At 40.7% G+C, this 288,358-nt stretch overlaps 6 protein-coding genes, 1 long non-coding RNA gene and 3 pseudogenes across 11 annotated transcripts; 5 read left to right on the forward strand and 5 right to left on the reverse strand.

Moving 5' to 3' along the window:
• Window positions 1-7,126: 7,126 nt before the first annotated feature.
• On the forward strand, window positions 7,127-21,749 carry LOC128574598 (uncharacterized). The gene is made up of 3 exons (XR_008376829.1): window positions 7,127-7,228; window positions 9,037-9,140; window positions 21,447-21,749. It is a non-coding gene; the product is annotated as an uncharacterized LOC128574598 (long non-coding RNA).
• LOC128574577 (ATP-binding cassette sub-family F member 2-like) lies at window positions 12,384-14,196 on the forward strand (annotated as a pseudogene). Its single transcript, XR_008376824.1, has one exon. The product of XR_008376824.1 is annotated as an ATP-binding cassette sub-family F member 2-like (transcript).
• An 11,610-nt stretch (window positions 21,750-33,359) lies between the features above and the next one.
• CARNMT1 (carnosine N-methyltransferase 1) lies at window positions 33,360-83,788 on the reverse strand. The gene is made up of 8 exons (XM_053575319.1): window positions 83,302-83,788; window positions 72,698-72,893; window positions 71,760-71,923; window positions 53,068-53,208; window positions 51,652-51,830; window positions 49,228-49,341; window positions 37,632-37,735; window positions 33,360-35,954 (listed from the first exon to the last, which is right to left on the reverse strand). The coding sequence occupies exons 1-8, from the start codon at window positions 83,751-83,753 to the stop codon at window positions 35,853-35,855; spliced, it is 1,452 nt and encodes a 483-aa protein (XP_053431294.1). The 5' UTR covers window positions 83,754-83,788; the 3' UTR covers window positions 33,360-35,852.
• On the reverse strand, window positions 45,252-47,294 carry LOC128574588 (cytosolic phospholipase A2-like; the record flags this gene model as incomplete). Its single annotated transcript, XM_053575331.1, is given in 1 exon segment — window positions 45,252-47,294. A coding segment is annotated over 1 exon segment (1,854 nt), but the record flags the coding sequence as incomplete, so codon positions are not given.
• A 3,554-nt stretch (window positions 83,789-87,342) lies between the features above and the next one.
• Window positions 87,343-88,445, forward strand: LOC128597686 (ATP-dependent RNA helicase DDX50-like; annotated as a pseudogene).
• An 18,004-nt stretch (window positions 88,446-106,449) lies between these two features.
• On the reverse strand, window positions 106,450-139,488 carry NMRK1 (nicotinamide riboside kinase 1). Of its 4 annotated transcripts, none has more exons than XM_053575509.1 (9): window positions 139,237-139,488; window positions 133,516-133,579; window positions 127,245-127,335; window positions 126,949-126,997; window positions 118,251-118,383; window positions 118,107-118,154; window positions 117,422-117,531; window positions 113,913-113,996; window positions 106,450-107,381 (listed from the first exon to the last, which is right to left on the reverse strand). In XM_053575509.1, exons 2-9 carry the CDS (start codon window positions 133,542-133,544, stop codon window positions 107,362-107,364), a joined length of 564 nt encoding a protein of 187 aa, XP_053431484.1. In that variant the 5' UTR covers window positions 133,545-133,579; window positions 139,237-139,488; the 3' UTR covers window positions 106,450-107,361. The 4 variants fall into 4 exon arrangements, with proteins under 4 accessions (XP_053431484.1, XP_053431469.1, XP_053431477.1 ...); XM_053575494.1 differs by having other exon boundaries at window positions 118,107-118,178; XM_053575502.1 differs by lacking the exon at window positions 139,237-139,488 and adding an exon at window positions 133,723-134,006 and having other exon boundaries at window positions 118,107-118,178.
• Window positions 139,489-139,653: 165 nt separating this feature from the next.
• OSTF1 (osteoclast stimulating factor 1) lies at window positions 139,654-198,580 on the forward strand. The gene is made up of 10 exons (XM_053575479.1): window positions 139,654-139,955; window positions 166,929-166,975; window positions 175,198-175,248; window positions 178,959-179,022; window positions 181,266-181,319; window positions 182,991-183,098; window positions 186,273-186,322; window positions 188,870-188,948; window positions 191,583-191,681; window positions 198,032-198,580. The coding sequence occupies exons 1-10, from the start codon at window positions 139,922-139,924 to the stop codon at window positions 198,088-198,090; spliced, it is 645 nt and encodes a 214-aa protein (XP_053431454.1). The 5' UTR covers window positions 139,654-139,921; the 3' UTR covers window positions 198,091-198,580.
• Window positions 198,581-206,940: 8,360 nt separating this feature from the next.
• LOC128574653 (splicing factor 3B subunit 6-like) lies at window positions 206,941-207,585 on the reverse strand. The gene has a single exon (XM_053575526.1). The coding sequence runs from the start codon at window positions 207,489-207,491 to the stop codon at window positions 207,114-207,116; it is 378 nt and encodes a 125-aa protein (XP_053431501.1). The 5' UTR covers window positions 207,492-207,585; the 3' UTR covers window positions 206,941-207,113.
• A 14,642-nt stretch (window positions 207,586-222,227) lies between these two features.
• Window positions 222,228-222,614, reverse strand: LOC128567594 (60S ribosomal protein L31-like). Its single transcript, XM_053564910.1, has one exon. The coding sequence runs from the start codon at window positions 222,603-222,605 to the stop codon at window positions 222,228-222,230; it is 378 nt and encodes a 125-aa protein (XP_053420885.1). The 5' UTR covers window positions 222,606-222,614.
• Window positions 222,615-251,810: 29,196 nt separating this feature from the next.
• LOC128580121 (uncharacterized) lies at window positions 251,811-251,926 on the forward strand (annotated as a pseudogene).
• The last annotated feature ends 36,432 nt before the right edge of the window (window positions 251,927-288,358 follow it).

The raw sequence follows: 288,358 nt of genomic DNA on the forward strand, positions 1-288,358 counted from the left end.
TTAGTTATAGATTGAAAAAGAAACACCTTTGTATTTGGAATGTGCCCCTCCTATCCACGTTAGGTACAGCAGACTGCCTCTAACACATGTTCTAGAGAATCAGACTTCAGAGTCACACTTTCTGATTCAGTTACATGGAACCCTCCAATGCTCTGTTTCCTCATCCAAATCCTCATTATTACTATGCAAACCTGTGTGACATTTTGATCATAAAATAAGCCTTTACGAAGCAACAGATTGGTGCTGTATCAGAGCTCTTTTTCTTGAATTTGAATGGACTGATCAAGTCTCAGAGTTTTCTAGTAGCACGGAGCCTGAAGTAAATAGAAAGGGACTGCTGGACGGGCATGGTGGCTCATGCCTGTCATCCCAACATCCTGGGAGGCCAAAGTGGAGGACTGTTTGGGGACAGGAGTTTGAGACCAGCCTAACCAAGAGGGAGAGCCATCTCTACAAAAAATAAAAAAAATAGCTGGGTGTTGTGACAGGCACCTGTGGTCCCAGCTGAGGCAGGAGCATCGCTTGAACCCAGAAGTCTGAGGTTGCTGTGAGCTATGATGACAATGCTGCACTCTAGCCCAGTGCCAGAGAAAGACCTTGTCTGAAAAAAAAAAAAGGAAAAAGAAAGAAAAAAAGGAAGGAACAAATGAAAGGAACTGCCTCAAGCGAAAGGAAAAAGTGCTCAGAGGCCCAGGTGGCAAGCTGGTGGCCAGTTTGGTTTGTTTTAACTGGAGAAAAGTTACATTTTAATTCCCAGCAGGTGATCCCTTTCAAACTACTGTAAAGTTTTGGTTGTTTTTAGTTGGATTAATTTGCATATGAAACATTTTCAGGCAACCTAATAAAAATCTTTTGGCATTGTCTTAGAAAAACAAAGAAAGAAAAAGAAATTATCCCTACTAAAATTATGCTCAACTGAAAGATTAAAATACCAGAAGGAGCAGTTTTGAAAAGTCAGAGGGCTAGAGAAGTGCACCAAGAAACTATCCTTGAGAGCCAAGAGGTCCAGTATGTAACTCTTTTTACAGTTGCCCTTCCCATCAATACAATTCAACCACCTGATGATCAAAAATATTAACAAAAATATTAATACAGCAATAATACGAATAAAAACAATACAGTGCAACAACTATTTACATAGTATTTTCATTTTATCAGGTATTGTATGTAATCTAGAGGTGACAACGTGTATACATGTGGGAGGGCAGGTATAGGTGATATGAAAAATGCCATTTGTGTAAGGGACTGGAGTATGCTCGGATTTTGGTATTCTCAAGGGGTCCTGGAATCAAACCCTGTGGATACTGAGGGATGAGTAATGCCTCCTTCCTAAGTCTCCTGTAGAGAATTCCACCTTAAGGGTAATGATGGGAAATCTGGCCCCTCCATTCTTGCTCCATTTTCTGGGAATTTCAAAGAAGCAGATGAAGCCGTGTCACAGGTCCCAAGTCAGCCTCATGCACCTTCCTTGCCTCTTCCGAGGATCCAGCTTGCTAAACCTGCCTGCACATTACCTTTGCAGCAAGGTGAGAGAAACAGCCCACAAACACACAAAGAACGTTTCTTGCAATAACAGACTTTCCACACTCACCAGGTCTGATTAGAAATCATCTCCAACGCTGCCCACTCCTGGAAAGATGTGCTTGAATGTGTTCAGCAACAGAGAGCTTGCCTGGGGCAGAAGAAACCTCCTTATTCCTCTCCTTACCTGTTGGGGGGAAATGTTCCCAGACCCTTATGGATACAGGAGACCACCGATAGTACCACCCAGGATACATATACTCTGCATGAATTTCTTTTTCCTTCTTCACAATATTAAGGATAGAAGAATTGTTCTTGCCATAGATCTTAGCAACCTCAGCATACATTTTTTTTTTCTTTCTGTATTAAGTCAACAATTTTCGCCTCTCACTTACAGGGGCCACTTTATGGCTTCTCTTTGGCTCATCCAAATTGCCAGCATGACTTCTCTCATGTCTTAGAACCATTAGTAAGTAAAATAAGGGTTCCTCTCACACAAGCTGTGACAGTCCACCTGACAATCCAGCAGGCTAATAAGTGACTAACAGGCAAGGAGCATGTACGGCAAGGATACGCTGGGTTCATGAACTGGATGAGATGGAACCGAGGGTGGGAGATTTCACTGTGCTACTAAAAACAGCACACAATTGAAAACCTATGAATTGCTTAAGGTAATTCTGGAAGTTTCCATTTAATATTTTCAGACAGAGGTTGGTCACAGGTACCTGAAACCATGGAAGGGATAATGGGGAGGGGGGGGAATATTGTATTCCAAAGATCTTTGAATACCCTGGATCTAGATGAATATGGGTCATCCTCTCCTTGGCCAAGGGACAGCTAAGCTGACTCCAAACTGACACCCCTCCTCACACAACCCTACACAACAACCACAACTTTTATGCCCTCAAATCTTCTCACTTTGTTTCTTGCCTCCAAGAATTCCATTTAAGACCTAACTCTAGTTTAAGAAAACTACTGCAGTTCTGGGGGACAGAGGAGAGATGTGAACTGGAGCTAGTGTGCAAGTGAATGGGAGGAACTCAAGCGCAAGTTGCAGATTTTTTCTAGCAGGTGTGAACCTAAACCAGGGTCCAAACATGCCCAGGCTCAGACTGATAAAGGTATCTCAGTTGGTGCTCAAAACACCGAAAGAAATGGGTGTTGGCCCTGAACCAAATTCCTTAAGTCCTATATAAACTCTATTTCCTGGCCCCCTGGCTAGGGACCTACCTAGAGAGACATACCTGTCTCTCACTGTCACGCACATTGCTTCAGCACTCAGTAATTTCTCCTAATGAAAGCTTTGAACTGATCACCCTGGAATTTAATGCTTCTTTCTTTGGAATCTCAACTAGCCCCATCTAGGGATGTTTTGACACAGTTCCTTGTGGGAATTCCCCTGTTCCTTCTTTTGGGGAGATTCAAGCTAACAGTTCAGTAGGACAAAGCAAGGCCTTGTGGGCAAAAAGGGCTCATGTATTTTCAGTTCTTCTCTGGGCCAAGTCCAAGTCTTCACATGTATTAATTCATCCTCATAACTACTCTCATCCCTATCTTTTCAAAAAAGGAGATTGAGGGCCCAGACTCAGCTTCTCTCAGAGCAGCCTAGGATTCAAGGCAGTCTTAGCCACCCCAAACTACTACATTAAACTGGAGAGAAACAGTGAAAGGGTCTGTGTTCATGAACTATGATGTTCAGCACAGTAGCCATGAGCTGTGCGTGGTGAGCATGTACTTAAACACAGGAAGTCCAAATCCAGCTGTGCTGGGAGTATAAGACACACCAGATTTTGAAGACTCAGCATGGGAAACAAAATGTGAAATATCTCAATGATTTTTATATACGTTACATGTTGAAATGATAACATTTTAGACATACTGGTTAAAATGAAATATATTATTAAAATCAATTTCACCTGTTTCTTTTTAGCTATTTAATGTGCTTACTATAAAATTTAAAATTACGTATGTGTCTCATACTGTGTTTCTCTCAGCCAGTATGGCACTAACACCACCATCAGCCTTCAGGGATGTGGTAGATGTGTGGTACCAATCTGGCCACCAATCCTTCTCCATTTAGGGACAGATGTTTATCTCCTCCTCTCACCTTCTCCCCTTTTCCAACTATTAATGACTCTTGGTCTGGGTCTCCTGCCAGAAGAGAGAGGTGATGGGAACCTGCAACACCTGGAGTGTTGATACCTTCCAAGAGTTCCCAAAAGGGAGATGCATTTTGGAGATTATGAACTATTTCCCTAGTGGAGAGAGGGACAAGCCCCACCAGCTCTCACCCTGTCCCTGTCCTGGAACCTGCCACTGTCAAAGGTTGCTTTGTTGGAACATTGGCTTTCTGGATATCAGTTTCTGCTCGATGAGATAAGCCAACACACAACTCAAGATAGATCATCCTTTCTTTTTTTTTTTTCCTTTGAGAAACAGAGTCTCTGTCACCCTGGGTAGAGTGCCATGCTGTCATCACAGTTCACAGCAACCTCAAATTATTGGGTTTAAGCAATCCTCTTGCCTCAGCCTCCCAGTAGCTGGTACTACAGACACCTGCCATGATGCCCAGCTACTTTTTCTATTTTTAGTAGAGACAGAGTCTTTTTTTTTTTTTTTTAGACAAAGTCTCAAGCTGTCACCCTGGATAGAGTGCTCACAGCAACCTCCAACTCTTGGACTCAAGAGATCCTCTTGTCTCAGTTTTTCTGGTTTTAGTAGAGACGGGGGTCTTGCTTTTGCTCAGGCTGGTCTTGAACTTGTGAGCTCAAGCAATCCACCCTCCTCGGCCCGTAGAGCGCTAGGATTACAGGTGTGAGCCACCTCACCTGGCCAAGAGACGAAATCTTGCTTGCTCTTGATCAAGCTGATATCAAACTCTTGCCCTCAAGAGTTTCAAGGCAATCCTCCTGCCTCAGCCTGCCAGAGTGCTAGGATTACAGGTTGAGCCACCATGCCAGGCCTGTTCTGATTTCTTAAACTAGAAATTAATTTGGTATTAATATGTATTAATAATACAGTATATATTCTTTTTTGGTTTGGCTTCTTTGCTCAACATTGTATTTGACGTTCATCTATGTTGTTGTCAGTAACGATGTTTTGTTTATTCTTGTTGCTATACAGCTGCAAGGTGGCAAACCTCCTGGCTGTGGGCTAGTGCTGGTTCATGATCTATATGTGCACAGCAGGAAGTGAGTGGTGGGCAGTGAGTGAAAAAGGCTTTATCTGTATTTACAGCTATTCTCCATCACTTGAGGCCCTCACTGCCCGAGGCCTGCAAGGAGTGGCATTAGAGTCCCATAGGAACACAAACCCTCCTGTAAACTCTGCATGCGAGCGATCTAGGTTATGCAGTCCTTATGAGAAGCTAATCCCTGATGATCTGAGATGGAGCTGAGGTGGTGACACTAGTGCTGGGGAGCATCTGAAAATACAGGTTATCATTAGCAGAGAGGATGCACAGAAACCATAATAAATAAATAAATTGTTTAGAGACTTACATCAAAGTCACCCCTCACCCACCCACAGGTCTGTGGAGAAATTGATGAAACTGGGGTCTGATGCCAAAAAGCTTGAGGACTGCTGCTATGTAGTACTCTGTTGAATGAATATTCAGTAATTTATCTTTCCATTTTACTATAGACAAACATTTGGGTTGTTTTCAAATATGGGCTATTAAAAAGAGTGCTGCTATGAACAGTCTTTTTATTTATTTTTTCGAGACAGGCTCTCATTTTGTCATTCTGGATAGAGTGCCCTGGAGTAATAGCTCACAGCAACCTCAAACTCCTGGGCTCAAGCAATCCTCTTGCCTCAACCACCCATGGTAGCTGGGACTACAGGTGCCAGCTGCAAGACTGGCTATTGCTTTTTAGAGAAGGGGTCTTGCTCTTGCTCAGGCTGGTCTGGAACTTGTGAACTCTAGGGATCTTCCTACCTCAGCATCCCAAAGTGCTAGGATTACAGGCCTGAGCCACGGGCCCGGCCCTACAAACAGTCTTGTATGTCTCTTGTGAACAAGGAGAGTCTCCTGTCAGGTTAAATTCCCCAGAGCGAAATTACTGGGTCATAACGTGTGTGTTAATTTTCAGTGGAAAATGCCAATTTTTCAAAGTGGTTGTCAGAACACTCTTAGTGTATCAGAGTTGCTCCACATCTTTGTCAGCACTTAATATTATCCGTCTTTTTCATTTAAACCATTCTGGTGGTTAGCTGGGCATGGTGGTGCACACCTATAGTCCTAGCTACATGAGAGGCTGAGGCAGGAGGATCGCTTGAGCCCAGGAGTTGAGGTTGCTGTGAAACCTCGAACTTACAGTGCTAGGCAGACGCAGTGAATCTCTAGCATGGGCAACAGAGAGAGACCCTGTCTCAAAAAAAAAGTTCTGGTGATTACAATAATATTGTATTATGTGGCTGGTTTGTATGTTTTTGTATTACAGTTTTAATCAGAAATTTCTCGATGACTACAGAAATTAAACACAGATCTTTCCAAAAGTTTATCGACCAGTTAGATACCTCCTTTGGTGAAGTTTCTGTTCCAGGTTTCACCCATTTTTCTCTAAATGTATCTGCTGCTGCTTCATTATTATTATTATTATTTGATAAGTTTAAGAGCTACTTGTGTTTTTTGTCCTTTCTGGGTCAAAGTAAATCCTTTCAAAAGCTGTGGATACATACTGCCAACAGCCTTCCCAAGACCGAACCGTTTCTCTTCATCTTCACTGCGTCCGGGTCGCGCAGCTAGCGGAGGAAGCCGCGCGCAGGCGGGGAGGAGGCGCCTGCCGGGAAAGAGCCCGCCCCCGGGGCTGCGCGCGCAGGATCCCTCGTCACGTGACGTCGACCGGGTGAGGACGCGCTGGGAGCCGCCGTGGCTGCAGCGCTCTGGCACGGAGGTTACCTATGCAGAGCTATGCAGAGTTAAGTACCCTGCTGTGTGACTGCGGAGGGATAGGAAAGGCGCAGTCACGGCCAGGGCGTCAGCTTGTCTTCGGAAGCTGATTTCGCGGTTGTCTTCTCAGTTGTGTGTCCCACACGGTCCCGCCCCTGCACTGGAGATGTCCTGCGGACTACGTTGCTTAGCAACTGCGTCTGAGCTGCGAATGGCGGTGGGCAAAGTAGTGGGCTTTGGAAGTTCATTGCGCCGACCGCCGGACAGCGCTTGGGCGGACTAGACTGGGCCGCGTCGGGTAGGGCGCCACGGCATCGTCCTTGAGGCCAGGCACGTGGAGGTGAGGCCGGACGGCGGCCGCAGCCAGGTGGTTTGCTGTCTCCTCCCGCTGCCCAACTCTCTAGACCGCTTCAATTTCCTACGTTTTAAACATTAAGTACAGTTTTGAAGACCTACTCGTTTCCTCAACCACCTTTGGGCTGTTGTGCCTGCCTCCTCCGCAAGCTGTCCTGACTGCCGCCTCCCGTCATGCCCCAATTTACCCAGTGGTGGAACTAGTCCTACACCAGCGAGAGGGAGGAGTGCCTTTCTCTCACTCTCCCTCCCTCTTTCGCTCACCGTCTTTTTCTTTCTGTTTCCCCTCTTTTTCTCTCTTTTTCCCAGCTGGAGCTGGGCTGGCAATAACTGCGTTCTTTCCTGCAGACTGGCAAGATAGTTGCCCTTAAGAAGCTGGCCCTGTGGCAGCTGAAGGATGGCATCCCCAGCTAGGCCCTGCACAAGATCAAGGGTCTGCAGGAGATTGAGGACAGTACATCTGTGAGTGGGAATGGGGTGGGGTTCTGAGGCATCATTCAGTTTTCAGAGATTTCCCTCCCCCGTCATCCATTTTGCTCATCCATCTGCCCCAGCCCCTATTTTTGCCCTTATTTGCCCACTTGTTCACTGTCACTAACCTAATTACTTCATTCCTTATTTATTCACTCTCTCATTTACCCACTTATTTCTTTATGTACTCATTCATTTTTTAACTAACAATCTTTTTCTCAGAATATCTATTTCTTTTTTCTTTTTTTGATACAGTATTTCACTCTGTTGCCCTGGGTAGAGTGCTCTGGTGTCACCATAGCTCACAGCAACCTGAAACTCTTGGGCTCAAGCTATCCTCTTGCCTCAGCCTCCCAAGTAGCAGGGACTACAGACACCTGCCACAACTGTCAGCTTTTTTTTTTTTTTTTTGAGACAGTCTCACTATGTCACCCTGGGTACAGATGGCATCACAGCTCACAGCAACTTCAAACTCTTGGACTTAAGTGATTCTCTTTCCTCAGCCTCCCAAGTAGCTGGGACTACAGGCACCTGCCACAACCCCCTGCTATTTTTTGGTTGTAGTTGTTGTTTGGCAGGCTCAGGCTGCATTCGAACCTTCCAGCTCCTGTGTATGTGGCTGGCGCCCATACTGAGCTACAGGCGCTGAGCCAACCCTCAGCTATTTTTTGGAGATGGGGTCTCACTCTTGCTCAGACTTGTCTTGAATTCCTGAGCTCAAGCACTGCTTCCTAGGCCTCCCAGGATGCTAGGATTATGAGGTATGAGCCCCCACACTGGGCCTATTTAGTGATTTCGAATGATGATAACTAGCACCTGTGGAGCTATTCATGCTCTGCAGGCTGTGTTAAATACTTTGTGTACATCTTATACTGACCCCTCTTTACTGTTTTGCAAGGCAGATTTCAGGATCTCCTTTTCTTAGGCTAGAGAAGGAGGTTAAGTCAACAGCACATGAGCCCTTGGCTGGTCAGTGGAGGCTTTGGCCTAAGTCAGATTAAGGAGGCCAGACATTCTTCCCTTGGGTCTTCTGTTAGGCCAGGGCCTGTGCCAGGCACTGGTGACGCAGAGAGGAATCAGCTCCAACCAGGCTCCTGAGAACTTGAGTGACGGTCAGAGGCATCAGGGCCAACCTGGTGTGTGTGCTGTGACAGGGTGTCAGGCAGGGCTGTGGGAACACATGGAGGGACATCTTTCACTCCCAGTGTCAGTACTCTCTTCAGTTGCGCTCTCTCTCTCTTTTTTTTTTTTTCTGAGACAGAGTCTTACTCACTTTGTTGCCCTGGGTAGAATGCCATGGCATCATGGCTCATAGCAACCTTAAACTCTTAGGCTCAAGTGATTCTTGTGCATCAATCTCCTGAGTAGCTGGGACTACAGGCACCCACCACAAAACCTGGCTATTTTTTAGAGACCGGGTCTTGCTCTTGCTTAGGCTGGTCGCAAACTCCTGAGCCCAGGCAATCCACCTGCCTTGGCCTCCCTCTCTCTCTTATCTCTGTCAGCGTAGGGAACATACTTAACTCCCTGTAAAGTGATAACATCAGGTCTCTGTGATCCTTTGGACTCAGTCCCACCTTTGGCCATAGGTGGGTCTAGGGCGCTGACTCAGCTTGAGGATGGGGCTAGTCCTTGAAGAAAGTGTGGTCAGAGGGGGATCAGAGGTGATCAAGGCTTTCAGGTAAGCTGCTGGGGTGTAGCCCTGGAGGCAGTGGGGACTGGGGCTGACCTGTAAGTGGTCGGCCTGCCAAGGTCCTAAGTGAGATTTAAGGGATTGATTCCTCCTTTGATACCCACAGGACCTGAAATCTGCCAGCCTGCTCATCAGCACCTCAGTCCAGCTCAAGATAGTGGAGTTTTCCCCAGATGGCAGCCACCTCTACATATACCAGGTGGCCACCAGGTAGGGAGTCTGATTCTCTTCCAGCTCTCTCTCTGGGAAAGAGATGCTTCTGGGCTGTTTGTCCAGACATTGCTTGTGGGGTTAGTGTAGAGCTGAGGTAACCTGGGGCATCCTGCTCTCAGCCCAGTGGCTTGGCTGTGACCACTAGCCCACTTCCTTATAGGTGGTACCAACCCCCTGAACTCCTATATGGTGCCTGCCACTGTGACCAGACCATTGATCTGTGGTGAGACCCTTGTGGTGGGGATGGGTAACATGGGTCTTGGATTTCTGCTATGCCCTGAGGTCTCTGAGCTATTAGCTTTCTTTTCTCCCTGGCAGCTCTAGATTGAGGGTCCATGGTTGAGATATTCTGAGTTGTTTGGTGTTCTTCACCATGATGTTTTTGAGCAGGGTGAGGGTCAGGTGGAATGAAAGTGGTGGTCCCAGGTGGGAATCTTCTGGGCTCGGAGGGGAAGTAGTCTGAGCTCCGGTTCTCAACTTGCCAGTTGCTACCCCTTTGGGGGTCTCCTGCATATCTGATATTTACATTACGATTCATAACAGTAGCAAAATTACAGTTATGAAGTAGCAACGAAAATAATTTTGTGGTTGGGGGTCACCACAACATGAGGAACTGTATTAAAGGGTCACGACATTAGGAAGGTTGAGAACCACTGGACTCCGAGCAGATACATGCAGGGGTTAAATCCTAAGATGTGGTATCTCTGCATGGACAGAGGCATGTGTCTCTGGGCGTGGAAGGCTTTGAACCTTTTGTGGGGGTGGGTGGAGTATGGTTGGCAGTGCCCACAGGTTTGAGATTTGGGAGAGGTTTGCAGGTCTTTCCCAGAAAGTATAGTAGAAGGCTCGGAGAAGTCTCGGAACTATTGAGGCTTTGACTGTTTAAGAACTGTGCCCTTGGAAATGAAGCTCCAGGGTTGGCTTGAGGGAGCCTTGCCCTGGAGTGAGGTGTTGGGGCTGCTTTGGTTAGGTCTGTATCTCATGTTGGGAGATCTCAGCTGCTTGGGGCTCTGTCTATAAGGCTGTGGGCTGCATCATGGAGGAGCTTGGTAGCCAGCTACATCAGCAACTCTCAAAACCTATGATGGGTGTGGATGAGTATCAGGTGTCTGGGATGCTTATGTAGCTCCTAGAACCTCAGGGCATGAGTGCTTCTTGTAAGCAAACCTCACTGGACATCCTCAGCGTTTCCCAAGGGTCTGGGCTTGGCTATTGGAGAACCATGCCCACCTTACAGAGAGCATGTGTCTGGTGTGCTGGCTCCTGTGCTGCCTCAGACCGTGTAGCAGATACAGCAGGGGAGTTACTGGGGAGTCATTCCTTCAATCCTTTAGGAAGTATTTACTGAGTATGCGGCACATGCTGGGGATCAGTCTGGGCTCTGACACAGGTGGTGGGCAAGCCAACCCGCCTCCAAGGGGCTCCCATGATGAGCTAGATCCAGGCCCAAAAGTTTATAAGAGGGTGTGCCACTAGGCTGTGGGTGCGTGGGCATGGAGAGGTCAAGCAAGGTTTTCTGGCAGAGGCAGGTTTAAGCACCAGGAGACGTTTGAGGCATTCACTGAAGAGCGAAATGGTAGGCCAGGTGCTGTGGCTCACACCAGCAATCTTAGCACTCTGGGTGGCTGTGGTGGGTGGATTGCCTGAGCTCAGGAGTTCGAGACCACCCAGAGCCAGAATGAGACATTGTTTAAAACTAGCCAGGTGTTGTGGTGGGCACCTGTAGTCTCAGCTACTTGGGAGGCTGAGGCAAGAGAATTGCTTGAGCCCAAGAGTTTGAGGTTGCTGTGAGCTGTGATGCCATGGTACTCTACCAAGGGCAACAAAGTAATACTCTCTCTCCAAAAAAAAAAAAAAAAAAAAAATTGCACACGAATTTTATGGCCACCCTGCATAATAAGTGTGTGTTGTTTTAAGCCACTTACTTTGTAGTAATTCGTTAAGGCAGCAGAAAACTGATATGCCCATCTTAACTTTGAATTAACCTTGAACTTGACAGTGAGCTTCATGCTCATCCTGACTTGGAACCTGACTGATCCTGACATTATTCACACATTCATCTTGACCCTGAAACTTATACCCTAATTCTAAAGAACAGCCTTGGCTCAGCACCTAAGGGCGCCAGCCACATACACCAGAGCTGGTGGGTTCGAATACAGCCCGGGCCTGCCAAACAACAAAAAATAACAACTACAACAAAAAAATAGCTGGGCGTTGTGGTGGGTGCCTGTAGCCCATCTACTTGGGAGGCTGAGTCAAGAGAATCGCTTAAGCCCTAGAGTTTGAGGTTGCTGTGAGCTGTGATGCTGTAGCACTCTACCCAGGATGACATAGTGAGTCTCTAAAAAAAAAGTCTCAAAAAAAAAATTAAATTAAAAAAAAAAATAGCCTCACCCTCACCTTGACCCTGCAGCTGGCCTGAATTCTACCAGAACTGGATATTTACCATCAATGGGAATATTATTCTCAATCTTACCTCACTCTGACAGTGACCATCATCCTGACCCACTCTGTTCTTAAACTTGTTAATAACTGTAACCCTTGCCCTGTCATTGACCTTCTAATGTATCATCATCCTGACTTTAACCTTATCATGATCCTAATTTTTATATTCTTCTTGACTTTGAACCTAACCCTACGAAATCCTCATAATCATTTTGACCTTGAATTGATTCTGACATTGGCCATGGCCCTGACCTCTATTTCCTCTTGCTCTTTAACCTGACACAAACCTGTTCCCTGAATTGGACACTTGCTTTCACTCTTACTCTGGCCCTCATTACTCTGTCCCTGATCTTACCCCTTTAGTGTAAGGTGTGACTCTAACAGTGACCCTTACCTTGACTTTTACCCTTACACTAAATCTGATTCAAACCTGGCCAGAGCTAATATCCAGATGAAGATAATATCCAGGATCAGTGCCATAGCAAGAAAGGCAGCATGTTTGGGGCCAGGATTTGGGTAAGAGCAAGTGCCATAGTAAGGTAGGCTAAGGGTCATGGTGAAGGTCAGTGTTAGCATGAATATTAGGTGAGGCTGGGGGCCAGTGTGAGAGCAAAGCTAGCCCAAGGGTGAAGGAACAGGATCAGGCTCAAGTTTAGGGTGAAGGTGAGATCCAGGGAGAGGAAGGACAAATGTAAGAACTCAGGCAATGGAAGGAGCAGCTCTGTTGTGACAGAGGCCAAGTGGCAGGGCCCAGCTCCCTGAAAGAAGAGTAACCTACCCCTGTGGTTCATCACCATGCCCTCTGACCTGGCCAAGAAGAGGGTAGCCAAAAAGAAGGAAGCTGCCAAGCTCGACAGCGGTCCAGAAAGGGACATGAAGAAAACAGAGATGTGGTAACAGAACCACAGGTGGCACAGGAGAAAAATGAGGCCAATAGCAGAGAGACCACAGAAGTGGATCTGCTGACCAAGGAGCTAAAGGACTTTGAGATGAAGAAAGCTGCTGCTTGAGCTGTCACTGGTGTCCTTGCCTCTCACCCCAACAGTACTGATGTCCACATTATCAACCTCTCACTTACCTTTCACGGTCAAGAACTGCTTAGTGACACCAAACTGGAATTAAACTCAGGCCGTTGTTATGGCTTCATTGGCTTAAATGGAATTGGCAAGTCCATGCTGCTGTCTGCTATTGGGAAACATGAAGTACCCATCCCTGAGCACATTGCCATCTACCATCTGACTCGAGAGATGCCCCCTAGTGACAAGACTCCCTTGCAGTGTGTGATGGAAGTTGACACAGAGCCGGCTATGCTGGAGAGGGAGGCTGAGTGGCTGGCTCATGAGCATGCCGAGTGCGAGAAGCTCATGGAGCTCTATGAGCGCCTGGAGGAACTGGATGCCGACAAGGTGGAGATGAGGGCCTCACAGATCTTACATGGACTGGGTTTCACACCTGCCATGCAGTGCAAGAAGCTAAAAGACTTCAGTGGGGGCTGGAGGATGAGAGTTACCCTTGCCAGAGCCCTCTTTATTCGGCCCTTCATGCTGCTCCTGGATGAGCCCACCAATCACCTGGACCTAGATGCTTGTGTGTGGTTGGAAGAAGAACTAAAAACTTTTAAGCACATCCTGGTCCTCATCTCCCATTCCCAGGATTTTCTGAGTAATTACGGGTAATTACGATCAGTATGTGAAGATACGGCTGGAGCTGGAGGAGAACCAAATGAAGAGGTTTCACTGGGAGCAAGATCAGATCGCACACATGAAGAACTACATTGCTGGGTTTGGTCATGGCAGTGCTAAGCTGACCTGGCAGGCCCAGAGCAAGGAGAAGACATTAACAGAAAATGATAGCATCAGGACTGACAGAGAGGGTCGTGAGCGACAAGACACTGCCATTTTATTTCCCACCATGTGGTAAGATCCCTCCACCTGTCATTATGGTGCAAAATGTGAGCTTCAAGTATACAAAGGATGGGCCTTCTATCTACAATAATCTGGAATTTGGTATTGACCTTGACACACGAGTGGCTCTGGTAGGGCCCAATGGAGCAAGAAAGTCAACTCTTCTGAAGCTGCTAACTGGAGAGCTACTACCCACAGATGGAATGATCCAAAAACACTCTCAGGTCAAAATAGGGTGTTACCTCAGCATTTACAAGAGCAGCTGGACTTAGACCTCTCCCCTTTGGAGTACATGATGAAGTGCTACCCAGAGATCAATGAGAAAGATCATTGGGCAGTACGGTCTCACTGGAAAACAACAGGTGAGCCCAATTTGGAACCTGTCAGATGGGCAGAAGTGCCGAGTGTGTCTGGCCTGACTGGCCTGGCAGAACCCCCACATGCTCTTCTTGGATGAGCTGACCAATCACCTGGATATTGAGACCATTGATGCACTGGCAGATGCTATCAATGAGTTCGAGGATGGTATGATGCTGGTCAGCCATGAATTCAGACTCATTCAGCACGTTGCACAGGAAATTTGGGTCTGTGAGAAGCAGACAATCACCAAGTGGCCTGGAGACATCCTGGCCTACAAGGAGCACCTCAAGTCCAAGCTGGTGGATGAGGAGCCCCAGCTCACCAAGAGGACCCACAACGTGTGAGAACTCTGCCCTGGCTCGGGTCAGGAGCTTCATCTGGGACTAACAGCTGCCACCCTGACCAGCTGCTCAGGACAGGACCCTGGGGCTACACTCCTGCACTGTTGCAGTACTACTCCCCCAGCCTCTCCCCTGCCCCTTAACCTGCCTTAGCTGCACTCTGTTATCATATCTACAGCTGGACAGTACCGGTCCATTTCCTATCCTCTTTCCATTTACATTTGTCCATGTCTGGACTCGGCTGGCTGTTCCTTCCAGTCGCTTGCTGGTTACCTGACCCTGAATGTGATGCAGCCAGAGGCATCTAAGGGTTAGCCCAAGGACCCATGCCCTGGATTTGGCCCTCAAAGGAGCTCAGGATCCTTGTTTTCTGGATTTTGGTGATGTTAGAGGGCCACTGCCCCTATTCCTTTTGCTTCTGGTTTGGAGCTCTGGACCAGGGCCTCAGTCCTGATCAGTTTTAAAATAATTATTTAACATGTAACTTTTAGACCTGCGTGGCATCTACAAAGCGTCCAATAAATAAAGAGGAAGCTATGGTCCCTAAAAAAAAAAAAAAAAAAGAACCCTTTACTAAATGGAGTAAAACTGAAAGCTTTTCCTCTTAGAGCTGGAACAAGACAAGGTTGTCCTCTGTCACCTTTACTATTCAACACAGTGCTGGAAGTTCTAGCCAATACAATTAGGCAAGACAAGGAAATAAAGGGAATCCAAATGGGAGCAGAGGAGGTCAAACTCTCCCTCTTTGCTGACGACATGATTCTATACTTAGAGAATCCCAAAGACTCAACCACAAGACTCCTAGAAGTCATCAAAAAATACAGTAATGTTTCAGGATATAAAATCAATGTCCACAAGTCAGTAGCCTTTGTATACACCAATAACAGTCAAGATGAGAAGCTAATTGAGGACACAACTCCCTTCACCATAGTTTCAAAGAAAATGAAATACCTAGGAATATACCTAACGAAGGAGGTGAAGGACCTCTATAAAGAAAACTATGAAATCCTCAGAAAGGAAATAGCAGAGGATATTAACAAATGGAAGAACACACCATGCTCATGGATGGGAAGAATCAACATTGTTAAAATGTCTATACTTCCCAAAGCAATCTACCTATTCAATGCCATTCCTATCAAAATACCAACATCGTACTTTCAAGATTTGGAAAAAATGATTCTGCGTTTTGTGTGGAACGGGAAAAAACCCCATATAGCTAAGGCAGTTCTTAGTAATAAAAATAAAGCCGGGGGCATCAGCATACCAGATTTTAATCTGTACTATAAAGCCATAGTGGTCAAGACAGCATGGTACTGGCACAAAAATAGAGACATAGACACTTGGAATTGAATAGAAAACCAAGAAATGAAGCTAACATCTTACAACGACCTAATCTTCAATAAACCAGACAAGAACTTACCTTGGGGGAAAGACTCCTTATTCAATAAATGGTGTTGGGAGAACTGGATATCCACATGTAAAAGACTGAAACTGGACCCACATCTTTCCCCACTCACAAAAATTGACTCAAGATGGATAAAGGACTTAAATTTAAGGCATGAAACAATAAAAATCCTCCAAGAAAGCATAGAAAAAACACTGGAAGATATTGGCCTGGGGAAAGACTTCATGAAGAAGACTGCCATGGCAATTGCAACAACAACAAAAATAAACAAATGGGACTTCATTAAACTGAAAAGATTCTGTACAGCCAAGGAGACAACAACCAAAGCAAAGAGACAACCTACACAATGGGAAAGGATATTTGCATATTTTGAATCAGACAAAAGCTTGATAACTAGGATCTATAGAGAACTCAATCCACATGAAAAAAGCCAACAATCCCATATATCAATGGGCAAGAGCCATGAATAGAACCTTCTCTAAAGAAGACAGACGAATGGCTAAAAACATGAAAAAATGCTCATCATCCCTATCTATTAGAGAAATGCAAATCAAAACCACTCTGAGATACCATCTAACCCTAGTGAGAATGGCCCACATCACAAAATCTCAAAACTGCAGATGCTGGCGTGGATGTGGAGAGCAGGGAACACTTTTATACTGCTGGTGGGACTGCAAACTAGTACAACCTTTCTGGAAGGAAGTATGGAGTAACCTCAAAGCACTCAAGCTAAACCTCCCATTTGATCCTGCAATCCCATTACTGGGCATCTACCCAGAAGGAAAAAAATCCTCTTAACATAAGGACACTTGTACTAGACTTTTTATTGCAGCTCAATTTACAATCGCCAAAAATGTGGAAACAGCCTAAATGCCCACCAACCCAGGAATGGATTAACAAGCTGTGGTATATGTATACCATGGAATACTATTCAGCTATTAAAAAAAATGGAGACTTTACATCCTTCATATTAACCTGAATGGAAGTGGAAGACATTATTCTTAGTAAAGCATCACAAGAATGGAGAAGCATGAATCCTATGTACTCAATTTTGATATGAGGACAATTAATGACAAGGTTATGAGGGGGAAGGAAGAGCAGAGAGAGAGGGAAGGAGGGAGGGGGCGGGGCCTTGGTGCATGCCACATCTTCTGGGGAAAAGACATGATTGCAAGAGGGACTTTACCTAACAGATGCAATCAGTGTAACCTGACTTATTGTACCCTCAATGAATCCCCAGCAATAAAAAAATAAATGGAAAAAAGAAAGAACCCAGGCAATGGCCAGGTTGAAGGCAAGGGTCAAGTTCAGGTCAAGGCTGAGGGCCAGGGCAAATGCGAAGCCAGAGGAAGGTCAGATCAATTACCAGGGCCTTGCAGGAGGCCTGAGACCTGCAAACTCAATGTCCAGGGCCAGACTAAAGGCAACAGAGAGATGCAGATGGAAAAAATGGTGATGGTAAAGGTAGGGCAGGTACTATGGTTTGAATGTCTGTTGCCTCCAAAACTCAGGTTGAAACATAATCCTCCATGTGGCAGTATTGAAAGATGGGGCCTTTAAGAGGTGATTGGGTCATGAGGACTCTGTTGTCATGATTGGACAAATGGCGTAATGGATTATTATGGGAGTGGGACTGGAGGATTTATACAAGGAGAGACCTGAGCTAGTGTACTTAGCCCATGTAATGCCCTGTGCCATCTCTGGACACATTGGACTTCTCAGTTTCTTAACTGTAATAAATAAATTCCTCTTTTCTCTCTCTTTTTTTTTTTTTTTCCTGAGACAGAGTCACACTCTGTCCCTTGGGTAGAATACCATGGCATCATCATAGCTTACAACCACCTCAGTCTCTTGGGCTCAAGCAGTCCTCTTGCCTCAGCCTCCCAAGTAGCCGGGACTGCAGGCACCTGCCATGACGCCTGGCTAGTTTTTCTATTTTCATTTATTTATTTATTTTTGAGATAAAGCCTCAAGTTGTCGCCCTGGGTAGGGTGCTGGTGGCATCACAGTTCACAGCAACCTCCAACTCCTGGGCTCAAGCGATTTTCCTGCCATCGCCTCCCAAGTAGCTAGGATTACAGGTGCCTGCCCAGCTATTTTTTGGTTGCAGCCATCGTTGTTGTTTTTTTGAGACAGAGCCTCAAGCTGTCACCCTCGGTAGAGTGCTGTGGCATCACAGCTCACAGCAACCTCCTGAGCTCAAGCGATTCTCCTGCCTCTGCCTTCCAAGTAGCTGGGACTACAGGTGCCCGCCACAAGGCCTGGCTATTTTTTGGTTGCAGCCATCATTGTTTGGCAGGCCCGGGCTGGATTCCAACCTGTCAGCTCAGGTATATGTGGCTGGCGCCTTAGCCGCTTGAGCCACAGGTGCCAAGCCAATTTTTCTATTTTTAGTAGAGACTGGATCTTGAACTTCTGAGCTCAAGCAATCCACCTACATTGGCCTCCTAGAGTGTTAAAAATGTAGGCGTCAGCCACCATGCCTCGCCCATAAATTTCTTTTCTTTGCACCTTGTTTGAGGTTTTCTGTCATAAACAACATGAAGATAGCAGGGCAGAGGCCAGGACAGTACCAAGGGCTGTGCTGAGGTTAAAGGAAAGGCCAGGGCCAGGGCCAGACCTGAGCTAGGTGTAGATGAGGGGCACAGTTATGGACAAAGTCATAATTAAGGCCATAGCCAGGGTGAAGATGAAGGCCAAGGACAGAGCTATGGAGAAGGCCAGTAGTAAGGATAGGAACAGTGAGTTTTAGGGCCAGAGCATTCTCTCATTGTGAGGTTCAGGCCTGGTGAAAACTGCAGTGAAGGCCAGGACGAATGTCAGAGTGTCAGAACAAGATTGAGGAACAGAGTCAGGGTAAAGGCCCTGGTCAAAGGTCAGGTGAAGATGAAGGACAGGGCATGATTGGTGAGTGTGAGGTCAAGGTTAGGGCAAGTACCAGGTTAAGTGGAAGTTCAAGGCTATCATAGGGCCAGTGCAAGGGTGAGGGTAAGATGGAAGGTTAGGGCAAAGGTGAAGAAAAGGAACTGAACTGGTTAAGAGCTAGGTTTGTACCAGTGTAAGTGGTGGGCGAAGGTGAGGGCAGGGGCGTTGGTAGTCTGGGAGAAGTGGGCCAGCCAACAGTTTAATTGGCAGTTAGCAGGTATGGTAGTGAGATGGAGCCACACTGGGTCCCCTCCCCCAGAGGTCTGAGACCTGCTGTCCACCACACAGGTAAAGGAGGTAACGCGCTCTGTTCAGGGCTGGAGACAGGGCCTGTTCTCATTGTTACTGGCATGTCCAAGGCCGAGTGCTTCTCTCCTGGGGCTTCAGTTTCCCTATTGCTGAAGGGAAGGTGTGGGGCTGCTCAGAATCCGTGATGTTGCAGAGGGAGCTTGTCGCCCCAAGGCCCATGACCTATCAGACTCAGGAGATCCAGTCTGGCTAGAGCTACACACTGGTTGCCTGTGAACAAGGTAAGATGCCATCAGAGTTCCCCCTTCAGATTGCCCTAAGCTAGGGGTAATTTAGGGGCAGAGTTTGGCAGGGAATGCTTCATGTGCTTTGGTAGCACCAATTTTGGTGTATTTAGTAGCACCAAGGGTCATAGTTTTCCCTTAGGTAAATGAGATCAGTAGTCCCTCCTCATGGTGTCGTTGTGAAGGCCATGATTCAACAGAAGGATTCTCAAAGATAGGTAGCATTTATTTTGTAGAGTATATTATACACAGTAGAACCTCCATAGTCAACCATTTTCTTACATTGGCCACCTCCTTAAGTTGACCTAATCTTCATTGAGTGGATATGCACTGCATGTATGTATCAGTACAATAGACTTAGTTCCTTATGTTGACCATCTCCAGAAGTTGACCAGTTTGTTACAGTCCCTTGGATGGTCAACTTACAGAGGTTCTACTGTATTACAATTCTTTGGGAATTAAAATTAGAGTTGAGTTTTGAGCTAGGAACTACAGAAAGGAGAATTCACAGATCTTGCCTGATTCGATTTTGCAAAATATAAACTTTACATTCCTACTAGCCAAAAAACCTTTTTTTTGAGACGGTGTCTTTTGCCCAAGGCTTGAGTTCGATGGCCTCAGCCTAGCTCATAGCAACATCAAACTTCAAGGTTTGAGTGATCAGTCTCCCAAGTAGCTGAGACTATAAGTACCCACCACAATGCCTTGCTAATTTTCCTATTTTTAGTAGAGACAGAGTTTCACACTTGATCAGGGTGGTCTTAAACTCCTGAGCTCAGGGGATCCTCCCACCTCAGCCTTCCATAGTGCTAGGATTACAGGCATGTACCACTGTGCCTGGCCACAAAAAGACTTTTAAAGGTGGAGAGACTTTGAGCTAGCAGATGAGTAAAGCCTGTTGAAATGGAAGTCATTGTTTCTACCAGGGCTTGGAAAGCCACATTCCTGGGATAGAACCCTCAGAAGGCTGAGCTACTGAAGGCTCTAGAAAGTTACCTGCTAAAACATTGACTCTAGGGCAGTTTAGCTGGAGAGGCCAGGCAGTTCCAGGATGCCGGGCTGTCTGGCAGGTCCAGAAGAGGGGAGAGTAGGGCCAGCCTGACTCTGTCCCCAGAACTGAGCGGGATGGTGAGCGTCGGTGGCCCGAACAGGAACACATGGAGCCGGGAGTCTGTCGAAGCAGGAACTCAACTTTATTGCATCAAGCAGCCACTTATATAGGGTGTGGGGAAGGGGTGGGGAAAGGAAGCCGGGGATGAGGTACGTGAAATGGTGTGATGGGTGGTATAACAGGGTTGGGCCAATGGCATGGTACCACATTGGCTGTTTCTAGGTAGAGGCAGTTTCAGGCTGGGCCTTGCTGAGTCATTGCTACGCAGAAGTAGCTCAATGGATCTACTTCTAGTCAAGCTCGGGAAGTTGCACTAGGCCTCAGGCACATGGCAGGGCCCAACAATTCCCCCTTTTGTTTTTTGTATGGCGGAAAAACATAGTCCCTGTCTTAGGTTGCCTGCTCTTGCAGTTTCAGTCTTACCCGTCATGGGGATACAAACGTCAACGGTTTGGTCCCTGTCTTAGGTTGACTGAACTCCATGAATCTACTTCTAGTCAAGCTTGGGAAGTTGCACTAGGCCTCAGGCACATGGCAGGACCCAACACCAGGAGGTAGGCCTGAGGAAGGTAGGGGCTTGGCTCCTTGATCACAATTTCACAGAACCATCCTGAGTCTATTGCAAATACTTCTTCAGAGAGCAGCTGTGGGAACAGGATCTACATAATTTCTCCCCAGCCCTTACTGTTCCCATTCTACCATCTTGGCATATCTTGGGGACATCCACTTGGCCAGTGCCTCAGTTTACTCCATTGTAGCCTTCCTATGAGGCCTACTTCTACCAGGGTGATCTTTGTAAAACATGGTTTGATCCTGCCACTCATCTATTTAAAATCCCCAGCAGCTTTTCCCTATTTTTGTCATTATGAATCTCTAGCTCTCTTTTCTATTCCTCTCCAACCAGAACCCTAGATTCTAATTAAGGCAAATGACTAGCATGTCTTTTTCCTACTGGAGAATCTTTGCCTGGCTCTTCTGTTTCTCCCTTCAGTGCTTCAGCCATTCTCTTAGAAGATAATTACTCTTCTTTGGGACTTGATCAGTAATCAGTTCTCTGTGCTCCTGGGCTGTTCACTGCTCATTCCCATTGATTTGGTCTTTCTTTCATTTCTTAGTCATTATTTGATTGTTTTTAGTGGTCTCTGATTTCCTAAACTGAGATTTTTTTGTGTGCAGGGATTGTGTCTGATTTAGTTCTCTGTCTCCTCCACAGGGCTTGGCAGGCTAGGAATTAACTGCCTGTTAACTGACCAGATACTCTTTCTCCTCCTTGTTCTAGGTCTGGAATGAGGTTTCAAAAACCAAGGAACTATGGAGGTGAGTGAAGGAAGAGCCAGCTAGAGGCGGTCCTACAAAGGAGAGCATCCCATGAAGGAGAGATGGGTGCAGTGGATGTCTTTTGAGCACTCTGCATTTCTGCTGGCTCCATTGAGTATGTAAGAAAAGATTATCCACAGCCACTACCAGGAGGAAACTTTTCTCTGGTTAGGGATGCAAAATAACTTTTCTCCTAAATATTGAAATACAGAATTTTTTCCCCCCAGTTCAGCACTTGGTGTGCACTGAAGTTTTTTTGTTGTTGTTTTTGTTTTTTTAAGGAGATAAAGCACCTGTAGCTCAAGTGGCTAAGGTGCCAGCCACATACACCAGAGCTGACGTGTTCGAATCCAGCCCGGATGTGCCAAACAATGACAACTACAACCAAAAAATAGTGGGCGTTGTGGTGTATGCCTGTAGTCCCAGCTACTTGCGAGGCTGAGGCAAGAGAATTGCTTAAGCCCAGGAGTTGGAGGTTGCCGTGAGCTGTGGTGCCAAGGCATTCCACCCAGGGTGATAACTTGAGGCTCTGTCGCAAAAAAAAAAAAAAAAAAAAGAGAAAGATTCTCTGTGGCCTGTGGCCACACCCATAGCTCAGTGGGTAGGGCGCTGGCCACATACACCAAATCTGGTGGGTTCGAACCTGGCCCAGGCCAGCTAAAGAAAAAGGGAGACACCTGTGGCTCAGTGAGTAGGGCGCTGGCCCCATATACCAAGGGTGGCAGGTTTAAACCCAGCCCCGCCAAACTGCAACAAAAAAATAGCCAGGTGTTGTGGGAGGCGCCTGTAGTCCTAGCTACGCGGAAGGCTGAGGCAAGAGAATTGCGTAAGCCCAGGAGTTGGAGATTGCTGTGAGCTGTGATGCCATGGCATTCTACCAAGGGCGGCAAAATGAGACTCTGTCTCTAAAAAATAAATAAATAAATAAATAATAAGATCTTGCTCTATTGCCCAGGCTAGAACCTCAGACTCCTGCCTCTGCCTCCTGAGTGGCTAGGTAATATTACAGGCAATATTAATATTGCCCCATCACACCCAGCTAATTGAAAAAAAAAAAAATTATAGAGAGGGGTCTTGCTACAGTGCTCAGGCTGGTCTGGAACACCTGGCCTCAAGTGATCCTCCTGCCTCAACCTCCCAAAGTGCTTTGGGTTACAGGCTTGAGTTGCTGTGCCCAGCCTCAGAAATGATTTGTAAAAACCCTCTGCACCCGTCTCTTCCACTGCCCCTTCATCCATCACATTCATTTCCACCCCAGACATCCTGGTTTTCTTCCCTGAGGTGAAGGAATATGGATTTCTCCCAAAGGTGTGAAAGGAGGGAAGTTTGGAGGAGAAAGAGGAGACTATGGGGCAGCTGGTGGTGGTGACAGGGCAGGGAGACAGAGGATGAAAGAGAGAAAACGCAGGAAGATACAGGAGTGTCAGGCAGTGAAGGGCCCGATCAGCAAGCCCACAGCATTCTGCTAGGAGGCCAGGCCAGCTCTTGCAGCCAGTCACCCTGGGTGAGACACACATAGATTGCTTTCTTGGAGGCTTTGTCAGCTACCCACACAGAGAACACACTGACACGCATGTGCACAAAGGTCTGAACTATGTTGTGGCAGCTAAGTGGGGGAAGAAGGGAGAGGAACCAGTTTCTCTAGTGGGCTTTGGGAAAGGGGATGGGTCTCGAGGGGTGATAGGGATCTTGTGAGGTGGCAGGGACACATGATGGCCTTCCCCTTCTCAGGAAGGCTTAAAAGAGAAACATCGCAGAATAATCCCTCTCACTGCTGATGATTTTCAGGGACTTTTTGGCTAAAATGAAAGGGATTTTATTAATCAAATGGAAGACTGACTTCAGGCAGGGTTACTAAAATATAGGGGCAGAAATGTATAAAGGCTAAGAGAACACATATCAACAGAACTATGATCAAGCTACTTTTATTTTAATTCAGCTTTAGCATACAACACAGCAAATTAAGTATAATATTAGAACTTAAAAAGATAGAAATTATATATTGGTATAATATTAGAACTAATGAAGATAAAATAGAAAAGTTGAAAATAAGCATTTTAATCGCTACATTATTAATTCTTTTTCTTACTCAATTCTTCCTTTGGAACTTGATATCTTTTTTTTGTACTAAGATAGAACTGTAAGGAGTTAGAGAAAAAAAAAGAACTGTCAGACCTCCAGAATCTTGCTAAATACAGTACAGCCTTGACTGTCAAGTAGGAGTTATGTTTAATTTTAGTCACTCATGATGAAAAATGGGTTTTCTCCCATGTTCTTTGAAACATGGAGTCTTTGTTTTTACTCAGGTTAACCATGCCTTGTAATATTTGAGAATTCTGAAATATCTATCTTGCTATATTTAGTTTTCAGTATCATATAGCACTGTCCTGTTACTTTTTATTAATTTTTATTACTAATATTAATTGGGAACCAATATTAATCTTGTCAGTGTTGAAGTGGAAGAACCTTTATTGGAATTTAGTGTTTATAATTTGAGAAATGAAGTCTATGCATACCATTCAGTTCTGGAAATTGATATTTCTGTAGGTAGGTTTACAAGATTATGTATTGGCAAATGTGTTTTTCAAAGAAATTGTTTCATTAAGAATAAATAAATGTGCTCATGGATTGGTGAGAAGCCCTTGCATAGGAACGTTCCCATGTTTAAATGGCTGGGATGCCAATCCCAGTCCTAGTCTTTGTTTTTTTGCAGATGAGCCAGGCGATGACTTTCTCATTTGAGAGAAATGTATACATCTGTGCGTGGTTAAAAAAAATCCTCTTCAGCACATCGCACCACCTCCTTGTAGTATCATATGTTAACCATGTTGTCTTCCAGGTTCCTTGTGCAAATTCTTTAGCTGTCTTCAAGCCAAGTCACAGATGGATTTTCAGTTCATTAATATATCATAGTGTTTGGTGTAGAACTTTTTAGCATGAAACAACCCTCGTGATGTTGACCCATGTGCTTGTAAAAACAATGGGTTTAGCTGGGCACAGGGGCTCATGCCTGTAATCCTAGCACTTTGGGTGGGTGAGGGGAGTGGATTGCTTGAGCTTAAGAGTTCTAGATCAGCCTAGTAAGAGAGAGAGACCCCCCCTTTCTACTAAAAATGGAAAAACTAGCTGGGCGTTGTGGTGGGTGCCTACAGTCCCAGCTACTTGTGAGGCTGAGGCAAGAGGATCTCTTCAGACCAAAAGTTTGTGGTTTCTGTCATACACCATGGCAGAGAGAGTGGCACTCTCTACCTAGGGCAAGAGAGTGAGACTCTGTCTCAAATAAAACAAAACAAAATAAACAAAAAACACTGGATTTGGCTTGGCGCCTGTGGCTCAAGTGGCTAAGGCGCCAGCCACATACGCTTGAGCTGGCGGGTTTGAATCCAGTCCGGGCCCGCCAAACAACAATAACGGCTGCAACCAAAAAATAACCAGGTGTTGTGGTGGGTACCTGTAGTCCCAGCTACTTGGGATGCAGAGGCAGGAGAATCTCTTGAGCCTAGGAGTTGGAGGTTGCTGTGAGCTATGATGCCACAGTGCTCTACCCAAGGTGACAGCTTGAGGCTCTGTCTCAAAAAAAAAAAAAAAAAGAAAAAACCACTGGATTTATGCTTCTTAACCTTAGCCAACAGCATTTCAAGGGTATCATCACCTGTGGTCACGTGCAGGTGTTACTTCTTAATGTTGGTACTGTGCCTATCAAGAGTACCATGCCCAAAAACTCATCAAAACATTCGTGACCACAGTGAATAAACATGGATAGCCATGTCATATATTATTATTATTATTATTGTTTGAGACAGAGTTGTCATCGGTAGAGTGCTGTGGCATCACAGCTTGCAGCAACCTCAAACTCTTGGCCTTAAGCAATTCTCTTGCCTCAGCCTCCCAAGTAGCTGGAACCATAGGCGCCCGCCAGAACACCCAGCTATTTTTTGGTTGCAGTTGTCATTGTTTAGCAGGCCCTGGCTGGGTTGAACCTGCCAGCCCTGGTGCATGTGGCTGGCGCCCTAACCATTGAGCTATGGCCGCTAAGCCATGTCATATATATTTAACCTGTCATACAATTTCAATTGAAAATGCTACAAGTTAATATTTCGAATACTTCATGACTTTTTTTTTTTAAGGCAAACATGAAACAGTATATTGAGGAAGAGAAAGATAGGCTTACAAAGTAAAAAAGCTTACAAAGCTGGATACATTCTCCATAAACAGTGAATGGGCCTCCACTGCCAGGGAAAGTAGGCAAAGAGGCCCTCATGACCTTTTTAATCCTGTCATTTTTTTCAGCACTCTAAATATTAGCTTTTTGGTTAAAAGCAAAACTGCAATGATTTTTAAATTTAAAGTAGATCATTTGTGTATAATAGATTGTTGTTAGTTATTATCTGTAAAATGTTTTAATGCTGTGATATTTTTTCACTGGCTAGCACATACTTCATTCATATTCATACTTTAACCTTGATGTTTACTTTGTTGTTTTTTCAGCCAAATAATTTGGTTTTCTGTTTTCGGAATTTCTGTTTTCGGAATATTGGTTATAGTTTTCACTAGGCTCTGGTGCATAGTGCCCTTACACATGAAATAGATTTCACTTCCACAAAGAAATGTGCCTTCTGGCTGGGTGCGGTGGCTCATACCTGTAATCCTAACACTTTGGTAGGCTGAGGCGAGTGGATTGCTTGAGCTCAGGAGTCTGAGACCAGCCTGAGCAAGAATGAGGTCCTGCCTCTAAAATTTAAAAAAGAAAAAAAGAAATCTACCTTCTACCTTTTTCCTTAAACCACATTATCATCTTGGTCTAGCTTTTAGACTGAACATGGCATAAGGAGAAAAAACAACTCAACTCGTGTTTTTCTTCTGTTATTCCACCACAACTGTCCACACAGAAGACTTCTATGATCATGTGTGGAAGTTTCTCCCCATCACAAGTAGGTGAGTGTTTCTGCAGTGGGTACCAATAGGGTGTCCTCCAATTCAATAGTGACACTATCTTCCTTGAGTTAGCATAAGATCCCTCAAGTGAAGGGTTCAGTCATCAAGACTGACCCCCTATCAAGCACCAGTCACACGTCTAGGCCTCCAGAACTTCTGACCAACTGCTTTCAAGTTGGGGCTCTCCTGACCTCCTCTTTTGGCTTAATTAATTTGGTAGAGCAGCTCACAGAACTGAGGGAAACACATGTGTTGGTTTATTACACCACACTCTAGTCAGGGTGATGGAATGAGACTCAGTCTTAAAAAAAAAAAAAAAAAAAACAACCCGGACTTTTGGAAAGGCAGAATAATGATCTCTGAAAAGTTGAAAAGTTTCCCTACAAAAGCAGTGAGAAAACTGGCAAATGCGGTCAAAATCACCTTCTTCAAAACTCTGAAAATAACCAAAGATTTGCAGCAATGTGGAAAGTCTTTACCCAAGAAAAATTAGTGACTCTCAGCCAGAGTGACTCTATTCCTGTAACCCATCTCTAGCTCTCTGTTAGCTTTGGCTATCAGCATCACTTCACAGTGAAACAGAGCCTGGCCCTTACTGGAGGATAAAGAGTGGATTGGTGATCCTTGAAAGCCAGTTCCCAGAGAATTGTCATTATTTGATCTGTCTAGTATTTCTTGGAAGTCCTCATTTTCAAGGCTGCCTTTGTTTGACCTGACATGGCAATTACCCAATCTAAAAAAAAAAAAAAAAGAAAAAAAATCCGCCATTTACTTTGGGGCATTTGTTGAAACAATTATAGATAACCTGGTAAATTTTGTGGCCGCCTGATCTGATGGATAACAGTTGAGCAAAGAACAGGCTAAACAAAAACATGAAAGATGTCCTTAAGAGTTTTTAAAACTTAAGCACATTGCAAAGAATTTAAAAGGCCACATGGATGCCTAGTGCCACGAGCAAGCTCTGGAAAGACTTAAGAAGGCTGTAGACTCTTATATATCCTTTTAGCCTTTGGAACTCTCTACAAGCAGGATGTGAAAGCTAAGGCAGAATCATCATCTGCCCTGCTGAGTAGTGAAGGTGGGCCCCAACCGCACACAGAACCCGATGGCAAAGACTGGGAAATGTTTGGTTTCAGGCACGGAGGGAGATGTTATAGTCTTTAGTAAGCCCTGATTTAACTGAGCAGAAATTTCAGTGGCCACAAATTAACAAAGAATACACCTTTCAGGGCGGCGCCTGTGGCTCAGTCAGTAAGGCGCCGGCCCCATATACCGAGGGTGGCAGGTTCAAACCCGCCCCAGCTGAACTGCAACCAAAAAATAGCCGGGCGTTGTGGCGGGCGCCTGTAGTCCCAGCTACTTGGGAGGCTGAGGCAAGAGAATCGCTTAAGCCCAGGAGTTGGAGGTTGCTGTGAGCTGTGTGATGCCATGGCACTCTACCGAGGGCCATAAAAAGTGAGACTCTGTCTCTACAAAAAAAAATACACCTTTCAGAATTAGTTGAGAAACATCAGTAAACAAACATATTAACACACCACAAAAACAACAAACGGGGGTAATCTGATTTCCAGTGTTGCCCCTCCTGAAGCTGACCCTGATGGGTTTGAGTAAATGCTGGCTCACCATCTCCACCACCATCCGGTTTAGTCATCCCACAGGAAGAAATGAATATGAAATTTCAGCAATAAAATATAAACCAAAGATTGGAGATGAAGGTGTCACAAGTGCTGGCTTTTTGCCCATTGACCAAATAATTAGAAATAATCTGCATTATCTATGCAGCATGGGGTTTTATTTTTATTTATTTATTTATTTTTTTGAGACAGTCTCAAGCTGTTGCCCTGGGTAGAGTGCTGTGGCATCACAGCTCACAGCAACCTCCAACTCTTGGGCTTAAGTGATTCTCTTGCCTCAGCCTCCCAAGTAGCTGGGACTACCAGCACCCGCACAACACCCAGCTATTTTTTTGTTGCAGTTTGGCCTGAGCCGGTACCCTACTCACTGAGCCGGTACCCTACTCACTGAGCCACAGGCGCCATCCATTGGCTATTTTTTTGTTACAGTTGTCATTGTTGTTTGGCAGGCCCAGGCTGGCTTTAAACCCGCTAGCTCCGGTGTATGTGGTTGGTGCCCTAGCCATTTGAGCTACAGGTGCTGAGCCAGCATGAAGTTTTATTATTTTTACCTGAAGATGTCTTTTTCAGCATTAACAAACTTTTTTAAAAAGCCAGGTTTTTCTCTGGGTGGCGCCTGTGGCTCAGTCAGTAAGGCCCTGGCCCCATATACCGAGGGTGGCAGGTTCAAACCCGGCCCCGGCCAAACTGCAATCAAAAAATAGCTGGGTGTTGTGGCGGGCGCCTGTAGTCCCAGCTACTCCGGAGGCTGAGGCAAGAGAATCGCTTAAGCCCAGGAGTTGGAGGTTGCTGTGAGCTGTGTGAGGCCATGGCACTCTACCAAGGGCCATAAAGTGAGACTCTGTCTCTACAAAAAAAAAAAAAAGCCAGGTTTTTCTCAATATGCTTTTAAAGGCTTTAAATTATTACATGTTTGGTCAAGTTGAGATTTTTAAGAACTTCATATTTAATTTATAATAAAAATTTACAACTAGATTTTTTTCAAAAAGTCAACAGGGTCGTGCATGGTGACTCATGCTTATACTCCTACCACGCTGGGAGGCTGAGGTGGGTGGATTGCTTAAGCTCAGGAGTTCAGATCAGCCTGAGCAAGAGTGAGACTCTGCCTCTAAAAAATTGCCAGGTGTTACAGTGGGTGCCTGTAGTCCCAGCTACTTGGGAAGCTGAGGTAAGAGGATCACTTGAGGGTGGGTGCCCATAGCTCAGTGGTTAGGGTGCCAGCCACATGGCACTGGGTCTGGTGTGTTCCAACCTGGCCTGGGCCTGCTAAACCAAAAAAAAAAAAAAAGCCAGGTGTTGTGGCAGGCACCTGTAGTCCCAGCTACTAGGGAGGCTGAAGCAAGAGGATTGCTTGAGCCCAAGAGTTTTTGAGGTTGCTGTGATGCCAGAGAACTCTCCCAAGGGTGACAAAATCAGATGCTGTCTCAAAGTCAACAAACTGTAAGCATCTATTAATAAAGGTCTTAAATAATTTTTAAAAAGACTATCACCAAGAATCCCACATCTAGCAAAAACTAACCTTTCACAGTGAAGAAATTTAGATATTTCTAAATTTACAAAAGCTCAGAAAGTGTAGTGCTACTAGACTTGTCTTATGAGAAACACTAAGGAGAGTGTATAAGAAATCCTAAAAGGGGGGGGTGGCGCCTGTGGCTCAGTGAGTAGGGCACCGGCCCCATATGCCGAGGGTGGTAGGTTCAAACCCAGCCCCGGCCAAACTGCAACAACAAAAAAATAGCCGGGCGTTGTGGCGGGCGCCTGTAGTCCCAGCTGCTCGGGAGGCTGAGGCAAGAGAATCACATAAGCCCAAGAGCTGGAGGTTGCAGTGAGCCGTGTGATGCCACGGCACTCTACCGAGGGCAGTAAAGTGAGACTCTGTCTCTACAAAAAAAGAAAAAAGAAATCCTAAAAGGGCTCAGCACCTGTAGCTCAGCGGCTAGGGTGCCAGCCACATACACCTACACTGGAGATGGTGGGTTTGAATCCAGTCTGGGCCTGCCAAACAAAACGACAGCTCCAACCAAAAAGCTGGGTGTTGTGGCAGGCACCTGTAGTCCCAGGTACTTGGGAGGCTTAGGCAAGAGAATCACTTAAGCCCAAGATTTTGAGGTTGCTGTGAGCTGTGATGGGACAGTACTCTAGAGGGCACAGTGAAACTGTCTCCAAAAAAAAGAAAAAAAGGAAATCCTAAAAGGAGGCCTGGCTGGTGGCTCACACCTGTAATCCTAGTACTCTGGGAGGCCAAGGTGGGTAGATCACCTGAGCTAATGAGTTCAAGACCAGTCTGAGCAAGAACAAGACCTTATCTCTAAAAATAGCTGGGCATTGTGGCGGCTGCCTGTTGTCTCAGCTACTTGGGAGCCTGAGGCAAGAGAATTGATTGAGCCCAAGAATCTGAGGTTGCTGTGAACTATGACGCCACGGCACTTTACAATGGTGACAAAGTGAGACTCCTGTATCAAAGAAAGGAAAAAAGAGAAATCCCAAAAGGAAATGAAGACACCAGAGAGTAACTTTGAATCTACATGAAGAAATAGCACCAGTAAAGGTAACTATAGGGATACAAAAGGTTGTATAAAAGTATTTAATGTTTGTAACTTTTTTCTTTTATCTGATTTAAAATACAACTGCATAAAGCAGTATAAATCTCTGTTGATGAGCACATAGTATATAAAGTTATAATTTGTATGACAATAGCACAAACGAGGCAGGGAGGAAATGGAGGTATATATGAGCACAGATTTTGGGTATTATTGATTAAATTGGTATTAATCAAAACTAGATGATTTGTTATACCTAAGATTTAAATTGTAGTCTTCAAAACAACCACTAAAGAAGTAACTCAAGAAATAGAAGAAATGATAAGGCAATTAAAATTGTATGCTAGATGGGTGGTGCCTGTGGCTCAAAGGAGTAGGGCGCCAGCCCCATATACTGGAGGTGGTGGGTTCAAACCCAGCCCTGGCCAAAAACTGCAAAAAATAAATAAATAAATAAAAATTAAAAAAATGGTATGCTAGAAAATATTTAACACAAAAGTAGACATTAGTGGAGGAATAGAAAGAAAAACGAGATTAAGACCTTGCACTCTGGACTGGAGAGATGACTCATGTCTGTAATCATAGCACTCTGGGAGGCTGAGGCAGGTGGATTGCTTGAGCACAGTTCTATACCAGCCTGAGTAAGAGCAAGACCCTTCTCTACTAAAAATAGAAGCACTGGGCATCATGGTGAGGGCTTGTAGTCTCATCTCCTTGGGACGCTGAGGCAAGAGGATTGCTTGAGCCCAGGAGATTGAGATTGCTATGAGCTATGATGGTGCCACAGCACTCTGGGGCAACAGAGTAAGACTTCGTCTCATGACAAAGACCTTGCACCCAAATGTTTATAGCAGCACAACTCACAATTGCAAAGGGCAACCCAGGTGCCCTTCAACACATTAATGGATTAATAAACTGTGGTATGTGTGTACCATGGAATACTATTGAGCAATAAAAGATGGAGATTTCATCTTTGTTACAAACTGGTTTTCTGTAGTGGTAACATGTGAGTCCTTTGTGTGTGTGTTCTCCCAGTGAGTTTTATGCTTTTGTGTGTTTTTATGATGATAGGTATCATTCTTTTGCTTCCATTGGTAGGTGGACCAGGCTTGATGGATTCCCTCACTTTTTCCTTCTTTGGGGAAGACTGTCCTTCATTTACAAAGTTAACTTTGCAGGATATAGTATACTTGGCTGACAGTTTTTTCTTTCAACACTTGCTGCTTTTAGAATGCTTTTTGTTTGACTTTGTACAGTTCACCTGTCATGTGTGCTACATAATACAGTGGCAGCTATCTTTCTGCGGGTGTATTTATGGCTAACTCCACTGCCTAACGAGCAAAAGCCATAGTTCAGTGGAGCCCTTCACTCAGTTTCCCCTCATCTCCTAGGCCTACTTCACTGATTGTTGGGCTAAGATGTAACATAATGGGGTCCAATGAGCTGTTGCTCCTGTTCAGCTTCAGTGCCAGCTATGTAAGATAAAGACCAGAAGTACATGTGGTTGCTCCTCTCAGACATAGAACTCAGGACAATATTCTGGCCAGTATTCCCCTTGATTAACTTCACTACGTTTTTACTAACTTTGGGGCTGGAGTCTGCCACATAACATCTTTAAGGCTGGCAGATTAAAGATACCTCTCTTTGGCCATTAAAATCACAGAAATTGCTTAGCTTTCCTAATAACTAAATATTAAACTAAATGCCATTTTTTCCTCATACAGGCTTATCTTGGAAATATTGGGGGTTTGGTTCCAGACCATCATAATAAAGTGAGTTACACAAATGTTTTAGTTTCCTAATCCATATAAAAGTTGTTTTATTGTAGTCTAGTAAGTATGCGAAAGCATTTTGTCTAAAAGTACAAACCTTTCATTTGTAAAAAAATGCAACATCTGTGAAGCACATTCAAGTGTGACTGTACTGAGAAAAGTGAGATTCTGTCAGCAATACCAGTATTGGCTATGGAACGGATCAAGGTTATTCTTAAACACTGTTGCTGGCTTGTATATTGGTTCAGTCCTTTTGAAAAGCAACTTAACTGAAAATGCACATACATATTGGCTGAGTGTTGTCACTTCTCAATAGCTATTAAAGAGAAACACATGTAGGAGGCATGTACTAGCATGTTTATACAAGTGGGAGTAACCTTCCATCAAGTTTTATTTATTCCTTCTACCTACTATTAAATTTCATTATTTATTCCCACCAAACTTTTGGAATCTCTATACCTACAATTTTACCATTTTTTACTGCTCCCCCCATTCCACTGAAACATTCTTCAAAACAATTCTTTACCACAACATTAAAACTAATGTCTTCCTACCAACCTGCAGCTTTTTCTATCACTACATAGCATTCAGCAGAGACCAAAATGACATTTACAGTAATTGTCTACCACGTGCTTTCATATACACATATACAAAAGCTCAGATGACCTACTAAAAACCCTTCGAAATAGGTGGTATAAATCCTATCTTACTGATTAGGAAACAAGCTGGGAATGGCTTGCCTGAGATCACATACAAAACTTCAGGAAAATGAACCCAGAGAATTCATGTGCTCATCCTGCTAATGACTGGTCCTGGAACTCTTTTCACTGGTTTCCTTTATAATCCTTTTTATTATTATTATTATTAACAGTACTAAACATCAAGATTGATCTTTTCTTTTGGTAAATTCCAGCTTCGTTACAGTGAACTTAGAACTAAAATTCTCACATCTATGCTTACACTAATTGAGATGGAAACAAGCAAGCAAATACTGTTTCATAGCAATCAGCAGACTTTAATATTCAAGAAAAATTAAGTCCATCATACACATTAAAAATACAGGAAATTTCATGCAGACATGAAGCTTCCAATTCAGCCTATGTGACACCTTTTAGAATGAGTTACATATAATACAGTACATCTTACAGTTCCCAGACTTCATAATTTTATACTGTGATTTATACAGCTTCTCTTTATATTTTTACATATCCCATCTTGTTCACTTGATTAATATACCCTAAATCTGCAGCGCTTCAGAATATAGAAATTTTAAAAAAGTACAATGACCTACCTCCTTCCACTTTATGAAAATGAAAACATTTATATATGTTTTAGGAAAAAAATTTAAAACTTTAAGGCTTATTCACTTTAGTAGCTAGGACTAAAATTAAGAAATGCAAAATTAAATAAAGCCTCCAGTGACACTTCTATTATTGATTGATAGCACATTTTCAAGACTGCAAAAGCAATAAGAAAAAAAGTGGTGCAAGTTTGTGTAGAACATCTAAGAAAAATTAATGGTATTAGGGAGAAATTAATAATAGATGAAATGACTGGTTTCAGAATTAACTAAAATATATGCTATAATTTAGAAGTAACATTAAAGAATAAAACCTAATAGCAAAAAAAAAAAATTTTTTTAGTAAAGCTGACCTCCCAGTGCCAGCCTGTTTTTACCTCTGTGAGAAAAAGATCACCAGTTTTAATACAAATTGTAAAAAATAATAGCCAGTAAATAAAAAGCATTTCTAAATCACTGGAAAACAGTATGCATTATTTTCTCTTCAATGGATTTTTAAAAATACCTATGATGTACCTTATATTTTTTTCTTAAAAAAAAAAAAAGCACACTTTTTTTCCCTTGCAAATTAATTTCAAGTTTATTCCCATCTAATGAACATCTGCCAAGTATGAAGGGACACAAAAAGGAGAAATAGTTTAAAAACCAAAAACCTCAACAGGTTACAGACTTCCCTAATTGCAAAGTCAAATTAACTCACTGGAATACTCTGCATAGTGAGAATAAAGGTCAAAGTTCCATCACTGTTTGCAGTAAAGTATCCCCCCCACCTCCACACACACTAATAAGATGCCAAATAGGGGAGTGACTCCTTGAACCTCAGTGACAAAGGTCTAAAGATTTACAAGTTTTCCTGTTAAATTTTTTTATGCTACCAGCACATTATTGAGATTAAATTCATCTAATTCAAATTGCCACAGAGGTTATTTAGAGCAGTCACAATCATCTGTGAAAATATTCAATAAAAATTCTTCCTTTTCTCCAAGAAAAGGTTAAAACATTGGTCATCTCTACTTTCCAAGCTACTGGAAACAATACTATATATAAATTACAAGGGAAAACTTCCTCCAAAAAAAGACCTGCTAGAGGTAGAAATTTAAAGCAGCATATATTGTTTAAACTGCATCCATCAGAGAACAAAATTGGTGTTAATCTGAAATCACATAATGGCTGTTGCTTGTAATGAAAACACAGACCATGGGCAGTAATTTATCCCTGAATTTCATTTCCCACATTAATACTATTATGATAGTTTTTACCAGTCTATAATTGTTTTAATGAAAAAAAGTGCTTTCATAATCCAGATAATCTAAAGAAAAGACATTATTGTAAACATCACTCTGACAAACTCTGTATTCATTTATAGTTTGAAATTATTCATTTCAAATGGGTAAGTTTTATTCTTCTTTTCCCAGTTTCCTAGCACTACCTTTAAACAAAGGTTTTTATGCCTCACTTTGAATGCTGACATCCGTACATTTCAAAGTGATCCATGATGAGTATGCTTTCCTCAAGTGTTCAGATCAGTGTAGCCAAGACTTGTTAATTTCTCAGTTACCTGAATGCATTTTACTGGCCTGTGATGCTATTAAATTTAACATTTCATAAAAATGAAATGCTTAATGCTTCTCTAAATTCAGCTAAGACAGAAAAAGTAAAATAATTTGAATAGTAAAAGAATAGACACACATTTTATGTATGGATTGCTTAGGTCTAAAGTGAATATAAGTTCCAATTCCAGATGTTGAATATGACAGAGGATCCTCAGCCTTTTCTAAAAATAACATGTGCAGTGCATACAAAATGACCAAAAAAAAAAAAAAGGAAGATTGTATAGACTTCAATACTATTAGTCATTAATATGGCAGATTTGCAACAGAGTTTCATGAAGACACTGGAGAGTAGGTTTTTTTTCTGAAAGATGATTCTGGGTTTCAAGGAGAAAGTATACTTGAAGACATTTCCTCCATTTTTACTTGTATAGTACAAATCTGCATGGCATAGTATATTTCTGAAAATGCAATAGACATATTAAGAAAATAGACACTATTTCTAAATTTTGTTAGGAATAAGAAGGCACCACTGATTTGAGGTTGTGTCCTGTCATCACTGATAGTTGATTTTGAGTCGTTTATTTCACTATTTGTTGTTATTAAATTTTTTTCCAGGTACTATCACTTGAGACTATTACTGTGGTTTACGGACCACAAACAAGACACATTCATAGTAGTATTTCATCATAGAGAGATCGTTCACAGTATATGTTGACAAGACAGATTCTTCTTCCACCTGAAATGCAAACGATAAGAACAATGATGATACCACTAACAAATACCGAGCACTTACAAGTGCCAGGCACTATTTTAAGCATATTCATTTTATTACATACAGCTACCTTAATAAGAGGAGTACTATTAGAAATCCCACTTTACAAAGAAGGGGCAATACAAGTTGATCAAGGACACACTAAGTCAGGGGTCTTCAAACTTTCCCTCAGACGGTTGGAGGGCCAGACTATAGTTTAAATAAAACAACTATGAACAAACTCCTATGCACACTGCACATAAACAGGAACAAATATAATCATACCGCCTCATGTGGCCCACAGGCCATAGTTTGAGGACCCCTGCAGTGGTACAACTGGGTTTCATACTCCAGAGCTTAAACTCTAAACCAATATATTGATTGGTTCTCTGTATTTTGAACAACATCTATTGTGGGTTTTTTTTTTTGGCAGTTTTTGGCGGGGGTTGGGTTTGAACCTGCCACCTCCAGCATATGGGGCTGGCGCCTACACTTTTGAGCCACAGGCACCACCCAATTGTGTATTTTTTTATTTGTATTTTCTAAAGCCCTTGAAGGTGTCTGTAATGTTTATAAAATGAATGGAATGCTTCTAAATAAACAAACTGAAACACAATAGCCACAATACCATAAAACCTGGTAATACCCATGATAAAAAGATCAAGCCATACAAAAGAACATGTAGTGAACAATATTCCTCCTACACCTGCTTTCTGACCCCTTTTTACTTCCCCTATAGCCTAGTCTACTTGATAACTATCAGTGAGATAGTTATCTCACTTAGATAGTCTGCTAAGGCTAAATGACCAACTACCAAAAGGCTGTTTCACACACACACTTTACACACACAATCACATTACACCAAATGCTTACAATTTTGAAAGCTAAGTAATACAGGTTGAGCATCCTTAATCCAAAAATCTGAAATGCTTCAAAATCTGAAACTTTGTGAGCATTGACATTACAACACAAGCAGAAAATTCCACATCTGACCTATGATGCGTGCACAAAATTAGCACAGTGGTTACGACACTGGCCACAATGCACTCAGGCTGGCAAGTTCAAACCCAGCCCCGGCCAGCTAAATCAACAATGATAACTGCAACAACAACAACAAAAAAAAAATAGCTGGGCGTTATGGCAGGTGCTTGTAGTCCCAGTTACTTGGAAGGCTGAGGCAAGAGCATCGCTTAAGCCCAAGTGTTTGAGGTTGCTCTGAGCTGTGATACCATAGTACTCTACAGAGGGCAACGTACTGAGACTCTGCCTCAAAAAAAAAAAAAAAAGGAATGCTTTGATGTAATTGAGCCAAAGTAAAAACAACAACAACAAAAAAACAGTACTGAATAAAATTACGTTCAATCTATGTCCATAGGTGTATATGAAAACTAAATTTGAATTTCAAGTTGTTCACACTTGGGTTCTATCCCCCCAAGACAACTTATTATGTATACACAAATACTCCAAAATTGGAAAATATCTGAAATTCAAAACATTTTTGGTCCTAAGAATTTCCAATAAGCGATACTCAACTTGAATTATCTTCACTTTATGGATGAATAAACAGAGAAATTAAATAAAGTCATTTAACTGCCATTGTCACCATTCCTGTTTTAAGTTTTTTGGATATTAAATTTTGGTAGTATTTCATTTCATCCTTACCTCTACCTGGAATCCATACTGCAGAACAACGTTTTTAATATCCTCATAGCTCAATTCTATGGAAAGTTCATTTGCCAAATTTTCAAAGTGGTACAGCAAAGGACCTATGGGTTTAAAGATACTATGAATGAATTACTTAAATATAAACATACACTATAAGCCGTGTTAGACTGAATTCCAAGTTGAATAATAAGTAGTGGATGAGACAAACAGGTGAGAACACTTATCCACCAGACCTCTGAAACTCTGGCCTAGTAACTGACATCTGGGAGCTGGGTCTCCATTCACGGGGAATGAATCCACTATACTTGCCTTACACTGGGATACTCTACATCATGGGCCTTCATCTGTGACTATCATACTGAAGTAGTAGCTGGATCAGAAAAAGCCAAGTCCCCAAATCCCTAAATCCCTAAGGCAGGCATCCTCAAACTTTTTTAATAGGGGGCCAATTCACTGTCCCTCAGACTGTTGGAGGGCCGGACTATAGTTTAAAAAAAAAACAAAACTATGAACAGATTCCTATGTACACTGCACATATCTTACTTTGAAGTAAAAAAACAAAATGGGAACAAAGACAATCACATCGTCTCATGTGGCCTGCGGGCCACATTTTGAGGACCCCTGCTAAGGTATTCTATAATTCCACAAATGCAAAACTGCAGTTAGAAAGTGGAGTCATCACGAGAAAACGGAGAAGGGGACTCAAGCTAGACTAGGTAGGAGAGACCGTGGGGTTGAAGAGAAGTTACAGGAAGGAAAGTTTCCTGGAAGGAAGAGGTGACACTAAAGCTGGTGCTTTATGCTTACTGTTCATATTCCAGCTCTAACACCTATTAACGTGTGTCTATGTGCAAGTCACTAATTCTGTTTCATCTGTAACATAACTTTAATGTGACATAACATGCAATAATACCTATCATAAATAAGGCACTAAGTAAATGACGGTTATTTTTAGGACATTTCTACCTTGACTATTCTTTCACTCTATATATTTGATGAACTAACATCTAACTTCAGCCAGGATTTCCACTCTTCTAATCTGTCACATTTTGCCCAGTCCATCAATGTCATCCAGGCAACAATATTACTTAACACAGTTAAACTTCAGACTAATCTACATAGTCTTCTCTCTACCTTCACTGGGCTAATTTTTTACGTATATATATATACATATATATATATATTTTTTTTTTTTTTTTTGAGACAGAGCCTCAAGCTGTTGCCCTGGGTAGAGTGCCGTGGCATCACAGCTCACAGCAACCTCCAACTCCTGGGCTTAAGTGATTCTCTTGCCTCAGCCTCCCAAGTAGCTGGGACTACAGGCGACCGCCACAACGCCCGGCTGTTGTTTTGGATGTAGTTGGCAGGCCTGGGCTGGATTCAAACCCTCCAGCTCTGGTTTATGTGGCTGGCGCCTTAGCCGCTTGAGCTACAGGTGCTGAGCCACTGGGTTAATTATAAATCCTGTGACCAGCTCTCTATTTCCACTCCTCACACAATAGGCTAATCATGGGACATAAAAGTTAACAAAAGTTTTTACTCCCAAGAGGTTCATCAATCTGTAGAGATCATATTTAGGGTAAAAAAAAGTCTGTCTTCCTCTCTCCTCTTTTTCAACCTACATAAACTACTAGAAACAAAAATGACCATGAATATAATTTATATAACGTTTAGTGCTCTTTTCTTTTTTTTTTTTTTTTGTAGAGACAGAGTCTCACTGTACCGCCCTCGGGTAGAGTGCCGTGGCGTCACACGGCTCACAGCAACCTCTAACTCTTGGGCTTACGCGATTCTCTTGCCTCAGCCTCCCGAGCAGCTGGGACTACAGGCCCCCGCCACAACGCCCAGCTATTTTTTTGGTTGCCGTTTGGCCGGGGCTGGGTTTGAACCCACCACCCTCGGCATATGGGGCCGGTGCCCTACTCACTGAGCCACAGGCGCCGCCCCGTTTAGTGCTCTTTTCAAAACAACAGTGGTTCCTTATCAACTACTCTATCAAGCTTAAATTCTTACTGTTTGTGTTAATACTAGTAAAAATAATCAGATCTATCATTGAATGAAGACCTGCTATGTTGCAGACTACCTCAAAGCCTTTTTATAAGAAATCAGAGACTCATAGCAAAGTCTTTCCAGCTTTTAAAGCTTATGCTGTTTCTGCTCTATCATTTTAAGAGCTTCCAGTAGCATGGTTCTTATCTCCCCGTATGTACATTCCAATGATTTGCACATACTGAGGCTGTATTTTACCTTTACTCATATGTGTTCCACCTAGAAAGCTCCAACCCTCCAACTCAAGCATTAGCCATGTTTCAAAACCTTGCTGGAATCCATCCAAGTCACCAGACCTACTGTTCATTATTCCTTATATGGCATACTTTAAAACTCATTTAATACAGTATTGCATTGCTCACTGAAATTTTTTACGTAATTAACACTTTTCTAACTAGATTGCAAGCTATCTAAGTCAAGGAGCATGTTTTAAGTCTCTTTTGAATCCATCATAATGTCCAGCTTAGTGCTAAATATACAGCAAATTATCTAAAGGTAACAGCTGTGGGCCAGGCAAGATGGCTCACACCTTGTCATCTTAGCACTCTGGGAAGCCAAGGCAGGTGGATTGCTTGAGCTCAGGAGTCTGAGACCAACCTGAGCCAGAGCAAGAGCAAGACCCCATCTCAACTAAAATAGAAAAATTAACTTGACATTGTGGTGGGCACCTGCAGTCTCAGCTACTTGGGAAGCTGAGGGATGAGGATTACTTGAGCCCAAGAGTTTGAGGTTGCTGTGAGCTACGATGATGCCAGGGCACTCAACTTGAGGATGACAGCTGTGGTGTACATTTTTTGTAGTGTTCTATTACTACAAATAATGGTAATTGGATAAATAATCTCTGTGGCATATTTCAGATTTTCCCTTACAAAGACAATTATTTTTCTTGAGAAAGGGTTTCATTCTTTTCTGTGTTTCTCAGGCTGGTCTTGAACCCCTCACTTCAAGTGATCCTCCTACCTTAGTTTCCCAAAGTGCTAGGATTACAGGCATGAGCCACTGCATCTAGCTATAAAAACATTTCTTGCATGTCAAAGATAAAAAACACTTTTACCGACTTGACTGAAACTGATGAAATGATTTCCAAAAGAGTTACAGCAGTTTTCATTCACAATCACAATGATGGGTACATGTTTAATACCTTAGCAAGTAGTGGAAATATAATGTTACATTTTGGAAAACAGGTCGGCAGTTTCTTATAATGTTATAAATATACTTACCCAGCAATTCCACTGTTATTTATTTAAGAGAAATGAAAATTTACGGCCAAAGATTTGTACCGCACAAATGTCTATCAACCAGTGAACAGCTAAACAAAATGTAGTATATCCAATGGAATATTACCCAACAATAAAAACAACCCATGGGTACATGGACGCATGTCAAAAGCATTATGCTAAGGTAGCCAGAACAAAAAGCAACATACTGTGTGATCCTATACATACATAATATGACACTCTGGAAAAGGGAAAACTATAGTAACAGAAACCAGAATAGTGACTGCCAGGTATTAGGAGGAGAGAGAGAACTGACTACAAAGGAGTACAAGCAAACATTTCAGGGTGATGGAAATAGAAAAGTTCTACTACCACCCCTTTTTTGAGACAGTCTTACTCTGTCAAAAAAAGAGCTGTGGCGTTATCATAGTTCACACAAACCTCAAACTCTTGGGCTCAAGCCTTCCGAAAAGCTGGGACTACAGGCACCAGCCATGCGGGGCTAGTCTTTTCTGCTTTTAGTAGCAACTGGGTCTCACTCTTGCTCAGGCTGGTCTCAAATTCTTGAACTCAAGCAATCCACCAGCCTCAGCCTCCCAGAGTACTAGAATTATAGGCAGGAGCCACCGTACCTGGCTCATAAGGAGGTTATGAATTTATCACTATAAATGCTACTTTATGATGTCTCTCCAATTTTCCTCTGAGAGACCCTCTTTCAAATTTTGAAATGATATATTCATACATGTATGTAACAGTCAGTAAATATCCACTATTTCTCAGGCTCTGTACCAGGTGACTATGAACAATTAGATCCCTAATTGGGCACAGTGGCTCACATATGTAATAATAGCACACTGGGAGGCCAAGGCTGGAGGAACGCTTGAGGCCAATAGTTTGAGACCTAGCTGAGACAAAGCAAGACTCTGTTTCTACCAAAAAAAAAAAAAAAAAAGAAAAAGAAAAAGGAAAAAAATTTCTGTCCTGATGAAGCCTAGAGACTAGTAAGGAAAACAAAAATAAATGGGCAATAACACTTTAGTGTGGTAAATGGCATAGCTGATTCTGTAAGAATGTATAAGAGGAATATAGAATTCTTAACCCAATCTGACAGGAAAAACAGAGCCAACTGTTAAAGAACACGTAGGAATTAGTCAAGAGAAAACAAAAAAAGAGAAGGAGCTTTCTACGTCAGAGTACTGGCACTTGAGGTCAGGGAAGAAGTAGTTAAAAAAAAAATGAAGCAAAGACAAGAATGAAGAAAGGTCACAAAGGGCATTGTACACAATCCTTATCAAGAAAGCTAGAATCATGTGCAGGGAATATGACAGGAATAGATTTGTATTGGGAAGATCACCCTGGTGATAATATAGAGAACTGAAAGGGGCACAGAGGGTTTAAGACAACCTGAAGGCAAGGACATCCTTGAACTACTATAGTATTCCTAAACTAGGCAAGCAATAATGCAGTTAAAGCAATGGCCTTTAACAGGGGAGTCATTTTTCTCCCACGTAGGGCATTTTCCAATGACTATAGACAATCTGGTTGCCAAAACTGGAAGGAACTATTGGAATCTAGTAGGCAGAGACCAGGGATAATGTTAAGCATCCTATAATGTACAGGACAGCTCTTCTCACACTGAAGAGTGATCTAACACGAAATGTCGACAGTGCCAAGATTGAAAACCATGAATAGGAAAAGACTCAAGAGTTATTAAGGGGGGCGGTGCCTGTGGCTCAGTTGGTAAGGGCGCTGGCCCCATATACCGAGGGTGGCAGGTTCAAACCCGGCCCCGGCTGAACTGCAACCAAAAAACAGCTGGGCGTTGTGGCGGTGCCTATAGTCCCAGTTACTTGGGAGGCTGAGGCAAGAGAATCGCTTAAGCCCAGGAGTTGGAGGTTGCTGTGAGCTGTGTGATGCCACGGCACTCTACCGAGGGCCATAAAGTGAGACTCTGTCTCTACCAAAAAAAAAAGCTTTACTTGATACAACTTTTAGGCTGACTAGAAGCAGATGGTAAGGAAAAAGAGGTATTATGAACTAGACTGAATGTTTGTGTCTCCTCTCCTGCCCCAAATTCGTATGTTGACGCCTTAACCCTCAGTGTGGCTATATTTGAAAGTAGGTCCTCTAAGGAAATAATTAAAGTCATACAGGTATTGGTCCTCACCCAGCACTATTAGCATTCTTTTAAGAAGAGATACCAGACGGGGGTGGTGGCTCAAACCTGTAATCTTAGCATTTTGGGAGGTCCAGGTGGGAAGATCACCTGAGGCCAGGAGTTTAAGACCTGCCTCAAAAACAGGAGAGCCCAGATGTATAAAAAATAGAAAAATCAGCCAGGCGTGATAGTATGCCTGTAGTCCCAGCTACCTAGGAGGCTGAGGCAAGAGGACTGCTGGGAGTTTGAAGCTGCAGTGAGATATGATCATGCCCTGCCTGGGTGACAGAGGGAGACTCTATCTCAAAATAAATAAAAAAGAGATACCAGAGAGCTCACTCATGTTCTCACTCTATCCTGCTACTCCAGGCATGTACCAAAGAAAGGCTATGTGAACATACAGCAAGAAGGTGGCTTCTTTCAACTGGGGGAAAGCCCTCACCAGATAACAACCTGGTGGGAACCTTATTCTTGGAACGCTAGCTTCCAGAACTATGGGAAAATGCAATTCTGTTGTTTATGCCACCCAATGTGTGACATCATTATAGCAGCCCAAGCTAACTAACAAAAGGGGTAACAAAGAGCTCTCAGCTTTTTGGTTGAGGAAATCTGAGTAGATAATGGAATAGAAAAGGTATTCAGAGGGAGGGACATAATTTTCTTGAGACACACAGATTTTGACATATAGTTGGACATACCTACTTGGAGCATAAGAGGTATCTGGACTAGAGATGCAGATTGGGAATTGAAAGAGTAGGAAAAGCCATAGATTGGGTAGGAAGAAAACAGTAAAAAGTGATATGTGGCATAAAAAAGTAGATAAGACCAGGGCAGCGCCTGTGGCTCAGTCGGTAGGGAACCAGCCCCATATACCGAGGGTGGTGGGTTCAAACCCGGCCCCGGCCAAACTGCACAAAAAATACTAGGCGTTGTGACAGGCACCTGTGGTCCCAGCTACTCGGGAGGCTGAGGCAAGAGAATCACCTAAGCCCAAGAGTTGGAGGTTGCTGTGAACTGTGATGCCACAGTACTCTACCGAGGACGACAAAATGAGACTTTGTTTCTAAAAAAAACGGTAGAAAAGACTGATTAGATAATACTTCAACACACCAATATTTAAGATAAAATTTATTCTGAGTATTATGCTTTTACATTTTTAAGGATTTTATTTGTAAAGTATTAACTATTTTGAAGGACTATGTTTCTCCATTATTCCAATTCTCTAAATTGTTCTGAAACTCAGTTCCGTGGTAAGAAGCTTGGAAGCTCTCCTGACTTCCCATTAACCAATGTGCTTCATTATTTCTGATGCCCCTGACAGATCACAGGCCTATATATCATCTACTCTTAACAAAACAGTATGCTTACCAGGGGCCAATTTTGTTTGTTCTTGGCTGTTATTGTACTGTAATTACTGTATTACACAGCTTAATAAACCAATAAAACACATATTCAACAGAAGTTGTTTCTATGAAAGTCAAGGCAAGTGCTTTGGAAATACACAAGACCTTACCATAACTCAGAAAACAGGGTCAAAAACTTTAATCATATAAAAAAGATCATGTTCATGCTATTTATAAATTGACCCTGGGCATTCAAGGAGTTGGCTCTGCCCCACGAACCTGTCTCTTACCACAGATAAACTACAGACCTCTCTACAAATTATTTAACCCAAGACTCAGTTTATTCAACTATAAAATAGTGCAACTTCAACACAGAGTTGCTTTGAAATTAAACAAGGTATTTATAAGAGACCAACACAGTACTTAATCCACAGTGAATAAATACCAATAGGTAATATCCTTCAGCCATTCCTTAGGAAAAATTTCCCAAAGTAACTACTTTTTAAAAAGACCTAACATTTGGGATATTTCTTTCTTTTTTTTTTTTTTTTTTACTTTGCATATTGATTATTTCGTATATGTATACATAAATTAAAAATAGTGTTGTCTCATGCAATGAGTAAGTCTAGTCAGTGAATCACATTTACACACATATGGGATGCCTTACTTATTGGGATTGAACCGTTAAATATTATAAAAGGAAAACAACATTTAAAAAAAAAAAACATATAAGAGGGTTGGTAAGACAAGTTTAAAAATATAGTATATGCCCCTACATTTATATCAGAAGATTCACCCCAACAGAAAAATGTAGTAAAGTGTATCTTTACAAAATTGACATCATTGCCAACCTAACACGGTAATAATTATTGCATTATTCTCATGCAGCTAAATAACTGCAACTTTGAGTTATCTGCCCATTTCTTATAAACAAGTACAAGTATCTCAGTACAACTATCTGTTCTGTGCTTTTAAATCCAGTTGTTAGAATTTCAAACTGCCTCAGTGTCACAAACTGCTGCCCTTTCCAGTACACAAGCTATGTTGTGGGTTTATTTAGAAACTCCTTGTTGAAAAACCTTCTTGCCTCCACATTACTGAGAGAAACAGAGCAGCGAGATGGATTCTGCCTTCTATAGTCAATGCTTTCGACCATGGCATCTTTTATCACATCAATGTTGTTCAGGGTATTGAAATACATAAGATTATGCAGCCTCTTGAATGCTTGATTTGGATATTGAAAATTGAAGGTGGAAAATGGTGATTCAGGGTCATCAAAAATATCAAAGTCAGCTATTTCTTTCTCTTCCTCAGTTTCTCTTGGAACACCTGGAGCCTTGTACTTTCTGAAGTTGATGTTGGCCAGAACAAAATGGATGACAGTTGGGCAGTTTTTCTCCACATCAGGATTCTTGGGTTTAAAGACATAGCACTCCTTCAGTCCTTCCCGATCAAACACATTAGGATCAATCTTTGGAAAGGGGAGCTTGTTCATTTTAGCCCACTTTTCTACAAGTAGAAGTTCCTTGAAGGGAGGACTGGAATCGCTTGGCCTTGCAGAGAAGTCGAAGGAGATGATAAGATCCACCCCTCTCTGAGGTCTCAGTATCAAGGGATAGGACAGGTTAAATGTGAGCCCACTGTCTACTACATGAATCTTCTTACTTTTGACATCCAGAGGCTCATATATTCATTCAAATTCATCAGGATCTGCTACAGCTGTGTCCAGTTCATCTTCATCGAAAGATTCCTGTGTGGTAAAGTCTTTGAAAGGAGACAGCAGATAAGGTGAATTGAGATTCAAGCCCAGCATGAAGTTGTGCACCTTCCCAGCATGTCCTTCTCTGGTGTTGAATAAAGCGGAATCACTCACCAAGGCCATTATCATACGATGGACCCAACTTGCTTGATTATCATTTTGATATTCTCTTTCAGCGTCTTCATTCTCAGTGCCTTTGGGTTCTTGTGATTCATCATCACTATCTGAGCTGTCATTACTCACAATGTGCTTTGCTGTAATATTTTCTAGTTCTTCCTCCATTGTGGAACCTTTATTTTGTGAACTGGAAACTCCCAAGACTCTGTTGAACAATATAGAAAAAGCACTGCCCCAGACACCCATTAAGAAATGCAAGGGGTTTTCTTCGTATTTCTTCACTACTGTTCCCATAAAAAATTGGCTTCCAAATAAGTCAGAAGCCATAAAAGTACCATATTTAGCCATGCCGATTTCATATGGACTAAATTCAACCCAATCTGCAAACATCAGCTCCGAAACGTCAGGTTTAACATGGAGACAGGTGAAAAGAGGTAAAGGACACTGGGCACTGCTGACTTTTTCCTTCAAACTACTCAAGGTAGTGTTCATTCTGTTATGAATTCGTGTTTCTCCTATTAGCATCCCAAAGATAACAGTAAAGGTGACGGGCTGTCCAGAGCTTTTCTTCTTCCATAAAGACTCAACATATCTTTCACTTTTCTGTGGTGTGAGAAGTAAAAGAGGGTTGTAGCTAACATTTTTCATTAGCTCTTCATTAATCTCCTTTGGCCCTTTCTCTGGGAAATCAGGGTGAGAACACAAGGTTGACATGTACCATGTGGAGCCAGAAAGACCGGCAATATAGGTAGCACAATCCAAAATTCCCGATTCGTACAGTGCCTTCCTCACACCGGAGAATCCTACCATGGCTCGGAAACCCCCACCTGAGCCCAGGATGGCCACAACTGGCACCTGTGAACTGTTTTGGTGTTCTTGGACTTGGCACTCAGTTGAACTGCCTTGGAGAGAGCTTGAGCAGGAGTGTGGAGAACTTTGGGCATTGTCTGGGGCCCCAGACTGAGCCACTGAGCTGGGCGCAGGAAGCCACTGTGAAAGAACTGGGATATTTATTTCTTATTGTGAATATATTTTATAGCTGCTCTCAACTGGTTCTAAAGTGAACTTTGGAAAAGACTTACTACTACCTCTCTCTAAGGCTTTGTCCTAATAGCAAAATTTCTGATAAAATAAAATCATTAAAGAGAGAGTAGGCAGGCCGGGCAGTGGCCCATGCCTGTAATTCTAGCACTTTGGGAGGCCGAGGCAGGTGGACTGCTTGAGCTCAGAAGTTCCAGACCAGCCTGATCAAGAGTGAGACCCTATCTCTACTAAAAATAAGAAAAATTAGCTGGGCATTGTCGTGGACACCTGTAGTCCCAGCTACTTGGGAGGCTGAGGCAAGAGGATCACTTGAGCACAAGAGTTTGAGATTGCTGTGAGCTATGATGCCATAGCACTGTACCCAGGGTGACAGAGTGAGACTGTCTCAAAACAACAAAAAAAAAAAAGTAGGACAGAATTCATCCACAAAACTAGACCCACCCTGAAGGCCAAGGGCTCAAAACATGCCTATCTGTCCTTCTGTGCAGTAAAATGACCCTCATCTTGTAAAACCTTTATATTCTAGCCTTGATATTTTTCTGAACTATATTGTAATAAAAAGACACGTATAGTTACCTAGGTATGTCGTTATGCTCCCTTTTATTTTCAAGAGGAGGGAAGTAGCAATTTCCTTTAGACTCTGGATAGGAGGGACCATGTTGTATTCATCATTTAATTTCTAGCATCGAGCAGTAGAATGCATTAAGAAACTTGTTTTGTATAAATGAATTATATTCCTCTTCTTAAACTCAATATAACCACAAACATTACCACACCTACTCTTTTTTTTTTTGCAGTTTTTGGCCAGGGCTGAGTTTGAACCCACCACCTCTGGCATATGGAGCCAGCGCCCTACTCCTTTGAACCACAGGCACTGCCTATATACCACACCTATTCTTTTCTCAGTATATGGATGTGCTGGAGAGGAAGATTCCATGGAAAAGTAAAATCATTCCTCCAAATGTTTTATGTAGTTATTTATTTTTTGCAGTTTTTTTTTATGGCCAGGGCTGTGTTTGAACCCGCCACCGGCATATGGGGCCGGCGCCCTACTGCTTTAAGCCACAGGTGCCACCCCTATTTATTTGTTTTTGAGACAGAGTCTTACACAGTGTTGCCCTAGGTGGCATCATAGCTCACAGCAACCTCAAACTCCTGGCTTGAGCAATCCTCTTGCCTCATCAGCCTTCCAAGTAGCTGGGACTTGTACAGGCACCTGCTACAACGCTCAGCTAATTTTTCTATTTTACTAGACATGAGGTCTCACTCTTATTCAGGCTGATTTTGAACTCCTGAGCTCAAGCAATCTATCTGCCTCAGCCTCCCAAAGCACTAGGATTACAGGCATGAGCTACCGCACCTGACCTCCCCCAAATGTTTTATTATAGTAGAAAGAAAAAAAGAATATCTTCTTCTTAAACAGAATGGACTGCCATCTCAGTGGAGTTGGATATAAGGATGATGAGGGAATGATTATCTACCATCAGATCCATAATTAGTATGCACTGGAACTATGACTATTATATGAATGATCTAAGTGTGAATATACAACTCTTCAGCTTCTATTGCCTTTGGAGGCATCGTTATTATATGCAGTCTAAAGGACAGCCTTTTTCCTTCTCTGGTGCATGTTGAAAAAAGAGTTGTGCTGAGCCATATATTAAATACACAAATACTAACAAAAGCTGATGAGGAAGAAAAGGTCTGTGCATAATTTTTGTGATATCCAACAGCACAGACAAGCAAAACAGTCCTCACATAATCAGGTTAGACACCCTGCTAGAGGTTTTAAAACATGTATAACATTTATGAACATTTGGTACTGGGAAGCTGCCAAATGTAAAATAGCTCTAAGTACCCAGATTAATAGTAATGTGTAAAATTTAATATATGCTGAAGAACTTACCTAGATTTATCCAAATTCCACCTGGCTTGAGTATTTTCCATATTGTATCAATATAATCAATTACATTGTGAGCCGTGTCTATGAAAAAGCAGGTGGCAATACAGTCCCAGGTATCTAATCAAGGAAAATAAAATTACTGCATCTGTTAGGTTATTTTGCTTTTTCTTTTAATTTACACTTTAAACTCGCCAGTTACCTCTTATAGAGTATTAATGTTTCATTTAACTGCAGAGATACTGAAGCTAAACTCTGCTAATCAAGTAACCAAATAATCACTTATGAGAGATACTTTGTAATTCATAAAGGTGGCCTGGGCACAGAGGCTCACGCCTGTAATCCCAGCACTTAAGAGGCAGAGGTGGGTAGATTGCCTGAGCTCACAGGTTGGAGACCAGCGTGAGCCAAGAGCAAGACCCCACCTCTAAAAACAGGCAGGCGTTGTAGTGGGTGCCTGTAGTCCCAGCTACTAGGGAGCCTGAGGCAAGAGAATTGCTTGAGCCCAAGAGTTGGAGGTTGCTGTGAGCTTTGACACCATAGCACTCTACCAAGGGAGACAAAATGAGAGTCTGTCTCCAAAAAAAAAGAAACAATCTTTAAAAAAGACTCATGAAGTTATCAATAATCTGATAATGCAAATAATTTAGAAATCATTTTTGTGATATCATTAGATATTATTACCAAATTGTATTTGTAAGAGGTTTATTTACCATCTACTCAACTTCTATCCTTTACTTAAAATCAGTTTAGACAAAATAAGTCATTTGCATTTAAATTAGTGTTAACTTTCAATTCTAGTAGGTTTTAGAAAGATAGAAGGCCCTAGTTGGCAAATAGAGAAATTAATGACATCAAAATACCTAAATATACACATGACTTTGGGTATGACAGGGGAGAAGGGGAGCCAGGAGCAGGCAGAAGCAGAGGGTGGGAACCCAGGCCCGTCTGACTCTTGGAGGCTCTGCTCTAGTACAGAAGGAGAGACCAACGGAAGGTGTGGTGGTGTGGTCTATGTACAAATGCTGATGCAGTAACTTGTATCTTGATCTCACCTGGAATTATTCTCACCATCTGCTCTCTTAAACCTCGCTCCAGAAGAAAAGGACTTTTACTTGCCTGAGTGATATTTTCCATTATTTCACTCCTTATCCCCAATAACTAAAATTTTCTACCCCTCTCTTTGTACCTTTGGAGTACAGGTTGCTCCAATCTCAAGAGTTCAGAGAAAAACAAAACAAAAACGTTCTTCTATGTTCTTAAAAAAGAAAAGCCATTTTATGTTACTACTCTTCAGCTCTGAGCCCATCAGTGGCTTCCTGTCTTCCTTAGAGTATAATTTTAAGTCTTGCTATGGCCTACAAGTCTGCCTCACCAAACCCTCTCCTGGCTGCCACCACTAGGCCCATTGCTTACTACACCCCAGCTCATCTTTGAGTAGAAAAAGCATTCTCTCTAACCCCTAATCCTCTTCCATTCCCTCTATCTGCAACATTTCCCCCACCAAATATCCAAATGGCTTGCCTCTTTGAGATTCTCTGCTTAACATTTTTTCTTCTTAGTGTCTGCTCTTCAGACAGGCTTCCCTGACAACTGCATGAAAAGCAGGAGCCCCTCAGCAGCCACTCTGTATCCCCCCTACCCTGCCGCCGCCTTCTTCCTCACAATAAAACGTTACTTCCTCACTCTCCCAATTAGAAAAGAAGTTCCCTGTGGACAGGGACTTTGTTCTGTTCACTGATCTTTTTCAAATGCCTAGAACACACCTGGTACTCAGTAGGTAGTTCACAAATATCTGGTGACTGACTGGGACTATAATTATGTTGCTGACCCCTCAGCATTCTACTTCCTTTTACTGCCAGTCTCCCTTTCTCTACTGACTAACTCAAATTTCTTAACAGTTTGCCAGGCTGACACCTGATCTTAATAGCTTGATTATAAAGGTCCTTCATAATTTGGAACAAACCCACTTTTCGAGCCATTTGTCCCACTAAATCTTCCCTTAAATGTTCTCTTTCCCTGCCAGTCCAACTGTGCTGCCATCCCCAGTTACCTGATTCATTCACATCTTTGTGCCTGTAATACCCTTCCTCCTGTACTTCAAGTCATAGCCTCACCATAAGAGTTCCCTTCTCACACTAACCTACCTTCCTCCTCACTGCATTCATTACTCATTTGAACTTTGTGTACATGTTGTCTTATATTAATAGACTCAACAGATTTAAAATTTCTTGATTGTAGATATCTTGTACTTTTTTGTATTTCCTATCATTTGCCTGTACATGCCCTTGAGAACATTCTAAATTAGCACTGAAGTATACCTTATATTCTACTATCATAATGAATGACCAAAACGTTGGCTTAGGATAAAATTAGCTTATTAATTTAAAACATAGGACAAGACCTTTAAAATGCTTGCTTTGGACTTACTGCATTCTGAATAAATTTCCTGAAAATCTCCTGCTGTCATAGAAAAGTTAGAACCAGGAGGAAGACTGTGGGGGTCAACATCAGGGAAAAAGATGGGTCGAATCTGATCAGCTGATCTTCGGTTATTGCTAAACTGATGGATCCAGGGATAAAGTTTATATTTATTAATTTCAGAACATCTGCAAAATACAAGCATAAAATTCAGTGTTAACTAAGTATTTTGCAAGAAAAAAATCTACTTTAAACACTAAAGTAGATTTTCTATTTGATTAAGAGTTTGCATATAATTCATTTATACTTAGAAAGTATCATTATTACACCCTACCCAATTATCTGAAAATATGCATGTATATATGTAGATGAGCAACAAATCATGGATTGAAGACAAAAAAACAAGTAAATTCAGAGATGTAAATTGCTGATCATTCAAAAATTTTAAGATGTATATATCAACTCAAATAAAATTGTCAAACTAGTTCTCTTTATTCTTTTTTTTTTGAGACAGAGCCTCAAGCTGTCCCCCTGGGTAGAGTGCCGTGGCATCACAGCTTACAGCAACCTCCAACTCCTGGGCTCAAGCGAGTCTCCTGTCTCCGCGTCCCAAGTAGCTGGGACTACAGGCGCCAGCCACAACGCCCAGCTATTTTTTGGTTGCAGCTATCATTGTTGTTTGGCGGGCCAGGCCTGGATTCGAACCCAAACTCAGGTGTATGTGGCTGGCGCCTTAGCCGCTTGAGCCACAGGCGCCAAGCCATCAAACTAGTTTTTTAAAAAAGGTATTAGTTCCAACTAAAACAGTTAATTATTTTGAATAACCCTCTTTTCTCCTCTCACCAACCTCCTAAAATTCATACTGCTATCCAAGACAACATATTACTTATACAGGAAGCCATTTCTTTTTCTCTAGTACATCTTCTGGCTTTAAAAATAAGAACTCTTTACACTACCTTCCAAAAGAGGCCACAGAAGTTCAAAGAGATCTTTCCAACTCAGTCATGTCATGAGCATAGTTGGCCATTTTATAAGAACTTGATAAAGGAAATAGTTATGATTGCTACACTAAATTCTTATCCCACCAAAGAAAAAAAGGAGTGAAGAAGTTTAAGGAATAATGAAAAAAATGCTCCTCCCTTGATCATACTTAGGAAGATTTTGTACAGAAATCATTTGTTTCATGGAATGCCCAATTACTTTCTAAAAAATCACTTACCCATCCTATTTTAACATTCTGATAACTGGGCAACTGGTTAAAATGGTAATTTGTATAAGCCTTTGATTTTAACTTATGAAACATTTATGACATATAGCATAATCAAACACTACATACTTATCTTCAAATTCAGAATTGTTCAAGAAAATAGGTAACCCATCTGATTCTGAGAAATTACTATTTCCAGCAAAAAATAAATTAAATACCTGTTGAGTACAAAGTTGGAAGAAAAGAGCATAAAAAAACTCCATTCATTTCCTTGACAAGCATAACCTAGCATAGCTATTTCCCAGGCCAGTCTTCCTAGTCCAGCACCAGGTACCAGAATATTTACTTTAGAAGAATCCCTGAAATGAAATAAGGCAATTATGTCCAACCCCTCAAAGAAAAAAAGATAAAATCCACATTAATAACTAAAAACTTACTCAGTTATTCAATAAGAAAACCTCACTAAGACCCTGACTTCTTAAAATTGAGAAACACTTCTAATTTCAAAAATAAGAGGTATAAAGAATTATCATATATGTTCAGACATCAGGTAAGGATTTTATCCCCAAAAATTATTTTTTCAGAAAAAAAGGAGTCACCTTATATCTGAAGACATATGAAGTCACTCAAATCCCCAGAAGCCATCACCTGAACAACTGACTTAGAGAAATTTTTCCAGAGGCATACTAATATGAAGAGTTTGAGAAAAAATCACTTCATCTTCTGAGACAGTAAAACAACTTTATTTCTAAATTCTGTGTATAACAGTTTGTCTTATGTAACTAGCTTAAATATATGTAGAATTTAATCTGTCAGTTATATCTCTAAAACCTTTTTTCTTTTTTTTTTTGTGGTTTTTGGCCTGGGCTAGGTTTGAACCCGCGACCTCCGGCATATGAGACCGGCGCCCTACTCCTTGAGCCACAGGCGCCGCCCTCTAAAACCTTATATATTGGTTTAAACCTTAAAATAATTTGGGAGGGGGGAAAGTTTCATGAATAAAATGGGGAATTGCCTTCTGAGTACACATGATGGGAAAAATATGTTACACTAGAGGTTCACAACCAAACTGATCTCTTCCACTTACTAGTATTATGTCACCATCACACATTTCCTTTTCTGAAAAATCCACCATTCTGCTTTCAAACTGCTAAAAAGCCTTAGCATAGCAAAACCCTTTCTCAGGAATTCTAGTAAATCAATATAATTCTGAGGAAACTAAAACAGTATTATTATAGGAAACCAAAGGAAAATATATCAGTTAGCATCTTGCAATTAAAAAGGAGTTTCACTGCAATACATCCTAAATATGGTTCACAAATCAATTTCCAAATCTACTGCCACTTATGATTCTTTTTATCTTTAAACTATATGGTCTTTAAATTTGGTGTGCTCCAAACAACAATGGGGCATTTTATTAGTGACCCATAACCTTTGCATATCCCACTTCAGAATGAAAAAAAAATAGCATTGAAAGAGGGACGGAGGGAGTGGGGTGGGGCCTTGGTGTGTGTCACACTTTATGGGGGCAAGACATGATTGCAAGAGGGACTTTGCCTAACAATTGCAATCAGTGTAACCTGGCTTATTGTACCCTCAATGAATCCCCAACAATAAAAAAAAAAAATAATAATAAATAAATAAATAAATAAAAAAGAAAAAATATATAACCTGGAAAAAAAAAAAAAAGAAATAGCATTATGGGGCTTTTGAAAATTCAATCTATAAATACAGGAACATAGGAATTTGCTCGAGGTCCTTAAGTCTTATATATCTATATGTGGATCATGTATTTGTATAAAACAAAGACTAGTTTGTTTTACTGTTGAATTTTTATACACATAAAAAATAAAGCATAAAGCATAAAAGGAAACTTGCTACAATTTTCTGACAAATACACCTATTACAATTAATAAGATATCCTCATCCTCTGACACTTGACATGGGCAAACTAATGCCAAGGAGACATGTAAAAGTATTTGCTAAAATATAACATTTTCTTCTCATTCCAGATTATACACAATTTGTGTGTACTCAAGTATACCCTTTAGCTTTGTAAAAAGAATGGATTCATCCTTTCACTTTGTCCAGGCCTATTATATTTGCTTCCTAACAAGAACATACATTTCTTTTTCTTTTTGGAAACAGAATTGTTCTACTGCCTTGGCTAGAAAGCCACAGCCTTAGCCTAGCTCCCAGCCAACTCAAACTCCTGGGTACAAGCAATCCTCCTGCCTTAGCCTCCCGAGTAGCTGGGACTACAGGCACCTGCCACTGTGGCTCGCTAAGTTTACTATTTTTTAGTAGAGATGGGAGTCTCACTCTTGCTCAGGCTGGTCTCACAAGCAATCCTCCTGCCTCAACCTTTCAGAGTGCTAGAATTATGGGCATGAGCCACCATACCCAGCCAAGAATATACATATTTTTAATATGAAAATGTGAAATGCTTCTAGCTCTAAGACTCTGTTCTAACTCCTTGTATAAAGGACCTGTTATGATGGCATGCCACCCAGGCTTCTAACCCACCAAAAAACCCCTCTCTCTGAAACTACCTTTTGTCAGTTCCCATTTGCCTAATCATAACATACATTTCTATCCTCATTCCCCAACTGGCTGTCCTCAGCTCAGAATTAAAAACCAAAAAATATCTAATCAAAGTAACACAACAGTGTATAAGAGGATTTAGAAGTAAATTCATACAGTATTTAATTTTTTTTTAAGACAGAGTCTCAAGATGGTGCCCTGGGTAGAGTGCTATGGCATCATAGCTTACAGCAAACTCTAACTTGGGTTCAAGCAATCCTCTTGCTTCAGTTTTTTTATTTTTAGTAGAGATACAGTCTCATTTTTTTGCTCAGGTTGGTCTCGAACTCATGAGTTCAAGCAATCCACCCACCTAGGCCTCCCAGAGTGCTAGAATTACAGGTATGAGCCACCACATCCAGCCAGTATTTAAATCTTTATAAAAAAAATCACTAGCAATCCATTTCTGAAGGGATGATAACTCACATAAAAAAGTCACCATGCAGAAATTAGAAATCATACTAATCTTACGGGAGAGTTGTGCTAATAATGATACCAATAATTATTCTGGTAGCTTATGGCAAGTGAACTTTATGACTACTATTAACAAATTCTTTCTAACTAATCAGAACCATACCAGCCACCATATGGCAGAACATATATTTGCAACACCTTGTATAAAATTATTAGAAGGCTACCATCAAGCAAAATATATCAAGGCCCTATCTTAAAAGTGAGCAGAAACTGGTAGACATCTACAAATTATTTGTATTAGGACAAAAAAGATTTCAGTGGGCAAACACATTAAAAAAAACTCTCTAAAACTGAAAAAAATGATCAAGAGCCAGCTCGGTGCCTGTGGCTCAAGAGGCTAAGGCGCCAGGCACATACACCTGAGCTAGTGGGTTCGAATCCAGCCTGGGCCTGCCAAACAACAATGACGGCTGCAACCAAAAAATGGCTGGGAGTTGTGGTGGGTGTCTGTAGTCCCAGCTACTTGGGAGGCAGAGACAGGAGAATTGCTTGAGCCCAGGAGTTGGAGGTTGCTGTGAGCTATGATGTCACTCTACCCAGGGCGACAGCTTGAGGCTCTGTCTCAAAAAAAAAAGATCAAGAAGCAATGAAAGGGTGAATTGGAGGAAATTTTTCCCTAAATCCTTGTTCTTAACTAGTCTTTCTTTACTGGGTCCTTATTTAAGGGATACTAACAGCATAATGGGAATTTCTCTTAATTATGATGTATATGAAACCAAAGCACTCTGAATGGCAATTTCTGCAATGAACTCTTAAAGTTTAGCCTCTAGGGCATTTCTTTGAAGGCATTCTGTGGAGAAAACAAGAGAAATACAGAACTTAATGGGCGATAACTTTAAACCAGGCTGAAACTTTAAAGAGCTGGAAAAAAGAAGCCTGCAATACATAAGTTAGTAATCAAATGTTATCTTCTGGCTCAGCACCTATAGCTCGATGGTTAGGGCGCCAGCCACATACACCGGGGCTGGGGGATTCAAACCCACCCGCCTGCTAAACAACAATGACAACTACAACAAAAAAATAGCCAGGGGGTAGGGCCTTGGTGTGTGCCACACCTTTTGGGGGCAAGACTTTACCTAACAAATACAATCAGTATAACCTAGTTTCTTGTACCCTCAATGAATCCCCAACAATTAAAAAAAAAAAAATAGCCAGGCACTATGGCAGACACCTATAGCTCAGCTACTTGAGAGGCTGAGGCAAGAGAATGGCTTGAGCCTAGTAGTTTGAGGTTGCTGTGAGCCGTGATGCCATAGCACTCTATCAGGGGCAACATAGAGAGACTCTGTCTCAAAAAAAAAAAAAAAAAAAAGAAAAGTTGCCTTCTTGTAATTCTTAGCAAAGATAAGCAAGTCAGCCAACCAGTTTACCAAATTAAGAAGGTTCAAATACAAAGAAAGCAGTATATTTACCACAAATGTGACACCCATGGTAACAGGCGGAAAAGTTTCAATAGTTAATCAAGAGAAACAAGAATGGAAAAAAAGGGTACGTCTGTATATAGCAAGCATTATGTCTCAAGAGGCCAGGGATTGCATTTCTATCACCCTTCCTGCTTCCACTATTTATTTCACCAGCAGTACATGCTGATCTAGACAGAAGTTTCCTTTATTGTACACAGAATGATCCTTGTTTGCATTGCAGTTTTAGATTAGAAAACACAAAATACTCTCTCTGGTTTGTCACCATTATGAAACTTGGCTGACCCCTGGTGGTAGGAGTACATACAACATTTTAAGCACCAAAAGTGGTTCTCTAAATCACAGCTATTCAATTTTCACTCCTATAAAATAAAAAGCTCACACTACATGTGGCTACTTATAGTATGGCTAGTCCAAATTAAGATGTTAAGTGCAAAATACCAGATTTCAAAGACTTAGTATAAAAAAGAATGCAAAGTATCTCATTAATCTTTTACATTGACTACATGTTGAAATATTTTGGAAATACTGGGTTATTAAAGTATATTATTTTTACCTGTTTCTATTTATGGCTATTAGAAAATGAAAAATTACTAGTAAATGCTCTGCATTTGTGGACTTCCCTATGTTTCTACTGAACAGTGTTGGTCTATACTATACACATAAAAACACTGAGCAAAACACAATTGTGAGACGCTAAATAAACCTTAAAAACATACAGAACAATACAATGTGTATAAACATTTAGTTAATGTAGAAATTCAAGACTGGAATAACAAAACAACAAATGCATGTTCATGGATATTTCAAAAGAGAGAGGAAAGTACTCTGGGTAGTTTACAGGGCAGTTTCAACTTTATCTGTAATGCTTCTTTTAAAAAATGCCAAAAGAAAAAAAAGTTCCTGCTTTCTTACCTTCTAGTAAAATGCTATCTTGAGTTTCCAGAAATTTGAAGACAGGTTAACCATTGTACTAATACGTTAATTCAATCTTTACCAAGATATTACTTGCATTAATCTGTTTTTTTTTTTAATTGTATTTTTATCATACTTTCATTATTGTTTAAAGTTAACTGGCTGGCTGGGTGCTGTGGCTCACGCCTGTAATCCTAGCACTTTGGGAGACTGAGGCGAGCAGATTGCTTGAACTCTTGAGTTTGAGACCAGCGTGAGCAAGAGCAAGACCCTGTCTCTACTAAAAACAGAAAACCTAGCTGGGCATGATGGTGCATACCTGTAGACCCAGCCACTTTGGAGGCTGAGGCAAGAGGACAGATAGAGCCCAAGAGTTTGAGGTTGCTGTGACAGCACTCAACAGAGGGTGACAAGTGAAACTCTGTCTCAAAAAAATATATATATATATAATTACAACTTACCTCTTCATCTACTCCCAACAATGGACTCATTTCAGTTAGAAAATGATGCCAGAAAAGAGTTTCTTATTTTAATCCTACACGTACAGAAACTCAGCTTAAATTATAACCTTATCAGTATAAATTATCACCTCATCTACCATTCTCACATTCCCAGGCAAACCTTAAACTCATTCATCTGTGCTTTCAGCATCCATATCTCTGTTTATATGTGAAGTTCTTTACTTTATTTCTTTCATTTAATACAGGAGTCAGCAACTACAGCTCACAAGCCAGTTACCTGTATGTGTAAATAAAGTTTTACTGAAAGATGTCATCCCCATTCACTTGAGAACTGTCTATGGGTGCGTTCTCATGACCACAGAGCTGAGGAGTCCCCACAGACACTGTACTGCTTGCAAAGCCTAAAATATTTAATATCTGGCACTTTGAGAAAATGTTTGTTACTCCCCAATCTATCTCGAACCTCTTTTCCTAGAAGTACATAGAGCTTCCTTAACTCCAATGCATAATTGTACCATAATTTATCAAATTCCCTAATTAAGGACATTTATATTGTTTCCAATCTTTGACATTATAAAATGTTAAAACTAGTGTCCTTGGCATTAATCATTTCCACATGCAGAAGTATGTCTTCCCTGAAATTGAACTCTAAGAATCAAAAGATCTGTATTTGAATTTCAACAAATATTGCCTAATTAATATAAGTTCTTTTAATTTATTCTTTTATTAGCAATATATTTAAATTTTCTTACACTTTCGTTATCTTTTAAATATTTGCAATGCAATAAGTACAAAATGGCATCTTTTTTTTTTTTTTTTTGAGACAGAGTCTCACTATGTCACCCTTGGAAGAGTGCTGTGACGTCACAGCTCACAGCAACCTTAGCCTCTTGGGCTTAAGCGATTCTCTTGCCTCAGCCTCCCAAGTAGCTGGGACTACAGGCACCCACCACAATACCTGGCTATTTTTTGGCTGTAGTTGTCATTGTTGATTTTAGCTGGCATAGGGAAATCCACAAATGCAGACTGTTCGAACCTGCCAGCCTCGGTGTATGTAGCTACGCCCTACCCACTGAGCTATGGGCGCCACCAAAAAATGGCATCTTAATGTGGTTTTATATTTGCATTTTCTTATTGAAATTGAGTGTCTTATATTTCTTTTTCTGTAAACTATCTATGAACAGCATTTTTTTAAATATTGGGTTATAAATGTTGAACAGTTTTTTCATTGGGTTATTCCTTCAGATTTATAAGCACCTAAAATCTTTTCTTTTTTTTTGAGACAGAGTGTCACTGTGTCACCCTCAGTAGAGTGCTGTGGCAATACAGCTCACAGCAACCTCAAACTCTTAGGCTTAAGTGATTCTCATGCCTCTGCCTCCCGAGTAGCTGGGACTACAGATAACCCACCACAATGCCCGCCCGGCTATTCTTTTTATTTTTGCAGTTGTCATTGTTGTTTAGGTGGCCCAGGCCAGGTTCGAACCCTCCAGCCTTCGTGTACGTGGCTGGTGCCTTAACCATTGTGCTATGGGTGCCGAGTCACCACCTAAAATCTTGATTTGAAAGAAATCTGAAACTCTTTGGTCTAGGAGGGCTTTCAGAACGATGAGGAAATCTAATTTCAGTCTCTATACTGCATGCATCATTTGGTAGTCTACATTTCCTCTATTCTCTCTTTTAAAATGTATTCTCTTGGCGGTGCCTGTAGCTCAGTGGATAGAGCACTGGCCACATACACCAAGGCTAGTGGGTTCAAACCCAGCCCAGGCCTGCTAAACAACAATGACAACTGCAATGAAAAAACAGCTGAGCATTGTGGCAGGTGCCTATCGTCCTAGCTACTTGGGAGGCTGAGGTAAGAGAATTGCTTAAGCCGAGGAGTTGGAGGTTGCTGTGATGTCATGGCACTCTATCGAGGGCGACATAGTGACACTCTGTCTCTAATAAATAAATAAATAAATGTATTCTCTTAGCTAAAAGAATCTTTTCATAACCATAATTTACATCTTCATTTTCATGTAAGTGGAAAAAAATGCTTTAAAACTCAATGGTATTTTTCACAATGTCCACTATGTAAAAGAAAAAAATACATTCCACCAGAATAGTACACCAGTATCTTTTTAGCGTGTTAAGAGTACATATATTAAAATACATAAAAGACATAAACTTTCCCTCAAAAGTATCACTTCCAATTCTCTTGAAACTGAATGAGCTAGTGAAAATAAGACAGAAAAAACACAGTCCAGGAAATTTTGGGATTTATGAATGTAATTCTACATGTGATCTTTTTCAGAAAGGACTCAAATAGCCAGGCATTGTGGAATCCATATTTCCTTGACAATTATAGACACTTACTTGGAAAAACTGTAAATCTCAATGATCGCCATCAATTTAGAAGTGTTATAGTGCCCTTATTTCATCTCTGAGAAAAAAATCTAAGCCTCAGTTCTTCCTTTAAATTAAAATAGCTTATTTTATTTTTAGAGACAGTCTTATTTTGTCACCCTCGGTAGAGTGCTGTGTCATCACAGTTCACAGCAATCACCAGCTCTTGGTCTTAGGCGATTCTCTTCCCTCAGCCTCCCAAGTAGCTGGGACTACAGGCACCCGCCACTAAGCCCAGCTATTTTTGCTGTAGTTGCCATTGCTGTTTTAGATGGCCGGGGCCAGGTTCGACCCCACCACCCTTGGTATACGGGGCCGGTGCCCCATCCACTGAGCCACAGGCACCGCCCAAAATAGCTTATTTTAAAGAGCAATTGCTCACTACAGCAAAGTTCAAAATCTACTTTAAGGCTTGGTACCCATAGCTCAGTGGTTAGGGCGCCGGCCACATACACTGGGGCTGGTGGGTTTGAACCTGGCCCAGGCCTGCTAAACAACGACAACTGCAACAAAAAAAATAGCCAGGCATTGTGGCGGGCACCTGTAGTCCCAGCTACTTGGGAGGCTGAGGCAAAAGAATTGCTTAAGCCCAAGAGTTTGAGGTTGCTGTGAGCTGTGATGCTCTAGTACTCCACCGAAAGCAACATAATGAGACTGTCTCAAAAAAAACTACTTAAAACAAAAATAAAAGAGAGGCTGATAACTACTTAAGTATTCAACATTCAGCACAATGAAATCAGCATTTCTTTAATCAGCATTTCTTTAATTAACAAACAGACCATATATGTAAGTCAATCTCCAGCGTCAAAGCAGCTTATGCTCGTAAACTCAGGCATATTAAAAATTCTAAACATTGACAAATTGGACAAACTATTACATCAAATGTGTTCTCATAAGAAAAGTATATTAAAGATCACAAATACAGTAATTATATGCATATTCAGTTAAATATACTATATATATTATCTTCCATAGGAAGTTCACTTAGAAAAAGCCTTTAATGACATTTCAAAAAGAAGAGAATACAGTGAAAAAGCTAGTTGACATAAATTTGATTCAAATCTAGCCTGAATATAAAGACATCAAATTCCCATATACTTTCTGTGGCACAAACAAGATCCTGAAAATTTATCTGAGAGACCCAAAGTTGACTAAGACTTATCTAGAACTAACCACATATAAAAGTTAACTCAAAATGGACCAAAGACCTATACTTGAGAATTAAGACTATAAAAATCTTAGCTTATTTTTTAAATTCTTTTTTAAAAATTTAATTTAATTTTAGAGACACGAGTCTCACACTGTTGCCCAGGCTGGAGTACAGGGGCTATTCAGAGGCACAATCATAGTATATATGGCAAGTCAGCACCTAATTCCTGGGCTCAAGTGATCCTCCTGCCTCCAGTCTGCTAAGTAGCTGAGACTATAGGCTTGAAGCACAAAGCAGGGCCCAAGTATTTCTTTTTCTTCTTTTTTTTTTTGAGACAGACTCTCACTCTGTGTCCTGGCGTTGAGTACCATGGCATCATAGCTCACAGCAATGTCAAATTCTTGGGCTTGATTAATCCTTTTGCCTCAGCCTCCCAAGTAGCTGGGACTACAGGCGCCAGCCACAACAACCAGCTATTTTTTAGAGACGGGGTATCTCTCTTGCTAAGGCTGGAACAAGTATTTCTTAATGATATAAAAATCTTCCTATTACTCTACTGCAGGAAAGATGTTAAAATCAGCGTGCACAAAAGGTGAGATGCAGGGCAGCGTCTGTGGCTCAGTGAGTAGGGCGCCGGCCCCTTATACTGAGGGTGGTGGGTTCCGACACAGCCCCGGCCAAACTGCAACAAAAAATAGCTGGCGTTGGGCGGCGCCTGTGGCTCAGTGAGTAGGGCGCCGGCCCCATATGCCAAGGGTGGCGGGTTCAGGCCCAGCCCCGGCCAAACTGCAACAAAAAAATAGCCGGGCGTTGTGGCGGGCGCCTGTAGTCCCAGCTAGTCGGGAGGCTGAGGCAAGAGAATCGCTTAAGCCCAAGAGCTGGAGGTTGCTGTGAGCTGTGATGCCACAGCACTCTACCGAGGGTGACAAAGTGAGACTCTGTCTCCCCCCACCCAAAAAAAAAGTGAGATGCAGATGAAACTTAGAAACTGAAGTTCCCTAGAAAGTAACACTATCCCTACATTGCCACATTTCTTTTTTTTTTTTTAATTTTTTTTTTCATTTATTTATTCTTTTTTGCAGTTTTTGGCCGGGGCCAGGTTTGAACCCACCATCTCTGGTACATGGAGCCGGCGCCCTACTCCTCGAGCCACAAGTGCCACCCTGCCACATTTCTAGATGCAAAGTTTAGAGACAAACAAGTTAACTGACTGAAGCAGCTATTACCTGGAAGCATATTAGAAATTATAAACATTTAAGTGATTCACTCAGCCTCCTTGGCCTGACAGACTACAGAGAATGCCATTTTTCTGGTAGTTAATACTATTTACTTTACCACTTTCTACTATCTTTTTATATACAATGTCTGGCATTCAATCAAAAAAATTACGAGATATGCAAAGAAGGAAGAAAATGTAACCCACTATTATGAAAGGAAGTTTTTTTTTTTCTTTGACAGACCCTCAAGCTGTTGCCCTCAGTGGAGTGCAGTGTGGCATCACAGCTCACAGAAACCTCCAACTCTGGGGCTTAAGTGATTCTCCTGCCTCAGCCTCCCAAGTAGCTGGGACTACAGGTGCCCGCCTGAATATGTTTTGGTTGTAGTTGTCATTGTTGATTGGCAGGCCCGGGCTGGATTTGAACCCACCAGCTCTGGTGTATGTGGCTGGCGCCTTAGCCACTTGAGCTACAAGGTGCCAAGCCAGAAAGGAAGTTTTCAGGAGAACAGTCCCTCAGACAGCACATATGTTGGAATTACCACACAGGATTTTCTAATGAAAAATACGTTAAAGTATTTAGTGGAAAAGGCAGCTCACATGTACAAACAAGAAATTTCAGCAGAGAGTGTGTATGTATATATACATGTGTATGTATGTAACATGCATATATACACATACATTTACATACATGTACACACATATATACAGGGGAGAGAGAGGTGCTAGAAATTTAAAAAAACGATCAAATAACTCATAAAAAAAAAACAACAGTGTCAAAGAACTCAAAGAACTAGCAAATTAGCACTGAAGTGGAAGTGAGGTCAAGAAAAATTATCCAAACTATAATTGGGCTCAATTAGGGCTGAGGTAATGTGGAAAAAGAGCCATTTGAAACCTAAGAGGCAGTATCAAACAGTTTAATATATGTGTAACTGGCATACCAAAAGAGAATGAAATAAAGAGAAGGGCAGAAAAATGATGTTATAATAGCAAAGAATTTCTGATCTACCCAAACCCCAAGAAGGTCATCAAACCCCAAGCAGGATAAACATAAAGAAAATCACATTTAAGATACTTCATGGTCAAACTGCTAAAAAACAAAGGTTGGGTAGGAAGAAGGGGGAGTAACTACTTAATGGATATGAGGTTTTAATTTGATTGATGAAAATATTTTGTATCTACATAGAGGTGATGGATATACAACACTCTTGAGTGTAGTAATGTCATACCGAATGCAGCTGAATTATTTAAAATTATTGTATAATAATATGCATTTCATCTCAATAAAAAGATGAGGGAAAAGGATGAATATATAATTCTCAAAAAAGAGATAAAATGGCCCTTTAACATATGACAATGTTCAACTTCATTCATAATGAGAAAGAAATGCACATCAAAACTATGCCAAAATACCATTTCCCATCAGATTGGCAACAATTTCAAAAGCTTACTAATGCAGGTTAGTAACGGTGGTTCACACCTGTAATCCCAGCACTCTGGGAGGCTGAGGCAGGTGGATTGCTCAGGAGTTCAGACCAGCCTGAGCAAGAGTGAGACCCTGTCTCTACTAAAAAAATAGAAAAACTAGCTGGGTGTTGTGGTGGGTGCCTGTAGCCCCTGCAACTGGGGAGGCTGAGGAAGAAGATCACTCAAGCCCAGGAGTTTGAGGTTGCTGTGAGCTGACACTTTACACAGTGTGACAGAGTAAGACTCTGTCTCAAAAAAGCAAATAAACAAACAAAAAAAAAAAAACAACCTTAATAATGCAATGTTTGACAGGGCTGTGAGTAAACAAGAACTTTCACATATTGCTGGAAGACAAGAGTACAACCCTTACAGGAAAAGACAACAGTAGCTGGTAGAATATGAAGTGGTCTTTCCATGCTTCCTACCTCCTTGGCCTCCATGCCTTTTATATTCCCTTTCTCTATGAGTGTGCACAAAATCTGCAACTTGCTTCTAACCAACTGAACATGACAAAGGTAATGAGATGTCACTCCCATGACTATGTGAAGCTGTATAAGACTGTTTAGAGAACACAGCTCAGCAGACACCTGGATTGTAGCCTTGTAAGATCTTACAATCCCAGGCTGAATGTGATGGCTCATGCCTATAATCCCAGCACTTTGGGAAGCAGTCGCAGAAGAATCACGTAAGGTTGGGAATCAAGACCAGTTTGGGCAACATAGCAAGACCCAGAGTCTACAAAAAAAAAAGAAAATTAGGCAGGCATGGTGGTGTGTGTCTGTAGTTCCACCTGGAGGCTGACGCAGGAGCATCACCTGAGCCCAGGAGTCTGAAGCTGAGAGAATTATGACTACAACACTGCACTCCAGCCTGGGTGACAGAGGGAGACTCTATCTCAATAGAAAAAAAAAAAAAAGAAAAGATTCTACATGGAGGAACCAGTTCAGCCATGCCCAAACTCCTGACCCAAAGAAGCCGTGAAATAATTGTTAACTGTTTTAAGCAGTTAGGTGTGCGGTAATTTCCTACACAGCAACAATATACACAGCTAGTATACTTAATACACTAACCAACTACATATGCATTTACCTTTCAGATGCAGCTATCCCACTTCTAAGAATAAAAGTACAGATAGATCGGGCGGCGCCTGTGGCTCAGCGGGTAGGGCGCCGGTCCCATATGCTGGAGGTGGCGGGTTCAAACCCAGCCCCGGCCAAAAAAAAAAAAAAAAAAAAAAAAGAAAAGTACAGATAGATCCTCTTGCACACATATCTGGTAACAGAAGATACTTGAAGGTTTTCCCACTAGCAAATAGCAGCTTTAAGGTCTTGGTGCCAAACACTATAAACACTTGACCAGTTGACCTGTGATTGCTATCACTTATTCTTGAGCCCTGTGTGCACATTAATATGCTGGGTCAGTTAAAAGCCCAGGTACTGGAAGTCTTCAAGTTTTAAGGATTTTTAAAGAAACAGTGCTTCTTTTCTTTGAGATGATCCATGCCCAAACCCACAAGCATGTTGACAGTGGGTTTGTGCAGCAAAGTCTAAGTTGTCATTGCACTGTACTTTGAAAAAATCTTATTTATATGTATTGTTAACTCAGAGATTATGGCATCTACTTATCAGGATCAGGAAGATAAACCCTTCAGAGCTATTCCAACGAACATTTCTTTCCCTCAAAACCTGGTGGACATTAGGGAGGAGGTTCTGCAATGCTGTGTCTTTAATATTAGCTCCAATTCTCACGAGCACATACAGTCCCTATAATTGCAACAGGAAAACGCATGATGGAAAATTTCCATAACCCATGCACTAAGATCTGAAAAATCATCCTAGCTGGGTAAGTAATTAAATGCCAACCAATATTTCTTATGGTTGGGACTGGCCAGGAACTGCTTCAAAGAGAAATAAGCAGATTCCTCTGTATCACGCTTTAATATTTGGTACCAGGAGGTCAGGAGAAATTAGTTCTGAGATTATAATATGGACTTTTTTAAGACTGTGAAATAAAGTTATTTTTAAATTTAAAAAGATATGCCTCTGGATGGCACCTGTGGCTCAAGGAGTAGGGTGCCAGTCCCATATGCCAGAGGTGGCAAGTTCATACCCAGCCCCGGCCAAAAACCACAAAAAAAAATAAATAAATAAAAAATAAAAAAGATATGCCTCTAACAATATGGAAATACATACGTATGTTATTAATAGTGGCATTATAGGGCGGCATCTGTGGCTCAGTGGGTAGGGCGCGGGCCCCATATACCAAGGAGCGTGGTGGGTTCAAACTCTGCCCCGGCCAAACTGCAACCAAAAAATAGCTGGGCATTGTGGCAGTCACCTGTAGTCCCAGCTGCTCAGGAGACTGAGGCAAGAGAATCACCTAAGCCCAAGAGTTGGAGGTTGCTGTGAGCTGTGACGTCACAACACTCTACTGAGGGTGATAAAGTGAGACTCTGTCTCTAAAAAAAAAAAAAAAAAAATAGTGGCATTATAATGGCAAGAGACTGCCAAATGTAGGAGACTGGTTGAAATAAATTACAGTATATCCAAATAACAAAGTACTCTGCAGGCTGGACGCAAACTCTTAGGCTCAAGGGATCCTCTTGTTTCAGCCTCCCAGACGGATGGGACAGCATGCACACACCACCATACTCAGTCTATTCATTAATTTCGCAGAGGTATTTGAGAGCAGTTCCCAGATACTGCTGTCTTTTCCCATATAAACTTCAATATGCATCTCAGAAGAGAATTTTTTAAGATAGCCACTGTGCTATTATTACCTCTATCAACAAAATTAATAACCTCCTTTCTCTCCCCCTCAATACCTATTTCTATTTAAATTTTCCCAGTTGCTCCAAAGATGTCTTTTTATAATTCTTCAAATCAAAATGTTATACCTACTATCTCTTTTAATCTTCAACAGTCTCTGCTTTCCCTCTCTCCCTACTTTTTGTTATATCATTGTTTTGTTTGTTTTGAGAAAACAAGGGTATTTCATCTGCAGAATATCCACACAATTTGTATTTGGCTGATTGTTTCTTCATGGTGTCATTTCTTGCCTTTTTTTAATTTTTTCAGAATATTAGGGGGTACACATGTTGTGTTTGCATACTTTGTTTTTGTACAGATTTCTTGCTTCTTTTACTCACTATTATAAGGATTTATCTGCTTTGTTGTAAATAGTTCGTCCATTTTTGTAGAATGACATATTCCTCAGATGAATATGTATGTAGGTCACGACTTATGTTTTACTAGAGGTATCTTTTTCTCACATACACTCAGCTTTCTCTTAACCATTTTTATTTTTCTTTGGAGCATTAGCACTACCTGACATTGCATTACTTACTAAGGTATGAAGTGGGTGTCTTACTCCATTGTCTTGAGGGCAAGAACCAAATTTTTTTTTTTTACCCCCATACTCTTTGTATATAGTAAGGACTAATACATGTTGTTCAGCTTGCTTAATTTCAATTTTTTTTTTCCCCAGTGGTAAGATAGGACTTTTATTAGAAGTTAGAAAGGAATACAGAAAAAGTAAAAAGCACCAGAGCTTCTGGACAAGGGAAAGAACTGAAGAACTCAGCTCCAGAGTCTCCACGTGTACTCTTTTATCTAGGGGTCTTAAGTCTAGAGGATTACACATGGCTGGCAATTGGGAGATGGAAAAACATCTTTTCAAAGTTAATGAGTGCATTAACAAATGAATGTAGTTTCAATTTTCTTAACAGCAAATATGTTAAAGAACCTTCTCTTATCATTAAGATTCTGTTGAAAACTACTCAACCAGGGTTGTGATTTTTAGTTGCAGACAACAGAGTCTACTTTAGCTAGTTTAAGCAGAAAATGATTTCTTAAAGGAAATAGCCATACAGGTTTTCCCAGGAAGACCTAGGAACCAAGTTTGACTGCTACACAGGAATGATAAGAGTAGACATGCCTTTTGTTTCAAAGGAAACCGTTTTAATGACACCAATGCAACTCCTGCCCACTATCAGGCTATTAAAAAAAAAAGAAAAGACTGAGGAAGATCTCCATGAACTTAGATGTAGCTATTTCTAGGATATATTGTTAAGCAAAAAAAAAAAAAAAAGGCAAAATAAAATACACAGTATGCTATTTTGTGTGTATGACAAAAGGGAGTAATCAGATAGAAAAAAACAATCAGCTTATGTTTCGGCGCCCATAGCACAGTGGTTATGACACCAGCCACATACATGGAGGGTGATGGGTTTGAACATGGCCAAACAACGACAACTTCAACAAAAAAATAACCAGGTGTTGTGGCGGGCCCCTGTAGTCCTAGCTACTTGGGAGGCTAAGGCAAGAGAATCGCTTAAGCCCAAGAGTTTGAGGTTGCTGTGAACTGTGACGCTACTGAGGGTGTCTATGAGAGTAGACATACTGAGACTCTGTCTCAGAAAACAAAACAAACAAAAACAATCTGCTTACTTTCCAAAATTAAAAAAAAAGGCAGGGGAGGGGGTAAACCAGAAACTGATGATTGACATTTACATGAGGTGTGGTAAAGACGGGGCATAGAAGGACATGAAACAAATGAATGACACTTCTGAGTATCACTTTCTATCTAGTTGATAGTCAATGAATCAAGTAATAATAAATCAACAAGGATGGGGTACACAACCTGTCTATCCACCAAAAGCCCCGGAAAGAAATGCCACCTTAGTAAAATGAACATGCCTAGCACCAGACTTCGGTTTCTCTCTACCATTCCACATTCAAAGAAGCCATGTCTTTAGAGAAACAGTCAATTTTAGAACTGAAGCAGAGAAGACAAAAGATGGGCCTGAAATAACTCACACTGCCAGAAAGTAAAGAAGTATTAAAAGACTGGGATATGCTCATATGACAAAGGGACACAGGAGCCAACTTGAAGGGACTCTTGGTGGCCAAATGTGAGGCAATTTGAAGAATAAAAACACCAGTAACGAATCATAACCCACTATATAGAATAGGAACTGCAGTCCTTCCTGATGAACAGTTAGATACCCAGGTAGGGGAGAAGGAAAGATTCTTCCTTACAGTAGAATGCAAATTGATAATTATAGGTAGAAACACCACCATTCCACAAACAACACAGCACAGACTGCAAGAATCATCAGTGGTTTATAATTCTAGGAGAAGGAAAGTCTGAGGAGGAGCAGGATATTAACTGCATGGTCTAAAAGTGTCTTCCCAGAAACTGCTTATTAGTTATGAGAAGAGAAATAGTAAGTAACCAGTGGAGGAACCAAACACATCTTGACTGAGTGATAAAAATTAAAATTGGCAATGATGGTCTGACAGACACTGTAAGTCTCTGGATGTGATTACTTTTCAAAGGACATACATCAGTTATTTCCACTGGGGATATTCAACCCAGATCTAATCATAAAAAAAAAAACATCAAACAGCAATATTTTGTAAGTAACTTCCTGGTATTCTTCAAAAATGTCAATGTCATGAAAGTAAAAGAAAGGCCAAGGAACTGTTCCTGGACTGGATTCTAGACTAGATGGAAAACAACGTTATAAAGAATATTACCAGAATAATTAATGAAACTTGACTATAGACTGTAGATTACATAACAGTATTCAAGGTTAAATTTCAAATTGCTAATTTTGTGTATGTGCAGTTTTAGAAATACACATACACAAAGTAGAAGAATGAGGGAGGGAAGAAAGAAGAAAAAATGATAATGCAAATGTAGTAAAATGGTAAAAATTGGTGAATTTAGGTAAAGAATATATGGGACATTTCTGTACAATTCATGTTAACTCATCTGAAATGCTGGAGTTATTTCCAAATAGAAAATTAAAAACAAAAAAAAAGAGAGAGAGAGAGAGAGACACATATATTGAATTTTCTGCAGCAATACACCAAACTTAAAGTTGCCCAGCAATGGAGGAAAAGAGAAGAGGAAAAGGAGGGTCTCTACAAAGATTCTTTAAATGACTGAATTCCACCCAGAGGTTCTCTTTAAATATCTATCTCCTCTAAGTCAGAGGTTCCTAACATGGGATTGACAGATCCAAGGGATCTATGAATAGAATTCACTGGGCCTGTGACGGGGATGGGAAAAAATTAAATTTAATTTCAGTAACTGATATTTTTTCTTCAATTATGAATGTAGGCAAACAAACAATGGTAAGTTTGGCAATACTTATAACTTTATCACCCATAGAAATCACATACATTTTCAATTCACATTAGTTGCTGAGGTTTTCAGAATAATGTATACACCATTCAGCATTTTCCTAATACAGTAATTACACTTGCTGCCAGATTATATTTAATGTGATACATGATAAAAGGCATGTCATATCACAAATTTGCTTTTAAAATATTTTAATAACCATATTTCAAAATAATTGGTTTTATTATAACCTCATGCATTTTATTTTATTCACTTCAAAAATGTTATCCTGAAAAGCAGACAATGGGCTTCAGACTGCTCCAGGGTCCATGGCACAAAAAAGTTAAGAACCTTTGCTCTAAGGTACAGATCCATTGTTTGTTTATGTCACAACAAGAAGAATTAGAAGTTTGCAGTTTTTTGCTTTGCCATAAAGCAAATTATAAAACGACATACATCACTGATAACCTTATTATTTAATTTCTAAATTACATTTCCCATTAAGTACTAGAGCAAAAATTATTTAAATACTAAGTGCAACCTCACGCATGGCATTCAATAACAAACATAACACTCACACATGAAAAACATACCGGTACTCAACGACTATAAAAATGAATCAAGATTGCAAAATGTCTTATAGAGAAACTCAGTGCTTGCACATCTTTTAAAAACTAATTAAAAACAAGGCATTATTTACCATTTCTCTTTTGGAAAATTTTTTAAAATTTCTTTAATGATTGGCTGGTAGCAGGCATCCCTTTCTGCTTTCCCAGTTTCACTCCAGTCTCTCACAAACTGTTTCAATGTGGATTTTAACTTATCCATGTCAAATGTAGATGCTGGCATAATCTTTCCATTCCCCTGTTTAAAAAAGAGAAATTAGTTAGCTTCTCGGAAAGTAATCCATTTTGGCTATGGTTAAATAGACATGCTATTAAGGGGCTCCATAGGTGTTTTAGTGGCTAAATCTCTAGCCTCTCACCTCAATCAGGATTCAAGAGCAGCCTGAGATCCTAAATAAAGAGTTTGGGGGGAGTGGGGGGTGGGTCTCACTTCTATTCCCAAAAGATTAAGGTCAATTAATCACCTAACCACCCTACAGTTAAAGAGCCTTCACTCAGGAGAGACCAGAACTGAGCTGTTATGAAAACCAAACATTGTCTCTCTTAAGAGAGGACAGAAAGTCCCTCCAGGTCACTGATGGGGCAGCAAGGAGAGGCTCACACTGGAGTGGCCCAACTATATCCATCCTGTAGATATAAAAACAGTACTTCAGTTTCTATTGCTGCCAGTTCCTTGAGTTTATAAGTGAAAATAATTTCATACAATGAAAGATAAATATCAATAGATATACTGAAAGAAATGAGTTAAACAAGGGAAATAAATTTTATATAGCTGTAAAGTTGCTTATAAAAATTTAAGTCACTATTCCTATGCCAAGACATTCAGAATACTATGTCAAAATGAACAAATCCAATCTGTTAAGCCTACTCAAATGACTGAACATATAAGTAAAAATATTCTAAGTAGAGAAGACAGCTTTTGCATGGTTATAACAATGAAATCCAGAAAGATAAAAACCTCAACTTATAGAGGTTAAACCCTAAAGTAAAAATAGAACAAACTTTCACATACATCTTGTCCATATTCTTTATTTTCAAACATATGTATGCAATCATTCACAATGGTCAGTAGTATTTCTTGATTATGATCAATGCATTTCCGAATCTTGTCCAAGTGAAGGAGAAACTGAGGAAGTAGTTTCTGTTGATTAGCTGGAAGTGATCGAAATTGTCTTTCTGTTCGGTTCACTCGTTCATGCATACTGGTGCTAAAACATAAAAGGTGTGTTTTAAATTGACAAAAGAATCTCATCAAACACCAAACTTATTTTAAGGTTGTCTTTCAGTACAATGATTCCCTTATGTTGGACACTGCACTACCATTCACGATCTCTTGGCTTTTTTAAGGATATGAACTTACAAAGTTTTGTTATGTTTTGACTTTATTATTACAGATACTTCTCTATGCAACCAAACAACACACAAATGGTTTCTAAATAGTAAAAGTAACCACCTGCACCAATTAGGGGAAAAGGAAATCTTAAAAGGATTAATGTACAAACTTAAAATTTTTAGCAAAACAGCCAAATTCTTTGGCATTTTTCAATCTTTAAATGGGAAATGCTGCTGTGAAATTACTTTAGAATATACATAAAATGTACTGCGAAGTGAACTAAAAGCCAACCAAGTTTCCAAAAATATCACAAAAAATCTTACATGTGACATAAGTACAAATCAAATAAAAATTAAAATTTTATAGGGTTTCACATGACAGAATCCATAATTTGCATTTTAATGTTTCCACATGTAACTCTAAAGGTCACTTTAGGGACTACTCATTCATAAAACCAGGAAAAAAGAAGAAAACACTTTAAAAGTAAAATATACATTTGAAATGTCATTTTACATCAACCAAATAGGCAAAATTTCAAAGCTTGCCTATATCAAATGTTGGTGAAAATGTATAGTAATTAAGACATTTACACACTGATGACAGGTGCATAAATTAGTACAACCACTTTAGAAAATAATTTAGAGCACTACCTAGTGAAACTTAATATGGTACATGTCTTATGACCTAGCAATTATACTCCTACACACATACTCAAGAAACCCTTGGAAATGGGCACCATGAAACATGAACAGCCTTCATTACAGCACTGTTAGAAATAACAAACAAAACATCTAGAAACAACCCAAAGGTACATCATCAGTAGGCTGACCAAAGAAATTACAGTATAGTTATACAATGAAATGCAGTGAATGAATAAATTATAGCTATACAAAATATGGATAAAATGTAAATATTTGTTGAAAAAGCAAATTACAGAAAAACATAAGGTATAATTGCATTTTATATATAACTAAACAATATACTGCTTAAGGACTGAACATACATGGAAAAAACAAAATGAAAGCAAGTAAATGAAAAGTCAGTGATTTTCTACGATGGGGGAAAAGTCAATGATTTTCTATGATAGGATAACTTTATTTTATAAAACTGAGTGGTAGGTTTGATGCTCAATGTATCATTCCTTACATTTTATATATAGAGGGTGCCAAAAAATGTGCATGTATTTTAAGCAAGGAAAAACTGTTAATACAGTTATTCGTAATACTTCAGTCACAATTGAATTCTGCAATTGTAAGGGAAGTTCAATATAACCTGCTATTTTTTGTTACGATATATATCTTTTGTTATCAACATAGAGTATTACAATTTTAATAACTAGATATCTATTTCACATACACATATATTTTTCTTTTAAATGTTCTTTGATATGTACTCAACATTAAATGAAAACAATAAATACTTTTTTCGTTTGGTTGCCTAAATCTATTTATCTAAACAATTCTCTCATTTTTTTACCTTCATATGCCAAATTACTACCTAATTTCTGAACAGTAAAATGAAAGTTCAGAAGATCTTGACAAAACTTAACCAAAAACCTGGCCTTGTTTTTAGAAACTTGTGTGCTTCAGTAGGGGGACACTTGGGGTAATGTGAAGAGATCAAGTTGGCCGTGGCTGCACTGATACCTGCTTCCCACTCTGGCCAGAGTATAACAATGAACTCTGAAGTCAGACAGATCTGGGTTGAAATCTTGGTTATGCCACCTATTTGCTGTGTGACTCCAGGCAAGTTACTTTCCTCTCTGTGCCCCAACTGTGTCATCTATAAAAGCAAAATAAAAAATAAAAACAATGAAGATGAAGATAGGAGCTACCATTTACTGAGATTTAATAAATACCAGGCACTAAATCAAATCACTGAACATGGATTATTCTGAAAAACCTCCACAAAACCCGAGATAGGTACCTTTACATTCCCCTGCCTACCCAAGAGCAATTCATTGAAAAGAACATACTCAAAAAAATTAAAAAATTAAAAAAGAGTACTCAGGGCAAGTTCTTATCTTTTAGCATATTTCTGGGTTTTTTTTTTTTTTTTGAGAGTCTCACTTTGTCACTCTCTGTAACCTCAAATTCTTGGGCTCAAGCAATCCTCTTACCTCAGCCTCCCCAGTAGCTGGGACTACAGGTGCCCACCACAATGCCCAGCTATTTTTAGAGAGACGGGATCTCACTTTTGCTCAGCTGTTCTAGAACTCCTGAGCTCAGGCAATTCACCTGCCTCGGCCTCCCAGAGTGCTAGGATTATAGGCCTGATGCACCACACCCGGCCCTTAGCGTATTTCTGTTTTGCTAAGACGAACTCATTTTGCACCTTTTAAAAAAATGAATTATAATTGTATACATTTATAAGGTTGAAAGTGATACTATATATGTATGAAAATGTGGGAAGTCCGAATGAAGATAATTAATATATCCACCGCCTCAAATACTTAAAATTTACTCCTCCTATCTAGCTGAAACATTGTACCCCTTGACCAACCTCTTCCCATTACCTCTGGTCATTGCCATTCTACTCCCTATCTCTATGAAACTGGTTGTTTTAGATTCCACATACATATGAGAACATGCAGTATGTGTCTTCCAATGCTTATTTCATGTAGCATTTTTCTATTCCAATGTGGTATACGGAACAGCAGATCAGTTGGAAGTGGTTAGGAATGCAGAACTCAGGACCTACCCAAGACTTACTGAATTGGAATTTGCCTTTCAACAAGTTCTTCAAGTGATCCCTATGCACATTAAAGTTTGAGGAACACTTGTAATTCTTCAACCTTATAAGAATTTCCTCAGAACAGAAAAAAAGTTCTCAAATACCACATGTAACAATGACTACAATGGTTCTTCATGATTCTATCTTATGTAACCAATATTTATTTAGCTATTTCCCAAGTTATGGGCATTTAGAAACTTTCACTTGTCTATATGATAAATTTTTTGTGCTCAAAAACCTGTCCATATTTTAGGGAAAAAATAGCATAAATTCCCAAAAGGAGCATTACAGGTCAGATGGAATAAGTATGTTTAAGGCTCTTGATATAAAATGATTTTCAGAAAGACTGTTAACAATTTATATATTCCTATCACTGGAGTATGACACAAGGGAACTATATAAAGTGGCCATAATAAGTCAGGCAAACAGCAGAGCTGTAACAGTTATTCACTGTTAACAGGCTTACCAGTCTCACAGAACTTTGTTTCTAGTATTGATTCCTGGGTACTGGATGCCCCCCAACTTCCCTCTTACTATACCTCAAAACTCATACCCCAATTGAACTTGTTTTTGCACATGCCCCATGAAAACTTCCACCTATTCAGCCAATATTGACGAATATATCATAAATGCACCCAAGTCAGCAACCATGGAGTCACCCTAAAATGCTTCTTCTCTTAGTCCTACAATCGGTAAACTCAAAATACATTTTTCTTTTTCTTTCTTTTAGAGACAAGGTCTTACTGTGCTACCCAGCCTGGAGTGCAGTGGTGTAATCATAGCTCAGGCTATCCTCAAACTCCTGGGCTCAAGCAATCACCCAGTCACAGCCTCATGAGTAGCTGGGATTACAGGAATGTACTACCACTTCCAGCTAGTTTATTATTTTTTTTAAGAGATGGGGTCTGACTATGTTGTGCTGGCTGGTCTTGAGCTCCTGGCCTCATATAATCCTCTTGTCTTGGCCTCCCAAAGTGCTGGGATAACAGGCATGAACCCAGGATACTTTTTGAATCTATTTCATAAAACTATCTGCAAATTACCCCAACTCTAATGCTTTACTTCAAGCCTCATTATGTCTCCCAAAATTACTGAGAGGCTTATTACCTACTAGACTGTTCCTAGTTGAATGCTATCCCCAAACTAACTCCTCCCCCACCTCCCCGACCACTACTTCTAATAAGATGAATTCTTCTTCTTTTTTTTTTTTTTTTTTAGAGACAGAGTCTCACTTTATCACCCTCAATAGAGTGCCGTGCTGTCAGGAAGCTCACAGCAACCTCCAACTCCTGGGCTTAGGAGATTCTCTTTCCTCAGCCTCCTGAGCAGCTAGGACTACAGACGCCCACCACAACGTCTGGCTATTTTTTTTGTTGTTTGTTGTTGCAGTTTGGCCGGGGCTGGGTTTGAACCCGCCACCCTCGGTATATGGGGCTGGCGCCCTACTCACTGAGCCACAGGCACCGCCCCCCCCCCTTTTTTTTAAGATAAAGTCTCACTCAGTCACCCTGGGTAGAATTCCATGGCATCATAGCTTACAGCAGCCTCAAACTCTCAGGCTCAAGCAATTTTCTTGCCTCAGCCTCCCAAGTAGCTGGGACTACAAGTGCCACAACGCCTGGCTACTTTTAGAGACAGGGTCTTGCTCTTGTTCAGGCTGGCCTCGAATTCCTGAGCTCAGACTATCTAACCGCCCTAACGTCCCAGAGTGCTAGGATTACAGGAGTGAGCCACGGCCTGAATTCTTCTAAAATACAAGTCTCATCTTTGTCACTACTAAATCTCAATGTATCAGCCTCTGCAGAAAATGAGTAATAAATGTTCGGTTATACTATACAAGGAAACCACACTATTGGTTCTCTATGGGGACTACCATGGTTGCAGGGGTTGAGGTGAATTATGGATTGGTCAGAAGAACTGTCAATTCCTGATAAAGGAAGTAATCAGACAGAGCAAGAAGAGATGAGGCATATCCTTTAACCCCTGGTTACTTAATGGTGTGCAAAGCTGCCTGTAACACACCCACAGTGACTCTTACACTAGGTGGGGTCATACCAAAATGAGAACACAGTCCAACCCTAACTATACTGCTATAATTGGGGCTAATTTCATTATCCTGGAAATATCAATATGGTTTAAGGCAAGGGAGGACAAATTGGCCCACTGGTTACTTGGCTGTTACGTAGACTCTTGTTAGTACAGACCCATGCCCACTTATTTACACGTGACCAATAGTTGCTTCCACCCAAGGGCAGTGTTGAATAGTTGGAACAGAAACCACTTGGCTCTCAGTGCTTAAAATATTTACTGCCTGGCCCTTTTAAGAAAGTTTACTGAAACTACTTTATGTTTTACAAACTGATATCAGATTTCGCTTGATTCTGAACTAAGTATCAAGAGGCCACATCCTCCAGCAGGTAAGGAGAGCAAGTATACTCAGTAGTCATTTTCCCTCAAAGGGATCTCTACCTCCAGCTCTCTCTATAAAACTGGTGTCAGTACTGACTCCAACTCTGATTTAGTCACCTTTCATCAGAATGGGTCTATACTAGGTCTGAGCTAAGGGCCATGGTCACAGCCCCATTCCTGTGTGCTAGATGAACTGCTCTAGGAATTCCAAACAGAAAGGGAAAGTCTGGCTTGATTTATTTTAAACCTTGGTTAAATATGTAAGATTAAATCTGTCTTACTGTATCACTCATTATTAATGCAGGGTAAAATTCTAGTGAACAATTTTGAATTTCAGGACAGATTCTACCACAATTTGATTATGTAACCCTGGGCAAACATCTCACCTTTTTATATGTCTATCTTCTCACCTATAAAAAGCTCTAAATTTATTGAGCTCTAAATCTCAATATTTAAAAATCTCACTGTAACATTTATAAAGTAAGAAGTTTCTGGAAAGACCTTTGATTTTTTTTCAACTGTAATTTTTGTTTGTTTGTTTTTAAACTGTTGTATTTTTATGTGGTAATATCTTCATAATAAGAGTGGGCTTAAGGGGTGGCGCCTGTGGCTCAGTGGGTAGGACACCCACCCCATATACCGAGGGTGGCGGGTTCGTACTCGGCCCCAGCCAAACTGCAAAAAAAAAAAAATTAGCTGGGCATTGTGGCAGGCTTGTGTAGTCCCAGCTGCTCGGGAGGCTGAGGCAAAAGAATTGCCTAAGCCCAGGAGCTGGAGGTTGCTGTGAGCTATGGTGCCACAGCACTCTACTGAGGGCAACAGAGTGAGACTTTGTCTCAAAAAAAAAAAAAAAAAAAAAAAAAGAGTGGGTTTAAGGCTAGTTTGGCTATGCAATACAAATGGGTTACACCTGTTTTTATCTTAATCAGAATGTCATCTAAGCAAAATCTGTAGGAATATCTAAACTGGAACCCATTAGAAAAAGAAGATATTAATCAAAAGACATTTTCTGCTCTATGATCTTTGATCTTAATCTCCTACATATTGACTGAAAGACATAGCAGTAAACCAAACCCTCCAAAATTTGAAAGCACAGTTGAACCCTGAACAATGCAGGGGTTAAAGTTACAGACCCCCCGAAGCAGTCAAAAATCCATATATGACTTTTGATTCCCCAAAAACTTACCTACTGATAGCCTTACCAATAACATAAATAGTAGATTAACACATAATTTTTATGTTATATATAACATATACTCTAATCTTACAATAAAGCCAGAGAAAAAAATTATGAAAATCAGTCATAAGAAAATACATTTACAGTACTGTATTTATCAATACTGTAAGTTTATGTTGTCTGTTTACAACATGAGTCATCTGTCTGAAATGGCAGGCAACTACAGCTGCAGACTTTAATCTATATTACATATCAAGCAATTCAACTTTTTCTTGTAATGTCAAGACCTTTCTCTGCTTTGGGGAGCATTTCTAGCACCACTAGTGGCACTTAACATGGGTCCCAGGGTAATACTCAAAGTTTTTGCACTAAACATGAAAAATATGCAAAGGAAATTACTTTTTACTGCAATATACAATTTACTGGTGAGACTAATTTCTCATGTGAAAATGATTAACATCACAGGCATTTTTAGCAAGTATCAGTAACACTGGCACTCACCACAACAGCAACAAGGGGTGCTATGAAATTATTACAGCAGTACAGTATGTAATACAGCCAGTTTTATTCAAGTTTTAACATACCTTTCTCTTAATATTTTTCAATTTTCAAGGCTATATGGTTCATCTTTTGAGTTTTTTCAAATTTCAAATCTCCAAAAATTTTACATGTATATGCATTTTTTTTTTTTTTTTTTGAGACAAGAGTCTCACTTCAGTAGAGTGCCATGGCATTATAGCTCATAGCAATCTCAAACTCTCGGGTTCAAGCAATTCTCATCTCAGCCTCCTGAGTAGCTGGGACTACAAGGGCCCACCACAACACCCAGCTATTCTTTAGAGGGATGGGGGGAGTGGGAGTGTTTCTCCTCTTGCTCAGGCTGGTCTCAAACCTGTGAGCTTAGGCAATCCACCAGCCTTGGCCTCCTAGAGTGCTAGGATTACAGGAGTGAGCCACCATGCCAGGCCCTACCAATATATTTTTTAAAAATCAATGTATAGAGTTTCGGGCAGCACCTGTGGCTCAAAGGGGTAAGGCGCTGGCCCCATATGCTGGAGGTGGCGGGTTCAAGTCCCAGCCGAAAAAAAAAAACTGCAAAGAAAAAATAAAATAAATATAAAAAAATTGCTTTAAAAAAAATAAATAAATGTATAGAGTTTCAAGGGTCAACTTACAATGTCTGGAACAGGACTGTCCATCCAAATTACTGGACAGTGGAAGGGCTTTTATTTATGCTGTCCAATACAGCAAATAAAAGCTCTACTGAATACTTGAAAAGTGGCTAGGGAAACTAAAAAACTGAATTTTTAGTTCTATAAATTTTAATTAACTTAATTTAGCCAGATATGATTAGTGGTTATAGTACTAGAAAGTACAAGTCTAGAAGATCACATATCATCAGAATATAATAATCCGCTATTTTTAAGTGACATTTTATTTTATTTATTTCTTTTTTTTGAGACAGAGTTTCATTATGTCACCCTCAGTAGAGTGCTGTAGCATCACAGCTCACAGCAACCCCAAACTCTTGGGCTTAAGCGATTCTCTTGCCTCAGCCTCCCAAGTAGCTGGGACTACAGGCACCAGCCACAATGCACGGCTATTTTTTTTGTTGTAGTTGTCATTGTTGTTTAGCTGGCCCAGGAGGGGTTCTAACCCACCAGCCCAGGTGTCTGTGGCCAGCGCCCTAACCACTGTGCCATGGGCACCGAGCCATAAAAAGCATATTTTTGATACTTTATTATTTTAAGTCCAAGAATTTGCAGTGTTTCAAGAGAGTACATGCAAATAAAAAGTTTTTTTTTTTTTTTTTTTTTTGCAGTTTTTGGCCTGGGCTGGGTTTGAACCTGCCACCTCTGGCATATGGGGTGGGGCCCTACTCCTTTGAGCCACAGGCACTGCCCCTAAAAAGGATTTTTTTTGATGAAATTTCCTCAATCTGAGATGAAACTAGTAAAGAAGTACAGGAAATAGTATCAGAACCAGTAGAATTATGCACACACGGGCGGCGCCTGTGGCTCAGTCGGTAAGGCGCTGGCCCCATATACCGAGGGTGGCGGGTTCAAACCCGGCCCCGGCCAAACTGCAACCAAAAAATAGCCGGGCGTTGTGGCAGGCGCCTGTCGTCCCAGCTACTCCGGAGGCTGAGGCAAGAGAATCGCTTAAGCCCAGGAGTTGGAGGTTGCTGTGAGCTGCGTGAGGCCATGGCACTCTACCGAGGGCCATAAAGTGAGACTCTGTCTCTACAAAAAAAAAAAAAAAAAAAGAATTATGCACACAAGAACCTTTTTTCTAAGTTTGTCTCAATATAATAAAACTGAGTACCAATTACACACATTTAACTAAATGGATCCACTATATTCCTGAAATATTTCCCAATATTCTTTCTGTATTTTTCAAGAGTAAAATGTACTACACGTTTTCGCATATACCACTCTTAGCTACCTGATGTCAGCTGTTTTCCCTCACGGCTTGGTTCTTCCAGGCACGATTCTTGCATCAAAATCACTTCTCTTGTGATTTGCATCCCTTCTTCTGTTACTACTAAGTCTGGAGAAATAAAACATCCACTCTACTAATTCCCTTTGGAGCTCTATAAGTAATCCAGTCCATGGTCTCTGTTCTTGGGTGTAATTAGTAAATTATTTCATCAAGATCTATGAACTGCAAAAATTCCTGTCATAAATGTAATCAAGATTTTAAATAAACTTTTGTTAAGTAAGATTTTAAATAACTTTAAACTTTTATTAAGCTTGCTTAATATTAATATTTATTAAGCAAGCTTAATAAATATTAATATTAAGCAAGCTTAATAAAAGTAACAAATTTGCTTAACTGTCAGTCCAAAAAACTGACAAGACTATTTGGGAATGATAAACGTAGTTCTTTGCTACTATTTGATTTGTTAAAAATAGAGCTTCAACAATGTATGTCAAGTATTGATGTGACATAAAAACAAATAAGGCTCAATCCTTGCCCTTGAGGAAGTCACATAAAGCAAAAGATTTAAAGAGAATACAAATGAGATGAACAATATAAAAATTTTGCTTAAAGCAAACCTAAAAGAACAGGTTTACCTGAGTAGGAGGTCAAGCCTCTCTGATTCAACTGCAGACTCTGGAGGACTTTCATTATCTCTTATTTAAATACGTAATTAAATTTATCTTTACTTGAAAATTTAATTAAGTCTCTTTCACATCTTGGAATTATAATTTTGTGATTAAACTATTTTAACGCCTATCTAGATGAACCGAGGAAGTTAGGAAGTTGTAACATGTAGAGGTCCTACCACCCTGCTCAACCTAAGGGGAGAATTCGATACATATTTGCAGAATAAAGAACACTGAAGCAGCTCTTAACTGTGCCTTCTCTCGTTTCCCTCCTTAATAAGCAGCAAATTTTAGAATATCCAGGGCACCTCTGCTCTTAGTCAACACTGAGCGGCAACATTCAATCGTTCACCACAAACGTGCATGTACATTCACAGCGCAAATGTGACTCTTGAACTGCTCTTCACAAGAACTGGCAACAGTTTGGGAAAATACATCCCACGGTATCCCACGTGTAGGTGAACTTGGGCTCAATTGGAGGACAGCGACAGGACATACTAATGTCATGTCCATCCCTGGGCGATTTCATCTTCTGAAATTGTTACAGCAATTCTCAGGTCACCCCCAGTGGCCTCAAAGCCAAACCTTTAACAAGGGATGGAACACAAGAAAGCTAATCTGATCCTGAGGTCAGAAGACAGGAGGAAGAGAAGTAGCGCGGCAGACACGCGGTTGTGCAAGGCCGGGAGGGGCTGGGAAGGCGACTCGGAGGTCAACTCCAGCGGCCGGGTCGGGGCGCCCTGGAGGCGTGGTGACCGGCGGGCGAGCGCGGCGGGCGCCACCGGCCAGGAGGGTCCGCCGCAACCAGCGGGAGCCCCAACGGGCTGGGTCGGGGTCCTCCACGGGCTCCTTACCCGTAGTAGCGGAAGGCATTAATGATCTTCCAGAAGTGCTCACGCTCGAGCCTCTCCTCCTCCTCTTCGGTGGTGCGCGCGGCCGCCACCGCCGCCGAAACCGCCGCGGCCGAGCCCAAACGCCCGGTGGAGAACTGCACTTCCACCTCCTGGTTCCCACTGCGGCGGCCGCCGCCGCCGCCGCCGCCGCCGCCTCCCCCGCAGCCCTCGGGCAGCTGAGAGACCGCTGGCGGAGGGCGCCGTCGTCGCTGCATCGCCGCCGCGGCCCTCGGCCTGGCTCTCTTGCGTCTTGCCGCGATTGAAAGCGTGGTGGCGGCTGCTTGGCCTTCCTCTAGACGGCGCCCGCCGCGGACATGCACCCAGCTCGCGGCGCGCTCCGCCCCCGCCACCCTCAGGCCTCCATCCGCGCCGGGCTCCGCCAGGTCTTCAAGGCTCCGGGAAACCGCACGCATGCGTGTGCGACTGTACGACGGAGAGCCCCGGCCGCCAGCGCTCATTTGCTACCGGGCTTCGGGGACGGCGCATGACGTCAGGACGGCGCTACCAGGGGCGGGGCCAGGGCCCCGGGTGAGGGGCGAAGGAGGAGCTCCTTGGAAGGGTGGGGCTGGCACAGCTGGCACCTGTGAGAGGCCGCGTGGGTGGGTCTTAGCCTGAGCGTGCTGGATTGTGGACCACGAGGTTGAATGCAGGCTTAGGCACTAGCAAGGGAGGGAAAAACAGAAAGAAAAAAGTTCATCTTTAATGAATTTCTTAGGAATTTTTATTTCAGAAAGTATAAAAGTAGTCTTTCATTTACCCCAACTTAAATGTTAATTTACTTCCTAATTGAATTTATATTTTAATCACTGGTTGGGGGGAGGTGGACACTGTCATTTTTGCAGTCTTTAGGGGCTTGCAGAAGTCCTAATGCAGCTGTGAGTGATGATGACAGCAGATGAGGAAGATGCAGGAACCTAACTCTATCCAGTATCTGTCGTTGGGAAGTCCATGACTCATGCCAGCTTCTAAGGGTGGCCCTTTGCTATGCCGAACCTGACCTAACCTCTTCTTCGCCTATCTTCACCTTTTGCCTCGTTTTTCTTTGGGCTTAGAGCAAATGGCTGCCTTACCTGCACTTAATGTTATTTTTAGAAAATAACTCATTCCATGCAATTTAATCCACCACCCAGCAAATCAGTCTTACAAAATAATTATAAAAGGGAAAGACTTCCCTTTGGTCTTGACCACAAAAGCGAAATGTTGAAGAGAACGTCATTGTTTGGAAAGCGTGGCAGTAAGGCACTATATTGTACGGTCCCTGTGGCTCTAAGGCCTACCCGCCTTCAAAAGTCGACTTGTGGCGCTTGTGGCTACCCTACCAAGGGAAAGAGAAAGAATAGCTGGAGTGCCAACGCTAAAAGACAAAATACCACCGGGACTGATCGGATGAGGCCCCTAAAAATTGTAAATTGCAGATTCAGTTTAGGATTCCTTGAAGGAACAACACTAAACCCAAGAGCGCAGCTGTTGCCACATCTAGTTCATATTAAGAATTTCAACAAATAGGGCCAGGCACTGTGGTTCACGCCTGTAATCCTAGCCCTCTGGGAGGTCGAGGCAGATGGATTGTTTGAGCTCAGGAGAGCCAGACCAGCTGGAGCAAGAGCCAGACACTAAAAATAGCAGGGCCTTGTGGCAATGCCTGTAGTCCCACTACTTCGGAGGCTCAGGCAAGAGGATCATTTGAGCCCAAGACTTTGATAAGCTGTGGTGCCACTGCACTCTACCAAGAGTGACAAAGTGAGACTTTGTCTCAAAAAAATAATTTTCAATAATTAGTCATGCAATAAATGTTCTGGCCTTTAAAATAAAAAAATAAAAAAAAAAGAAATCCCAGCCCTTTGGTAATCCTAGCACTCTGTGAGGCTGAGGTAGGAGGATCCCTTGAGTTCAGGAGTTGAAGACCAGCCTGAGCAGGAGCAAGACCCTATCACTACTAAAACTGAAAAATTAACTGGGCATTGTGGCAGGCACCTGCAGTGCTGAGGCAGGAGGATCATTTGTACACAGGAGTTTGAGGTTGCTGTGAGGTAGGCTGACCCCATGGTACTCAAGTTTGGAGCAATAGAGTGAGACTGTTTCAAAAAACAAACAAACAAAGGAAGGCTTCATTCAAAAGAGTTAAATATGCCTAGGAAACCACAAGTCTGTTTATTTTTTATTATTTTTGTAGAGACAGAGTCTCACTTTATCACCCTCAGTAGAGTGCCATGGCATCACATAGCTCACAGAAACCTCCAACTCCTGGGCTTAGGCCATTTTTTTGCCTCAGCCTCCCAAGTAGCTGGGACTAAAGGTACCCGCCACAACGCCCGGCTATTTTTTGTTGCATTTTGGCCAGGGCCAGGTTTGAACCCGTCACCCTCGGTATATGGAGCCGGTGCTTTACCCACTGAACCACAGGTGCTGCCCTCTGTTTATTTTTAATTTTAATTTTTTTCACAAAGTCTGTTTAAAAAGATATGATCATTGAAAATGAAGTGACTGCATATTTTTGTAATTCAAATTAATAACTGAAATAATGGCAATGCTGAAAAATATTGATTATTTTAGGAAGTAATGCAGGGCCCTGGCCAAATGATTGCCCTGCCTCAACCTTTCATGCTGTCCCTGCCCATAGGTGGTTGTGACTACGGTGCCAGGAGGAAGGCAGCAGTGACCAGCAATGCCTGGGCAACCCTGCTGAGGGAACATTATGGAGCTGGAATCACCCTTAGAGGAATCCAAGAGCCAGAGGAAGGAGAGGCCAAAGAGCTGCATGAATATCAGACTTTCAGATAAGAGATATGGATTTGTACTTTCCTTGTAGGGCTGTTATGAAGATTCAATGAGATAAGCTGAAAACACAATACACAATGCTGGACTGACAGAAGGAAGCCATTATGACTTAGATGAGAAATCAGAAACAAGATTAAATGTGTTACAGATGACCTGGATGTTCCCAAGCTGTTCAGCTAAAATGAAAGAGAAGCTAAGTGGAGATATTGAAGAAGGCTTTGATGGACTTCCTGATGAATTCTCTAAATTTCATAAGTCAAGAAGAAAAGATCTACCAAATGGAGACATTAATGAATATGAAAAAAAGTCAGAGTGAATATTATCCTTCAATAGTTCTATTTATAAATCAAGTGATAGGAAACGAGGGGAGACCCTAACACATGAACAGAAAGAAGCCTTCTTCAATTTCCCCATTTCTAAAGAGACTAAAAAAGCTTGTGAGAGGCTGAGGGGTAACATTAGCTCTTTCTTATTTAGGTTAAGACCTTTGGTCTTGTATATATGAAGAAAAGCGTTTAATAGCTCAAGCATGAACAAGAACAAAAAAGACATTCTCTTTTGCCATCCACTTGATTGATAGACTCCAAAGAAATCGAGAAACAGTTTTTAAAAAGAACTCACCAGGTATTTGTTTTGATTCCAACAAGAGAATTGGAAAACTAAGTAGCCAATGACCTCAAAGATATACGTAGGATACTCACTGTGGCAAATATATATATATATAAACACACACACACTATATATATATATATATAGTGTGTGTGTGTGTGTGTATGTGTGTGAGAGAGAGAGAGACAGAGTCAAGCTGTTGCCCTGGGTATAGTGCCGTGGCATCATAGCTCACAGCAACCTCCAACTCGGGCTCAAGTGATCCTCTTGCCTCAGTTTTTCTATTTTTAGTAGAAATAGTGTCTCACTCTTGTTCAGGCTGGTCTTGAACTCCTGAGCTCAAGCAATCCACCCACCTTGGCCTCCCAGAGTGCTAGGATTACAGGTATGAGCCACCACGCCCAGCCATGTGTGGCATATTTCTATAGTGCAGCAACATGGGCAAAGCCAAATCAATCACATTCAAAATAGTACTGACATTTTAGTTGGGACCCTTGGTCATACCAAAAACCATCTGCCAAGTGGGCGGATTGGATGTTTTTGAACTGCACCATGTTGTGCTTCATGTAGAGGATCAAACGTTAGGTTTTGCTGAACAAGTTGAAGATATTATTCATGAATCCTATAGAACTGATTCTGAAGACAATGCTCAGATTTTACTTTTTTCCCCAACTTGCCCACAGTGGGTATACAAAGTTGCAAAAAATAAAAAAATACATGAATAGGTTGGTCTTGTTGGAAAAAGAGATTCAATAGGCTGCAACTACTATGGAACATTTGGCCATGCAGTGTCAGTGGTCTCAGAGGCTAGCAATTATTGGAGATGTCCTTCATGTCTACAGTACTGTTATTCTTTGTGAGACTAAGAAAAACGTAACTGAAATGGCCATGAATCCACATGTAAAACAGAATGGCTAGCATTTATATGAGAACATTGCACACTTAACAAAAGGAGTTACACTGAAAGGCTTCAGAGAAGTTACTTTTAAAGTTTTGGTGGCAACTAACACGGCTGCCTAGGTTTTGGACATTGCTAGTGATTCAAAGTTCTCTTCAGAACGTTAAGTACTATATTGGTTGCACTGTATGCACAGGTAGAGCTGGCCAGGCAGGGGTTTGAAGATGTTTTTATCAACCCAGAGAAAGAGGTCAATGAAGATATGTGGAACAAAAAACAGGGATTGCTTGTAAGTGTGTATATGTTCCTTCTACAGTGGATTTAGTTAAATCTAAAAGCATGGATACTATCAGGTCTCTGCCTTTGATTCTAATGCTGCTGTTGATTTTTTCCAACCATCAGCGCAGAGACTGTTAGAGGAGAAGGGGGCAGTGGCTGCAGCATTAGCCCATTTCTGGTGCATTGAACTTTGAACCAAAATCTCTGATCACTTCTGATAAGGGGTTTGTGACCATGATGCTGGAAAGCCTAGAGTAAGTACAAGATGTCAGTTGTCCTTGGGAAGAATTTAACAGAAAGCTGAGTAGCAATGCTGTGTCCCAGATTACCAGCATGTGTCCCCTAGAGGGAACTATAGGAGTTCACTGTGAAATTCCTGCAGGACATAACAGAAAGATTTTAGGCAGAGTGGCATGATTCAGATTAGATAGTCTCACTGTGGGCAAAACTACATAAAATTGAATAACATTATGATGGGAACACATACTCTAATTCTAGGCACAGAAGTGGCTGGTTACCTGGTGAGCAGGTGGTTAGGTAGACAGAGTTGACAGAGGACTCACTCAGGATGTCTACAAGATGGTAGAAGATGAAATGGGAAAATAGGAATACAAATTGATCAGAAGCAGGAGCCACAAAGGGAGTTTTTATTGAGTATTGGACAGTTACTCTACCAGCATCAGCCTGTTTCTGCTTGATCATGTACATTATCCTGTAATCTTAGGTCATCGTGGTTGAGGTTCCTTTATTTGCAAAGAAGTTGGTCATATTTTTAAAAAGGTATTTCACAAGAATGCCTATATGCAAATCTACTTATACTATTGTATAAGTACCTTTGAATAAAAAATAATCTTTTATTACCTTATTAAAAAACTAATTATTTTATTTTAATGTTACGTGTTTATACAAGAGTTTCCTAAAATCATTTAGTCTATTTCTTAATGGTAATGCTGTAATACATGGTTCAAAAATTTTTTTAAGTGCAAAGGATTACAAATACGAATAGTTGCTTTACCCCCGCCCTAGCCAACTGTTTTTCCTGTCCAGACTCAATATGCTAATTCCTTGCTATTCTTCCTGATTTCCTATCTAATGTTTATTTTTCTTAGAGAGTAATATTTGTCATTATATTAAGTGTTGCTAATAACGTTTTCATACATACACGCCTTATACACTTGTGACATGTGTTGATACAGGCATGAGTAACCTCATTGATACAGGACAGCATGTCATGGATAAAGATAATAAGCTGCATACTTTTCAATATTCTGGGAAGTATAATAAACATTTTCAAATTAATTTCTTATGTAGAAGTTTCTTTGGTTCTGTCACATAATTTGGTGAGTCTTAGTGTTTTTGTCATTAAGGTGCTGAACCTTTAACTGACCTGTGATTTTTACATGTGAGGAAAATGGGGAAACAGAGATAATAAGTGATCTTCGTGTACCCACCCAGGCCTGTGCTGCCTATGTTTCATCAGTATTCAGTTATGACTGTGACTATGTTTTAAAATATGTTGCTATTTAATATTCATTTATCACTTCATTTTTTTCACATTGTTTTCCTTCTTTTAGCACTTTATTTGTTCTTTCTCTCAACTCTGTGAACTAGGTATCATTTTTATTTTCCTTTAAGAAACGAAGAAAGAAATTCAGAGAAGTTAATTGTCCTGTCCATGTACACATAAAGGGAAGAGCTGAAGCTTTTATTCATTCTTTTCAACAAATACCTTGATTGCTTCCTATGTTTGTTACATTGAGCTGAAGGTAGTTAGGAGCTAGTACAAGTATAAACTTTTCATTCTAGCTTTGCCACTTACTAACTCTGTGACCTATTTGGAAAGTTACTTGAAGCTTCCATTGTAGCATTTCCAAAATATGCATTGTACCCTTTCTGTGGGGACCCTGGGAGGAATAAATGACATAAAGCCTGGTAGATTGGGTCAATAACGTTAACTTTCTTCCCTCCTATCAGATAATCTTATTTATTTATTTACTTAACTTCCTTACTTACTGACAGAGAGAGTCTGGCTTTGCTACCCATCTCAGACTCCTGGGCTCAAGTGGTCTTACTACGTCAGCCTTCTGGGTAGCTGGGACTACAGGTGCTTATCACAATGCCTGGCTAATTTTTCTACTTTTAGTAGAGACAGGGTCTCTCACTCTTGCTGAGGCTGGTCTCAAACTCCTGAGCTCAAGCAATGCTTAGTTATTAGGGACATGGAGATGGAATTCTTAGCTCTCTTAACGTAGAGAAAGGCATGCTAGAAAGTGGAAGGAGCTGGTATTCAGTAAGCTAGCATAAATGCCAGAGTGACTATATGTGTGTTGCTGATTAACATTATACATAACACTGGCTGAATAGGGCTGAGTGAGAAGAGGCACTGCGTGTAGGAACCACAATGTCAGATGTGCCTTATGCTGGTCATACGACACAACTAGGTGTGTGAACTTGGACAAGTCATTTAACCTACCTGGAATCAGTGTCCTAATCTATACAATGAAGCCATTGCACTATTCTTAAAAGATCCTTTTAGCTTGAATAGTCTAATGACTCAAAGGTAATTTGACAGATAATATCCTTTGATTTCAATATTTTCTTCCAAAAAAGTTCTGTTAGCACTATTTATATCTGCAATTTTCTATATTTCATTGGCTCTTTTCTGCTCTCAGTGTGCCTATTATTTCCTAAAACACCTTGGTATTTGGCATAAGATATTTAGATACCATTTCCAAAGCTGGACTTTCCAATAGGTATTGATGAACATGATGAATTGAAGAAAAGGAAACTCCATGTTCTATCATAGTGATTTTCCACTGGTGTGCCACAGCACATTGGTGTGTCCTGAGAGTATCTTAGGTGGGCCACAAAAAATTTTAAAGATCATTAATTAAATTATTTTTGAAAGAAGTTCAAAGCGCATTAAGTATATTCTTTTTTTTTACTTTTTCTTTTGAGCAATATAATTTAAGTGTGCCACAGAATTTAACTATAGTTTCAAGTGCACCATCAGAAAATAAAAGGTTGAGGGCAGCGCCTGTGGCTCAGTCGGTAAGGCGCCGGCCCCATATACCGAGGGTGGCGGGTTCAAACCCGCCCCGGCTGAACTGCAACCAAAAAAAAATAGCCAGGCATTGTGGTGGGCGCCTGTAGTCCCAGCTACTCGGAGGCTGAGGCAAGAGAATCGCTTAAGCCCAGGAGTTGGAGGTTGCTGTGAGCTGTGTGATGCCATGGCACTCTACCGAGGGCCATAAAGTGAGACTCTGTCTCTACAAAAAAAAAAAAAGAAAAGAAAAGGTTGAAAAACAATGCTCTATCATCTGAGAGATGACTCATTTTCTGAGACATACTGATAAAGTTACTCCCTCATTATTCTCCATGATGGTTCATAATCAGTAAATGTTTGTAAATAAAGGCTTTGAAATCTGCAAGTCTACTCATCTGCTAATCCTATTTTTATTAGCTTCACATGCTCCAGGTGGATGCTTCGTTGAAGCTTTGTAATTATATGTTGATTTTAATTGACATTTTAACTAACTGCTTTGCCTACTAGACTGTGCATTCTGTGAGACAGGAGGATATATATTTTTTCGTGCCTGTATCCTCAACATGTAGCCCAGTGTTTGGCATGTGAAGATTTTTTATACCCAGTAGGTAGAATGAAGAAATGAATTTACAAGTGGCAGGCATTGCACTAAGCACTGTAACGTATCATTCTATATAACAGTACTTACAATAGTATCAATATCTCCCCCCCTGCACTGTAACGTATCATTCTATATAATAGTACTTACAATAGTATCAATATCTTTTTTTCGAACAGATGAGAACACTGTAAGATGTTAGGTGGCTCTATCGAAGTCATATAGCTGTTAAATGGTAAAGTCCAGATTTGACAGCAGGTCTGCAAAGCCCAAGAAACAATTTTTGGTAATCTTATTATATTGTAAATAATTGTTATTTATAGGATTTTGGTATTCTAAAAACCAGAATATACTTACTGTGCTAAGTGGGCAATAAAAGGCATACTTTGCTGACCAAAATTGAGAGGGATATGTTTAAGGAGACAAACCTTTTCTTACTCTTTATTTTAAAAGTCTAGTTTTTTTCTTTTTGGTTTGTTTTTTGAGAGAGAGTCTCAAGCTGTCGCCCTGGGTAGAGTGCTATGGTGTCACAGCTCACAGCAACCTCAAACTCTCGGGCTTAAGTGATTCTCTTGCCTCAGCCTCCCAAGTAGCTGGGACTACAGGCACCAGCCACAACACCCCACTACTTTTTTTTTTGTTGTTGAAGTTGTCGTTATTTTAGCTGGCCTGAGCCAGGTTCGAACTTGCGAGCCTCCGGGCATGTGGCTGGTGCCCTACCCACTGAGCTACGGGTGCCACCTAAAAGTCTAGTTTTATTTCAACAATGTTTTAAACTGCCACTGCTGTAGGACTTTATGGAAAAAGAGAAAGGCACCTAGAGGCTTCCTATTCCCTATGCCAGGGTACCCTTATGATTACAATAGCATCATCACTCTAGTATTTAGGATTTGGAATTCCTCTATTAATTCTTCTCTTATGCATACTGCCTTTGACTAAGAACTAGCTAATTTTGCCTAAGTATTCTTGGTCTGGTAGCTGGATCTAGGCTAAAGATATAACAATTTAGTTTTAAAATGAAAAGAATCCTCTCTGATATGGAACTAGAAAAACTATTCCTATAGTTACCTGTATCTTTAGTGAATCTTTATAGTCTTAATTACAGGAACCAAATCCAGTTGCAATCTTTTTTTTTTTTTTAGACACCCTAGGCGTTTGAGGTTGCTGTGAGCTTTGATGACATAGCACTCTGCCCAAGGCAACAGAGTGAGACTGTCTCAAAAAAAAAAAAAAAAATTCTATTACTTGCAAGATGAAAGGAGAAGTAAACAAAAAAGAAAAAGACTATTACTATTTTTTTTTTCTTGTAGTTTTGGTTAAAAAGTGAAGTAAAATAGATTTTATGTAAATGAGGGCTAAGTTAGTTTACAAAGTAAATCATAGGCTGTAAATTGCTAGGAGTGAGTATTTCTTTTCCAGAGGCACTAAAGTAGTCCCTAAAAAAATACCTTTCATTCTTTAAACTTTAAATCTTTCTGTTGGGGAGCATTCCAAGTTAAAAGGATACTTTGAACTGATGTTATTCTATGATTTCCCCCCAGACATCCAGGGCTGAGTTACTAAAAGGCCTACCCATCTGTGCTTTGGTATCAGCTAAGAAATGTGCCCAAATAAACTTGGAAGAACTGGAAAAAATAGTGCTTCATTTTGTGTGGAACCAGAAAGAAAAAAACCTAGAGCCAAGGCAATTCTTAATAATAAAAACAAAGCCAGAGGCATTGCTCCAGGAGACTTCAGGTTATATTACAAATCAACAGTGATCAAAACAGCATGGTGTTGGCACAAAAGTAGAGACATAGACATATGGAACAGAATAGAGTCCAAGAGATGAAAGCAGTCTATAGTTTCTATCTGATCTTTGACAAACCAAACAAAAGCATGCAGTGGGGAAAAGAATCCCTGTTGAGCAAATGGTACTAGGAGAACTGGATAACCAATGTAAAAGACTGAAACTGAACCTGCACTTTTCATCACTTACAAAAATTGACTCAAGATGGATAAAAGATTTAAATATAAGACATGAAATGATAAAAATCCTAGTGGTGGGGTGCAGTGGCTCACACCTATAATCCTAGCCCTCCAGGTGGCTGAGGCAGATGGATTGCTTGAGCCTAGGAGTTCGAGACTACCCTGAGCAAGAGTGAGACCCTGTCTCTGGTGAAAAAACAAACAAAAAAAAAAACTAAGAAAATTGGTGCAATAGCACTAACTAAACTACAGAATTTATTTGCATCTCACCAGTTTTCCCATTCACATCCTTCTATCCTTCTAGAATCCAGTTCAGGATCTAGCACTGTGTTTAGTTGTCATACTTAGGAGACTGCTCCAGTCTTTGAAGCTTCAGTCTTTCTTTTTTTTTTCTTTTTCTTTCAGTACCTTGGTACTTTGGGAAAGTATTGGTCATTTATTTCATAAAATGCCCCTTAATTTGCATTTATCTGATGTTTTCTCATGATTAGATCAAGAGTATGCATTTTCAGCAACAATATTACAGAAGTGATGTGCATATTAGAGGGTACATGACAGCAATGATATGTTTTTAATCAACAAAGTGGTGTGATAACTTGGCAGAAGTGTGCAGAGTGAACTAGGGAGAGGAAGATTATTGCCAAAGCAACCAGGTAAGAAGCTATTGTAGGGAGAGGATGAAGAAAAGTAGTCTGAACAAAGACAGAACAAGAATGAAAGTCTGAATATGAGGTTTCCGAAGTCAAAAGAATAGGATTTGGGGACTGTTCCCATAAGTGGAGTCAGGAGAGGGAGGAGCTGAGAATGATCACTAGGATAGTAGGATATTAGGTAGGTAGATGACTCTGAAATTTAGATTCTCCAGTAAGATTCGTTCTTGAAAAATCTGCTGATATGTGACTGCCATTGGAAGCTCCCTGTATGTTTGTGAAAAGGATGCAGAAAGAGGGCAGAAGAGATGCTGAGCTATGTATTTACTCCTGTTTTCAAGCTTTAGGTTTAGAAATTCAGCATCTGTGGTTTATGTCTATGAGGGAGGACTAGACAGAAATGTCTGCATCTCAACGTTGCCCTCATATTCTCTGGGTATAAGAGGATTTCATATTGCTTGAAAAATATTTGTTGACTATTGCATGAAACAACATCTGAGTTAGGGATAAGGGTGGGTTGGCAACAGAATGTGATTGGGAGCAGTTGGAAATTGTTCTACCGCCAAGGACTCTTTCATATAAATTACCTCTGGTCTTGACCCAGAACAATGAAGCCAAGATGGAAATTCAAGAGTAAAGTAGTGAAAATTAATATTTCTTGCTCATTTCTCTGTTAGAGCTAGAGAAGAAAAATCCTTAGCTTTTCCTAACATTGGAGAGGCTGACCTACCTAAGCTTCCTTTGACCTAAAGGCCAATCCTAACTCTCCAAATCTATCATGGAAGGAAGAAGGAAATTTAACTGATTCGAAGGCAATGAATGGGTTATAACTATTTGTTATATCTACATTCACAAATAAAACAGAAATTTTATTTTTTTATTAAATCGTAAACACAAAGATCATGTATACATTAATGCATTTATGGGGTACAATGTGCTAATTTCATATAGAATTAGGAACGCTTACATTGCACTGGTTAAAAACAGATTTTAAACTGGGACTGCATATCAGAATAATCTGTCAAGCTTTTCATTGACACAGATGCCTAGAACCCATCCCAAATGATTCTGACACAGTAGGTGTGTTACTCAGAATTTCTTTGGCTGGGAGTGGCAGAAGAGCAAACAATTCAAATCAGCCTCAACCAGTAATTTAGAGTGGGTTGTGTATTTGTTATCTAATCCTGCTTGACAAATTACCCAAAGTTTAGCAGCTTAAAACACAATCACCTTGTACTGTTTCTGTGGGGCAGGAGCGTGGGAATGACTTAGCTGGTGATTCTGCCTCTGGGTCTCTCATAAAGTTGAAATCAACGCGTTAGCTGTGCTCCAGACATCTGAAGACTAGATTGGCCTTGGCGCACCCACTTCCAAGATTGCTCAGTCACATAGCTGGCAAGCTAGTGCTGGCTCTTGGCAGGTAGTCTTACTATTCTGCCATATGGTTTTTGCAAAAGGTAGCTTGAATATTCTCACAATAGGTTAGCTGTTTTTGCCCCAGAAGGAGCAATCCAAGAGAGGAAGGCAGGAACAGCTTGACACAATTTAATGGCTGGGATTAAGATGTCCTTGAATAAGAGGAGGGGGACAGTATGCATAGCTTGGATGATCTATTGTTGCAAAAGCTGAGGACTACCCTTATAGAGGTTTAGGTCCTAGTAAAAATGTACCATATGTTCCATCATACCCACTTATTTTTTGTAGGGTGAAAATGATTAAAATGAGTATCAAGAGAAGGCTTGAAGGGCAAAGAATAATACTTTTTACAAATTCCAATGATATGGTGGTGCCTGTGGCTCAAAGGGGTAGGGCGCCAGCCCTATATGCTGGAAGTGGGTTCAAACCCAGCCCTGGCCAAAAATTGCAAAAAAAAAAAAAAAATTTCCAATGATAATTGGTGACTTACCTCTAGCCATAGTAATAGGCATAGAGATATCTAATAGTCTTTCAACATCCTGAATATTTGCAGGGCCCAGGGCGGCGCCTGTGGCTCAGTGAGTAGGGCGCTGGCCCCATATGCCGAGGTGGCAGGTTCAAACCCAGCCCCGGTCAAACTGCAACAAAAAAATAGCCGGGCGTTGTGGTGGGCGCGGGTAGTCCCAGCTGCTCGGGAGGCTGAGGCAAGAGAATCGCGTAAGCCCAAGAGTTAGAGGTTGCTGTGAGCCGTGTGATGCCATGGCACTCTACCAAGGGCGGTACAGTGAGACTCTGTCTCTACAAAAAAAAAAGCGTAAGCCCAAGAGTTGGAGGTTGCTGTGAGCCGTGTGACGCCATAGCACTCTACCCGAGGGCGAGGGCGGTACAGTGAGACTCTGTCTCTACAAAACAATAAAAAAAAAAAAAATTTGCAGGGCCCTTTAGAGGTTCTCAGATGATTTTATAACATATTATTTGATTTTAAGAACATTCTTAGGTTTGTAGGATGGAATCAAGAGGGTTGAGATTGAAAGATGGAACTAATAATAGTGAACACCCACCAGGTGCCAGGCATTTGATGGACTGCTTTATATTCATTGACTCTTTTAATCAAATTCCATGATGCAGAAATGAATAATTTAAAATGTGAGGAAAGCTTCACTTCCTTAGAAGTGCAAAAGTTAAATGGCATGGCCATGGTCAAGCATCAGAGTCAGAATGAGAAGCCGGGTCTGTCACTCCTCTGTCTTTTGGCTAAGATCACCTGAGAAGCCAGGTCTGCTTACTCACAGTCTCATGCACTTTCCACTTGGCTGCTTCATTTTTTAACATGACCATCACTGCCACTTCCCTCCCATGTTCCATCTTTGACTTCCTTTCTCTCAGCGGGCAGTGCAGGACTTCCCAAAAGACAGGGGATCTGGCAGGTACAAGGCCAAAACTTATTATATCCTTAAAAAAAATTTTATTTTTTTGGTGACAGCCTTATTGCAAGATTATTGCAGAAAATAAGAGAACAGAAGAAAGTATATTGGATTGGAAAAGAGACCTAGTTTATAAATTACACTGAAATAAACCAAAAAGTTTGACTGTGATACTACTTAAGTGACTTGAAATAACATTGGTGCCTCATTCTCCTTCATTGTCAAGTGGTGTGACAGTTCCTAAAGTTGTCCTGACTTTCATGGATGTGGTAGGAAATGGGAAAGCACTATGGGTAAGTGAAAGATATAATTTTCAGGCGGCATACATCATCTTTATTACTAATGCCCCCAAAACTTTCTAATCACTCTTATAACTTAAAAATATGCTGGAATGTGACTTAAGGTCTCCAACTGCAAAAAGTAAACATTACTCCTCCATATTGTTTGTTGTTTACTAAAAGTAATCATAATAATGCCTAAGATTATCCAATATAAATATTAACTTTCCCATCAAATAAATCTACTATTTCTAGCAGCTGTAGACCAGCCAGCCAACATGTCTTTAATCCAGTATTGTCAGGTGATCAGAGAAGGGAACATTTTTTCTGGACCCTGCACTACCTCTGCAGAACAGTGAGGACCACATCAAGATAGAGGTCTGGGCTGGGCGTGGAAGCTCACACCTGTAATCCCAGCACTCTGGGAGGCAAGGCAAGAGGATTGCTTGAGGTGAGGAGTTTGAGATCAACCTGAGCAAGAGTGAGACCCCATCTCTACTAAAAATAGAAAAAAACTTGCTGGATGTGTACCTGTAGTCTTGGCTACTTGGGAGCCCACTTGAGCCCAAGAGTTTGAGGTTATTGTAAGCTATGATGATGCCATGACAGTCTACCCAGGGCAACAGAGAGACCATGTCTCAAAAAAAAAAAAAAAAAAAAAAAAAAGATAGTGATCTGGAGGATCTCTATATATACTGGCCTCAAGAATGTTTGGTCAGTTATATCCTCAATGAAGTCTTATTCCTTTGACCTTCACATTCTATTCCTGCCAGTCTGATAGATAATCACTCTTGTTATCACAGCAGAGTCTAGTAGTTAACAGCATGAACTCTGAAGTCAAATTTGAATTTGGCTCTGCCACTGCTTATGTGGACTTGGGCAAATTACTGAACCTCTTTGTGCTTCAGCTTCCTCATCTGAAAAATAATAGTATCTCCCAATCAAGTTTTTTTTTTTTTTTGTAGAGACAGAGTCTCACTTTATGGCCCTCGGTAGAGTGCCGTGGCATCACACAGCTCACAGCAACCTCCAACTCCTGGGCTTAAGCGATTCTCTTGCCTCAGCCTCCCAAGTAGCTGGGACTACAGGCGCCCACCACAATGCCCAGCTATTTTTTGGTTGCACTTCAGCCGGGGCAGGGTTTGAACCCGCCACCCTCGGTGTATGGGGCCGGCGCCTTACCGACTGAGCCACAGGCGCCGCCCCCCAATCAAGTTTTATGAGTATTAAATGATATAACATATGTAGGAAAGTTAGAATGATGGCTGATGTGTGATAAACGTTCTATACATGATACCATTTTTTTTATTGTTTGTATTTCATAAAACTATGTTACCTCCTAAGAACTTCAAGATGCAGGCAAATGGTTATTCAATTAGGGAGTCCGATAAGCATTTACATGCTGCATAGACCTAAACAAAATACCCTTAAGTGTTGATGTCATTAATCTCTGATGCCTTTGCGCCTTGTTTTATTGCATCTTCCATTTGTAAAATATGAATAAAAAAGTACATTCCTGGATAAACAAGTCCCCAAAGACCTCTTGCTGGGCCCATGTTTTTGCTTGGAGAGAGACAGCAGCAATGCACTCATGGAGATAAGTTCAAGGAGTGTGTTACACACGGCATCTTGAGTTGCTGCGGATTCCAGGTCATCCTGTCAGTCTTCTATGGTGTGGCTTCTGTGTGCATAGAATGTTCCAAAGTTAGGTTTCATTGATTAGTCCTTGGATTTTTCATCTGTGAAGCCCTTGAAATATAAATTGGGTGGCAGAGACAGTGAAGTATATTTGCAAGCTAAGGGCAATGGCAGTGACAAGCTGGGTCATAGTTTTAGGACTAGCCTCAAAATACAGCATAGCATGATAGTTAACAGCTCACTACTTGAGCCATGAAGACTTGGGTTCCAAACCTGGCTCCAATGCAGTGTGACTTTGGGTAGTTGCTTCACTACTCAAAGCCTCGTATTTATATGGTTGTTGTAAGGATTAAATAGTGTGTGTAAAGTATTATGAAAAAATACACCGTGTGTAGTGACTCATGCCCATAACAAAGTGGGAGGACCAGGAGTTTTAGGCTGCAGTGAGTTATAATCATGCCACTGTATTCCAGCCTGGGTGATGGAGAGAGTCTGGGAAAGAAAAGAAAGGAAGGAAGGAAAGAAGAAAGGAGGGAAGGAAGGGAAGAAAAGGAAAGAAGGAAGGAAAGAGAAAGAAAGAAACAAGGAAAGAAGGAAGTAAGAAAGGAAAGAAAGAAAGAAAAGGAAGGAAGGAAGGTAGGGAAGGAGGGAATAGAAGGAAAGAAAGAAGAAGGAAGGAAGGAAAGAAAAGGAAAGAAGGAAGGAAGGAAGTAACAAAGGAAAAAAGAAAAGGAAAGGAGGAAGGAAAGAGAAAGAGAAAGGTAAGGTTGGTTCAAAGAGAATTAGAGATAGCAAAGTATTTGTGGTAGCTGAAGAAAGGTGCTTGAATAAGATTGTTAATTTGATATAAAACTGGTTAATGTATAGAGCAACAAAACCATAACTTTTAGGGTTATCTTTTTTACCAAAAAATCATTTGCATCTGTAGTGGACAAATGTAATTTGTACCCTTATCACTTATGTAGGAATGATTTTGCCCTCCAGAGGATACTTGGCCATGTCTGAAGATATTTTTGGTTGTTCCCACTGTAGGGGGATGGGATGCTACTAGCATCTGATGGGTAGAAAACAGGGATGGTATTAATATCCTCCAATGTACAAGACAGACTCCCACAAAAGAATTATCTATCCCTAAATGCCAATATGCTGAGGTTGAGAAACCCTGACTACCTAGTGTCTATAAGCTACTATCTACCTTTGTGAGATTTAAAACATCCTAATCAAGAGAGAATAGTCAAAGGTACTCATTGGTACAGAACTGGATAACCACTGAGTTATCCAGTTATCAAGTAGGCTAGACAAGCCTCAGATAACCCTGAAAGGACATGCAGGGACCTTTAATTCCCATATCCAAGTTTTGGAAAACTTTCTTAACAGTACTTGACACAGTACCTAGCACATGGTGGGTGAAAAGTACAGATTAGTCATTATTGTAAATTTACAGGCCAGTAGATAGAAGTCCAAATACTCATACAATAAATAAGCACAGTACTAGGCTTCAGGTTGTTAAAGAACATTACAACATCAGTGGCCCTATCAGGCTATTCCATCATGGTCACTTTGAGATTTTAAGAAAGTCCTTCTGTATAACTTTAAGATGAATAGATGGTTGATCACATTTAAAAAGGCAAGCCATATTTTAAAATTATCCTGAAATCTTAAAGTCAATAACCAAGCCTCTCTCTCTCCCTGAGGAACTGTACTCTTAGATTGAGAGTATCCAAGCTATCCTTAGGAAACTCATTCGATGTCTGATGTAGAAAAAGTATTGTAAATTAAAATCACAGGGCTGCAGTGTGGGGCACTTTCTTTTTCTTTTTGAGACAGAGTTTTACTCTGTCTCCCTGGGTAAAGTGCCATGGTGTCATAGCTCACAGAACCTCAAACTCCTGGGTGAAGACATCCTTTTGCCTCAGACTCCTGAGTAGTTAGGATTACAGGTGCCCACCATGATGCCTGGCTATTTTTAGAGATGGGGGTCTTACTCTTGCTCAGGCTGGTCTCAAACTGCTGAGCTCAAGCAATCCACCTGCCTTGGCCTCCCAGAGTGTCAGGATTACAGGCATGAGCCACTGTGAGCTACAGGCCTTTGTGGCACTTCTGATTGGCCAGAACATTTTTATTTTATGGGGAAATGATGTATATGCATGGTACCTCAGAAATTAGAGATGGAAGGAAGGAAGAGAGGGAGGGAGGGAGGAATCCACACAGTTGTCCAAATTTATCTTGTATAAATCAACTGAATAGTATACCCAATAGCAGTATTAGTCTGGAGAGAGAAGCCACTCCTCAGTAATGTCAATAGGAAAAGTTAATACAAAGAGTTACATAAATTATTTGGCTGGGCATGGTGGTTCACACTTATAATCGCAGGACTTTGGGAGGCAGAGATAGGAGGATTGCTTGAGGCCAGGAGTTCAAGACCAGCCCTGGCAGCCTAGTGAGACCACTTCTCTATAAAAAATAAAAAATAAATTAGCTGGGCGTGGTGGTGCATACCTGTGGTTTTATACTTGGGAGGCTGAGGCAGTAGGATCTCTTGAGCCCATGAATTCAAAGTTAGAGTAATCTATGTGATTGCACCACTGTACTCTAGCCTGGGTGGCAGAATGACCCTGTCTCTAAACAAAACAAAATACATAATTGTATTTATATAAATTTATACATAATAAATAAATAACATTATGTGTATATATATATATTTATTTTTTATTTTTTTTGGGGGGGGACAGAGTCTCACTCTGTCGCCCAGGGTAGAATTCTGTGGTCATAGCTCACAGCAACCTCAAACTCTTGGGCTCAAGTGATCCTTCTGCCTCAGCTTCCTCAGTAGCTGAGACTACAGGTGCCTGCCACAATGCCTGGCTGTTTTTAGAGATGGGGGGTTTGCTCTTGTTCAGGCTGGTCTTGAACTCCTGAGCTCAAGCAATCCACCACCTTGGCATCCCAAAGTGTTAGGACTATAGGCGTGAGCCACCGCACCTGGCTATAAAATATATTTTAACTTATTTAAATACACTAAGATGTATCAAATATAAAACATGTAGAAATATAAAATATAAAAAAAGTAGACATACATATAATTTAATAAAGAATGTAATCAGATCTTTATTCTATAAATAAGACACTAACGAAGGATTGGCTAGTCTAAACTCTAAAGAAGTGATAGAAAGGGCGGCACCTGTGGCTCAGTCGGTAAGGTGCCAGCCCCATATACTGAGGGTGACGGGTTCAAACCCGGCCCCGGCCAAACTGCAACCAAAAAATAGCCGGGTGTTGTGGCGGGTGCCTGTAGTCCCAGCTACTCGGGAGGCTGAGGCAAGAGAATCGCTTAAGCCCAGGAGTTGGAGGTTGCTGTGAGCTGTGTGAGGCCATGGCACTCTACCAAGGGCCATAAAGTGAGACCCTGTCTCTACAAAACAAACAAACAAACAAAAAAAAAACATTGTAAGAAGTGATAGAAAGAACGGTTACACTCAGGCTGAGATCATTCACCCAAGGAAGAACTCCCAGCAGTAAGGAGCGCTAGGCCTTGTTGGAGAGGGCACTGCCATCACTCACTGAATGGCAGAGAAGAAAGTAGCTATGGAACCATGCTAACATAATTTGCTGGAAATCTGTTCTTTGAAATTTTGGTAAAATCCACCCTGTAAGGTACCTGGAAAACTTTTTTTTTGACAGAGATTCAATATGTGGCCCTCCGTAGAGTGCTGTGGTGTCACAGCTCACAGCAACCTCAAACTCTTGGGTTTAAGCGATTCTCTTGCTTCCCAAGTAGTTGGGACTACAGGCACTTGCCACAACACCGGGCTATTTTTCTGTTGCAGTTATCATTGTTGTTTAGCTAGTCTGGGCCAATTTTGAATCCACCAGCCTGGATGTATGTGGCTGGCGCCCTACCCACTGAGCTATAGGCACCACCCTGGAAAAGTCTTTGATGGGCAAGTGTCCCAGAGGCACTGCACTGTGGCTGCTGGCTCCCGGGTGCGCTGCCTGCCACATACTACAGGATCTGAAACCTGGAACAGCCAAGGTTGCTGCAGGCACCTGCTGAGCAAGCCTTCAGGAACCTAAGGAGCAGAACCTGTTTCTCCGAGCCCTCTACTGAAAAGGCTTATCACCATCCCACTTGGCAAAAGAAAAAAATATTTAAAGGGCCCAGATACATTTTCATAGGTGATACCAAAAGGGAAAATTAGAAACTACCAGTCAATAAAATCAATGACTGGCCCGAGTGTGATTCTGCAAAATCTTTAAGGGCTGATTATACTGATTTTCAGGCTTCTAGCATCCAAATAGGTTAATGTGGGCCCTTTTGTGTCTTCAAACTGCTGTTTGTCTGCTATAGAGCACTAATTTTGAAAACGTGGTTCCTCCGTCATCAATATTAGCATCACCTACAAATGTGTTAAAAAGGCAAGTTTAGGGCCCTCCCCCAAACCTAATGAGTCAGAAACTGGGTGTGGCTGGGAATGAACAATCTATGTTTCAGCAAACTCTCCAAGGAATTCTGATACATGTTAAGGTTTGGGAACAACTGCTATAAGAAGAAATAAGTTCCAGGAACTTGCTTAAGTTTGACAGAAAGATCATATATGTTTTAGATTCTATTTTTAATCTTGAAGAAGATAACCTAACTCCTCTAGGATCTGGAAGTGGGGCATATTATTCTCTCTCTCCTTTTGCATTTGATAACATTTCTGAAGTAACGGGGAACAAACACATCAGATATGCTCACTTTGGTAAGAAATATAGCTTAAAACTTTCTTTTTTATTTTTTAGAAATTTAGCTTTTGCTGGGCAGGGTGGCTCATGCCTATAATCCTAGCACTTTGGCAGGTTGAGGCAGGTGGATTGTTTGAGCTCAGGAGTTGGAGATCAGCCTGAACAAGAGCCGTCTCTACTAACAAAATAGAAAAACTAGCCAGGCATTGTGGTGGGCTCCTGTAGTCCCATCTACTTGGGAGGCTGAGGCAAGAGGATCTCTTGAGCCCAAGAGTTTGAGGTTGCTGTGAGCTGTGACGCCATGATACTCTACCCAGGGGAACAGAGTGAGACCCTGTCTCAAAAAAAAAAAAAAAAGGAAGGAAGGGAAGGAAAAGAAATTTAACTTTTGAAATTCTCTTATTCATAGGTCATGCTACCCCGATTAGGGCCCCAAGCTGATACTGCAATTCTCATTCCTTTATTTATGTGCACTAAAGCTGAGAGTAAAGCTGTTTTTGCTTTTCCTTGCTGTTTCTTAACTCTTTACCATTAGTCTAGTATTGAAGGAATAGCTAGAGCCATAAACTGAAGGTCAGCACAGTTACAGGGCGGCGTGGAACCCCCAGGAGCTCACCACTGTTCCTTACCCCACAGACAACCTCATGAGTTGGTCTCCCTCCTTGACTAGGCTCCAGAAGTACAGAAAGCAAGCTTCATTTTTCCCTTACACAGCTTTCTGGTCTCTTCAATTTGCTTCCTTCAAGGGAGTGGGAGAGATGATGTATTCCAGCAGGCTAATTTTCTGCCATTCTTTGCTCTAAAATGAAACTTGTATGTGCGGACGCTTGTATGGTGTGAGGATTGTGGACTGGCCTGGGTCCTGCCACTAGCTAGCTGCATGGTGTTGGACAGGCCACCAGTTCTGGTTTCATTTTCCATACTGAGTAGAAAGCTGATGCTTCTCCAACATTTTACAATTCTATGTAATATCACAAGCAAGTTTGCCTTAAAAGGCAAACTGTTGGGTTTGAATCTCACCCTTTAGTCAGTGTGTCTTTCAAACCTCCTCTTCCCACGTTTAATACTAAGCACATTGCAGCCTTCCTTACAGTAAACTCATCCTAAAGGGATTGGGGATATTTATGCACAGAAAGTGAAGACTTCAGCATATTTGCTCCTTGTCAATAACTAAAGAGCAGAGATTTTCTCCTTGTCAAATATATATTGTACCTTTATAAATAGACACAATACCATCAACTCCTCTGGTAAAGACTAACTACAATGTAAAATAGCACATACAGAAATGAAGCACTGGTATCCTTCATTACAAATTCCTATTTGAAATAGGGCAAGGTAGCTCACACCTGGAATACTGGCACTCTAGAAGTCTATGCTTATAGACTTAAAGTCAGGAGTTTGAAACTATGCCTGAGCAACAGTGAGATGCATCACTACTAAAAATAGAAAAATTAGCCAGTGGTTGTGAGGCTTCTAGTCCCAGTATGTCGGGAGGCTGGGGCAGGAAGGTCACTTGAACCTAGGAGTTTGAAGTTGCTGTGAACTAGGCTAATCCCATGGCCCTCTAGCCTGGGCAACCGAGTAAGACCCTGTCTCAAAGGCCCCCCCCCCCCCAAAAAAAAAGAGAAAAAAAGAAAAAAGAAAGAAGAGAAAACCAATACTTTATTATTTATTTTTTTTTAAGAGACAGAGTCTCACTTTATCACCCTCAGTAGAGTGCTGTAGCATCACATCTCACACCAACCTCCATCTCCTGGGCTTAGGGGATTCTCTTGCCTCAGCCTCCCCAGTAGCTGGGACTACAGGTGCCCACCACAACGCCTGGTTATTTTTGTTGTTGTTGTTGCAGTTTGGCCAGGGCTGGGTTTGAACCTGCTACCCTTGGTATATGGGTCTGGCACCCTACCCACTGAGCCACAGGCACCGCCCAGAAAACCAATACTTTAAACAGGTGGGTTGAAGTCATAGATAGCTACTAAGTGAACTGTTAATTTGAGCATAGGGTTTTTTGTTTTGTTATTGTTTGTTTGTTGAGACAGAGTTCTACCCTATGCCCTGAGCAGAATGCAATGAAGTCGTAGCTCACTGCAACCTCAGACTTGGGCTGTGGGCATCCTGCTACCTCAGCCTCTGAAGCCACTGGGATTACAGATGCTTGCCCCAGTGCCTGGCTGGGTTTTTCAATTTTTTTCATGATTCAGGGTCTCACTCTTGCTCAGACAAGCCTCAAACTTCTGAGCTCAAGCAATCCTCCCACCTCAGCCTCCCACAGTGCTGGGATTACAGGCGTGAGCATAGGCTTTGTTTTTGTATATTTTGTAGTATGTGGGACCCAAAGAACCCCCTAATCATCATTGAGTGAAAGCTGGTTAGAAATAAATAATGAGCTGGACGTGGTGGCCCATGCCTGTAATCTTGGCCCCTGGGAGGCCAATACAGGTGGATCCCCTGAGCTCAGAAGAAGCTTGAAACCTGCCTGAGCAAGAGTGAGACCCCATCTCTACTAAAAATAGAAAAACTTGGGAGGCCGAAGCAGGTGGATTGCTTGAGCTCCTGAGTTTGACACCAATCTGAGCAAACAACAAGACACTGTATCTACTAAAAATAGAAAAACTGAGGCAAGAGAATCGCTTGAGCCCAAGAGTTGGAGGTATGATGCCACAGCACTCTACCCAGGGTGACTGCTTGAGACTCTGTCTCAAAAAAAAAAAAAAAAAAGAAAGAAAGAAATAATGAGAGCTGATTGATGAGCCTGTAGAAAACGGTAAAAGTTAATGTAACAATATATTGTTTATTTATAAAGATCATGACAGTTGTGGGCAATCTGCTTATTATTAATGAAGAAAAGATTCATCAGTGCATAATTTAAATCCAAAAGTGGCCTTAAGACATCACACAATACAACTCTCGTGCCCATGCTTTTGAAGAAAGGTCTCCTGAATTCCACATGATTCAAGTATTGCTTATTTTTGTGATGCTTAAATTATAGTTTGGAAAAAAACACAAAATAAACCACAGAGGGGAAACCCTATTTGTAACAAAGTCTCAACACAAATGACATAATGGTATTAGATACATGAAAAAACCCGTAACGAAACACCCCCAAACAGCCAGATATTACAGTAAATTGTTGATTTATTCAATGTGACTGCTACTACTGATAATCCAATTATTTGAAGGTGGTGTTGGTATGGGATGGCAACAGAGAACTATTTTTCTGAGTTGAAACTATTACTTAAAAAAATTAAAAATAGGAAAATATCACAGTGTATAATACATACGTAAGGCCAATGTCATGTACTTGATGTGTGTACACACACACACACTTAACATGCCAACACCCACAACGGATTCTCTGTATGCTGGCCTGTGACGTACTCTTTATTTCTTACTCAGGGTCCTAGTCAGGAAAGTTTGACAATCATTATTACAGAGCTGTGCTCAGAAAGTGAAGGCTTTATGACTCGTTGTGAGCTATGCTACATCTGTGCACTTCCTGAAGTGGGACCGACTTGTCATTAGGGTCTATTCCTGTCCACTGGCGGGGATAGTTACTCTTCCACACGTTCAGAAAACCATGTGCAGTAAGAAACAAACATACAAAACAACAGCTGTCCTTGTACCACAGAACGTGTTGTAGCTCAGTTAAGGTTCTTAGATATATTCCTTTGAGTTTTCTAAATCATTCCAGGAAGGATTTGTTGCATTCTGTCTTTATGCTGTTACTTGCAAACCTTGGGAATAAATATAAAAAAGAAATTAATGGAGACTTCCAACTTTCATTTTAGTAAATCTTCACACCAACAACAGTAAATCTAAGGATGTTAAGATTATAAGGATTCTAGAGCCAAAATGCTGGTTTCCTGTAAAACTAAATTGAGTCTAAGTCTCGTACTAAATTTTAAGCATACCTGAATATATCAAATAGATACCCAATATCATTTGTAACTGGTATATTAATATTTGACTTCAGGGAATGAAATAGTTTGAGGACTAGAAGAAAATCTTAAAGTGTTGCTTGCTGCAGTATAATTCTTGTTTTTAAGTGTTATTTTTGATATGGGGAAGAAAGCATTATTACCTTTTCTTTTTTCTTAAATGAAGAAAGCCTAGCTAAATACGTACTTGATAAACCTACCACATTCACATTACATGGCTCAAGTTGGAGAACACACATTCTTTAGTGTAGTATTTCATCTTTGAAAAATGTAAAATATAGAATAAAAATGATTATACCCTTTAACCAGTAAGTGCCACTTCTGAGAATTTATCCCAGGAAATAATTCAAAAAGAAGAAAACCCGCCAGGCAAGGTGGCTCACACCTATAATCCTAGCACTTTGGGGAGCCAAGGCAGGAGGATTGCTTGAGGCCAGTGCAAGACTAGCTTGGGCAATATAACAAGACTGTCTCTACAGAAAATTTAAAAAAATCAGCTGGTGTGGTGGTGTGTGGCTGTAGTCCCAGCTACTTGAAGGATGAGCCAGGAGGATCGGAGTTCAAGGTTACAGTAATCTATGATCATGCCATTGTACTCTAACCTGGGTGACACAGTGAGACCCTATCTCTTAAAAAAAAAGAGGAAAGGGAAACCAACAAACAATATGTGCAAATATTTTTACAGCAGGTTTGTTATTTATCAATATGAAACACTTATGACAACACTAAATATCCAACACTTGGAAAATGGTTAAGTAATCTTATGTTAATTTGGACTATTACATTAGAATTATACTAGCATATTATTTTATAACTAGCAATTATATTTTAAACTGAATGTAAAAACTACCAATAGAAAAACACAAACATTTGATAATTAAATTTTTATTTTGCAAATTCTTACTTCTTTGATTTGAAACTAGGCATGTGACATCTTCTGCTCTAAAATGTTAATGTCAAGTCTTATATTTTAGTTAAATATTAAATGCTAATTTAAAGCCAGAAATGGCTGGTTAACTATGCAGTGTCCTTGCAAAGTCTTGTAAAAGAGAGACCAATGTGAACAACAAGAGATTGGATATGGACTCACTAAAATGTTAACATGTATGATTAGTGAGAATACAGGTGATTATTTCTTCTCTTTTGCTTTATATTAAAATATTCTTATAATTCATGTTTTTATAATGACTTGACAATGAACATTTTAAAAGGGACTCTGAATGTTCCAGGTGGCTGGATTGCTTTGTTATGGTGAGAATAGGTTACGATTAAATTTTGCCTCAAACTCTGAATTCAAATAAGGATTAAATTAAATGTATAAGTCTCATATCCTTACTCTCCTGGGTTATATTTATCATTTCAGTAACAATTAAATTTAATGGCTATTACTAAAAAGACAGAAGATAACAGATGCGGTTGAGGATGTAGAGAAAAGGGAACTCTCATACACACACAGTTGGTGGAAATGTAATTTAGAACCATCGTTATGGAAGACAATATGGAGATTTCTCAAAAAACTACATGTAGAGCTACTGTACGAGCCACCAATATCACTACTGGGTAGCAATCAAGCACATAGGGAAAAAAATCAGTATGTCAAGAGGATGTCAGCACTCAAATGTTTATAGCACTAGTCATGATCAAAAAGGTGTGGAATGAACCTAAGTGCCATCAACGGACAAATATAGAGAACGTGCCAAGGCTTGACGTGGTGCCTCATGCCTGTAATCCTAGCACTCTGGGAGGCCGAGGCAGATGGACTGCCTAAGCTCAGGAGTACCAGACAAGCATGAGCAAAAGTGAGACCCCATCTCTAAAAATAGCCAGGCATTGTGTTGGGCATCTGTAGTCCCAGATGCTCGGGAGGCTAAAGTAAGAGGGTTGCCTGAACCCAAGTGTTCGAGGTTGCTGTGAGCTGTGATGATGCCATGGCACTCTATCCAGGGTGGTAAAGTGAGACTCTGTCTCAAAATAAAAAGAAGAAAATATGCCATATACACACAATCCTATTTGACCACAAAAAAGAATGAAAGCATGTCATCTGCAGCAACATAGACAGAACTGGAGGCCATTATAATGGAAATAACCCAGGCACAGAGAGACAAGTTCTGTATGTTCTCACTCACATGTGACAGCCAAAAACCTCATCACATGTAGATAGAAAATAGAAAAATAAATACCAGAGGGTGGGAAGAGTGTGAGGGTGGAAGGGGAAATTGAAGAGAGGTTGCTGAATAGAATACATTCCATATTTTAAAGTAGCTAGGGGAGGCTCGGCGCCTGTGGCTCAAGCGGCTAAGGCGCCAGCCACATACACCTGAGCTGGCAGGTTCGAATCCAGCCCAGGCCTGCCAAACAACAATGACGGCTGCAACCAAAAAATAGCCAGGTGTTGTGGCGGGCGCCTGTAATCCCAGCTACCTGGGAGGTGGAGGCAAGGAGAATCGCTTGAGCCCAAGAATTAGAGGTTGCTGTGAGCTGTGATGCCCCGGCACTCTACCCTGTGTGACAGCTTAAGGCTCTGTCTCAAAATAAAATAAAATAAAATAGTTAGGGGAGAGGACTGGAAATGCTATCAACCCACAGAAATGATAAATACTCAAGGTGATAGATGCCTAAATACCCCGACTTGATCACTATATATTCTATGCATGTACCACGTAAATGTGTAAAATACTATGCATCATTAAAGGAAAAAAAGTCAACCTTTCTTGTTTCCCTTTCACTATTAATTTATATACTTAGAATGAAAAATTAGCTAAACATATTCATGAGATGTTATGAGAAAAAACGGGACTACTAGTTGCTTGAATTATTTGAAAAGCCTCCCCTGTGAGCTCAGTGTCACACTTGGGGTTAAGCCTGGCTATGCTGAAGATTACCTTGGGCCAGGCTGGACAGGATACTGAGGATGAAAGAACTAGGAAAGGTGAGAGGTTACTATAAATGAAACAGTGATTTATTTATGCAATTGAGAAAAACTAATGTGAATGTTGGAGGTAGCAAAAGCTCATCTGCTTCTGATTTTATGCCTTTTCTAACGTGTTATTATTTTTTTTTTAAATTTTAAAATTTATTTTAAATTGTTTTTCTTAATTTTAGCCAATATCTAGAACATAAGCAAGACAGCCTGAAATAGCATAGTTGATAAAATATAAAACTTCCTTATCTGCCTCTAGGGTACGGGCAAGGGAAGAGGAGGGCTGGCACATACGTGGAAATGCACCTTCCCAGGGGCTTGCAACATCCCTCAAAACGTGCCAGCTGTTCCTGGGCCTCAGAACAGATGGTCAAGGCGGGATTTGAAATGAATCTGGGTGCAGTTTAGCTGAACTACATAACCAGGGCTCCTTTCATCTTATCAGCCAGTAGATCATAAGGGCCAAACTCCAGGGGATGACTTAGTCACTAATGGAGAATTGGACCCCAGTACTGGCTATTACTGAGAAGACACAGAGGTACAGGTGTCCAGCAGCTAAAATACCCCTGGAAGGATCTCAATAGGACCAGAAAGGGGAGCCAATAACTCTCTAAGAAGTGGCTCTGGCTCATGTGCTATCATTTATGATGGCGGCCCCCCTCTTCTCACCCTATACCCCTTTATATTCACTTATGTCAGTGCTTGGGCCTCATTATGGGATGCCTGGCTTTCTTCAAAGTAACAGATGGCAGGGGTGGGTGGGCATATATGAAAAGGATTATAAATTCTACTCGCAAGAAGAAATTTTAAAATGGTGTTAAAATTTCTTCAGATGGACTCATGCCTACAAGAAGGGCTGATCCTGAAATTAGGAGTGTTTAGGAACAATGAATTGCCTAGTTGGATAGTGGAAGAGCAGTTTATTGAGGACATAAGATAAGAATCTCACTTATTCTTAGGGAGATGACAACATTTGGACTAGGGCAGTTGCTTCTCACCAGAATAACCATATGAAATTCTTCACTGCTGGAGTGATTCACACTATCTTCTCTTGAGGCCCCCTATGATTGTATTTTGCTTATGTTAGCCACAGAAGTCTTTTTAATTCAAATAGTTCAAATAAAACAGGAGCTACAGCTAGTTTTGTCCTTCCAGCATGCTTTTTCATCCTTCTTCCTCTAGTTTCTATCTCACACTTTGCTTTCCCTTTGGGAAGTTTTAAAATCAGGAGGTCCTAGGTAGAGTATGCAGTTATGAGGCAGGGTACTTGATCTAGCCCTAGCCAGAGTATTCCGTCACCCTGGCCACAGTGACTGTTTCTCTAAGTCATGTGACCTGGGTAGGACCAATCAGTGTCTTCCCTGGGCCTTTTCAGCTGGACTAAAATGAAAAACTGCTTTTTACTTATTTTTATAATTATTTATTTATTTTATATAGTTTTTAAAAGAGAAAGTTTATTTATTTATTTATTCTTTGAGACAGAATCTCACTTTGTCACCCTTGGTAGAGTGTCATGGAGTCTTAGCTCATAGCAACCTCAAACTCTTGGGCTCAAGTGATTCTCTTGCCTCAGCCTCCCAAATAGCTGGGACTACAGGTGCCTGCCACAATGCCTGGCTATGTTTTAAAGAAGGAGTCTTGCTCTTGCTCAGACTGGTCTCAAACTTGTGAGCTCAAGCATTCCACCCGCCTTGGCTTCCCAAGTGCTGGGATTACAGGTGCAAGCCACCGCGCCTGGCCTAAGGGAAAGTTTAGAGTGTTTCCAAAGAGATTTGGAAGTGGTTCCCTCTCATGGAGGAGAAAAGGGGGGAGAGACATATTTATTTTTTTGAGACAGGCTCTTTCTCTGTTGCCCAGCTCACAGCAACCTCAAACTCCCGGGTTCAAGCGATCTTACTGCCTCAACCTCGTGAGTAGCTGGGGCTACAGGCACCTGCCATCACACCTGGCTAGTTTTCTTCTATTTTGAATAGAGATGGGGTCTTGCTCTTGTTCAGGCTGGTGCTGAACTCCTAAGCTCAAGAGATACTCCTGTCTCGACCTCTCAGAGTGCTAGGATTATAGGTGTGAGCCACTACACCTGGCAGGAAAACTGCTTCTTAAAAAACTGTTTAAAAGATAGAATTTTAAACATGAAAAAGGAGTAGCATGCATCTTTTTATACTCAAAACCCAGTCACAACACTTATCAACTCATAGACAATCCTGAAAAAGAACAAACTTTTTTTATACTGGGGCTGCTGGATATAGGAAGATGTTACCAACAGACGTCACATCTGTCAGTGGAGAGAGCCGGACTTCAAAATAAACCCAAACTGAAAGTAGAACCGAGACGGAGGCCTGAGCTCGGCTTGAGCTCCTTATTAAGTCAGCTGAGCCTGAAGCCACTGTCACCCCTGTACTTTCTTCTTGCTTAAGCCAGATTTAGGTGGATTTCCATCACTTGCAAAAAGTGGTATGCAATATGGAAATGTTTAAGAAACAATCCACAAATAATTTTTAAAATCTTGTACTTATTTTTGAGCTATTTGGAAAACAGAAGTTTTATGAAAACTATGTCAAGGAGTAAAAGAAAAAAAGAGCTCAAGATGTTTTGAAACAAAGTCATTAGCATTTTAATGTCACTATGCCCAAAGGATAATTCCAGTCCTACTTGGGACAGCCATCTACTAAAAACTTTAAACTAAATAACATAAATATCGTTAAGAGATATAACAAAGAATAAATAGTTTCACCTCAAAAATCCTGACTCATGGGCTGGGCATGGTGGCTCACGCCTATAATCTCAGTACTTTTGGATGCCAAGGTGGGAAGATTGTTTGAGGCCCGGAGTTTAACACCAGCCTAAGCAAAAGTAAGACTCCATCTTTACTAAAAATAGAAAACTAAATTAGCTAGGCATTGTGGTGGGCACCTATAGTCCCAGCTACTTAGGAGGCTGAGGCAGGATTGCTGTAATCCAGGAGTTGGAGGTTGCTGTGAGCTAGGCTGACACCATGGCACTCTAGCCCAGGTGACACAGCGAGACTCTGTCTCAAAATAAATAAATAAATAAAATAAAATAAGACAAGCCTAAGCAACACAGTGAAACTCCCATATATACAAAAATTAAAAAATTAGCCTAGCATGATGGTACATGCCTGTAGTACCAGCTACTCAGAAGGGTGAAGCAGGAGGCTTAACTGCAAAAGTTCAAGGCTGCAGTGAGCTATGATGATGCCACTGTACTCCAGTCTAGACAACAGAGTGAGACTCTGTCTCAAGAAACAACAACAACTCTGAATTATCCTTGAAGCAAAGAATGAATGAATACAATCACTTCTATATTAGCATTCCAGTGTACCATTCTTGGGCATATAATAAACTATTTTCCTCCTGCACTATCCACTTTCATAGCACAATACTTACACTTTTGCTTTGCTAGTTCTTGTGTTAGATCTTCGTATACTTGTGAAAAAAGGTCTTCTTCAGATTTTGTTCCATCTAGATAAACTGGGAATGGGAAAAGAGGGCAGTTCAAATGCTAACAGGCTTATTAACATAGAATATTTACTTTGGCACCTCACATCTCTCACAAATAGGTTCAACCAAAGAACCGAGGACCATACCTTTAAAAGAAATTAAAAGCAATTAAAGAAAGGAATATATCACAGCTAGATATAATAGGTGAAAAGTTGTGTTTGTACTAGAAGAGAGTGCAGGGAAAACTCCTGAAGAAATCGGTGTGGGCGAGTATTTTATGAGGAGGACCCCCCGGGCAATTGAAGCAGCTTCAAAAATACACTACTGGGACCCGATCAAACTAAAAAGCTTCTGCACAACCAAGAACACAGTAAGTAAAGCAAGCAGACAGCCCTCAGAATGGGAGAAGATATTTGCAGGTTATGTCTCCAACAAAGGTTTAATAACCAGAATCCACAGAGAACTCAAACGTATAAGAAAAGAACAAGTGATCCCATTGCAGGCTGGGCAAGGGACTTGAAGAGAAACTTCTTGGAAGAAGACAGGCACACGGCCTACAGACGTATGAAAAAATGCTCATCATCCTTAATCATCAGAGAAATGCAAATCAAAACTACTTTGAGATATCATTTAACTCCAGTAAGATTAGCCCATATCACAAAATCCCAAGACCAGAGATGTTGGCGTGGATGTGGAGAAAAGGGAACACGTCTACACTGCTGGTGGGAATGCAAATTAATACATTCCTTTTGGAAAGATGTTTGGAGAACACTTAGAGATCTAAAAATAGATCTGCCATTCAATCCTATAATTCCTCTACTAGGTATATACCCAGAAGACCAAAAATCACATCATAACAAAGATATTTGTACCAGAATGTGTATTGCAGCCCAATTCATAATTGCTAAGTCATGGAAAAAGCCCAAGTGCCCATCGATCCATGAATAGATTAATCAATTGTGGTATATGTACACCATGGAATATTATGCAGCCTTAAAGAAAGATGGAGACTTTACTTCTTTCATGTTTACATGGATGGAGCTGGAACATATTCTTCTTAGTAAAGTATCTCAAGAATGGAAGAAAAAGTATCCAATGTACTCATAGTTTCATAGTTATGAAACTACTATGAAACTAATTTATGGCTTTCATATGAAAGCTATAACCCAGTTATAACCTAAGAATATGGGGAAGGGGGAAGAGGGAGGGAGGGAGGGTGATTGGTGGGATTACACCTGCGGTGCATCTTACATGGGTACATGTGAAACTTAGTAAATATGGAATATAAATGTCTTAACACAATAACTGGGAGGATGCCAGGAAGGCTATGTTAACCAGTGTGATGAAAATATGTCAAATGGTCTATAAAACCAGTGTATGGTGCCCCATGATCGCATTAATGTACACAGCTATGATTTAATAATAATAATATAAAAAATAATAATAATAAAAAAATAATATAAAAAATATATCTGTATTTGTTACAGATATATCCACACTGGCTTATGTGAAAATTATTTAAGTAAAAGATAAAAGAAAGAAAAAAAAACGGAGAAAGAAGGAAGAAAGTCAGTGAGTTCAATGGCACTGTGCATGTAGTACTTCAGCAGTACTGAAGAGGTGCTTGGCCAAGAGGGTCACATAAAGGAGTTCTCTAATCGCTTAAGCCCAAGAGTTGGAGGTTGCTGTGAGCCGTGACACCACAGCACTCTACCAAGGGCAACATAATGAGATTCTGTCTCAAAAAAAGGGAGTAATTCTCTAACTTACATATTAGGATCACCTATCAAGCTTCCTAAACTATGCAGCTGTCTGGGCTCTGCCACATATGTACTAAATCAGAATTCATCAGGCCCCAAAGATATGTATTTTTAATAAAATTGGCATAAACAACTTTGGAGAAAAAGTAGAAGTGATCTAGGTTACAGGAAGGAAAGGGCTTTCTAATCTGAAAACAGCATGGTAGCGGGGGACAAGAGAACTTAGCCTGTCAAGAAATAAGAGGCATGGTTTGGAATAGCTAGGACGTGGGGAGGCAGGAACAGTGTGAGAGATGAGATGCTGGAGCAAGGCTGTGCCTTAGTTCTTTAGAGGCCTTGATGTCTGGCTGTTTGGGTATTACTCCAAAGATAAGGAGTGTATCACTGAAGGTATACATGCAGGGCAGGAACAGGGTTAGATCTGCATTTTAGCTGAAAAGGGAGAGAAACGCAGCAAGAGGATGTCCCCGCAATCAATGGTTCCAGCTGCAAGTGGCGCAGCCAGCACCAGAGGACTGGGCCACGGATGAGCTCTGTATGCTTCCTGCTCAGCTTGGACACCGCCGCCTGTCCTGGGGGTCAACACCTCCGACAATATGGATACATCGTCCCCTTTACTGTGCAAAATGTCTGTCAGTTCCACTCATCTGTCTTATCCAACTGCCACTTGCCATCTTCTCTGCCTTGAAATCTATATTCAGTGATCTCTTCTTAGCTTGGGCCCACACATCCAAATTGCTATATTATATGTCTCTCAGCCACCTCAACCTCATTAAGTGCAAAACAGACATGGATTTCTCCCTTATAAATCTGCAGCTGCTTTGCTTTTTCTGTTTTCTGAAACAACACCTGTCAGTTGCTGAGATATGTGTCATCTTCTCGCCCCCTCTCTATCTATCCTATCACCCAGTTCCACTGAGTGCAGGCTGCTAGTACCACACCCTTAAATCCATCCTCTACACAGCCAGAGGGAGCTCGCAAGAACAAGAAATTCTATCAATCATGCACTTGTTTAAAACTTCTCTACTCTTAGGATAATGACAAAGTCTTTAACTAGTCTATTGGCATCATAGGGTCTGGATCCTGCCTGTGTCACCAGCATCAACTCTATTCCTTGGCTTCCTTTACTACAAAGCTTTCTCTGCACCTCCTTCAGGTGATCCTCATTCCTTCCTGCCCCCTGGACTTTTTTGTGTGTCCTACACCCCTCATGTGGGTGATCTTTCATCTCCCCAACCTTTTATCCATTTGCACCCATCAGAGTTTGGTTTCCTCAAGGAAGTCTGCCCCTGCCACTGGTATTTGGGCAGTGCCAGACCCTGGTGTCATAGCATTTACCACAGCTGGAAAGGACGTGCTTGTGCAGCTAGTGACTGTAATGCCTGTTTTGCTGATAAAATGTCACCGGCATAAGAGCAGGGGCTGGTTCTGCCTGATTTGTCTTGTGAGCTCAGGGCAGCACCTTGCACATGGAAGGCATTCATTTAATACTGGTGGAATGAATAACCATCCAGACCTTGACAAGAGCCACAGAGACAGGAACAGAGACCAGGAGAACTAGCTGTGGAGGATGGGGACTCCACAGTGTTCTGCTTCAAGTATCCCTTTATAATCTTTTGTTAAGTCCTTTCTTTTCTGTACTTTAAGGCAAAGGACAAGTGAAAGGCCTTGAATGGAGGAAGAAAAGGCACTTACCGATTTCCCACGTGACTTCCTCCTCCATTTCTTGTTTGTGCTTTAGATACATGGGCCACACGTGGCCGTCAAAGTACCCTGGGGTGTCTGGAGGCTCGTAGACCCTTGTACTATCAAAACACGTGGGAAACTTATTTTGATAGAAACACATAATTGATAAAGTAAAATAGTAATAGTCAGCATAATGGGGAAATCACTTAGAGATTAAGTCTAAATGGTTAAGATGGTTCGTTCCCTGATCCTAAAATTAACTTTATCATTTAACATCACTCATAATTATCTTTTTCCTTTCTAGTGTTTATAAGGGAATTAAGATATAAACAGTATAAATAATTATAGAGATACTGGTCTGTTGGATTAAGCTTTAAAATAATTGATGATCTCTGTAGCTGCAGCCAGAATACAGGGCCACTAACTCAAAATCATAACCAACATGGGATTGTTTCATTTGAAGATTTAAGGGAAATGAGCCAAACAGCTTGATATAAGGCCCTTTTCTTAGAAAGGAAATTTGCTAATGGCAGAGAACCACTTATGGAAGGAGGTTTTGCTCCTTGTATAAAGGAGTTAAGGCTTTACTTATTTGAAAAGTGATCTATATATATCGCCCAATCGTGTGCTTTCCTCATTTCCCCTAAATTCTGTCTTTTAAATTCCCATTGACAAAGGTAATTTTAAGACTTACCTCCTCCGCCTCTTACATTCCTCATATGGAATGGTCAGAAAATAGCTTCTGTTCCACAGAGTGTCAAGGGGCCTACGATGACAGCACATTCAGTTCACAAGGTATTTTTCCCGTTCATGTACAGTAAATATAAAAGATGCTTACTTATAATTAAAGAGAAGAAAACCTTCGATTATTAAAATGGGGGTTTCCTCAGTCGGTACCAGAGAGTGCCCTGCATTTTCCCTCCAGCAGAAAATGGCTGACATCATCTCTTCCATGTTAAGCGCTTCAAGCACTTCAAACACACACACACAGAAATATGAAGTTAATACAACAAAAATTTTATGATGTGACCTTCTGTGATAAGTGTATCCAGGACTCTGTAAACATATAAAATAACATCATTTTATTTACCTTTCCAAACACCTAACAAATATTTCAGATAACAAATTCAAACTCTAACAGTGATAAACTGTAGTGTTTAAAACATTTTTAATGTGGAAAATTTCAAAACACAACCAAAAGTAGAGTACACCAAACGCCCACGTCCCTGTTACCAGCTTGACAATCATAAACTGAGGGCTAATCTCACTTTCCTTATAACTTCCACTCTCTCCTGACTACATAAAAATTTAAAAATTTTGGCCAGGTGTGGTGGCTCACTCCTGTAATCCTAGCACTTGGGAGGCCAAGGCAGGTGGATTGCCTGAGCTCATGGGTTCAAGACCAGCCTGAGCCAGAGCAAGATCCCATCTCTAAAAATAGCCGGGTGTTGTGGAGGGCACTGATAGTCCCAGCTACCTGGGAGGCTTGAGCCCAAGGGTTTGAGGTTGTTGTGAGCTATGATGCCACAGCACTTCACCAAGGGTGACAAAGTGAGACTCTGTCTCAAAAAAAAAAAAAAAATTTAAAAATTTTGGGGGACAAAATATCTGCTGAAATATCTATTGAAAGATAAATGACACACTAGGGAAAATTTCTGTAATATCTTGGGCAAAGAGCTAATATCTTTAATATATAAAGAACTGTTATAGATAAATATTAACAAAAATAAGAAAATTCATAAAGGACACAAATATGTCATTTTCAAACTTAAAATGTGCATACTTTTTTGAGCTAACAATTGCAATTCTAGAAAAGTAGTCTAAAACAGTGGTTCTCAAAGTGTGGTATCTAGAGCAATACTATCAGTCATAGCCGGGAACTTGTCAGAAATGCAAATTCTACTCAATCCAGAACTACTGAATTAAGCCATCTGGGCTTAGAGGTATTTTTAGTGGAAGGTTTTAAAATTATGATCAACTTGGCTGGGAAAGGTGGCTCACACCTGTAACTCTAGAACTCTGGGAGGCAGAGGTGGGAGGACTGCTTGAGGTCAGGAGTTCAGGACCAGCCTGAACAAGAGCCAGACCTCATCTCTACCAAACAAAGAAAAACTAGCCAAGCATAGTGGCAGGCACCGATAGTCCCAGCTACTTGGGAGGCTGAGGCAAGAGGATTGATTGAGCCCAGGAGTTTGAGGCTGCTGTGAGCTATGATGCCATGGCACGCTACCCAGGGCTGAGTAAGACTCTGCCTCAAAAAAAAAAAAAAAAAAAAATATATATAGATATTTATATGCTCAATTTATTTAATAAATATAGAACTATTAAGATTTTATATTGTTTTGTGTTAGTTTTTGGTGAATGGCATCTTTTTAGGAAACTATTGTGTCTGTTTTCAAATTAATTTGAGTAAAAGTATTTATAATCTCTGCCTATCTCTTTAATGTCATAAGATTTACAGGGTGTTCCAAGAGTTGCCCTTAGTTACCTACCATACGTAGGGAAAATAAAAAAATTACAGGAAAATGTACCTTTATGTACAAAATATTCATTACAAAATTTTATAAAGTTTTGGCCAACACATAGAAAATATTTTGTAAATAGTTTGTACAATTTTATAATGAATATTTTATAAATAAGGAAAATTTAGCTACATCTTCCCATTTTCCCTATGCATGGTGACTTTAGAGGCCACTTTCGGGATATCCTGTGCTGTGATAATTACTTTTCTTTGCCTTTGATATTTATTATCTGTGCCTTCTCTTTTCTATTTTTTTCTTGACAAGTCCTATTTGAGAATTACTCAGATTTTTGAAGTTTTAGATTCTTATACTAAATTTGTGAAGTTTCCCAGCATTGCTTCTTTTAATACTTTTTTTAGTCCCCCACTTCCTCCTTTCTGAGGCTCCAACGATATGGGTATTAGATCTTGTTATTATTCCACACATTTGTTGATTTCTTTTTAGTCTATTTTCTCTATGATGTTCAAATTGAGTAATTTCTATTCTTCTGTCTTCATTAATTCTTTGCTCTGTCATAATTATTTTGCATTAAGCCCATTCAGTGAATTTTAAAATTTGGGTTATTGGGCTGGGCGCAGTGGCTCACGCCTGTAATCCTAGCACTCTGGGAGGCTGAGGCAGGTGGATTGCCTGAACTCATGGGTTTCAGATCAGCCTGAGCCAGAGCAAGACCTCATCTCTAAAAATAGCTGGGCATTGTGGCAGGCTCCTGTAGTCCCAGCTACTCAGGCGGCTGAGGCAAGAGTCACTTGTGCCCAAGTTTGAGGTTGCTGTGAGCTATGATGCCATGGCATTCTACCAAGGGCAACAAAGTGAAACTACGTCTCAAAAAAAAAAAAAAAAAAAAATTGTAGTTTTTCAGTTCTAAAATTTCTATTTGGTTCTTTTCATACATCTCATACTTTTTTCCTGGGGAATTCTAATTTTTCATATATTTCAAACACTTTTGCAATTGGTTGTTGAAGCCTTTTTATGATGCTATGTAAATCCTTGGTCAGGTAATTTTGACATCTATATCACTGTAGTATTGGTGTCTTTTCTCATTCAAGTTGAGATTTCCTGATCCTTGGTATGACAAATGGGTCTTAGTGGTGTCCTGGACAATTCTGGCTTTGTGTCATGAGATGCTGGATCCCATTTATCTATTTTTGGCTGGCAGACCTGCTGCACTGCAGCGTGCAGGTTCAGGTTCAGGTGGGGGTGGATGCTCATCTTCCTGCTGAGCCTTCCTCTCACGGGCATGGGGGGAGTGGGGAAAGCAGAGTGCTAGCAGCTTCCCCGCTGCAAGGTGAGGGCAGATGTTTAGTTTTCCACTAGGTTCTGCCGACAGGAGCTGACACTACTGGAGTGCCAAGCTGCTCCACTTCACATGGCCTCACTCTGTTCTGTGTTGCCGGATGGGGGTGAAAGTTCAGGTCTGTGTTTGGCTTCTCTGATGCAAACCCTGTGGGCGATGTGGAGTGCCAACTCACCCTGCCTTGCTGATGCTGGGTGGACGTACAAGTCTAGCTCCCCACGTGGCTCTGCTAACATCATGAGAGGAGAATGGTTTTTCTTTTTGTGTTTGGCTTAGGGTAGCCTGGATATTATCAAAAAAGTTTTCTATCCTGCTTTGCTGCCCTTTTCCTGGTCCTCTGATTACAGAGAACGGGTGCTTCTTTTGTCTGTGCCTATTGATGGTTCCATGTTGCACACTTTGCCAGCATCTCATCCTGCATACAGGAGACAGAGAAGACCAGGGAACTCCTCCATCAGCAGGCCCAGCAGGAAGATGAACATCCACCCCCACCATGTCATCTTTCAAGTTTCGAAGTCCCCGGCCGGCTTGCTCTCAACATTTTTCGGTCTTCTCTTCTCTGTTATATTAAGTTCAAGGTTTGTAGTTGTAAGAGGACCAGCGAAGACTGGGGCTAATCCATCTTAGCTGAAATCAAGAGTTCTATTAGTTTTGGTATATTTTTGTTATCATTTAGTTAAAAAGATCTTCTAATTTTCATTGTGATTTATCTTTTGACCCATGGATATATAAGTGTTTTGCTTAAGATAAAATTCAAAGATGTTTGGGATTTGTTGCCAAATAACACAGAAGGGCCAGGGGCAGTGGATCACATCTGTAATCCTAGCACTTCGGGAGGCTAAGGCAGGAAGATTGCCTGAGGCCAGCTTAAGACCAACCTATGCAACATAACAAGATCCCATCTCTACAAAAAATTAAAAAAATAGCTAGCAGTGGCGCACATCTGTGGCCCTGAGCTACTCAGGAGGCTGAGGCGGGTGGACTGCTTGAGCCAGAAGTTGGAGGTTGCAGTGAGTTATGGTAATACCACTGCACTCTGGCCTGGGCAAGAGAGTAAGATTCTGTCTCAAAAGGAAAAAAGGAGAAAGTACAGGGCATGGTGGCTCACATCTATAATCCTAGCCCTTTGGGAGGCTAAGGCAGGTGGATTGCTTGAGCTCAGGAGTTCAAGACCAAGCTGAGCAAGAGCGAGACCTCATTTCTACTAAAATAGAAAAAAATAGCCAGGCATTGTGGTGGGCACCTATAGTCCCAGCTACTTGGGAGGCTGAGGCAAGAGGATCGTTTGAGCCCATAAGTTGGAGGTTGCTGTGAGCTATGACATCACAGGTGACAGATGTTTAAAAAAAAAAAAAAAAAGGAAAAGTGAGTGACAGTATATATAATTGGCCAAGAGTTCATCATTATTGAAACTGGATGGTCAATTACGAGGTAATTCATTATAGTTTTCTACCTACTTTTGCATGTTTGAAATTTTCCATTAGAAAAATATTTTAAAAATCAGAAAAAAGGTACTGCTTAATTTTCAAATGCTTAAAATTTTCTTTTATTTACTCTTTTATTATTCATTTCTAATTCAGTTCCCCATGATTAAACAGTATCTTTCTATTACTTTAATCTATGAAATATTTATTAGGACTTGCTCCAGGTCCTTGCTCAGATGATCTACTTGGGTTTATGTTCTATGTACTTTTGAGAAAAAAATGTATACTCTGCTGTTGTTGGGGTACATGTTCTATGTATGTCTAGAGATATAGTTTGGTCAAGTTTGCTAATTATGTTGTCCAAATCCGATAAATCACCAGTAATTTTTGTCTGTTAGCTCCATTAGTTACTGTTATGGGTTGAATTCTGTCCTCCTAAAATTCATATGTCCTAACCCCTAATACCTTAGAATGTGACCTCATTTGGGAATATAGTTATTGCAGATGTAATTAGTTAAGATGAGGTCATGCTGGAGTAGGCCATGACCCTAATCTAACACAACTGGTCTCCATGCAGAAGGGGGACATTTGGACACAGACACACAGCACACTGTGGGAAGACGAGGGCAGAAGCGCTGGCACGATGTGGCAGGATCCACCGCACGCCAAGACTGCGGCGACCCCCAGCTGCCAGGAGAGAGGCCTGGAACAGAGCCGCCCTTGCGGCTGCAGAGGGAGCCAGCCCTGTGGACAATCTGATCTGGGACTTCTAGCCTCCAGAACTGTGAGGCAACACGTTTCTGCTGTTTGAGCAGTCCAGTACGTGGTACTCTGTCACATTAACCCAAGCAAACTAGTAAGGCAAAGGAAGTGTGTTTGAAAATCTCCCACACTCACTGGGCATTTGCCTATTTCTCCTCTTCTGTCAGCTTTTAATGAATGCATTCTAATGTTAGGTTATAGGATATGTACAAATTTTAGATTGTTTTCCAGTGGAAGTAACCCATTACCCCTCATTATCTCTAGTAATGCTCTGCCTTAAAGCTTATTTTGTCTGGTATTGACTATTATTACAGTGGTTGAACCAGTTTTCTTTTAGCAGGTGTCTCCATGGTATGTCTTTTTCTAGCCTTTTACTACCTGCCTTTCGACATCCTCATATCTAAGTTTATCTCTCTCTCTTTTTTTAAGTCTATCTCTTTTAAGGAGAGTTTATCACTGGCTTAAAAAAATCCAATTTAGAAGCGAGTACATGTGGTGTTTGTCCACTCCTGCGATACTTCACTTAGGAGGATGGTCTCCTGTTCTATCCACATTGTGATAAAAGTAATGCATGTAACCAAAATGTTTGTACCCCTGGAGCATTGTGAAATTAAAAAAAAATTAAGAAAACTATCTTACAAAAACTATTAAAAAGTTAACCAGTTAAAAAATAATTCCAACAGAGTAGAAATACTCCTCTCCCCCAAAAATCCAATCTGACAATACTTGGGGTATTTTAATTCCTTTAACTGAATTGTAGCTACTGACATATTTGGGTTTATATCTATCATTTCACTATAATTTTCTATTTGTCCACCATCCTTTGATATTCTCTTTTCTCTGTTTTGGACTTGTTTTGTATTTTCAACTATATTGTAATGATTCTATTTCCTCTGTAAGCAGGATAGTTGTACATTTTAAAACTATTCTTGTAGTTACAAAGATTTTAATATCACCTTGACTTACCTTAAATTTGTACATTTACCTGAATAGTTTGACTTTTTCCTTAATACATAGATGCATGATATACGAACTCATGGTATGAATATTTTAAGGTCTTTGGCACTTATGATCAACCTACCTTCTGAAAAGGTGGATCAGTTTATACTTTGAGAGAGTCTTTGTTTTCTTGAGTCCATGCCACCATTAGATAATTATTATTGCTTTAAAAATCTTTGTTTGCTTGGTGAGTGGGGAAAAAAAAGTAAGTTGTAATTCTGAGGATAACTTTTTTTTTTTTTATTGTTGGGGATTCATTGAGGGTACAATAAGCCAGTTACACTGATTGCAATTGTTTTGAGGATAACTTTTTATTATACATTTATTAATCAAATAACGTGCTGCTCCTGTGAATAGTTTATTCACAGCCTGAGACCCTCTTTCTGATGTGATATTACTTTTTCTTATCTGTTTTCAAGAATTCATTAAAAAGTAGGAATAATAGGCCAGTGCAGTGGCTCCTGCCTGTAATCCTAGCACTTTGGGAGCCCAAGGTGAGAGGACTGCTTGAGGCCATGAGTTTAACCAGACTAAGCAACATAGTTCAACCCTGTCATCATCACAAAAAGTAAAAAAAAAAATTAGCTGGTCATGGTGACAGATGCCTGTAGTCCCACCTACTTGGAAGACTGAGGCAGAACTGCTTGAGCCCAGGAGTTTGATGTTATAGTGACCTATGATGACACTCTTTGCCAAGTGTTATTAAAATTTTCTTTTCTTTTTTTTTTTTTTTTTTGAGACAGAGATTCACTACGTCGCTCTCAGTAGAATGCCGTGGTGTCACAGCTCACAGCAACCTCAAACTCTTGGGTTTAAGTGATTCTCATTCCTCAGCCTCCTAAGAAGCTGGGACTACAGGCAACTGCCAGAAGGTCTGGCTATTTTTTTTTTTTTTGGTAGAGACAGAGTTTCACTTTATTGCCTTGGGTAGAGTGCCATGGCATCACACAGCTCACAGCAACCTCCAATTTCTGGGCTTAGGCGATTCTCTTGCCTCAGCCTCCCAAGTAGCTGGGACTACAGGCGCCTGCCACAATGCCCGGCTATTTTTTTGTTGCAGTTTGGCCGGGACTGGGTTTGAACCTACCACCCTCGGTATATGGGGCTGGTGCCCTACCCACGGAGCTCATAGCAACCTCAAACTCCTGGGCTTAAGTGATACTCTCGCCTCAGCCTCCCAAGTAGCTGGGTCAACAGGCACCCGCCTCAATGTCTGGCTATTTTTAGAGATGAGGTCTCACTCTGGCTCAGGCTGGTCTTGAACTTGTGATCTCAGGCAATCAATCCACCCACCTTGGTCTCCCAGAGTTCTAGGATTACAGGCCTGAGCCACCAAGCCTGGCTCTCTTTGCCAATTGTTGAAAACAGTTTTTCCTAGTTTCTCTCTTACTCTGTAATAATTTTTCTCACTAACTTTTGGACAAGAGGAAGAGAATTCAAAAAATATCCTGGCTGCAGCTTAAGGCACAAGAACACAGTGAGTCAAGAACACTGCATGTCTAAAACTACCAGGTGTCTGTAAGAGACAATTATATAACATTTTTCCAAAAGGTTATCAAAGTTAAAAGTAAAGAACATACTTTTTTTTTTTTTTTTTGAGACAGAGTCCTTAGTTGTCACCCTGGTAGAGTGCCACGGCGTTACAGCTCACAGCAACCTCAGAGTCTTGGGCTTAAGTGATCCTCTTGCCTCAGAATCCCAAGTAGCTGGGACTACAGGTGCCCATCACAATGCCCTGCTATTTTTTTTTTTGTTGTTATTGTTGCAGTTGTCATTGTTGTTTAGCAGGCCCGGGCTGGGTTTGAACCCACCAGCCTTGATGTATGTGGCTGGTGCCCTACCCACTGAGCTATGGGCGCTGCCTATAAAGAACATACTTTATGAAATTTTAAGAGAGCTCCTTCTATTGCTAGTTTACACAAGTACTCAATGATCATCTTGTTAATTATAAAAGTTAGATTATTAAGTTTGTTAGCATGATACTCCTTACAGAAAAATGTTTTCTGATGGACTTGCATCTTTTGGCTTCAAAACAGTATAAGCCTGGAGTAAGGAAATGGGGGGACTCCATCTAAATATATTTACAAATCTTTCTGAGCAGTGAAAAGACAAAACGAAATACAGTGAAACAGCAAAGAGCTGTCCAGTGCTTTGGCTACAAGGAAGGAAAGCTAAGAGGGTAAGAGGTTAGAGTTTGTTTCAGGCAAGATTCTGTATGGGGTGGAACTGGAGGTGGTAAGTAATGTTACTTACGTGTGTCCAGGGCAGGGATGAGAAAAGGGACAGTTAACCCATCTTGCCCCAGCTTTAGAAGAAAAAACTACCATCACTCCAATGTTTTCAGTTTTAAATATACAACTGGAAAAGGACTATTTTATTTAAACTCAATATAAATCAGTTCAACATAAATCATAAACCTACAAAGGCAGGTTTAAAGTACAGAAATATGTTTAAACACATTTTAAGACTGTCTTCATAGATAGTAAAGTTCTTCAGGTTTCAAAAAGAAAATGAACAAGCTAATCTACTTACCATCATACTGCAAAAATCCATTTTTATCTGTCTCTATCTCAGATTCTGGCTGGAAAAACAATAGAGTACCCATTAAAATAATGTGTAGGGTAGAAATAACACAAGTATACTCTAAGCAGGACATAAGCCTGTATACACTTTGGATGACGATAAATAAAAAAAAATCAACAGATGGTGCCATCTGGTGGATACTTGGCACTACTGCATTGAGACTATTTTCAGCATCAAAGGTACATTTAATTTTGTCATTAAACATTTTTGTGTTAAATGAATTATCTAAGAAGTTTGATAGATACCTTGAAGAAATCATCCTGAGATATGACACTGCAATTTGGGAGGTGTTTCTGCAAATTCTTAGCCAGCGTTGACTTCCCACCATTTGTTACACTAAATCAAAGAAAAACATAGAAAACAACCAAGAAGGAAAATGCATTAAACAACTAAAACACCTTAAAATGATCTTTTAAAAAAGATACTTAAAACAATATTGGGCGGCACCTGTGGTTCAGTGAGTATGGCGTCAGCCCCATATACTGAGGGTGGTTAGAACCCAGCCCCGGCCAAACTGCAACAATAACAACAAAAAAATAGCCCGGTGTTGTGGCGGGCGCCTGTAGTCCCAGCTACTTGGGAGGCTGAGGCAAGAGAATCACCTAAGCCCAAGAGCTGGAGGTTATTGTGAGCTGTGACGCCATGGCACTCTACTGAGGGCGATAAAGTAAGACTCTGTCTCTTTAAAAAAAAAAAAAAAAAAAAGGGCGGCACCTGTGGCTCAGTGAGTAGGGTGCTGGCCCCATATACCAAGGGTGGCAGGTTCAAACCCGGCCCTGGCCAAACTGCAACAACAACAACAAAAAAGTTAAAAAAAACAATATGTTAGAAAAAAGTGATTTCTTTAACAGATACTGCCAGGACGCTGGCAGATTTGATGTACTAAATGATAAGAAAAAAGCCAGGAGGGATGGAGGAGAAAGGCAATTAATGACTGGGCAAGTGATCTGTGCAATGATAAGACTTAAAAAGGTATTGGACTGGGTGTGGTGGCTCATGCCTGTAATCCTAGCACTCTGGGAGGTGAAGGAGAGTGGATTGCTTGAGTTCAGAAGTTCTAGACCAGCCTCAGCAACAGTAAGACCCGGGTGCCTGTAGTCCCAGCTACAAGGGAGGCTGAGGCAAGAGGATCGCTTGAGCCCAAAAGTTTGAGGTTGCTGTGAGCTATGATGCCAGAGCACTCTACCAGGGAGTGACACAGCGAGACTGTCTCCAGAAAAAAAAAATACAGTTATTGTGTTGGAAGCAAAAATAATTTTTGTTCACGGCAAAATATTCACAAGGCTCCTATGTAACATCAAGCACGAGTGGCACATTTTAGTCCAAATGTATAAAACTACACAGGGTCATTGTGATTTTGTTCCAATGCATGGTGCAAAAGATAGAGTGGCTTATTAAAGGCCTCCAGGAAGGCTGGGTGAGGTGGCTCACGCCTGTAATCCTAGCACTCTGGGAGGCCAAGGTGGATGGATTGCTTGAGCTCAGGAGTTCAATAAGCCTGAGCCAGGGTGTTGTGGCGGGCGCCTGTAGTCTCAGCTACGTAGGAGGCTGAGGCAAGAGAATCGCTTGAGCTCAAGAGTTTGAGGTTGCTGTGAGACACTACCAAGGGCAACAAAGTGAAAATTAAAAAAAGGCCTCCAAAAAAAAAAAAAAAAAAGCCTCCCAGGAAATCACTTCTCTGTGATATATCCTATCCTCCATCTCTCTTCACCTTATGGAGTAGGTGGAAGGTTCACTGTAGGTTGTCACATCAGGTCAGTTATTTGTCCCTCTAGGCTGGACTGGGACGTTGAGAAGAGTGGGCACCTAATTCCTTTGTATATCTCCTTCCCCAGCACCTAGCACCTAGGAGGCACTCTCCATTCAGGCATTCATTCAAACAGTGCTTTAACCTGGCCTTACACACCTTCTAAGTGTCTATAGGTAGAACTCAGTCTTTGTGAACTTGAATGGGAAAGTAATCACATTTTTATTTTCACTAAATTATATAAAAAATTTAGAGTTTACTTAATTATAGATATAAATAATATAAGTACCTGTGACTTTGTCACCAACAGAAATTATAGATATTTTCTATTTTTTAGAGGACCTAGAGTTTTTTTATTTGCTTATTTATTTATTGCATTGTATTACATTTTTTTATTTGTATATGTTCCTGGGGTACAAGTGCAATTTTGTCACACTGCCATATTGCATTGTCGTGCAGTTAGGGGCTCCAGTGCATCCATCACTGGGACAACACACACCGTGCCCACCAAACAGCCTCCCGTCATCTGCCCTCCTTTCACTCCTCACATTCATAGATATTCTCATATTGTGTTATAGTTGGGGTAGATATATTGAAATATCATTTATGTTCATTATTTTTAGAACTACCACTGGATATTGTTATTTTAATGTTTGTTTTTTTTTTTTGAGAGTCTCATCTTGTCGCCCTTGGTAGACTGCTGTAGTGTCATAGTTCACAGCAACCTCAAACTCTTGGGTTCAAGTAATCCTCTTGCCTTAGCCTCTCAAGTACAGGTACCCCCCACAATGCCTGGCTGTTTTTAGAGACGAGGTCTCACTCTTGCTCAGGCTGGTCTCAAACTCCTGAGCTCAGGCAATCCACCCACCTTGGCCTCCCAGAGTGCTAGGATTACAGGCATGAGCCACCGTGCCCAGCCATATGTTATTTTAATGTGTTAACAAAGACGTGTATATAATGTATCACAAGTTCACAAATTTGTCCAAATGCAATCAGTGTAACCTGGTTTACACCCTCAATGAATCCCCAACAATAAAATAAACAAATAAATAAATAAAAATATTTTATACATGCAGCTATACTTTATTGTAACTGATTTCCTTTGTATTTCTGTATTTTGTTTTGCTCATTTCAAACCATTATTCTAGGCTCGGCACCTGTAGCTCAAGTGGTTAGGGCGCCAGCCACATACACCAGAGCGGGCGGGTTTGAATCCAGCCTGGGCCCACCAAACAACAATGACAACTACAAACAGAAAATAGCCGGGCGTTGTGGTAAGTGCCTATAGTCCCAGCTACTTGGGAGGCTGAGGCAAGAGAATCGCTTAAGCCCTAAGTGTTGGCGGTTGCTGTGAGGTATGATGCCATGGCACTCTACCCGGAGCAACAGTTTGAGACTCTGTCTCAAAAAAAAAAAAAAAAAAAACACAAAAACCCAGCAACAAAACAAAACAAAACAAAATAACCAAACTATTGTTCTAGGCCAGGCACAGTGGCTCGTGCCTGTAATCCCAACACTTTAGGAGCCGGAGGCAGGAGAACTGATTGAGACCAGGAGTTCAAGATCAGCCTAGACAACGCAGCAATACCCATTCTGTACAAAAAAATAAAAAATTAGGCATGGTGGTGCATGCCTCCAGTCCAGCTGTTTGGGAGGCGGAGGCAGGAGGTTTGCTTGAGCCCAAAAGTTCAGGGTTGTAGTGAGCTTTGATTTCACCACTGCATTCCAGCCTGAGTGACAGAGCAAGATCCTGTCTCTAAAAACAAAAAACTCCACAATTACTCTGAGAAGAGGTTAAGACTTCACTATATCATCATCTCTCCACAGCACAAAAACTCCTGATTACACGTCTATTTGCAAGAACCTGTGCTTAATTCCAGATTCTAATCCCAAAATATTTATAATCTAGAAAAGGGAAAATGAACTAACAGTTACTCATCAAAATAGCTTATTGTATATAATTCAATTATTATCTAAATATCATATAACTACAAAGTACAAGAATTTGGTTAATAAGATTTTTCATTTAACTCCACAATATATAGCTGGGTAGGACATGGGCAAGCTCTTTGAAAACAAGGAAAAGTTGGTGGGCACAAGAAAATATTATGACATTTTTCCTAACAAAATTGCCTGTGAACCATACTGAATGCTGAATGTGCATAACCAGAAACTGAGTTTTGGCTTAAAATAGAGGTAAACGGGTCACTTTATTACAATATGTACAATCCAGCTAGAAACAGTGTCATTTATTTCTTTTGTTAAGATCATGTAGTCAAACCGATAGTAATTCAGTCCTTTCTCACTGACTTAGCTGAAGCCAATGAGAAACAAGCACCCTATTTTTGTACAAGCCTTAGAGAAAATGGACCAGGTAGAAGACAGCCTAGGTCATACGCGGGGAGGGGAAAAAAGGTACTACACAACTTGGAGTCCAGGATCCATACTTGAAATGCAATTCTCAGGTCAGATGACAGCTACCCTTTAGTTTGTTCACAACCTCCCTCACACATACTATCCAAACTGGGGTGAAGAGTTCCCAAAGCATATTTTATGTAGGATCTGACTCCATAGGGTTACTCCCTACTTTGTTTAGAACATCTGAATAAATGCACAACTCCTGGGCCATTTATTTTTTTATATTCCAGGTTACCAGAAGGTTCACTGTATTTGGAACATGATACCGGGCTAGGGAGAAGTTAATAGGGTTGTCTGTAACTACTCAAACAAGTGGAGAATCCCTTCTCTAATACATAGATACTAATATTTCCATTTTTCAGTAGAGGAAATCAAGGATTGGAAAGTTGTACACTAACAAAACTTGCTCAACATAACAACAAGTAAAGGAGATGGGATACAAAGTCTAACTCCAGCACAGATCTCTTTTACATTACGGAACTTTGTGAGTATCTGATGAAGTAATAAGTCCTTTCTCCAGAAAAATGAATATCTTCACACATGTTAAAATTTCAGGAGGTTCATGGATGACTCCTGAATTTCTTAGAAGCCCTACTATTCCCTGCAGTCTCAACCCAGTGATTACTTCATAGGGCAGCATGTGGTTAAGTATACAAGAGAGATACAGCACAGTGGGTTTGGAGGAAGGATACAAGGCAGGAGCAGAAGTCACTGTAGGGGAGGCTGGCATGGGCTTCCCAGATGCAGCAGCACTGAGATGAAATCATGACACTTGCTAAAGAACAGAGAAAGTACAGGAGGCTTTCTTAGGGAGTTATGGATGGTCCCTCACGCACATGACAGGAAGACACGAGGCAGGTTTCTAGGTAGAGTGCACCACATTAGCACCTTGAGGAGAGGGCAAGCTTGTTTACACACGTGCAGATGAAAGTTGCATGGAATCCTGCAGTGGTCTTTGCAGTTGCCTCCCCAGGTTCCATGCCTTTTTGTGATTGATCCCACTATCAAGTCTCTGAAGCCTAAACTGATAATGTAATCCCAGAATAGGACCCCGTAGCCTAAACTGATAACTTAATCCCATCCCTACCACCACAGTGACTGGGGCTATGTGAACCAAGCTGGTCCAGTCAAAGAAACACTCGTGGCCTAGGGGAAGAGAAGCACCCCTGCCCCCACCAGTGGCAGGCTATGAAGCAGCACGAAGTCATGGGGGCTGCTTGGATGAACCAAATGAAGGAAGACACAGAGTAGAAAGAAACTTTTGGGGGATACCACTGAGCTCCTGTATCAAACCTTTCCTGCAGCCTGTCTACCCCTCAAGCTAGTAAGTTTCCTTTATTATTTATGGATGGCCCTCACATACTATGATGTTCAGATTTCATTCTAGATAACTGGGAACCACCAAATATTATTCACCTGGCAGAGGAAAAAATTAAAACATTTTGTATGATGATTAAACTAGCAGAGGTGTACAGGAAAGATTAGGAGGGGGAGACGAGTTAGGGAGTGATGGCAGGAATTGGGAGAGTGTATGAAAAGGAGGGGAAGGACAAAAACAGTACTGCAGAGATAACGTCAACTTTAGCTCTGATTGGATGGGAGGCAAGGCAAGGCAGAGCTCTGACATCCAGTTCATTCAATTTTATTTCTGACCAATGACTAACTATAGTAATGTAATAATGCAGTGGTTCCCCCAAATTATAAACATTTAATTTTAATAGCCTCAACTGTTTTATGAATTGGGCCACATATAATATGAATGTACATAGAAGAAAGATGAACTTTTAATATGGCAGCAAAACAAATAATGTCCTTTTCAGTTGTTGATGTCTTACTTCCATGCCTGCCTCTGGTACCATAGGTAGGATAATTTAGAACACTTTTGAGAGGGAGGTGGGGACATGACTAACAATTATGCCAGGGTACAAGGACTAGCTTGTGCTACCTGGGACATAAGGCCAACGAAATCATGAGGGAAAAGGAATGGCGGTGAGGCTGCTCTGCATTCTGCATGCATGAAGCTGGGTGAAACAGAGGAGCAGCCACATGGGGAGTAATACAACCCCCTGAACCAAAGCAGGGCCCACCAGGTCTTCTCTGGTGTTGGTTCCAGAAAATAAATGGAAAAGGAGGCAAATGCTCTTGACTGAATATTCTATTTCTCTGTTTACAGGAAACACTGCCCTCTCTTGTTGGCATTTCTGTAGCCAGCACCGCATTGTTTTGTACTCCACAGAGGCCTGCCCTTCCCCAGGACTTTGGAATCCCCGCTGCTTCTTCTTGCCCTATTCCAGACACATGAACATGCCATATGGACATCCTGACCAGCTGTTTATAGCAAAATTACTTACCCACTGATTCCAATGGTAAATGTTTTCATAATTAGCTTTGGAAATCACGTCTTCCTAATACTTCCTAAAAGTAGAAGTAAAAAAAAAAAAAAAAAAAAAAATTATATGATTTAGTTGTCTAGAGAAGAGAAAGAGAGTCCTAAATTAGAAGCACCAGCTGGGACGGAAAGATGGCAGCGATCTGGGGTCCCCAGCCCCGTTACCTACGTTCTCAGGAGAGCTTCCTGCTGTACTGGCTTCCTACTGCATGCTCAGGGCCTGTCAGCCAGTGTCTGGTGAGCTGAAAGAGCCCTGGTGGCCAAGAACACACCCAGAATGTCTGTTTTCCAGGTGTAGAAGGGTTGCTCGACCACAGCATGGTCTAAGAAGTTGAAGTTTCACCCTCCTCATAGCCAGGTCATTGTCCACCTGCGTGATTCAATCCCTGGGTATGACCTAACAATTCCTTGGCAGTGACCCCTCTGGGAGAGGGAGACATGCACTGATGCCAGCGGCAAAACAAAGCTCATGCCCTTCAAGGGCACTGTTTCCTCACCCAAAAACCTACATCTAAGGTTTGGGAACAGGCCAGGTAGTAAATATTTGAGGCTATGTGGAGCAAGAGGCAAAATCTGTTATTACGTAGGGACTTATCCATGTATAACATGAAAAAAACTGAATTTTTACAAAATGTTTTTTGAAATTCAAAATATAATCATAATAAATTGTTTTTACAAGTCTACTAATGACATACAGTCCTGCTAATGATGAGAATGGAATTCCTTTTTTATGGGGCTAATACGTCCCTTAAATTGGATTTCAAAACTTGTCTTCTCTGTCATGAAACTGCGAATGTTCAGGCAGAGTGTCAGGTTTAAGCAACAGGCTGTTGTTTTGTTGACTCCTAGTCCAAGGGGTGGAGGGCAGTTTCATATCCTCTAGGCTCACCAAAACAGTCCTTGGACATTACAACAGACCGTTTGCATTGCTAAGTGAAAAGGTGAGCTGGAGGGAACCTTAGAATAGGGGTTTCTGAAAGTTGTCCTTGACTGGTGGCGCCTGTGGCTCAGTGAGTAGGGCGCCGGCCCCATATGCCAAAGGTGGCGGGTTCAAACCCAGCCCCAGCCAAACTGCAACAAAAAAAATAGCCGGGTGTTGTGGCGGGTGCCTGTAGTCCCAGCTGCTTGGGAGGCTGAGGCAAGAGAATCGCGTAAGCCTAAGAGTTAGAGGTTGCTGTGAGCCGTGTGACCTCATGGCCCTCCACCTGAGGGCAGTACAGTGAGACTCTGTCTCTACAAAAAAAAAAAAAAGAAAGTTGTCCTTGACTGACATTGCTCTTTATTGGTCTCTGCTCAGGTGGGTGGTCAGGGACCTTGGCTGTGCAGTGGCTGCTGAGGTGGAACCCCCAGCAGCACTCCCATCCTAATCTGGGTCTCTGGACCCCTTTGGAGAAGTATGGACAAGAGCCTAGTGGGGAGAGGGTTGTTATTGCTTGGCTTCTTCTCAGCTTATCCAGAATATTTTACATTGAGTACAACTGCTTAAAGCTGGGTCCCACTTTCATTAACAAGGCTATGTGAGACAAGTATTCAATAATGACTGTAATAAAAATAAAACAGCAGAACAAGTTGGATATTTGACATTCACCCTGAGTTACACTGTTGAATATGTACTCAATTCAAATTGCCAAGGTACTGTGTATTAAGGGAACTACTGCATACAATGAATACTATAAAAGAAATTTTTATGTTGTAATTTTTCTGCCTTTTAATTTTATTTTAACCTATTCTTTTTGGTATCAGTGCCAGGCTCCCAACTATCATGCTTTTGGGAAGGGAGACACTGCCCTTTATCCTGAGCTGGTATCATTCTCACTCTTTTGGTAAATGTCCTTTCTCTTATGAAATTCCGTTGTCAGTAGATGGTAGTAAATGGATGTCCTCACTTAGTCAAATAAAATATTCATAAACTTTGATAACTAGGATCTATAGAGAACTCAAATTAATCCACATGAAAAAAGCCAACAATCCCTTATATCAATGGGCAAGAGACACGAATAGAACTTTCTCTAAAGACGACAGACGAATGGCTAACAAACACATGAAAAAATGTTCATCATCTCTATATATTAGAGACATGCAAATCAAAACAACCCTGAGGTATCATCTAACCCCAGTGAGAATGGCCCACATCACAAAATCTCAAAACTGCAGATGCTGGCGTGGATGTGGAGAGAAGGGAACACTTTTACACTGCTGGTGGGACTGCAAACTAGTACAACCTTTCTGGAAGGAAGTATGGAGAAACCTCAAAGCACTCAACCTAGACCTCCCATTCGATCCTGCAATCCCATTACTGGGCATCTACCCACAAGGAAAAAAATCCTTTTATCATAAGGACACTTGTACTAGACTGTTTATTGTAGCTCAATTTACAATCGCCAAAATGTGGAAACAGCCTAAATGCCCACCAACCCAGGAATGGATTAACAAGCTGTGGTATATGTATACCATGGAACACTATTCAGCCATTAAAAAAAATGGAGACTTTACATCCTTCGTATTAACCTGGATGGACGTGGAAGACATTATTCTTAGTAAAGCATCACAAGAATGGAGAAGCAGGAATCCTATGTACTCAATTTTGATATGAGGACAATTAATGACAATTATGGTTATGGGGGGGAAACAGAAAGAGGGAAGGAGGGAGGTGGGTGGGGCCTTGGTGTGTGTCACACTTTATGGGGGCAAGACATGATTGCAAGAGGGACTTTACCTAACAATTGCAATCAGTGTAACCTGGCTTATTGTACCCTCAATGAATCCCCAACAATAAAAAAGAAAAGAAAAAAAAAAAAAAAAGAAAGTAAGCTATCTGTAAAAAAAAAAAAAAAATTCATAAACTTGTGTCATTTTTTTGCCCCCACTTCATCTATTTTGGATAGGGTCTTGAAACATAAATTCGTAAACTTGGATAAGTATAGCTGTAGAGATCACTTAGTCTATTCTTTGTTTTGCAGAAGGGGAAACTGGCCCAGATAATGGATGATTTACCCTCCTAGCGCTCTAGGAGGCTGAGGTGGGAGGATCCCTTGAGCTCATCAGGAATTCAAGACCAGACTGAGCAAGAGTGAGACCCTGTCTCTACTAAAAATAGAAAAATTAGTTGGGTGTTGTGGTCTGTAGTCTAAGCTACTTGGGAGGCTGATGCAGGAGGATCACCTGAACCCAGGAGTGTGAGGTTGCTGTGAGCTAGGCTAGATGCCATGGCAATCTAACCTGGGCAACAGAGTGAGACTCTGTCCCAAGGGGAAAAAAAGAAAGAACTATTAAAGATCAAATCTAAAGGCTGGTTCTTACAGCTAGTAAAGGAAAAGCCAGAAACGAAACCACATAATTAACTTCTTTCCATCACTCCAAGCTGCTTAAAAGCACTTTACTACTAAGAGCAAAGGAAGAATGTTGTACATATGTTAGCTTCACCGTCAGGCTCTGATGTACAATTGACATCATTCTGACTGATTTATTATTGATACGGCAATATATACACCGAGTACAAAGGACTATTAGGCCCCGTTCTAATTGCCACATTTGTGCAGGCACACATGGCTTCTGCATCAATTACATAGCATGCAAATAACAAGTGAGCATGGCTGTAGCACCAGAAATAAGCTTGAGGGAGTTATTTTCGTGGAAACTCTAGCAATTCAGACACTTGGAGTGGGATGGAGTAAACCTACTTATAAAATCCCTTGGGCAGGGTTGGGAAATCCCATAATCAAACGTAAGTTTTTAACAAAACAGGAACCCCCAGCTCTACATCAGTTAGTAGTCTGGGTCATGGCAGAGTTTGGGTAAATGTTGGGCAAGCACCATTAGCCAAACAGGTGACAATGTGATGGCAGGGTTGGGCAACTGGGACATACAGAAACAAGACAGGTGGCTAGGCTGGAACTGGGGGTGGGCCCACCAATCCCTAAAGCCATTTATTTCAAAAACAGTGTTGCTGCACAGGGCAGCTTTTGGTAAACTCCAAGTTCAGGCTTGACATTGTCTACTTCCACATCACGTTCTTCTGTTTTCATTTCCTATTGCCCTCTTTGAGAATGCTTAAAAATCAGGCCAGGTGTGGTGGCTCACACCTAATCCTAGCACTCTACGAGGCTGAGGTGAGAGGATCCCTTGAGCTCAGGAATTCAAGACCAGACTGAGCAAGAGTGAGACCCTGTCTCTACTAAAAATAGAAAAATTAGTTGGGTGTTGTGGTGGGCATCTGTAGCCTCAGGTACTTGGGAGGCTGAGGCAGGAGGATCACCTGAACCCAGGAGTGTGAGGTTGCTGTGAGCGAGGCTAGATGCCATGGGACTTTAACCTGGGCAACAGAGTGAGACTCTATCCCAAGGGAAAAAAAAGAACTATTAAAAAAGGCCGGGGGCAGCAACTGTGGCTCAAAGGAGTAGGGCGCCAGCCCCATATGCTGGAGGTGGTGGGTTCAAACCCAGCCCCAGCCAAAAACTGCAAAAAAAATAAAAATAAAAAAGGCCGAGCAGAGTGGGTCATGCCTGTAATCTAGCACTCTGGGAGGCCGAGGAGGGTGAATAGCCACTGCACTCCAGCCTGGGCAACATAGTGAGACCCCCATCTTTAAGAAAAAAAAAATTAAATTAAATTAAAATATGTAATAAATAAAATTTAGTCATTTTGGGTTTCTTCTTGGCAATCCTAGTCTGTTCTCCTTCCACTGTACGAATGTTCTCTGCTGTCCAGGAAAGCTTTGTAGACACTGGGAGGATAAACTACATGTATTCCATGAGATTGAAGGTGGATGTGTTCCTAGTGATAGGATGCCTTGAAATGATGAGGCTAGAAAGTTCAAAGGAGACATCAAATGATTTGCAGCTTGTAGTTCATAAGCTTGTGATTGCTTCATGAAGTCTGCTGCTGCACATACATTTAGAACCTGGCAACTCTTGATTGCAAGCTTTTTAATTTTGATTTTTTTTTGAGATAGTCTCAAGCTTTCCCCCTGGGTAGAGGGTAGAGTGATGTAGCATCATAGCTCACAGCAACTTCCAACTCTTGGGCTCAAGCGATCCTCTTGCCTCAGTTTTTTTGGTCTATTGAGACGAAGTCTTGCTTTTGCTCAGGCTTGTCTTAAACTCCTCAGCTCAAGCAATCCACCCTCCTCTGCAAAGTGCTAAATAGTAAATGTTTTAGGCTGTGGGCAGCTACTCATCTGTGTGGTAGTAATGAAAAGGGACCACAGACATAAACAAATGAACGTGACTGTGTTCCAATAAAACTTTATGGACAATGAAAATCTAAATTCCATATAATTTCAGGTACCACAAAATACTATTCTTCTGTTGATTCTTTTTCAGCCTTTAAAAAAATGTAAAAAATAGTCTTAGCAGGCCGTAGTGTCTCTACTACAATGTTAGAGGTATGAGACTATCTGTCCCATTGATAGATAATCATGACCTGATCCTGTCCCTTGTCAACCTCTCCCAACAACCGTGCGGTCTCCTGGAGATAGCACTCCCGTTTTAATGATGATTATGGGGCATTTAAGCCCTACGCCACCGTGAGAACGTCCTCCTCGGAAGGTCACGTACGTGAGCTCGGCTAGGGCGGAAAGAGTCCCAAAAGTGCTTTCAAAACACAACCAGGTTCCAGGAAGAACACTCTGGAAACACCTCCAGGTCCCAGCGAGGTGGCGCGGCGGGGGCAGGCAGGTACTCACCCGGCGCCAGTTCCAGTCCTCCCGAGCAAGGCGGCAAAGGCGATGGCCAAGCTCGCGCCTGTCGCAAACCCGCCACAACCCGCTGCTCGCTAACCTCCAGGCTCACAGCCCTTTTACCCGACGCCCCTCCTAGGTCAGAAGGCGGCCAGGTAAACGTGGCCACCGGAGGTTCCTTCCCACTCGGGCCGGACGCCGAACCGGACTCCAGCCCTCGTTGGGGCGGGGCGCAGCGGGGCGGGGCTCCCGCACGCTTGGCCTCGAGCGCGCGCCCCTGCTCGGCTCCGGCCTTTTCCCGTCGGGGACGCGCGCGGCATGGCCGGCCCTGGCGCGTACGCGCGGCGTTCTCGCTCAACTCCGGCTGGTTCCGCCGCCGTGCGCGCCGCTCGCGCCCCCGCCGCGGCGAAGCTGCCATCCCGGGAGCCAATTAGCGCTCGGTGAGGCGGGGTGCACTTCCTAGTCCTCCCGGGGCGCGCATGGGGCGGCTCCGACGGCCGCGGGACGGGGCGGGGCGCTCTGCCGGGCGGCTCTGCCTGCGTCCGGCATCTGAGAGTGGGTGCTGGTTCTTGAGGGCGCACAACAGCAAACCAGACGAAAAGAAACTTTGGGGTGCCTGAAGTGCCGGCCGACGGAGCTATCGGTTGGCTTTTCGGTGCAGTTTTTAGAATTAACCGCTCAAGGAAGCGAGATGTCGAAGCCACCACCCAAACCAGTCAAACCAGGTAAGGGAGGCGCTAGCCGGGCTCCGCTCTGCGTTTTCTCTGCCACTTGGCTCGGCGGATCAGGCACGTACCCCGCCCGGAGCCTCACGTCCGAGATCGGACCCACCGGGGTGGAATCTCTGAGCTTTGCTGATTTCGAGAATTTTAAAAATACGTATTTTAAAAGAGCAGTCGCCCTCGGTTTTGCAACATTGTCATTCGCTGCAACTTTCCAGACGGTGCGATGGTAACGTCCTATGGAAGTTTTCCGGAAAGACAAGACCATTGATTTCCTTTAAGAAAATAAATAAATGAGTGTGTCTTGGAATGGCTTTTAGCCACTTCCTCTTTTTCTCAGTGTGTCACTGTCAAGTTGGAGTACTTGACCGTCCGGAGCGAACGGGAAGTACGCTGGTCGCAGGGTGGGGTGGGTGAGCGAGGCTGCTTTGGGACTTGTGAGAGGGGCAGAGTTTGAAATTGACCTCCGGATCTGGGGAAGAGCCTTTGGAAAACTCTGTACTTGTGTTCCTGGCGGGAAGAGCTGGGATGCAGCAAAGTAATCTCGGCTATTACTATTCGGAAGTGTCATTGTTTCATGCGTGGTATGTTCTTTGCCTCCGCTCTCCCCGAGACTTTGGCGTGCTAAAGCGGAGAGGGGCTAGATTACAAAATTCCTCAAAGCAGTTTTCTTGGCCAAGAGTCCTTGGCCATTTTTGATTCTGTTCTTAAGACTATTTTCTGTGACATGGAGAAACCGGGGAATTTACAAGAGACTGATGAATTTCCAATTCAATACGGTAACAAACTCTTAGGCGGATCATTTGGGTAGGTAATTAAGGGAAACCTAGGAAATGGAAGATAAATGGCTCCAATGTACTCCCGGGCTTTTTCTTCCAAACTCGTGTAATTTCAGCATAGCAAAGGCTTAAACTTAATTCATGTACATCGAATTTTTAAGTAAGTTTTGTTGTAAGAGATGAATTTCAGTGATTAATTTTCCTAAACTTTGCTCGAGCAGCTTTGTAATTATCCACTTTCTTTCTTTGCAGTCATACAGTGGCAGTATCGAGTTCTTTTATTTGAAAATTATTAGATACTCACATGTGTACAATAGATATTCACTGAGGACTTAAATCTTGTTGGGATGGGTGTGAAAGAAGTAGCTGAGTCTGGCTTTGCCTTGGTCAGAGATGGGTGTGGCTCTAGTTGAGCTCTGCACTTTATTAGGTATGGAATCTGATAAGCAATTTGCATTGTGCTATGGATGAGGTACGGCTTTCTAAACTCTGGTGTAAATAAGGACCTCAAGTATCTAACAAAGGAGAGTTGCTCTTAGATAGCTGAAGAAATTATCTTTTTTTCCTTTCCTTTTTTTTTTTTTGTTAACCGTGGTACTCAAGCAGAACAAAGCGCCTTATTTTAAGGACTGTCCTGAGAAACATTTATGAGGTTTATCGTCTCTCCAAACATTGAATGATGTCTATGTTGTATCTGGAGGGACATTGACAGGAATGTGTATGATGCACACACGCACACAGGCAGGAGTGTATGTGTACATGTGTATTCATGCACACTTGGGTGTGGTTTAGGGATCATCCTGTTACCAGTTGGGGTTATATTCCCAGTAACCATTTTTGTTGTCTGATGTCATTGCTTTCACCTCCTCCTCAGTAAATAAGAAAGCACATGGTTAAACATGACTGTAGTTTAGAGAGAACTTTAACTCCATGTGAATTTATAAATGAGATCCAAGCACAATTTTTTATTATTGTTATTTTTTTACATATACATGTGTTTATTAGGTTTCCACTTTTGCCTTCACAGAATTAAAAGGCTTAAAAGCACAATTTTTTTTTTTTTTAAGTAGAGTCTCACTATGTCGCCTTTGGTAGTGCTGTGGCGTCACAGCTCACAGCAACCTCAAACTCTTGGGCTTAAGCAATTCTCTTGCCTCATCCTCCCTAGTAGCTGGAACTACCGGCGCCTGCCACATGCCCGGCTATTTTTTGTTGCAGTTGCCATTGTTGTTCTAGCTGGCCTGGGTTTGGTTCGAACCTGCCAGCCTTGGTGTATGTGTAACCACATGGCGCTGTAACCACGGTGCTACAGGCACAGAGCCAGATCCAAGCACAATTAAAGTCACCATAGAAACTGGTTTGTAGGTATAGTAATTTACAGTGAGAAATATTACTGTCAATCAGGCTTGAAACTTTGTGTGGGTGGGTTTAATTGAAAACAGAAGTACCCTCTGATAGTGCTGGCTCACACTTAAATGTGTGTGAGACACTGGTCTAGCCACTTTTACATGTATTAACATATTTGCTCCTCTCAACAACCTTATGAGTTCAATACTGTTAATGTTACCATTGCACAGGTGGGGAAATGAATGGTTAGTAGACTTGTCTAAAGTCAGCAGCTGGAAGTGAGGCGGGATTAGAACCGTAGTTCACCTTCAGGTCTGTGCTCTTATTGTTATGCTGTTCTGCCTTAATGTGTTAAGTTACAGTACACCATTCACATGGGTAGTCATGTGTATTTTCCAGCTTGTGGGCAGGAAGTGGGAAGGAAGAGGCCTCAGGTTCTCCATCAGACTTGTCCCAAATGCATGGAAAGGTGACTCCCTAGTTGGTGGCAGTAAGTTAGGGTGGCTCTGCATTTTAGTTTCCTGTCCTGCAGGCAGGCTAACATGGGCAAAGGTGTCCAAGGCAAGGTTGGAACTGGGGAAGGGGTTATTTAATTTTTGGTTTCTTGGTGTGTTTACACCAGGCGTCCTCAAACTGCGGCCCGTGGGCCACATGAAGCAGTGTGAATTGTATTTGTTCCCATTTTGTTTTTTACTTCAAAATAAGATATGTGCAGTGTGCATAGGAATTTGTTCATAGTTTGTTTTTTTTTAAACTATAGTCCAGCCCTCCAATGGTCTGAGGGACAGTGAATTTTAAAAAGTTTGAGTACACGTGGTTTATACCCTGGCTCATCCCAAAAGGACTTCTAAAAATACAAATTATCTGAGAGAGAGAGAGAAGAGCACAAAGTCTTATAGAGGGAGGTACAGTGTCTCAAGACACTGAGACACAGTCTCAAGACACCGAGGTACTTTTCCTCTCATGGCTCTGAGGAAAAGTTAGCTTGCAGACATGTATGTCATAAGTTCCAATAGAGTTACTAAAGGAGGGCTGTAGATTCGCCTCTCAGTTTTAAGCAGACAGAAAAAAGATGAGTGACAAGATTCCTGGTGCTCATACAATTAAAATGTGTTATTTGCTCTGAGAAGTAGTTATTTTAATGGCATTGAGATCTGACACAAACTTTTTTTTTTGAGACAGAGTCTCACTTTCTCACTTTGTCGCCCTCGGTAGAGTGCCATGGCGTCACAGCTCATAGCAACCTCCAGCTCTTGGGCTTAGGCGATTCTCTTGCATCAGCCTCCCGAGTAGCTGGGACTATAGGTGCCTGCCACCACGCCCGGCTCATTTTTGTTGTTGTTGTTGCAGTTTGGCCAGGGCCCGCCACCCTTGGTATATGGGACTGGTGCCCTACTCACTGAGCCATAGGCGCTGCCCTGACACAAACTTTTCTCATGTGTTCTCTTAAAGTGTTGGAGTGGACTGGGCATCCCTAGGAGAAATAAAAGGGGAACGTGAAAGTGGTATTTCCTATGGCCTCCTTCAGAACAAGATTTAGGCAAAACAGCCTGGCTCAGTTCAGTAGGCAATTGAGAAAGGGAGGAATAAAAGGAAGGGAGCTAGGTGAGAGAGTTCAGAGGACTTACTGGAAAATTTTAATAGCTAGGTGCATTTGGCTGTAATGTGGGCTAATGCATCTTACAGTGATCAGCATATCCCCAACAAGGGGACCATTCATGGAAGGAGGCTGCTTAGGCAAGTCCTGATTTGATGCTGGTAGGAGAGCCTAGCTACTTTTTACCATCCTGAAGGTATATCAAGATCACCTTGTTTGGGTTTTTGGCTGTATCTAGAATCATTCACCATTATATAATATATACACGAAATAGAATTTAACTTGTGCCCCCTCAAGCTGTTAAAATAAAAGAATTTTTTTAAAAATAAAGCTAATATTTTAGGCCCTATGCTAGATGCTAGAATTCCAGGAATAATAAGATAAGGTCTCATTCATGAGAGTCCTAAGTCTGATGGGGAACATATATCTTTTCAGATACTATCTTAGAGCGTCCCATATCTATAATTGAATAGCTGATCTCATCTATTTTTGTTTAAAAAAAACCTTGTAATTAAAAAGGAAAGTAATATATTTTTAATATAGAAAACTTGGAAAATATAATATAGATAAACAATAAATACATATGTTAGTAAAAAGTCATCCCTATCATCTAGTGATAATCACTATTTAGTTGAATTTCCTCTCAGGTTTTTTCCTTCTTCAAATCTATGACATTCAAAAAAAAAATAATAAAAACAACTATCCTCAGAGTGGTTTCTCAACTTCAGTTTTCCATGTCTTTTTGAGACACTGTACCAACTGTACCACCCGCTGGTTGGCTTGTGTTTCTGACAGTGCTTACCACACTGCCTGCATTCTGCTTGAAAACTCAATTCTGCTGCAGATTGACCTTCTCTAGCCTACTGATTGTTTTTCTGTAGGATCACTTTTGGCCACTCAAGGTCTGTAATTGAAACCCTCCCCTTTAATTGTTAGACATGCCGCCCTGGTACTCTGTCTGCTAAGATGTGTTGTAATTTCATGGTCTTCAGCTCATTTTCTGTGGGACCCTCCTTTCCTTTTTCTGAACCTGCGAGACCTCTCAATTTAACACACAAAGCATGTATGTTGTTTTCATCCACTGTCAGGAGCCTTGCCATTCTGTTTGGTTGAACCTGCCTGGCTTGTGAGAATGGAGAAGACAGAACATTTTTTTTTTTTTTTTGTAGAGACAGAGTCTCACTCTACTGCCCTCGGGTAGAGTGCGGTGGCATCACACGGCTCACAGCAACCTCTTAACTCTTGGGCTTACACGATTCTCTTGCCTCAGCCTCCCGAGCAGCTGGGACTACAGGCGCCGCCACAATGCCTGGCTATTTTTTTCTGTTGTAGTTTGGCAGGGACTGGGTTTGAACCCGCCACCCTTGGCATATGGGGCCGGCGCCCTACTCACTGAGCCACAGGCGCCGCCTGAAGACAGAACATTTTTTAGAGTAAAGACTTTTTTAGAGCCTTGACTTTGGGACTTGATGTAAGGCCAAAGGATTTTGAATGAGATTTGGATCTTAGAATCATCTCATTCTAAGCAGCTTCAGTAACTCTCCACTGTGCTTGGAAACCTGATATCTGACTTTGGCCATTTCTTTCAAAGAGCTTATTGATTTTGGTAGTGAAATAAAGCGACATAAATATTTCATGTGTCTTGTGAAAATAAATTCGTGGAACTTTGAAGAAGCAAAGGTCAATGTTTGGGGTTCTTTTGTTATTCATGGTAAAAACATCATAAAACTTCAAAGACATCACACGTATGCTGCTTTAATAACATGACTGAAAGAAAAAAGTTCTTCATCTAAAATGATCTCAGCTTTTGTGTAATTTTTTCCTCCCTGAATAAAGGAATTAATCAGAGCTGAGAATATGGTTTCGCTTTGAAAATATGCAAAGAAATTGTTTTCTCTCATAAACTTGATGCTGCATTGATACCTGATGACATAATAAAGTCTGAGAACATCTTAAAAGTTTCAGACTGATGATGATGATGGTAGTAGTTAACATTTTTGACCCTATATGTCAGGCACTATACAATCAGTTTATATGCCTATCTTCTTTAATTATTCTGACTGTCCTGGGAAGAGACTTCTTTTTTTTTTTTCTTTTCTTTTCTTTCTTTCTTTTTGAGACAGAGTCTCACTTTGTCTCCCGGGTAGAGTGCCTCCATACTACTTTAATTGTTTCATAGAGAATCTTGACAACTCACTCACATCAGCCTGCTGAAAGGTTTCTGAATCTTTGTTTAAAATGTATTTTCTATTCCCCATGCATTAAGCAAATGAGAACAACTTTGGCAACAGTTCTCTTACACCTGCCGTATAAGATATCCTCAGAAAATCTCCCTGCACTGGTCACATGGAAGTGAAGTCTTGGGAATCTTGAAACACAAGAGGTAGGAGACCTCACTGTTTCCATAAGGAGTGTGGATCAGAAAAACATAGTCTCCAGCCTTTCCTACTTTGTAGTAAGCTACAAAAAGAGCCCAACTACAATCTCCTTCACCACCTTCTTCCAGACAAAAAGTCTGTATTATGTGTCAAAACTTTTAATATATCTATCATTTATACAGTTTAGTGGCTTTGCAGTTACAAACGACTCAAAAAGTGTACAGTCTAATAGTCTAATACAGATCCAATGTGAAAGGACAGTTACAGTTATAGAAAGCAAATGCCAATATATTACTGTGTAAGTTAATAAGGGTAGATGCCTATCAAAAGAGAATCTAAATATCCCCCAGGGTTCTCTGCCCAAAATGCATAAACTCAAGTGAAAGCTTGTGTTCCATTCCCAGGTCACACAAACCCACTAACTAGCTTTGAGATCTTGAGAAGTTTACTTAATCTTACTAAGCACCGCATTTCGCCAAAATGTGCTTCTGTGTATAATGCACACCCACATTTTTTGCTCAAACTTTCAGGAAAACACCCCTTGAGAAAGTAGCCAGCTCTTGGCTGGCAGAGGCCCATCTGAGGAGGACTAATGCTCCAGTATACATGCAGATCACACTGCCCTCACACAGCTCACCATTCTGTGAAGGCTGCTCCTTCCCTCACTCCCAAGAGCCCTTCCCTACCTGCCACATCAGGGGCTTTGGCTGGTATGACCGCACACATGGCCAGTGGGGCATGAGCTTCTGAGGCTGTTTGGCTGCAGGGCAGCCAGGCATGTCCCTGGGGCATATGTGGGGCTCCTGATCCCCTCCACGTGGCCTGCCTCACCAGCCCCATCACTGTTCCCTCCACTGATTGTGGCACTTGGCAGAGGCTGCTCTGGCCACTTCCACTCAATCCCAGATCCTCCTAGAGTGGAAGCTCCAGCCACAGGGAGGAGGGAGCAGTGGCTGTAAGAGGCCCATTAGGCTCTCCCACTTCCAAGCCCCACTATTCATTTATATGTATCCTCAAAAGTTTGGGCACAATAGTACACATTATACACAGCAAATTGCATCCTACTCCTCATTCACAAAACCGGGCTCTTAGAAGCGTTTTCACAGGAGGCCGGGCATGGTGGCTTACACTGTAATCCCAGCACTCTGGGAGGCCAAGGTGGGTGGATCACCTGAGCTCATGAGTTCGAGACTAGCCTGAGCTAGAGTGAGACTCCATTTCTAAAAATAGCCAGGCGTTGTGGCAGGCGCCTGTAGTCGTAGCTACTCAGGAGGCTGAGGCAAGAGAATCACTTGAGCCTTGGAGTTTGTGGTTGCTGTGAGCTGTGATGCTGCGACACTCTACTGAGGGTGACAAACTAAGACTCCATCTCCAAAAAAAAAAAAATGTGTGAGCTTACCTTGAATGGAAAAATTTCAATGCACGTGATAGGAGATATTGTCAAAGTGTGATCAGAGGGCTGGGAAGTTCAGGGCAAGACCTTGAGAAAGCTCAGAAGCTGTCATGGAAGAGGGGTAATGTAAGCAGTGTCCTGAATGCCGAACAAGAGTTTTTCTGGGCAGCAAAGGGGAAAAGTCATATGACTCAGGCAGAAATGAAATAACTTAGCACATCTTCCTGTCCTCCTGTGTGTCAGACTACATAGGAGCTGAGCTTCTCTCAGAGAAGTCAAGGAAACTTGGTGCACACATACTGAACTGCAATCCAGAGAACTTCTTTTCAGTATTTAAGAGAAAGCTATTTACCTAGTGTAATAGTTTATGGAAAATGGTAGTGTTCTAAACAAAAGCAAGAACTTAGTCCGGGTGCTGTGGCTGACACCTGTAATCCTAGCCCTTTGGGAGGCCAGAGTAAGAGGATTGTTTGAGGCCAGGAGTTTAAGACCAGCCAGAAACCAGAGCAAGACTGGTCTCTACAAAAAAACAGAAAAATTGGCTCAGCGCTTGTAGCACAGCAGTTACGGCGCCAGCCATAGACACTGAGGCTGGTGAGTTCGAATCTTGCCTGTGCCTGCTAAATAACAATGACAACTACCAAAAAAAAAAATATAGCTGGGTGTTGTGGCGGGCGCCTGTAGTTCCAGCTACTTGGGAGGTTGAGGTAAGAGAATCGCTTAAGCCCAAGAGTTTGAGGTTGCTGTGAGCTGTGATGCCATGGTACTCTACCAAGGGTGACATAGTGAGACTCCATCTCAAAAAAAAAAGAAAAAAAATTTAGTGGAATACGGTGAGACTCACTGTAATCCCAGCTACTTGGGAGGCTGAGGCAGGGGAATTGTTTGAGCCCAGGGGTTTGAAGTTGCAGTGAGCTGTGATGATGCCACTGCATTCTGCATTCTAGTGACAGAGCAAGACCGTGTCTCACAAAAAAAAAAAAAAAAATCTAAAATTGAAATGTACACATGTCAGCCCTCTGTGCAGATTGTTTATCTGTTTGCCATAGTTAACAATAGTTGTAGGTGTTTAGTTTGTAGCTATGAGTTAAAGAGGTTTGGCAACTTTGAACCAATTAAACAAGTTACTGGTGTAAGTGCTGTGGCCACCTCCTTTTTGTTCTTGCGTCATTTCTACTTTGTATCTGGGTAGAATCTTTAGAAAGCCACAGGCAAATTTCTCAACTTAGGATAGGAGTTGGAGGATAGATTTGTATTTATGCATTTTGACTGGCTTGGAATTTTAAAACTCTTTAGCATCCCTTGTAATTTGGTAAGCTATTTTGATTTTGCATCCTCAAGAAATGCACTAAATGTGGATCTTTTCTACCTAGTGCTCCTGACTTCCAGAGAGCCTGAAAGCAATTTGAATCCAAGTTAAGGGAGCCCTTCTAACCAACTCACTTCATGCTCATGCTACAGAGGCTGCCTTAGGCTCGGTGCCTGTAGCACAGTGGTCAATAGCCACGTACACCAGGGCTGGCAGGTTTGAACTCAGCCCGGGCCTGCTAAACAACAATGACAACTGCAATAAAAAATAGCCAGGCATTGTGGTGGGTGCCTGTAGTCCCAGCTCCTAGGGAGGCTGAGGCAAGAGAACTGCTTAAGCCCAAGGGTGACACAGTCAGACTGTCTCAAAAAAAAGAGACTGCCTTCAGGCCTGTAATCCTGGCACTCTGGGAGGCTTAGGTAGGTGGTTTGCTTGAGCTCACGAGTTTGAGACCAACCTGAGCAAGAAGGAGAACATGTCTCTACTAAAAATAGAAAAACTGAGGCAAGAGGATTGCTTGAGCCCAAGAGTTGGAGGTCACTGTGAGCTATGACACCATGGCACCCTACCCAGGGTGACAACTTGTGACTGTCTCAAAAAAAAAAAAAAAAAAAAAGAAAAAGGCTGCCTCAGCGCTTTATAAAGATCTGAAGGCAGCTTTGAGAGGGTCTTTCTGGCATCCCTACACTCCAGGAATTTTGCTTGTTTCATAGAAATTCCTGAGTTCTATTTCAGGATTCCTAACTTCCCATCCAGATCTTGAATCAACTCACTCTTGAGACAAAGAAATGACTTCAACCTGGAGGTTAGTCTACAATGTCTGCCTTCTGGGAATTTCCTTACCAAAAATCTATATTTGGAGGAAAGGTGCCTCTAAACTCCAGCTCACTGAGCTTGGGTGAAGACGGGCTGCTGAGAGAAGCCCCTCTAGCCTTTTGACACAGTTGAAAGGTATCTCAGACGCCAGGAGATTTGGACATTTCAGAGTCTTATCTTTCCTTGCTTGAAACCAGACTCTTAGGATTATCTCAGGATTACCCACGTTTGTGGAGTTTTCTGGCTAGCACATATTGTTTCATTACTTTTCGGGCCTATCATTTTAATGAGTTACCGTTCAGCTTTGTCTGATGATAGCCCTGGAAGAAACTAAACTGAAGCTATTCTTACGGGTGTTTCAGGCAAGGAAACTGGCTGTAATAAACATTGCAACAGAAGCTATTTCCTCCAAAGTTAATATTCTGTATGGTGTGTCAAGCTTAAAATTTTCTGTTGGGGAATAAATCATAGTCTTTTCATCCTCACGTTCAGGTTCTAAATTTAAGTTACCCAAGCAGCTGCCCACTAGAACCTGGGACTACCTCAAGCTGAACTATGAAGTGAGAGTCAACGCTTATAGACACTGCCTACTTTCTCTTTCAAGGAAGCTCTCTCATCTGAAAGAGCTTCTAGTTCTTACCTAATGATTTCCATTCTTGGGGAACAGTCTTGCATCTAAATATTGGGGTGGTAGAGAACCTCTAGGACTTGACACTGTCTGGTTAGGAATTTTATTCTCCACCTTGGGCTCCTGACCCTTTCCTGATGTGTAGCTGATACTGGGTCTTTCTGGTGTCATGACACCTGGCTCAGCACTCTCTTGCTGACGGGTACCTGGATACCTGCTGTTCCCTCTGTTCTGAACCCTTATCGTTTGCCTAATTATTTTCCTGCTCAGACATCTGTCCTACATAGTTTTTAGCTTTGGCTAACAGTACCTTTCCAATATTCTTTGACCCTAAGATTGGTCTGGATCTCTGTCTACTTTTAAGTGGATTTCCTGATGGGCTGCTTTCCTTCTTCATACCTAACCTTTGGCAGACTTGAATGGCATAGCCAGTTGTTTGAATTCTGATTTTGGTACCCCAGAGTACCAAGGCCATGTGCCCAGAGAGCCTTATAACAGTACCTAGCTCAGGACAGTTCCAGGTTTTCTCACTACCATCAACTAGAACTTGGTTTCCTCTTCTCTCAATTTCATAGGACCTTTAGAACAAATTCACTGCTTTTTGTCGGATGAAAAAATTCACTGCCAGTGTTAAATCAATCACTGATTTATTGTCATTGCCTTCCCAAAGGTACTTACATCAAGATATAAGATAAGATAGAAACAAGGTTCAAAAAAGGAATTCCCCTTTAAAATGAATAACTCTAATGATGGGACTTTAGGCATAACATTTCTCTTACAGGGTAAATATTACAGGATTGAGCCATGCTTTGGAGGAGGAGGAGGACGAGCCAGAGTATAGTAATGGAAATTCAATATTTGCTTTGGTATGAATTTCTGGTCCCAATTTTTTTAATTTGTTAAGTGATCTTGATAAGTCACTAGATAACCCTGGGCCTCAGTTTCTTCAACTCATGCTAAATCTGATTCTGATTTTCTTCATTGCCTTAGATTGGTCTTTCAGATAATTTCTGGAATTTCTAAATGATTTTATTCTGTGCTGCTTTTTCTAAATTCCTGGGCCATTTTTTATGGTCTCACACAAACTCCCAGCTACTTCCAGTGCTCAGTGTCATGTGACTAGAAACATGGAGGAATTAAACAAGGGCTCTTCATAAGTCCAGATTTCCATGATGAACAGAGAATAGTAAGGTTAGGATGAGGATTAGAGAGCAGGCACATGTATAAATAATTAGGTCTTATGATTTCATTTAGGCTTTGGCTATGTGAGGCAGGCAGTTCTTTTTTTTTTTTTTAATTGCAGCTATCTAGAGACAGAGCACTGGGGTAGCTCTGCAGGAATGTTTTTAGGGCTGTATATACAGAGATGCCAGTGAGACTCCTGCAGTGACCAGAATGTGGTCATTCATGAATGGCCATCGAAACATTAAAGACTTCTATGTCTGGAAAATGTAAAATTGATTATAACTCAGTAATTATAATAATTCGATTGCAGCTCGGCTCTGTAGACAGATCTGAGATTGAGACCTATCTTCTACTAGGTTTTAAACATTAATTCTCTGCAAAATGCCATTCAGACTCTTCCTTTCTTTTTCCGTCTTATTTTCCCCATCTCTTTTAGAAGTGACAGTTTGAAGTCATGGATTCAAGTTCAGACTTTATAGATATGCTCACATTTGATTACAGGGAGGAGAGTTTTCAGTGCTTCTCTCTAGAAGAGGGACACTGAGTCTTTCCCAAAAGATTGGTTTTCAGTCTGCCCATTGCTCTTCCAGTTGCACTGGCAGAAACCAAAAACCTCTTTTTAAAAAAAGAAAATGACATTTATATATTTTCTTTCTTTCTTCCTTTTTTTTAAGACAGAGTCTCACTTTGTTACCCCCAGCTAGCGTGCTGGTGGTATCATTTTAGCCCACAGCAACCTTAGACGTTTGGGTTCAAGGTTCAAGCAATCCTCTTGCCTCAGCCTCCTGAGTAGGTGGGACTGCAGTTGTCCACCATGATGTCTGGCTGATTTTTCTGTTTTTAGTAGCGATGGGGTCCTGCTCTTTCTCAGGCTGGTCTCGAATTCTGGAGCTCAAGGGGTCCTACCACCTCAGCCTTTCAGAGTTCTATGATTACAGGCCTGAGCCACCGTGCCTGGCACAGGTGTTAATTTTCCACTAGCTATCTTTAAAAACAAAGGTAAAGAATGGCAATTTGTCAGGACAGATGGCAAGAGGAAGCAAGTTACTTGTGCACATGGACAGGGTATAGGAGAAGGGTAGATTCCTGGTATTTAATTAGAAAGCCTACAATTTAGATGACCGCTGCATATTGGTGGCAAGCCACTGCCCCAAAGAGCACTGACTCTTCCCTCTTCTGTCCCTGTGGGCAGAGAGGTTATTTTCATTGCCACTTCACCAACATCCTACACAGCAAATAGTGCTGCAGACTTAGGGGTTGGGAGGGGACCAAGGGCATTCCTCGAAGTTTAAGGGCAAATTTTACTGTTCCATTGCCTGCTTTCCCTCATCTGAGCCCTCATATTCATAAAAAGATAAAGTGATCTTCTGGGCTTCCATCAATGAAAAGAGTTAAAAAAAAAAGTTTTTGGGCCTGTGCCGTGTCAGAAGTGGGCGTGGGCTTGGACTTTGGAAGGGCTGGAGGGTCAGTATATAATTTTTAGGAGTGTTGTCACAACCTTCACTGCCCCCAGTAGAACCTTGACAGACAGGGGGATTTCCACAAGAATGGCCCTGTAATTTACCATATTTTAATTACACCTCCAGAAAACCACAGCTTTTCATTTGTCTGGTCTCATCATTCTCTGGGGAAATCCAAAAGGATCCCATTCTCTTGAGCCCTTCTTCCTCTTCTCAAGGTCTGAGCTGGTTTGGGAAATACCTTGACATTTCTTTGGGTTAAAATTTTCCCCTGGCTTTTTGGGAGTCTCTTGGATTCCTTTGATCCTTCTAGACCCTCCTGACTTCTGTCTAGCTCCTTCTTTCCATAAATAATCTCTACTTTCCAGACTAGGCCATGCTGGAGAAGGAACTCATCACCTCAGCTGCCTGGACTGAGCCATCAGGGAGATGCCAAGTTTGGCCCTGGAATTCAGTGGGCGGGTAGAGGCATCCCATGCCACATTTCTGGGGCCACTAGCAAGCTTACTTTCATGATTAGAAGGTGGATTTTTAGGAACACAATCTACGCCTTTTGAAGTAGTGCTGCTGGGTGTTGAGGATCTGATTAGGGAAATGACTTCCAGTTTAAATGCTATAGTCTTAGTGAACGTATGATCTTGGAAGAAATGAAATGTTTGTACATGTTGTTGGGTCTCTTATAGATGGCTTCTCTGAACTTGCTTTCCTCTTTTTGCTTCTGTTATAATTTGAGATTGAACTTGAGTCTCTTGTGTGTGCTACCTGAGAAAATGTGAATCCTTTTGTCTTTGAAATGAAGAGGGGCTTAGTTTTCAAAGATACTGCTGATTCTTTGTTATTTATCTTTTCCTCTTGTGTTTTATAATCCTCCCATGTACAGAGTTTGTATTATTATACCAGAGTTCCTAGAATTAACTAGCAATAGTCAAATACCCCCAGCTACAAATACCCGCCCTGTGTATTTATCGAGTCAGCTTTGATTGAGTTTAAACTCAATTCTGTCTCTAGTGATTCTCTTTTCCTAAGTACTGTGTTTATCCTTGTTTCTTTATCAGGCCTAAAAGGCCTAAAAATGAAGGACGTTTTTATCATAATGTCTTCTTGCTGGGATGTGTCTTTATAGAGCGAGGACTAAGCCTAGGTCATTTTAAATATTCTGAGAAAATTTTCTTGTTGCTAATAGTACCAGGTAGCTAAATCTGAAAATTTTCTGTTTAGTCTCTAAACACTGGTTACACACATTCAAATATTAAATGTTGTGACCTGGTGTTTTTCCAAACTGAATGGTGATCCAGTCGATTATGAACTCAGTATAGTTAGTCGTGACTAGTATTCTGAAAGAAAGAAAATAGAATAAAACCAAAAATGTCAGAGTGAATCACTCTAAAGATACAATTTTTTTTTAATAAAACCTTTTTGAAGTTTTATGAGTATGTGTGTGTGTCCTGGGCTCTAAAGTGAAATACTTTTCTTCCTGTGGTTCTCAAAAGAGTTTGAAAAACCTCTAGGCCTCAGAGGTGTTCAACTTGCAGCCTGCAGGCTGATTTTGTGAGGACTTTTTTTTGCTTATCTGTGGTATCCGGTATCACAAAAAACAGACCTTTATTTTGCTAATCAGCTTTCATTTGTGTTTGTGTATTTACTGTGTGGCCCAAGACACCTCTCATTCTCCCAAAGTCTAGGTAGGAAAGAAAAAAGGTTGGACAACTCTGCGGTTTGCTCTGGCCTAATCTCTCACCATTTTCTACCCAAGCTTCAGGCACTTTGATTTACCAGATGTTCCTAGACCACACACTTCCTAGCTCCAGGCCCTGTGTGTCTTTCTACTGCACTTTATTCTGGGATTCCCCCAAGTTGCCCCTCCGTGCGTGGGTGACTACTATTATCCTTCCAAAATCAAAGTAGATGTCCTCCCCCAAGACAGCCTGCAGTGACCCTGGGAGTCCCTTCACTGGCTGTGTTACCCTGCATGTCTCTGTACTCAGTTTTGTGGGTAGACTTGGCATTGTAGCTACTTCACTTCCTACCACTGTTTTTCATGGCAAGGTCGGGGGGGAAAAAAAGAAACAGCACTCTGGGAGGACAAGGGGTGGATCTCCTGAGCTCAGGAGTTCAGAGACCAGCCTGAGCAAAAGACACCTCATTTCTTCTACAAATAGAAAAACTAGTCTGGTGGAGTAGTTGGGGCGTCCCAGAATAAAGAGCAGCAAAAAGTCGCCCAGGGCCTGGAAGTAGGAAATATGGTCTAGGAACATACCGTAAATCAAAGTGCCTGAAGCTTGGGTAGAAAATGGTGAGAGATTAGTCCTGGCTATTGGGGAAGCTGAAGCATGAGGGTCACTTGAGCCCAAGAGTTTAGATATTGCTGTAAGCCACGCAACCATAGCACTCTACCCAGAGTGACAGCGTCAAACTCTGTCTCAAAAAAAAAAAAAAAAGGGTGCTGTCTGTGGCTCAGTGGGTAGGGCGCTGGCCCATCTACTGAGGGTGGCAGGTTCAAACCCGGCTCCGGCCAAACTGCAACAAAAAATAGCCGGGTGCTGTGGCAGGCGCCTGTAATCCCAGCTACTGGGGAGGCTGAGGCAAGAGAATTGCCTAAGCCCAGGAGTTGGAGGTTGCTGCGAGCTGTGTGACACCATGGCCCTCTACCAAGGGTGATAAAGTGAGACTCTGTCTCTACAAAAAAAAAAAAAAAAGAAAAGAAAACAAAGGAGGACTCATATTAATAAATACTTTGTGGATAAATAAAAATATAAGTGACTTGTAAGTTGTTCTCCAACAGGACATTACATGAGAACACATTTTCCAAGTTGTGTATGGAATTCTTTCCATTATAGAGAATTTAGAAAATAAAGAAGAAAATAAACATGACTCAGAGTTCTGTCATCCAGAGATAACTTTTAATATTTTGGTGTTATTTCTTTCTAGCTTTTCTTACTAAAACTTGTTTTATATAGCTGATTGCACATATAACATTACTGTTAGCCTTTTTTACATAACAACAAAACATAATAAGTATATCCTGCAGAAGTTAATTTTTGAGGGAGATGATAAACTTTGTTTTTTGCAGTTTTTGGCCAAGGCTGGATTTGAACTCCCCACCTCCGGCATATGGGGCCTGCGCCCTACCCCTTTGAGCCACAGGTGCCGCCCAGAGAGATGATAAACATTTAAAAAAAATATTAGGCTAAAAAAAAAAATGAATATTAAGCTAACCCGTATTCCAACATGTATACATTTACATGTTTATGTGTTTTTTTTCTGTAATTCTATATTCATAGCCATAGACTTCAAAAATGACAATTTAAAATTCATATTTAATTTTTTAATAGCTCTTAAGGGACATAATGTTAGAAGCTATGCTTTATTTCTTAACAGAAGCATTAGGGGGTCTCTTGCTGGGATACTATTAATGAAAAATTCCCTAATGTATAGGACTAGGATTTTTTTTTTTTAATTATTGTTGGGGATTCATTGAGGGTACAATAAGCCAGGTTACACTGATTGTAATTGTTAGGTAAAGTCCCTCTTGCAATCATGTCTTGCCCCCATAAAGTGTGACACACACCAAGGCCCCACCCCCCTCCCTCCGTCCCTCTTTCTGCTTCCCCCCCATAACCTTAATTGTCATTAATTGTCCTCATATCAAGATTGAGTACATAGGATTCATGCTTCTCCATTCTTGTGATGCTTTACTAAGAATAATGTCTTCCACGTCCATCCAGGTTAATACGAAGGATGTAAAGTCTCCATTTTTTTTAATGGCTGAATAGTATTCCATGGTATACATATACCACAGCTTGTTAATCCATTCCTGGGTTGGTGGGCATTTAGGCTGTTTCCACATTTTGGCGATTGTAAATTGAGCTGCAATAAACAGTCTAGTACAAGTGTCCTTATGATAAAAGGATTTTTTTCCTTCTGGGTAGATGCCCAGTAATGGGATTGCAGGATCAAATGGGAGGTCTAGCTTGAGTGCTTTGAGGTTTCTCCATACTTCTTCTAGAAAGGTTGTACTAGTTTGCAGTCCCACCAAGAACTAGGATTTTGATAATACTCTCTCAGTGAAGACAGACACCAGGAATAGGCCCCCAAATAATGTGAAAAGGTACAATAATTAATAAAAGCTAACATTTATGGGCCCATACAGTGCATCAGAAACCATACTCAGCATTTTACAAATTTTAATTTCCTTAGTGTCATTCATTCCCTGGGTGCCAACATTGCTCAGATCTTTCTGAACATTGCTCTTTCTGAGCAGTGTTCAGAGCATAGGCTCTGGAGCCAGATGGCCTGGGTTTAAGCCTCTTTCCTAGCTGTGTGAGAGGCTAGTTGCTTACTCTCTCTCACTCAGTTTTCTTGTCTGCAACATGGGGTTAATAGAGTATTTACAAATCATGAGATTGTTTTGAGGATTAAATAAGTTGCTGAGAGTTAGTGTTTCGCATGATGTCTACCCCATGGTCAATGTCCCATAAAATGTGAATTTAGAAGGGTAATTTTTTTTTAGAAAGATTATTTTTTTCTTCAAGATTTTAATGTTAGGGAATCTAGTATTAGTCTCTAATCTTGGATATATGGAGTTGCTGACCAACCAATCATTTTATATTGGAGAAGGCCACAACCCAGATTGGTTTGGGGTGAGAGGCAGATTTGGAGCTGCAGTTTTTCACACCATGGCATGTGCTCCTTTTATCTGGCTTCTTATTTACAGGAAAAAGGGAGCACAGGATAGGGGCAGTGGACCTTAATTGTAAAGGGCCAGATAGTAAATATTTTAGTCTTTGTGGGCCATAATGGTCTGTGTTACAATGCCTCAACTCTGCCATTGTATATTGTGAAAGCAGCCACAGACAAAAAGCAAATGATGGCTGTGTTCCAATAAAACTTTATTCATAGGCACTGCAATTCGAATTTTGGATCATTTTGATGTATCATGAAATATTATTTTTCTTTTCATTTTCCTCTCATCTGTTTAAAATGTAAAATTATTCCTAGCTTAGGGATCACACAAAAACAGGAGTTGCTGTCATGGGTCAGCCCTTGGACTGATCTTGCCTTGTGCAGAAGGTGGCATGACCAGTGTAGCCTTTTTTTTTTTTTTTAATTCCAATGATTGAAGTAAAAAATTTTCTTCTATTATTCACCAAGATTTCCTCAAATTAACTTTGTAGGCAGTTTGTCCTGGGTTAAAGTTTTTAGGGACCACTGCTCTGTCTCTGATTTTTACCCAGTCAAGACATAGTTGGCAAAGAGCTCGTCATTTGAAATTTTGAACACTGCTCTTTGTGATTTTTGTTTTATGCCATGAAGGAGAAATAAATTAACTAGTGGGTACAGTCCCTCAAGATGCAAAAGTAACCAAGTTTGCTAAAAGGCACTGAAAAGCATAAGCAAAGAAAAAAATGGATTAGAAAGGCACACTGTTAATAAACAGAACCCTCTTGTCAGAAAACACACTAGCTACTGTTTTTAACAAGTCTGCTATTCCTGCAGCTGAAATCAAGACACGTTTCAAATTCTTCAGGTTTTTTTTTTTTTGTTTTGTTTTCCTTTTTTGGACTGGCTAGGGAAAGTGGCCTGGAAGGGTGATGTTATAAGAAGGAGGAGTAAAAATGTCATGTTCATAGACTTTTCTACTAGTTATGTCCTTTAAAGGTATATATGCAAGTAGAATTGAAGATATATCTCCAAATAGAATTGATGGAATCTGGGTTAATTCAAGAACGTATAAGGGAAGACATTTATTCATTACATCAGAAACTCTTGGACATTGCTGTGCACACAGTATGATTTTCTTTCCAAGGATTATAGCATCTTTTTATTTCCAAGAGCAGTGGGCTTTTGTGGAATGATGCCAATAGAGATCTGGGCCAAGAAGCCTGTTCTGAGCTAATCACCTCATTTATGGGCTTTGGAATCCACAAAGCCCAGGGGATCCTGTGTTGGCGCAACAGAACACCACAGCTGCTTCCTGTCACCCTAGGAATAAAAAACAGTGGCCTTGACTCTTGCATACTGTCACATGAACTCATCTGTTTTGTTTTTGAGTAGAAAACATCCTGTTTCATCATGAATGTTTAATAGAATAATTTAAATATACTTAGTAGAAATAACATCAATACTTTTACTTACCCCGAGAATATTTGGAGGCGGTGATACAATTTTTCTTTATACCCCTGGGGTATAAATCAAGAAGGTTAATACTCCCTGTGTGTTCTTAGACAACTAGGAGAAAACTATAGGTATATAGTAAATTTTTTTTTTTTTTTTTTGTAATTTCTGGCTGGGCCTGGGTTTGAACCCGCCACCTCCAGCACATGGGGCCCGGGGCCCTACCCCTTTGAGCCACAGGCGCTGTCCTTTTCTTTTTTTTTTTTTTTTAATACAATTCTCTTTTGATCAAATAATTCTCTTCGTCTTCTTTCCTCCTGAGAACTCTGAGACTAATTATAACTATCTCCTTTTGGGGGAGATGAGAGAATATTGTTCTGTTTTGTTTTTTATATACAGGCTGAATTTTGAAATTCACAAAGTAGAGGAAATATCTTTACAGAGTTTTGTAGCAAATTCCTAATTTGATCAGATAGTCTGGAGCAGTTGCTTCTAAACTTCTTTTGACTTTGACAGAAATTCACCTTAGCTTTGCATTTCTTCAAACATCTGTCATTTAGCTTTGGCTGATTGGCCCAATGGTAGAGTGCCTACTTCAGTATCATTCCCAACGTACCCACACCTCTTGAGTAAGGATTGTAGATTGCATAGGTAACCCTTCTGCCTAATCATTGTAGCAGTACCAGTAATGGAAACAAGGCAGCCATATGGATTTATTTAACGGAACTTATTCTGAATGTGTGTTTCATATTTTGTGCATTACATACCAAAAGGCTCTCAGTTGAAAGTATAAATGTATTATATGTTTACTATTAGAAGAGCAAACTGTTGTAATACTTGACAATGCTTTAAGTCTGTTAATTTTAAGTCCCAAAATATATATATACATTTTAGTATATTAAGTGTAAAAAATTGGCTCTGCGCCTGTCACTCAGTGGTTAGAGCACCGGCCACATGCACTGGAGCTGGTGGGTGCCAACCCAGCCCGGGCCTGCTAAACAAACAATCAAAAAAAAAAAAAAAAAAAGCCAGCATTGTGGTAGGTGCCTATAGTCCCACCTGCTTGGGAGGCTGAGGCAAGAGAATTGCTTGAGCCTAAGAGTTTGAGGTTGCTGTGAGCTGTGATGGCATAGCAGTCTACCAAGGGTGACATAGTGAGACTCTGTCTCAAAAAAAAAAAAAAGTAGAAAAAATTGTAGGTTATAGATTGAGAATTAATTATGAGAAAGTGCAGTCGTTAATAATTTTTTTGGGGGGAAACCATTGTATTCTTGTTGGGATTACCTTCAGTGAATGTGCTCCAACATCATTAAACACATCTTCAAGCCCTGGAAATGAAGAGAAGGCAGGTCTTGACCCCGTTGGTTCCCATTAGGGAGGAAGAAGAACTTACTAACATGCTGGGAAGATAGCACTGGTGGTAGCCAAGTGGGCAGAATTCGTGCAAAAGTGTCTTGCTTTCTCACAGACCTCATTTCAGAGAGAGCATTTTTTAGTTTTGCAAAAGTCTCATCAGGCTATAGTTGACAGTGCCAAGGAATTGTAGTTTTTGCCCTTTTATGTCAAATTTTAAAAATGGTGTACTTGAATCTTAATAATGAGATTATAATCATAATTGAGTTTTAAAATAAAATTTCACATCTATTCTTGTATCCCAGTAGTTCATTCTGTTGAAGGTAATAATTAGCTTTGGCATACATTGATTTTTAATATTTGGCCATTTGGCATTATGCTAGAAATTATGTATTTAGTAATTTTCCTTAATATTTAGCCATGTACCTATTCATTCCCAGTGAAATAAAAATTTCACAAAACCATAATTACTTCTGTTAAATACAGTGTACTCTGCTCTTTTCGGTCCTATTTAAGTTTTTTCAATAGCCATTAAATTAGTTTCCCAATTTATTAAAAAGTCATGACCCACAGTTTAAAAATATTGAGACTCACTGTGCTTTGGGGAAGTAAGACAGGTAGGGATTATTATTATTATTGTTATTATTGAGACAGAGTCTCATTTTGTCACCCTTGGTAGAGTTCCGTGGCATCATAGCTCATAGCAACCTCAAACTCTTGGGCTTAAGCGATTCTCTTGCTTTAGCCTCCCTAGTAGCTGAGACTATAGGCACCTACCACAATGCCTGGCTATTTTTTTTTTTTTTGCTTAGCAGGTCTGGGCAGGGATGGAACCCACCAGCCCTGGAGCATGTGGCCAGTGTCATAACCACTGAGCTACAGGTGCCCAGCTGGTAGGGATTTTTTTTTTTTTTTATTGTTGGGGATTCATTGAGGGCACAGGAAATCAGGTTACACTGATTGCATTTGTTAGGTAAGATCCCTCTTATACTTGTGTCTTGCCCCCGTAGGGATTATTTTTGTATAATTTTAGTTCTATAAATGCTGGGAAAGATTTTCCAGTTATGTTCATGTCGAAAAATGCAACTTAAAATCTCAAAGGCATCTTGGGCGGCGCCTGTGGCTCAGTGAGTAGGACGCTGGCCCCATATGCCAAGGGTGGTGGGTTTAAACCCAGCCCCGGCCAAACTGCAATAAAAAAATAGCCGGGCGTTGTGGCAGGCGCCTGTAGTCCCAGCTGCTCGGGAGGCTGAGGCAAGAGAATCGCGTAAGCCCAAGAATAGAGGTTGCTGTGAGCCGTGTGACGCCACGGCACTCTACCCGAGGGCGGTAGAGTGAGACTCTGTCTCTACAAAAAAAAAATCTCAAAGGCATCTTAAGACTTATGAAAAATGAATTAATGAGTGGAAGACATTATTCTTAGTAAAGCATCACAAGAATGGAGAAGCAGGAATCCTATGTACTCAATTTTGATATGAGGACAATTAATGACAATTAAGGTTATGGGGGGGGAAGCAGAAAGAGGGATGGAGGGAGGGGAGTGGGGCCTTGGTGTGTGTCACACTTTATGGGGGCAAGACATGATTGCAAGAGGGACTTTACCTAACAATTGCAATCAGTGTAACCTGGCTTATTGTACCCTCAATGAATCCCCAACAATAAAAAAAAAATAAAATTAAAAAAAAGTAAATAATAATGAATTAATGATACTGCCATACAGTTTTCTCTAGTAGCTGTCCTAGTTTACACTCCCCTAGCAGTGTCTGAGAATTCCAGTTGTTCTGTTTTTGTTAATACTTAGCATCGCCAATATATTTTTTTAAATTAATAGGCTTTTTTTTTTTTTTTTTTGAGACAGAGTCTCACTTTATCGCCTTCGGTAGAGTGCAGTGGCGTCATAGCTCACAGCAACCTCCAGCTCCTGGGCTTAGGCAATTCTCTTGTTTCAGCCTCCTGAGTAGCTGGGACTACAGGTGCCCGCCACAACGCCCGGCTATTTTTTTGTTGCAGTTTGGCTGGGGCTGGGTTTGAACCTGCCACCCTCGGTATATGGGGCTGGTGCCCTACTCACTGAGCCACAGGCGCCACCCTAATAGGCTTTTTTTAAAGAACAGTTTTAGTTTCATAGCAAAATTGAGTAGAAGGCACAGAGATTTCCCGTATGTTCCCCCTGCCACATTCAGAGCTCCTTCATTACCAACATTTCAGTGATACATTTGTTAGAATTCATGATCCTGCATTGACACATCATTATCATCCAAAGTCCATATTTACATTGGGCTTGTCTTATGCTTTCTGTGGGTTTGGACAAATGTATCCATCATTAGATTATCATACTGAGTAGTTGCACTGCCCCCCAAATCCTCTGTGCTCCATCTATTCGTCCTTTCCTCCTCCTAACCCCTGACAACTTTTGATCTTTCCACTGTCTCCATATTTTTGCCTTTTCTAGAATGTCATAGTTGGAATCACACAATGTGGAGCTTTTTCAGCTGGCTTCTTTCACTTAGAAATAAATATGCATTTAAGTTTCCTCCAGGCCTTTCTGTGGCTTGATAGCTCATTTCTTTTTAGAGCTGAGTAACATTCCATTGTCTGAATGTACCACAGTTTGTCCCATTGTCAATATTTTTCATTTTAACTATCATAGTGGGTTATAATAGTTATCATAGCCATTTTAAATGCAAGCCATCTAAATATCTCATGCTTCCCAGCATTCTTAAACAGAAGGTAAATTGACTACAGTTAATTGAGGTCTGATATTTTGAATGGTCATTCCTCTTGCTGTTAATTGTATGTCTGTCTCTTACAGTGAGCTGTCCCTTTTTAATGCTGTCTTGGTGGCTTTCTCCTCCTCCTCTTCACCAGCAGAGAATAAAATGGATTAGAAATTCCATGTTTGAATTCATAAGGTTCAAGTCCATCTGAGTGGTGTTCCAGGGTCTCAGAAGTGCACTGATACATATGTTTGCATACCTCAGAGCCGAAATTTCTCTAATTTTTTTTTTTTTTTGCCTGTAAAAGACCCTGTTCCAGAACCACAGCATGCCTTCCCTGCCATGTATAAGGGTTCATTTGTGGAGTCTGGGGTCTAATTCCAGAGGAGAGTACAGAGTGTGGCTGAAGACTAAGTGGATCACCCCTTCTCTGTAGGGGTTGGAGAGAGAAGGGAAGGGCCTTCCTGGCAAGGTGAGGCGCCAGGGACCCAGAAGCCAGCAGGCGCCTGCTGCTGCCTCTGCTGTGATAAGAATGTGCTTATCTTGCTTATAAAAGCAGCCCGGCCCTGCTCAAATCCTTAATGCTGTTCCCATGCTGGTTCTTACGAAATTCTTTTCAGCCTCAGTTCAGGTGAATTCCAGGTCATTTATGTCATCTTCTCAGATTTACTTTATCTCTTCACTGTGCTTTGATGAGAAAATAATCAAACTTGGTAGAGCCCGAAGAAAGCATCTAATTTAGCCTCTTTGCATATGCAAGAACAAATAAATTTGGAATTCATCAGTGCCTGCTCTTGATAGCCTTTTAAGATGTTTACTGTTTTTTAGACGTCTGTAAGGAGGATAAATTAGATTACCATAATTTCTTCTCCTCAATACTCTGTAAAACCATAAACTTACAGAACATTACTTAATATTGAATTAAACGTGATGTAAAAATGATCAGTGAATTAATAAATATTATTAAATATTGTTCTCTTGAGAGACTATTTAGGGTTGTTAAACTGTAATTGTGAAAGTCATCTGCTTCTTTCACCGTCTGTGGCTGTTTCTATTGCATTCTTGTGTTTCTACTTGACCCAGTTTTGAGAATGGAGTAAATTAAGGCCCAGAACTTTTATAATGCGTGAGTTAAAAAGGATTCATAAGAGGCTAATGTTCTAATTTTAACCAATAAATAGGATCCTCTATGGGAAAGGGTTTTCTACAGCAGCTAGAATGTTCCTTTCCTTAATAGTCTAAGGAATTGCTGTTCAATGTTTAGTATGCAAATAAATCTCCCACTTCCTTTCAGTTGGGGACGTTTCAAGTAAGATAATCACAAAAGATGCCATTATGAAAGTCAGTGGTTTAGTCATACTCCATGTATTCGTTTTCAGGTTTTTTATTTTTTTTTTGAATTTTACTCAAGCCTGTAAATTTGGCATTGGGTCTTGTTTCCAAAATTAGCCTTAGCACATCTCATTGCTGCCTTACCTCAAAGGAACAAGGAGTTTCTGTCATTATTGATTTTGGTCACAAGTGGACTGCTTCCTTGTATAACTTCTCTTTGGAAAGTTCAAAGTCATCAAGGTAACTGATCTCCCCTCTCAGACAGTCAAGTCAGCAGAAAATTCTTTTCTCTTGATAGTTCCTCCTTCTGCTGAGTATTTCCTTTCAGGGTGTGTGAATGTGGGTAAAAACCAAACTCCAAAGTTTTGACCTTTCCTTCTGCCTGTTAACTTCTCCAAAAAGAGATGCAGCACTAGACAGCTGATGGCAACACAGTGTCTTCTTGGAGACACCCTAAGTCACAAGGCATCCGAGCTGTTCTTATAAAGGAAGATGCTTAGAAGAAGGAAAACCGTATTGTTACTGTTTTCATTGATTATAAAAGTAGTAGACAGCCCATGTAATGAATGTAAACAATACATGTAAAGTAGAATGTGATGGACCCCCACAACTGGTGCTGTCATTAAAGGGTGTGTGTGTGTGTGTGTGTGTGTGTGTGTCTTATTTATATCAACAGAATGGTACTTGGCTTTGCCATATGATCTGGGTTTCTTTTTTTTTTGTAGACTCTTTTCTTGGTGTCACTGTAGCATTTTTTTCACTGACAAGTAAAAATTATATATGTTTAGTATGGTATACAACATGATGTTTTGATACATGTACATGATGGAATGTCTAAATCAAGAAAATTAGCATTCGCATTGTCGCATGTACTTTTGTGGGGAGAACACTTAAAATCTATTCTCTTAGCATTTTGAAGTATATAGTATATTGTTATTAACTGAAGTCACCAGAATATAGGAATTCTCTTATTCCTCCTGTCTAACTGAAATTTCATATGCTTTGACCAGTATTTCCTCAATCATTCCACCCCCAGCCTCTGGTAACCACCATTTTACTCTGTTTCTATGGGTTCAACATTTTTAGATTATATGTATGAGTGAGATCTTCAGTGTTTGTGCCTCTGTATCTGGCCTATGAGGTTGGACAAGTAGGTTTGCAACTCATCCTAGAAAAAGTGCTACATAATTCATTGCTGAATATCACTAAGGTCACCTTTGAAGTACTGGTGACTGTAATGATATTCAGCAATGAGATTATGTAGGTTGCACTTTTTCTAGGATGAGTTCAGGAACTTAATTGTCAGACTTCTATGATGACAGTTCTGACGACTATTCTAGAAAAAGAGTTCTAAAATTGCCCTGAAGGGTGGACAAGGTGCTGGTGTAGATACATAGCTTCCCAGGGTGAGTACCTTGGAGGTGACCGTAGTGATATTCAGCTGTGAGATATGTAGCACTTTTTCTGGGATGAATTCTCGAACTTAATTGTCTGACCTGGTATTTCACTTAACACAGTGTCCTGTTATTTGTGCACTTTTCCCTGTACTTGTTCTTTTCACTTACGTGCACTTGGCCTTCTGTATCTGCGGGTTCTGTATCTGTGGATTTAACCAACTGGGGAACAAAATTATTTGGGGAAAAAAACACAGTAAAAAATAACAATACAGTAATAAAAAATATACAATTACACAGCATTTGCCTTGTATTAGGTATTATAAGTGATTTAGAGATATTTCAAGTATATCAAAAGATGTTATGTAGGTTATGTGCAAATACTATGTCATTTTGTATTAGGGACTTGAGCATCAGTGGATTTTATTTGTTTATTTCTGTTTCTCCAACATTTTTTGTCAGCATTGATGGATTTTAATATCCAAAGGATCCTGGAACCAATCCCCTGAGAATACTGAGGGATGACTATATTCATTTTACAAATTTTTCTATAGTTCATATGGTATACCAAGTAGGTGTGGGAAAATTGAACAAGTTAGAGTTCCTGCCCTCAACTGAGATAGGCCAGCAAATCAGTGGTTATAATCCAGAGGGTTACAGAGATGCTGCAGAAGGGCGTGCGAAGAGACATTATTTGGCAGGAGCTCAAGACTGTGGCCTTCTTGCTCAGTCATTGCATCCTCTTCTCTGTTTTGGGATTTAATAAAATCACAGGCTTCTCCAATAGGTCCTTTCTTCTTGCACCATGGTATTTTCTTTTCTTTTGGAAAATATAAAATTCTAACCCATTGATTTCAGAAGAGTGCAAATCATCACATTATTTCCTTACGTTAAGATGCTTACGTTTATATTTGTAAACTTAGGTGTTAAGGTTGGAAGGGCTTTGTATTAAGACAGAATCTAAGTAGAAATAACTGAGTAGCTCCTGCTTTTAGGAGGAAATAAAGCAGATTTTCAGAATGCCTTCCGGGTGGCCAAGGTGCTTAGTTCTGAAGTACCTTTCTCACGTGGGCATTTACTAAATAAATTCTGAAGAATATAATGGAAAATGCTATTGGGAGCAGATTCATAAATGAAAGAATTGATCTTTTTTTTTTCCCCCTCTCTTTTTTAGGGCAAGTTAAAGTCTTCAGAGCTCTGTATACATTTGAACCCAGAACTGTAAGTATTTGGTTTTTAACTTTAAAATTGAAATAAAAAGCTAAGGTGATTTCATTTAGACATTTCTTCTGCCCTAAATGGTCTGCCTTTTCTTTCATAAAACTAGGTAACTGACAGGAATGAATGTGGGTCACTTCTCATGCAGTCCAGGGATGTGCAAGCTAAGCCCCTGGGTTAATTTCCATATCCTTCTAGTCCCTAGATGGTGGTATCGTCCATCTTGCAAAGCTTCTCTACATGTGATCAGACTACCTGCTTTCACATCACCAGTGACTTGCATATAAAGCACAGTGACCCTGTCTTAGTCATTCTTCCTCTTGTCTATGTCTCTGCTGTGCGTGTCTTTCATTGTTATAATTCTTGGTATCCATCCATAAATCCACCCATCCATCTAGCTCCTGTTATAGGCTTTGGGGATAGTGCAGTGACAACAGAAAGGACAATCTCATGGAGCTTGCATCCCTGAGGAGAGAGACAGGCAGTAAGTAGATGAATGGACGGATGTGAGTGTCAGGGCTAAGAGCAAAGAGGCTAATGGAGAGAAGAGTGTTCTTTTCTCTGTGAGGGTTCAGGGATGGCCTTTCTACAAAGGTGACATTCGAGAAGAGACCTGGAGGGAGGGAAGGAGCAGAGGGAAGAACAAGTGTAGGTGGTATTAGACCTTGAGTTCTTGGTCCCCAAGTCAATAGAAATTGGCACAAGACCAGAAAGACTTAGGCAGGCAGGGCTTTCCTGGGGCTTTTGGCTAAACAAAAGGGAGACAGTGCTGATTAAGGGGGCAGCCAGACTGGGTCTCTGAACAAGGGCTGGGAAAATAGGGAGTTGTAAAAAGGAAGGTGGGTGTCAGCTTTGATGTCATTGCACGTGGAGGTGGGGTTCTGTTGGTGGCTGTGTACCTGGTGGCCATGCTTCTTTATGCATCACAAGTATTGTTAGCATTTTAAATCTCCACCCCAGGCATGACTGTTAGGGTTAAAGTGAGGTTATAATGAGGGAAAGGTCAGGGTAAGGTCAGTATGGGGGTCTATTTTTGGCTTGAGGTAGTTAGATCCAGATAGGTCTGATTTCTTTGCAGCCAGGTTCCTTACCAGTTGGTGTCAGCGTCTTGGTTCTGGAAGATGTTACTCAAAAGACAGAGAATTGGCTCAGGTGCTAAGGGTCACGCTTGCAATCTCCCACTCTGGGAGGCCGAGATGGGGGAATCACTTGAGCTCAGAAAGTTGGAGATCAGCCTGAGTAAGAGCAAGGTCCCATCTCCTACTAAAAAAAATTAGTCTGTAGACCCAGCTACTTGGAAGGCCAAGGCGGGGGATCACTTTAACCAAGGAGTTTGAGGTTGTTGTGAGCTAGACTGACACCATGGCACTGTAGCCTGCACAGCAGACTGAGACTGTCTCATCAAACAAAAAGAGACAGACAGTTGGGCCCCTCTTTATATGGGTATGAGCTGAATTCCAGCAGCTGGGAGGTCATTTGTTTTTGCTCTTCTACAATTAATTAGGCTGGGTCATGTTGCCCCATGTTGCCTCCCCTTCCTATCTGAAGTGAGGCCCAAGTCTTATCCCTGTACAGTCTCACAAGCAGAATCTTGGTGGATTCCAGAGACAGCAGGGAGGAGAGTGTGGCTTGGAAAGTCGTGAATAGGGGAGCTGGTGTAGAAGGCAAGGCCAGAGAGTTGGGTTGGGCCAGAGGGTAGCTCAGGTTGGGCCTTGTGGATCTCATTTGAATTTTGCTCTGGGTAAGAATGAAAGTAGTTGGAGGGTTTTAAGTAAAGGAGTGAGGAGATAGCAAAGTTTTAGGAGAATTACTGTAGCTGAGATGTGAAACACTGACTAGGCAGTGGAAGGGTTTTGATACAGGAGTGATTGATTAGTTAGTGAAGCAGGGGATCCAGATGGAGGCAAAGGAGAAAGAAACCAGGAAGGGGAATCTGCAGCCATTGACTTCTTTCTTACACACTAGAGCCTAGAGATTTCTTTCTGTGGTCAGCTTGCTGCCATCTTTATCTGGGTTTGCCCTGGGCCCTGCTGTCCTCAGAGTCAGAAGCGCCTCAGAAGGTAGCACAGAAAAAATGGCACTGAGCATTAATTCAGCTTCCAGGCCAGGGCCTGCCTTCAAATCCCAGTCACTTTAAAATGGGAGTGAGAGTCACCATTCCACGGTGGAACCCTACCATGAGGATGGAGTGAGGTGAACATTCAATGCCTACTTCCTGGCGAGTGCCAGTGAGTGTGGCAACTAGTAGAGTCAACACGGATGTGCGTGTTCAGGCTTTGTAAGCAAAATGTTTCTGGTACAAGAAAGGGATGGTGGGCTTCTAGTTCTTCTCATCAAGAGGTTCCATTGACATGGCTCCTATGTGGGATAAGGTGGACAATGGGTAGCGTGTTAATTTGTAAGGCTGGCATAACAAAGTTTCACGGACTGGTTGGTTTAACTACTGGAAGTTTATTTTCTATCAATTCTAGAAGCTGGAAGTATGAGATCAAGGTATTGATAGGATTGCTTTCTTCTAGGGCCATTCCCTGCTTGTTAGTGGCCATCGTCTTTATGTGTTTTTTCATAACCTTTCTCTGGGTATGTCTGTGTTCTAAACTCCTCTTCTTATAAAGATACCAGTCTTTGGATTGGGGCCTATACTAAAGACCTAATTTTACTTTATATTTTTATTTCTATTTTCTGAGACAGAATCTCACTCTGTTGCCCAGGCTAGAGTGCTGTGTTTCAGCCTAGCTCATAGCAAGCTCAAGCTCTTGGGTTCAAGCAAGACTCCTGCCTCACCTTCCAAGTATCTGGGACTACAGGCACCTGCCACAATGCCTGGCTCATTTTTCTATTTTTAGTAGAGATGGGGGTCTCATTCTTGCTCAGGCTGGTCTTGAACTCCCATCTTGGCCTCCCAGAGTGCTACAATTAGCAGGTGTGAGCCACTGTGCCAGGCCTTGCTCTGCTTCTTTAGCAGCTGTGTTACCTTGAGAAAATTACTGAACATCTCTGTCACAGTTTCTCATCTACTAAATGAGAATATTAGGCCATGCACGGTGGCTCATGCCTGTAATCCTACCATTTTGGGATGCTGAGGCAGGTGGATTGCATGAGCTCACGGGTTCGAGACCCCCATCTCTAATAATAGCTGGGCACTGTGGCGGGTGCCTGTAGTCCCAGCTACTGGGGAGGCTGAGGCAAGAGAATGCTTGAGCCCAAGAGTTTGAGGTTGCTGTACCATAGCAACTCTACTGAGGGTGAAAGTGAGACTCTGTCTGAAAAAAAAAATAATAATAATAAAATAAAATAAATGAGAATATTAACAATCTCATGGGGTTTTAGTGAGAATTCAGTAAGATTAATTGTGTAAAGTTACTCTTACTGTTAAGGAGCAATGTTAGTACTGAAGGAGTAGCTGTTGCTTGCTGTATTAATGGATATTTAACAAATATTTTTGAGTTGTCGTATATTGGTTAATTTACTGCCAATCTGCTTCAGGATGGAGTTTTTCCGATGCTTTTTGCTTTCCTTCTTTAAATCTTAGTTATCATTGGATATACATGAGAAAATATACATAATTTGGTAGGTTTTAAAATATACTCTGAATTGGCTTGGCACCTGTAGCACAGTGGTTACAGCGCCAGCCACATACACCGAGGCTGGTGGGTTTGAACCCAGCTCAGGCCAGCTAAACAACAATGACAACTGCAACAAAAAATAGCTGGGTGTTGTGGTGGGTGCCTGTAGTGCCAGCTACTTGGGAGGCTGAGGCAAGAGAATTGCTTAAGCCCAAGAGTTTGAGGTTGCTGTGAGCTGTGATGCTACAGCACTCTACCGAGGACTATATAATGAGACTCTGTCTAAAAAATAAATACTCTGAATTTAAAATGCTGTTGTTTTTTAATATAGTCCCAAGGATCGTAGGCTTTGGTTAATAATGACGCCTCAAGGCCCGTGGCCTCTCCTTTTCCTCTCAATCTGGGTGTGAAAGGGGTAGTGTCTGCTAGAGCAGGTGGCCTCTGCATCCCACATCCTTCCTGATGGATTAAGTGATCATGTTGTACCTGTTGTTAAGTTTTAAATATCATCCCAGAACTAGGTTAGCCTTGCATTCATTTCTCCTTCCTTCTCTTTTCTTTTCTTGTCCTTTTTTTGTCTTGTTTTTTATTCTCTCTTCTCTTACTCCCTTTTCCCTTCTCTCTTTTCTTCTCTTCTTCTCTTTTTTTCTCTTCTTTTCTTTCAAAGTTAGGTCTTGCTATGTTACCCAGGCTGGCCTTATGAAGATATGGGCTCCTGGGCTTCCCACCTTCCGTCCTCCCACCTCTCAGCTTCCCAAGTAGCTGGGACTACAGGTGTTAGCCACCTTATCCAGGTTCTGATATTCTTTTTCTGGGTGAGAATTTCTGTTAAACAATGTTGGAAGCTCTGTTTGGTCTTCCTCCCCTGTGACCATTTCTCTGAAAGGATGGATACACCACTGCACATCTCAAACTGACCTGGCCTCCTTAAAGTCATGGGGACCAGACAAGACTGAAAGGCTGACGTGGACTCTGAGGGGCATGCTGGCATGTGCAGCAACCCAAGGAGGCCTGTGTCCAGTTTTTAGCTACTGTTCTACCCATAAGAGATAGGAACAGCCATGCCCAACCCCAGTCTTGGTGATCCATTGAACAGGTCGAATACTAGGCACCTTATGGCTCCTAGGTCTTCATGCCAACCATTTCTCATCTGTCTTCCTTGAAGGCAAGCCAGTCTTGGCAACCCTAACCCTGTCTGGTTCTTTTTTCTCCCCCAATCCTTAACCCAATGAGGTGTCACACAGCGACCTGGCTGGACTGGATAGACCAGTGTAAAGACACACCACACTGATGGGGAGAGCACAGTGTGTGCGCTGTGTGTGCTGCTTTCTAAAGAGAAACCAGCAGGGTCCTGCTCTGTCATGTAAAGTCTGCTGGGCCACCCTATGTTTGTAGCACTTGCCTAGAAGAAGGAGTTCTAGAATGGAAATCCAAAAATCCAGCTCAGCCCTGCCCTGCCACTCGGTCTGCGATTTGCACCAAATTCAACCTCTCTGAGCTTGGTTGTGCAATAGAGATTATACCCATGACCCAGCCCTGCCGACTGGGCTGTTGAGAGGACCAAACAAGGTCAAGTATGCCTTACAAGGAAAAAGGTGCTACTCTTGGGTTTTTGTACCATATTATGGAGGTGACAGTAGGGGTTGGGGAGGGGAAATAACATGTTTTCCAAGGCCACCAACTTTGGTCATGACACCATGACAACCGGTAACGGCCAGCTTGGTGCTTCTGTAAGGAAGAAAGCATACGTGGTGGTTAAGAGCATTATAATCTTCCTGATAATGTACTTGCTCCTGGTCTTGGACAAGTTTCTCATCTATAATGTGGTGATACAAATAGCACCAACTTCATACTGTAACTGGTAAGGATTAAACTAATTGATACTTATAAGTGCCTAGACCAGTGCCTGACACATAATAAATACTATAAAGCAGGAAGTTTAACCTTTCTCTCTTTTCTGTACCACGTTGTAAGAATAGGCGTTGTCTTGGGCCACACATTAAATACACAAACATTACCGAAAGCTGATGAGCAAAAATAAGTCCATGCATGCTTTTTGTGATGATATCTGACAACCATAGATAAACAAACAAACAAAAAAATCCTCATAAAATCAGCACATGGTAAGCAGGTTGCAGGTTGGACACCTCTGCTATAAAGTATTAAATAAAAATGTCTGTGGACTTCAGACTATACTATAGATCTATAGTGATCAAAACAGCCTGGTACTGGAGAACCAAGAAATGAACCCAGCTACTCATTGCCATTTGATCTTCGACAAGCCTATCAAAAATATTCAGTGGGGGAAAGACTCCCTATTTAACAAATGGTGCTGGGTGAACTGGCTGGCAACCTGTAGAAGACTGAAACTGGAGCCATACCTTTCACCATTAACAAAAATTGATTCTCACTGGATAAAAGATTTAAACTTAAGACATGATACTATAAAAATACTAGAAGAGAGTGCAGGGAAAACACTTGAAGAAATTGGCCTGGAAGAATATTTTATGAAGAGGACCCTCCCCCACCCCCACCCCCAGGGCAATTGAAGCAACACCAAAAATACGTTACTGGGATCTGATCAAACTAAAAAGCTTTTGCACAGCCAAGAGCACAGCAAGTAAAGCCAACAGACAACCTTCAGAATGGGAGAAGATTTTTGCAGATTATGCTTCCAACAAAGGTCTGATAACTAGAATCTATGGAGAATTCAAACTAATCAATAAGAAAAGACTAAATAACCCCATTTCTATGTGGGCAAGATATTTGAACAGAAATTTCTCTGATGAAGACAGCTGCATGGCCTACAAACACATGAAAAAATGCTCGTCATCTTTAATCATCAGAGAAATGCAAATCAAAACTACTTTGAGATATCATCTAACTCTAGTAAGAATAACCCACATCACAAAATCCTAAAACTACGGATGTTGGCATGGATGCGAAGAGAAGGAAACACGTCTACATTGCTGGTGGGAATGGAAGCTAATACGACCTTTTTGGAAAGAAGTTTGGAGAACACTCAAGGAACTAAAAGTAGACATACTGTTCGATCCTGCAATTCCTCTACTAGGTATATACCCAGATGATAAAAAATCATTTTACAACAAAGACATTTGCACCAGAATGTTTATTGCAGCCCAATTCATAATAGGCAAGACATGGAAACAGCCCAAGTGCCCATCGACCCATGAATGGATTAACTAATTGTGGTATATGTACACCATGGAATACTATACAGCCATAAAAAAAGATGGAGACTTCACATCTCTTATGTTTACCTTGATGGAGCTGGAACATACTCTTCTTAGTAAAGTATGTTAAGAATGGAAAAAAAAGTATCCAATGTACTCAATACTACTATGAAATCAATATATAACCACGTACACACTCATATGAATGGCAAAACATAACTATAGTCCAGAAAGTAGAAGGGAAGAGGAGCGAGAGGAGAGGGGAGGGGGATATGGGAGGAGGGAGGGTATTTGGGGGCACCTCACCTAATGTGCATAATGGTACATTTCAAAACTATTTAGAAATGAGTATATTGTGATGGATGTGTTACTTAGTTCAATGTAAGCATTTTACATTGTATATCAAAGCAGTACCCTGAACCCTATAAATGCATCAATGTACAAAGTTATGGTTTAATAAAAATTAATTTAAAAAATAAAAAATAAAAACATATCTTCACAGCCAAAAAAAAAAAGTGGAGAATTTATTTTTTCTTTTTATTAATTTTGGGGGGGCTCTAAGTTAACAAATCTGAAAACTTTCACAAATAGATAATGGTTTTTCTAAACTTTTCATAAAATATTTGCATAAACCAACAAAATTAATGCCCTCAGAATTATATGTTACCAAGAGCATATGGAATGGGAATGGGAATATATGATCCAAAGTTTGTGCTCATGGCTGGCACAACCCAGTGGACAACAGCTTAGTTGTTCTTATCTAAGATTCTTGGATCTTCAAGGAGAGAGGAAAGGAGGAATGTGATTAAAAACTAAAGAATAAGTTGGAAATAGAGAAGTGCTTACTTTATTTTATCAGTGTTTATTCCATTTCTGTTCCATGAATATGATGCCAGGAATTTAAAAGCAGCTCCTCATCAAACAGTTTACATCAAGTATCTTTGTAGTAGTTTCTTAATGGAAAATGTGAATATTACAGGTAAAATTGGTTTTTAAAATCATGAAAATGCCTTGTCTGTGGATTTCTCAAAGTAGCATATAGCAGATGTTGATCTTAAAGTGTTTCAGGATTGAGGGCTTGTTTATGAGAAAACCAAGCTTTTGGCTATTTTTCATGGTTTTAATTCTAGATGCTTATCCTTTTATGACAAAATATATATCACTTTTTGGAAGCAGTTTTAATATGTAAAAATGTCTTGCTTTTGTTGTGGAAGAATATAAGATGTGTGTGTGGAGGGAACTCTTACTTGTTTCATATGGAATTCTTTGAAGTTCAGTATCAGAAAAGTTCAGTCTTCTATTCATCTATTAATTTGTCAATAATGTTTTGTTATATGGGTTACAAGCTGATTTAAATATATAAAAACCACATTGTTTAAGATTTGCAATCTATATAATTAAATAAATCATTATATTTTACTTCTTAAAAAAATCACATGGGGTCAAACCTTTTTTTTTCTTCTAGCCAGATGAATTGTACTTTGAAGAAGGTGATATTATTTACATTACTGACATGGTAAGCCCAGTCAAAATTTTACAATATTATATATGTACTAGTGATATATAAGACTGTTTTATGTAGCTGTATTATTGTAAATTATTTAAATGTATATGTATATAGAAATATATATGTACAAGTCTATCCATTTTAGCACGATTTATAGTAGCATAAGATTAAAAGTGGCCTTTTCCATCAGTAAGACAGTAACTGAATAAGCTTTGGTCTGTCCACAAATAAAATATTATGCAGCTTTGGAAAGGAGTGAGGAATATCTCCATTATACTATTATGGTGTAATTTTAGTGAAAAAAGAGCAATGTGAAAAAATGTAGGTATTATGACCTCTTTTATCTAAGGAAAAGTGAGAGGATATACATATGCCTATTTTTCTCAATTTAAAATAAAAAGTCTGGCGCTGAGCAACTAGGGCATCAGCCACATACACCAGAGCTGGCAGGTTCAAACCCAGCCTGGTCCTGCCAAATAACAATGACAATTACAACCAAAAATAGCCAGGTATTGTGGCAGGCACCTGTAGTCCCAGCTACTTGGGAGGCTGAGGCAAGAGAATCGCTTAAGCCCAAGACCTGGAGGTTGCTGACCTGTGATGCTACAGTGCTCTACAGAGGGTGACATAGTGAGACTTTCTATCAAAAAAAAAAAAAAAAAATTATACCTTGTTTTGAAGACTTGACTTTGGAATTATATAAACTTTTACTTAGTTATAAAATTAAATAGTAAAGGCTCAGCGCCTGTGGCTCAAGTGGCTAAGGTGCCAGCCACATACACTTGAGCTGGCGGGTTCGAATCCTGCTCGGGCCTGCCAAACAACAATGATGGCTGCAACCAAAAAATAGCCGGTTGTTGTGGCTGGCGCCTGTAGGCCCAACTGCTTGGGAGGCGGAGGCATGAGAATCGCTTGAGCCTGGGAGTTGGAGGTGGCTGTGAGCTGTGATGCCCAGGGCAACAGCTTGAGGCTCTGTCTCAGAAAAAAAAAAAAAAAATTAAATAGTAAAAGGCAATCCCTAAAAGTTAAAAGCAGAATGAATTCAATTAGCTTAGTTGTATCCTGGTAATTGGTACAATCACACAAAAAGGAAGTATTCCAAGTGTCTTTAAAACTTAGCAGTTTGGGGCGGCGCCTGTGGCTCAAAGGAGTAGGGTGCCGGCCTCATATATTGGGGGGTGGTAGGTTCAAAACCAGCCCCGGCCAAAAACTACAAAAAAAAAAAAAAAAAAAAGAAAAACTTAGCAGTTTGATCGAACATCCCTAGTAGAATATAGATGAAGTACAAAAAGAACTGCCAAAGACAAATAATTAAACTGTTTTATTTTCATTTTTTAAATAATTTTTTGTTTTGTTTTTGGGGACAGAGTCTCATTCTGTCGCTCTGGGTAGAGTGCTGTGGTATCATAGCTCATATCAACTTCAAACTCTTGGGCCCAAGCAATTCTTTTGCTTCAGCTTCTGGAGTAGCTGGGACCATGGGTGCCTGCCACAATGCCTGAAAATAAACTGTTTAAATCATGATCATGTTAGAGAAGTGTTGGTATTGCTAATTCTAAGACTGTTGCATGTGTATTGTGGTTTAGAGCAAATGAGCCATTAGATCAGTGATGTTGATAAACCAGGATTTTCAGAATGGCAAAAAGGGTATACAGATGTAAGATTAATAATGTTAAGTAAAAAAAAAATAATAATAATAATAAGGTTAAGTAAATGCTATGTTGTCTTTCATTTGAATTGGAAGGATTGTTGTATTTTATCTAAAACGAAACAAAGTAAAATTATTTCCTGGTCTGCTTTTTGACAGGGCCTACAAAAAGTGACCCACCCAATAATAATTATGTTATTTCTTTCCTTTGAGAAATAGCCGGTACCAGCTCTGAGGCAGCAGATGTACATGTTAAATCTAGAATATTTTATGATTAAAAAACAAAGACGCTCCCAAAGACTAGTAGGGTCATGTAGAAAAGACGCAAGAACTGACTAGAAGAGGCTCCCACTGGCCAGACATAAGACGATTTGAGTATAAGTTAGGGCAACAACTCTCAAGGATTGAAACACATTAAATACGTTTAAATTTTACGAGTTCCTAATGTTACTTCAAAACAAGCCAACATGATTGGTTAGCATAAGAGAATTCTGGGGAACCAACTTTTCATTCTGACAACTGGTAAGGAAAAGAATCAACTTTTTTTTTCCTGCCTTTTCTCTAAGAGCTTCGTCTCTGGGTAATCTTAGACTTGATGAGGGAAAGTTTCTCTTCAAAGACATATTCTAGTTATTTAAATGAAGAAGGGATGATAGAATTATGTCACCATTTTGTAGCTTCTATAAAATAATGGACCCAGACATTGATCATCACTGGCTACTAATATTACAAAAGTATGCCAACCAGACATTATGTGTTTCCCAGTAAGAGCAATCAAAACTAGCTATAAAATAGCCTTGCCAAAAAATTTGAAGCTGAATTTAATTAAGGCTCACTAACAATTTATAGTCAATACAGGGAAATAGAGGAACATATTTAATGATAACAGTGATGCAACAGACAAAATCTATAGCATTTGAAATTATAGAACAAACTGGTTTCTTTAACAAATATGTCTAAGAGCTAAAAAGGAATGAATTAAAAGAAACTTAAGAGACCAATCAATCATATTGTATGGGCCTTATGTGAATGTCAAATTATGGAGCAATTGGGGAATTTGAGCATTGATCTAGGTATCTGATGATATTAAGGAATTATTGGTGAAAAAATATTTTAAGCTCTGTGATAATGGCATAATTGTTTTAGAAAAAGTCATTATCTTTCAGAAATGTGTACTGAAATATTTATAGATGAAATAATATGATGTCTAGAATTTCTTTCTTTTTTTTTAGAGACAGAGTCTCACTTTATGGCCCTCAGTAGAGTGCCGTGGCCTCACACAGCTCACAGCAACCTCCAACTCCTGGGCTTAAGCGATTCTCTTGCCTCAGCCTCTCAAGTAGCTGGGACTACAGGCGCCCGCCACAACGCCCGGCTATTTTTTTTTTTTTGGTTGCAGTTTGGCCGGGATCGGGTTTGAACCCGCCACCCTCGTTATATGGAGCCGGCGCCTTACCGACTGAGTCACAGGTGCCGCCCGTCTAGAATTTATTTCAAAACAATCCAGTAGATGAGGGAGGTTGTGGCAGGCATATCCCAAAACAGTATCAGCCTTGAGTTGATGATTTGTGCAGTTAGGAAGTGAGTATATATGTAAGTTCATTGTATTGTTCTTTTTACTGTAGTGTAGGTTTGAATTTTTCTATAATAAAAAGTTATCAAAAAAAATTAAGATAAAATAAGGAAGTCTTTAGAACCATTTCCCTATGCTCCCTCCAAAAGAAATGCCTTGAAGCTAAGAGAGATTAAACTCTAGACAAAAAAATCATATAACTAATGTGTAAACTAATGTAGTTATTTTCCTTCTCTTCATGTTATCTGTTTGCTTTGGTTGGTTGGTTGGTTGAGGCTCTGTGATGAAGCACATTTGATTTGCAGACAGACACATACATATTTGCAATTTAATAATAAGGGAAATGGACGTCCATAGCTAGCATGCGAGGATTGATGAATGTGGGTAGAGCAGAGGGTCATTTTGTAGGACGGGTGTGCCTGATGAACTAAAAGGTTTTAAAAGTGATTGAATGCAAACTGGATTTGATCCCACTTAAATTAACTCTTCATTTACCAGAGTGATACCAATTGGTGGAAAGGCACCTCCAAAGGCAGGACTGGACTAATTCCAAGCAACTACGGTGAGTGTTGCCCAAGTGGGTTTACTTTAGCTATACTTGCTCACTTTCAGTTATCTGGTTCTTGTGGTCTTTCTGCTTGCTATTTTAACTGAAAAAAACAATGGAGTTGTTTAGGATAGTCTCGGACATTTTTCACTGTGACCCTTCTGTTAATAAAATGGCTGGACACCAGACGTGCTTGGGACTCCTTGGTCTAAGGGAATGAATGCATTGTAGCATTTTTGAAAGAACCCAAGATTTCTAAGGAAATGCCTATGGTTTACTTTATTCAACTCTTAAAACAATTTTTTGTAATGCTGTTAAGCTAAATCTCCTAAGTCATTTCTTAGATGAGCTCGTTCTTTCTTGATGAAGCCTTATTAATTCATATTTGGGGCAGGGATGTTTATTCAATGCTTATTATCATGGCAGTTTGGGAAGCTTGAATGATGAAGCTGGCTCTTGCCATGAAGATGCTTCTAGCTGGAAGAGGGAAAAAACAGACCAAAACACTTATGTAGAAACCAGCAGAGTAAAGCCAAAAGAGCACAGGATTGGTCAACAAGGGTCCTGGGTTTTAATCCTTTTCTTTCACTTTCTGATAGCAGAGCACCTTAATTAAACACCAATTTCCCCTTTGGTGTAATAACAGGGTTGATTTAGATCACTTTTAAGATTCCCTTAGATTTTGGCAACAGATGAATTCTTTTTTTTTGAGACAGAGTCTCACTGTGTCATCCTTGGTAGAGTGCTATGGCATCATAGCTCACAGCAACCTCTAACTCTTGGGGTTAAGAGATTCTCTTGCCTCAGCCTCCCAAGTAGCTGGGACTACAGGTGCCGGGCTGTTTTTAGAGAGGAGGTCTCACTCTGGCTCAGGCTGGTCTCGAACCCGTGGGCTCAGGCGATCCACTTGCCTTGGCTTCCCAAGTGCTAGGATTATAGGTGTGAGCCACAGATCTGGCTCTCTGATGAATTCTTAAAGCAACAGTACTGGCATCAGGCACCAGTTCCAGGCACTGGAGAGAGACTTGGACAATTTTAGGGAAGGTACTGTGGTTCTCCTGGAGCATGGTGGGTGAAGGCTTAGGCTTGGGGCCCAGCACAGGGTCTCTGCTTGCCCTGGTCTAATGGTGTTATTGTTTTTTTTTATTTTTTTTTATTTTTGGCCAGGGCTGGGCTTGAACCCGCCACTTCCGGCATATGGGACCGGCGCCCTACCCGTTGAGCCACAGGCGCCGCCCTGTTTTGTTTTGTTTTTTTTCAACAGTCTCACTCTGTTGGTCTTGTTAGAATGCATGGCATCATAGCTCACAGTAGCCTCAAACTTTTGGGCTACAAGCAATCCTCTCGCTGTAGCCTCCCAACTAGCTGGGACTACAGGTGCCCACCATGATGCCCGGCTAGTTTTTCTATTTTTAGTAGAGATGGGGTCTTGCTTTTTCTCAGGTCTCGAACTCCTGAGCTCAAGCAGTTCACCCGCCTCAACCTCTCAAGTATTGCTGTTGTTTGCCAAAAAGATTTTAAACATTTCTATACTCTTCTAAGCCTTTGAAATCCCTAACACATCTTTAGAGGGCACTGCATTTCCTGCCTTGGTCATAGACTCTCAGGGTGGAAGATGAGCCTCTGCTGCTGTGGCCCCTGGTGGCCCAGGAAGTGTCCTGCAATAGCCCTTTAATGGTGGGAGGAGATGACCTGAAAGTTTATCTGAACAACTGGCTTCCTTTGGACATTCTTACTGATTCTAGGATGATGGTGAACATAGTTTCCTTAGAGGTAGGTAGATATGCTATTGTTGTTTGTAAGTACAGGACAAAAATAAGTCCCCCTTATCTCCTTCTATATGCAGACACAAAACAGAATCAGTATTAATTTCATGCATCTTCAAAATAGGGTGCTATATGGAATGTGAAAATGAACATCAGATCCTTTCCTTTGCATTTTTGTGACTGTTTATTAAATACTTGAGTAAACTCAAATACACATTTAACTCAGTCATGCAGGTCTGTTTGTTTTTGTTCACACCTTCAGTTCACTGCTGTGGTATTGCCTTATTGCTTGGCTTGCTTTCATTTACCACACAATTCAGTTTCTTTTAAAGCAGGGACTGTCCATTTGCTTTTCTGTTATTTTTTGCCCACATTAAGTCAGGGACACTGTATTGTCCAAGGCCCTTGGGGGCCTGTGGTGTCTTGAGTGGCTTTGGTGAAGCATTGGGTGGCATTTCAACATTGGGTTTGCACTTTTTGTTTTCAATCTAGTGGCTGAGCAGGCAGAATCCATTGACAATCCATTGCATGAAGCTGCAAAAAGAGGTAGGTGTGATTCCTTTTGATTGAGTAAAAGTTTAGATGTTGATTACATATTGATGGGTTTTGACAAATACATACCCCTGTGTAACCAATACCTGGATGGCGAGCTAGACCATGTCTGTCATCCCAGAAAGTTCTCTGTCCATCTTCCCTGTTAAATCCCCTGCCTCCCCCAGAGGTGATGTCTGTTCTGCTTTTTATCATTCTAGGGAGGTATATGTGATTTTACTCTTAAAATTTTAGTATTTTGAGTACTTTTCTTACCCTGTGCTCAGTGATGAGGAGAGGCAACAGAAAAGTGTGGTTTATCATTTCCAAAGCTCAAAGGCTGGCATATGAGAGAGACAGAGAGAGAGAGATGTAAAATATGACATGCTGAGTGCAGTGGCTGAAATGGGCTTAAATTAAACAGGGTGTAGAGACTACAGTGAGTAGCTGGAGGGCTGGAGGGTGGAAAGGTCAAGGGGGCAGCTTTAGGAGAGTGTAGGAGCCTTGAAGGTTTGTGGGCTGGGGAGGGAGCAGCAGGGATGAGTCTGGGGAAAAGCCATGGCCAGACAATGATGAGTCTCATCTTGGGCTTTATTCTGTAGATCAGAAGTTATCAACTAGGGGTGGTTTCTTCCTTCAAATCCCAGGAAAATTTGGCAGTATCTGGAGACATTTTGACCGTCATGACTGGAGGGGTGCTTCTGGCATCTTATGGTTAGAAGTGGAGTGTGTCAGTGCATGGGACAGCCCCTACAATAAATCCAACCCCACATGCCAATAGGGCTACTGTCCAGAAACACTGCTATAGATAATGGAAAGTTTTTGTAAAGCCTCAATGAGCTCTGTTTCGTTCTATTTTAGATCTTCTTGAAATCTGAATGTGCAAAAGGAAATTATTGGTTTAAGATTACACATAAGTAGGACCACTAAACTGATACTTTAAAAATTCTTTGTAAATTAGATACTAAGGGCATTAGCCCAAGGATTTTAAATTAATGGTTATACTTTAGCTGCATGTAGGAGCAGCAGCTTTGAGTACGTTGTTTAATGTTTCTTTTCTTGTAAGAACTGAAAATGCCTTGTAAATGTGAATGTGGATAGTATCTACTACTTGTTCTGAGGTTCGATTGTTTTTTCCCCAAGTTCTAGGAAAAAATATATGGCTGTACAGTAGAACCTCCATAGTTGACCACTGCCCTACGAAAATCACCTCCTTAAGTTGCTCTAATTTTCAGAGACCAGACATGCACCACATGTGCACATCAGTGTGGTAGGCCTAGTTCTTAAATTGACCACGTCTATATGTAACCAGTTTGTTACAGTCCCTTGGGTGGTCAGTGTACGGAGATTCTACTATATATATTTTTTACAGCTTTTGAAATCCCAAATATATCTTTACATTACACTGCATTTCCAGCCCTGATCATAGACACAGAAATGTTTTAAGTGGACCCATTTAGGCCACTCTTCCCATTAACCTACCATTAAAAATTGATGTTAATGCTTTCCATTAATAAACTGGAAGTTCAAATATACTATAACAAATGCATTAAGGAGCAGGTCTTAATTTAAGGCATGCTGATTAATCCATTGCAAATGGAAATTTATGCAGGATGAAATTGATTTCAAAGCAAAACAAACATTAAAACCTTTTTTCTTGTTTTTATAAACATAAAATTCTTTCAGGCAACTTGAGCTGGTTGAGAGAGTGTTTGGACAACCGAGTGGGTGTTAACGGCTTAGACAAAGCTGGGAGCACAGCCTTATATTGGGCTTGTCACGGGGGCCACAAAGGTATGTCATTTTGTTTGTTATTGTGAAGTTCTATGCTGCTGAAAGTGCCTTTCACCTAAGGGAGTCTGACTCACAAAAATGAAAAGGAAACTCATTGGCTAGTCTTTTGGGAATATCAGCTTCTAGCTTATTCCAGGAAGCTCTGAAGAACAGTGGGTAAAATGTGGTGAGTCAGCCTCACTGCATGGGTCTCTCTCACCTGAAAAACTAGAAACTTCCTTTCCTCTCTCAGGCTTAGAAATGTTACCAGAAAACAAAAGTAATGGAAAAAACAAACCCACTATCTAATCTTACAGAAGGAAAGGGCGGAACTGACTCCTCTGGCTTAGCCTTTCCCAAGGTATGCTTTTATGATTTGCATTTTAAGTTTAATGCAAACTATTAGTTTCAGGAGAAAGATAACATTCACTTAAGTTTGTGAGTCACTTGATATTTTCTGTGTTATAATCAATAATAATGACAGGCTGTAGCTCAGCAGCTAGGGCACCAGCCACATACACTGGGGCTGGTGGGTTCGAACCTGGCCCGGGCCAGCTAAACAACAATGAGAACTGCAACAACAACAACAAAATAGCCAGGCACTGTGGTGGGCGCCTGTAGTCCCAGCTTGTTGGGAGGCTGAGGCAAGAGAATCGCTTAAGCCCAAGAGTTTGAGGTTGCTGTGAGCTGTAATGCCACGGCACCTACTGAGGGTGACATAGTGAGACTCTATCTCAAAAATAAATAAATAAATAAATAAATAAATAAAATAATAATGACAAACTGAATATCTAGATGTATTTCATCCTGGCCAAAATTCTACCACCCATTCTCTTTTTGCTCCTCTCTAAATAAAAAACAAAAAAACCCAATAGCAATGAGCAATGAAGAACCTGACAAATTAAATAACATAGCCAAAGGAAAATTTGTGACTCTGTCTCAAAAGAAAGCTACCGTATTTTAGCTGAAAAGCATAATGTAGTTATACGAATACAAAGCATTATAATGAATATTAAAATAGTCCTGTAATTGAAGTCATGTGAAAATACAAAAGCCCAAACTATTAGACATTTTAACAATGTTGATTCTTCCCGTCCATGAGCATGGTATGTTCTTCCATTTGTTAATATCCTCTGCTATTTCCTTTCTGAGGATTTCATAGTTTTCTTTATAGAGGTCCTTTACCTCCTTCGTTAGGTATATTCCTAGGTATTTCATTTTCTTTGAAACTATGGTGAAGTGAGTTGTGTCCTTAATTAGCTTCTCATCTTGACTGTTATTGGTGTATACAAAGGCTACTGACTTGTGGACATTGATTTTATATCCTGAAACATTACTATATTTTTTGATGACTTCTAGGAGTCTTGTGGTTGAGTCTTTGGGGTTCTCTAAGTATAAGATCATGTCGTCAGCAAAGAGGGAGAGTTTGACCTCCTCTGCTCCCATTTGGATTCCCTTTATTTCCTTGTCTTGCCTAATTATATTGGCTAGAACTTCCAGCACTACATTGAATAGTAAAGGTGACAGAGGACAACCTTGTCTGGTTCCAGTTCTAAGAGGAAAAGCTTTCAGTTTTATTCCATTCAGTAAAATATTGGCTGTGGGTTTGTCATAGATAGCTTCAATCAGTTTTAGAAATGTGCCACCTATGCCTATACTTTTCAGTGTTCTAATTAGAAAAGGATGCTGGATTTTATCAAATGCTTTTTCTGCATCTATTGAGAGGATCATGCGATCTTTATTTTTGCCTCTGTTAATATGGTGGATAACGTTTATGGACTTGCGTATGTTAAACCAGCCTTGCATCCCTGGGATGAAGCCTACTTGATCATGATGCCAAAACTATTAGAAAAAACATTTTCCCTTAAATAATTCTACTTTTTAGATTCTTAAGTTTTTCCATTTACATGTATTTGTTAACATTTTCTGTTTTTTAATTTTGTGACAAGAGTCTCACTCTAGTTTCCCAGACTAGAGTGCCATGGCATTGGCCTAGCTCGCAGCAATCTCAAACTCCTAGGTTTAAGTGATCCTCCTGCCTCAGCCTCCTGAGTAGCTAGAACTATGGGTATCAGTCATAATGCCCAGCTAATTTTTCTATTTTTAGTAGAGATAAGGTTTCACTCCTGTTCATGCTAGTCTCAATCTCCTAAGCTCAAAGGTTCCTCCCACTTTGGCCTCCCAGAGTGCCAGGACTATAGGCCACTGTGCCTGGCCCCAAATGTTTTTTTTTTTTTTTTTAGAGACAGAGTCTTACTTTGTCACCCTTGGTAGAGTGCTGTGGTGTCACAGCTCACAGCACCCTCTAGTTCTTGGGCTTAGGTGATTCTCTTGCCTCAGCCTCCTGAGTAGCTGGGACTACAGGCACCCGCCACAACGCCCGGCTATTTTTTTTTTTTTTTATTGTTGCAGTTTGGCCAGGGCCAGGTTCGAACCCACCACCCTCAGTATATGGGGCTGGCGCCCTACTCACTGAGCCACAGGTGCTGCCTCTCAAATGTTTTTTGAAGGTTCTTCCAAAGAATCATCTTTTTAAAAATTTATTAAGCCTAGGACTGGGATAGGTGGCTCACGTCTATAATCCTACAGCCAAACCCCAACCTCAGGTCACTCACGCCTGTAATCCTAACACTCTGGGAGGCCCAGGTGAGCAACTGCTTGAGCTCAGGAGTTTGAGACCAGTCTAAGCATAGCCAAGCATTATGTCAGGTACCTGTAGTCCCAGCTACTTGGGAGGCTGAGGCAAGAGGATTGCTTGAGTCTAAGAGTTTGAGGTTGCTGTGAGCTATGACACCATGGCACTCTATGAGGTTGATAAAGTGAGGCTTTGTCTCAAAAAAAATTAAGTCTAGGCTCGGCGCCTGTAGCTCAAGTGGCTAAGGTGCCAGCCACATACGCCAGAGCTGGCGGGTTCAGATCCATCCTGGGCCTGCCAAACAACAATGACAACTACAACCTACAACCAAAAAATAGCTGGGCATTGTGGCAGGCACCTGTGGTCCCAGCTACTTGGGAAGCTGAGGCAAGAGAATTGCTTAAACTCAAGAGTTGGAGGTTGCTGTGAGCTGTGAGGCCACAGCACTCTACCCAGGGCTACAGCTTGAGGCTCTGTCTCAAAAAAAGAGAAAAAAAAATTAAGCCTAGATGTGTTAGGCATTTCATTGTCAAATAATATCTTTTCTATTTGAATTTCAGATATAGTGGAAATGTTATTTACTCAACCAAACATTGAACTGAACCAACAGGTGAGACTGCTTATGTGGAAATCCTTGAACACACCCTATCTTTTTCTTGTTAGTACAGCACAACTTATGGGTATCTACAGTATTTTAATTAAAAATGCTTTAAGCGGGCGGCGCCTGTGGCTCAGCGGGTAGGGCGCCGGCCCCACATGCTGAGGGTGGTGGGTTCAAACCCGGCCCCGGCCAAACTGCAACAAAAAAATAGCCAGGCGTTGTGGCGGGCGCCTGTAATCCCAGCTACTTGGGAGGCTGAGGCAAGAGAATCACCTAAGGCTAGGAGTTGGAGGTTGCTGTGAGCTGTGTGACGCCACGGCACTCTACCAAGGGTGATAAAGTGAGACTCTGTCTCTACAAAAAAAAAAAATAAATAAAAATGCTTTAAGCACATAGTTTGAAAGTTATTATTGTATTAAAACACAAATTGTACAAAAGCACTACCCTCCTCCTCCTGACATCTCACTTTCACCTTCGAGCTCTTTCTTGTCCGTACCTTCCTGTTACTAAGTGTAGGTGTTGGGAGCTCTCTTGTCATGCCTCATCTTCACATGTACTTTGGCTTCCTATTGGGCAGGAGAAGGATAAGCTTGTCAGCTGGCCCCACTCAGATCCTCCAGCACCCAGTTCTTCCTCTGTCCAGTGTATCTGATCAAAGTTTTTGGTTATATTACTACAAAATGTTTGCATTATTGTGTCTATCTAAATAGTGTTTGCTGTTTATATAACTCTTTGATTCTGTATTTAATGTATTAATGATTGACTTTTATTTACTATTTTTTTGTATCTAAGACACTGTTTTATATACTTTTGAGACAGTTTCCCAAAATGTGTAAGTTAACCAGTGAGTTTCTTTTTTCTCCCTCGACTGATAATTTTCTTGAACTCTCCATCCTCCTTCTCCAGTCTGAGCAATTTGGTCTTTGCCGTCCTTTCTTGTCTCCCTGGGGATCTCCTATACTTGTCTTCTGTGTTAGATCTTTACTTTTCTGGGTCCTGTGGCCCCCAAAGAACATCTGTTGTCAAAGAACATCTTCTAATAGATTACTGAGAAAGAGGAGCTTGGGATTGATTTTTTTTGCCTGATAAGAATTCTAGGTTGGGTTCAGCGCCTGTAGCACAGTGGTTACAGTGCCAGCCACATGCACTGAGACTGGCGTGTTTGAGCCCAGCCCAGGCCAGCTAAACAACGATGACAACTGCAATAAGAAAAGTGCCGGGCATTGTGGCAGGCGCCTGTAGTCGCAGTTGCTTGGGAGGCTGAGGCAGGAGAATCGCTTAAGCACAAGAGTTTGAGGTTGCTGTGAGCTGTGACAGCATGGCACTCTACTGAGGGCAAGATAGTGATACTTTGTCTCAAAAAAAAAAGAATTCTAAGTAGAAAATAATTTCCCTCAGAATTTTTTTGTTTATCTAGGAAAAATTTGAAGGTATGAAACAGAGAAATTTCTTTCCGAAGTGAGGGGAAATCCTGATAGGCTTCTCTGACTGGTGCCAAAGGCTGTGCACAAGCTTACAGTCAACACGCTTCTGCTCTGAACTCCCGGCGCTGCGGAATGAACTTACATTTCTGGCAGGGCCCTCAGAAATTTGAAGATATGACTGGTATATTGTGTTCTGGGTTGCCTTTGAGAGGTTTAATGCCATTTTGATGAGGTTTAATGCCATTTTGATTCCCATCCTTTTCTTTCTTTTTTTTTTTTTTTTCGGTATTTTGTTGTTGTTGTTGTTGAAGTTGTCATTGTGTAGTAGGCCGGGCCATGCTCAAACCCACCAGCTTTGGTGTATGTGGCTGGTGCCCTGTTCACTGAGCTGCAGGAACCAAGCCTTTTTTTTTTTTTTTTTTGAGACAGAGTCATCCTGGGTAGAGTGCTGTGGCGTCACAGCTCATAGCAACCTCAAACTCTTGTGCTTAAGCTATACTCTTACCTCATCCTCTGGAGGAGCTGGGACTAGCCACAACACATGGCTTGGTTTTCTATTTTTTTAGTAGAGATGGAATCTCACTCTTGCTTAGTCTGGTCTTGAACTCCTAACTTCAGGCAGTCCACTTGCCTTAGCCTCCCAGAGTGCTAGGGTTGCAGGCATGAGCCACTGCACCTGGCCTCTCACTAGGTGTTCTAACATTTTACAATGATGTGCCTTCATGGGTGTCATTTTCCAGTAATTATGATGAACTCTTTTCGCCTGGAAAATTAACTTGTTAGTTTTTATCTGATCATTTTCTTATGCCCATCAGTAAGATGTTGGATCTCTTAAGTTGAACCTCCAATGTTCTTAGTTTTTCTCAGAGATTTTCTCACCTTTGTTTTATTTTGGTTTTCTTTTTAATTTTACAGAGCTTTGCGTTGATTTTCTATTGTTTTATATTAAATTACACAAGTTTAGCAGCTTATACTTTTTGCAGGTCAGAATTCTGGGCATGGCATAGCTAGGTTCTCTGCTCAGAGTGTCATAGGCTAATGTCAAGGTTTAACTAAATTAAACCTAAATCAATGTGTACTTTCCTTTGAATATTTATTTTAAAATTGCTATTTTCTGTTTATATTATCACAGAACAAGTTGGGAGACACAGCTTTGCATGCTGCTGCCTGGAAGGGTTATGCAGATATTGTCCAGTTGCTTCTGGAAAAAGGTAAAATTTGGAGTCTATCTGGCCTTTGATTACCTTAAAAAAAAGGCTATATCAAATTATACCATTTGAAATAGTAGGAAAGATAATAGTCTCCTTATTTTAAAACTGTGGTCTTGATCTACTCTGTATCACAGTTATCATGAAAGATGAAATTTTAGGGTTTGTGTTAGTTTTTAGTATAAATTGAAATGTTGGCAAGCTATATACATGATACTTTTAGTAAGACCTTGCCATACATTTCTGCAGATTGTAGGATTAGAAGGAAGGGTTGTGTGTGTGGTGTGTATATACATGTGTATAGGGAGATCCTGCCTGAGAAACCTGTGTGGGCAAATTTGCTAAGGTCACTGTTCTCATAGGAAAATCTTGATAGATAAGAAAGAATGCTTTGGCTACTGGATCCTGATTTGAGCTGAGTGGGTGCTAGATGTACAGAGAATACAAGAGGATACCTTGATTCTCTGTTTTTACAAGTCAGAGGGAGCAATGAAGTTATAAACTGCCCATCCATCCATCCATCCATTTGACCCATAAGTATTACTTAACTCTTTTCTTTTTTTTTTTTTTGTGGTTTTTGGCCGGGGCTAGGTTTGAACCCGCCACCTCCAGGATATGGGACCGGCGCCCTACTCCTTGAGCCACAGGCGCCGCCCCAGTATTACTTAACTCTTAAAGAGAGCCAGCCATATCACCCATACCACATCCTGGTCCCAAAGCCTATACTGTAGAATGTTTGAGTCCCCAAGCCACAAGTCATAGAATCACCATCATTAGGGCTCTTCAGAACAAAGTGGTGAGATACATGGCATGAAATGTTTTGGATATTAAGCATGTAGATGAGTCAGCTCCAGGTCTAAGAGGTCAGTGCCCCCTAAAGGTTATACTGAGGGCTGTGCTGTCCTATATGGCAGTCACTTGCCAGTGTGCAACTGAACCCTTGAAATGAGGCTGTGTGAAACGAGACATTCTTTAAGTGTAAAATGCACACCAGATTTGGAAGATGTAGGGAGGCAAAAGAGTAAAACATCACAATAACTTTTTTATTGATTGCAAGTTGAAGTGATAAAATTTCAGATATACTGGGTTAACTAAAATATGCTATTAAAAATAATACTAGATATATGGCTGACATTGTATTTCTCTTAGCATAGTAAAGCGGGACCCAGGAAATAGTTGTGTTTCTTCTTTAACATCACTGTCTGCATATTTCATGTGTATAAGTTGTAAAGAATAATTGAATAATGTAAGGTATGCTTAGTCATAGAACTGTTAATCTCCAGGAGTTTTTGACCTGTAGCACACTGACAGAATGAGGTATTGCACATAACCCTACTGTGAATAGATCTGCTCAGGAGGAAGATTTTGACGCAGATTGTCATATTACTAATTAATCATACCATCTTTTCATAAATCAATGTTTTTGTGCCTTTAATTATTTTCTGTTTATCAAGAGGGGGTTTATTGCAAAGAACATGACACTCTCATACACTGTGGCAGAAAGTATAAATTGGAAAAGCCTTCTTGGAAAGCAATCTTAGAACCAGGCATGAAAAAGGAGACATGAGAACTGATACCACCGAAATTCAAAGGCTCATTAGGGACTATTATGAAGAGCAATCTGATAGTAGCTGGCAGAATTAAAAATGTACTTAGCCTTACATTTCGGCCCCGCTTCTAGGAATACCTGTGAATAGTGATGATGTTCAAGGGGGTTCATTGCAGTATTTGGTAATGAAAATTTGGAACAGCCCAAATGCCCATCACTAACGGAGTAATATAAGTTTGGGAACACCCATAAAATGGAATGCTTATAAAGGTTTAAATAGGTTGAGTTATAAGTACGCGTATTGCCAAGATAAGAGTACTGTTTTACATTGTTAAGTTAGAAAAATCAAATTACATAGCAATATGTGTGGTATGATATGATTTTGTGTCTGCATCCACATATGTATTGTGAAAGCAGCAACACGCATGAGGGAGACAGGAGCTGATGCTCATTTGTCAAGAATGGTTCCCTCTTGAGAGGGTAGACCATGGGAGATGAGGTGGGACTTAGGCTTTTGTCAGCATACTTTTGGATTTTTGGATTTTTAATAGTGCAAATGTATTCATGAATTCTAATGTAATTTTTAACACAATAAAGACAAAGAAAAAGCGGGTAAAAGATGGCTTATAGGAACAATAAATTGCCTCTGGGTTTTACTGTGTTGCCATTCTGCTAATTTGCATGAGAGTATACTTACAGATATAAAATGTTAATTCCCTCAAGTTCAACCCCTTTGGTCTTCTATGAAAAGACCAGAAGCAGCAAAGGCTTACTGAATTTAGAATCTAATGGGGATGATAAGCTCACTGCAAAGTTCACATTTCATCCTACAGAGACTCAAAAGGAAAAGCCTCTGTTTTTATTGTGCATAATTATCACAGGGGTAGGAATAAATTCTCTGGTTAAGGATGACAAAAACACTCTTCTGAGAAAGTTTTACTGTTTTGAAAAAGTTTACTTTCTGGGCCAGAATTGTCCTCTAGTTTGTAGTTTTGCTAGACTTTTGTGATTAGTTATGGTGGAAAGAGGATCAGCTGCTACTATGAAATCTTCAAAAACACCTAATTTACTTTTCTTGTGTTGGGAAGGTGCTAGAACAGACTTAAGAAACAATGAGAAGAAACTGGCCTTCGACATGGCTACTAACGCTGCCTGTGCGTCTCTCCTGAAAAAGAAACAGGGAACAGGTATTTGTTTAAGATCCTTATTTCTCTTCTGACTATGATTTATCAAATTAGTATTGGGAAAAAGAAAAACTGGATGATTCTGAAGTTTGTTTAAATATCCTTGGTCTATATCAGAACCTCCCAAATAGAAGAACATGCTCAAGCAAACACATTTGAAGAAAGAATGGATTTTTTTTAAATTTTAATTTTTAGAGATGAGGTCTCTCTATGTTGCCCCTGTTGCTGCCCCTTTTATGTTTCTTTTTTTTTTTTTTCAATATGTCTTTTTGTTCCTTGGAATCACATTCTAATCATCTTTTTAGAGAACCATCATCTCCATTCCTTCATTTAAATATGTATTTATAAGTCCTTATCAACAATTTGTTTTTTGAGACAGTCTCACTTTGTTGCCCCAGCTAGAGTGCCATGGCCTCAGCCTAGCTTATAGCATCTTCAAATTCCCGGGCTCAAAAGATCCTCTTGCCTCAGCCTCCCAAGTAGCTGGGACTACTGGTACCTGCCACAATGCATAGCTACCCAAATATTTTTTTAAATTAAGCATTCAACAGCTCCATGATTATATTCTGTTTCTTTCTTTCTTTCTTTTTTTTTTTTAGGACACATTAAAATTTGCTTTAATACTTCTTTGAGGAAAAATATATCACACTTCTAGTGAATGAACAAGAAACATTTCTATGCTATTATTTTTATCTACCGTGCCATGAATTCATAGGTAAGAGGTTCCAAATAGCTCAGGGAGGCACCTTGTCATTGAATGTGACAAAGTACTGATTGACTTTTGAATTCATGGGAAATAGGTTCCATCACCTTGTATCACTGTTACATGGGGTCTATTGGTTATCCTGTGTGCTATGCTGTACACCTATTAATTATGCCATGAGCTCATTGGGGAATAAATAGGTTCTTGCACCTGAAAACATGGGTCCACTGGTACTCCTGTGTGCTATGTTATATGCTTATTATGCCATGAATTCATAGGGAATGGGTTCTAGGAGCTCAGGCTCTTTTCCATTGGTTCTCACAAAGTGGGCTTCTTTGGGTGGATCAGGCTGGCGCTCCAGCTGAACCCAGGTACCTTTCTCTTTGGCTTCCTTCTTTTTCTGATCATTTTCTTTCACACGTTTCAGGAAGCTATCTTGGCTCTCAGAGTGCTTAATATGCTCAATATGAACATTAATCCTCTTGGCAAGAATCTTGCCCTTAACTTGTTTGTTTACAACAATGCCAACAGCATGCTGGGTAACACTGTAGACTCTTCCAGTTTTACCATGGTAACATTTGTGTGGCATGCCTTTTTGAACAGTACCCATTCCCTTGATGTCTACAATATCACCTTTCTTGTAGATTTGCATATATGTTTCCTAAAAGGCCTAGAGAACATGTATCGGGTGCCTCTCCTCTTTCCCTTTGTGTTTGTCATTTTGGTAAATTACTGGAAGATGGTGTCTCCAGCTCAAAGGAAGCTATTCTGTTTCTTTTTTAAAGTGGGGGTATCAGCTGGACACGGTGGGTCACACCTGTAATCCCAGTTCTGTGGGAGCCCAAAGCAGGAGGATTGCTTGAAGCCAGGAGTTTGAGACCAGCTTGGGCAAAACAGAAAGACCCTATCTCTAAGATAAGTAAAAAAAAATAAAGTCAGCCTCCTCATGTCCTACTCTAGTCAATCAGTAAACAGGCCAGATGCAGGGGCTCACACCTGTAATCCTAGCACTCTGGGAGGCCGAGGTGGGTAGACTGCTCAAGCTCATGAGTTCAAGACCAGCCTGAGCAAGAGTGAGACCCCATCTCTACTAAAACCTAGAAAAACTAGCTGGGTATTGTGGTGGGTGCCTGTAGTTCCAGCTCCTTGGGAGGCTGTGGCAAGAAGATCACTTGAGTCCAAGAGTTTGAGGTTGCTGTAAGCTGTGACATCAAGGCATTCTACCAAGGGTGACAAAGTGAAATTCTATCTCCAAAAAAAGAAAGAAATAGAAAGAAATATCTTCTCATCATGGCTTGCCAGGGGAGCATCTCAGAATTGTCCTCTTTACTGATCATCAGGTTCTCATCTTAGCCTTCCTTAAAAGTCTTTTATCCCTTCTGTCCCTTATTACAGATATGTCTTTGTTCCAGATTTTAATTTACTTTTAACAGACATGGCATAAACTGTTAATCAGTTTGGGATTCCTTATTGAAACTGTGAAGGCTCACAGGCAGTGCAAGTCTTTCTTTAATAACTCATGCACAGCTGGTTCTGCTAGGGTATGAGAAAGTGTTTCTCAGCTGAGCTGGTTTGATTGAGAAGCCATTTTTGCAGCCATGTGGGAGAGATACTTCTGCCTGAGATCTACCTCCTATTCCTTGCTGTCTTAGTTGGGTCAAGAAGTTAGGACACTGTGGCCTAACTTCCTTTCTCTGCCACTGACTTCCTGTTGCTGTGGGTAGCGCTTGAATCTCCTGACCAGAGAGTACGGTATCTTTCAAGCTGAAGCTTATCAGGATCTCTTGCGTCTGTGAGCTTGATCATGATAGGCAAGGCCAAGACCAAACCTCAGACCCCAGAAGCTGCACCCAGAAGCCTCCTCACAATGGGTTGGAGCTGGTGGTAAACTCTTCTCTTTTCGCCCTCACCTTCCGCAGCCTTTGTAGAATAGGGCTAGAAGGTAGATTCTGTTTGTTCACTCCAAGTGTGTTTTCATCTACCTTTTAAAATTTGTACTGATTACATACTGAATTTGTTAATAAAGTAATCTTGGGGCCTGGCAGACAGAGGCAAGAAATGAATTTTCTTATTTAAATTTTCAAATTACTTTTTTCTTGCTTCATTTCCCCAATCATCTGGTTTTTAAAAAAGCTTTAATTTGTATTATCTTGGTTGGAATGAGGGTTGGAACATTTGGCCATATAGTTATTGCCAGAATGAACTCTAAACTAGAAAAGTGTATTCTGATGTTGTTGTTCACTTTTAAAAGCACAACTTGTATTTTTTATAGGGAGAAAATAATTCAGACATTGCAATTACCATGGAGAATAACTTTGATAGGGGGTTAGATGAGGGTAAGGACCATACTTAAAGGTAGAACCCTTTAAATTTTTTCCCCAGTCATTAAGAATTGGAGTATAATTCATATTAAGTAAATTGTATGCATCTTAAGTGTATAGCTTAGTTATTTTTTACCATACTTGTACCTATTCACTGCAACCTAGACAGAAGACACAACCTAGACAGAAGGCATTTCCCATATCCCCAGAAGCCTCTCTCAGTATCCTCTGCTTTTCTCATCATAGATTAGTTTTGTCTGTTCATGAACTTGATATAAGTGGAATCAAACCATATGCATTTTTTGGTATCTGGCTTGTTTCCCTTACATTATGTCCACGACATTCATCCACATGACTATGTTTATCCCATCAACATTTATTTATTTATTGTTTGTATGTTTGCTTAAGTGTTGGTGCTTGATTTGGGACACGTGAACCCAGGGCCGTGGGATTGAAGAAAACAGAAGTGAGGTGAAGGAGGAGGAGAAAGCAGCTAGGAGATATACAGAGTGGATTTAAAGTTCCAGTGCAAGTTAAAATAGTTTAACATAGTAATATACCATCCTGGCCACACCCTGACGTGGGCTAGAAAGAGATACCCTCATCACTTGGCATTGGCCATGTGGGAAGTTTCCAGAGAAGGCTGCCTCGGAACGGTTCAGGAAAGAAAGGAAGAAGCCATCTTTCTTTTTATAATAGGAGAAAGAAGATAAAAATAAAGAGCAGAAGTAACAATTGAACAATTTTATTGCCTTGGTGTATGTCACCGGTGCCCTGCCCACTGAGCTATGGGCGCTGCCTCCGAGTTGTACTTTTAAAAGTGAACAACAATATCAGAATACATTGACTATTTACCTGACTCACAGCTACCTTGATTTCTGCTTAGAGTTTGTGCCATGGCAGGTCATCTTTCTTTTTATAATAGGAGAAAGAAAAATAAAGAGCAGAAGTAAGAATTGAAGGACACACTATCTTAAGGAGTCAGGACGCAGTCCTGAATGGAGGACTTTGCCTCTGTTCTGCTGTACGTTCACTTGTTCTCCCTTTATCTTTCCTTTTCTCTCTTGTACAACATAAATAGGTGTCTAGCTCCCTTGTACTGATCCTCCCTTCTCCCTTTTTCTAAACATTTTTTCTAAACCTGTAAACATGAAGACGCTTAAAAAAAAAAACTGCAATATAATTAACTCATACTTATTCACTTATTATTTAAGTCAAGATCCACAGAGCGTCAGTTTGTGATTGCTAGATACGTCTCTTCATTTTTTTTGAATGAATGTTTCCTTTCTCTCTCTTCTTCTTTTTAACTTTGCAATTTATTTATTGAAAAAATTAGGTCAACTAACTTGAATTTCCCAATCTGGGCATTGCTCACTGCATTCCCACGGAAATTCATTTGTCATGTTGCTTTGTTCTTTGTGTTTTTGTGAATTGGTGTTAGATCTGGAGATTTGATTCCATTTAGGTTCTATCTGTCATTTGTCTGTCTGTCTATCTATCTGTAATCCATCTTTCTTATGGGGAGAGGGAAGAATATATCACACAGAATATCATGTTCTTTCATCAGAGGCACATAGCATCTGGTTGTCACTCTTCCTGTGATATTAGCAACCATTGATGACCAGATAGACAACCACTGTCCAGCTCTGCTATTTCACTGAGGGTTGTAAAATGGTGATATTTTAATTTGATTTTTCTCAGTTATTAGCTAAAACATTTTATAAAGAAAATAGTCCCTCATCAGCTGGTTACCTGGTGGGATAGTTCACATAACAGGATAAATGCTTGATTTTCGCCCTTTATTTAGGGGTTTTTAAAATAATGAGCTGGTTTTTTTTTTTTTTTTTTTTAAGACAGAGTCTCACTTGGTTGCTCCCGGTAGAGTGCTAGGGTGTCGTAGCTCACAGCAACCTTAAACTCTTGGGCTCAAATGATTCTCTTGCCTTAGCCTCACTAGTAGCTGGGACTACCGGCTCCTGCCACAATGCCCAGCTATTTTTTAGAGACAAGGTCTCACTCTTGCTCAGGCTGGTGTGTTATAATATCTTGAAATACCTGCTTCTTACCATCCCCAGTGCCCCTGCATTAGTCCAAACCATCACCTTTTATCTGTACTATTTAACTGGTCTTCCCATCCAAACTTGCATCTCCCCAGTTCACTTTCCTTGGTGTAGGCAATTTTTTTTTTAAGAATTCAAAGGAGTTTATTTGGGACAGATGAAAATCAGCCTTGTTTGTTTTCTTTTGAGACAGTCCCACTTTGTCGTCCTCAGTAGAGTGCTATCGCATCACAGCTCACAGCAACCTCAAACTCTGAGGCTTAAGCAATTCTCTTGTCTCAGCCTCCCCAGTAGCTGGGACTATAGGTGCACACCACAACGCCTGGCTATTTTTAGAGATGGGGTCTCCCTCTTGCTCAGGCTGGTCTCGAACTCGTGAGCTTAAGCAATCCACCCGCCTTGGCCTCCCAGAGTGCTAGGATTACAGGGTGAGCCACCTCACTGGCCTAGTCTTGTTTCTTAGTATTTTATTTTCAGCGTTTTCTAAAATGAAACTGAAGCTTTTGTTTTCATTCTCTTCCTTTTCCCTTTCCCGTCTTATTAGTTATCTTTCTACCCAGTAACCTTGCCTTCAGGGAAGGCCTCTGGCTGGGATTGACTGAAGCCATTTGTCTTGTGTACTTGTCACTGGGAGAGAGGAAGTTGGAGGCACAGTTGTCTGAATGGAGTATCTGCTGCTGGTGCTTTTCATGGTGGCCACGGTGCATGTGACTAGTCATCCTCTGTTGGGAATGGAGTAATGGCAGCTAGCACCACAGGCTTTTTTCTCTTTTGCATGACTAAGGAACATGCAGACAAATGTATTTGTCAGCCTCTATGGCAGCAGAAATTCTCAAGGCCAGGCATAGTGGCTCATGCCTGTAATCCTAGCACTCTGGGAGGCCAACGCAGGTGGATTGCCTGAGCTCATAGGTTCAAGACTAGCCTGAGCAAGAGCGAGACCCCATTTCTAAAAATAGCCTGGCACTGTGGTGGGCTCCTGTAGTCCCAGCTCCCCAGGAGGCAGAGGCAAGGGGATCACTTGAGCCCAAGAGTTTGAGGCTGCTGTGAGCTCTGATGCTACAGCACTCTACCGAGGGCAACATAGGGAGACTCTGTCTCAAAAAAAATGAAAAAAATTCCCAAGGAAAATACTATTCCTGGGTCAGATGGAAGATGATGACTTTTTGAATTGTTAAGAACGAAGAGAGTGGAAAAAAACAAAACAAAACTCAAATCATTGAGCAATTTGTAAATCCTGTTTTTCTCCTTCACCCCTATTTCTTTCAGATGCTATTCGAACATTAAGCAATGCCGAGGACTATCTTGATGATGAAGACTCAGATTAATTTCATTCCAGAGCTTTGAGATCTGATACTTCTGTTGCTTTTACCATTCCAAAACTTTGTCTTTGCCAGGAGAGTGTTGGTAACAGTAAAAAAGCAAAAAAGAAGTATGTATGAACACGGCAGTGTTGCATGTGTTTGAGTACAACATGTAAATGAATAGTTCTTACCTTTGGTTTGCCAATAAGTGACTTGATACTTACTGTGTAAAACACATTTAGGTTCCCCAGAGTAGAACAAGAAGAGATTATTTCTATTTATCAAGCTAAAGGAATTTTAAGAAATTTTTTCTTTAAAAAAAAAAAAATCAAGTTTTTTTATTTTAGTTAAGTTCTTTTTTTTTTTTTTTTTAGTTAAAGTTCTTTACCTCAAGGATTGAGATATTTTGAGTGGATTTTTCGGGTGGGGGGTGCTTATTATAAATAATAAATCAAAATACTTAACAGAAAATTGTCAGCTATTCTGACAAAAATAAACATTTTAAGAGACTTTATTCCTTTTGTCTGTTTCTGTGGTATCACTCATTGCTAGTAAATAAAGCTTTTTATATTCAGTGTAACAGCTGATTTTATTTTTAAGTTATATTTTATATTTATTAATACAGAGGAATCACAATAGCTACCTTTCTGCTCACCTTCTTGTATCTGCTTTGATTAAAGTCAAGGCAATAACAATCACTGAGAAGATACATGTCTAATAAAATGTATAATTTTAATAATTGTGAGACTTTCAGTTTTTATCTTCAAGGTTGTACTTAGAGAAAAGAAATCTAGCCTTGTACACTCTGCTTAAGATTTGAAAGGCCAAAACTTTAAAAAAAAATATTAAAAAAAAGATTTGAAAGGTAAAAAAATTGATTTTCTTATGGAAGATGCCATAGTTTTCTGTGTGGAGTAACCAGGAACTTTGAAATTATTTTGTGTTCACTTCTTCACGGATAATATTTGTTTTCTCAAAGTATGGATTCTTTTGCAGAAACATCAGTTAACATTGCAGAGAGCTTTCTGCATGACTGACATGACACTTTATTTGAAGTTCTAATTTGGTATCACTACAGTGATGATATTAAATAGGACATGGCCATTGGAATTTGCCTAGCTTCCAGACCCAAGGCCCAGAAGTATAATACATTTTACAAGATGATTTTGCTGCTACTTTCTTTTTTCTTTTTCTTTCTTTTTTTTTGAGACTGAGTCTCACTTTGCTGCCCTCGGTAGACTGCCATGGTGTCATAGCTCACAGCAATCTCAAACTCTTGAGCTCAAGTGATTCTCTTGCCTCAGTCTCTCAAGTAGCTGGGACTACAGGTGCCCAACTGGCTATTTTTAGAGGCGGGTTCTTACTCTTGCTCAGGCTAGTCTCCAACCCTTGAGCTCAGGCAATCCACCTGCCTCGGCCTGGCCTCCCAGAGTGCTGGGATTACAAGTGCAAGCCACCATGCCTGGTCCCTTTGCTGTTAATTTCAAAAAATGCATTGATGCTTTGGCGCTCGTAGCTCAGTGAGTAGGGCGCCAGCCACAGTTGTCAGGCTCGAGCCAGCCTGGGCCTGCTAAACAATGACACCTGCATCCAAAAAAAAAGCTGGGTGTTGTGGCGGGTGCCTGTAGTCCCAGCTACGCGGGAGGCTGAGGCAAGAGAATCACTTAAGCCCAAGAATTTGAGGTTGCTGTGAGCTGGGACGCCACGGCACTCTACCAAGGGTGACATAGTGAGACTGTCTCATAAAAAAAGTACATTGATGAAGAGAAGGAAATGTGTGAAGAAGGAAGTGGGTTTGCTCAGGAAATGAGTGCCTCTATCACAGTTTCTTCTGTCTGTGACTGGTTTTTCTCTGTGAGTACCTTCAAAAATGTACAGGATACAGTTAAAGGTCTTTCAATTATCCTAAGTAAATTTTGGTAGAAAGGAAATCTGTACATCTAGTGACAAGAAAGGATGAAATTCTGAAATAAATTCTGAAACTATTCAAAGAGGGTATTTTATTTAAAAAATGTTATTAAATTTGATTTAACCATTTATATTTCTTCCTAAGCATAAATTTGAGGATAGGAAAGCCTTCTTGAAATTGTATTTCTTCCCATAAAGACTTTAAAGATTTTTCTTTAAAATGGAGATGGGTGCCTTAACAAAAAATTCTTAACAAAAACAACCCTGTAATTTTTTGCTCTTCTATGCTTTGGGCGTGTGGTAATTAGGAGAGATGCCAACTGAACACTGTTAGTTTTTTAACATGGGCAGAGTTAATATAGTTCTTGTGACAGTAGATGATTTTTATGAAAATACTTCGTGCTTGATTTAGATACCTTATTTGTATAATTGAGAGAAAGAATGGTGGAGGTTTCTCTGTCATTGCTATGAACATTATTGATCCAATAAGAATTCTAGAAATTTGGCCAACTATAGTTTTTTTGAAAGGAAAAAGAGGACTTAGGTTTATGAATGATTTTTTTTTCTTTTTTTGGTGAAACATGACAACTTATTTTAATTGGGGATGAAACTCCATGGGAAGTTTTTTTGTTTGTTTTTGAGACAGAGTCTCATTTTGTCATCCTCGTCACCTTTGTTATTCTCTTGCCTGAGCCAACCAAGTAGCTGGGACTACAGGCGCCTGCCACAACACCCAGCTATTTTTAAAGATAGGGGGTCTTGCTCTTGCTCAGGCTGCTCTTGAGCCGGTGAGCTCAGGCAGTCCACCTGCCTCGGCCTCCCAGAGTGCTAGGACTACAGGCTCATGATTATATCCATGAGCCACCGCACCTGGCCCTCCATGGGAACTTTTTTATTTTTTGCTGCTTGTTTATTCAGCCTAGTTGATCTGAACTTTCTCAGAGATTGTTTAGTGCTTAACTCAGCATCAAAAATTAGTTCTGAGGAACTCACCAGACTGTGCACAGGAGAGTTTTGATTGTGTTCTGGAAATAACTTTGTAGGTTTTGCGGTAACCTGAGCTTTCTGAGCCTCTATGACCTGACTTCTTCCCAGGCATCACATCCTTTAGATAGAAAATGCCCTCCGGCCTCTGGGGCAGCTCAATACTTGCTTAGCTGTAGGCCCCAGAGCCTCATACAGAGAACAGTTTTCATCAGGGGTTCCCATTTTAGTTTCCTTTCTGGGACTTCTCTGTTGCAAATAATTTTGTCTTTGGACTGACATACATTATAACTGTTAGCATCTTTATTTTTTAATGCGCTCCATTGGCTCCTTTTAAAAAATGGATTAGTCATGTTATTATCCAAAGGGAAATACTGTGCAAAGCAATAGTGACTTTATTTTCTTTTAATCTTAAAAAACAAATTGAAATTCAGAAATTTCAGATAATTTTAGGTAGCGGTGGCTTGGCACCTGTAGCTCAGTGGGTAGGGTATCAGCCACATACACCAAGGCTGGTGGGTTCGAGCCCAGCCTGTGCCTGCTAAACAACAGTGACAATTGCAACCAAAAAATAGCTGGGCATGTAGTGGGTGCCTGTAGTCCCAGCTACTTGGGAGGGTAAGGCAAGAGAATCACTTAAGCCCAAGAGTTTGAGGTTACTGTAAGCTGTGACACCATGACACTCTACTGAGTGCGACATAGTGAGACTGTCTCAAAAAAACAAAAAAATTTAGGTAGAGGAAAATACAATTTTTCCATAAGAGCGTTTTTCTTTTTTTTTGTAGAGACGGAGTCTCACTGTATGGCCCTCGGTAGAGTGCCGTGGCCTCACACAGTTCACAGCAACCTCCAACTTCTGGGCTTAAGCGATTCTCTTGCCTCAGCCTCCCGAGTAGCTGGGACTACAGGCACCCGCCACAACGCCCGGCTATTTTTTGGTTGCAGTTTGGCCAGGGCCGGGTTTGAACCCGTCACCCTCGGTATATGGGGCCGGCGCCTTACCGACTGAGCCACAGGCGCCGCCCGTTAAGAGCGTTTTTCATAAACTGTTCTTTGTTGTGTAGCATTTCTGCTTTTACTGATTTTTTTTTTTTTTACTGTAAACACTCTATTTCTCAACTTTGTACATGATGATGTCTTTTCTCATAGGCTTTCTTACCTAAGATTTATATGTGATCATCCGCCTTTCCCTACTGACTTTGATTTTGTTTTTTTCCTCCTGATTTTTATATTGTTAATGTATGTATGAAGCAGTAATACACAGAGCAATGATACTTTATACAGCCAAACTTCAAAATGTCTGATTACTAAAAGCTGAGGCTTTGGTGAGAGAAGTATCGGAAAAGATTATTCTATACCCATTTTAACTGCAAATACAGCTTTGGTAAACAGTTTTCTTAAGTGAAGGAAAAGTAGCAGACCACAAATTTATGGTTTCTGTTTCCTAATTTCTTAATAATAAGCTTTTACATCTGCTCCTCCCTTAAAATGACATGAAATTAAATAAAACTACTATTTATTAAATGCCTACTCTGCTGGTTCCTGTATGAGCCACTTTCACAGACATGATGTCATTTGATCTTTCCAGCAACTCTGGGCCATGAATGTTACTGCCCAGGTCTTTTTACAGAGAAGCTGAGGTTTGAAGATGCTAAGTAGCTAGTTCAAGGTTACACTGCATCAAGGGGATGTACAGGTTTGGCAGACACCTGAGTCCATGCACCTGCTGCCTGCGGCTATGGTCAGATGTTGTCATTCACATTTGGTCAGAAAAATGTGTAGTGGCCAGCTGCAGTGGCTTATGCCTGTAATCCTAGGCCAAGGTGGGAGGATTGCTTGAGTTCAGGAGTTTGAGACCAGCTTGAGCAAGCTCAAAACCCTATCTTTACTAAAAATAGAAAAATTAGCCATGGTGGGGACTAGTAGTTCCAGCTACTGGAGGAATTAAGGCAGGAGGATCACTTGAACCTGGGCATTTAAGGTTGCTGTGAGCTGAGCTAGGCTGACGCCACCATATCTAACTTGGGAGATTCTGTCTCCAATCAAACAAAAAACAGTGCAGTAGAAGAATAGCATCTTTTCCAAGACAAGCCCTAGATGTAGACCTGTAATAATTTCAGCATATCTGCTAATCAGTTTGCTATGTTACTTAACCACCCATCAGAGCTCCTAGAAAAATTCTGGCAGAACTTTTTGATTTGCAGTAACTTTGTAGAAATATGATTAAATGAAGAATGTTTTACTCCCATTATTTCAAAATTTCCTGCTGTGTGCTAGTCTGAATAAGTATTAAAGAAGGAAAGCTTAGATCAGCAGCTGTTTGCTTGGCTTTGCGTTTACATTGCTAAGTTCAGCAGTTCTCTCAGACAGTCTGAGAACTCCTCACTTAGTTCCATGAAAACAAAATGTGTCAGCGGCGCCGTGGCTCATGCCTGTAATTCTAGCACTCTGGGAGGCCGAAGTGGGTGGATTGCTTGAGCTCATGAGTTCGAGACCAAAAGCAAAAGACCTGAGCAAAAAGCAAGACCCTGCCTCTACTAAAAATAGAAAAACTGAAGCAAGAGGATTGCTTGAGCATGAGTTGGAGGTTGTGAGCTATGACGCCACGGCATTCTGCCCAGGGCGACAGCTTGAGACTCTGTCTCAAAAAAAAGAAAAAAGAAAATATGTCCTTGGGAAGGTCAGAGAATGTCGTCTTACCTCACGCTGGGAGCTCTTTGTGGACATGGAGGTAACATCGCCTGAGCAAAAAGCGAGACCTTTTTGCTTCCCAGGCAGTTCTGCTGTCTTGTAGTCCCGTAAGCTTGGGTTTGCCAACAGGCTCAGCCTCCTGCCTAAGCCTGTGCTGTCGGTGACTGGGAGCCAGAATGAGGCCAGGTGTGTTGGAAAGGCAAACAGGAAATCCAAAAAGTATGGTTTGGGCTGGACGCAGCAGCTGAAGCCTGTAATCCCAGCATTCTGGGAGACCTAGGTGGATGGATCACCTGACCTCATAGGTTCGGGAGCAGCGTGAGCCAGAGTGAGACCTCCTCTCTAAAGATAGCCGGGTGTTGTGGTGGGAGCCTGTAGTCCCAGCTACTCGGGAGGCTGAGGCAAGAGAATCTCTTGAGCCTAAGAATTTGAGGTTGCTGGGAGTTGTGACACCAGAGGGCAACAAAGTGGGACTCTGTCTCAAAAAAAAAAAAAAAAGTGGTTAAGAGTACAGTCTTTGGGGTCAAACTATCTGGATTCAAATCTGGCTTTCCTGCTCATTCTTTAGTAAGCTTGGACAGGTTACCTAAACAGTCCAATTCCTTAGCTATGAAATGGGGAAGTAGCAGTACCAACTACCCGGTTTTCCCGAAAATAAGACAGTGTCTTATTTTAAGGTGTGCTCCCAAAGATGCACTAGGTCTTATTTTCAGGGGACGTCTTATCTTTCCTGTAAGTAGGTTTTATTTTCAGAGGATGTCTTATTTTCAGGGAAACAGGGTACCTAGAGTTAGGAGAATTGAATAAAATGACTTAGAATAGTGCCTGGCAGAGTAATTGCTCAATACCTGTTTGCTATAAACTTCCTGAATATGGAAGTTTTCATCAAAAACAAGTAGAAGTGTGTGTGTCCATGAATGCTGTGTCAACAAATGTTTTTCAAGTTCACTGCCATTATTGTGAAGAGCAGAATTTCCTAAAAGACTTTAAAAGTGAATGTAAAATAATGATGTTCCTTCTAGCCATTAAGGTGGATTTATATGTGGTAGTAGCGTTTTTCAGTATAAATACACCTTTTTTGAATTACACGGAAGAGGTAGATAACTAGAAAAGACCTGGTTGTTATTGTTATTAAAAGAATTCAAAGGTCAAGTAGGGAGGATGTCTGCCACTGTTTCAGTTTTACATTATTGCTTTGGAGTGATTTGATGGACTCCAAGGATCATGGGTCCAGTGTTTGGTGGATGATAAATTCAAATTAGGAAGATGTTTAGTGTTACCATCTTCCTCCAATTATTGAAATGGAAGCTTTACAACTTTATATTTCCCCTGTGAATTTAGTCTCACAGTGTCACAAGATAGAGAATTAAGACACTTAGCAGTATCATACAGTCATCACTAACTTTGAACAAGAAGGCAAAAGAGTAAGAACTAAATTGTGTATTTCATCATTTTCAATTCCAGAAGGGAAACAGTTGAGGCCACAAGGAAAATGTCTTTTTATATCAGGAGTGAGTCTGAATGGGGCAGTAAGTCCTGTTTGGACACAGGTTGGCCTAAAGAATTAGCCAAAACCAGTTGTTGACTAGAAATAGCTTTGGAGAAACATAGCTCTGAAAGCTCTCAGACAGAGAGGGTGTGTCACCATGGCTCAGGGCTCAGGGAAGCCTCCTACCTGTCGTGCCTGAGTCCTGTGACACTTATCAGGTGCCTTGGTCCTTGTGACGTGCCTGGAATGAGGTTCAGGTGATAGTGGCTCCTTGTTGTATGAAGCAAGGTGTCATTGCTGCATCAATTTTTTAGAAGGACTCAACAAGGACCTGTTGTTTTTTTTTTTTAATTTTTAAAATTTATATTTATTATGGTTACATGTAGTTGTATATCTTTTTAGGGTACATGCGATGTTTTGATACAGCAAAACATGCGATGTTTTGCTTGTGAATTAAGCAAATCAGGGTAATGGGGGTATCCATCATCTCAGGCATTTAACATATTTTCATGTTAGGAATATTCCGCTTTTTTTGTCAATTAAGGATTTGATTTTTGAGAACCTCAGGTCACATAGCTTTCACTGTGTGTGATACCCTCATCTGCAGCAGGACTCATGATAAACTCCTGCACTTAATCTCAGAGCCAGGATTCTGATGCTGGGTCTCAGGTGGAAAGACACCTGGGGGTCTTCTGCGTACAGCCCCGCTGAGTACATGAGTGGGCTGTAGTGCAGTCAGATTTTTACTGGATCTTGACATCTGTTGTGGTAGTGCTGGGAGTATTCCTCTTCTGTGAGTCACATGCATGTCAGATATTGTTTAGGTTTGGGCCTCCATTCACAGATACCATATGGAGTTTGTGAATGCCTTTCTTCTTGATTTTAAAATAGGAAGTTGTGTCCAGGTGTGGTGGCTCACATCTGTAATCCTAGTACTCTGGGAGGCCAAGGTGGGTGGATTGCTTGAGCTCAGGAGTTTGAGACCAGACTGAGCAAGAGTGAGACCCTGTCTCTACTAAAAATAAGAAAAATTAGCTGGGCCTGGTGGTGGGCACCTGTAGTCCGAGCTACTTGGGAGGATGAGTCAAGAGCATCACTCAAACCCAGAAGTTTGAGGTTTCTTTGAGCTATGACACCATAGTTTTCTCTCAATAAATAAATAAATTAATGATAAATAATTAAATAAATAAAAAATAAAATTGGAAATTGTGCCTTACCATCCTTCCCTCCATTTTTCACAATTAGTTAGCAATAGTTTCTTCTGTACTGCTATTTGGATTCAATAATTACTACTACTTCCTCTATTAAGCATTCTTTCCTTGATAAGAAATCTTAGTGCAAAATCTCTAACTGCTAAGATGAGAATTGTTTATAGATTTTGTTCTTGATACAGTCCTCAGATGTTCAGACCCATGTTTGTCCCCACCTCCTTTTTAGTAGTTATAGCCCAAGACCTACAAGTGACTTGCTATTAGGAGCATAAATTAATGACAGAGCTGATTACCGATCCAGGAATACAGGGTATTTGAGATAGTTGCCATGGGTATTTCTTTCCAGATCATGTTGCTGCATAAGAGATCAATTTTCACACTATAGGCTTTTTCCCTCTAGTGAATTTTCCACATGCTATACTCAGCTGGCTCTCTCCTTCCCTTTTCCTTCAATTACATTTTAGCCACACACAGGGGAATGGGAAGGCCCTGATCAAATCAACTGAAATTTTTTTAAATTAAATTATAGCTGTGTACATTAATGCGATCATGGCGCACCATACGCTGGTTTATAGACCGTTTGACACATTCTTTTTTTTCACAAAAAGCTGTAAGTTTATTAACATTATATACCCTGATATGTACCAAAGTTTGATATTCCTTTTTGAATCTCAAATAAGAAATCACAATATTCAGTATTAATTAAAAAGGAAAAAAAGCGGTGGGGGTCATTCATGGGTTTAAGTCCAAAATGAAAGTAACGTTTATTTGGGTGGATCTGTGTTGATGCCGTATTTCTCCTTGAGAAGTTTCAATTGTTCCTCCTTCTTCTTTGTGTCCATCTTCTGAAATGCCCTATTGGCATTATAGTACAAAACCACAAGGTATCTGTTACAAACATTGAATCCTGATAGGTGATCACATGCGTTCTTGGCATCAAAGATGTCTTCATAGACCACATAAGCCGTTCCTCTAGTTTCAGGTGTGTTCCCCACTCTTATCTGATGAATAGGTCCATATTTTCCAAAAATATCATACATTTCTTCAGCTGTGATTTTGTATGGCAAATTCCTTATATATAAAATCCGATTTACTTCAGGTGGAAGTCGAATATTCCCCCTCTTGGCCGCTTGCATCGCCATCTTGGCGGGCTGATGAGGTTACAGTGGCAAACACTAGAAACCCTTTGGACAGTCCGGAGCCCGCTTGGCTTCCTGCGCGACGCGGTGTCACACGGACACTCCGTTTGACACATTTTCATCACACTGGTTAACATAGCCTTCCTAGCATTTTCGTAGTTATTGTGTTAAGATATTTACATTCTACATTTACTAAGTTTCACATGTACCCGTGTAAGATGCACCGCAGGTGTAATCCCACAAATCACTCTCCCTCTGCCCACCTCACCTTCCCTCCCCTCCCTTTCCACCTTCCCCCTATTCTTAGGCTATAAATGGGTTATAGCATTAATGTGAAAGCCATAAATTAGTTTCATAGTAGGGCTGAGTACATTGGATACTTTTTCTTCCATTCTTGAGATACTTTACTAAGAAGAATATGTTCCAGCTCCATCCATGTAAACATGAAAGAGGTAAAGTCTCCATATTTCTTTAAGGCTGCATAATATTCCATGGTGTACATATACCACAATTTATTAATCCATTCGTGGATCGATGGGCACTGGGCTTTTTCTATGACTTAGCAATTATGAATTGGGCTGCAATAAACATTCTGGTACAAATATCTTTGTTATGATGTGATTTTTGGTCTTCTGAGTATATGCCTAGTAGAGGAGTTACAGGATTGAATGGCAGGTCTATTTTTAGATCTCTAAGTGTTCTACAAACATCTTTCCAAAAGGAATGTATTAATTTGCATTTCCACCAACAGTGTAGAAGTGTTCCCTTTTCTCCACATCCATGCCAACATCTCTGGTCTTGGGATTTTGTGATATGGGCTAATCTTACTGGAGTTAGATGATATCTCAAAGTAGTTTTGATTTGCATTTCTCTGATGATTAAAGATGATGAGCATTTTTTCATATGTCTGTAGGCTGTGTGCTTGTCTTCTTCAGGGAAGTTTCTCTTCAAGTCCCTTGCCCAGCCTGTAATGGGATCACTTGTTCTTTTCTTGCTCATACGTTTGAGTTCTCTGTGAATTCTGTTTATTAAACCTTTGTCAGAGACATAACCTGCAAATATCTTCTCCCATTCTCATGGCTGTTTGCTTGCTTTACTTACTGTGTTCTTGGCTGTGCAGAAGCTTTTTAGTTTGATCAGGTCCCAGTAGTGTTGTTTTGAAGCTGCTTCAATTGCCCAGGGGGTCCTTCTCATAAAATACTCGCCCAGACCGATTTCTTCAAGGGTTTTCCCTGCACTCTCTTCTAGTATTTTTATAGTTTCATGTCTTAAGTTTAAATCTTTAATCCAGTGAGAGTCTATCTTAGTTAATGGTGAAAGGTGTGGGTCCAGTTTCAGTCTTCTACAGGTTGCCAGCCAGTTCACCCAGCACCATTTGTTAAATAGGGAATCTTTTCCCCGCTGAATGTTTTTAATTGGCTTGTCAAAGATCAAATAACGGTAAATAGCTGGGTTAATCTCTTGGTTCTCTATTCTGTTCCAGACATCTGCTTCTCTGTTTTTGTGCCAGTACCATGCTGTTTTGATCACTATGGATTTATAGTATAGTCTGAGGTATGGTAGCATGATTCCTCCAGCTTTGTTTTTATTTCTGAGTAATGTCTTGGCTATTTGAGGTTTTTTCTGATTCCATATAAAATGTAGTATTATTTTTTCAAGATCTTTAAAGTATGACAGTGGAGCTTTAATAGGGATTGCATTAAAATTGTATATTGCTTTGGATAGTATGGACATTTTAACAATGTTGATTCTTCCCAGCCATGAGCATGGTATCTTTTGCCATTTGTTAACATTTTCAGCTATTTCTTTTCTTAAAGTTTCATTGTTCTCTTTATAGAGATCTTTCACATCCTTTGTAAGATAAACTCCCAAATATTTCATCTTCTTTGGCACTACTGTGAATGGAATAGAGTCCTTAATCGTTTTTTCAGCTTGGCTATTGTTGCTATATATAAAGGCTACCAATTTATGAATATTGATTTTGTAACCTGAGACACTGCTGTATTCCTTGTTCACTTCTAAGAGTTTTGTAGTAGAATCTCTGGTGTTTTCCAGATATACAATCATATCATCTGCGAAGAGTGAAAGTTTGATCTCTCTGACCCTATATGGATACCCTTGATCGCCTTTTCTTCCCTAATTGCAGTAGCTGAAACTTTCATTACAATGTTAAAGAGCAGTGGAGTCAATGGGCAGCTTTGTCTGGTTCCTGATCTGAGTGGAAATGATTTCAATTTAACTCCATTCAATACAATATTGGCTGTGGGTTTGCTGTAGATGGCCTCTATCAGTTGAAGAAATGTCCCTTCTATACCAATTTTCTTAAGTGTTCTGATCATGAAGGGATGCTGGATATTATCAGAAGCTTTTTCTGCATTGATTGAGAGAATCATATGGTCTTTGTTTTTAATTTGTTTAAGTGCTGAATTACATTTATAGATTTACGTATATTGAACCAGCCTTGAGACCCTGGGGTAAAACCGACTTGGTCATGATGTGTAAGTTGTTGATGTGTTGCTGGATTCTGTTTGTTAGGATCTTGTTGAATATTTTTGCATCTATATTCATTAGTGATATTGGCCTATAATTTTCTTTTCTTGTTGGGTCTTTTCCTGGTTTGGGGATGAGGGTGATGTTTGCTTCATAGAACGTGTTGGGTAGTCTTCCTTCTTCTTCTACATTTTGGAACAGGTCCTGTTTAAAGGTTTGGTAGAATTCTGACATAAAGCCATCTGGTCCCAGGCTTTTCTTTTTAGGGAGGTTTTGTATGGTTGATGCTATTTCAGAAGTTGATATGGGCCTGTTCAACATTTCCACTTGATTCTGGCTAAGTCTTTGAAGGTGACCTCCTTCCACGTATTGGTCAATTTCCTTCAGATTTTCATATTTCTGAGAATAAAGTTTCTTGTAATATTCATTAAGGATTTTTTTAATTTGTGAGGTATCTGTTGTTATTTCGTCTTTGTCATTTCTGATTGATGAAATTAGAGATTTTACTCTTTTTTTTCTGATTAGGTTTGCCAAAGGTTTATCTATTTTATTGACCTTTTTAAAAAACCAATTTTTTTATTTATTGATCTGTTGTATAATTCTTTTGTTTTCAATTTCATTTAATTCTACTCTAATTTTGGTTATTTCTTTTCTTCTACTGAGTTTGGGGTTGGAATGTTCTTCCTTTTCCAATTGTGTGAGATGTCCCATTAAGTTTTTAACTTCCTCTCTTTCCGTTCTCTTGAGGAAGGCTTGCAGTGCTATAAATTTCCTTTAGGACTGCCTTTGCGGTATCCCAGAGGTTCTGATAATTCGTGTCTTCATTGTCATTTTGTTCCAAAAATGTGGGCAATTTCCTTCTTAATTTCATCTCTGACCCAGCTATCATTCAGCATAAGGTTATTTAACTTCCATGTTTTTGTATGAGTATGCAGATTCCTGTTGTTACTGAGTTCAACTTTTATTCCATGGTGGTTTGAGAAGATGCAAGGAATAATTTCTATTCCTTTAAAGTTACTGAGGTTAGACTTGTGATGTAAGATGTGATTGATTTTGGAGTATGTTCCGTGGACTGATGAGAAGTATGTGTATTCAGTTTTGTTGGCATGAAATGTTCTGTAGATGTCTGCTAAATCCAAATGTTGGATAGTTAGGTTTAAATCTAAAATTTCTTTGCTCTGCTTCTTATTGGAGGATTGATCCCACACTGCCAAAGGAGTGTTGAAATCTTCAACTATTATGGAGCTGGAGGAAATCAATTTGCTCATGTCTGTTAGAGTTTCTCTTATAAACTGAGGCGCATTCTGGTTTGGTGCATAGATATTAATAATTGAAATCTCATAATATTGAGTATTACCCTTAACAATTATGAAGTGACCATTCTTATCCTTCCTTTCTTTTGTTGGTTTAAAGCCTATTGTATCTGCAAATAAAATTGCAACACCTGCTTTTGTCTGATTACCAATTACCTGAAATATGGATCCCTGTCCTTTCACCCTGAGTCTATATTTGTCTTTTTAGGTAAGATGTGACTCTTGTATGCAGCAAATATCTGGCCTGAGTTTTTGTATACAGTCAGCTAAACTGTGCCTCTTTAGGGGACAGTTTAAGCCTTCACATTAATGTAGAATATTGATAAGTCTGCTAAAATTCTGGGTATCGAGTTTTTCAAAAGTCCAGTGAACATTTTTAATCCTTTCGCCACTGTGGAAGTTGGAGTTTGATCAAAAGTTTCTGAGTGAGTTTACTTTTGTGGTAGAGGATTGGGCTGGTCATTATGGAGGATAGGTCTGAGAATATCCTGAAGAGCTGGTTTGGTTATGGCAAATTTCTTCAACATATGAATGTCATTATAGTATTTAATTTCTCCATCATAAATGAAACTCAGTTTAGCTGGATACAGAATCTGGAATTGAAAGTTATTTTGCTTTAGGAGATTAAAAGTCGACGACCACCCTCTTCTGGCTTGAAAAGTTTCAGCAGAGAGATCTGTAGTCATTCTAATATTCTTCTCTTTGTAGGTAATGGATTTCTTACATCTGGCTGCTTTCAGAATTTTCTCCTACATATTAACTTTAGTGAAGTTAATTATGATATGCCTGGGGGATGTCATTGGGAGTGAGTCGTGCTGGGGTTCTTAAACTGTCTGCTATCTGAATTTCAGAATCTCTTGGCATGTCTGGAAAATTCTCTTTCATAATTTCATGGAAAAGGGCCTCTGTGCCTAGCGAGGCCACTTCATCAGTTTCGGGGATTCCAATGAAGTGGATATTAGCCTTCTTCGAATTATCCCAGAGCTCTCTGAGAGAATGATCTGTTTTTGCTCTCCATTTCTCTTCCTCTTTGAGAGTTTGGGAGCGTTCAAAGGCTTTGTCTTCAATGTCAGAAATCCTTTCTTCTGCTTGGTCCACTCTGTTACTGAGGGGTTCTACTGTATTTTTCAGATCTTTGAGGGCTGCAAATTCTTGCTTCAGTGCATCAAAATCTTTGGTGGTTTTGTTTTTAAATTCGTTAAATTCTTGAGACAAATTTTGAATTTCTCCTCAAATTTCTAATTCCGACTTTTGAATTGCTGTTCAAATTTCTAATTCCAAATTTTCCTCCATTTTATTAATCTTGTTTGCAATCCAAATTCTGAATTCGATTTCTGACATCTCGGCCAGCTGTTTATGAATGGGATCTTCAGTTACATTTGCCGTATCTGTCCTTGGGGGGTTGATCTATTCTTGTTATTCATGTTACCAGAGTTTTTCCACTGATACCGCCCCATGATTGTTTTACACTGTTTGATTTTTCCCCTGGAGCTTTGTCGAGAACCCATACAGTGCTATGGCCTGAGAAACAGGGACCTGTTTTGTGTGATGGGGCTAAGTGGTTTTGTCTTGTTTTCAGCTGGTCTCTGTTTGACCCTACTGAAACAGTTAGTCTGGGTTGAAGTCTCAGCTGTGGAGAAATACCAGCAATTAAGTCACCCTGCCCCCCACAGGCAACAACTGGAAAAGGAAAATCAAACGTTTCACAGCCACACACCCAGGGCACCACTTGAATAGTCTTTGGGCGATTGGCTCAGTTCAAAAGGTCCAAATCAATTGTCTCGGTCAGCACCTGTCTCACGTGGGAGAGTTTAAAAGGTCTCTGGCAACCGGATCACAGGGGTCTCGTGACTACTCTGATATGGCTTGCTCCAGTGCTCTATGGAGTCAGGAGGACCCACCCAGCAAATAGATAAGTCTGGGAAGGTTGATGCCTCCTTCCCCACTTTGCACCTCTGTCACACACAGTTACTGATAGTCCCGCAGGGCTTTGACCCAGTTGCCTGAGGTGAATAGATACTCCAGGGGTTTGTACCTGCCTGATTCACAAGGAAATCTATTTCTGCTCATCCAGGCCACTGTGCTCTGCCTCTATTTAGCAGGGGGAGGAGAGGCCTGACAACCTTGGGCGCTCAATGGAGGCTGCGGGGTGTTCACTAAGTTCCATCCCCACCCCAATTGATGTTACTGACAGAACAGAACAGAACAACTTCACGGGAATTTGTTTCTGTCCCTGCTAAATTCTTCTGTAGAAGAGAAGCTGTTTTGAGTTCCCAGAGCCCACGCCTCAGGCCCTGTATTTGCTCTTGCAGGTTTGTATTTGGTTACCTGTCAGTTCTAGCCTGTCTTCCTTTGTCTATAGGCTGACAATTCCCTGAGGGCCGGGTGCGTCTTAGGTTCAGTGAAGTGGTCCTCTGGGTCAGCTCTGCCCTGGGAACTTCCTGGCTCTTTCTAGTCCCTGTGCTCCACCCAGGCCGGTACCGCCTCAGGCGAACCCTTTACTCACGGGGCTTGTGTTTTCGTCCCAGATCTGTTCTGTGGTGGTTGCCACCTGAGTAAATGACTGGCCTCCTCTGGCTGCCCTGGGAGACAGGGGCTGTAGCTTTGGAATATCTGGGAGTGAGCCCTATTATTGCTAAAAGACGGCTGTTGCTCTGTGCCTTGGGGTACCACAACTCCAGTGTGGTTCCCTCTCAGTCAACCGTCCTCTCCTCAGTCCCATGCCCCAGAGTCAGCACTAAACAGGTGCAGTTTAGGCTCTGTCCACACCCCTTGAGAAATCACCCAAAAATCTGGACTCCTGGGGGACAGGCCTCTAAACCTCAGAGTGAGAGTGGAGGGGAGTGCTGGGAGCTCAGAGTTGCAGGTAGAGAATATATACAGTTTTATACAGTTTTATGCCTGACAGGAGAATGCCGTGGCATCCTAGTCAGGGAGGTAGGTCCAGTTTTTAGAGGATCTCTCCTGTGGAGTGTAGAGGGAGGACCTTTGAACTCTGGTCATTTGTTTGTGGGGCACTCCGAGCCATTCTCATGGGGGAGGGGACTCCATTCCGCTTGGTGATGGATTTTGTACCTTTTGGTTGTATCCTTGGGGTCGTAACTTGCCTTAGCGGGGTTGATGTGTGTTCTTTAACCTCTCTTGGTGCAGCTCAAATCCACCCGGTTACTTGGTAAATTTCTGTCCTTTAATTCTCCTTCTGGATGGGAGCCTCTGTGGAAAGCTGGCTTCAGTCAGCCATCCTGTCTCTGCCCCCTCAACTGACTTTTTGAAACTTTTATCTTCTGAGGATATGGTTAATATGGGCAGAAATTGAAATGTTAACCAAAATGAAATTTGAGATTATAGCCTTTATTATCCATGTTTTATGGCTGTCCCCTGTTACTGCTCCTAGATAAACAGGAGTTGAATGTCTTGTGTCCTAACTTTTATGGTGTCTTATTTTGTACAATAACAGGATTGCTCAATCCCATGGATTATGTCCTGAAACAAAATGTATATGTTCACTGCTTTCTCTTTATTTGATCTATCAGTGATGAATGCCATTTTCAAATATTAAAGTACTTCCTTTTTACCTTGAAGAATAAGAATAATATGCTGAATGGCTCTACTTAGTACTAGTGTAGCAGCATTGCCCTTTAGACTCATTAAGGAATCTTAAGAATGAAACCATGGCAAATAGGTAATATTGCAGTAAATATCAGTGGCTATTAGGTTTTCCTTTGAAGCAAGAGTCCAGTAAATTTTGTAATGACTTCAAATGAATAAGAACACTAGGCCATTTTCATTTCCTCAATCTTTATTGATGTGCCTTGCTTAATAGTTTGCAATTATTTTTTGTTGTGTTATTAATAATTGTTTCACAATTTATGACAATACACAATAAGAATCTCTTGTGTTCACATTAGTTTGTGGGTCTCTTCTGTTGCATTTGATTGTGTTTTAATATTAAAAATGTAACAATATACACCAAGTACTATTTAATTTTCATTTTTACTACAAGCTGTATAATAAACTTATCTTATTCTCTAAGTAATCTCTAAGTAATTTTCATTTCTCCTTTAATATAATTTATTATAAAAGCCAATATTTATTTCTTAATAAAGTCTTCATTCTTATGTTTTAATTCTCTATTTTATAAAAATCCATGAAAACTCTTTCCTCATCTCCACATCAATAAGGAGTTTGATGAGACAAGAGGATCTAAGAGTTAGAGGTTGCAATGAGCTATGACAATACCATGTCACTCTACCCATGGCGACAGAGTGAGACTATATCTCATAAAAAGAAAAAAAATTGGATTCTAGGGCGGCGCCTATGGCTCAGTCGGTAAGGTGCCGGCCCCATATACTGAGGGTGGAGGGTTCAAACCCAGCCCCGGCCAAACTGCAACCAAAAAATAGCCGGGCGTTGTGGCGGGTGCCTGTAGTCCCAGCTACTCGGGAGGCTGAGGCAAGAGAATCGCCTTAAGCGTTGGAGGTTGCTGTGAGCTGTGTGAGGCCACAGCACTCTACCGAGGGCCATAAAGTGAGACTCCGTCTCTACAAAAAAAAAAAAAAAAAAATTGAATTCTATCATGCTGTTGTTTGAAATATTTTTAATATTTTATTTTATGTTTTTAAGCAGCTTTACAGAGATATAATCTACACACCATTTAATGGTTTTTAGTATATTTACAGTATTAGAACCATTATCACCAAATAATTTTTAAGAATTTAATGCTAGACTGGGCACAGTGGCTCACGCCTGTAATACCAGCACTCTGGGAGGCCGAGGTGGGTGGATTGTTGAGCTTATGAGTTCGAGACCAGCCTAAGCAAGAGTGAAACCCCACCTCTACCAAAAATAGAAAAACCGAGGCAAGAAGATCACTTAAGCCCAAGAGTTGGTGGTTGCTGTGTTGACACCATGGCACTCTACCCAAGGCAACAGCTTGAGACTCTGTCTCAAAAAAAAAAAAAAAAAAAAGAAAAAAGAAAGAAAAGAAAAGAATTTAATGCTAATTTTTAATTTTGCAAATAAACATGACATTTATCATATTAACAATTTTTTTTAAAGAGTAAAGTTCAATAGTGTTAATGAACTATGTTCACACTGTTGTACAACTGATCTCGAAACATGCTTCATTCCAGCCTTGTTGACTTTTGGTTGCAAGAGTACATCTTCCAGGCATCACACTGGGTTGAGTTTTCTTCTACCCACCTATAAATACAGTCTTGGATATGGTGGAGTCAAAATTCTGAGTCTGAGGCACTCAGAAAAGCATGAGAGAAGAGGAGTGCTATGGTTTGAATGTTTGTGTCCCTCCAAAACTCATGTTGAAAGTTAATCTCTAATGCTAATGCAATCCTGGTAAGACATGGGCCTTCAGGGGGTGATTAGGTCATGAATGTTCTGCTCTCAGGAATAAATTATTGACCTTAGAAAAGGGCTTGAGGGAGAGTATCAGTCCCTTTTGCCCTTCAGCCCTGTGAGGACAAGGCAATGGGCTAGTGCCCTGCTCCAGAAGCTTTCCTCTAGCAACTCCCACATAACATTTTCTTAGCCAGCAAAGAAAGCTGGAAAATGTAATTATTATGCCAGGTGCAATGGGACCCAGAACATAATCAGGGTCCTGCTAGTGAAGAAGAAGAGGAGATGGGATATTATGAAATTAAGAAAAGGAGACTGAAAGGCAATTCAGTGTCTGCCACAGTCTGATCTTTAGGGCTGATCGAGAAATGTTATGTCAAAGCTCAATATGTCTCCACATTGGAGTATTACATTGTATATTCCTGTTCCTGAATCAAGGGGATCAGTTCTGGCCTTTGAGTTCTAGATGTCTGTGTGGAGCAATCAATAGAACTGAGCATTTGTAATTGCAGCCTGGAGTCACTGTTTCCCCTTGGGACTGGCTCACCGTGTTAATTCCTGTCTAGCTATTTTCGATCAGAGTTCAGTTTGCTTTGATCAATAGTTACACATGCTATCACTTTCAGGGTGACTTTATTTCAGGTATGGATCTTTTTGAGACAAATCATAGGAACTCAACCACCATATGAAAATCTATGGATTTGGTGCCTGTGGCTCTGAGGTTAGGGTGCCAGCCACATACACGGGGCCTGCCAAACAACAATGACAACAACAACAACAAAAGAAATAGCCAGGCATTGTGGAGGGCACCAGTAGTCTCAGCTACTTGGGAAGCTGAGGCAAAAGAATTGCTTAAGCCCAAGAGTTTGAGGTTGCTGTGAGCTGTGACACCACAGTACTCTACTGAGGGCAACATAGTGAGACTATCTCTCAAAAAAAAAAAAAAAGAAAAAGAAAATTTATGCTAAGATCAAAACAATTGAAAACAAAAAGACTTAAAGTTGGAATGGCCTGCTCTCAAAGATTGCTTTATTGATCTGCATGTATTTTTTAAATAAAAAAGTTGATTTCATTTACAAATGTTAATTAAGAACAAAATAATCACTAGCCAAGTTTTATCCTTTTAGAACTTTTTTTTTTATTTATTATTATTATTTTTTATTGTTGGGGATTCATTGAGGGTACAATAAGCCAGGTTACACTGATTGCAATTGTTAGGTAAAGTCCCTCTTGCAATCATGTCTTGCCCCCATAAAGTGTGACACACACCAAGGCCCCACCCCCTCCCTCCTTCCCTCTTTCTGTTTCCCCCCCCATAACCATAATTGTCATTAATTGTCCTCATATCAAAATTGAGTACATAGGATTCATGCTTCTCCATTCTTGTGATGCTTTACTAAGAATAATGTCTTCCACGTCCATCCAGGTTAATACGAAGGATGTAAAGTCTCCATTTTTTTTAATGGCTGAATAGTATTCCATGGTGTACATATACCACACGCCCGGCTATTTTTTTGTTGCAGTTTGGCCGGGGCTGGGTTTGAACCCGCCACCTTCAGCATATGGGGCCGGCGCCCTACTCACTGAGTCACAGGCAACGCCCAGAGCAATGTTTTTCAACATTTTTAATTTTACAGCTCACTTGAACCTATAGTTAAACTTCCTCAGCACAAGTAAGTTATGTTGATCAAAAAAGAGAGTTAATAAAGAAATATACATTTACCGTACTTTGAACTCCCTCCCTACCTTCTTCCCTCCCTTCTTTCTCTGTCTCTCTCCTTTCTTCCTCTCTCCCTCCATTCCTTCCTTTCCTTTATAGAGTCTCACTCTGTCACCCTGGGATCATAGTTCACAGCAACCTCAAACTCTTGGGCTCAAGAGATCCTCTTGCCTCAGCCTCCCAAGTAGCTGGAACTACAGGTGCCTGCCACAATGCCTGGCTATTTTGAGATGGGGTCTCACTCTTGCTCTGGCTGGTCTTGAATTCCTGAGCTCAAGCAATCCACGCATCTCAGCCTCCCAGAGTGCTAGGATTATAGGCATGAACCGCTGTGCCTGGTCTCGAAAATAATTTAATTAATGATCTTTAAATTTTTTTGAGGCACATCTAAGATCCTCCGAAGGCATACCAGTTGAAAATCACTCCTCTACACTGACACCCTCCGCTTCTTTCATGCTCTGACATCATTGATTTGTTCTTCATTCCCACAGTTTTTTTTTCCTGGTGTATCCATTTTTTTTTATTTACAGTAAAAACATTTAATTGTCAATAAATACGTTCATGTAAATTGTAGACTATGGACCATACATACAATTAAGACTCTTCAAAAAAGGCATAATTGGAGCTGAGCAAGCCCACTACCAACTTTGCCCTTGTAGGTAATGCAGTGAACAGGCAAAACTATGAGACAGTGCCAGTGGGCTTTAGGATAACATCTGAAACCACTCAGTGGGTGGGGCAGCTAGATAGTCATTACCATTATATTGTATCCCATGACCATACAGTTCTGGCTACCAAGGATATTTATCATCTATTAATAAATTGAACCATACACTATATAGTCCTTTGAGATTGGCTATTTTTACTCATTATAAAGCCTTTGAGATTATCAAAGTTTATTTCATGTATCAACAGTTCCTTCTTTTTATTGTTTAGTAATATACTAAGATATGAATGTAATACAGTTTATTGCTGGACATTTGTGTTTCCAGCTTTTGGCAATTATAGAGAGCTGTAAGCATTTGGGTACAGGTTTAGCAAGTGTTTTGTCAATGATCAGATGAATAAATGATCAATATAATTTCAACCACATGGTCTTACAGAATGCTATACTTACACAAAATCTGCAATAGCTTTCATGGAGGCACATAGAGAAATAGACATAATGTTTACATATGTCATATATATATATACTCAGGTTATATTATATATGTGTGTATATATATACACACACATCATCATTATGAAAGTTTAGAGGTAGGGGGGCGGCGCCTGTGGCTCAGTGAGTAGGGCGCCGGACCCATATACCGAGGGTGGCGGGTTCAAACCCGGCCCCCACCAAACTGCAACAAAAAAATAGCCGGGCATTGTGGCAGGAGCCTGTGGTCCCAGCTACTCGGGAGGCTGAGGCAGGAGAATCGCCTGGGCCCTGGAGTTGGAGGTTGCTGTGAGCTGTGTGACGCCATGGCACTCTACCAAGGGCGATAAGGTGAGACTCTGTCTCTACAAAAAAAATAAAATAAATAAAATAAAATAAAAGGGTCCCGGTGTTGTGGCTCACACCTATAATCCTAGCACTCTGGGAGGCCAAGAAGGGCGGATTGCTTGAGCTCACAAGTTGGAGACCAGCCTGAGCAAAAGTGAGACTCATCTCTACTAAAAACGGAAAAACTGGGGCGGCGCCTGTGGCTAAGTGAGCAGGGCGCTGGCCCCATATACCGAGGGTGGTGGGTTCAAACCCAGCCCCGGCCAAACTGCAACAAAAAAAAAAAAAAAAAAAATAGCCCGGCGTTGTGGCAGACGCCTGTAGTCCCAGCTACTCGGGAGGCTGAGGCAGGAGAATCGCCTAAGCCCAGGAGTTGGAGGTTGCTGTGAGTTGTGTGACGCCACGGCACTCTACCGAGGGCAATAAAGTGAAACTCTGTCTCTACAAAAAAAAAAAAAAAAAAAGAAAGTTTAGAGGTAGAAAAACATGAAGAAATGTGAAGTATATGCAGACAGAAAGAAATGAAGCCCTCCCAGAAATACCAATAACCTGAGCAAGTTGAAACTTGCAGGGGTGAATTAGAAAGAGTGCTGTCGACTGTGTTTCTTAGAAATGAAATAATGAGGCACAGTAAGAGATGAACAACAAGAACGAATAAAACAGAACAATAAATTATAACAATATACTGTAATAAAAGTTATATTAAAAAAGAGAAATGAAATGGACCAAAACACAGTCTGTCTCAAAACTTTCATAGTGACCCACACATACATAGTAGTCGTTGTAAATAGACATTCAAACAATGTTCTTTCAGATTTCAGAAAAAGATAGGATTATTGCTGGAGGGTTGTGGGTGTATGAGTGAGGCGCGGTCAATACTATTGGAATTTCAAAATCAAACAATTGCTTCCTAGAGGATTGACACTGCAAATCAAGAAAATGCATGAACCTGCTCAAAGACTTGTTTATTTTGTGATTTATATATTATAGAATGGACTATTTTTAAAATGATTGCAAGAGTTCCAAAATGTCTCTTTTTTTTTTCTTTTCTTTTGAGACAGAGTCTCACTGTGTTGCCCTGGGTAGAGTGCTCTGGAGTCACAGCTCACAGCAACCTCCAACTCAGGCTTAAGCGATTCTCTTGCCTCAGCCTCACGAGTAGCTGGGACCACAGCTGCATGCAACAATGCCCGGCTATTTTTTGTTGCAGTTGTCATTGTTGTTTAGATGACCTGGGTTAGGTCATGCCATCCTCGGTGTCTGTGGCTGTTGCCGTAACCACCGTGCTATGGGCACCGAGCCCAAAATGTCTCTTTAACAGAATCATTCCCCATGATGTGGAAAAACAAAACACTTTAGAGACTTCTTGTGATGATGTCACTATAGACATTCTCAGAAAATTCAAGTAAAGACATTCTCAGTAAATTCAAAATAGTGTAAAATGTTCTGACTTGCCCTTTTACTAATAGAAGGTAGTATGTTTGTTGCAAAGGGAATAACTTGACAAAAAAAAAAATGACACAGATATTTTCTATCTCCCCAACTGAAACTTGCATCCCTGCCTCATGCCAGTGGGCTGGAGGGGCAGGGGATGTCCAGCGTTCTTTGAGCCACAGGAGATAGCTGAAGATGGGATGAATCTGGGCAGAGGCCACCAGATTATCTTGACCCAAGATGGGATTATGGTATCAGAACTTTTAAAAGCTTTGTGCTTCTGCTTAGAAGCAGGACTTTGGATTTTGAGACCATTGCCATTTTCCTCCTTTGCGGGCAAAGTAAGACACTTCTCTTTCCTTCTCCTCAAACTTCTTGTCCTTTTTCTGATGTCTCTTTGGAGGACAAGTGCCTAATGTTCAGTGATATGTTTTATAAAGTATGATAGCCTGGGCGTGTTTACTCATGCCTGTAATCCCAGCACTCTGGGAGGCTGAGGTGGGTGGATTGCTTGAGCTCACCAGTTCAAGACCAGCCTGAGCAAGAGTGAGACCTTGTCTCTACTAAAAATTGGAGAACTGAGGCAAGAGGATCGCTTGAGCCTGAGTTGGAGGTTGCTGTGAGCTATGACGTCACTGCACTCTACCCAGCCCCAAAGCTTGAGAGTCTGTCTCAAAAAAAAAAAAAAAGGTGCAATACAGAGAAAAACATGAAGGGCTGAATTCTAGGCCTAGATGCGCTACAAACTAGCTGAAGATGTCCGGCAAGTTACTTGACATCCCTGAATCTCTGTTTTCTCATTTCTAAAGCTGAGGCTGCCTAATAGCATGGTTAATATTTTAGGAGGTCATGTATGTAAAATGCTTGTTACATCATAGTCACTTAATAAATATTTTTCTTTTTTTTATTTTATAATTTTATTTGATATGTCTGAAAATCACCTGTTAGTTCTCATCCACGTTGACTGTCTGTAGATTTTTGAAAGTAGTAACAGGTACATAGGTAACCAAAGTATAGAGCTTGTTTGGTGAATCTTCATCTTCATTGCGTTTTCTGGATAACCACACACGGCTACGGTATGGGACATTCCTTATGCCTTTGGCCCAGACAGCTTTGTTAAGACTGGTATCAATGCACACATCTGGAGTTCCCATCTCTTTCATGGCAAATTTCTGGATCTCTTTGAGTGCCCGAGGGGCACGCTTCTTGAAGCCCACTCCATGGATGCGCTTGTGAATATTGATAGTGTATTCTCGAGTCACCACCTCGTTGATGGCAGACCGGCCCTTCTTCTTCTCGCCACCCTTCTTTGCGGGAGCCATCCTACAGGTCCCAAGTCAATAAATATTTTTCTTTCCTTCTTTTTTTCTTTCTTTCTCTGAGTTTGGACTTGCTCTTCCTTAAAATGTGGGGCCAAGATCAGATGATGTAAACAAATTTTCTAGCTCTAGAATTTTGTTGAGTATTGGCTTCTAAATTAAGAAATATACTTAATGAACCAGGCACAGTGGCTTATGCCTATAATCCTAGCACTCTGGGAGGCCGAAGTGGGTGGATCATTTGAGCTAATGAGTTTGAGACCCAGCCTGAGCAAAGGGAGACCCCATCTTGACTAAAAATGAAAAACTGAAGCAAGAGGCTCACTTGAGCTCAAGAGTTTGAGGTTGCTGTGAACTATGACGCCATGACACTCTACTAAGGGCAACAAAGTAAGACTGTGTCTCAGAAAAAGGGAATATATAATATTGTAATTTATAATGATAAATAAGGAATAATGACACTAAATACCTAATCTTGAACTCAAAGATTCCCAATGGCTCTCTCTCTGATTTTAGTCTAACATCCACTTTTAAAATTAATTCTTATGTATATTTCTAAAACACAGAGAAAATTTAGTATCCACAGAACAATAACCAAGGCTTCAGATGGTCACATAGAAATTTAGACCTGGGTGTTGAGCAACTACTACCACTGGGAGACCTTCGCACAAAGGGCTAGTGGCCTTATTTTTTTCTCTGAAAAGGCTACATTTAATGGTAGCAAATGTCTTTATTTTCATAAGAAGCACTTATTTAGTTAGATTCAGATACTACAGGTCAATGGGATTTAAAGGAGTCATTGCCAAAATTATAGAAAATTGTCCTACATAATTATAGCACAATCAAGGTACTCAGGAAATTTAACATTGGTATGATATTAGTTCTGCAATTATCTTAACTAATGTCTTTTATAGCAATTTTCTTCTTTTTAATCCAGGATTTTTGTTTTGTTTTTATACAAATACTAACATATTCAATCTTTGTTCTTCATTTATTTTCATTGTTATTGTCAGAATTTTATCTTGGCAATAGTGTTTTTAAATTAAGATCTCTCTACCTCCTTCCTTTTTTTCCCTTTTAACATAAATACTATCCTATCATACCTTTCTGAGGAGTAGATTTTGTTTTCTGTTTAAAAATTTGCCTTGGGGGACAGCTCCATATACCGAGGGTGGCGGGTTTGAACCTGGCCCCGGCCAAACTGCAACAACAACAAAAAAATAGCCGGGCGTTGTGGCAGGCGCCTGTAGTCCCAGCTACTCGGGAGGCTGAGGCAAGAAAATTGCCTGAGCTGTGATGCCACGGCACTCCACCCAGGGCGACATAGTGAGACTCTGTCTCAAAAAAAAAAAAAGAAGGAGGAGAAGGAGGAGGAGAAAGAGGAGGGAGGAGGAACTGCGATACCAATAGCTGCTCAACAAAAATCTTTGTCTCGGTGCCTGTGGATCAAGCGGCTAAGGCACCAGCCACATACACGTGAGCTGGCAGGTTCAAATCCAGTCCAGGCCCGCCAAACAACAATGAGAGCTGCAACCAAAAAATAGCTGGGCGTTGTGGCAGGTGTCTGTAGTCCCAGCTACTTGGGAGGCGGAGGCAGGAGACTTGCTTGAACTTAGGAGTTGGAGGTTGCTGTGAGCTGTGATGCCACAGCACTCTACCCAGGGCGACAGTTTGAGGCTCTGTCTCAAAAATAAAATAAAATAAAATGAAATAAAATAAAAATAAAAATAAAAATTTGCCTTGGCTTGGCTGGGCATGGTGGCTCACGCCTGTAATCCTAGCACTCTGGGAGGCTGAGGCAGGAGGATCAATTGAGGTCAGGAGTTCAAGACCAGCCTGAGCAAAAGTGAGACCCCCATCTCTACTATAAATAGAAAAATTGGCTCAGCGCCTATAGTCAGCGCTAGGGTGCCAACCACATACACTGGAGCTGGCCGGTTTGAATCCAGCCCAGGCCTGCCAAACAACAATGACAACTCCAGCCAAAAAATAGCCGGGCCTTGTGGCAGGCACCTGTAGTCCCAGCTACTTGGGAGGCTGAGGCAAAGAATTGCTTAAGCTCAAGAGTTTGAGGTTGCTGTCAGCTGTGACGCCACTGCATTCTACCTAGGGTGACAGCTTGAGACTGTCTCAAAAAAAAAAAAGAAAAAGAAAAATGAGCTGGATGTGGTGGTACACACCTGTAGCCCCAGCTTTTGGGGAGGCTGAGACAGTATGATCACTTGAGCCCAGGAGTTTGAGGTTGCTGTGAGGTAGGGTAAGCCCATGGCACTGTAGCCCAGGTGACAGAGGAAGACTGTCTCAAAAAAAAAAAAAATCTTATCTTGGCAATTATTCTGTGCATAAGCTCTTATCTGTACATAAGAGCTTTGTCATTTATTCCTTAATTGTCAAATGGTATTCCTATGTATGCCTGTACCATAATTTATTTGGCTGAGCTGCAACTGATGGATATTTAGGTTATTTCTAATAATTTATGATACAAACAGTACTGTGATAAATAATACGCATTCCATTGTACACCAGAGGATGTCTACTTATCTCTAATATGAATTCCTTGAAGAATTACTGAGTATGAACATATATTTCCATAAATAATTGTCAAATCACCCACATATTGCCTTCTAACATCCGTGTATGAGAAGCTACTTATTGCAAGCCTCATCAACACAGGATATATCAAACATTTTGTGATTTTAGGACATTATTGATTGCTCCTCTGTGTCCTAAAGATTTCTTTTTCTTTTTTATTTCTTTTTTTTTTTGTTGTTGCAATTTGGCCGGGGCTGGGTTTGGTATATGGGGCTGGCGCCCTACTCCCTGAGCCACAGGAGCCGCCCTAAAGATTTCTTTTTCAGTTCTCTCTCAAGCTCACACTAATGCCTGAATTCCTTTATTTAGTCTTACCACCTTTACATCCATTCTTCATGTGGCTGCCCGTGATTGTATTGCCACCTTACTTAAAATCCTGTAATGGCTTCTCTGCAGAATCAGATAAGGACTCCTCAGTGTAGCCTAGTCTGATTTTTGCTTGTATCTTTTTTTTTTTTTTTTTGAGACAGAGTCTCACTATGTCACCCTGGGTAGAGTGCTCTGGTGTCACAGCTCACAGCAACCTCAAACTCTTGGGTTTAAGTGATTCTCTTGCCTCAGCCTCCCAAGTAGCTGGGACAACAATTTTTGTTGTTGCTGTTGTTGTTTTAGCTTGCCCAGCCGGGTTCAAATCCTCCAGCCTTGGTGTATGTGGCCAGCACCCTACCCACTGAGCTATGGGCGCTGCCCTTTTGTTTGTATCTTTAATCTCATCCCTCCAGCCCTTCAGCTGCAGCCACCCTCTGCCCAACTTTGCTGCAACCTTACTCAACCACTGACAGCTCCTCCAGAATGCCTGATGTTTGTCTCCCTAAATCTTTGCAGACTTCCTGCAATTCTTTGGACCCTTTTTGTTTGTTTGTTTTTTTATCCAACTATGTCTAGACTAGCTATTCCTTTTTCTGTGTACTGCCTACTTTCCCAAATTTACATTTTTCGCTGTACTTATTTGAATTGGCATTGGCTAGTTCACCTCTTCTACTGGATTGTAAATTCCTTGAGCATAGGGGTCTTGTCTTGTGGACCAGAGCATGAGGGCAAAGACTGGACCCCTGAAGACCCTCAAAAAATACTGGTTAAATAAATACAGTCCCTTAGTAAAGGCAAATATTTTTAGGATGGATAGCAGATTATATTCTTTTGTTAGTGTACTTTATTTTTTCCTGTGGTAAAGTACGTAAAACATTTAAGAAGTGGCATTAATTATAGTATTACCCTTATTGTGCAACCATTATCACTATCTGTTTCCAAAACTTTTTCATCACCCAAACAGAAACTCTGTACCCATTAAGCAATAACTTCCCACTCTCCTTCTTCCAGTTCCTCATAGCCTGTAAGGTACTTCCTATCTCTGTGAATTTGCCTATTACAGACATTTTTACATAACGTCAATACAATACAATACAACAAATACAATACTTGTCATTTTGTGTATGGCCTAATTCACTTAGCATAATCTTTTCAAGCTTCATCCACGTTGTTACAGGTATAAGAAATTCATTTCCTTTTTCTTTTATCTTTTTTTTTGAGACAGAGTCTTACTGTTTTGCTCAGGCTAGTGCTGTGGCATCGGCCTAGCTCACAGCTACCTAAAACTCCTGCATTCAAGTGATCTTTCTGCCTCAGCCTGCTGAGTAGCTGGGACTACAGTCACCCACCATAACACCTGGATAGGAATTTTCTTTCTTTTTTTTGAGACAGAGTCTCACTATGTCACCCTTGGTAGAGTGCTCTGGCGTCACAGCTCACAGCAAGCACAAACACTCGGGCTCAAGCGATTTTATTGTTTCAGCCTCCCGAGTAGTTGGGACTATGGGAGCCTGCCACCACTCCCAGCTTTTTTTTTTTTTTTTTCTTTTTTTTTTCAGAGATGGGGTCTCGCTCTTGCTCAGGCTGGTCTTGAACTGGTGAGCTCAGGCAATCCACCCACTTCGACCTCCCAGAGTGCTAGGATTACAGGCATGAGCCACTGCACCTGGCCTTTTAAATTCATTTACTTTTTGACTTCTTATCCACTGGAAGCTGCTAATCTTATTGAGAATCCCTCCTGCAAGATACAGTGCTTCTCTCTTGCTTCTGTCAAGATTCTCTCTTTGTCTTTTTTCGGGGGGGGGGACAGAGTCTCACTCTGTTGCCTAGGCTAAAGTGCCATAGTGTCAGCCAAGGTCTCAACAACCTCAAACTCCTGGGTTCAGGTGATCTTCCTGCCTTAGCCTCCCAAGTATCTGGGACTACAGGCACCTGGCACACTACCGGGCTAATTTTTTAGTAAAGATTGGTCTTGATTTTTCTCAAGCTGGTCTCAAACTCCTGGGCTCAACGCATCCTCCCCTCATATCCTCCCAGAATGCTAGGATTATAGGCATGAGCCACTGCCCTTGGCCTTGTCTTTGGCTTTTGGCAGTTTGATTATAATGTTTATTGATGTGGGTCTCTTGAGTGTATCTTAGTTGGAGTTGATTGAGCTTATTTTATTTGTAGATTCATGTCTTTCTTCAAATTTCATTCTTTCAAATATTCTTTCTCTCCTTTTTTAATTCTTACTTTATGTTGGTCCTCTTGAGAGTTTCCCAGAGGTCTCTTAGGCTCTGTTCACATGTTTTTTCTTTATTATTTACCTTAGACTCAATATTTAGTTGTCTTACTTTCAAGTTTGCTCATTCTTTCTTTTGCCAGCTCATTTCTGCTTTTGAACCCATCTAGTGAATTTTTTTCTTTTCAGTTTTTGCCTTTTCTAGTCCAGGCATTCTTTTAAAAAAAAATAATTTCCATGTTCAACCAGATGAGCAAAAGGGGGGTCAAAAAATTTCTATCTATTTATTGATAATCTCATTTTGTCAATACATTGTATTTGCAGATTGTCTCTGTGTGTACGTGACTCCCTTTAATAGTTAGTCAAGCTCACACTGAGGGATCAGCCCAAGCTAAAAATTTACATTATTCTCAGGGTTTTTTTTTTCTGCACGTTTTGTCCTCGGCATGCACAGGGTTTTATAAATTTCCAGTATACACAATGCTTTTGAATGTCTTAATTTACCAAAAAGACTCTCCTTGGCAATTTATTGTATATTTTGACTATAAATCTTTGCTCCAGGCATCTGAGAGTTGTTAGTTTGCTTTGCAGTGGATTTTTTTTCTTTTAGTTTTTGGCTGGGGCTGGGTTTGAACCCGCCACCTTTGGCATATGGGGGCGGCACCCTACTCCTTTGAGCCACAGGTGCTGCCCCCCCCTTTTTTTTTTGAGACACAGTCTCACTCTGTCACCCTGGATAGAGTGCTGTGCAGTCATAGCTCACAGCAACCTCAAACTCGGGCTTGAGCAATCCTCTTGCTATAGGCACCCACCACAATATCCAGCTAGTTTTTCTATTTTTAGTAGAAATGTGTTCTTGCTTTTACTCAGACTGGTCTCGAACTCCTGAGCTCACACAATCTACCTGCCTCGGTCTCCCAGGGTGCTAGGATTACAGATGTGAGCCACCATGCTCTGCCACTTTGTGATGTTTTTGAGCACCACTTTTCTGGTCTGATTTCTGAGTTAGAAAAATAGAGGTGATCTCTTTGCACTAGTCCTTCAGGTTATTCCCAGACAGATTAGAACGGACATACATCATTTGTGAATAAGATCTCCACTGCTCTGCCCCTTTCTGAATCAGGGAAAAGACTCCTACAAAGGGCATGCAGGCAGCCAGTGCTTCAAGACAAAAACTGCTGTCGAATCAGCACAGACTTTCCTGACACTTTGAAGTGCCTTTTCCTTATTTAGTTTTTGTTTGTTGGAGTTCCAACAAAGTTGATTCTGGCAGTTTCTTCTTGTTTTTTACTGTTTCTGTGGGAAATGGGAGCTGCCTGTCACCATTCTGTTGTTTTTTTTTTTTTTTAATTGTTGGGGATTCATTGAGGGTACAATAAGCCAGGTTACACTGATTGCAATTGTTAGGTAAAGTCCCTCTTGCAATCATGTCTTGCCCGCATAAAGTGTGACACACACCAAGGCCCCACCCCCCTCCCTCCATTTCTCTTTCTGCTTCCCCCCCCCCCAACCTTGATTTATAATTGCACCAGACCAACTGGCTCAACTTTTATGTGACAAAGTTGTAAGTTATTTTCCAGTTGCCACGGGCCTTCAGGTTGAATGTCAGACAACCAACTTGAGCATGCCCAGATGAACCAAATGTGCAGCCATGGGCGGAACCTAAGTTCTTAGACCAAGAAGTAGTGACTGAATCGAAAAGTGGAAACCAATGCAGAATCCAGGATCCAATCAAATTGAGCCCTGGTGTCATCTCATTGCAATTTCTGATAAAATCACTCCTCATTACCCTATGCTTATTAAACCAGCCCAATCCACTTGTTCAAGGACACACTGCTTTGGGAACTCTCCCCAGTGTGCTCCCTTGTTACAGCCAACTTGGCTGTGTCTGTTGAGTTGATATCTGCCAAATGAGCAAACCCTTCCATTGGGGAGGTAAGAATGTCACTTATTGCATGTTTGACTCTCCATTAGACCAAATATTCTCAAAGAGTAGGAGCTGTGGTTAATCTCTATAGTTACCTCCTCCTTGGCATTTAGTGAAAGCTTTGCATGAAATTCGGTTCAGTGTATGTTCTATTTGAACATGGCTGCATTCATTACCTGCTAGACCCTCTCCAGGATTGTCATGTATTCACTCAGCAACACTTACTAACCTCTTGTATTTGAGACAGTACTGTAGTAGTGTTACAAGGGTGAATCTGAATCACAAGCTTTCTTTCCTAAAGGAGCTAATAATCTAAAGAAGGGGAAGAACACTATAAATTCTTTAATGAAGCAATAGATTGGTTAGTGTTTGTTTTGGGAGCTGGTTCTGTTAATGGTGGGCTCTTAGATAATGAAAGCCTTAGAACAGGTTCTGGGAAAGGATCTAAAAACAACCTCTATTCTCTTTCTTACTCCTACCAGGACTCTTTAACCTTGGCGAAGGAAATTTAGACATTCAAGGAAATACCATAGAGAGAGACCTTTTCTAGTTCTCCAACTCTTTTGTTATTTATTTGGAGATCTTGAAATCTAAATAGTGACTCATCCTTTTTGTTTAACTTCAGCTTCGAGGATTCTGAAATTTATCTCCCGGCTCCTCCCTACCCTACCCACCCTGCCAATAGAAGATCTCCTAATTCCTTGTTTAATGATTCAAATGTGGATGGTTGTATGTTGAAAAATATTTTCTGCATGCATAGCATTTAATTGAATGTCTTCAGGGTAATGGCAAAGGAATTAATTTACATTTTGTTTTTCTCAGAGTAGTGAGCTAGGGCATCACCTGCTTGTCAAGCCTTTTTCTTGAAAAAGGTTTTAAGAATATTTTTATGTTTGAAGAAGATTTTTGCTTTTGAGTTAGCTTGTCTTTAATATCTATATTATTCTACAACAGATTACAAATAAAGGACAAAACTGACTTGAAACAAACAAAAAATCACAGTGCTACTTTAATCTTAACTTTAATATGTTGGGCGGCGCCTGTGGCTCAGTCGGTAGGGCGCCGGCCCCATATACCGAGGGTGGTGGGTTCAAACCCGGCCCCGGCCAAAACTGCAACCAAAAAATAGCCGGGCGTTGTGGCGGGCGCCTGTAGTCCCAGCTACTTGGGAGGCTGAAGCAAGAGAATCGCTTAAGCCCAGGAGTTGGAGGTTGCTGTGAGCTGTGTGAGGCCACAGCACTCTACAGAGGGCCATAAAGTGAGACTCTGTCTCTACCAAAAAAAAAAAAAAAAAAAAATTAAATAAAATGTTTATTCTTGTGGATTAATGGTATTATCTGAATGTAGTATAAGTGACATATGTTTACACGAATTGAGTAAAAGAGTATTTTTTGAAGTTATGCAAAAGGATGGAAGAGACCTGGGATGATGATGATGATGATGATGATGATGATGATTTGCAGCTAAGCACCATTAAGGTCATTAAATAATAACTTTGGGGGTGTGGTGGCTCATGCCTATAATCCGAACACTCTGGGAGGCCAATGTGAGAGAATTGCTTGAGCACAGGGATTTGAGGTTCCTGAGAGATACGATGATGCCATTGTACTCTAGCTGGGGCAACCAAGTGAGACTCTGTCTCTAAGAAAAATTAAATTTAGTACTATTTTTAGAGCATTTCTGATCTATTTATTTTAGAGATGAAGTCTCACTTTGCTCCTAGGCTGGAGTGCAGTGGTGTGAGTGGATACAGCTCACTGTGTTACTGGACAAAGAGGGTCCGGCATCCTGTCAGTGTCAGCCCATAGGCAGAGATCAGAATAGGTCCACCAAACTTTGTCAGAAGACTGGAATTCTGGAGAACAGTGAGAGTAGCCTCTCCAAGACTGCTCTATTCTTCCATTTCCAAAATTACAGTTTTATACATAAAAGTTCAAAGCCAAGACCACACAAACTTCTATTCCAAATAATCAGCATACCTCAGTGACCTATTAAAATATTTTAATTTAAAAGTTAATCTCCTAAATCAATCCATCTAAACCACTCAACACAAGCATCTTTAGGGTAGGCTAAATTTATAAAACAGTAAGAATGGGAACGGGGGGGAAGGTCAGCCAGGAGCTAAACTGACCTGACCAGCTGTGTCATGTCTGCCGTAGCCTGCCTGACTCCATCCTATTCTCACTACATGTGCTTGCATTTACATACCTGCAGGTCCTCAATATATAAACCACTTGAGTCTGGACATATGTCTAGTACCTTGTCTCTGATTAACACACCCAAGCATTCTTTTTCACTGACTCCTGGTCCATTAGGCAAAGCCTGACTCTTTCAGTCGATAGTATGCTAAAGAATCTTTAAACCCACATGTAACCTGTAACCCTCAAATCCTTTGAGATGTCCCACGTTTAAGGCCAAGCCAATGTACACCTTCCATGTATTGATTTATGATTTTACCTAGAATTTCTGTCTCCCTGAAATGTATGAAACCAAACTATAACCCCACCACAGAGAGTCCATTTGTTTAAGCCTTCTTGGGGATGGCTCTGGGTCAGGGTCCTCAAATTTGACTTAGAATGAACAGCTTTAAATTGTTTTACAGAGTACGGCTTCTTTTCTGTTGACAGCGACAATCCTTGAACTGGCTCAAGGTGGGATAAATATAGACATTGGAAACAACAACAAAAAAGAAAAAGAAATTGGAAGTAACATTTAAAACTTTTTAGATGATTTGATAAAGTAGTTTTACATCTACCCAATCTAATGGAAAGAAGTGAAACATATTTTTGATGTCCTTTTTTTCTACTAACTCATTTTTATTATTTCTTTTTTTTTTTTTTTTTTTTTTTCTGTAGAGACAGAGTCTCACTTTATGGCCCTTGGTAGAGTGCCGTGGCCTCACACAGCTCACAGCAACCTCCAACTCCTGGGCTTAAGCGATTCTCTTGCCTCAGCCTCCCGAGTAGCTGGGACTACAGGCGCCCGCCACAACGCCCGGCTATTTTTTTTTTTTGGTTGCAGTTTGGCCGGGGCCGGGTTTGAACCCACCACCCTCGGTATATGGGGCCGGCGCCCTACTCACTGAGCCACAGGCGCCGCCCCCCATTTTTATTATTTCTTATAAAATTAACCATTAGAGAGGAATTGAAAATTAAAAAAAAATACAAGCTTGCCTTTTACCTTAGAGAGTTTGAGAAACATTGCTATGGGGATTTCACAGCTCCCAGTAAAGAGTTAGATTTTCTTTGTATTTCAAAGGGAAGTCATAGAAAGTTTCAAGTTTTCGGATTCACCTGAATTGATTTATCTTTTAAAAAGACCAATGGGGCTAGTTTGGGTAGCACACATGTCATCAAGTGGACTCCCTTTTTGAGGGGGGTGTGTTTTCTCTAGGCATTTTATTAAAGTATGAAAAGGAAAAGAAAAATAGAAAGGAAGCATTAATAAGAACAGAAAGATTGCCCCTTAGAAATAGTAAAAATGCATACCTTGCCTATGACTGTAGTTGAATAAAAATTCCATAAGCCTTTTTCTTTTTGACCTTTTTAGGGGAGGAAAAGTGGAAAAGTGTTAGGAAAACCAATTCCCTCCCTCCCTTCTTTCCTTCCTTCCTTTTTTTGAGACAGAGTCTCACTTTGTCACCCTTGGTAGCCGTGGCATCACAACTCTCAGCAACCTCAAACTCTTGGGCTTAAGCGATTCTCTTGCCTCCACCCCCCAAGTAGCTGGGACTATAGGTGCCTGCCACAACACCTGGCTATTTTTAGTGAAAAAATAGTGGGCACTCTAGCTCAGACTGGTCTGGAACTTGTGAGCTCAGGCAATCCACTTGCCTTGGCCTTACAGAGTGCCAGGATTACAGGTGTGAGCCACTGCCCCTGGCCTTATACTAATTATTTTTCAAAGAGCTATAGTGGTTGTTGGGTGGAGAGTAAATGTAAAGTTGTCAAGGAGGGGATAGGGAGAATTGTTAGGAAGACCATTGCAATGTCCAATATAGTTTGCCCTAGGGTTGTGGGTGTGAAAAGGTGAGTAGAGGATGGATTCTAGATATATTTTGTATGTGGACTCAACAGAAATTATATGTAGATTGGATATGGTAGAGTGAAGAAGAAGTAGAAGTCAAGGATGGTTTGGGTGTACTCCTGAAGGACTGGTTACGTGGTGATGCACCATTTGCTGACATAAGGAAGATTCAGAGAGTAACCGATTTCAGAGGGCAGTGTGGGTGTCAGGATTGGTGTGAGTAAAGGGGAAAATAAACCCATGTATTTTCCACATGCTAGGTTTAAGAGATGTGGAATACATGAGTCAAAATGTTAGGTAGGCAATTGGATAGGACAGGGCTGGCCTCTAGGTATTCAGTGATCAGTGTATCGCAGGTATAGATAATATTTAATGATATGGGAAGAATATATTTACCATTATGGAGCTTAAGAACTCCTAATCTTTAGTGGTAATGTCAAGGAGGGTTAGCAAAGGGATCGTGTGTGGAGTAGACTGACAGGAGGGAGCAGGATGAGTGTAGAGTCAATGAAACCAAGGAGGGAAAATATTTAATGATAGTAAAGAGAATGGAAAATTGTGTGAAAATCTGCTGAGAGAAATCATAAGATTAAGTCAGAGAGTGGTCACTGGCTATGGCAACATCCAGGTCATTGGGGAGCTAATATTTAAAAATTATCCTTCCTGTGCAGTGCCTGTGGCTCAGGGAGTAGGGCGCTGGCGCCACATACTGAAGGTGATGGGTTCGAACCTGGTCCTGGCCAGCTAAAACAGTAGTGGCAACTGCAACAAAAATAGCTGGGCATTGTGGTAGCGCCTGTGGTCCAGGTACTCAGGAGGCTGAGGCAAGAGAATCTCCCTAGCCCAAGAGTTGGAGGTTGCTGTGAGTTGTGACACCACCACTCTACTGAGGTTGACAAGGTGAGACTCTGTCTCAAAAAAAAAAAAAAAAAAAGAAAAAAGTATCCTTCCTAGTCAGGAACAATAGCTCACACCTGTAATCCTAGCACTCTGGGAGCCCAAGGTGGTAGATTGCTTGAACTCATGAGTTGAGAGCAGCCTGAGCAAGAGTGAGATCCCATCTCTACTAAAAATAGAAAAACTAGCTGGGCATTATGGTGGTTGTCTGTAGTCCCAGCTACTTGGGAGACTGAGGCAAGATGATCTCTTGAGCCCAAGAGTTTGAGATTGCTGTGAGCAGTGACTCGACGATCCTCTACCCAGGGCAACAATGTGAGACTGTCTCAAAAAGAAAAAAAAAATAGCTCAAAGAATGTTGTGGTCACTATGTGAAACACTTTACGTGTGTGACAGATTTAAGATGGCCACGAATTCTTTACCACTCCTTCCAGTGAGAGGAAGAGTTTAATTCTGCTGTCTTTGAATTTATGCTGGCCATTATGTTATGCTTGCCTTTGTGTTATGCTTTATTAGTAGAATGCAGTGAAGTGACACTCTAGGACTGAGAAGTCTTCTGGCCTTGTTGATCAGCTCTCTGGGAGTCCAGTGGTCAGAATGTCAGGGAACTTTAGTAACCCTGTAGGAAGAGCCACTGGAGAAGAGCTAAGGACTCTGTCCAACAGCCCTGGGTGGTTCCCAGCTGACGGCCAGCACTAACTTGCCAGTCCTGGGAGAGAGCCATCTTTGGCAGGAGTTCCCCAGCCTCAGTGGAATCATCTTAGCTGATGCTTGGTGAAGCAGAGGTAAAGCCTCAGCTAAAGCCTTACCAAATTCCAGATCCAGCAAAATAAAATTGCTGGTTAAAGCTACTAGGTTATGGGGTTGTTATGTAGAAACAGATAACTAGACCACATGCATTAACTTATTCAATTCTCACAAGAGCCCAGTAAGGGAGGCACTGTTAATTAAGCCACTTTACTGATGATGAAATTGCCCAACGGGTGTTAAGTAATTTGCCCAAGATCCTATAACTAACAAGCCAGGAAGATGTGAATTGAATCAAGGTCTGCGTAACTCCAGAGCCCCACTTTGAACTTTTGAGCTAAATTGTTAATGTAATCCCACTGTTTGGGTTGCTATTAAATGAAAAAGTAAATGTGTTACTTGAGTGTGTTGAAACTTTAGTTTTTTGGATGCCAAATTCCTTCTTTTAGAGCTTAAGATCATGGTGGTTTGTAAACAGATAAGAAACTTTGGAGTTACCCAGAAGGTAAGCATGGTCACACCTCAATGGTACAGTGCTCACTTATCCACATCACCTCTTTCAATCATGTCTGAGATCCCTGAGGTAAGCACCAAGAGGTTCTGAGTAGTGAGAAATAAAACAGAAACCACAACTTGCAAAACCATACCCTAACTTGCAAAACAGATAAACTGTACCAAACCACGACATGCAAGACAAACTAAACAAGCTCTCACCCTTTGAATGCTGCTCATTCAGACCCTTGTGTTTAAGATAAGATCACAAACTCACCTAAATAGTAGCTGTGCTAAGAACTTGCATTTTTTTCTTTTCTTTTAACTTCTCTTTTTTGTCTTTTGTCTTTTTAATTTTTAGGACTTGCATTTTTTTTAGACAAGACCATAGATTGTTCCAAAAACTCACTTAGTTTACAAATTCTGACTCAGTGCCCAGACTGCCCTCCTTATCTTCTGCCCTAAATCTATCCTATGACATACCCAGTCAGTCCCCCAGAGCTGATAAGTACACTTCTCTAACTGCCCTAGTCTGAGATGTGACACAGTTTTAAGGGTGTGTGCTACCCTTGTTGTAGGAAGTGCATAAACCTTTTGACTACAGATTGTCTTGGTGACCTCTGGTGGGTGAAGTTTAATTGCAGAATGAAATATAAGCCCAGGTCAGGTGACATAAAAATTGAAAATCAGACTTCATACCATGAGGAATATACAGAAATATATTTCCTCATGGATATGGAAGCTGTGAGTGTCCAAGATCAAGGTGCTGGTGGGGGTGGTGCCTCTGAGGCCTCTCTCCTTGGCCTGCAGATGGCTGTCTTCTCTTGTGTCCTTACATGGTATTTTCTCTGTGTTTGGACATCCTTTGTGTCTTTTTTATCCAAATTTTAATTTAATTTTTTTGAGACAGAGTCTCGCTTGGTCACCCCTGGTAGAGTGCTGTGGCAATATGGCTCACAGCAAACTCAAACTCTTGGGCTTAACTGTTTCTCTTTCCTCAGCCTCCCAAGTAGCTGGGACTACAGGCGCCTTCCACAATGCCTGGCTATTTTTGTTGTTGTTGTTGTAGTTGTCACTGTTGTTTAGCAGGCCTGGGCCGGGTTTGAACCTGCCAGCCCTGGTGTATATGGCTGGTGCCCTAACCCCTGAGCTACGTGTGCCGAGCCAAGACTAACATTTTAACTGAAAGAAACTTTTCTTGAGGTTCTGGGGGAAGTATCACAAGAGTTGGGTTCTTCATATGACACTCGCCCCATTCCCTTCCTGCCATGACCTTTGCTTCCCTAAGCACCTCCTTTTCTTGTAAATACTAGCACAACTCTTAGAAAAGCCTGCACTACCCATAGGTCTCCTGCCTCACACCAATCCTCTGTACACTTGTCCCATACCTTTCACCAAATTTGCACATTTAGACTGACGATGCCATCTTTACCATTGTTCAACTCTTTACAGATTTATTTTCATGTTTACATTTCTTTTATTATTTCCAAGGGATTGCTCAGGTAGCTATTTTGAAGAAACTGCTATTTTTCAAAATAGAGAGTAGGGGTAAAGATTAACATTGTTGACAAAAGAATTTCGAAGAGTTAAAGTTTTCATGTCAGCATGGATGATTCATTAAATCACACCCACAGTTTTTGATTTGAGTTATAGTTTTATATTTCATTCATTTGCAAAAATTATAAAGCTTATTGAATTATCCTTCTGGACAAGAAAAATATTGCTCTCTGGAAAGTCTGCATTCTAATCTGATAAATATTCCAATCACATGTTATTCCAGCATTTCTGAAATAATATGAAGAAAAATTGAACTTTTAAAGGACAGGGTTTATATTTTACTTGTCTTGGTGACTTATATAGACATTTACAATGTTTGACACACATAACTTGCTCATAATGTGATTTCATCAGTAAGCAAGAAAAAAATGATGGAGTGTTTCTTTTTCACCATCAGTTTCTACATCAGCCACTAGAGGATACTGGTTGTAGTGATTAAAAAAAGAATTACTAAAAAGTATCTATAGCATTTAATTGCTATCTGTAGTACTAATTTTAAAATCAGATTTGATCTCATTTTACATACAATATGAATTTTTATATTCCACCCAAGAAAGGCAGCCTTGTTTTACTGAGTTTCTTGCTAAAATAGAAATACAGTTTTTAGCCTGAATGAGATTGTGAGAGGAAGAGTTAAAATGTAATGGAAACGCTCTTTCTCAAGGCATGTGGGGAAAGAGAAAAAGATGAGGTAGTTAGTGAAAACAAGTAGAAACATGCTACAGTCAAGTGGATTCAAGGAAGAGAAGGGAGCAAACAAGACTATGAAGGGGGAGAAAATGAAGAGAAAACGGACAATTTTTATGAAATGAAAGAATTAAAGGAGGTATCTGTTTGTTTTTTTTTGTGAGATAGAGTCTTGCTCTGTTGCCCAGGCTAGAGTGCTATGGTGTCAGTCTAGCTTTCGGCAATCTCAAAGTCCTTGGCTCAAGCGATCCTCCAGCCTCAGCCTCCTGAGTAGCCAGCACTACGGGTGCCCACTAACACACCTTGCTAAGTTTTCTACTTTTTAGTAGAAAATGGAATGGGGGAGCCTTTGAAGTGAGCAGGTTCTGCCACCCTCCTGATTTCAGACTTTCAGTCTCCAGAACTGTGAGAAAATAAATTTCTGTTGTTTGAGCCATCTAGTTTCTGGAAATTTCTTAGGAAAGCCTAGGAAACTAATATAAATGTGTATTAAACTCACTTGGAAGAATTGTTAAAACAGAGATTGCTGGTCTCCCACTCCTACACTTTCTGATTTGGTATTTCAAATTTGGGGTTGAATTTGCATTTTATTTTCTTTTGTTTTATTTTTTGAGACAGAGTCTTGTCGCTCTTGGTAAAGTGCTGTGGAATCACAGCTGGCAGTGACATCTCAAACTCTTGGGCTTACGTGATTCTCTTGCCTCAGCCTCCTAAGTAGCTGGGATACAGGTGCCTGCCACAGTGCCCAGCTTTTTTTTAGAGATAAGGTCTCACTCTGGCTCAGACAATCTACCCACCTTGGCCTCCCAGAGTGCTAGGATTACAGGTATGAGCCAAATCCTCTGGCTGAATTTGCATTTCTAACAAGTTCCATGTTATGCTGGTGCTGCTGTCCTGGGAACCACACTTTGAGAATCACTATTGCAGACCTATGGTTTTCAAAACTGTACATTAGAATAATTTGGAACCCCTTTAAAAAAATCTAGAGATTTTAGCTGGGTAGCCTGGCTTATGCCTATAATCCTAGCACTCTGGGAGTCTTTTTTTTTTTTTTTTTTAATTGTTGGGGATTCATTGAGGGTACAATAAGCCAGGTTACACTGATTGCATTTGGTAGGTAAAGTCCCTCTTGCAATCATGTCTTGTCCCCAGAAGGTGTGGCACACACCAAGGCCCCACCCCTCTCCCTCCTTCCCTCTTTCTGCTTTTCCTCCCCCTGATAACCTTAATTGTCATTAATTGTCCTCATATCAAAATTGAGTACATAGGATTCATGCTTCTCCATTCTTGTGATGCTTTACTAAGAATAATGTGTTCCACTTCCATCCAGGTTAATACGAAGGATGTAAAGTCTCCATTTTTTTTTTTTTTTTTTTGTAGAGACAGAGTCTCACTTTATGGCCCTCGGTAGAGTGCCGTGGCCTCACACAGCTCACAGCAACCTCCAACTCCTGGGCTTAAGCGATTCTCTTACCTCAGCCTCCCAAGTAGCTGGGACTACAGGCGCCCACCACAACGCCTGGCTATTTTTTGGTTGCAGTTTGGCCGGGGCCGGGTTTGAACCTGCCACCCTCGGTACATGGGGCCGGCGCCTTACCGACTGAGCCACAGGAGCCGCCCAAGTCTCCATTTTTCTTAATGGCTGAATAGTATTCCATGGTATACATATACCACAGCTTGTTAATCCATTCCTGGGTTGGTAGGCATTTAGGCTGTTTCCACATTTTGGCGATTGTAAATTGAGCTGCAATAAACAGTCTAGTACAAGTGTCCTTATGATAAAAGGATTTTTTTCCTTCTGGGTAGATGCCCAGTAATGGGATTGATTGCAGGATCAAATGGGAGGTCTAGCTTGAGTGCTTTGAGGTTTCTCCATACTTCCTTCCAGAAAGGTTGTACTAGTTTGCAGTCCCACCAGCAGTGTAAAAGTGTTCCCTTCTCTCCACATCCACGCCAGCATCTGCAGTTTTGAGATTTTGTGATGTGGGCCATTCTCACTGGGGTTAGATGATATCTCAGGGTTGTTTTGATTTGCATTTCTCTAATATATAGGGATGATGAACATTTTTTCATATGTTTGTTAGCCATTCGTATGTCTTCTTTAGAGAAGGTTTTATTCATGTCTCTTGCCCATTGATATATGGGATCGTTGGCTTTTTTCATATGGATTAATTTGAGTTCTCTATAGATCCTCGTTATCAAGCTTTTGTCTGATTGAAAATATGCAAATATCCTTTCCCTTTGTGTAGGTTGTCTCTTTGCTTTGGTTATTGTCTCCTTAGCTGTACAGAAGCTTTTCAGTTTAATGAAGTCCCATTTGTTTCTTTTTGTTGTTGTTGCGATTGCCATGGCGGTCTTCTTCATGAAGTCTTTCCCCAGGCCAATATCTTCTAGTGTTTTTCCTATGCTTTCTTTGAGGATTTTTATTCCTTAAATAAAAGTCCTTTTATGCCTTAAATTTAAGTCCTTTATCCATCTTGAATCAATTTTTGTGAGTGGGGAAAGGTGTGGGTCCAGTTTCAGTCTTTTACACGTAGACATCCAGTTCTCCCAACACCATCTATTGAATAGGGAGTGTTTCCCCCAAGGTATGTTCTTGTTTGGTTTTTCAAAGATTAGGTGGTTGTAAGATGTTAGTTTCATTTCTTAGTTTTCTATTCAATTCCAAGTGTCTATGTCTCCATTTTTGTGCCAGTACCATGCTGTCTTGACCACTATGGCTCTGTAGTACAGACTAAAATCTGGTATGCTGATGCCCCCAGCTTTATTTTTATTACTAAGAACTGCCTTAGCTATACGGGGTTTTTTCTGGTTCCATACAAAACACAGGATCATTTTTTCCAAATCTTGAAAGTACAATGTTGGCATTTTGATAGGAATGGCATTGAATAGGTAGATTGCTTTGGGAAGTATAGACATTTTAACAATGTTGATTCTGCCCATCCACGAGCCTGGTGTGTTCTTCTATTTGTTAATATCCTCTGCTATTTCCTTTCTGAGGATTTCATAATTTTCTTTATAGAGGTCCTTCACCTCCTTTGTTAGGTATATTCCTAGGTATTTCATTTTCTTTGAAACTATGGTGAAGGGAATTGTGTCCTTAATTAGCTTCTCATCTTGACTGTTATTGGCATATACAAAGGCTACTGACTTGTGGGCATTGATTTTATATCCTGAAAAATTACTGTATTTTTTGATGACTTCTAGGAGTCTTGTGGTTGAGTCTTTGGGTATAAGTATAAGATCATGTCGTCAGCAAGGAGGGAGAGTCTGACCTCCTCTGCTCCCATTTGGATTCCCTTTATTTCCTTGTCTTGCCTAATTGTATTGGCTAGAACTTCTAGCAGCACTATGTTGAATAGTAAAGGTGACAGAGGACAACCTTGTCTGGTTCCAGTTCTAAGAGGAAAAGCTTTCAGTTTTACTCCATTCAGTAAAATATTGGCTGTGGGTTTGTCATAGATAGCTTCAATCAGTTTTAGAAATGTGCCACCTTTGCCTATACTCTTCAGTGTTCTAATTAGAAAAGGATGCTGGATTTTATCAAATGCTTTTTCTGCATCTATTGAGAGGATCACGTGATCTTTATTTTTGCCTCTGTTAATATGGTGGATAATGTTTATGGACTTGCGTATGTTAAACCGGGCTTGCATCCCTGGGATGAAGCCTACTTGATCACGATGAATGACTTTTTTGATGATAAGCTGTAATCTATTGGCTAGGATTTTGTTGAGAATTTTTTGCATCTATATTCATGAGTGAGATTGGTCTGAAATTCTCCTTTTTCTTTGGGTCTTTTCCTGGTTTTGGTATCAGGGTGATGTTTGCTTCATAGAATGTGTTGGGGAAGATTCCTTCTTCCTTGATTTTTTTGGAATAATTTCTGCGGTACAGGAATAAGCTCTTCCTTGAAGGTTTGATAGAATTCTGGTGTGAAGCATCTGGACCAGGCCATTTTTTGGTAGGAGGATTTTTTATTGTTTCTTTTCTTTCTTTTTTTTTTTTTTGTAGAGATAGAGTCTCACTCTATGGCCCTCAGTAGAGTGCCCTGGCCTCACACAGCTCACAGCAACCTCCAACTCCTGGGCTTAAGCGATTTCCTTGCCTCAGCCTCCCAAGTAGCTGGGACTATAGGTGCCCGCCACAATGCTCGGCTATTTTTTGGTTGCAGTTTGGCCAGGGTCGGGTTTGAACCCACGACCCTCGGTATATGGGGCCTGAGCCTTACCAACTGAGCCACAGGCACCGCACTTTTTATTGTTTCTTTAATCTCAGTGCTTGAAATTGGTCTGTTCAGGAGCTCTGTTTCTTCCTGGATAAGTCTAGGGAGAGGGTGTGATTCCAAATATTGATCCATTTCCTTCACATTGTCAAATTTCTGGGCATAGAGTTTCTGGTAGTATTCAGAGATGATCTCTTGTATCTCTGTGGGATCAGTTGTTATTTCCCCTTTATCATTTCTGATTGAGGTTACTAGTGATTTTACTTTTCTATTTCTCATTATTCTGGCCAATGGTTTATCGATTTTATTAATTTATTCAAAAAAACAACTCCTTGTTTCATTAATTTTCTGAATAATTCTTTTGTTTTCAATTTCATTGATCTCAGATTTGATTTTGAATATTTCTTTTCTTCTACTGAGTTTAGGCTTTCATTGTTCTTCTTTTTTCAACTCCTAAGATGGCTTGTGAGTTTGTTGATGCGCTCTCTTTCTGTTTTTCGAATGTAGGCATCTAAAGTGATAAATTTTCCTCTCAAAACTGTTTTTGCGGTATCCCACAGGTTTTTGGTAGCTTGTGTCTTCATTGTTGTTATGCTCAAGGAAGTTAATAATTTCCTGTTTTATTTCTTCCTGCACCCATCTGTTATTCAACAGAAGATTGTTTAATTTCCATGTCTTTCTGTGGGGTCGAACATTTTTGTTAGAGTTGAGCTCTGCCCTTAGTGCCTTATGGTCTGAGAAGATACAAGGTAAAATTTCAATTCTTCTGATTCTGTTGATATTTGTTTTGTGTCCCAGGATATGATCTATTTTGGAGCATCTTCCATGGGGCGATGAGAAGAATGTATATTCTTTATCTTTGGGGTGGAGTGTTCTATATGTGTCTATCAAGCACAGTTGTTCTAGGGTCTCATTTAAATCTCTTATATCTTTGTTTAATTTCTGTTTAGAGGATCTGTCCAGCTGTGTAAGAGGAGTGTTAAAGTGCCTGTTATTATCGTATTATCGGATATTATATCGCTCACACTGAGTAAGGTCTGTTTCAAGGATCTGGGAGCATTTAAATTGGGTGCATAAATATTTAGAATTGAAATGTTTTCTTGTTGGGTGGTGCCTGTGGCTCAGTCAGTAAGGCGCCGGCCCCAAATACTGAGGGTGGTGGGTTCAAACCTGGCCCCGGCCAAATTGCAACCAAAAAATAGCCGGGCGTTGTGGCGGGCGCCTGCAGTCCCAGCTACTCGGGAGGCTGAGGCAAGAGAATCGCTTAAGCCCAGGAATTGGAGGTTGCTGTGAGCTGTGTGAGGCCACGACACTCTACCGAGGGCCATAAAGTGAGACTCTGTCTCTACAAAAAAAAAAAAAAAAAAAAAGAAATGTCTTCTTGTTGTATTTTTCCCTTGACCAATATAAAGTGACCATCTTTGTCTTTTTTGACTTTAGTTGCTTTAAATCCACATGTATCTGAAAATAAGATTGCAACTCCTCTTTTCTTCTGAATTCCATTTGCCTGAAAAATTGTCTTCCAACCCTTGACTCGGAGCTTTAATTTGTCTTTTGAAGCCAGGTGTGTTTCTTGCAGACAGCAAATGGATGGCTTGTGTTTTTTAATCCAGTCAACCAATCTATGTCTCTTCAGTGGGCAATTGAATCCATTAACATTTATTGAGATAATTGATAAGTGTGGTAGTATTCTATTTGTCTTATTTTGTGATAGTCCATTGCTTGGTTTTATCTTTTGCATCAGTGTGGAGATTAGGTTCTGTCCTTTAATTTATGAGTTCTTACTTTGCTGCTGATCTATTGTGATGGTTGGTGTGTAGAACAGGTTGAAGTATTTCCTGTAGTGCTGGTCTTTTTGTGGTGAATTTCCTCAATGTTTGTATATCCGTAAATGATTTGATTTCTCCATCAATTTTAAACCTTAGCTTAGCAGGGTACAGAATTCTGGGCTAGAAATTGTTTGTTTAAGTAGATTAAAGGTAGATGACCATTGTCTTCTTGTTTGGAAAGTTTCTTTAGAGAAGTCTGCAGTCACTCTGATGGATTTGCCCCTGTAGGTCAACTGGCACTTACTCCTGGCAGCTTGCAGAGTCTTTTCTTTTGTCTTGACTTTGGACAGGTTCATCACAATGTGTCTTGGAGAAGCTCGGTTAGAATTGAGGTGACCTGGGGTCCGATATCCCTCTGAAAGCAGTGTGTCAAAATCTTTGGTGATGTTTGGGAAATTTTCTTTTATAATATTCTCTAGTATGGCTTCCATTCATCTGGGGCATTCTACTTCCCCTTCTGGGATTCCTATAACTTGTATGTTGGAACACTTCATAAAGTCCCATAATTCTGACAGTGAACATTCTGCTTTCTCTCTCTTCTTTTCTGCCTCTTTTACTATCTGAGTTATCTCAAGAACTTTGTCTTCTACCTCTGAAATTCTTGCTTCTGCATGGTCTAACCTGTTGCTGATACTTTCCATTGCATCTTTAAGTTCCCCAGTTGAGTGCTTCAATTCCTTCAGCTCTGCTATATTCTTTCTATAGTCTTCGTATAGTTCATCTCTTATTTGATTCTGTTTTTGGATTTCCTTTTGTTTATTTTCCACTTTATTAGAAGTTTCCTTCATTGTTTCCATCATTTCCTTCGTTGTTTTCATCATGTGTATTCTAAATTCCCTTTCTGTCATTCCTAACATTTCTTTATAGGTGGAATCCTCTGCAGTAGCTACCTCCTGGTCCCTTGGAGGGGTTGTTCTGGACTAGTTCTTCATGTTGCCTGGAGTTTTCTGCTGATTCTTCCTCATGAGTGATTTCTTTTATCTGTTTCCTTGCCCTAATTTTCCTTTCACTTCCTCTTGCTCTTTAAGGTCCTATGTAGCTGTTGGCAGGATTAGGCTGATTGAACACATGCCACCACTTGCCAGTTTTCCACTGTTTTTGTCATCTTCTTGGGGTCCAGAAGTCTCTCGCTGACTCCTTATATCCTCAGAGGGATGATTATAGGCAGATCCTACCAGCCAGAGATGCCTGGAGTTTTATCTCCCCAGACTCACGGTGCCCAGATGCAAGGAAGCTGTTACTTGGCCGCCATCTTGCTCTCTCTTGTCGTGCGGCCCTGACTTGGTGGAGTCTCCAAAGTCAGCGCATCCAAGATGTCCCTGCGCCCCACAGCCTGCTCCACTGCGGGCGGAGCCATGAGCTCACTGAGCTCTCCCACTCTGGGAGTCTTAAGTGGGAAAATTGATGGGCTCAGGAGTTGGAGACCAGCCTGAACAAGAGTGAGACACTGTCTCTACTAAAAACAGAATAATTAGCCTGGTGTTGTGGTGAGTGCCTGTAGTCCCAGCTACTCAGGAGGCTGAGGCAAGAGGATTGCTTGAATCCAGGAGTTTGAGGCTGCAAAGAGCTAAGCTGGCACCACTATACTCATGCCTGGGCCACAGAGCAAGAACCTATCTCAAAAAAAAAAATCCCACAAAAATCAAAGACAACAACAACAAGAACAAAAAAATTATGAAAATTTGAAAAGAAAATGGTGCACAGAGAATTCATCTTCCAAAAAAACACAAAAAACAAAAAACAAATGACTCCTTAACTGTCCTTCCCAACCAACTCCTACTACAAAACTCTTCCTTTTCATTCATGAGCACAGAGAATATTTATTATGTGTTAGTCAATGTGCAAACCATATACAGAGACTTTCAAATATGGTTGTCTGCTGCTTATATAAACTTTTTTTTATTGGTCAGTTTGCAATGTGAAAATTTGGTATGGTAGGTTGTGATGAAACATTTCTTTCTTTTTTTTCTTTTTAGTACCATCAGATCTGCTGAAACATTTTGTAACTTTCCCATTAAAATTAATAAAAAATTTTAATTTACTGGGCTGGGCACTGTGGCTCACACTATAATCCTAGCACTCTGGGAGGCGGAGGCAGGTGGATTGCCTGAGCTCACAGGTTCCAGATCGGCCTGACTCAGAGTGAGACCTTGCCTCTAAAAATAGCTGGGCATTGTGGCAAGTACCTGTAGTCCCAGCTACTTGGAAGGCTGAGGCAAGAGGACAGCTTGAGCCCAAGACTTTGAGGTTGCTGTGAGCTATGACACCAAGGCACTCTGTCAAGGGCAACAAAGTGAGACTCTGTCTCAAAAAAAAAAAATTTTACTGTTTTTTCTCATTTAGCAAGGTTTTTCAGAATCGAATAATGCTGTCAAGCATAGGATAAGTGAATTATTAAGTTAAATAAAGCAGCGTGCAACCTACAGGTAGTAAAAGATAAGCATAATTGATATGTATACATATTAAGTAGATAATGAATTGAAAAGGTAAATACCAAGATTGTCTGCAGTGTGTTGTTAGATGATAGGTGATTTAAATTAAATAAGATTAAAATTATATCTGATTGCTTTTCCTTTTTCCTTCCTTCCTTCTTTTTTCTACTTTCTTTCTCTCTTTTATCTGCTTAAGTGGCAAGATGATATTTTGAGATGTAAACTACAATTTCCCCCCGTAGGTTTTTTGACCTCTGTTTCAGTCTAATGTAATATGAAATTCACCTTTATACTATAAAAATAGGCTGACATGGAGTAGACTACAGGTAAGAGGAAGGTCAGTTTTTAACTTCTGTGTTTTTGGAATTAAGACCTGGTAAAGACACACACTTTAACTCCTAACTGGTAAAGACACACATTTCTTTTTTTTGTAGAGACAGAGTCTCACTTTATGGCCCTCAGTAGAGTGCCGTGGCATCACACAGCTCACAGCAACCTCCAACTCCTGGGCTTAAGCGATTCTCTTGCCTCAGCCTCCTGAGTAGCTGGGACTACAGGCGCCCGCCACAACGCCTGGCTATTTTTTGGTTGCAGTTTTGGCCGGGGCCGGGTTTGAACCCGCCACCCTCGGTATATGGGGCCGGCGCCTTACCGACTGAGCCACAGGCGCCGCCCAAGACACACATTTCAACTACATAAGCAGTTCGAGTCGGTTCTCCTGCATAGAAGACCTGATAATATCTGCCTGGACTTGGGAGGAGCAGATCATTAGAGGGAAAGTGAAAAAGTTATGGGTCTTGGATGGGCCAAATGCTGGGATTTGGAGGGAAAAGAGAGTGATAGAATACTCCAATACATTTGGGGATTTGAAAGTGTTACCGGACGAAGAAGGTCTGGCCACCTGTCACTGTCAGCCAATATGCAGAGATGGGGACAGGTTCACTCAACTTTATTTGTCAGAAGGCCAGGATTCTGAAAAATAATGAGAATAGCCTCTCCAAGACTGTTCTGATCTTCCATTTCCAACATTACCGTTTTATACATTTAAGTTCAAAGTGAAGACCATCATCTTAAACAATAATCAGCAGAACCCATGACCCATAGTAAACAATAATCAGTATAACTCATAACCTCGAACAACTTTTCAATTCAAAAGTTAATCTCCTAAATCAATCCACCTAAACTACTCAACATAGGCATCTTTGGGTTGGGAGCTAAATTTACTAAACAGTAAGAATGGGAGACAGGGGTTGCAGGTCAGGCAGGACCTAAACAGACCAGACCAGCTGTGTCAGGTTGGCCCTAGCCTGACAGACTGCATCCTATTTTCACTATATGTGCTTTCAAGAGCAGGAAAGCACTTTTTGCAAAGGAATTAAAACTCACAGGCCTACAGGGACACCTCACAAACATACTAGTTAGGATCTTGCCAGCTATTGATTTAGGGCTCTTCACATTTGGATGACCATTGAGGGAGAGGAAAGTCAAAGAGCAGGGAGAAGGACAGAGTTAGCTCCTCCCAGACCCTAAGTACAATCCAAAGACTTCTATCTCAACGATAGACCAGTAAAGTTCTGGGTCAATATGGGTCATTTGATTATAATAATGCATAACATATTATTATCTCCAAATCACAATAATGACAACCCACATTACATTACCCAGAGGCAAATTCTTGGAATTTGCTTGTGTCAGAACATGTTTAGAGTTGCTCTCAAGCCACTTTACAAATAAACAAAAGTAACAGTTTTGCAAGCTTAGAGATTCATGAAGCTTCATTTCTATTAAAACCTGATCTGAACAAGATATACCAATCTGGTTGCATATGAGGTTGAAATGTGGCTTCATTTCTAACCTGCCAAATAGCTTAATTAAAAAAAAATAGCATTGCACAAATAAAGTATCTCTTTATGCCTTCTAGTAATGAATTCTGTCTCACTATTTACATCTATTTAAAAAAATTACAGCTCAATAGTTAAAAAAAAATGCAAGTATACCTCGACCTCATTTCTCCTGTTTTACTTCCATTTCTCTCTGAGTTTACTCCCGTCTCTGCACCTTTACTCTGCACCTGGCTCTTCCCTTCCCGCTCCACTGAAAGTCCTCTTTTCCGAGTTGCCAGTGTCCTCTGCACAGCTGAACCAACATATCCCTTCTCTGTTTTTACCTGACTTAATTTCCCATTAACAGCCAACACTATTGTTCATGCACTCATTCTTTTTTTGTTTTCTTTTTTTTTGAGACAGTCTTACTCTGCAGTGTCATGGGCTCGGCTTAGCTCACAGCAACCTCCAACTCCTGAGTTTTTGCTTTGGGTGTAAATCTGCTCTTTCTATATGAGAGTTTATTTTATTTATTTATTTATGAGAATGAGTCTCACTCTGTTGCCCTGGGTAGAGTGCCCCAGAGGCATAGCTCACAGTAACCTCAAACTCCTGGTGTCAAACAATCCTCTTGCCTTACCTCCCAAGTAACTGGGACTACAGGCATGTGCCACAACACCTGGCTATTTTTTTTTTTTTCTATTTTTGGCAGAGAAAGGGTCTCACACTTGCTCAAGCTGGTCTTGGATTCCTGAGCTCAATGTGTATTTCTGTGCCTGGCCAATCCCCTCATTCTTGATATTTCCCCCTCTTCCAACTTTTATCCACCATCCTTTTTTATATTTTCCTTTTCCACTGTTTCTACTCCTAAACTTCCTAAGAGCTCTTCTTTCTCCTCTTTCTATTCCTTAAATATTGGTGGTCTTTTGACTTATGTCCTCAATCTTTTTTTTTTTTCCTTTTCATGCATGGTCATTCTCTTCCTGAGTAATATCATCTCTTTTAAAGATTTTAGTTATGAAATATCTCCTGATTTTCTTAAGTCTACATCTCTGGTCTAGCTTCTTCTCCTGAGCTCTAGACTTCTATATCCATCTGCTTACTGGGCATCTGTCCTGGGATGTCCCATAGTCTTTTAAACATTAGTTGTATGCCCAGAATAGAACTCTTCCTCCCCAGATGGGTCAGTTTCTCCTGTGCTTGCCTATCAGTGTCTGGTACTCCAGATCACAGCATGGCCAAACTAGAGCCCTGGAGGTCCCTCTATTTGAATCTCCATCTGTATAAGTTTGTTCAGCCAACTATGACCGAATAACACAGATTGGATGACTTAAACAATAGAAATTTATTTTCTTGCAGTTCTGAAAGCTGGGAGGTTCAAGATCAACATGCTGGCAAATTCAGTTTCTGTTGAGGGCTGTCTTTCTGGCTTGCAGATGAACAACTTCTCAATGTGTCCTTATGTGGTGGGGAAAGAGTGAGTGGTGTCTGTTCTATAAGAACACTAATTCTATTGGATCAGGGCCCCACCCTTATGGCCTCCTTTACCCTTAATTTCCTCCTCATCTCTAAGTACAGCCACAATGGGGTTAAGGCTGAAACATACGAACTTTGCGTAGTAACATAAACATTCCTTCCATATGACCATCCATTAGTCACCAAGGTCTTTAATTCTTCCTGATAAATAGTTTTAGAAATATCCACTTCTCTTAGCTTCCATAGTCTTCAATTTAGTTCTGGATAACATCATCTTTACTGTGATTTACTGCAGCAAGCCTCCTCACTGTCTCCCTTCTTCCAGACTATCCCTCTCCATCTGAGCCCTATGCTGCCGCTGGGTGCCCTGTCTCAAGTGAAAATCTAATCACACTACTTTTCTCTTAAATTTTTTTGATGTCCTTCCATTACTTTCAGGGTAAAGCCCAGACCTCATCACATGGCTCGGGACCTGGGCCCTTCTTGCCACCCCAGTTTCACCCTTTACTATTCCACACTGTCTTAGTTTTTTTTGTGTTGGTAGAAAGAAATACATGAGGCTGGGTAATTTATAAAAAAAAAAGTTTTATTTGGCTTACAATTGTGATGGCTAGAATACTCAAGATTGGGCACTTGCTTTTGGTGAAAGATTCATGGAGGAAGGCAAAGTGGAACCACATGTCCAGAGATCAGACAGACAGAGAGGAAGCAGGAAAGGGGAAGTGTCCTACCTCTCTTGGGAACTAAAAGGGTGAGACCCCTCCACACACACTCACCATGGAGGATGTTAGTTTGTGAGGGATCCACTGTTGTGATCCAGGTACCTCCTCTAGGCCCCACCTCTCAATACCGCCAGTTTGGGCGTTACTTTTCAACATGAGATTTGGAGAGTAAAAACATCCTAACTATAGCACACACCACTCACCTTATACTCACAGTTCTAGACTTAAAAAATTTCAATTTCTGGCCAGGTCTGATGGCTCACACCTGTAATCCTAACACTCTGGGAGGCCAAGGTGGGAAGATTCCTTGAGCTCAGGAGTTTGAGGGTAGCCTGACCGAAAGCAAAATCCTGGCTCTACTAAAAAAAGAAAAAACAAATCAGCTGGGCACTGTGGTGGGCACTGTAGTTGCAGTTATTTAGAAGCCTGAGGCAGGAGGATTGCTTACACCCAAGAGTTTGAGGTTGCTGTGAGCTAGGTGATACCCCTACAGCCTAGCCTGGGCAACAGAGTGAATCCTGGTCTCAAAAAAAAAAAAAAAAAAAAAATCAATTTCACCTAGAGACTAAATTCCCCCTCTTACCCTTGTCACAGGCCTTTAATAACTTACTGTTCTTTCTGCTGGAACAGCAGTTGTTTTCTACTTTTTCTTCCTTCTTTTTTCCTTTCTTTCATCCTCCCCAGCAACTCTAGCATCTGGCTAAGGTTCACTCATCTCTCCAGTCACAGCATCAACACCACTTTCTCTAGAAAGCTTTTCCTACCCTCTAAGGCTGGGCTAGAATCTTCCTCTATGGGCTGTTTTACTTTACCTGTCATTCATTCCTGTGTCCCTAGGGTCTAGCATGGAGCTTGGCACACAGGCAGCTTTTACTAGTCACCTTGTTCAAAACGAATGAAAACATCTTACCTACCCTTAGAGCCAGTTAATCAGGCAGTGAAGTCATTATGTTCTAGTGACAGTCTTTTCCACTGCTGACGAAGAAATAAATGTAGCCATGTGCTGTCTTAGAGGAGGTGGTGGGCAATGTTGTAAAGCAGGCAGAGCTCCCTGGGGTGGGAGGTAGTGGCCACAGATGCAGGCAGGTCAGGCCAGGCACTGTGTAGGAGGGATTTGGTCTTCCTGTCCCCTTATTTGCTGCCAGGCCCTCATGAGAGCTTCCTGTCTCCACACGAATGAACAGCTGCAAACCTGAGTGATATTGATAAACCTGAGTCACATGCATAAATTAGTAAGAAAACGAGAGTGCTAGCTTTGGTGGCACATGTACCCAAACTGGAACAATGCAGAGATGATATGGAGGAGATTAGCCTGCTCTGTACAAGGATGACACGCAAATTCGTGAAGTGTGAAAATAAAGAAAGAAAAAAAGAGAAATCTATTTCTTATTCTCAAACTAAACTAAATGTTGTTGTAAAACAAGTGATATAAATCCTGATTATTTGTTGATTTTAGGGAAAAAAAAGATTTTGTGGTTGTCACTGACTAAATAATGCTCTTCCTGAGCCATGATTCAAACATCAAGGTTTTTCCAAGGACTTTCCTATTAGCAACTGTGTACATGTAGATACCAGCACCTTCCACACAGCAGGACCCAGAAAGCCCAAGTCCCAGCCCCACCAGTGTTGCCAGTGCCAAGGCGCCTGCCCATCACTTACCCTGTCGTCCCAGCCGCACCTGTGTTGCTCAGTGAGGCCAGCACTGCTGCCTCCACCATCGCTATGTGGGTTGGCTGAGCAGCCACCTGGGACTTCCCTCCCCTGTTCCAGAAACTTTCACCTGTTTTTTGTGGCCTAGATGTGGGAATAGCTTGGGTGAGATACCCCTGTTAACCAGACGAACTATCAGCAGCCAGAGACAGTGGATTCTAGTGGGGAGGAAGGTTTGATGCCCTGGCATTCTTCTGCTCAAGAATACTGTTTCCTTCCAGTAGGAAATACATAAGTGAGGATCCCTTTGCCTGACATGCCGAGCTCTCAGTGATATGTTCCAGTCTGCCTCACTCCCCCATGTCCCTCTGCTTTTGTATGTGTGCCCTGGGTTACAGACAAACGGGAACATTGCTGTGCCTGTGCACACACACATGCACACCCCACTGGCTCCTGCCTCCCTCCTGTGTGAGGAATGTAGTCTCTTTCTGAAATGCTCTCCCTCTTTCTTCCCCAAAGCTACCTGTTAATCTTTATCCCTCCTTCCAGGCTTAGCTGGTGTGCCACCACCTCCTATGGAGGGATTCCTCCAACTAGATGATAATCTTTCACTCACATTTAGTCCTTCTCTTATGACACTGATTCTTCTAGACTATATATATATAAAATATAAATTATATATAATAATATACACATAATTTATATATAAATATATATTATATGTATTTATTATATATATTTATATATAAAAATATATATATTTATTTTTTTTTTTGAGACAGAGTCTCACTATGCCACCCTTGGTAGAATGCTGTGGTGCCACAGCTCACAGCAACCTCAAACTCTTGGGTTTAAGCATTTCTCTTGCCTCTGCCTCTCAAGTAGCTAGGACTACAGGTGTCTGCCATAAATTACCATTTTTATACTTACATTTAAAAATACTGTTCATTTCTCTCAACTGATGATCCTAGATGGAAATATGTTTTGCATTTCCTTTTTTTCCTCTTTAGATATTAGCCCATGACAATGGAATTGTTTGGTCAGTGAAAAAAAAAAAAAGGAGGAGGAGGAGAAGAAGAAGAAGAAGAAAAAATAGATACTAGCCCAGAGTCTTTGACATAACAAATATATAATCCTTTTTGGGTGGGATTTGGAATTATTTTTCTGTGATATGCAAAACTGTTGAACTAACGTGAAAAAAGGATACCAGTTTCTGCATTTCTCTAAAGCTTAGATTCCTCCTCTGTTGAAATGTCAATGATAGTGGTACATGCCTCAAAAGTTTGTTGTATGGATTCAATGAGACCATATATTACCTAGCACAAAGTCTGCTGTGCAGTGATGGTCAGTACATGGCAGTTGTTATTATTACCTTGCTCCATAGAAAGATCCTTCCAAGAGAGCTAAGTATAGATAAATCTGCCACACGGATCTTCCTTCTTTCGCTGGGAGTATTTGATTCTTCTTTCATTCAAATCATATTTATGGATATTTATTATGTGCTAGGTCTGTGTAAGGGGTTAAAAATTCTATGGTTAGAAGAAATCCTATGGTTAGAAACACCAGGTAAGCTTCCTGCATTCACAGAGCTCAGAGTCTAGAGTAGAGTTGGATATTTACCCAGCAATTATACAAGGGGGGGTACAGGATTCTGCAAGAGCCTGGTTTGCCAAGCCTAGACCCAGTAAGAAAAGTGCAGGAAGCTGCCCCTAAAGCAGCAGTTCTCAACCTGTGGGTCGTGACCCACAGGAACTGTATTAAAGGGCTGCAGCATTAGGAAGGTTGAGAACCATTGCCCTAAAGTGTTCAAATGCAGCTGGCCAGCCACCTGGAGTAAGTCGTCCCAGGGCTGGCATTAGGGTGAAGCAGGCACTTGCCTCAGGCACAAAATTGGAGGGGACACAAACAGATTCTGTCATCAAGATAAACAGTGTAAGTGTGTGTGTGTGTGTTTTGAGATAGTCTTAGTCTGTCACCTGAGCTGGAGTGCCTTGGCCTCCGCTTAGCTCACAGCAACTTCAAACTCCTGGGTTCAAATGATTCTCCTACCTCAGCCTGGGACTACAGGCACCTGAACCACACAGGGCTAATTTTTTTGTCTTTAGTACAGATGGGGTCTTGCACTTGCTCAGGCTGGTCTTGAACTCCTGAGCTCAAGTCATCCCCCCACCTTGGTCTTCTAGGATGCTAGGTTTACAGGTGTGAGCCACTGAACCCCGCCAAGAAAAACAATATTTTAATGCAATATTAAAAAAAACAAAATTAATAGAAAAAGTACATGATGAACAAAATATTACAATTTTGAATAAAGATAGGATCAGTAACAATGCTGTGTTGAGTCATACTGGAGCCTTAGGCAAAAGGAAAAAATCAATTACTGATTCTTAGTTTTCTTTTTTTTTACTGACTGAAAAAGTCCAGCCATTTAATAACAAACTGATTCTTAGTTTTACCCCTGGATTTGACTAAATAAGAATAACTTTAGAAGTCCCTTCTACCCACAGATTCTGGAATATTATGTACATTTGTATGGGAACTTCTAATTCTACCCAGCAGAGGGCAGTGATACATAAGTAAACAATTGGAAGATTTGCCATCATCTTTGTCAATTACCATTACCATCATCATCATCCAATTTGGGGAGAATACTTTAAAGGTTAAAAGTTTTTGCAATAGAAATAGGGTGTCCTGTGGGAACTTTAGATGACTCTGGTGTTGGAGGACCAGCAAACTCTTACAAGCTCCCTTACAACAAGCTTTCTTTTTAGCAGATATATTAGTATTTTTGCTGATTTGATTTGAAATGTAGCCAAATCTAGGATTTACAAGCTATGAAGCCTTCTGGTAATGAGCATTCTGTAATTTTTTTCTTTCTGATGGATTTTTGGAAGCAGAAATGAGTAAGTGGCTGCTTTTTCTCTTTATTCTTGCCCTTCCTTCTTTCAAAATTAAAATCTGAGACTTGAGAGGGAAAGTGGAAAGGGAGACCCACTCATTTGCAAGATGAGGAAGCTGATGCAGGAGAGGTTGGCTTATTTATTTGTTAATTCACCTGTTCTTTCATTCATTATCTCATTTACTCATGGATTACACAGGCATTTATTGTCCAGCCATGACAAGTACTGTGGTGACACAAATGGACACAGAGACTAACGTGAATCACAGCATTCATCTTTCATGATCAAGTACTCCAGAGTAGGAAACAGTGGTAGAGATAGATCTTTATGATACCTGGGCTAAGTTTGTAAGCATTCCGGGAACTCGGTTAAACAGCAACTTAGGAAACTAAGATATGAGGTTTAGTATTTTATTTTTATTTGACTATGACTTTGGCACAAAGAACACCTCTAGCTAACCTTCATGTATTTTACATGTTCTAGTCCAAAGGCAACATCTATCAAATGATGATCATCCGAGAAACAGGACAGAAAGACCAGTCCCTAGAGAAAGCATCTAGGCTCGTGGTTTTCAAACTGTGCCCTGGGGAACTCTAGGGCCATGTTTCTCCAGTGTGGTGTGTATCACCTGCATCAGATACTTCCAAGTATACTTGGTAAACATTCCGATTTCCTTCCGGGACAGTTTCAGGTGATCCTTATGCACACTGAGGGGCCCCAGAGACTCTCCCCACTTGCTTCTGCTGGCTCATAAGAAACTCTTCACCCAGAACGCCTCTTCTTCTAATGTGTGAGTTTCATGAGGTGAGAGTTTTTTGTCTGTTGTGTCTCACTGCTCTATTTCCCATACTTGAAAAATGGTGCACAATAAATATTTGTTGACTAAAGATATTATATAAATTTTATTTCTAACTAAGAATTTCTGTTTTTTTTTTTTTTTTTTTCCTGAGACATAGTCTTGTTTTGTCACCCTCGGTAGAGTGCTGAGGCATCACAGCTTACAGCAACCTCAAACTCTTGGGCTTACCTATCCTCTTGCCTCAGCCTTTCAAGTAGCTTAGACTACAGGCACCTGCCACAACGCCTGGCTGTTTTATTAGAAACGAGGTCTCCCTCTGGCTCAGGCTGGTCTTGAACTTATGAGCTCAGGGCAATCCAGCCACCTCAGCCTCCCAGAATGCTAGGATTACAGGTGTGAGCCACTGTGCCCAGCCCAAAGTTTTTTTTTTTATTAAATCATAGCTGTATACATTAATGCAAACATGGGGCACCATGCACTGGTTTTATATACAATTTGAAATATATTCATCAAACTGGTTAACATAGCCTTCCTGGCATTTTCTTAGTTATTGTATTAAGACATTTATATTCTACATCAGGCGTCCTCAAACTTTTTAAACAGGGGCCAGTTCACTGTCCCTCAGACCGTTGGAGGGCTGACTATAGTTTAAAAAAAAAAACTATGAACAAATTCCTATGCACACTGCACATAACTTATTTTGAAGTAAAAAAAAAAAAAAACAGGAACAAATACAATCACACCACCACATGTGGCCCGTGGGCCGTAGTTCGAGGACCCCTGTTCTACATTTAGTAAGTTTCACATGTACCCTTGTTAGATGTACTGTAGGTGTGGTCCCACCAATTACCCTCCCTCCACCTATCCTTCCCCCACCTCTCCCCTTCCTTTCCCCATATTCTTAGGTTATAATTGGGTTATAGCTTTCAGATGAAAGCTATAAATTAGTTTCATAGTAGTGCTGAGTACATTGGATACTTTTTCTTCCATTCTCGAGATACTTTGCTAAGAAGAATATGTTCCAGCTCCATCCATGTAAGCATAAAAGCCAGAGTTTGTTTTGATAAATTTTCTTATGCTATAAAACAAAAGTGCCCAGAACATGGTTTCAGAATATCCTCTCTCCTTGGGGAATGAAAGCAAAGATAATTGAAACCCTCAGATTTCTGAGTCTCTAAATAATCACATTGGGTATAGAACCTAATTAACTATAATACATTTTTGAGTTCTCATTGTGAATAATAATGTTAAGTGTGTCATCTTTGCACTTGCTCTAGTAGAGACTGTCATTTACCAAACGTGAAGTTTCAGTTACAGGTGAACTTAATTTCTTGTCCAGCTGTCCTGACTTGGGGATCAAAGCTCTTCGTGCTGTAATGTGTGACTTTCTTTTTTTCTTTCTCTTTTTTTTTTTTTGCAGTTTTTGGCTGGAGCTGGGTTTGAACCCACCACCTCTGGCATATAGGGCCAGCACCCTACTCCTTTGAGCCACAGGCGCCACTCCATGTGTGACTTTCTTGATTCAAATTAAGACACAGCAGTAACGTGACTTGCTATGGTGTTTACATTGACAGCGATAGAGCTAGAACTAAAAAGTATCAATTTAGCATCTCTGTTTATGAAGGTTTTTATTCAGCCTCATATAATTGGATAGCCTTTATCTATTTACGGGAAGAATATATTTGTTATCTTACAATGTGTTTGTCGTGTGTGTGTGTGGGCATTGCTAAAAATGTCCTTGGATAGAAAAGGGGGTGACTCCTTATTCCTGGTTCTATCTTCTCAATGTAGAGATCAACTTTTTTTCTCTCCAATTTATGGACATAAACTCTCTTTGTATGATCTGGGGACTGAAATTAAGAAGGGAATAGTAAAAAAGGAAAGTAGTAATGTGCAGTAACAACAACCCACTGAGAGGTTACCTTTGATGTTTGGAGATCTCCCTCCAAAGAGGATGCTGAGACAAGAATTTGAGTGCAAGCAGTTTCTTCGGGAGGCGATCCCAGGAGGCAGTGTGAAGGAGCAGGGAAACAGCCAGGAAAGGGATCCTCTCCTTGGAGATGTGGTGGAATGAGTCTCTGAATGATGAGGAATTTGAAGTTTCCACCAACTCTCACCACTCATTAGTTAAGGGCTGTCCCTGGAGTACTCATTCCTGGTACTTCTGGTTGTGTCTTTCCTCATACAGGGAGAGGATGTGCAGAAAGCCTTGACAGTAAGTGGGAACTGCACAGGGGACCTCTGGGTAGGTAGCGGGGTGGGCTGGGAGTGGGGTAGGCATGGCTTTGAGCCATGCCTATACATAATGTACCTATACATAATGGTTAGTACCTATACATAATGTACCTATACATAATGGTTAGTTTTATGTGACAACTACAAGGTTCCCAGACAGCTGGTCAAACATTATTCTGGGCATTTTTGTGAGGGTGTTTCTGGGTGAGATTAACATTTAAATGACATTAAAATAGGTGGATTTAAGTAAAGCCCAGATAGGCTGGGCTTTACTTTAAAGATAGACTTCATCCAATCAGCTGAAAGCCCGAGTAAAACAGAAAGATTGACTTACTTCGAGACCTTTCTTTGAGTAAAAGAGAATTATCCAGGCAACTGATGTCTTCAGACTTCATCTGCAGCCTCGGCTCTTCCAGCCTGATGACCTTTGAGCTAGAGACTCAGCTCTCCCTGGGTCTCTCGCCCCACTGGCCCAATCTGCAAATTTTGGATTTACCAGCCTCCATGACGATGTGAGCCAATTCATTTCAATCTTTCTCTCTCTCCCTCTTTGGCTAATACAGTATACATGTGTTTGATTTCTTCTGGTTAGGAAGAAGAGCAATAACTACTTCATGACAAAGAAGGCAGCGTGTGTTGGTTTTACATGTTTTATTTTAAATATAAAACAGACTGACATTTTGATAATTTTTCTCAAAGTAGTAAACCATTTTAATTACATAGGTTTTAAAGGATAACAAGAAGTACAACCTCAGATCACTTTAAACTTTAAAAACCAAGTACCATCCCTCATGGGCAGTATTTTCATTGCAGGAGCATTTTATTCTGCACGAGAGGGGTATGTAATGGTATATAGATCTCTATGTTGTTTTTATTGCCATTGTTCTTTTTGGAATCCTGTATATGTAGGTTGCAATTTTTTTTTTTTTTGCATGGGTTTTAGGTCACAGTTTATTCTGTCATTGAAACTCATTCCTGTTGAAGGGGTTTTTGCTCCTTACCTGTTTATTGCTACCTGGATTATATACGTGTATGATTAACATGCATTTATTTCCCAGATGGCAGTAAGTGCCCCTCTCAACTCTGGTTCTTTTAGTTCCTACATCCCTGAAAACAACTTATAAGAATCACTTCAGATGCAGGTTTCCAACATAAATGTATTCTTGTTTGCATAGTTTAAAACTTCCCTATTCCTTATTCCCTGTTTATAAGAACTGGAGAGATAATTTATTGGAATGAACTAACTGACGTCCCCTGTCTCCCCTTTCCTTTTTGACATGAATTTTACTACACAAATGAAGAATGATGTTGCAGAGTTACCGTGGTGAAGTTGACAAATACCACTTAAATGATTATGATTTAGACGTAATTTCTCTTGCTGCTCTAATCTGATAAATGGTTACTATATAATGTTTTCCGACATGGTATTCGGTTTTGGGTATCTGTTACTTCGGCACTATTCTTGTTGGCCTCTTTTTATTTTTGCCAGTGTACTATACCTCAGTCCTATTTGAAAGACCTAATCAAAAGTCATAAAAATAATAAGTAAAATGATTTGTTTTATAATTTATCCCCCATGTCCAGTTTGGTTAGCTTGTTATGCAGTAGAAGTGAAATATCAGGTTTTATTCCTGTGCCCTTTTTATCATTAAAATTAACACAAAACAAAAAAAAAAAAAAAATCCTGCAGTCTTTTGCTACATGTCAATATTCTGTTGAAGTGCCTTGAAAGAACTAAGCCTGATAAGAAGTATTAAATATTTTCTTATTTTCTACACTAAAAACTAATTTTCAGAGCAGCAATTTATATGAAGCAAATAATCAGATTATTTCCTTTATCACTAAGTGTTTCCCAGATGAAACAGCCTATATAATAGTATATTTTCTAGCTTGAGTTGGATGTACATCAAAACCATTAGCTTATTTTAAAAGCTCCACTAGGAAGATTAGAACTAGAGTCAAGATGAAATTTACTCTTTGAAGATGAATTCCAATGAAGTAAAGCCAAATATGTGGGGAAAAGCATCTTTTGAGCAAGTATGTATTGTTTATATTTTACATTTTTGGATTGCTGTGAGATAATTAAAAGCAGAGAATTAGTGATGGAATACATTATTAATTAGGAGATGAAATTGGGATGAGAATGTTTACTCTTATCTGGACCCTGTTTTATTTCTGTCATCTTCCCTTTTATTAGAATAACAATTTCTGCCTCTATTAATTAAAACTATGGGTTACAAGTGACAGGAACCCAGCGTTTGAAATAGCCAAGCTATGAGAAAGGTGAAGCTGGAGAGGGACGAGTGGAACCAGGGACTTGAAACTGTTCAGATTCTTAGTCCTTCCCTTTAGCTTCTCTCTGGGTAACAGCTTCATGCTTCTTACCACAGACTGGCTTTCTCCGTATGGCGGAAGACATGATCATTGATAGTTCCCAAGATTTACATCTTCAGATTTATTCACTGTGAGAGTTTGACGTAAGGTGCATAGACTCAAGTTCTAAGGAGACACACACAACTGTCCACAGATTGAGTAAAGGATTGCTTTAGTGTGGGACCAGTCAGCCTTGGCCGGGGAGGGAGCCTCCATCACTGAGTACCTCCTGCTTTGCCTGACCATGGAATTCTTCCAAAATAAGCCTTATTCCTTTTTTTCCAGATTAAACATAAAAAGGCTAAATCACCCACAGTCAGATTGCTAATACATGATGGACCCTGGATTTGAACCCAAAGCCATTTGTGCTCTTTCCTCTGTACCATGCTGCTTCATTAAAAGTTTTTGTTTTTATATATTCATGTATTTATTTGTTTATTTTTATAACAAGACATTTATAACACAAGTTCATCAGCCATTTGCCTTTTTCCCCTGTTAGGTACCCTTGGCTTTTATCACATTCATTCTTATGCCCAAGCATTGGAATGTAATTCATCTAAAAGTTTGTTTTCAAAATTTGCAAGTAGTAAAAGTATTAAACTTAGATGCATTGCTTATGATGATTAATTACTCATGCCCAGCGTCAGTAACCAGTGATATCTTAAAGTTGTGTTTTTAATGTGAGGGTCTCAGGTACCCGGTGCTTTTCCTTCAGCAGTTCATTGTGCCCAACAATGCTGAATGTCACCTGAATTCTGAAAAATCAATGGTTTTATGCGCTAAGAAATAGTTTGCCACAAACAACCACCCTTCCCCATGTGGTTTAGGTAAGACTCCCTGTCAACACTTGACTCTTTCTCATGATTAATAAATTCAAGGATGATTCCTTGTTTATACATGACGAGGCCAAACCAGAGCCTCCAATTTCCTCTGTTTTGTCTTAAGAATGATTAGCTGGGGCTGGGCGTCCATAGCTCAGTGGTTAGGGCACTGGCCACTTGCTCTGGGGCTGGTGGGTTCAATCCCGGCCTGGGCCTGCTAAACAGCAACAACAACAAAATAGCCGGGGAATGTGGTGGGCTCCTGTAGGCCCAACAACTAGGGAGGCTGAGCAAGAGAATCACTTGAGCCCAAGAGTTTGAGGTTGCTGTGAGCTATGATGCCATAGCACTCTACCAAGGGTGACAAAGTGAGACTGTCTCAATTAAAAAAACAAAAAAACAATTATTTGCTGGGCCTGGTGTGATGGCTCATGCCTCTAATCCCAACACCCTGGGAGGCTGATGGGAGGATCACTTGAGCTCAGGAGTTGGAGTCCAGCCTGAGCAAAATTGAGACCCTGTTTCTACTAAAAATAGAAAAATTAGCTGGGAGCTGGGTCTCTGTAGTACCAGCTACTTGGGAGACTAATGAAGGAGAATTGCTTAAACTCAGGAGTTTGTGGTTGCTGTGAGCTAGGCTGATGCCCTGGCTCTCTAGACTGGGTGACAGACTAAGACTGTATCTCAGAAAAAAAAAAAAAAGAAAAAGAAAGAATGATTAGCTGAACTGTTTGTCCTCTGGAAACCAGCTAGACACAAACATTTCCTTTTAAGCTGATTGAGACGTCTCCTGATTGCAAAATCAATCCTGACTGTAAACAACCTCACTTAAAACTTGTCTACAATAGCCGGGCGTTGTGGCAGGCGCCTGTAGTCCCAGCTGCTCGGGAGGCTGAGGCAAGAGAATCACGTAAGCCCAAGAGCTGGAGGTTGCTGTGAGCCGTGTGACGCCACGGTACTCTACTGAGGGTGGTACAATGAGACTCTGTCTCTACAAAAACAAAACAAAACAAAACAAAAACTTGTCTACAACCACCTGTAAAAGTATAAGACAAAGCCGCCTTGGTGGGACACTCTCATTTTTGAATTTGTGGTGCTTCCCCATTGTCATAGCCTGAATAAAATTAATTTCGTTTCTGAAGAGCCAAATCAGGCCTAATAGATAAATTTCCACCTCTACTGGCCCACAGGTGTATGTATGTGTGTGTACACATGTACACTTGTGTATGAGTCAGTATACTAAAGGAATTTTGGAAGTTATACTAAAAATGAGTAAGCGCACCTCACATTTTACATGTACAACAGAAAATTCCTGCACTCATTGTATATTGGTGCTACCACCATAGACTCAGAAACACACTGATGTTCCTTAGCAAAAAGAAATCTCACCAGTTGTTACTGCCATTTAATATTCATGCTGAAGGCTGGCCTGGTGGCTCCCCTCTAATCCTAGCACTCTGAGAGGCCAAGGTGGGTGGATTGCTCAGGGGTTCAGACCAGCGTGAGGAAGAGTGAAACCTCGTTGCAACTAAAAAGGGAAAAAGTAGCTGGGCATGGGTTTGGGTGCATAGTCCCAGCTACTAGGGAGGCTGAGGCAAGAGGATCACTTGAGCCCAAGAATTTGAAGTTTCTGTGAGCTTTGACACCATGGCACTCTACCCAGCATGACAGAGTGAGACTCTGTCTCAAAAAACCAAAACAACACAACACAAAAGACTCATGGTAAGAACACAGATAATTTTATGTCCAGGTTCATTTATATATTTTTTTGGAGGTTTTACGTAACATATATGCTATATGTCTTGCTCCCATCACCTGTTATAGTTGGAACCTATTTATAACCAGAGAACCCAGAGGTCAAATCTCCCGTAAGTGCAAATTCAAAGCAGCAGCTGTCTTACAAAAAAGTGTAACTGATTGCAAGTAAATCATAAACAGAGTTTCTCAAAGACCATCCAGAGGAAGAAGCTTAAAACCTATTCTTTATTCTCCATCTATCTCTTCATTGCCCTAAAGCTTTTCAGTTGATGACTATTTTCTCCCTCCACCTCCACATAATAAGTATACAAGGAATATGTAAATGTATGTAGTGTTCTTCCTCTCCCACCCTCTAAAAGCAAATTCTGTCTTTACTTTCTTCATTTCTGGGCTTTTGGAATACAGAATCAAGATGAGTAAGAATAGGAAAAAAACAGGATAGGACTGAGATTTTACTCATGGAAGTAAAAAAGGGTAGTGAATAAAGGAAAGTGGATGTGTTTGTGTGTGTATGTAAATAAACAGCAGGAAATCACGACTTCTATGTGACTCAGCTTTAACATAATAGTGAATTCCTAGGAACTCTATGAAATAGATTAATGGTTTCCAAATGTTTTTTAAGAAAGCGATGAAACATTTTTTTTTTTATTAAAAAGAAATCTTAAGGCGTGGCACCTGTGCACAGTGGTTACAGCCCCAGCCATATACACTGAAGCTGGTGGGTTTGAACCCGGCCTGGGCCAGCTAAACAACAATGACAAGTGCAACAAAAAATAGCCGGGTGTTGTGGCAGGTACCTGTAAGTCCCAGCTACTTGGGAGGCTGATGCAAGAGAATCGCTTAAGCCCAGGCATTGGAGGTTGCTGTGAGTTGTGATGCCACAGCACTCTACCGAGGATGACATAGTAAGACTCTGTCCTCCCCCCCAAAAAAAAGAAATCTTAGGAGAAAATATAATAAACAAAATGAAACTGAAGTTTGAACAAGGAGCCCTATTTTCTGCCTCTTCCCTGGCAGAGACAGTTTGAAGACCAGTTAGAAATCCAGTTCAATGAGAGTATGTGCTATTAACTTTTAAAATTAAGAAACAAATTATCATTGATTTTTTTCTTATTACAAAACCAATGCATGTTTATTTGGGGAAAATTAAAAATATAAATAATTACAGAATATCTCCAAATTTCAGCCCCCTAACATAAAAGCTGGTTAATAATATTGTTAGCACCATGAGTCTGGGGAGATAGGACTCCAGGCATCTCTGGCTGGTGGGATCTGCCTATTATCACCCCTGCGAGGATACAGGGAGTCAGCGAGAGACTTCTGGACCCCAAGAGGAGGACTAAAACAGTGGAAAACTGGCAAGTGGTCGCGTGTGTTCAATCCATCTAAACCTGCCTGCAACTGTAAGTTCAGTAGCAGCGAGACTGCAAACCAGAAAGGCCTTACCTGTGAACTGTTTTGGTGTCTTTGGACTTGGCACTCAGTTGAACTGCCTTGGGGAGAACTTTGGCCGTTGTCTAGGGCCCCAGTCTGAGCTGCTGAGCCAGACAGAGCTAATAGTGTTTGGCTGCGGGCCACAGGGAGCCACTGTGAGCGATCTGCCCCGGCAAGCTCCGCCCTCAGGGTCGCAGAGCTAGAATTGGGTGGGAGCTGATAACCCAGTGACCAAGTAGCCTAAGGGTGGGGTCTGAGCCACCTTGCAGTCCTAACCCTCAGGGGCAGAGAGAGACCAGTTTTGGCACACTGGGTAAGTGGATAGCCACTTCAGCAGTGATTCCAGCGACAAGCACTCCTGGGAAAGCTTCTGCTCAGCAAGTGAACAAGTTCAAAGTGCCTTTTAAGTGGGCTGAAGGGAGATTTAGGGTGTCTACCTGCTGGGGTTTGAGAAATCAGCAGCCTCCAGTCGTATCAGAACTGTGATTAACATCTCATATCCCAGGAGACCACGTGTTGCCCAGACACTATTCAATAACATATACATACTGCTTTGTTTTTGGTCGTGTTTTTTTTTTTTTGGTTTGGTTGTTTTTTTGTTTATTTTGATGTTGATGTTGTTTTGTTTTTTAAGTTCAACCTTTTCCATACAGATCCTTTTTCTTTCTCAATTTTTCTAGTTTAATTATAATTTACCATTGCTGTGTTTTTCAATAATTAGAACTTCATTTTTGCTAGTGTTTCTACTGCTATTATTTAGTTTTCCACCCAATTTTGTCCCATAAAGTTTTCTGTTTGCTTGTTTTGGTTTGATTTATAGCATTTTTGTCTTTCCTCTCTACTTGGTGGAGGTGGGGTACTGTGTCTGATCAGGTTAGCAAAGAGCTGCTGACCTCAAGGGAACCACCCAGCTAAGGACCCCCAGAAGGTGGTTTTTTTTTTTTTTTTTTTTTTTTTTTTTTCTTTCTTTTTTTTATTGTTAAATCATAGCTGTGTACATTAGTGCAATCAAGGGGTACAATGTGCTGGTTTCATATACAATCTGAAATATTCTCATCAAACTGTTCAACGTAGCCTTCATGGCATTTTCTTAGTTATTGTATGTAGACATTTGTATTCTGCCTTTAGTAGGTTTTGCCTGTACCCATTCTAAGATGCACCGTAGGTGTGGCCCGATCCATTGCCCTCCCTCTATCCTAACCTCCCCCCTACCTTGGCCCTTTCCTCATAGTCTTGTGCTATAGTTGGGTTATAGCCTTCATGTGAAAGCTATAATTTAGCTTCATAGTAGGGCTGAGTACATTGGATACTCAGCCCTACTGAGTAAGCCCTTCCATTCCTGAGATACTTTGCTAAGAAGAATATGTTCCAGCTCCATCCATGTAAACATGAAAGAGGTAAAGTCTCCATCTTTCTTTAAGGCTGCATAGTATTCCATGGTATACACGTACCACAATTTGCTAGTCCATTCGTGGGTCGATGGGCACTTGGGCTTCTTCCATGACTTAGCAATTATGAATTGGGCTGCAATAAACATTCTGGTACAGATGTCTTTGTTATATTGTGATTTTTGGTCTTCTGGGTATAAACCTAGTAAAGGAATTATAGGATCGAATGGCAGGTCTCTTTTTAGGTCTCTAAGTATTCTCCAAACATCAGAAGGTGGGTTTTTTTAAGGTTGTGTCAAAGTACCCTACTGTATACCTATATTGCTCTGTCTCCCTCTTTCTGTGCCTCTCTTCTTTTTGTCAATATTCCTTTTGCCTACCACCTCTCCTTTCTCTATTTTTCTTTTTTTCTTATCACTCGGTCCTCCTTTCTTTCATCCCTTTTTTGCTCTTCAACCTTCTCACCCTTCTGGTCCTGTAACCCTTAGTCCACAGGCATGAGAACTTAAAGAGCAAGAGGAAGTGAAAGGAAAGTTAGGGCAAGGAAACAGATAAAAGAAATCACTCATGAGGAAGAATCAGCAGAAAACTCCAGGCAACATGAAGAACCAGTCCAGAACAATCCCGCCAAGGGACCATGAGGTAGCTACTGCAGATGATTCCACCTATAAAGAAATGTTAGGAATGACAGAAAGGGAATTTAGAATACACATGTTGAAAACAATGAAAGAAATGATGGAAATAATGAAGGAAACTGCTAATAAAGTGGAAAATAACCAAAAGGAAATCCAAAAACAGAATCAAATAAGAGATAAACGATATGAAGAATATAAAAAGGATATAGCAGAGCTGAAGGAACTGAAACAGTCAATTAGGGAACTTAAAGATGCCATGGAAAGTATCAGCAACAGGCTAGACCATACAGAAGAAAGAATTTCAGAGGTAGAAGACAAAGTTTTTGAGATAACTCAGATAGTAAAAGAGGCAGAAAAGAAGAGAGAGAAAGCAGAACATTCACTGTCAGAATTTTGGGACTTTATGAAGCATTCCAACACACGAGTTATAGGAATTCCAGAAGGGGAAGAAGAATGCCCCAGAGGAATGGAAGCCATACTAGAGAATATTATAAAAGAAAATTTCCCAAATATCACCAAAGATTCGGACACACTGCTTTCAGAGGGCTATCGGACCCCAGGTCGCCTCAACTCTAACCGAGCTTCTCCAAGACACATCGTGATGAACCTGTCCAAAGTCAAGACAAAAGAAAAGATTCTGCAAGCTGCCAGGAGTAAGCGCCAGTTGACCTACAGGGGCAAATCCATCCGATTGACCACAGACTTCTCTAATGAAACTTTCCAAGCAAGAAGACAATGGTCATCTACCTTTAATCTACTTAAACAGAACAATTTCCAGCCCAGAATTCTGTACCCTGCTAAGCTAAGCTTAAAAATTGACGGAGAAATCAAATCATTTATGCATATGCAAACATTGAGGAAATTCGCCACAACAAGACCAGTTCTACAGGAAATACTTCAACCTGTTCTGCACACTGACCACCACAATGGATCGGCATCAAAGTAAGAACTCAGAAATTAAAGGACAGAACCTAACCTCCACACTGATGCAAAAGATAAAACTAAGCAATGGACTCTCACAAAATAAGACGAATAGAATACTACCACACTTATCAATTATCTCAATAAATATTAATGGCTTGAATTCCCCACTGAAGAGACATAGATTGGCTGACTGGATTAAAAAACACAAGCCATCCATTTGCTATCTGCAAGAAACACACCTGGCTTCAAAAGACAAATTAAAGCTCCGAGTCAAGGGTTGGAAGACAATTTTTCAGGCAAATGGAATTCAGAAGAAAAGAGGAGTTGCAATCTTATTTTCAGATACATGTGGATTTAAAGCAACTAAAGTCAAAAAAGACAAAGATGGTCACTTTATGTTGGTCAAGGGAAAAATACAACAAGAAGACATATCAATTCTAAATATTTATGCACCCAATTTAAATGCTTCCAGATTCTTGAAACAGACCTTACTCAGTTTGAGCAATATGATATCTGATAATACCATCATAACAGGGGACTTTAACACTCCTCTTACAGAGCTGGACAGATCCTCTAAACAGAAATTAAACAAAGATATAAGAGATTTAAATGAGACCCTAGAACAACTGTGCTTGATAGACGCATATAGAACACTCCACCCCAAAGATAAAGAATATACATTCCTCTCATCGCCCCATGGATCATTCTCCAAAATTGATCATATCCTGGGACACAAAACAAATATCAACAGAATCAAAAGAATTGAAATTTTACCTTGTATCTTCTCAGACCATAAGGCACTAAAGGTGGATCTCAACTCTAACAAAAATGCTCGACCCCACCCAAAGGCATGGAAATTAAACAATCTTCTGTTGAATAGCAGACGGGTGCAGGAAGAAATAAAACAGGAAATCATTAACTTCCTTGAGCATAACAACAATGAAGACACAAGCTACCAAAACCTGTGGGATACTGCAAAAGCAGTTTTGAGAGGAAAATTCATCACTTTAGATGCCTACATTCGAAAAGCAGAAAGAGAGTGCATTAACAATCTCGCAAGAGATCTTATGGAATTGGAAAAAGAAGAACAATCTAAGCCTAAACTCAGTAGAAGAAAAGAAATATCCAAAATCAAATCAGAGATCAATGAAATTGAAAACAAAAGAATCATTCAGAAAATTAATGAAACAAGGAGTTGGTTTTTTGAAAAAATAAATAAAATAGATAAACCATTGGCCAGACTAACGAGGAATAGAAAAGTAAAATCTCCAGTAACCTCAATCAGAAATGCTAAAGGGGAAATAACAACTGATCCCACAGAGATACAAGAGATCATCTCTGAATACTACCAGAAACTCTATGCCCAGAAATTTGACAATGTGAAGGAAATGGATAAATATTTGGAATCACACCCTCTCCCTAGACTCAGCCAGGAAGAAATAGAGCTCCTGAACAGATCAATTTCAAGCACTGAGATCAAAGAAACAATAAAAAAGCTTCCAACCAAAAAATGCCCTGGTCCAGATGGCTTCACTCCAGAATTCTATCAAACCTTCAAGGAAGAGCTTATTCCTGTACTGCAGAATTATTCCAAAAAATTGAGGAAGAAGGAATCTTCCCCAACACATTCTATGAAGCAAACATCAGCAAGATATCAAAACCAGGAAAAAACCCAAACAAAAAGGAGAATTTCAGACCAATCTCACTCACGAATATAGATGCAAAAATTCTCAACAAAGTCCTAGCCAATAGATTACAGCTTATCATCAAAAAAGTCATTCATCATGATCAAGTAGGCTTCATCCCAGGGATGCAAGGCTGGTTTAACATATGCAAGTCCATAAACGTTATCCACCATATTAACAGAGGCAAAAATAAAGATCACATGATCCTCTCAATAGATGCAGAAAAAGCATTTGATAAAATCCAGTATCCTTTTCTAATTAGAACACTGAAGAGTATAGGCATAGGTGGCACATTTCTAAAACTGATTGAAGCTATCTATGACAAACCCACAGCCAATATTTTACTGAATGGAGTAAAACTGAAAGCTTTTCCTCTTAGAACTGGAACCAGACAAGGTTGTCCTCTGTCACCTTTACTATTCAACATAGTGCTGGAAGTTCTAGCCAATACGATTAGGCAAGACAAGGAAATAAAGGGAATCCAAATGGGAGCAGAGGAGGTCAAACTCTCCCTCTTTGCTGATGACATGATCTTTACTTAGAGAACCCCAAAGACTCAACCACAAGACTCCTAGAAGTCATCAAAAAATACAGTAATATTTCAGAATATAAAATCAATGTCCACAAGTCAGTATCCTTTGTATACACCAATAACAGTCAAGATGAGAAGCTAATTAAGGACAGAACTCCCTTCACCATAGTTTCAAAGAAAATGAAATACCTAGGAGTGTACCTAACGAAGGAGGTGAAGGACCTCTATAAAGAAAACTATGAAATCCTCAGAAAGGAAATAGCAGAGGATATTAACAAAGGGAAGAACATACCATGCTCATGGACGGGAAGAATCAACATTGTTAAAATGTCTATACTTCCCAAAGCAATCTACCTATTCAATGCCATTCCTATCAAAATACCAGCATCATACTTTCAAGATTTGGAAAAAATGATTCTGCATTTTGTATGGATCTGGTAAAACCCCGTATAGCTAAGGCAGTTCTTATTAACAAGAATAAAGCTGGGGGCATCAGCATACCAGATTTTAGTCTGTACTACAAAGCCATAGTGGTCAAGACAGCATGGTACTGGCACAAAAACCGAGACATAGACACTTGGAATTGAATGGAAAACCAAGAAATGAAACTAACATCTTACAACCACCTAATCTTCGATAAACCAAACAAGAACATACCTTGGGGGAAAGACTCCCTATTCAATAAATGGCGTTGGGAAAACTGGATGTCTACATGTAACAGACTGAAACTGGACCCACACCTTTCCCCACTCACAAAAATTGATTCAAAAGGGATAAAGGACTTAAATTTAAGGCATGAAACAATAAAAATCCTCCAAGAAAGCATAGGAAAAACACTGGAAGATATTGGCCTGGGGAAAGACTTCATGAAGAAGACTGCCATGGCAATTGCAACAGCAACAAAAATAAACAAATGGGACTTCATTAAACTGAAAAGCTTCTGTACAGCTAAGGAGACAATAACCAAAGCAAAGAGACAACCTACACAATGGGAAAGGATATTTGCATATTTTCAATCAGACAAAAGCTTGATAACTAGGATCTATAGAGAACTCAAATTAATCCATATGAATAAAGACAACAATCCCATATATCAATGGACAAGAGACATGAATAGAACTTTCTCTAAAGATGACAGATGAATGGCTAACAAACGCATGAAAAAATGTTCATCATCTCTATATATTAGAGGAATGCAAATCAAAACAACCCTGAGATATCATCTAACCCCAGTGAGAATGGCCCACATCACAAAATCTCAAAACTGCAGATGCTGGCATCGATGTGGAAAGAAGGGACCACTTTTACACTGCTGGTTGGACTGCAAACTAGTACAACCTTTCTGGAAGGAAGTATGGAGAAACCTCAAAGCACTCAAGCTAGACCTCCCATTTGATCCTGCAATCCCATTACTGGGCATCTACCCAGAAGGAAAGAAATCCTTTTATCATAAGGACACTTGTACTAGACTGTTTATTGCAGCTCAATTTACAATCGCCAAAATGTGGAAACAGCCTAAATGCCCACCAACCCAGGAATGGATTAACAAGCTGTGGTATATGTATACCATGGAATACTATTCAGCCATTAAAAAAGATGGAGACTTTACATCCTTCGTATTAACCTGGATGGACGTGGAAGACATTATTCTTAGTAAAGCATCACAAGAATGGAGAAGCATGAATCCTATGTACTCAATTTTGATATGAGGACAATTAATGACAATTAAGGTTGTGGGGGGGGAGTAGAAAGAGGGACAGAGGGAGGGGGGTGGGGCCTTGGTGTGTCACACTTTATGGGGGCAAGACATGATTGCAAGAGGGACTTTACCTAACAATTGCAATCAGTGTAACCTGGCTTATTGTACCCTCAATGAATCCCCAGCAATAAAAAAAAAATAATAATATTGTTAGCATTTTCCTTACACTCACTGATTTTTAAATATGCCAGTGTTTTAATTTGATAATGCCTTGTATTTTTGTGTCTAGTTCATAGAACGAGTAACACGTTGCCATTAAAGGCTCAAAAGAGATTGTTTGTACTGTCATAAGCACATTCAACTATGATCTCCAGGTTATTGAAAAATTGACTTCCTTTTGAGATTTTATTTTTCCTTAGAGTAGCCTGTTAGCAGCCACATCAAAGGTAATGATCTTTCTCCTCATTCTTTCCACCTGAGTAAATTTTCTGGATCAATTGGATTTGGTTCATAAATAGCCCAAGCCGATGAATGATCCAAATGGCCTAATTAAATTGTGCTGCCCTCCCCTTCTCCTGTCAGAAAGGGGACTTGCTGTCCACTCTTGACACTCCAAGTAAGGGGGTGCCGTAACAGCAGGAACAAAATGGCACTGTGCGACCTGGAGAGGTCTCCACGGTCTCATAGGAGCCATCATTCTGAACGAATTAAAAGGAAAGAATTTATTTATCTCGACCTGTGGATTCTGTTTGGTCAATAGATTAAGTAAGCCCAGGACACCAATAAAACTAGGCTGAAATGGGTTTAAGATTAACTGTAAAATTGACTTATCCTCCTTATGCATGATTCTCCTTTGCCCAGATAACTGAGAATTATACTCTTTTCCTAAGGAAAGAACAGTTCTGGTTTAGCGGAGATAAGCGTGTTAATGAAAGAAGGACGGACATGGAATTTCTAAGCAACACTGGGTCCCCACGTCTACCTCAAGTAGTCAGGGCAGAGTGAGTCCTCTGTCTGTCCTAGCAAAACCCAGCTCCAGATCGCTCACTTGATTTTAAAAAGCGCAAAGCGTGTTCTGCTTTATATTTTGAACTCTTGACCCGTGATCATAATTGGGTAAAAACCGTATCAATTACCATAACTGTAATTGCATTGCTTTGAATATTATCTAGAAAATCATGCACATTAATAGTGGAATTTCTTAGCAATTGTTGAAGAAACAATTACTCCTAAAAATTTATTATTCTGTGAAAGTAGATGATTTTTTTGTTTCACTTTTTGTGCCAAAGAAATCCCAGCATTGAAATACTTTTAAAAAATCATTTTTGGGAGAAATACATTAAGTTTCTTCAACAACAAGATCTTTTAGAGCGGGAATAATTTCACATTATAGAAATGCTAATATTCTTTTCTTTAGCATTAAAATGTGCTTATTTCTTGACTGGTGATCAGCCTTTTTATCTGGCAAGGGTATGATAAGCTGAGTTCTGGTACTTATATGTTTTGTTTTACAAAGCTTTAGAGATCTTCTGCTGTTTCACTTTGTCTGTGGGCTATAACAGCTTAAAATAATTATTTTACTATCTTGAATTGGTAAGAACAGTCTAAAGAGAAATACAGCATTGTTTGCATTATATCTTCACTTCGAAGGTAATGGCTGTAATAAGACCGAACTCTTATATGAATTAATCACGTTGCCGACTTCATCTTTCCAGTGAAATTCTATCTTTTTGAACTATGTACAAAAGAACACTATAAATTTTTAGGTTGGTAATATATTTGTTGCACAGACAGCAATTATCTTTCCGGAAGACCACCATGCTAAGGTAATATTTTCAGTTTTCTGGGTATAAAATGGATTTCTGAATGTTCTGTTATTTCCAAGGCCAACTGTGGATTTTTTTTTTTTCTTTTCATGATATCTAGGCAGTCCCTGAATTACAAACGTCCAACTTAAGTATGACTCATACAAACAAAGGCTACAACAGATATAGGTAAAATGTACCTGTTTCAACTTATGAATAAATCTATAGAATTTATCTTGTCCATAATCCAGGGACTGCCTGTATAAAAAATTATTGATGAAAAGATCGCATTCTTAAATAAGGAATCAAATCTAATCACTTTTCCTATACATTTTTTTTCCAGCACCTTTTCCCCTCAACATTACTTCCTTTCTTTGAAAACCATCCTAAATGGATATATTTTGGGGTCTTTTCTCAGTAGTATTTTATTCCATGAGAAATAATAATCATAAATGGGACCATACAGGTCGGGTGTGGTGGCTCATGGCTATAATCCTAGCACTATGGGAGGCTAAGGTGGCTGGACTGCCTGAGCTCAGGAACTCAAGACCAGCCTGAGCAAGAGCAAGACCATGCCTCTAAAAGAATACTTCGGTGTTATGGGAGGCAACTGTAGTTCCAGCTACTGGAGTTTGAGTTTACTGTGAGTTATGATGCCAGGGCACTGTATTGAGGGTGACAAAGTGAGACTCTGTTTCAAAAAAAATAAAATAAATGACCATATAAGATCTACATTTAAGTTTGCAAACTCATCTTAGAAAAAGTGGTACACACCTCATTGCTGAATATTACTATGGTCACCTTTGAAGTACTCCCCTTGGGAAGCTATGCACTGATGCCAGCACCTAGTCCACCTTTACAAGTAATTTTGGAACTCTTTTTTCTGAATGAACATCAGAGCTGTCATCATACAGCACACAAAAACATGAAACAACAATAATGAATACCACTGAGTAAGACACTGCCACACGTTGACATGAACACACAGCCCCAAGACCCTGATACACCAAAGTTATGAAAACTTACTGAGTTGTCTGTACAATGCTGCCAATGTAAGTGCATGGTGGCAAGTTTGTGAACTTAATTGTCTCTAAACAAAGATTGATTTTCATATCAGGTTATACAAAGTACCTGCATGCTAAGGCACACTACAGGAATATTAGCAGAGCCTAGATAATGAAAAATTCTGTTAGTTCAGTGCCTGTAGCTCAGCGGCTAGGGTGCCGGCCCCATACACCATAGCTGGCAGGTTGGAACCTGGCCTGGGCCTGCCAAACAAAAATAACAACTACAACAAAAAAAATAGCCAGGCATTGTGGCAGGCATCTGTAGTCCCAGCTACTTGGGAGGCTGAGGCAAGAGAATCGCTTAAGCCCCAGAGTTTGAGGTTGCTGTGAACTGTGACTCTGTGACTCCATGGTACTCTACCGAGGTCGACATAGTAGACTGTCTCCAAAAAAAAAAAAAAAAAAGAATTCTGGTCATGTTTGTAAACGAGACATTATGTTATAGTGAAATCTCGTTTAGAGAGGCTCTTACTGAATAGAGAATCATTCCGAAAGAGGCAAGACTAGACAAAATGATGTTATTTATGAAGCCATTGCAGTAGGAAGAGATAGTGAGGGTAGTGATATAAAGGAATGAACATATGGGTGTTCTCTACAATGCTATTTACAATATTTAAAAACTGAACAATTTTCATTAGAAAATTGTCATAAATAATGTAGAGGTAATGGAGAATTATTCACATTATTGTTTTAACTAAAACAAAATTGCAAAACAGCTTGGATACTATGATTTAATTTGGGGGGGACTAATTCTGCCTTATGTCTGTATTTGTACATTTACGTAAGAAACATATATATATCTTTTTTTTGAGACAGAATCTCATTGTGTTGCCCTCAGTAGAGTGCTGTAGCATCACAGCTCACAGCAACCTCAAACTCTTGGGCTTAAGCGATTCTCTTGCCTCAGTCTCCTGAGTGACTGGGACTACAGGTGCCTGCCACAAAGCCTGGTTATTTTTTGGTTGTAGTTGTCATTGTTGTTTAGCAGGCCCAGGCCGGGCTCAAACCAGCCAGCCTCAGTATATGTGGCTGGCGCCCTATCCACTGAGCTTGGGCGCTGCCTACATAAGAAACATTTCTGAAAGTACGTTCCAAAATAGTAACAGTGCTTGTTTCTTAATGGTGGTCTTAAAAAAACACTCCCCGCACATACCTGTCCCCGCAACCTCTAACAACATCAGTATAAAACAAACTGCTATACACATCAGCTTAGGATATAATAAGGCCACAACATATTTACTGCTTAAATGAATATGCCATTGTGTCCCTACCACAACATATGAAATGGTCATTTTTCTCAGAAGGTCTCTTCTTTGATATTTTACAGAACCCCAGGTTTACCTGGTAAGTTCAAAGGGGTTAGTCAAGAACACCATTAATAAATTGTTTGTTCAGGATACTGAAAAGCCCTGTTTCTTTGCTGCTATTCCTGCTTCTGCTGGGACACAGTACAACCTCCAAGACAGGGTAACGCAGGCTGCTGTGCAAGACCACATCCTTGGGTCCTCCTGGTTGTTGAAGCCCTGTCTGTCCATCTGCCATGACTCTGATCCTGTAGTCATTCCTCATTAGGCAAGATCAAGGGCTGTGCTACTATTAGCTTTTTGTGTCTACGATCAGCTCCTTTCTCTAATTTGCTCCAAATATAATCCTAGCCATATTTCTTCACTGTCTCAACTCATGGTCCAGTATAGACTTTCTGCTCCAGCCAGAGTAATCACAATAGTCCACAGCACGGTTTTCATAAAGTGTTGATCAAGCAGCCTCAAATATCAATGTGATTATGTATGTGTCTGATTGTGGGTGGGGTGGGGAGCAGGGAGAACCTTGTATATGACAAAAACAAACCATTTCTCTTCCTTCTCCAAAGGCATACTACAGTTATACAAACCTAAAGTTTACACGACTAATCTCAACAACTAACGGTACTATTTGCACTTAGATATATGAGAAGCCCTCCCATTTCCCCCCCAAACCAATGTTTGGATAATTCCTTTACATTGAAGTAACTAAAGGATATATGTTGGTAGTTTTTTCAAACAGGGTAGGCCTCCAAAGGCCTTCCAAAATGTTCAGAAGCTCCCCAAATACAGGTTTTCTTTTTAGAATAATAAACATTAGCAAAGTAATTTGCTGATCATCAGACTTGCTGATGTTTACTGCAGCAGTAAGGAAGCAATTTCATGACTTACCTCATTTAAGAGGAATCATTGATTTTCTTTCAAATAGAAGAAAGTCAGTAGTAAGGTTAAAGGAAAATGTGTTAAGTGTCCAAGGGCTGTGAATTTGAATTTTATTCATTTTATTACATTTCTTTTCTTTTTCTTTTTCTTTCTTTTTTTTTTTTTTTTTTTTTTTTTTTTTTTGTAGAGACAGAGTCTCACTTTATGGCCCTCGGTAGAGTGCTGTGGCCTCACACAGCTCACAGCAACCTCCAACTCCTGGGCTCAAGCGATTCTCTTGCCTCAGCCTCCCGAGCAGCTGGGACTACAGGCGCCCGCCACAACGCCCGGCTATTTTTTGGTTGCAGTTCAGCCGGGGCCGGGGTTGAACCCGTGACCCTCGGTATATGGGGCCGGCGCCTTACCGACTGAGCCACAGGTGCCGCCCTCTTTTTTTTTTTGTAGAGACAGAGTCTCACTTTACCGCCCTCAGTAGAGTGCCATGATGTCACAGGACTCACAGCTTGGGCCTCCGTGATTCTCCTGCCTCAGCCTCCCAAGCAGCTGGGACTACAGGTGCCCGCCACAATGCCCGGCTATTTTTTTGTTGCAGTTCGGCCGGGGCTGGGTTTGAATCTGCCACCCTCGGTATATGGGGCTGGCGTTTTTATCCACTCATGATTTCATATACTTTGGTTAAACTGAGATTCAAATAAGCCAAGTGTTTATACTTCTTTCTACCATATCCTTTTGTTTTTCCTGGAGATAATGATTTCTCACTCTCTCTCTCCTTTTGTTCACTTATATATTTTTGAACCCATGGATTAATTTCCCTCACTTCTAATACCATCGTAAAATGCCTCTTAATTCAGTTTCCACCCAAACCTTATCAGGTAAAATTTCAGTTTCATCTTACTGTGCAGACATTTTCCCTCAACTTCCCTTTCCTGCTCCAATCTGGACTGGTTGCTTGCTTGGTCTAATTCACAGCTATCATTGTTGCATTTCATTTCACCATCTTCCTGAAGATTCTGTTTGCTTTTTTCTCATTGTTGGATTCCTATTTCTCTCAGTCACTTGCTTTTCTTTTCTTTCTTTTTTTTCTCTTGTTGAATCTCTTATTTTACTGGAATATATCCTTCTGTAGTTTCTCTAGAGAAAGTTCAAGGGAAAGAATAGGTTTGAAACGTTCTGTGCTTGATGAATTTTATTCTACCTTCATACTTAATCGGTAGCTTGCCTAGGTACAGAATTTAGGTAGAAACCAATTTTCTCTTCAAAATCGCTCCATAGTTTCCTCGCTTTCAAAGCTGCTGCTGAAATAATGCAATGCAATGTAAATTTTTAATCCTTTGTGAACTTTTTCCCCTTCTCCTAGAGATTTTTCGAATTTTTTTTTTTTTCCTTATTCCTGGTATTCTGAAATTTAAGGATATTAGCCTTTTCTATTTATTGGTCTGGGTACTTGGTGGAGTCTTTTCATCAAATTTCACTAGGAAATTGTCTTGTATTGTTTTTTCCTTCAACTTCTACTGTATGGATATGATGGCTTCCTGCACTGATGTTCTAATTTTCTTACTTTTGTTTTATTTTCCCTCTTTTTGTTTTTACTTTCCAAGAGAGTTTCTTGAATATATTTTCCTACCATTTCACTGAAATTTCTCTTCTGGTTATTGTATGTATATATATATATATTTTTTTTTTTTGAGACAGAGTCTTACTTTATCACCCTCCATATAGTGCTGTGGTGTCACAGCTCACAGCAACCTCAAACTCTTTTTTTGTTTTTTTTAGAGACAGAGTTTCACTTTGTTATTCTCGGTAGAGTTCTGTAGCGTCAAAGTTCACAGCAACCTCTAGCTCTTGGACTTAGGTGATTCTCTTGCCTCAGTCTCCCAAGCATCTGGGACTATAGGCACCTGCCACAATGCCTGGCTATTTTTTTTGTTGCAGTTTGGCCGGGGCCGGGTTTGAACCCACCATCCTTGGTATATGGGGCTGGTGCCCTACTCACTGAGCACAGGCACCGTCCAGCGACCTCAAACTCTTGGGCTTAAGTGATTCTTTCACCTTAGCCTCCCAAGTAGCTGGGACTAAAGGTGCCCACCACAATGCTGGGATATTTTTTAGAGATGGAGTCTTGCTCTTGCTCAGGCTGGTCTTGAAATCCTGAGTTCAAGCAATCCTCCTGCTTCAGCCTCCCAAGTGCTGGAATTATAGGTGTGAGCCACCGTGCCCAGCCTGGTGATTATATTTTTTACACTTGATCTTAGCCAAAAGGCCGAGAAGCGATGGTGATTACATTTTTTAATTAATAAAAGTTCATTGCTTGGCTCGGAATGTGGTGTATGTGGCTGGCACCTGTAGCACAGTGGTTATGGCACCAGCCACATACACCAAGGCTGGTGGGTTGAAGCCTGGACCAGGCCAGCTAAACAACAATGATAAATGCAACAAAAAAATAGCTGGGCACTGTGGCGGGTTCCTGTAGTCCCATGTACTTGGGAGGCTGAGGCAAGAGAATCGCTTAAACCCAAGAATTTGAGGTTGCTGTAAGCTGTGACACCACAGCACTCTTCCGAGGGTGACACAGTGAGACTCTGTCTCAGAAAAAAAAATTCAATTCTTTATAAAAATAGCATCTTATTCTTTTTCATGAATGCAATACTTTTGTTTTATTTTCTTTGTGATAATAATACAATAATATTTCCTAAATTGTTTGTTTTTTTTCAAATTCCCTTTCTATTTGTTTTTCTTCTGCCTTTTGTGTTGGAAACACTGTTCATTTGATTCTAATGATCCATGGCTGTCCATTTGCATTTAACAATGTAGGCTAAAAGTTTATGAAAGGCACTGCCCACTGATATTTTTGACTGATGGGCCTCCTAGGACAATTCAGTTTTTTGGTTGGAAACATTCATATGTTAATTTCTTACTGTCTTTATTTGGGGGTAGTTCAATTTTACCAGGAATATATCCTCCAGTCTACTGTTTGTGGACTGCTGGACTACTAGAGTTCTGGAAATAGAGGGCATGGGAGAGGTCTGTCTGTTCAGCACATAAACTTTCTTTCTTTCTTTCTTTCTTTCTTTAATTGAGACGGAGTCTCACTTTGTCACCCTCAGTAGAGTGCTGTGGCATCATAGCTCACAGCAACATCAAACCCTTGGGCTCAAGTGATTCTCTTTCCTCAGCCTCCCTAGTAGCTTGGACTACAGGCGCCTGCCAAAATGCCTGGCTATTTTGTTGTTGTTAGCAGGCCTGAGCTGGGTTCAAACCCACCAGCCCTGGAGCATGTGGCCGGCACCCTAATCACTGAGCTATGGGTGCCCAGCCAGCATATAAAATTTCAAATTAGTTCTTGGGTTTAGTTTGGTACCTCGTTTGTGCCCTGGTGTCCTCACTTCTGTAGTCTCTCATTTGTTTTCCTCTGGACTGTGAGGTCCATCCCCTTCAGGGACTGGAGAAATGTTACCTGTTAGTGTAGGGGAATGACCTGGGGTCTTATTGCTTTATATATCAACTTTCAAATAACCTCCCTTTTTGCAGCCTGCTGCCTCACCTGTGCTTTCTGCTTTGCCAGGTGTGTCTAATTCCTGAGAATTGTTTGTATTATATTGGTTTATTCCTTGGCTGAATGGTTGCTCCTATTTCTCCATCATTTTTCCATCTTAATATATTGTGGTTCTGGCTTTGATATGCCTTCTGATCTTATAAAAATGGAGATTGTGCTTCTGTTTCTTATTCACATTGATTTGGGGGGTTAATTTTAGAGCATAGAATGGAAATGTATACTATTCTTTAGTTATCTGAATTACTCACTGCTCAAGCCATTATTCCTTATGATAAAAGCATAAAGAGAAACTTTACTAATGCATTTGTAAGTTATTTATCTTTGCTGAAGATATTAGCTGGTGCTTATCTTTAATTATGAGATGTGTGTTTTCAGTTGACAATGAAAGACATCGGAGGCCTTAAACCAGGCTGGCCAAAGTAGCTATGGTTATATAAACACAGGAAATTTATTCCCAAGATAGTTCTTAATCTAGTAACATAACTTAAATGAACAATTATACCAGTAATGAAAAATTAGAATGAATTAATTATTTAAAATGTGTCTATTAAGTGCTAGGTTCTGAAACTACAGAATAGAATGATCAAATTCTATATGCTGTTAAAAGAATAAGCCAGACGTTCTTATGCAGTCAAGGCTTTTCCAGTCCTCTCCACAAAAATCAGAGAGAGTTTGCTTTCCTGCTGTTCTCATCCAATTATTAGGATATAGGTTGCTCTGTCTGTGACATTTTCTCCTCTGCAAGTTTGCTTATTGCAACTACATCCCTTTGGTCTTGACACAGGTTATTATATTTTAGTTATGAATGGCAGCTAACTGACTCAAAACTCTGGTAAATACTGCATTTAAAAAATATTTCTAGAAATCAACATGATTTCAGCGTGGAACTCCCAAACTTGGGGCGTGTAATTCAACCTCACTCAAACTTGGCCCCTACTCTAAGTACTGCAATCTTAGGCAAGAGCAGGATGTTGGTAACTTTCCATTGGTCACCTGTCCTCTGCCCACAGTGGGTCCCTATGACACCATTGTCCCATTATCATCTGCTCTCTATATTTACAGGCTTCTTTCTCCTTAATTTTCATCCCTCCATTTTTTTTCTTCTATAGCATCTAGAGTGTTTTGGCAATGAAAGGAAATTATATGTAGGCAACTTTTTATTTTGTACCTACCTCACATTTCCTTTAAAGGATGGATGCATTGACGTTTACCTTACTGAAAGGTAAGGTATAAAATATAAGAAACAATATAATTAGTATCTAAAAATTACTTTTCCAAATTGTGAGCACTTAAATCTAGACATGTATTTGGAGGGCCATCCATTCAAAGAAGAAGAAACTTTAGGGATTGCCAAATCCAGGCTTCTCATTTTCTTTTTACATGAAAAATACAAGGGCCTAAAAAGTCAAAGATCTGATTAAAAGCTCATTAGCAATATTTTCTATGCATTTGGTTACTGTTTCTGTTGACTCCAAATAAACATTGAGAAAACAAAACAAAACAAAAAACACTGAGTCAGTCTTGTTAAGGCTTTTGGACTAAAACCCAGGAATAATTTGAAATTGCTTTAATTTGACTTTCTATGTTGTAATGTAGTACATAGAACCAAGGGCTTATTCTATATGGTGTTTAGAACACTGTGGACTTTTAATGACTACCAAATAAAAACAGAACATTAGTGTTTTCCCAATCTGTGGAAATGAGAATGGCAAATGGGCATAGATCTGGTTTTGATGGTGCCCTTGATTGTGAGTATTCAACTTATTTCCTGTTGAAAATAGAGGAAAGTTCATTATTAATTCCCCTCATGGAGTAGAAAAGGCTACATTAGGCACTTGGACCACCTGACCTTGAATGAGTTTAGTTCTAGCCCCCAAAATTATTAGGCGTGTTATTATCGCAAATCACTTTAAACCTGTCTGGTCTTAAGTACTCTCATTTGCGAAATGGGTTTAATGATACCCTTGTCTACTTACCTCTTAGTGTTATAATGAAGATCATGTGAAATAATGTCATTAATTAAGCAAGGTAGCCAACAGTAGTTTTTTGCTACAGCTGTTGTGTTCCAGAGCATGCTAGGCACAGTTAATACGGGGATAAGAGGGACTGTCTCCACTCTTGACCTTGTAAAGCCAGTAATCACACAAACAAATCTTTAATAACTAATTGTGATAAGTGGTCTGATATAATAGTAAGTACTATAGAAAAGTAGAATGATGGTGAGGCTCCATGAGGAAATGACATTTAAAATGAATTCTGGGGCGGTGCCTGTGGCTCAGTCGGTAAGGGCGCTGGCCCCATATACCAAGGGTGGCTGGTTCAAACTTGGCCCTGGCCAAACTACAACAAAAAATAGCCTGGTATTGTGGCAGGTGCCTGTAGTCCCAGCAACTTGGGAGGCTGAGGCAAAAGAATCACCTAAGCCCAAGAGCTGGAGGTTGCTGTGAGCTGTGATGCCATGGCACTCTATCGAGGGCAACGAAGTGAGAATCTGTCTCTAAACATAAATAAATAAATAAATAAATAAATAAATAAAATGAATTCTGAAAAGTAGGCATGAAATGATGGGAAGAACATTCTAGGTGAAGGGAATAGCAGGTGCAAAGGCCCTAAGGAGGGCACTGAAGGAGGCCTGCAAGGCCGGCACGTAGGGAGAACGGCAGAAGGTAAAACTGCAGCTGTAGGCAGGGGCCAGATTATGTTGGCCTTGCTTATGAGTTCCCGGTGACCTTGTTAATGATTAGGTGGTAAATAAGAGTCGGTGAGGCTCCCATTAAGGCTTGAGACATCACAGCATAAATGATTTATCAGGGTTGGGGGTAGTTTATACCAATGCTCAGAGTCACTTCCAGTATCCAATAGTGATTGCATATGTGGGATCTGGAATCCATGGCCTGTGTTTAATTCCAGGCTCTGATAGTTTTTAGCTGCGTGAACTTTGGGCAGCTACTTAACATCTCCATGCCTCTGTTTCCCTATTTGTAAAGTAGGGAAATAGTGGAATCTATTCAGAGGGTTGTTATGAGTTTAATAAGTCAATACATGAAAATTATTTTATAGGGAACATCAGATGTAGGAAGCATTGGGCACATGATTAACTATTATTACTATTACATTTATTTTTGGGCTATACTGAGATTGACAGTACTTTGATGTTCAAATATATCGTTTAAGGGTTTTATTTGTTTGAAAATACCTCGTCTGAGCAGTGCCTATGGCTCGGTGAGTAGGGCCCAGCCCCATATACCAAGGGTGGTGGGTTCAAACTCGGCCCAGGCCAAACTGCAACAAAAAATAGCCAGGGTCTTGTGGCAGGCACCTGTAGTCCCAGCTACTTGGGAGGCTGAGGCAAGAGAATAGCCTAAGCCCAAGAGCTAGAGGTTGCTGTGAGCTGTGAAGCCATGGCACTCTACTGAGGGCAACAAAGTGAGACTCTGTTTCTTACAAAAAAAAAAAAAGAAAGAGGATGATGCCTATGGCTCAACAGAGTAGGGCACCAGCCCCATATGCCAGATGTGGTGGATTCAAACCCAGCCCCAGCCAAAAACTAAAAAAAAGAAGAGAAAATACATCTTCCATAGTATCCTCATGGTGTGGAAAGAAGAGCTGAGTCTGGGATCAGAAGTCTTGGCTTGGCTCTAAATTTGTCTCCTCATTTGAAATTTGGGAGAACTCTTCCTTTCTGTCACTGTTTTCTTTTGTTTTTCTTTCTTTTTTTTAATAGCTGTGTACATTAATGTAATCATCAGGCAGTATACACTGGTTTTGTATACCATTTGACATGTTTTCATCACACTGGGTAACATAGCCTTCCTGGCATTTTCTTAGTTATTGTGTTAAGACATTTATATTCTACATTTACTAAGTTTCACATGTACCCTTGTAAGATGCACCGCAGGTGTAATGCCACCAATCACCCTCCCTCCGCCCATTCTCCCCCCTCCCTTCCTCTCCCTCTCCCCCTTCCCCATATTATTAAGTTATAACTGGGTTATAGCTTTCATATGAAAGCCATACATTAGTTTCATAGTAGGGCTGAACACATTGGATACTTTTTCTTCCATTATTGAGATACTTTACTAAGAAGAATATGTTCCAGCTCCATCCATGTAAACATGAAAGAGGTAAAGTCTCCATCTTTCTTTAAGGCTGCATAATATTCCATGGTGTACATATACCACAATTTATTAATCCATTCGTGGGTGGATGGGCACTTGGGCTTCTTCCATGACTTAGCAATTATGAATTGGGCTACAATAAAAATTCTGGTACAAATATCTTCGTTATAATGTGATTTTTGGTCTTCTGGGTATATACCTAGTAAAGGAATTATAGGGATTGAACAGCAGATCTATTATAGGAATTATAGGATTGAACAGCAGATCTATTTTTAGATCTCTAAGTGTTCTCCAAACATCTTTCCAAAAGGAATGCATTAATTTGCATTCCCACCAGCCAGTGTAGAAGTGTTCCCTTTTCTCCAAATCCACGTCAACATCTCTGATCTTGGGATTTTGTGATATGGGCTAATCTTACTGGAGTTAGATGATATCTCAAAGTAGTTTTGATTTGCATTTCTCTGATGATTAAGGATGATGAGCACTTTTCATATGTCTGAAGGCCATGCGCCTGTCTTCTTCAGAGAAGTTTCTCTTAAAGTCCCTTGCCCAGCCTGAGATGGGATCACTTGTTCTTTCTTTGCTTATACATTTGAGTTCTCTGTGGATTCCGGTTATTAAACCTTTGTCGGAGACATAACTTGCAAACATCTTCTCCCATTCTGAGGCTGTTTGCTTGCTTTACTTACCGTGTTCTTGGCTGTGCAGAAGCTTTTTAGTTTGATCAGGTCCCAGTAGTGTCTTTGTTTTTTAATTTGTTTATATGCTGAATTATATTTATAGATTTACGTATATTGAACCAGCCTTGAGACCCTGGGATAAAACCGACTTGGTCATGATGTATAATTTGTTTGATGTGTTGCTGGATTCTGTTTGTTAGGATCTTGTTGAATATTTTTGCATCTATATTCATTAGTGATATTGGTCTATAATTTTCTTTTTTGTTGGGTCTTTTCCTGGTTTGGGAATCAGGGCGATGTTTGCTTCATAGAACGTGTTGGGTAGTATTCCTTCTTTTTTCTATATTTTGGAACAGGTTGAGTAATATAGGTACTAGTTCCTCTTTAAAGGTTTGGTAGAATTCTGATGTGAAGCTATCTGGTCCCAGGCTTTTCTTTTTAGGGAGATTTTGTATGGTTGATGGTATTTCAGAACTTGATATAGGCCTGTTCAACATTTCCACTTGATTCTGGCTAAGTCCTGGAAGGTGACATGCTTCCAAGTATTGGTCAATTTCCTTCAGATTTTCATATTTCTGAGAATAAAGTTTCTTGTAATATTCATTAAGGATTTTTTGAATTTCTGAGGAGTGTGTTGTATTTTGCTTTGTCATTTCTGATTGATGAAATTGAAGATTTTACTCTTTTTTCTTGGTTAGGTTAGCCAAAGGTTTATCTATTTTATTGACTTTTTCAAAAAACCAACTGTTTCATTTATTGATTTGTTGTATAATCCTTTTGTTTTTAATCATTTAATTCTGCTCTAATATTGGTTATTTCTTTTCTTCTACTGGGTTTGGGGTTGGAATGTTCCTCTTTTTCTAGTTGCTTAAGATGTCCCATTAAGTTGTTAACTTCCTCTCTTTCCGTTCTCTTGAGGAAGGCTTGCAGTGCTATAAATTTCCCTCTTAGGACTGCCTTTGCGGTATCACAGAGGTTCTGATAATTCATGTTTTCATTGTCGTTATGTTCCAAAAATTTGGCAATTTCCTTCTTAATCTCATCTCTGACCCAGCTATCATTCAGCATAAGGTTATTTAACTTCCACGTTTTTGTATGAGTATGCAGATTCCTGTTGTTACTGAGTTCAACTTTTATTCCATGGTGGTCTGAGAAGATGCAAGGAATAATTTCTATTCCTTTAAATTTACTGAGGTGACCTAAGACTTGTGACCTAAGATGTGATCGATTTTGGAGTATGTTCCGTGGGCTGATGAGAAGTATGTGTATTCAGTTTTGTTGGGATGAAATGTTCTGTAGATGTCTGCTGAATCCAAATGTTGGATAGTTAAGTTTAAATCTAAAATTTCTTTGCTCAGCTTCTTTTTTTTTTTTTTGTATTTTTTTTTATTACAAAACTAAAAAGTTCAAAAAAATACAAATAAAAAGTTCCCATTTTGATAACATATTATTGATGCAATGGAGAGTATGAATTGAGTATAATTATTATTTTTGAGTACATTTTCGAAATTTATATTGCTTTGGCCTAACAGGAGTAGGGAACCTATGGCTTTGGGGCCACCTGTGGCTCTCTGACTGAGTCTAAATTTTATAGAACAAATCTTTTTAATAAAGGGATTTGATGTGTGGAGTTTGGATTCAGTCAAGGGGCTGGACTTGAGGATCTGAAGGGCCACATGTGGTCTTGAAGCCTTAGGAGTGTAAGTTAGAAATACTGTGTTGTTTGCTCAGCTTCTTATTGGAGGATCTATGCAACACTGCCAAAGGAGTGTTAAAATCTCTGACCATTATGGAGCTGGAGGAAATCAAGTTGCTCATGTCTATTAGAGTTTCTCTTATAAATTGAGGCGCATTTTGGTTGGGTGCATAAATATTAATAATTGAAATCTCATCATATTGTGTATTACCCTTAACAAATATGAAGTGACTGTTCTTATCCTACTTTTATTTTGTTGGTTTAAAGCCTATTGTATCTGCAAATAGAATTGCAACACCTGCTTTTTCTGACTACAATTTGCCTGAAATATGGACGACCATCTTTTTACCCTTAGTTTATATTTACCTTTTAAGGTAAGATGAGATTCTTGTATGCAGCAGATATCTGGCCTGAGTTTTTATATATAGCCAGCCAACCGGTGCCTCTTTAGAAGACAGTTTAAGCCATTCTCATTAATGGAGAATATTGATAAGCCTGGTAAAATTTTGGGTATTGAGTTTTTTGAAAGTCCAGTGGACATTTTTAATCCTTTTGCCACTGTGGAAGTTGGAGTTTGATCAAAAGTTTCTGAGTGAGTTTACTTTTGTGGTAGAGGATTGGGCTGGTCATTATGGAGGATAGGTCTGAGAATATCCTGAAGAGCTGGTTTGGTTATGGCAAATTTCTTCAACATGTGAATGTCATTAAAGTATTTAATTTCTCCATTATAAATGAAACTCAGTTTAGCTGGATACAGGATTTGGGGTTGAAAATTATTTTGTTTTAGGAGATTAAAAGTCAATGACCACCCTCATCTGGCTTGAAAGGTTTCAGCAGAGAGGTCTGCAGTCATTCTAATATTCTTCAGTTCGTAGGTAATGGATTTCTTACGTCTGGCTGCTTTCAGAATTTTCTCCTTCATATTAACTTTAGTGAAGTTAATTATGATGTGCCTGGGGAATGTCTTATTTGGGTTGAGTTGTGCTGGGGTTCTGAAACTGCTATCTGAATTTCAGAATCTCTTTGCATGTCTGGAAAATTCTCTTTCATAATTTCCTGGAGAAGAGCCTCTGTGCCTTGCGAAGCCACTTCATCGCTTTCAGGGATTCCAGTGAGGCAGATATTAGCCTTCTTTGAATTATCCCAGAGCTCTCTGAGAGAATGATCTGTTTTTGCTCTTCATTTCTCTTCTTCTTTGAGAGTTCAAAAGCTTTGTCTTCAATGTCAGAAATCCTTTCTTCTGCTTGCTCCACTCTGTTACTGAGGGATTCTTTTTTCTTTTTTTTAATTTTTATTAAATCATAGCTGTGTACATTAATATGATCACGGGGCACCATACACTTGGATCTTTGAGTGCTACAAATTCTTGTTTCAATGTGTCAATATCTTTGGTGATGTTGTCTTTAATTTCATCGAATTGAGACAACTTTTGAGACAACTTTTGAATTTCTCCTCGAATTTCCAATTCCCACTTTTCCTCCATTTTATTAATCTTGTTTGCAATCCAAACTCTGAACTCAATTTCTGACATCTCGGCCATCTGTTTATGAATGGGGTCTTCAGTTACGTCTGCCATATCTTTCCTTGGGGAGTTTGATCTACTCTGATTATTCATGTTACCAGAGTTTTTCAGCTGATTTTGCTGCATAATTATTTTACACCATTTGTCTAGATGAGTGGATAAAGAAAAGTTGGGTTTTGGGCTCCAGGAGTAGTGATTAACCAGCCCTTTACCCAAAAGCTGGGACTGGTGTCTGTACCTTTTCCCCTGGAGCTTTGCTAAGGATCCGTACAGTGCTACGGCCTGAGAAACTGGGGACCTGCTTGGTGTGGTGGGGCTAAGTGGCTCTGTCTTGTTTTCA

Source organism: Nycticebus coucang, chromosome 2 (assembly GCF_027406575.1).
Source record: "Nycticebus coucang isolate mNycCou1 chromosome 2, mNycCou1.pri, whole genome shotgun sequence".
NCBI classification, from domain to species: Eukaryota; Metazoa; Chordata; class Mammalia; order Primates; family Lorisidae; genus Nycticebus; species Nycticebus coucang.

Bases quoted from the DNA above. Each gene is read 5' to 3' on its own strand.
- CARNMT1 (XM_053575319.1), bottom strand. From the start codon at position 83,753: ATGCGTGCGGTTTCCCGGAGCCTTGAAGACCTGGCGGAGCCCGGCGCG. The intron at 53,209-71,759 runs GTAAATAATGCC...ATTTCATTTCAG, and splicing joins AATTTTCCAAAAGAGAAATG to GGATTCTTCTAAAGTAAATA. The intron at 49,342-51,651 runs GTAAGTCCAAAG...TTCCTTGATTAG, and splicing joins GGAAATTTATTCAGAATGCA to ATACCTGGGACTGTATTGCC.
- NMRK1 (XM_053575494.1), bottom strand. From the start codon at position 133,544: ATGAAAACATTTACCATTGGAATCAGTGG. The intron at 127,336-133,515 runs GTAAGTAATTTT...TCTTTGATTTAG, and splicing joins TTTACCATTGGAATCAGTGG to TGTAACAAATGGTGGGAAGT. The intron at 126,998-127,244 runs GTATCTATCAAA...TTGTTTTTCCAG, and splicing joins CTCAGGATGATTTCTTCAAG to CCAGAATCTGAGATAGAGAC.
- OSTF1 (XM_053575479.1), top strand. From the start codon at position 139,922: ATGTCGAAGCCACCACCCAAACCAGTCAAACCAG. The intron at 139,956-166,928 runs GTAAGGGAGGCG...TCTCTTTTTTAG, and splicing joins ACCCAAACCAGTCAAACCAG to GGCAAGTTAAAGTCTTCAGA. The intron at 188,949-191,582 runs GTAAAATTTGGA...TGTGTTGGGAAG, and splicing joins CCAGTTGCTTCTGGAAAAAG to GTGCTAGAACAGACTTAAGA.
- LOC128574653 (XM_053575526.1), bottom strand. From the start codon at position 207,491: ATGGCGATGCAAGCGGCCAAGAGGGGGAATATTCGACTTCCACCTGAA.
- LOC128567594 (XM_053564910.1), bottom strand. From the start codon at position 222,605: ATGGCTCCCGCAAAGAAGGGTGGCGAGAAGAAGAAGGGCCGGTCTGCC.